Source organism: Strix aluco, chromosome 4 (genome assembly GCF_031877795.1).
Source record: "Strix aluco isolate bStrAlu1 chromosome 4, bStrAlu1.hap1, whole genome shotgun sequence".
In the NCBI taxonomy this organism is placed as follows: domain Eukaryota; kingdom Metazoa; phylum Chordata; class Aves; order Strigiformes; family Strigidae; genus Strix; species Strix aluco.
Window position 1 is genome coordinate 122,750,896 of NC_133934.1, and position 288,358 is coordinate 123,039,253.

A 288,358-nucleotide genomic window follows, 5' to 3' on the forward strand; every position below is an offset into this window, starting at 1 on the left:
GCAGTGAGTGGATTGAGAGCAGGGCTTGGGGGTATTGGTAGATGGAAAACTGAATATGAGCCAACATTGTGCGTTCGCAGCCCTAAAAGCCAATTGTGTCCTGGGCTACACCAAGAGAAGTGTGGCCAGCACATGATTTTTCCCTTCCACTGCACTCTCCTGAGACCCCACCTGGAGTACTGCATCCAGCTCTAGGACCACTTATGTTGATAAGAAGGACAGGGACCTGCTCAAGTGGGTCTAGAGGAGGCCACAAAGATGATCAGAGGGCTGGAGCACCTCCCTTAAGAGGACAGGCTGAGAGAGTTGGGGTTGTTCAGCCTGGAGAAGAGAAGGCTCCAGGGAGACCTTATAGCGGCCTTCCGGTACTTCAAGGGGGCCTGCAAGAAAGCTGGAGAGGGACTTTTTACAAGGGCATGTAGTGATAGGATGAGGGGTAACAGTTTTAAACTGAAAGAGGGTAGATTTAGATTACATACAAGGAAGAAATTCTTTACTCTGAGGGTTGCAAGACACTGGAACAGGTTGCCCAGAGAAGCTGTGGCTGCCCCCTCCTTGGCAGTGTTCAAGGCCAGGTTGGATGGGGCTTTGAGCAACTTGGTCTAGTGGAAGGTGTCCCTGCCCATGGCAGGGGGTTGGAACTAGATGATCTTTAAGGACCCTTCCAATCCAAACCATGCTATGATTCTATGAAAGGGCTGAGATGGGGTGTTCCCCTGCTCTAACCCTTAATATTTAAGCATCACTTTTGATGATGTCTGCCTGCACAGGGTCAGGTAGGCATGACACCAGAGGCAGAACTGCCTGGCCAGCAAGTCCTTATTTGCCCTTCTAGAAGTAGCACATTTGCATGGACCAGAGGCCTCAGCCATGTCAGAGAGTCTTTTGGGGAGAAGGCAGAGGAGGAAGGGTGGGGGTCTTCCCCCTGTTTTGTTTTCTACATTCCTTTTGCTGGTGAACTGTTACCATTGTGGCTGAGGTGGTTTTTCTGATGCCTCTTGGGTTTGTACTGCAGCCAGCACTTCTGATTCTGTCTGGCCACATATTGTATTTGGCTGGTTGGCTCTCTCTAAAAATTCCTCTTTTTTTCTTTTTTCCACTTTTATTTTTTTTTCCTCTGTGGCATTTTAATATCTCACAACAGGCACCTTTACAAAGAGATTAAAGGTCTAGAAATCAACAGCTGTTTCATAGGCAGGCTTTAACACAGGTAACAAGTAAGAGGCCTTGCAGAAGAGAATTTGGGGAGAATTTCTTGAGTGTGGGTAACACTAAACATTTCTTCCACAACACTGAGGAATTACAAACAATTCCTGAGCTAACATTCATACAAACCAGCAGGAATTATTCAGGTAATTAAAGACTGAAAATCATTTTAGGAGAAACTAGGAGACAGTGAAGCTGTATTGTCCTCGAAAAGTTTCTACAGCGATGAGAGAAAATCCATATGCTTTTGGATGGGGAGTGGATGCAGTTCAGCTATGGGGAAGGAAAGAGAGGAGCCCCAGACCCTTTATGCTATTCATTCATTTAACCCTCTGGTAGAAAAGCCATTTGCAATGTAGTTGTGGCTGTGCTGGAACTGGCTCAGCACCACAGTTCCAGACTTTTTATTGAGCTTTGTGAAAGCACTTCAGAGACTTGCTTGGCACTGGGAAGATGGGAGAAGTTGGATGGTCATGTTTGCACAGCCAACAGACTCATGCAAGGAGTCAGGATCCCTTAGCAGGGAGGTCAGGAGTGATCTTGCCCTACTGTGGACTTTTTTAAATGAAGTTTTAACTTGATCCCCTTCATTTTGGTGATTTAGAGTAGATTTTTTTTTTTCCCCTCCCTCACCTGAGAGGATTTTGGGAGGGCACAGTTCCCATGTTCTCCCATTCTCCCTTAAAGCTTTCCAGCTGGTAAGTCTGGGGAGCTGCTGTCCTGACAGGGAATCTTTTCCCTCCTGAATCCATCCTCTCCTGCCTGGCACATGGGGTCAGATGCATTAGCAGGTGCTGGAAGGTCCTAGGGGAGGTCAGGAGTGCCCACAGCACAGAGCCCTTCCCAAGGGCTGGTTTTGACAACTGCCAGCCTGGCCCAAGGGCACAGAGGACTTCTCACCCCAAGTGAATGGCGTGGTCCTGGCTGCATGAAGACGGCTCGGCATGGAGGGGCTGAGTCTGCACTGCGGCTGTGCTGAAAGGTCCTCAGTTACAAGGACTCTGGGGTGGTGGTGAAACGAAGCGCAGGGGGACAGCAGCGTGGAGGGGGATTAGCTAATTAATGCACAGCTTGATTAGGAAGTTGGAGCCAGACATGCGAGCCTCGCTCTTCTGCTCTCCCGTTCCCAGTGCTGACCCCTCTTGCCATGACTGCGATGTAGGAAGCCGCTGGAGTCCACTATAGGAAAAGTAAATATTGTCATTTCAAATAGAGAATGGTTTATTCTGTAGCAGAACAGAGGGTGCCTTCTCTTTGAGAGGCCACACTGAGCTCGGGGGGGACTGTAGCCCACACATCTGCCAGCAAGGCTGCTCTTTCTGATAGTCACAAACCCTGGTGCCAGGCGTGCCACCTTAAACTCGCAGGTGACAGGGGGGATGTGTGTGAGGCTGGTGTGAACATGTCCAGTAGTTCCAGAGACTGTCCATCACCTCCTTCCTGCCAGCAGGTCCTTTGCTAGTGTTTGGGCTCAGTTTTAAGCAAGGTGCCCAGGACAGGATGGAGTCACTGCAATGAGATGGGAGCTGTGCGGGGCACGTTGCAGCAGGAGCAGGCGCAGGGGCCAGTGATACTGGGGGAGAGGAGGGGTATGGGCTCTGCCCTTCCCCACCGAAGCTGTGTGACCCTTTATATAATCCCTTTAGCTTCGATGGCACCATGGTGATTTACAGCACTAATGCTTTGATCCAGAACATGTTGGACCATGGGACATGAATTAAAATATGAGAGATGACCGTAAAGCACAAGTTTCCATTCATAGCCAGCTGTTTTGTGAAGACGTGACTGTAACCAGGTGTGAAGATCTTGCAGAAGATGAGGGAGAACCAAGCCAGTCTAAACAGATTTGTTAGAGTGTGAATGGGAGCGCAGCAGCGTAAGTGCTATTAATAGGATTTACACAGATTAGTAAACTAATCTGTGCATTTCAGATTGGATTTCATATTATGGAAAAGAAAATTAAGCCACATACCATGCAGACTTTCCAGGCAGTGATTTGCGAGTGTGATCTATTTGCTGGTAGAAGTTGCTGCTCAGAAAAGTTGTGGCAGCTTCACTGGGTTGGTCAGTGACACCCACTGTGAACCCAGAAGGGGAGAGCGTGTTATAGGGTGCAGAGCTGTGCTGGAGGATTTGGGAAGCAGACAATGAAAGGAACAGCACCACAGTCTGTTTAAGCAATGGCTCTTAAAATGCACTACCAGGTGGTAAAGCAGTGTCCAGGCTTGGCTCCATCACCACTTGTGCAGAGTGGTCCTCCTGACTCAGATAAAATGAATAGGGAAGAGAGATGTGAAGAAAAAAGGCTCATAAATAACTTTTCCTTCTCTGCACGTGGCCTGGAGAGGAGCAGAATTGGGCAAATGTTAGTGAAGTGGGAAGGAAAAGGCCTCTTCAAAGGGGAGGGGCAGAGTGCTATTGCTGTGCCCTGCTCACGCTCCTCCTGGTGCCAGTGTACAGGAGGTGGAAGATGGGCAGGAATGGGGAGGTGGGACCTACAGTTTATGGAGTGAACAAGCACCTGGGCCAATTATATATTATCTGTTCCATCAGAGGGTCTAGCCTCAGTATTTTGACTGTGCCACCCATCTGGGTGAATCTTAGCCTGGCTGTACCTCTCTCCACGAGGAAGTACTGTTACTGCTGTTGTATTGATGGGGAGATAGAAATCCAGACGTTTAGGAACTGGACTTTTGGTTCCCAGTGGTTAACATCAGCTAATCTTGGGAGATAGCTACAGTTCAAGTTGCCCCTCAGTCAAGCTTGAAAAATAAAGGATGACCCATCTTTCTCTTTGTGTTTACTCTTATTTCACAAAAATACAAGCATTTGGAACATTTCAACCCCCATTATAGTCAGGGCCAGAGGAAAAACATCATTACCCTTTCAAATTACTGGTTTAGGCTGAAGCTTTACAACTCAGAGTGAGCTGAGCAGTCAGTGATTTTTCTTCTTGCCTCATCTTGTTATGTTGCAGCAAACAAAAATCCCAAAGTCAATTTGATTTGTCTGGGAGAACAAATGCTTCAGAGTTTTCCTGGACCAGGGTTGAAGGTGGTAACTAGTACAAAACACGTGATGAATGTTTCCCTCTCTGCCTGACACCTTTCCCACAGCCCTTGAGGTTCAGGTTTGTCTTGTCTTCACTATCGGTGGTAACTCAGCTGATGACCATTTGTGACAACTGGGAACCATTTGCTTATGATAACTATGGCTACACTGAAATGCAGGTTTGTATGTAGGTGTGTGTTTAGGGGTGGTGTTGAACTGGGGCTCTGAGTAACCTGGCATGGGACTGCTTGTGCTGCCAGTCTTGGTGGGAGCTGCCAGGCACAGGATGCTCCAGAAATCCCATCTGAGTTATACAGGGAATGAATTTTCCTGAAGTCCTTAAAACCAAAACTGGTCTTACAAGTGCTGATTTTAAGAAATGCATTTCTTAATTCCCTTATTTTGGGGGGATTGATTTTAGGTCAGTGAAATGTTTCCTTAACTTGAGTTATACAGAGGTTTTCCAAAAATCAGTTATTAATGTTTACTGGTAAGACTGCAATAGTCTAGTAAATTGACCCAGAAGACTAATTTTAAGTTTACGGAAATTTGGATCCACAGGCAGCTCTGACAACTATTCTCCTGTATTTGTAGAGCATTTATTAATTTTATTTCTATAGTGGTACCTTTTTGATACCTGGTTTATTCTCTTGAAGTGTCTTGTTGCATACAGTGTTATCAGAACCAGAGGTTCAGAAAGCATGAGGTGACACCAGCTTTGAGATACTTATATACAGTTCGATAAATGTGATATACCCATATTGATATGTACTTTGGTTTGGAGACCTTCAGCACCTCCAAATTTATCTCTATTTTTTAACGCCAAGAACTTAAGAATGAAGTTGAGCAGGAAGCTGTGGCCGTATCCCTCCTGCCTACTTCCCCTCTCTCATCAGCTACTAAATATTGCAAAGCTCATAAATTGTGAAAGTTGGCAAATCAGATCATTGCTTAAGTTTAAGACTGAGACCTGGGGCCAGGAGATTTCAATCCTGTATTACCTGGAATATATCATTACTGACAGACCCGCTGGGTTTCAGTTTCTACCAGCTATAAAGTGGGATTCTCAAATTATATCATGCCAGCCTAGTTGCCTTTGATGACATGATATGCCATTTGGAAAGGGAAGAGCCATTAGATGTGACACAACTTGGCATCTGTCAGCCTTTTGATGCTGTTCCATGCCCTGATGAAATGAGGAAATGTGATCTGGGCAAAGCCCCTGCAGGATGAGTGGGAAATTGTTCTGAAACAGTGATTATCTTGTGGTTCCAGGTCAAAATACCACAATCTCTTGAGTTTCTACTCAGCACGGTGCTAGTCTGTTATTTTCAGGAACTTCCTGGATGTTGGAAGAGGGTGTGCTTATTAAATACAGAAATTACACCAACGTGAGAAAAAAACTGGAAGACAAGTCAATGATTCTGCACAAGTTTCACAGGGTGAAGTCCTGGCTCCCGAAACCAGGCTGTGGTGTCTATAATGGAAGTGGAGCTTGCAAGGCAGGAGGCTTTTCTTCCACTGGACCTGGCTCTGGTACAACCTAAGCAGGAGTGTTGTCTAGTTTTGGGTTTAGGTATGGCTCTCCTATTGTCTTCCAGTCTTGTGAGTCTATGTTAATAGCAGCTGCTTATTTCACAGGGATATTTAATTTATAATGGTTTGTAAAAAAAATACTAAGAATTGAGACTAGTTAAGAAATGAACAGAAATAGGCTCTACACTGTACTTTAATTGGCAAATGACTATTCCTGGTTCATTGTGAGCATCGTTCACCTGAACAAGTTGCTTTTGCAACCCAAACTGTAAAGATTCATATCTTTGCAGGGAAATTTGGAAGGAACAGGAGCACTTCTGAGCCGTGTATGTGTTAGCAATACTTGCTGCCATTACTGGGTAACAAACACAAACCAAGAGCAACTGGTCAAGTAGCCTTATTTGCTGGGAGTGACATTTCCAAAGGAATGGGATGAAGCTCTCCTGGTTTGATATTCAGGTTAGCTCTGCCTTTGGTTTGCGCATCCCTCTCCCAGTAGCTATACAAAGCTGTTCCCAGAAACTAAGGCCAGAAGTGGTTTTACCAAGACCACCAGCCCTGATGCTGTGCATAGCAGGAGGTGCCAAATGTCCGCCTGGCAACCCTCTACCAGGGCAGTAAATTGTCAGTGTCGCCCAGGCCGAGCCCAGGGAGGGCTGGCTGGCACAGCCTGATCTCTGTCCTGGGACTAGGCATCCTGCAGTGCTGCCGACCGGTGCAAGGCAACCTTGCCCGGTATGTGCAGCATGCCCCACGCTCCCAGGAGCGCTTCCAGCCCGGCTGGGCTCTGCTTGATAAAGCGATACCTGGAAATAGGCTGCTGTCAGCAGCCTGCTTTCAGGTACTGTTGTTTTTGGGAGTCCCGGGTCCTATCTCCCTCTTATCACAGAGGTCTGTGGGGCTGAGAGGCTATGGGGAAGATGGCAAATGAGAGCAGTCCCTAAACACCCCCCTAGGAATTTAGCTGGGGGTTCTGAGGCATCCCAAGCAAAAGGAAGCGTGGGGAAGATGCTGTGGGGGCTCAGCTGAAGCACCTCAGTGCTCACTGATCTGGAGGCTGGATGTGCTGTGGTCTCTTATCCAGCCCTTGTCCTCGTGGGCAGACGTGTAAAAGTGTGCTTTACTTCTCTGGCCTGGTGTTGGCTGCTTTCCTGGCAAATCTGGGGGAGACCAAGCCCTGCAGGCAACGTAAGAAGCAGAAGTACTGCGAACAATGTTTTGAAGCTCTGGTGAGAACATGATTACATTTATAGGCAAGAGGAGGAGAAGGGCTACAGCAGCCTTCAGAAAGCTAATGTCATTCCCTACATAGGGGTGTTATGTGCGTAAATCCCTCCACATGCAGATGATATCACGCCTCTAGAGTTTGCAGCTCTCCTACTGATATTGCTCCAGCATGCTTCTCCTCCCAGCACAGCCCTAACAGGGCAGTTAACCCCTACTGCCTCTGCTGCTGTTCTGTCACAAGTTTTGAGCAAGGGGACAACACACTGTTCAGCAGCAGGTCAGGAATCTGCACTAGCTTGGGGGTCTTGGGCCTCAGCCTGGTTCACTCTTTGAGCTTTGGGACTGAACTCTATTATATGTTGCCTGCAAGCAGGAGTGGAGGCTGCTGCTTCTGCAAGTTCATAGTGAACCTCAAAATAAAGAATTTTTTTTTTTTTTGAGAGTCTTTGGTCAGTGCTCACTTCCACCTGCATGCATACAGCACAACAGATAATGTTTTTTAACAGAGACAACCTATATATTTGTATGTCTGTTGCAAATGTGCTTGGGTTGGTATAGAAAGTGTTGCCTTCCAGAACCGCCTTCTGATCCTCTGCCTGCCTTTGTTTGCTTCGGCAGCAGTAAACAGCAAAATCCCCAGCATCTTTCTAGGACATGGGTAGGCTCTTAGCTGTCATTTTTTTCTTGATTTATTATTTTAAGAAACTACTGGCTTAGGACATGCAAAAGCATGCACAGCTCAGGCTCTGGACTAACCCATTCTCACCTCCCGTGAGCACGTGTCTCCCTCGCTCCTTGGACTTGGTGGGAGATGAGTCAAACCTTTCTCAAATTGCCTTGATCTGGAAGTGGGTGGCTTTGGAGTCTTTCAGGGCTTGCATGTGCATCACCCTGATGGGGTGATTCATGCAGGAGCGTTTTAGGAGTGTTTTTTCTGGAGCCCGAGTGTTTGCAGGGTCAGTGATCCCAGTCCAGAGCCAGTCTAGTCATCGACAGGGCTTTGCTGGAGGCTTATGTGGCTATCGGTCAGCATCAGAAGGTGGCTGTAAACGTAGTAAATAAATGAATGAAGCAAACGTAGCTTTGGTGTAAGCAGCAAGTCCTCCTGCTGCTGTCAGGGGGCATTGCATCCGAGCCGGATTGGGCTCCTGGGGAGGCAGCATGAGCCAGTGGGCAAAGCAACAGGGGGAGTCAGAGACCTGGCTTTGCAACCTGCCTCTGCCACCCACTGCCAGCACCGCCCCGGGCAAACCACCTCTTCTCCCTCTGCTCCTCTCCCTTCCCAGCTCGGGTTGCTTTTATTTCTGTATACTGTAAGCTCCTCAGGGGAGGGGCTGCATTTTACAGCTGCGAGCGGTATAAGGGATACCACTAACACCGAAATAATTGGCTGTCAGTTTGCAGAGTAGAAAAGAAAATGGTGCGGTGTAACATTCTGGAGTCCTTTTGGGTAACATAAGAACTATTGCAAAGCACTTTGGCTGCAACAACAAAGCTTATTGATTAGCCCAAAGTATTCCAAATTGGGTCTTTCTGCCCGAGAAGTAGCAGGATGAAGAATTAAAGTACTTACACATGAGAATATTGTACATGAGTTATTAAGTAACCATCAGCTCTACTCCAGCGCTGCTCAGTTCCTCTGGACTGCGTGCAACTTCTGAGCATTTTATCTTTTTCCTTGGGTTTTCACAGGCGTGTGCCAGCTTCTGCAGCATATAAACTAGGTGCTATTTTTATTGAATCTGGCTTTAATGTAGTAGATTTTTCACACGTGTGTTGGTTTTTTATTGTTGGTCTCATTCCTGAACTTTCTGGCACCTCTAAGTGTAAAGTCAGTTATGTGCACATTGTTTGGCAGATGAATTCCTATTTCTGGGAATAATTTTCCTTCTAAAATGTATTTTTATATTAAAAATGTGATCTGTATCCATAACTGAGATATACTGTCCTGAGACTCCAGTCCAAAGCTTTCTGCAGCCAGAGATCACCACAACAGGGGATGCAAGCCCTGCAAGGAGACCTCTGCTTTCCAAGCCAAGACTATTTATATTAAGATCTTGTTTTACTGACCCAACCTCTGCCTCTTGGAGCAGGAAAATTCCCTTCTGATCTGGCACCGGGGAAAATCCAGCCAGAAACAGAGGATAAAAAGTGCTGTCTTCCAACGTTGCCTGCCTTCCCAGTTTGTCTCCCCGCTAGATCAAGAGCAACCGCCCGTCTCGCCAAGCCTGCTATCAACTGTATCCCAGCTACTGCCCTGGCAGCCCCGGTCCTCCCTCGGTCATCCCCAGGCCCCGTGTGAAAGGCGGGGGCTTGGGGAGCCAGCTGCCCACCCTTCCGAAGGTGCTGTCCCCCTTTTCTCCATCTGCACACAAGCTGCCAGGGAAGAAGTAACCGTGGCTGTGTGTGGTTTTCTCGCCCAGGGTGACCTGGAACACATCTGCAAAGCCCTCCAAAGTAGCAGGAATGCGCTCCGTTAGGACATGATTCATCCTGCATACCGCATGGGTGGCTGCTCAGGGAGAATTTTGACATTTGCATATGCTGAGACTTTCCGCTTCTCAGTTGCCCTCAAACCCCCCGTACTTTGTCTGCTCGAGTGTGCAGGGGCTGTGCAGCCAGAAACCCCCTCCTGGAGGGGACCTTCCCTGGCTGGAGCCAACCCAGCTGTGGTGGTTCCCCTCCTGGCTCCGTCACATGGCAGAAATGAGAGGAGAAGCTGCTCACAGCTAGGTTGAAGGACGCCTTTAGACTCTCAGCCCCTGCTCCAAGCAAAGCTGGATGGAGCTGCCGTCCAGGGATCGATCAGGAATTTGGTATCTGCAGGGCAGGAAAATATTATCACAGTCCTACTGCTCAGGCGAAACCAAAGCATGGCAAAGGGAAGCACTACAAACAGCAGGACTGAGTCACGCACGCTGCTTCTGGGAAGGAAAAGGAGTTGGGCAACAAGGCAATTGTTTCTCTCTACCTTAGGGCTGTTCCTGGGTAACTGGATTTACTTCGGCAGCTGCAGAGTGTGAGGCGGGTCAACCCCAGGCAGAGAGGGGACAGATGCTCCCAGGGCCGGGAGGCGGCTCGCGGCGCTTTGCCACTGGGACCGCCGTCAGCAGCGCTGCCTGGAGCCAGCGGGAAAGATGGAGGAATGCTGAATAATGGTAAGGAAAGGTAACATCTTAGTGATGAAAAATATAATAGGTATATACAACTGGGTCTGACTACTACAAAACTTAAATCTCTCAGACCTCATCTTGCTTCCTATGGCCTAAATGCAATTTATGAGGTGAAAGGGTGTTTTCCTGCTGGCATGTGCAGGCTGTCAAGTATCTCTAATGTATATATAGCTTCAGCGAGGGAAACTATTTCACCTGTACAGGTTAGCCTGCTTCAACTTACTGTCATTCATTTTGGCATCAAAACCATAACTAGGCAATCCTTGTATTTGGAGCACAGATCTTAAGTAATATGGTAATGTGTTTAAATCCTTTAATATCAAGGGAACATAAATTTCAGGCTGTTCTCAAAAGTCTGCTCAAACCAGGTCTGATACCAAGCACAACATTTTAAAGAAAAATTTTGACAAACACGGATTTAGCAAATGGGAATTTACCTACCCAAAAAGAACCCCTGACGTAGAAAGCATCCCAATGCCACGGGAGCCACGAGTAAATACTGACTAGTCCTAACTAGTAGGTGGAAATATATTTCAATAGTATCTATCTAATTACAGTATAAATTTCATTTGAGACACAGATTTAATAGCTAGGTTTGAGATGAAATAGAAGATTTATGGTTTTTAATTTAGTATTTTAGAAGCAAAGTTAGGGTCTGACAAAACCCACTCAAGTCAACAGAGAGTCTCGCTCTAGCTTAAGTAGGCTTTAGACCAATTCCCTGGTGAGCACAAGAGTTCCTAGTTGCCATCACCCTCACAATGAGTCATTAAAAGCTGAGTTTCTACTTTGGATTGCTTTTCTAACACAAAATTCAAAGTCCTCACATTATATCCAAATGGAAATATTTACACAAGATGTGTATAAATATAAAGTTTATTCAGTATAGTGTTTAGAAAAATAAGTTCACATCATCTCAGAATACAAATAAAACACTTAATTGTCCAGGCACAAACCCCTATTACAGTACAACAAACATACATACTTTAGATCTCTTTGGTTGGGTAATTAAGCACAGATATGTTTGATGATACACTCTGGGGCGGCATCACCTAACAGTGCAGTAAAGTCTTCTGATTATTCCCTCCTCTAATGCGTACATTCCGCTTAAGTTTCATATTTGTTGTAAGGCACAATAAACCCATATCGCAGAAATAACTGGTTAGTTCTGGACAAACAGTACATGCAGCAAAAGAACAAACATCCTCTGAATGTGAATCCTGAAAGTCAGAAGATTCACTCCCTCCTTGAGTTCAGAAATTTAAGAAGCTAGTTTTAAATTATATGAAACATACAAGTAAGGTATAAAATATCCTTCAAGATAATAATTGCTAGGAGATACAGGAAGACTTCAGGTCTCCTTGCTTGTAAAATGTCATTACTTTTGTTTCCAGATTTATAAAATTACTATTCTTTTTATGATTTGAGATGCTTCTTGACCACAAGCACTAGGCGATTCATGCCCCTGGGAGTCCTGCACACGTATTTCGTATGAACCTGGAGGGATGCACCCTCTTGGTTGTTCATCTGCCCTCGCTAAGAAAAGTGCACAGGCACTGGAAATCTGATCTAGTGGAAGGTATCCCTGCCCATGGCAGTGGGGTTGGAGCTAGATGTAAGGTCCCTTCCAACCCAAACCATTCTATGATTCTATCAAATCTACAGACGGGAAAAGCTCCTGTGCACACAGGGCTGAATTTTGCCCTGCTTAATTTAACTGAAAATAGCTATTGAGGTGATTTTGCAGGATTTGAAGTCAGAATCTGTCCATTATTGTCATTAATGTCGGATTGATAGTAATAACAATAAAGATGGTTCCAGCCTTACTTCTGGGTAAAGTAGCTTTCTGAATGCGTCTTCCTGAATCCACAGGTAGGGTAAAGCAGTAAGTGGAAAGAGGTATATGCTTCAATAGATAGACTGTGACCATTCGGTTACAACTGTCCGAGTGTCAGCCTTGTGCACCGGTTCATACTGCCACCGTACACCGGGCCAAATCCATCCCTGACCCAACTCCAGTGAAATGAATGGACCATATTCTCGGCTGGTGTGAAAGGACATTAAAGCCAATGGAACTGAGCTAGTTCAGCCCAGCCCAGGACCTGGCCAATAGATTGATTTATGTGGCTGAAATGTCCTTTTAGGTAAGACCACAGGAATAATGCTGCAAATAGTCCAGACAGAGCATTCATTTTAATGTATTTCTGGTTCTCTGCAAAATTCTGGGTGAAACAGAGGCAACTTTAATTAAAAGTAGTAAAGAACAAAGGGTTTTTTAACATCATGCTTTGTAGGAATTTGCTTAAACTTTAAGCGTATTTTTCAAAGCTGAGTCTGGGACCAGAAAAGTAGTAGAATTTGGCAATGTTTCCTGTAAGATTTCCAGTGGACTTACAAGTTACAAACATATGTGAAGTTGAAACGATCCTTTATTCTCATCCGTAACAGAGAGGGAGGGAGAAGGAACATGTATGCCAGAGAGACATACCTTCCATTTAAACAACAGAATGTGATAATAAGGACTGTCTGTGGGGCTTGGACACTCACTGCCATTCACGTGTGTGGGACACGAGCATCCATATCCCCTAAACACTGTGTAAAATCCTTAGCTAGGGAATCAGTGGAGCAATGCCTTATTTACAGCAGCCGAAGATCTGGCCCCCAGGCGCTTTTCGGGACTTTGTGTACTGTCTATTTAGAGCAGTTAGCCTGCTTGCTTGAGGGTCATGTAATAAAAACTGACCCTTATTTTACAGTAGGAGTAAAACTACTATTTAAATATCTATTTTAAAAACACTGTACCGTGCAATGAATCTTTATATTGTGCATATGTACCTGCAGAAAACATGAGGTTATAACTACGTTATCTGGAGGGAATGACACTTATTTTCAATGGGAGAAAAAAAAGAGTACAACATAAGTTACTTGATATCTGGAAGACTAGAATAGATTAATCTTACTTTGTCCCAAACCACTGGTTTTATGTACATCCTCCGCTCCCACTGAAGAGTGGGAAGTCTCCTGTTAGAAGTACCAGACACTCCAAGATACGTGCCACTGTAACAACATACACAGTTTTCACCTCAACTGTGCTGCAAAGCCACAGAATTCAGAGCCTCAGTAACACAACAAATGCAAAGGAGGAAAAATTTTAAAAAAGTAACAGGTACTGGCATAACACCACAGTCTTTTCAGTTATGAGACCTGATCGCGTCAACAACTGAGAGAGTGCTCTGAAATACTCTCTAGCTCGCCTCCAAATATAGCCTGAGCTTCACAAATGAAATGTTAAGCCCCAACCAACTCCTTCAGAGCCATACACACATTCTCCATTAATATGACAATGATACAGGGTCCTTTTAATTTTCCAAATGGTTGAACAAATTTACGCAAAGCAGATACAGCTACTGTTATTGTCATCATCGTCTTCATTTTATGGGCAAAGAAGAGGTGGGAAGCGGATTGCTCACGCTGGAACCCAGCAAACAGATAAACAGGCAGAGCAGAGAGGAGAACTCTGGACTATCCGATTCCCTGCTCACATGGAGATCCCCTGAATGTCAAGGGAAGTTGTGCCAGGGGAACATATAGCTCCATGTTCTGCTTGTGATAGTCTCCACTTTAAAGTGCTTGCCTTAAATACCCTTTCTGCTTGGGAGCATGTGGGGACAGCCAACGGCTTATGGGCTGCTTCTGTCTGCAGAGCATCGGTGACTCGGCACAGCTGTGAAGTGTGCGCCTTGCACACTCGCTCTTCCCTTTCCCTGCACCTTTCCCTGCAGCCCTAGAGACTCTGGCTCGCAGTGTGGACTCCAGTGCTTACTGACAGAGCTCAGCTTCGAGGTTCCACAGAATACGCTGCAAAACACGCTGTATTCAATATAGTGCAAAACAACAGAAAGGATGCCTACGCCATGCGCACGGTGCACAGAAAAGACCTTCATTCCTCAAAAGCTTTCCACAGAACCAGTTAACAACCAAGACAGAAACAGACTGGGATGTGCTACCCCTATTCTCTTTCCTTTCCATTTTTTTGTCCTTTACAAATGATCTTGTTTTGTCCTGAGCCTGATTTGGAGCCTACAGAAGCTTATGAAAACATTTCCCATTGCCTTCCAAAGGCTGTGGACCAGGCCCCTGATGAGGATGACCACATGCTTCAGCTACTGCATATATTCACATTAGAATAAAAATTAACAAAACAAAACCACAAAGATTAACAGCATGTCATTTTTATACATCTGCATTCCTCTTATTATTTTAAAGCTTAAGGATGTGCTTTTCCATGCTACAAAAACTCCTCTGGAGGAAAGGTAAGATCTGTTCCACCTGCCCAGAGCCTGCCTGCTTCTGCTGTCCCTGGCACAGCACAAAGGGCAAAGGGAGAGGAGACCCATTCCCAGCCAGGCAGAGACCACGGCTGCTCCCACAAGCCCTTTGGGCAGCTGCAGTTCCCACCATCAGCCCCCATGCTGCTTATTCTGGAAGGACATATAAATACACACTTCTGTGCACTTCTGGATGGGGGCCTGCTTGCTTGAACAGCAGCTGAAGCCCTCCCACACAAGCTCCTTGGCCAATGGGTCCATGTAAACATGGGGCTCCCTTCCCTGGCCTGCCCACCCGACCTCTCTTGCTCATCTGCCTGAGGCTGGAGCCAAGACCTTTCCCTCAGCATGCCAGCTCTGCCCGTGGTCCCTCTCTGGACTCCTCCTGCCCTGCTGACGTGGTGCAGAAGGACCTATCTTTGGTGCTCTGCACCGCTAGTAAATGTCACCCACAATGACCAACAGACTTAAAACTCTTCTTACTTGTGCAAGTAGGGGCACCGAAGTCAGCGGGTCTACCTGCAGAAGTAAGACATCAGGATTTGGCCCTGAGGACGGATATTTGCAAATCAGTGTTTTTATTCCTCCTGCCACTGTGCTTTAGTAACAAAGATAAGGCCACTAGGAAGAAAGGCACGTGGAATTCTGTAAAAAATACACAAAAAGGTTCAACTAATTCGCAAATTACTAACAAAACAAACAAAAAACCCCTGAACACAAAGACAGAGGGGGTAGAGACAGGGACCTCCTGGGTTTGTGAGACTGGGAGTTCATTTTCTAGTTTCAGTGTGATTAACATTTTACTTTTACAGTCTATTGCTTGAAAAACTACAAAAAAGTAAAACCTTGTCAGAAATAACTACGTTTACTTCCTGCTCAAACAATAAAAATAAATTAAACAGCCAGAAAACGTTTTCCTTTTCAATGCATTGTGTCTAAAGTGAAAGGGAACATAAACCATAAATAAAATCCATTGTACTAATTTAAAAAAGTCTCCTTTATAAGAACTGAAACAATATTTACATTCATACTGGAGAGAAAGCTTCTGAGTTGCATAATTAGAGTTTCAAATGATGCTTTTTCTGGTGCATTGACAAAATGCTAGCTGTAGCATTTAGAAATCTGTAAATGTTTGATGTGAGATTTTTGGTTTGAATGCAAGTCTGCTGGAAAACAGCAAACACACCAGTAACAACATTTATGATTTTGTTTAGTTGCTTAACCTCAAACAACATAAAAGTAGTCGGTGAGGTATCGTCTAGAGTTCCTTAAAAATTTCTCAATGCCCATGGACTAGAAGTAAACAGCAAAAGTGACTGCATTGTTTCTACCTTTTTGGAGCGAGATTTTTGTTTTCTATCTAAAGTTAGGAGTGTATACTTACTGTTGAGAGTACGTTGTACTATGGAGAGTCTAGTTAAATTATCAGGGTAGTATCTCTTAGCCAAACCTGTACCCATTCACTCGGTACTTGCCCTGGCATTTCCCTTCTCCTTTAATCTGCTTAAAAGAGAATACTCCATGCAAACCAAGTGTGGCAACCTAATTCCATTGCCAGAGATTCCTCTGTACATCGATTCAGACCATTTACATGTTCTTCTGTTTTCTTTAAATGAAAAAAACCCACCAAACAAAAAAAAAAAAAAACAACCCACTTGGTGCTTGTTAGGGCCTCAACAGGAGACTTATCTATTAAAACAGAAAGCAAGAAAAAAAAAGTTACAAGTCTTGCATATCTTCATCCATCTGAACTGTCTGCAGTTTGGCAAGTTCTTTTTTGTCCGTTTCCAGTTCTTCACAAACCGTGTCAACCATGTTACTCATAACATACTTGGATTTCGAATCCAGCATCATTAAATTGCCAGTTGACTTACTCTCAGAATTAGGTAAGAAATTCTCTTTGACGTCAGGTACGGCTTGCAGAACTAACCTGTGCTCTCTGACAAAATCTTGATGTACTTGTGCAGAGGGGTGGCTAACACGGTCTCCACTTGTAGAAATTATTTCTCCAAGCGCGGGCTGTGCTGTAGAAATGGACAACAGATCTTGACTGGTAATGAGGGAGCAGTTCTGAAGGGTTGCATAGTTAGTGTTGCTGATAGATATCACGGTAGAGGTACTGGTCACAGGTGATGACATAGACTGGCTCTCCGAGATACCAGAGTTCAGTTCTGCAGCATTTAAAAGAGTTGGTGTGAGGCAAAAATTATGTGAGGGTGTTACATTCACTAACGAGGAGGCCAGGGACTGGAGTCCTCCGCTGGATATATTTTCAGAAGACATGTTTACATTTAGTTGTGTGTTCTGACTGACTGGCATCAACTGAGAAAACACAAGGCTTCTTTCCAGTCCTTCTTGCTTGACAGAGCCTACTGCCTGGCCTGAATTGGGAACCGTATAAACGACTGCACTTGGAGCGAGGGGGCTGAAGAAAACTTTTCCTTGCTGCACTGTTGAAGATTCAGTCGTAAAAGTTCCTCCATCAGATGTGCTGGGATTTACTGAAACATTACCTAGAGAAAGGGAAGCAAAAGAAAACACAGATTACAGTTGGCAGAGAGTTGCGCAGGCATTTTGTTAAGACATTTTGGTCTTTTTTATGTTTGCGGTACATACATAGGCTAATATTTCATGCAACATAGAACAGCGTTGTTTATAACAGGTGAGAGAAAATTTGGTATGAAGAAATAAAAGCTTTTAAGAGAAACCGCTTCTAGAAAGAAAAAAAAATGTTCTGGTATATTAGGTATCTTTTAGACTCTCATTAAGGGGCAAACAGTCTCCAGCCATGTGATTAAAATGAACGTGCTTTGGCCTTCACTAGTTGCCACCACTCAATTTCTATCTAAGAATAGAAACATGAAAAGCTATTAAAGATAGTTCAGTGACAGACTACAGCTTGTGTGTGGGAACTGGAGAGACGTCACATGAAATCCGCTGGGCAGAAACCACCCGAGTCAACCTGTAGAGAAAACATCAAAAAACAGTAACTTGGGTTAACTAGGTAGTCCGTTAAGGATTCTCATATATTGCCTTTCACCTCGCTTTATCACATATTTCTAAAAGCTTAACCCTGCCACATCCACCACACTGCGTAGTCACCCAGCGACTGCCTACCCTTGCTGAAAGCCATGGCACTGCTCACGTGATGTTGTAGCTAGCCAAGGCAAGAAGAGGTGGCCAGAGATAACCTGAAGTTGGTTTTACTGGATGTGCCATGTAAATTGCCGTTATAATCACTCCTAAAATAAGATATACTGGCTCTTGGGACTGGGTCCCACTTGAAACACCCCTCTTTCTCAAAAGCAGTTTAATTATCATTAATTATCAGTTGGAGACACCTGAATTTTTTACAACACTGAAAATGAATTTCTCACCTGGGGAATATTTTAGCTCCCTATTCATTTCTGTTAATCAGTGATGATTTTTTGGAAGATCTTACTCACATGCATAAACTAGAAGAATAAAGCAAGGCAACCTGAAGTTACCCATCAATAAGGTACCATCTACTGTAGCTTACTGAAAATAGCCTGCAGCACATTTCACTTGGAATACGCAGCCAGCTATCCATCCGTCTTGTGTTAAGAAAAATAAAAAGAAATCAAAGCAGCAAATACAGATCTTTTCTCTGCACTGGACTAGACATATGGTGGATCACTCTCCAGTGGGAATCAGTATTTTTAACAATGGGGACAATGTTCAGTGAGGAGTTTATTATGAATCTTAGGACTTTCAAATACAATACTCCCACACTACTTAAGGGACAGAACTTTCTTTCTCACCTTTTCTGGCTGTCAGTTTATGCCTTGGAGCATGCGGATTAAATGGCTTTTGTAATTACAGGTGGTATTCAGACTGAATGTCTTCTCTTTTTTGTCTTGGTTAAGCTATGTACCAATAACTTCCAGTGACTGCGAGTGCCACATTTTAGGATCTTATAATTATGCACCCATTTAAAATGGGTTTGTACAGCTTCAGTGTTCCTCCCCATAACAAAGCAAGATTGATTAATTCCTTATACACATTTAATTCAAATAAGTTAACATGAGCACAGTTTGATTTTCATTATAGTACTCACAGGTCCTGAAACTAGAGAGATTCATTCAAGTTTAATTATTTTCATAACCAAAGATACAGTGGCTAATGAGTAACAAAGCTGTTCAGTTGTGCTTTGTAACTGACCTGCTTCAAAACAAAGATCCAGAACTAGGCTTGTGCTCCCTGGGATTCTTCCTGGCCGGCCGCAAGTTTCAGTCTATGGTATGTTAAGACAAACTCTAAAGCAAACTTGGGGAGGAGCCTGCACACTTGGCACATGAACCTGTGATGACATATTTCCCTTGGACTGAGGGCAGTTTTATCCAAATACCCTCGCATTTTATATCTACCAGCTATTGCGTATTTCTATTGTTTCCCTGCAGTTTAATCTTTCTTAATTACAGGACAGAAAATGTATGAGCATAACTGCTTGGTCTTGTTGTGTCTATGGTAATTTAAAATTTATTTTTATGAAATGCTTTGGTTAAAACAACAAAAAAACAAAACAACCACCACAAGAACAACAACTGTAACAATTTCCAGCTGCCGTAATTTTCATTTTTATGAACCTTCTCATTAAAAGAATTCAAGGGCAAATGCAGAATATTTTGAATTACTGAAATATGTAAAATTTACAGATATTTGTGAAGACTGGTATCACAGACTTCTGAGAACAGCATGAGCTGAAAGGGGTGTAAAATGCCAGACCTCCTTCTCTGCTTTTAGTAGAGGAGCTCAGCCTCGTGTAACAGTCTGGCCACAAGCATAACCCACCATAAAGGAAGGCAAAAGGTATTATTTGATGTACCGTGTGTGGCCATGGCCGAGGTACAATCCTGGTATCTTGGAGGAAAAGGACCACAGTTTCTAAAATGCTAAGCATGCCTGATTCCAACTTTTTCTCACACCTCTTACAGTACAAGACAAAACTTTTACCTTGTGAAGCTGCCACAGAAACAGGAGGCAGCTGCAGAGAAGAAAAACCAATGCTTCCGTTCAGCAGCTGGCCATTTGTTCCTGAATTGGGGATCTGGACAATGCCATACTGGTTTATTTGGACAGGAGCAGTAAAAGTAACTACAGAGCCTCCATCTTGGGAAGCAGCAGTTTGTACGCTTTCCCTTTTCACCTCTGAGCTTGGTATCAATCCCGGGAACGAGACCGGGATGTTACTGGGGCTGAAGGTGGCTGCCGTGGCATTGGGGACCGAAGCCTGAAGGAGTTTGAAGTCCTTAACATCTTCTGACGAAGACGACAGTATGTCAGTAATGGACACCCCGTTGCTCACAACGCTTGACGTGGTTTTGGGCGAATTTAAGGTAACCGTCTGCGAAGCCCCCACGCTGAGTCCATTGAGAATGACACCGTTGGGTCCCTGAAGAAAAGAGCTACCATTGAGAAAGACGGGAGAGGTACTGGCAGGCACGAGGTTTCCATTCAACAAGACGCCAGATGAACTCAAGGCTATTTTAGTGTTTCCGAGCTGCTGCATGTAGACGGGTTCCGTGTGGCCGGGAAGGCTGAGGCTGGTAACGCTGTCGGATGAGCTGGGGAGCGGGTGGGGAGATAAATCCTCCTGTCCCTTACTGGATTCATCTTCTGTGCTAGGGTTGCCATCTGACTCGCTAGGGAAAAGACGGAGAGATGACATTGCATTACCATGGCGTGCCAGCGAGCTCTGCACCAAGGGGGACTCTTTGCTTTGATACAGTTTGTGAGACAGTTTGTGAGAGTTTTCCTAAGTAATCTTTCCCAGTGTTTTGCCTTTACAAGGCACTTTAAACGAACTTCAAATCAAGGGGGTGAATCTTAGAAATCCTTAGAAAAGGGCACATCAAATCAAACGCTTGCTGAGGAGAAACTTTACAAACTGGCTTATGGACGTGCAAATAAACCCCCCTCCCTGGCCATCCGACCCGGCCGACCGAAGGGGGTTGCCCGGGACGCCCCCCGTCTCCCCGGCGGTCCCAGGGTGCCCACGGCTGTGAGACCGGCCGCAGCCATTTGGTAAATCGCTGGGCGGCAGCTGCGGGAGGTGAGAGCAGGCCGGGAAGCGCCGCCCGACCCCGGCCAGGGCCGGCCCCAGGCCCCCCGCCACCCCCGGCCCCGGGGAAGGGGGAGGCCCCGCCGGGGGCCGGGCCCGCGCTGCCCCCAGGTGCCTCCGGAGGCACCTCAGGCTGTGCTCGGCGGAGGGGGGGGGAAAGGGGGGGCGGCCTTTGTGCCGCGCCCCGCGGGGCCGCCCCGGGCCGCCGCCCCGGCCCGCCGCCCCGGGCCGCCGCCCCGGCCCCGCCGAGCCCCTCCGCCCGGAGCTACGCCGGTTTTTTTTTTTTTTTTTTTTTTTTTGGCTGACTGATCCGCCCTCGACTGCATTTTTCGGTCGCTCCCTCCCTCCCTCCCTCCCTCCCCCCTCGGCCGCTCGCCCTTTGATGTGTCCCGCGGAGAGGGGGCCGCGGCGGCACAATCGCGCCCTTGGTTGAGAAATGCCTTGGGGCCCTCCGCCGGCCGCCGATTCCCCCCCCCCTTCCCTCCCTTCTCCCTTCCTCCCTCCCTCGTCTCTCCCCTCCCTTCCCGTCCCTGCCCCGGGAGGAAGGAGGGGGGCGGGAGCGGGGAGGTCACCTCCACCTGCCCGCCTCACGGCGCCGAGCCCCCGCCGCGGCCCCTCCGCCCGCGGGGAAGGCGGGGGGGAGGCCGAGGCAGAGCCCCGGGCCGGGCGCGGGCGGAGCGGGGCCGGGCGGGGGAGGCTCTCCCGCCCCGCGGGGAGCGAACGGCCGCGGGGGCTGGAGGCGGAGGCCTGCGGCGGGCCGAGCCCGGCGGTGCCGCTGCTGAGGCCCGGCGCGGCCGGCCCCGCTCCCCCGTTGAAACCCGAGCCCGGCCCGCTCCCGAGTCAGGTTTCAAAACAAGGCGAGCGGCGGGACCCCACACCCCCGCGCGTCCTCCGTCAATGATTAACTCTGTCAGGCGCGACAATTAAAAACAAGGGTGGGGGGGGCGAAACAAACACCCCCACCCCCCGGCCTCCCCTCCCGTCCCTTTCCCGGAGCCCGGCGGCTCCCCCGGCCCGGGGGGGGGAAGGGGTGGCGGCGCGGGCCGGGCGCGGCGGGAGTGGGGAGAGCGGGGCGGCGGGGGCCGGGGCGGCGGCGGGGGCCGGGAAGTTTCCCCGCGCTGCTCGCATGCCTGCGTGCCCGGGCCGGGTGGGTGTGTTGGGAGCGAGCAGGCGGGGAGGGGGAAGGAGGGGAGGACGAGGCGCACCGAAGGTAAGCGCCATGTTTGCAAGGGAAGAAAGAGCCGGGAGAGGGAAGGCAGGCAGGCGGGAGAGGGGGCGGGGAGGAAAGTTTGCCCTCACCTTTTGGACTGGGTCTCGGAAGGGTTGCGGTCCCGCTGCCTGCGGTTCTTGAACCAGTTGCTGACCTGGGTGAGGGACAGTCCGGTGATCTTGGCCAGGTTGCGCTTCGCGGCCGGCGAGGGGTACCGGTTCAGCTTGTAAAACTCCTTCAGCGCGTTGCGGGACTTCTCCTTGAAGCAGTAGACCGTCTCCTCGCCGTCCCAGATCGTCCTGGGCAGAGGATATTTCCTCCGCAGCCTGTACTTGTCCACCGCCCCCAGGGGTCTGCCCCGGGCTCGCTCCGCCTCGGTGTAACGAGCCTTGTACCAGAGCTCCTGCAGCAGCGGGTGGTTGGAGGAGTCGAAGTTGTGGCTCTCCAGGATGCTGTAGAGCTCGGCGTAGATGCCCTGGTGGAAAGCCACCAGCGCCCGGGCTTTCATCAGGCTCTCGTTGCCACGTAGCAGATCGCTCGGGGGCAAAGACCAGAGGAACCTGGCCAGGCGGTCCAGGTTCCCACCTTGCTGCAGCGCCTCGCACACGCAGGCGACGTGGTCCGGGGAGAAAGCCAGGGGGGTCTGCGAGGAGGAGGAGGAGGAGGAGGAAGAAGAAGAGGTGGAGGAGGGAGAGGAGGCAGCGTGGTGATTCCTGGCCAGGAGTTCCGTGTGGAGCAGTACCTGGTCCGCGGCTCCCTCCTCCGCGGCGGCGGTGGAGCCTGCGTGCTCCATGGGGAACGGGGCGGCGGCGGGAGGGGGCGGCGGCGCGGGGTTGAGGGCTCCCGCCGCGGCCCCGTCGGGGGGCACCTTGCTGGCTTCAGAGAGGATTTCCATCACATTTTCCTGCTTGATCTCCACCGCGCTCGTGATCTTGTCCGTGGGGGAGGCAGAAGACATGTTTCGGTTTGTTTTCCTTTTTTTTTTTTTCTTTTTTTTTTTTTCCCTTCCCCCCGTCCCCTTCTCCTCCTCTCCCCCCTTCCTATCTCTCTGGAAAGTCCGCTCCTCCTCCTCCTGCTGCTCTCGGCCGGCTCCTAGCCGATCAGGTTTCCTCCCGGCCACGCAATAACCATTAAAGATAGCTGCTATAGCAAAGTAGTGTAAACGGGCTCCTCTCCGCGGCTCCCCCCAACGTGACTCCCAGCCCCGCTGCAATACTATATGGCACCGCAGCCTGCTGGCCCGGCCGCGCCCGCCCATTGGCTGCGCCGCGCCGGGGGGGCGGGGGCTCCCGCGTCTCCAGGGCAACCGTCAATCAAAGCGGCCCCTCTCCTCTCCCCCGCCTCTCTCCCTCCCTCCCCACCTCCACCTGGAGCGCGGCGCCCGTCGCTGGGACCCCCCCCACCCCCGGCGGGCGGCGGCGGCTCCCCCTCACCTGCGCCGCCGCCATGGGAAGAATTAAAAACTTCCTCAGGGTGGGAGCGGGACGTCCCGTGAGGGAGCTGCCGCCCCACAGCGGCCTCCTGTTGGTTATTCATTAGGCGGGAGTGCCCCCTGCCCCCCCCCCCTCTTCCCCCCCCGTTACAACCGGAGCTCTCGGCCCGCGGCAGTCTGCTCCCCACAGCCCTGCTCCCCACACCCCCCTCCCCAACGCCAGGCAGGTGCTGCCCGGGGCGGCTCGTACCTGCTTGACCCGGCCGCCCCGGCCCTCCCCGCCGCCGGCTGGCTCTGCCTGGCGGCGGTCGGGGCCGGGAGGGGTGCGGAGCGGGCCGGGCCGGGCCCCGCGGCGGGCGGAACGCGCGGGGCGGCGGGCGGCGCCGGCGGGGCCCTTTGGCGGCGGCACCGCGCGGCGGAAGGCGGAAGGCGCGGAGGGAGGGAGAGAGGGAAGGAGAGAGGGAGGGGGAGGCGGCAGCGGCCATGGATGACCAGGGCTGCCCGCGGTGCAAGACCACCAAGTACCGCAACCCCTCACTGAAGCTGATGGTCAATGTCTGCGGGCACACGCTGTGAGTGGGGCCGCCGCCCCGCCCGGAGGGGGCCGGGGGGGGGGGAACGGACGCGGAGAGGGAAGAGGCGGCCCGGCCCGGGGCTGCTCCTCGGCGGGGGTGGAGGGCGGCGGGGCCTGAGGGAAACTGTCGCTCCCCTGGCCGGTCCGGGGGTGACGGCGGCCCCGGCAGCCCGGCCCGGCCCGGGGGGGCTCCGCCAGACCCGTGCGGACGTTTGCGAGGCGGCTCCGGGCCCCGTCGTGGCCCCGTTTGGCTCTCCCGGCAGCAGCGCTGCAGCCAGCGGTTCCGTTTCGGGCCGGGGGCCGGATCGCGGTGCGGGTCCAAAGCTCTGCTCTCGGCTGCTTCTCGGGGGAGACCCGCGGGACGGGACGTGTTCGGTGTGATGGACGGTACCGGCTCCTTCCCGAAGGGGTGTGAGGCTTCGGGGTGTGAAACGGAGGGTCTTAAAGAAAAACACATTTGTCGTCAACTTAAACACCCACTACTTGTATTTAACACTGTGCGTGGATAGTTAAGGGGAAAAAAATTTGTTTTATTTTTGTGGCGTGTTAATTCTTCTGAATGAGGAATGCTTTGTTTGAAGGTTTGATGCTGGTTTAAATGATGGAAAACCCTCTTGTGAGCCTGTGCGGATGGTGTTGTGTGCTCATTTGGTATTTTTTCCAACAAGACTCGTGACTTTTTTCTTTTTTTCCTAAAGATGAATACTTCGATAATTCCCACCACTGGCTCCACCTGATATATGTCATACACAGTCCAAACTCAGTCACTTTTGGATCTGGAGATCTTCCATAGTTGGTGTGGAAGTGTTAAAGACTCTACTCTAAATTCTTTCTAGATACACACGATAGAAGCCTCATACTGCAGTAGCCGCCCCTTCTGGTTGGTTTGTTTGGTTGGTTGGGTTTTGTGTCTTTGCATCTTTCCTGTGATGTGTATATTGAGCTGTTTATGTGTTTAAACTACATGTGAATTACATTCAAAAGACATAGTCTGAAAGCTTAATACAGCGTTGTAAGTGAACAGGTTGAAGGAACTGGATTGCAACAAATGATTTATATTATTTTCTTGGAAAAAAACATTACTTTCATCTCGTTCCCCAATCCTGTTCTCTACGGCCACACCAACACTTTTGTTGTCAGGAGGGAAGGCGTGTGGGAGAGCAGCAGATGATCACCTGGTAGTGGTGATGTAGGAGGGGGTGGCATCAGGAGTGCCCCTTTGGTGGCAGTGGTGCTGGCTGTGTAGAAGTGCAGCTTTACCTGGAGTTCAGAAGGTAACAGCCCCATTTAGGCAAGGCCGTGCAGCTTTCAAATGATGCTTCTATCATGGATTCCAGTGAAGATCAAAGGACTAGTGGTCTTGATGCTCCTCTGCTCTCAAGCTCCTCCAGAGCCACTTCCAGCAGAGGACAGCATGTTTCAGTTTGCTCTCCTGCTTTGGTTCCCAGTGGGTTTTTTTTTCTAGCTGAGCTTCGCTTGAGAAAATTAGTCATGTTTTGTGCTTTACTGGGTCCAACTGCTGACACTGTGTTTGGAGTTGATGTCCTTGTCTTGCCTTCTTTGTTTCTTCCCAGCTGCACAAGGACTGCCTCTGCATCCCCAAGCTCTTGTTGTTTGCACTTCTGCATTTGGCAAGTGTTTTATCCAAGACCAGATCAGTAGTCTGGATCTGTGCAGCCCTAGGTTGAGCCAGCTGGGTGTCTTTGCAGGGTGCTTGCTGGGAGAGGTCTATGCAGACTCACCCAGGCTCACCTTACCTGGACCCAGCAAGGTCTGTTAGTCCCTCCTTTCCCTTCCCAGCAAAGGGTGTCTGTGCAGCTGGGCACCACTGCTTTAAAGCATATGTGTATGAGGGTAAAGTTAAAGTCACTGTGTAAGTAGGATCTCTGGATTTCTTTGTTTTTGTAATTAAGGACTCTCCACCTTGATGTGGTTCAAGTGGGTCACTCTTCCTCTGTAATATCCTTCCAATAACTCCTTTAAGGTTGTGTTTTTATTATTATTTCCATACGATGTTACAAAGCCTTCATGCTGGAAGTTGTTTCTCAGTAGTGGTTAATAAATTCTCGTAATAGCTAATATAAAAGCTGGAAGCTCAGATGAGGCACCTGTGAATGAAGTATGAGGGGAAGAAGGTACGGTAATTGACATTTGTTCTTTCATAAATTCCCTGTGTTTCAGGCACAAGGAAGGAGCGTTTAACTAGTTCTCAAAGCAAATGAGCTAACATAAGTTTCTGATGGAGATTTACCCTTCTAAAGCAATCTATTCCAATATTTTGCTGTTCTTACCATTGCAAATATTTATCGTAATTTGTAATCTATTTGCCATAATTTAAGCATTTAAGAATTCTAAGATGGATTTTATGCACCTTGTGAACTCTTTATCACATCTCTGCAGGAATGTGTCACATGTTTTGTGGGCTTTCTCTTTAGTGTTTTCCACACTTAAGAAATCCCATTCCCAGTCTTGTCTCTTCAGTTATTTTTAATTTTTTTTTCTTTTTATATATCTGTGGGCTAGTCTAACTGCTTTTCTTGAGACTTTTTCCAGTTGGTTTGCATTTTTCTGGAACTGGACCCGGTGCTCTATCTGAGTCCTTAGTACAACAGGCAGAGTCAAAACTATTTCATGTGCTTTTCATATGATACCCGCATTTCATACTTCTCAGTAGGATGCTGAGTCTTTATGTATTTTTTTATTTTTTGCAGTGATGTTTGATTTATGTTCAGCATAAACTCCAGGTTCTTTAGCACTTTACCACCCAAACATACCTCTGGGCAGAACAGTATTTAACCATGCCTTCCATGTTGTTCTTACCTTTTTGCTCTGTCAAGCTACATATTACTTCAGGTGACTTTTACACTTGCTTCAAGTGACCTTGGATTCTGAGTCGCTCCATCCAAGTACTTGTTACTGTCCCAGATTATTTTCTGTTAATTTAAGAAAATGACCTTTCTGTCCTGATATTTTCCAATGTGTAATTTGTGAACAAGGTGTTGTCTGGGAGATCTTTGGAGTTGCTGCTTGTGACCATAAGAAATCAAACTGAGGCAGGCCAGAATACAGAGTTGCCTGCAGTAAGTTTTTGCTAAATAGCCTTCCCCTGCTGGCACCCTCCCCCACCCAAGTTCCTTTTTGTAGCAGTGGAGAATGCCAACAGATTAAAGCCATGTGAATGGGCTTGCTACCTATTTTCTTTCTGGCTGAAATAATGAATTTGTCTATGGGTTTCTAATCACCTCTCCGAACTTCAGTATGTACTGTATTTGTTTATATTATATGACTGTCAATTTAAGAGTGTCAAAAGTCCAGTTAAACCATAACTATATTGCCTTTAGTTGCTGTTTTGCTACCTACATTGTTACTGTGTCATTGGAGGAAATGATATTTGTTTGATATGATTTGTTCTTTACAAATTGCGTGTTGGATCTTATCTGCTTTGTTATCTGAAATATGCAGGAGATAGGTTGTTTGTCTGATTATTTATTTCAGCATCTTCCCAGGGACTGACGGTAACCCTGACTGGTCCGTGTTTTTCTGTGTATTTGGTTTCCTGCTCCTTAGAGGCAGGTGCTTTTGCCCTTCTTCAGGCTGCTGGAACTTAATGCAGAGAGCAGAGATGATCTTTCATGACTGCCTTTGTCAGTTTTCAAAGGGTAAATATTATCTCTACCAGATTTGAAAACCTTAAAGTACTCCTTTAATGCTGTAACCCCTGAATGTAGTCCATAGGTTTATGGACTACAAGTCCATAGGTTTATGGAAGCTTATTAAGTTGTCTGCAGAAGGATATTGCCTTTATCATGCTTTCTCTTTGAAGTTTGCCAGTAAATATGCATGGGCAATTCAGAGTCTTGACTTTGTTGGCTCAGGAGGTTTGGAGAAATTGCTCTAATGCATTTCCCGGTTCTAGCTTGTGTTCTTCCTCCTTTTGCTGCGATATGAGTTACATTAGCCAGTTAATCCGTCTTAGTGAATGAAGATCGATGCAGAAATCGCCCCAAGTGCTTTGACATCATCTGTTAGAGATTTTCCTTCCCGTTGAATAGTGGGTTAATGCGCTCCTACTTTAACTGCTCTTTCGTTCACTGAAGACGTTCTGAAGGAATATTTTCATGTTTACCTTCAGTGTGGACTCTCAGTAGTTTCTTTCCTAATGCTTTGATCTTTCCTATTTTAACTGTGCTGTTCACTTAATAAAGTGACCTTCAGTGGTTTGATTTGCACTTGTGCAAAATCTCTTGAATTTCAAATCATTAAAGAGCCTATACTTGGCTGAGGTGATTTGTCAGTAAGCTTCAGATCTTTCTCCTGGATTTCAGATAGCTCTTGTGGTTTTACCATTAGTTAATTATCTTATGGCTCTCTGTTTTAACCTTCTGAAGAATTGCGAGAGTTGCCATCTTACGCCTTCTGTCAGCCAAGTTGTTTCCACTTTCATGTTCTTAGCCAGTTCCTCGCCTTTGGTTAGAGTGAAACTAGAAGGGCCTTTCTTTTATTGTGGGTTGGGTTTTTTTGTTTTGATTTTTTTTTTTCTCACGTCCTGTATAAACAAAGTTAATCTCAAAATATTTGAGAACTTGTTGGGCGATGTGTGTCCTGTTTGTTCCTTCTTTTTTTGACAGATGCCTGCAGTGAAGGTTCTTCTTGCTATGAAGTTCTGTGCTTTGGAGGTTTGGCTGTTCATTCGTCTCTTCTTCTCCACTTCGTTAACTAATAGAGTACCTGCATTGGCCTTCCATCTCTCTTTTACTGTGACCTTGATCCTGCCAACAAATTCATTCTGGATTTTAGCGCCAACATATGCAAATAGCATTTCTCCTCCCTCACCCTTTGCATATCTTCCTGTGTCAGTGTGCTTGACCCTATGTTAGAACTCTTAGTGGCTTTCTCCTAACGCTGCGTGTTTGCCATGTTCAGCTTCCCTGTGGTCAGTGGGGCTCTGGAATGTGTTCGCTTGTGGCAGAGCAGGGGTCAGTGTGCTGATAAGCACGGCAGTGCCGCGGTGGAGATAAGGGATAGGCAGATGAGTGCGAGGGGATGAACTCAGACATTGGGTCTTGGCTGTAAACATCCTTCGAGTTGGGCTTGCATTGCAGTTTATTCCAGTGGACCCGTGCCAAGCCTTACAATTATGGGAATGTTTTTTTGGGGGGGTTATTTCTTCTTATTATTTTGTTTTCTTTGGTTATTGCTTCTTGACCAATATCACCAAAAGTGTAATACCATGTGGTTTTGGCATTAGAGTAATGTTAAATAAGTGTTTTCCACTATAAATCTTCCCTGTCACTGGGAGGGAGAATGATAAATTAGCAGTTAAAAGTTGTTCTAGGATGGGACTTAGTATGGAAATAGTTCGAGAATAATGAATGTCTTTTTAAGTTTATGTTCTTAAGTATAACAGAGGTTCAAGGCATCAGATACTTGGCTTTAAAGATGCTTTTGTGCAGGGGAAGGTGTGTCTAATTATGGAGCAATGCCTGATTAAAGTTCTGTAATGCATTAGTTTCTAAGGTGCACTGGTGGCTTTGCCTTCTTTTAAAAGTTCACTCTCAAGAATTATATTCAAAAGCCTTTGTGCATGCATGACAATTTTTGATTATTTGGATGGCTCCTAATGTCTTTTCTGAGTGTACAGATGCTGGGTGCGTGCTTGACAGTGGAGTTGTAATCCACCTGGCTTCATTTGAGACCATGAATTATCTTTTACTCTGCCTGCTTGGATTTCATGGCCTGTGTTGAGTTTTAGTAGGCAGGCTAGGCATATCCCACTGATTTACTTACATAAAGAGGAAAGGAAATGCATCCACCGAAAACTGCATTAAAAGAATGTTAAGGTTGTTACTGCAAACAGGACTGGGTAAAGAAATTTACTGTTGGCTGTAAACTTGGACCATATGGTCTCCAACAATCAGACACAAAAGTCTGAAAGTAAAAAAAGGTGGTTAATTGGGGCTGCCGGTTCAGCTTTGTTGTCCCGCTGCCTGCTATAGGGAGGAGGAGGGAAACTGGTATGTAAAGCTCTTAGGCGTCAGTCCTGCTGCTCCGGCTACCTGTGACCCATCCTGACTTGTAGAGAGAGGAAACGTGGATGTCTGCAGACCAACCAAAGCAAAGAAACTTCCTTTCCTCCCCAGTGTCGTGCCAGCTGTTGTGCTGTCTCTGCTAAGTGTCTTTCCCACGCTTGACAGCCCTGGGAGACAGGGGCACAGGTATGAGAGCAGCCTCCACAGAAAACTGATCAGCTGCTGCCAGTGTGGTGACTTCAGGTTGGTTTGTGTACTGTTGCAATCTTAGATGGTAATTAATGAACTTGCTCTATTACAAGCTTTTCTGGTGTCTTTTTCCTGTCCACACGAGACTTACGGAAAGGTGTCTAGGCTCCTTATTAAAATGTCTTTTTTTTTTTTTTCTCCTTTTCCCAGAGGGAGATGTGTTTATTTCTCGTTTAATTTGTTAATAAGGCTTCAAAATGAGGATAGCATAAAAATGCTTACTATCTCTAGGCCCGGCTTTGTGTTGCTCAGGGGAAACATCAATTCACCGAGTTGTGTTGTGGGGATTCAGTAATCTGCCCTGCACCCTGTTACGGCTGTTCCAGGGATTCATTAGGGGTAAGTGCATCCTCCGAGAACTGTAATTGCGGTGCTAACGGCTGCTAAAATGAAGAAACAGAGGTTTCATTATTTGTGTATTTATTTCAATGTTAGGAGCATTTGGAGTTTTGCGGCTGTCGAATTCCCCAGGAGTTGGAAGTAGGAACATCCCTGGTGAATTTGGGGGAGTGGGGTCTCATGCCAGCGCGTGGGGCTGGAGTCGTCAGAAAAAAGTTTGGAATCTTCTTGTTTAAACTCCTTCCAAGTGAAAGGATCGCTTGGCTTCCTGCTGCATTCTTCTCTGCAGTGTGGTTCAAGAAAATGCCTTTCTTCTAAGATGGGGGGGGGGAGCCCGGGAGATTGTGGAAAATAACATAGAACTATATTTCAGCCAAGTTAAGTTTGAGTAAAGAAGTCTAAGTACAGGTAGGCAGTGAGGATCTGTCAGACCTGTGACTTTTAACTTGAACATGTGCTTAATTAGGGAATTAGGTTCTTAAATACATATTTGAATTTTATTCGGCAAGCTTTTTCCCTAAAGAAAATACCTTAAATGCAAGATATACAAGCATGGTGATACTGTATTCAGGGCTGTCATTTGTACCGTAAAGGTTGGCTGTGATGTTTAGGCCACCAGATTTGTATTAATACAGAAGTGGGTGCAGGCTCATAGTGCAAATGGTATGAGTAGTGCTGGTTGAACCATAGAAATGTGCATGTGGATGCAGGACTCATGAGTAGGCAGCAGGCACGAGGAGAGTCACCATACTTGGGTACATATTGGACCCTTGCAGGAGCTGATCTAGTTTGCTAACCTGGCAGAAAATGAGAAACTTTTTCAATAAGTTAGTGTGGTAGTGCTTGTACAGGACTAGTGAGTTGAAGTGGCTTGTGAATGCTTAGACAGGCATCAGAGGTGGTGCAAGGTAATCTGTAGGAACGTGTGTCCGCAAGTAAGGTAGGAACAGGGTTGAAGGAAGGACCTGCCTATGGCACAGTGTTAATTTAGCTTGCACCATTTTGTGAAGATGCATGCTTAAAAAGCTGTCTTGTCTGGGAGAGCAAGTGTTCTATTTTGTTTCTTAGGCTTGTTTTCTTGCTGCTCTTGCCATGTCATATCTCAAAATAGATGCCTGAGGTGGTAGATCCTTACTTGCATGAAAAGTGTAAGTCCTCTTGGTGGACTAAAGCAGATTGGAACTAAAATATATAGCTAAAGTCTCAACCAGAACAGGAACTTTGTGTGGTCCTAAAAATACCTACTTTGCTTTGGGCAGATAAGTAATGAAAACTATGTAATGTATTTAATTCCCAACGATTTACGTTCTCTTTGTTTCTTCTGGGTGAGTTGAGAGACACATCAGGGAGGTTTTTACTCAGATTTGTCAGATCTACCATGGGAAGTTAGGTTAACTGGTGCTTGTTTGAAATAGTTGCACAATCATAGCCTGTCTGCATCCACAAAGGAAAAAGCAAAATTACTTTTTTTTAAAGTGGAATGTATTCCCTCAGAAAGAAAGCTTTTTCCTGACTTCTCAGGGAATAAAAATCTAGGTCATCTTTATTCTTTGTCTTTTTGGAGTTATTCCTGTTTTTATTAATTGGGATTAGATGGTCTTTGGACTCTGTTCCATCCCATTACTCTTCCAAAGTCTCTCTGAGTTAGTCATGGGAGGTGATTAAATCATTGCTGAAATACCCAAGAGGTTATTTCCTTCTGCCGTCCAGTTTTGACAGTGAATATTTGCTTTTAAATTTGGCTCTGAATCTTGGTCTTATTACTTCTGCTGAAGTGGTGTTAATGCTTCAGTTATGTCAGTTTTAAACAAAAGAATAATACATTTAGGAAATCTTTACTCTGTTGAGCTATCCATTGGCACGTCTGCTTAGTAACACTTCTTGTCTGCTTAGCAAAGCTTGTAGAGCTCTACTCTTCATTCCTCATTAGTACTTTTCGGAAATTTTAAGTTGCAGTTCTGCTCTGAGATACAAGCTTGGCAAAAGGAAAGCTATTGTTTATATCTTGGATTTTCAGTCAGTAAATGGAAAAGTAAACTCTTTTTCCTTGGTGCTGAAAATCCACTCTGGCTAAAAAAGCCTGGGATCCTGAAAATGGCTAATGGGTTTGGGTGCCCAGCTTGAGGTGTCTTCAAACATGCCCAACCCTTTCTGTTGGGTAAGTGCTTACCATGGTAAGGTTGAATATGGTGAATATCCAGCATGGTAATGGTCCAACACAGGTGTGGTAAATCTCTATGATGGCTAAAATAAGTGCTTCTCAAAAAGAAGGCAAACACAATAACCTTTTAAACAATTTGGTATTAGGTGGGTTTTTCTTTTTTTTTCTTTTAATTGCATCTACTGCATTATAATTGAAGCCAGTAGTTCTGTGGGTTTGTGAGAAAGAAGGACATTTGACTCGCTTCTGTGTGGTTGCATTAGCTGCCAAATGTTAATGAGTGATATGCATAGGTTTAATATTTATGAAATTGAGCAAATATATTCCTGAGTAATTTTGAAAAGCATATCTCAGTAATTGTAAATTCACAGCAGAGTAGATCTGAAAGTGCCCTCTTGGAGTGCTCAGAAGTTGCACTTGTGTGCATGCTTTTTGTTTGGGGCACTGGTTGTTTGGATTTTTTTGCCCAGGACAGTTGAAGGTGAAGCTTGAAAAAAAGCTAGGTCAGCATTTTGGAAATTCAGTTGAGTACTCCAGTGTTCAGATCTGGTTAGCAAATTAAGAAATAAAAAAAAAATTTCCCTGATAGTAACAGGATACGGGACAGGCAGGGTGCAGAGCTTGTGTTGTGGACACTTTTGAGTTTCATGTTGCTGGTTCCCTCTTTGGTTTAATGATATGCACAAAACAGTGGATGTTTCTTCACAGAAAGGCCACTCTGTCTGTAATAGAAGTCCTAAGTAGTAGTCTTAAGAGTGAACTGAGTTTTGCAATGACATCCACTTGGTTTTTCTTTTTTAAAAAATGTTTTGCAAGAATTGTGTTTGACAAGACCAGACATGAGAAAAGAGCTTAGCAGGAACTGCTGCTATGTATGAGAAAATTAGACTTTAATTGTCGTAGTTAAGAACATTTTTTGATGCTCTGAAAATGATATTCTAAGCTGTTCTTCGTTTGAATATAACACATAGTGGGGGAGAGAATGTATAGCAAATTCTTGCAGGTTTTTTCATCTGGAATGCAGGTAAGTTCAAAGAAGCAAGAACAAAATGCCCCTGCCAGAAAGGAACAATGAACAAGTCATCTGGTCTGATAAATATTTTGGCTCTGAATTGGGAAACTTGTAGATAATGATTTTTGCTGTTTCCACAGTCCTGCCTCAATGTTTGTCTCTAAGGTTAAATTATACGTCAAAGTATTTGCAGAATCCTGGTCTTAATAAGAGCGTGACAACTTCTTTAACATTATAGAGGAAGAGAAGTAGTTCTGCTGAGAGTTAGGAAACAGTGGGATGGGACAGATGAGCAGGTGTTATTTTGGTTAGTTTTTTTTAAGAAGCGATGTTGAGGTGGAAGTTCCCAAGCCCTAAGAATGTTTCGCTCCACTGTTTTTATTAATGCCAAGCAGTGCGACCAGGCTGTCAGTCTCTCTGCCAGGGTGACAAAGAAGGACTGATATTCCTAGACAGCAAAGGGCAAGGGAGTGGTTTGACTAATGTTGAAACCTTCAGGCTGCTGAGCCAGAATGGGAAGTGTTTGGTCTAATTGGGCAGGAAAGTTTGGCACTGGGGGCTAGATGTATCGCAAGAGCTGCTGGCAGAGCTGGGGTGAAGAAGGAAGACCTCTGGTCCTGGACAAGTACAGGCAGACAAACGTTTAATGTATTTGTCATCCTTACTTGCAATGTGTTGTGTGTCTTCTGTTTAAAAAAAAAAAAAAATCTTCATGGGGATTAGGATCTGAACAATTTGTAGGTGTAACAAGCGACTAGATAATCTTTAGTGTGAGTATATGAATAGCCTTGTGTAAATAGAAGAGTTCCGATTCTTCTGGGAGTAGCTGTCTGCAGGCTTAAAAACACTGGAAAAAATAGTCCTTGCCCTGGATGGCGTCAGGAAGGACTGTCAGTGGCAGTTGTGTAGTTTGATAAGCCTGTGACTGATGTGCTGTGAACTGGAGATGGGAGGCTGCCTTTAAATCCTCACGATCCCCTTGTTCCAGGGAAAAAATGAAAAGTTATCTTTAGTTTTGCGATATGGCTGTATTTCGTAAAGGGAGAGAGGGAGGTTAACAGGACTGAGGGCAGTGCCAGGTTGATGTGATGTTGCTGCGAATGTCATCAGCCAAGCAGGCTTGGAGGAATTTAGGAGCTGGAGAGATACTTACCTGTTGAACTTAGTCTAGAGTTACTGTATTTGTTTGAACCTTTTTGTTTCCACTCTTGCAACAAAGCCTGGCTTAATTTTCCTAAACAAATCCTTGATTTCTGTTCTATCTGCCTGGTTTGGGGGAAAGGTAATACAGGATGGAACAGCAGACATGGCCAGAATTAGCTGTCTCAGTGATGTATGAGTGGAACAGCCCCTTAGAGGTTTGTTCCTTGGGACGAGGTTAGGGAACGCAAATTGCATGGGGTCTGTGTGGGAACCTTTGCTGCCAGCTGACAGATCTTGGAAAGGAGCCTTCTCTTTTGCAAGGAACTGTGACTGGGAAACATCTCGTGGCTCTGGGGAAACTCTGAAATGCTGTAGTGGAGTCGAAAGGGGAGGTTGACTCCCAGCCTCATTGTGTAGCAGTAAATGAAGCAGCAAAGATCATGAGGGGGACCTGCTTGGAGAAGGGGATATGACTGCATGAGGACTTGAGAGGAGGAGTGATGACTGGGCTGGAGAAGCATTTAGGACTACCTGGGAAGACTGAGGAAAAACTGGAGCTGAAGAGCCATAGAGGAAGATGTGAGGTTCTAGGAGGATGAATGCATGGAGAGCCAGTGGCTTTCAGAAGATCAAAGGTAAGGGTAGTGAGCATCTCTGTGTGTGTGTGCTTGCACGTGTGGTGGAAGGATGTAGGTGTCTAAATGGAAGTTAGCTGAGCAAGGAGTCTGTGCCTGGATCCAAAAGTCTTGGTCAAGGGAAGAAGGAAGGATGCAGAAGAAGGTTTGCACTCTGATATCTTGCCTTCCCTCATTAGGCTGGAGCAGCACCGGGGGTGTTTGAGTTCCTTTACAGAGCCCTGGGGTGGAGTTGGCCAAGTTCCTGGAGCCCAGCGTTTCACAGGGGCTCCGGCTGTGCCCATCAGACTTCCCTGCAGGAGGGCAGGCTGTGTGCAATAGCTCCTGCGCTCCCCAGGAGCTGTGCTTTGAGGAGAGGAAATCCTGTATAGCGCTAATGCTAATCACTCTCAATCAGGAATGTGAAATTTGGGCATGCTTCAAGCATTAATTATAGTGGCTTAATTTCCTTATCTGGTAATGTGGGGATAATACTACCTCATGGTGGTTTTGAGAAGGTCAGTTATTTAATGCTAACTATACATGCCAAAGAAAACTCGAGTGTGGGGGGGGGGGAAAGTAAACACATCGACGCAGGATTTGAACAGGGCAGAATAAACAATGTTTGAGGATAAACTGGTGTTGTCTGCATGCACGTTGGTTGAGCATTGCCTATCCAGAAGACTGAAAGAGGTGGCAGTCCTAACAAGTTGGGAGGAGCAACCCTACATCTCGGTTCCTGGCAGGCCATGCACATTAACTGTAAGGAAAACATGTAATGCCTGGGCTGTATATTGTGCAGCCTTGTTAGAGGAATAACATGACATTGAGGCCTCTACCCCGCTGCCCAACTTAGTTGACATAAGGTAATGGATATCGAGGGGAGTGGATGAGGAGGAGCTGAGTAATAGCTGGATTGCATAAGCCTTTTTTCCAAAGGAAACTGGGCTAACATAATATAAATTTATATTGTAGTGCATGACCACAAGACGGATCGGACCACTTGAATTTTTCCTTTTGTGTTTTTGATTCTGCGTTCTTTCACATAGCTTGATTATGGGTGTTTCACATACAGAGATTTTAATTGTCCGACTTGCCGATAATAATAGTAGACATCTAGTTGAATAGTGGGCTTGTGTCTAGTTTGTTTGTTTTCCATCACAGGTCTTTTTCTTGATTTCAGTTTCTGCAGTAAAAATAAGGCTGTATTACTGCATGACTTTTATAGATAGTTTTAAATTTTACTTGCACAAGGAGTTTTGTCTTATTGTTTGGTAGGTAAGACTTCATTTCCAATATTCTTGTTATGACTTTTTAAGTGAATATATTAAAAAGATTAAGTGCCATTCAGTGAGTACACTCACTGCCATTAAGTGAGTTCAGAACCTGTACAGAGTCTGTATTTTATATGAGCTTGATCATTCGAACCTGATTTCTGGCTTTCTACCAGTTCCCCTCTTCTTGAACATCAGTTGTACAATTGGCAAACGTATACAAGAAAAATGATGATCTGAAAGTAATCATTTACTGAATGTAATGGACCACAAACACTTTCTCTTTCACCTAATTACTTCAAGATTTGTTTTAAAATCCCTGTGTTTTTTAGGGATAGTAGCAAGATGCAAAGTTGCCTGAAGGAGAATTGCCCCAACTTCTTTCTACTCTGTGTCCTTCCTTCACCAATATAGAAGCAGCTATACCATTGAAAATTTAATGAAGCTTTCATCAATATAATGCTGTGCCTCTACATTCTCTGAAACGTATTCATATTTAATGAGCTTCTAATTCTAATTTCAGGTAACAGGAACAACTGAATATAACCATAAATCTGATTTGTTTGTGAACAGTGTGTCCCATGTCATTTACAGTTCGTAAAGTCGTCATTGATGACAAGTGTGGTAAAGCAGGGGGAGAGTTGTACATCTGAGCATCAAGCAGCTGCTATTTAAATCAGCTTTTGACTGCATTTGGTAGTTTGTTAAAAGTGTTTTGTCTCAGACCTTTTTTTTTTCCCATAAAAATCAGCCTCAGGAAACAAGCAATGACCTTAAAGCAACGAGGTTGTTGTCCGAGTGTCATATTTGAGTATCTCTGTTTCGGGGCCTTTTTTTTTTTTAATTCTTAGCAAGCCTAAGGTTAGTTCCTTAGTTAAAAAGTACAATAGTGGGAAAATATTTTGGATGTGTGGGAGAGCTGGTAATAATACTGAACAAAATATAGAATTGTGTATAATTAATTACAGAAGATGGAAATAGGGTAGGAATAACTGTGAAAATATCCTGCTATGCTCTGGACAGTCTCAAACTGAAGATTTCTCTGAAGCATCAAATAATGTTGCACTGCTAGGCTTGACTGGAAGAAGCAACAAGGCTTGTTTTGCTCTTTCTTACTGGGAGCGAATCATAAGGCTGAAAAGATGGTACTGTTTACCAAATTTTATGCAATAACACCACCTATGAGTACATAATTACATTTTCAATTAGAATAAGAAAACATTCACCCTGAAACATTGTTTTGATCATGTGAAAATACTTTATTGTTCTATCTGCATTATTTAATTTATGGTCCTTTTATTGTTTCTCATAATCATAATTGACATTTATCCATTAATATTTAATTTGTGTTTTGGAGGTTAATTGCAAAAAAAGCCCATATATAATGTGATGCCATTGAATATAGAAACATAAAATTTAATAACCAGAAACATTCTCTACTACACATAGTATTGCCTTTGTAATAATACAAAAAGCAATGCAATGTAGAGAATGGTATTCACTCCACCCCCTTTCTTGGCAGTATGCAATTTTCTATTTCACCTATTAAAAAGTTCTTTTAAAAAGAAATCTTAATATAGTACCAAGAGAAAGCTACACTGGCATAGCACGTGTTAGTATGCTGATTGCTTTTGACTGTTCTTGTTTTCTTGCATTAATTTACTTGGAGCATTACACTAGCAGGGCTAATCAGGATGTTTTCTCACATATTTTTCTAATCCAACTTTTTATGCACGTTTTAGCAGCCTCACAAGTGGAACGCTGTATGCTGAGCATATTATATGGATATTCTTACTGTTTCAGGTATGTGTAGCAGCCCCAGAAATTTATTCGGTCTTTAGCAAGACTCAGTGCTTGACCATCATGGTCTCCTCTCAGAGCAGAGCAAGAGAAGTTGTTGGACTGGCATCTCCTGGGAGGTGCAGCTCTTGCCAGCGTGCAGCCCTCCGAGTGCCACAGGCTTGCGGGGAGTCTGAGAGCAGTCGTAGGCAGCCAGCTAGGATGGGGCAGGAGGGATCTGCCTTTGGTCTCCACAGTCAGCTCTGTCCTGCTGTGATTTGAGCCCTTGCCCAGGGGAACCTGTAGCAAATGCAGTGCAGCCTGCAGTCCCTTTGGCAGGCTGCGTTGTAATCCCTGATCCTGATGGTTCCCCAGTCCCTAGCGCATGTCCCTGCAAGAACAGTGCTTTCCTACCTTCTGAATTCTTCCCTACCTCATTTTTAAGGCTTTCAGAGACTCCTTCCTTACTAGAAAAGATCTGGTGTGGGCAAGTAAATCTGACAACTCCAGAAGTAGGAAAGTAAATTCATTTGCCGTACTAGTCTGTTCTAGGCATTTTGTGCTGGGCAATGTCAGATATGTATCAGTGATAGACACTTCTGCTGTGTACTGATTTCAATATTTACTGAATTTATGATGGCTAATTAAAAAAAATACAAATTTCTAATTAAAATTCTTGTTTCCTAGCCATTTGGGATGCAGAGCAGTACAACAGTGGAACAGATGAAAGAGCAGGTTTAACAAGACTATTGTTTCAAAAGACTAGCTCAGTTCATCAGGTGCTTGAATGCCAGCGTAGCCTCACTCATGCAAGTAGCCCACAGAAACAGACTCCTCATGTGACAATTATTTTTAGGATCAAAACCATACTATTTATTTTCACTTCTAAAAAATGTACATCAGTTTTTTCTGACAGTTGTTTTTCTGTCAAACAGTTAACACAGTTTATTCAAGATAAGTTGATGGCAGTAGACTCGGAGTTTGTCCTAATGCAGTTACTTTTCATATTTAGAAGCTGAAAGTGGTTGAGATGAGGGAGAAGTGTGTGTGGTTTTTTGGTGTGGTTTTTTTTTCCCTTTAAATATTACCAGTTCAGAGGCCATAAATGGCTGTCCCTCATCTTCTCCCGAGGGACATCAGATCTTTTACTTGCCAGTCATAAGCATTGACCTCTTTTGACTGGGTCAGCTTTTGACTAGGAATTGTAATAAGTATACCAGTCCAACTTCATTTCATGATGAGAGAGCATTTTTTGTGCAAGTTTGGAGGGACTATTTTAAATAAAACTTTGATTATTTTCCTTTCCCAATTTCTGCAGATTTATTTTTTTCAGATTCTTTAAAGATAATTTGAGTATTTTTACCTGGAGTCTCTTGAGGCATGTATAAATTGCACATGAAAGCTACATTCTGAGCTTTGTTTTGGATTTAGCACCCAGAAGTTAGAAAATGCCAAAAAAAGGATTCCTTGTTCAGTCTTAGCTTGCTTCCTCTGTATATACGGTAGCATACTATTACTGACGTAGAATGCTGGTTTTCATCTTGCAGGACCTGTTTTGTACCATATTCAGAGAATATTAAGTTATTTTCTGGACATTATCAAGCATATGTAATGAATAAGAGGATCACTGATTTCTTCCTTTTCCGTAGTGCTCATTGTCTCTGGATATAAAACCTTTTATGTCTGCGTATTTCTCCTGTGATATAAAAGAACTGCTATCTCTAGCTTACTGATGAGAAAAATCATCATGATTTTACAGGGATCTCTAAATTTTGAAGTGTGCTATAAGGGGAACATTAGAACTTCTTTCCCATTTACCCTTCATCTTCAAACACACAACCTGCTTCTACAGCAAATAAAAATAGACTTTTGAGAGCCTCATAATGAAAAGTGTTAAACTTAGACTGTGCCAATCCTATGAATAGCTGTCGGGCATACCAGAAAAGGGCATTTGTGTTAGTTAAGCTAATTATATTTCAGCTTTGCTCTGCAGTATAGTTTTCAAGTTTTTTTAGAGGTTTTATTTTGTGTTACAACTTTGAGCTCATAGATGACTGGTTATTTCTGCAACCTAGTGTTTGGGCAGGTGATCCACTGGATCATCTCTGTGCTACTGAGCAAGATTAAAACTGAAGTTTTTGTCCTGGGGAAAAGGAAACTGGGTATAAAAAGAAACTGAAAAGGAGTGGTGTTATTAGGGGCATGGAGTTTTTTTGCTTTGTTGGTTTTGCCCCTCTTGATTAATTTTTCTGTTACGCTTTATTGTCCAGCCTTACACAGAGTTGTATTGGCACATCTGAGGGGCATCAAGCTGTGATGCCAGTGCAGGTGCAGGGAGGAGTTGGGGATATGCAGCAGCAAGGCCTCTTTTGCCACCAGAGAAAGCCTATTGTGCAAACTGCCCCTCTGTGTCTTTTCCTTGCATCCTCTTTGTGTTTTCTGAGGCACTTTGGCAGCCATGTGCCTTTGCGTGCAGGTTTTGTCTATGTGTTTTTAAGCTGAATCATGAACAAAAGGGTTGCTCTTTGCCAAGCATCTGTGATCGTGCCCTTTCAGTGGTATTGTTACTGCTTGTGCTCAAACGTTATGACTCTTCCCGCATTCTGCTTCTAGCACATACAAACTTTGTGACTGGCCTTATTGGTGTAAAATATTTTTTTTGCTTTGTTCATGAAGACATCAGACATCATTGGTTGTGCCTTTTATGTATAAAGGCGAGAGGAAGAAAAGATGAGCAGTGGTGTGCTTAAAAAAAAAAAAAAAAATTGCCAGCTACCCGTGTGTGGTGACTTCCACTTGAGTCTCCATGGTCATTCCAGCTAATTGAAGTCCAGATGTTCCCCGTGTCACATACGTGTCCCATCCTTGTGGTCCTACCGTTTTTTTGGCACTGAATGGTGAACCAGTTCAGGGAGGTGATCCATTTTAGGGTTTTAGACAAGTTATCAGCTGAATTAGCTCCTTGTATGCTCCTGGGCATGTCTGCTGGTGTACAGGTACTAGGACTTGAATATGGGGTGGGAAATTATGGCAGCCTAGATTTAAAAGTAGAATAAGCTACTTTAGGACTAGACTCTACCTTGTACTTGTAGTAGCCATATGTGATGTCAGTGAAAATAAATACATAAATCTCTGTATTAGGTACTTGTATGTGTCTTTGTTGATAGCTTCAATGATGTGCCAGGAGAGCACTGTCTTGGTAGCGTTACTCCAGCATAAAGTGGCCATGTAGGTGTGTGGCAGCCGTGCAGAAAAACCCCTTTGATCTCAGATGATCCAATGCAACTTCCCAATACATACTATGGGAGTTAAGATGTTTGTTTTAGTTGACAGCCTGAGCATGCAGAGGCTCCGTTTTTCTTTTGCTCAAACACTGTATAGCTTGGATTTGGATTTAGCTTAAACAAATTGCAAGGAACTGGCTCTTCATGTTATGTAAAGTTTATGTTCCTGAGAATAAAAGGATCACTTGTGGATTACTGGAAGTGTTGCAATTTGAAAAGAGCTATGCTGAGGAGGATACAACCTTCCCATTGAGTGGGGAGAGTTCTCAGATCTGTTCTCATTTAGATCTTTTCATCTTCCAAAGCTTGGGCAGAGGGATTTGGTTTACCGTGGCCTTCTACATTGTCACCAGTGTGAATGAGAAGCTGGTACAAGATACTACTCGGGAGGACGATCACTGCGCAATATGGTACTTGGGAAGAGTGATGTTTCTCATTTTGCTTATTTTTCTTCTCTACAGAAATGAAAGTGAAGATAATACAAAGCAAAATCTGTTTGGACGGTAGTGGGAGTGACAACGAAGCAAGTTTGATATTTGATGCATCACAACTGTCATCACTGAGCTGCTTTTTCTTTTCTCTCTCTCTTTTTTTTTTTTTTTTTTTTTTAGCAGTGTATATATTGGTACTAACCAGAAGATCTTTCAGGAGTCCCAACTATGAGTTCTGTGCAGGGAAAGGAAAAATCCTTGACTTAGCTGCAGTCTAAAAAGTGAACAAATTTGAGCTGGGGAGGTGAAGATACACTGGGAACAAGAAAAGCAGAATTTCCTCCTTAGTTGATACAGAGTGTCTTGTGCTAAAGTGCTTGCTCAGTTTTATGCAGTATTTTTCAGTGGAGTTGCAGGATGGGGTAGGGAGTAACACTAATGTTAGAGCTTCATGGAATGTAGGTTTAAGCAGTCAGTGATTGTATTTGTGTCTCTTAATCTCTATGCTGTTTTTCTTTCCCCCCTTGCAGTAGAGTACATGGGCTGGTGTCAGGGGATGTTTGTGCAGCATCAGAGAGTGATTGTGTGTATGCAAGTCATCTTTGTCCCCCTGGCTTGGGAAGCCATCCCACAACTTTGATCTGCGGCATGTGCAGGTGGAGAGAAGGATGAGGAAAAGTCATGCTCCCATTAGCCTTCTGAAAGTACTTTGTGTCCCTGGAGTGCTAAACTTGGGGTCTTTTCAAAGAGTAATAGATGCCATACAGGTGAATCAGCCTTTTGTGCTGAGGGCCAGGTGCTTGACTTATTTTCAAGCTGGCATGGTAGGACACACTGGCATTCATCACCTTTGTAAACACTCCTCAAAGCTGAGGAAGGCTTTTGTCTTGTAACCGGTTTTCCTTAATGCTCTGGGAGTGACTGTCTTGATGCATTTTCCCCAAGTGTCATCAGCAGCCTATGAAATATAGAGGAAGCATTTCTGCTGTGTGACCTTTACAGCAGGGTGATCTGCACAAAGGACAACCAAGAATGAGTGTCTTTGTATTTTTGATACTTTGCCCAAATATGTGTGCTTTCGGCTCCAGAACAGGGAATGGAAGTCTCCATGTCTTGGACCAGTCCTTTGGGCAATGCAGTTCTTGTCCTCGTTTTTCTGCTGTATGTGAATTTGTTGGTTGATGAGTCATTCCTGCAGAACAGGAAAAAGATAAATTTTTTTTAGTGGTGGAAAGATCATTGCTGCTATTGCTGAATGGAACAGAGCAGGACTGTGGTTTGTTGTGCTGAGTTTTATGTCAAGTTTAGGCTCTCACTTTTCTGAAAGAGCATTCAAGTTTCCCTTTAATAATCCATTACTCCTTTATAGCCTTTGTTTTTGAACAATGACTTGAGAGTATTTGTCTGTAGCAAAGAACAAGTGAAAAGTAGTTCCTGATGAGTTTTCCACGGCCTTGCTGCTAGGACTGCTTGCAGAGGAACGTTGGGCAGTCCTAGATCCACACTGTGTTGCTAGGGAAAGCAAAAACTCCAGTTACATGGGAATTAAGCATTTTCTCAAGTGTCTGGATATGTCTTTTAATTTTCTTTCTCCTTTCTGTGTTGTGTTTTTTTGTTTGCTTGCTTTCAGTAGGCCATTGTCTTGAGGGGACTGATCTTGCAAACAGTAATGAACAGAGTTTTTATTTACTGGTGATACCTGTGGGACTATTCAAATAAGTATATGTAGCTGAATCCAAGACCTCCTTGAAGCCCACCGAATTCTGAGGTTTTGTTCCCCCTCCTTCCTTGAGACTTCTATTCCCAGAGGGCCATGAAGCCAGCTTGTCTCTCCAGTAGTAGCTGCCTGAAGGATTGGGCCACAATTGTTTCATAGTAAAAAAGACCTAAACATAGTCACATTTTGACACGTTATGTCTGAGAACGGCTACGCAACAGTTTACAGCTTACACATTTTTAACTTACCTATGATGAAGTATTGAGTTTTAACATGCCTCTTAAATGGGCGTCTTGGGGATGGAAAAAGTGACTTAATTGTATATCGTCAAAACCAAAGAACTTCTTTTGGCATGGCCGTTTGATGGACCATTTAGCTTCACCTGAATCTGGTTTTGCTAAATGCTGCTGAGCAGAGATCACATGGGTTAGTCTTTCACTGTCAACTGTTTTCTGTGTAGGTGGGGGTATGGTGCAGGTGCTGGTGACAGTTTGGACTGTTTATCATTCTGCCCAGAGTGACAAGTGCTGCCTAGTTAGCAGAACGAAAACATACTATTATCTTATTAGTGCATTCACATCTTTATGCAATTAAACAGCATTATATTTCAGCTGCCTCTACTGTTCACCTTCCCACGGTTTCAACACTTTATCATTTAAAGCCTATGAGAATTTCACTGAGATTTAATTCCACATATACAGCCTGGGTAGTAGTTGAGTGTGATTGTATCTGGGTAGTTGAGGGCGGTTGCCCTGATAAGTGACTGTGTTCAAATCAGTATTGTGAAGGTCTTCAGCAACTGAATAAGAGGAATGACCAGTGGGAAATACCCCTGTATAGGGGAGAGAGTCTTTCTTTCATGGGAGCACTTTCAGGTAAAAGGTGAAAGCTGACATCTTAGTATTTGGTTGCATTAAATCTACAGGAGGGCTGATCAGCAAGGAAGTTCCCTTGGGGTGTTTAATAATGCTGATTTCTGCAGTTGTTAAAGAAAACCCAGTATTTCACAGGTGCCTCAGTTCCATCGCTTGAAAGTTTTGCAGCCAAGTACTTGGCAGTTCTGGAAACTGTACTATAAATTGATATTAGAGGTGATATTTTTGGGTGGAGTATTTTTTTGAGTAAGCATATACATCTTTAAACCATCTGACTCGTGTATTCTATTTTTTAATACAAAATGGTTTTAAAGACTCAGCATCTTGTGGTGGTGGTGATATGGCACAAAGCATAAGGTGACATGTAAAGGCCTAAAAGGAGGGAGAAGTGAGACTCTTATTACATCTCTAGGATCACTGAATTAATTTACACATTTATTTATTGCTAATGACCCTGTCAACCCCTGTTGGCAAGCTACATAGGGTAGGGTGATGGTTCTAGTTTTGGGGCTGACATCCCCCCTGTCCCAGTTAACTAGGTTGTTGAGGGAGGATGGTAATAGTAGGGCGGCAGGTAATGGTTACGCTTCACCAGTACAGACAGAGGTGTGTTTCCTTCTCTGTTGGGTTCAGTCATCTTGGGAATGTGGCCTGATCTTTGTGACTTTCATGACCAACTGCAGCATGTTTTTTACTGAGGAATTCTGTTAGACTGGTTAACTTTGTACATTGGATTCAGGTCATGCTGCAGTAGGTGTCACCAAACTTGTTTTACAGTGTTTTCCAAGGAAAACACCCAGTATGGTGTTTTCTGCCCTGGGTAGGCTGATAGGCTGTAAATGCAAAAGGCTGTAGTTGCTTTTCAAATACTTCTGTTGCCCAATGGCATTGCAGGCTGCTCATGGACTCTCTTCAGGGTTTAATTGTTGAGTGCATGATAGCTGCAATAGCCAGGGTGCAATCTTCAGTATCTACAAGCAACCCATCTCTTCCTCATCTTTGGATCCTTTTTTTATTTTTGACCAGTAAATTTGGCTTGCATCCTTTGTGGAAGTAGGTGAGATGATCACTTTTCTGTAGCATCATAATGTTTCTTGGAGAAAATGCTGGTAAACAGTAGAACACCTTATACCTATATCCAGAATGTTGCATGTGGTTTTAGGGGATGGAAGCAGCTTGGATTGCCCTTTAGATAAAAATTGCAAAATTAAATAAGTGGCTTAAGTTCATGGGGATCTGAGCTTTAGAGAATTTACTAAAATTGCAGGAGTGTAGATTTAAACTAAGTAGACTGCTAATTGTAGGTATTGGTGATAGGTTGAAGGACTTTATCTTGCAAGGACAGACTGTGGCAAAAAGGTCTTTGCTGCACTCATGAGTAGCTGAATCAGAGAAGGACCTTCATTTTTTTAGATGCTTGTTTTATCTATAAAGGGGGGAGTGAACCCTTACATGGGAAAAGTTATCTGTGTAAGCACATTACAGAACAGTCATGGTCCTCAGCACACAAGTAACCACCTACCCAAATGTGTGCCACAGCACTGAGCTCGTGCTTTCAAGTCTGAAAAATTCAAATTTCACACAACTGTTCTGAAAACTAGTCCCTAAGCTCTAGTGGAAGGATCCTTTTTGCCCAGGTTATCCCCATTGGACATCAAGGACAGTTTGTGCATTCGGCTTGCAAGATTGAGCTCAGTAATTCCTACTAATACCTAATTCCATAAAATGGTCAGAGTAGATAATTCAGAGTCTGGGATCTCCTTAGAGATTAATTTTTGCGTAGAGAGAATTTTATCTTTTGTGCATATGAAGTTTGCTTTGGCCAAGAAGGTTAAAGGTGGTTGGTGTCAAGTGGGCACCTCCAAAATGTCAGCAATTAGAGGGGACTCTGTTTTCTGAAAAACTGATCCTTTGCTTTTTTGGGTTTCTTTACTGTGTCCCCCAGTCTGGTCATCCAGAAGTTTTCTAGTGGCTATTGCTTTCTTGGAGGGTCTGCAGAATCAAAAATTCCCTTGTAAAATAGATATTGGGGAGTGGGGGTTGAAGAAGAAATCCTGTCATTATCATGTATAAGCTTATTATTTGAATGAGGCTAGGAGCGTACAAAAAGGATAAAAGTCTGTGTTCAAAGGTTTTCAGTCTTCCTATAAATATGTACTCAAGGATATATTCTCCCGATTTGTTTTAATTTGACTTCTTTAGTGGCACTAGATAATATCAGGTGTTTATTGTGTGTGATTTATATGGATAAGGAAAACACTATTCACTGTTTCTCAGACCAGGAACAATGTGCTTTACACATGGCTTCAATACAGCTGTTGTGAGCCTAAATAAATGCCACTTTTGAATACATGCACAGATCCCGTATAATTATAGAGCAGAGTGGTGTTTATGAGAGAACCTGCAGCATTGTTGAAGCCTCCTCAGCTGATGTTTGGATAAAACAGATAAGCTCAAATATTGTCTGGAACTGATCATCTGAATCTTGGGCCAGATTTCCATTTCCTTGCTTGTTTTCAATGGCTCTTTACATAAACAGCGGGACTAGTGGGCTATGGTGCCGTGCAGCATAAGGCTGTAGCTGGTGATAGTGGTGGGTTTTGGTTGTCTGCATGATATTTACAGCTGAAGTAGTGAATGGAAATTTTGAGAACTTTTTTTCCACTTAACTTTATGCAGAGATCGGAGCGAACTTTTCTGCAAAACAAATAAATTTTACCAGTTCTACAGAGGGTGGAAGGTGTAGTTTATACTAAAACAGACATTCAAAAATCCTTCTTCCAAGCTATTTCCACACACAAATAATGAGCCACACACAAATGCCCAACAAATCTGCACACTGAGTTTGGTGTTTATGCATGGAAGGGACTCCACATAATGAATAACAGATTTGTGGATATTTATCTGACTTCAAATTGTTTGACAACAATTCGATTGTGATCATCTTGCCAATGTGGGGAGGCAGCTGTGTCATCCCCTGCCCCCTGTATCCTCTGCAGTCTCTTGTCCCAGTGTCTGCATCCACTGCTGAGTAACTACACTGGGGTATTCTGTTTTCTGTGGTTTGTGGCATAACAAGTACTGATATAAATACAGACAAGAATATAATTTATTTTGCTAGAATTATTTTTTTGCTTTTGTCTTTTTGCTCCTCCATTAATACATGTTGTCTTGCTTCTTGCTCCCACATTGTGCAACTGATTCTCCTCATTGTCTCTCCTGCTAACAAATATTAAAAGACAGAATATGCATCTCAAATTTTCATCATGATAAAAATTGTTTGAAATGTGCTACAACTTTGAGAGAGCAGTTTGTGTTGTGTCTTTGGTATGGTGAGTAATGTATTTGCTTACTTCTGTTTGATAACCTGTGAGGCTACCTTCAACTTTACTGAAATAGGGCTGGGTTTTTATTCCCTACAATCTGTAGGAAATGGTTGAGATGCCAGCATAGCTAATGAAGGTCTGACACATCCTCCTTATTTTTAATACCTTCCTCTAAAAGTAGTTGCATTGAATGTGACCTCACAATTTTAACATCAAAAAGTTTGTGTTATGTTCACCAACTGGTTTAATGTACTAAAATAGCAATTGCTGTTTATTTTTAAGCTTGAGAAAAAAGTGGTTTTTTACATTATTACATTTACAATGCAAAAGAAAGTTCCCTACCAGGCTTTAAGTATGTCAGGATCTCTGCCACCCTTAAAAAGGAAATTGCAATCTGTCCTGCTCAACGGCCAGCGTGAGATGGGGGGGAAGAGGTTTTGGTGTGTTTTTCCTTTTTTCAATAAGTCAAAACATATTTGTTTTTGAGATTGTTTCATTGGCCACATGTTGTATGTTGTAGGGTATTTCAAGACATCCCTGAAATATTTATCATGCTGTGTCCCACCAAGAATGTAATCTTAAGGTCTCCATTGTTTATGAAGCACAGTCTATATTTTATCTCATGCTGAGAAAAGATGTGATAATGGTTGTTTAGGGATTATGTGAAAATGGAGTGAGGAATGACCCTTAAAAATTGGTAGGAAGTAGGAGATTCCCAAATGAGACTAGGGAGGCGGGGAAACTGTTTGAATTGCTACTGTTGGGATTTTCTAATGAATATCTCCTTTGCACTTATACTGGTGAAAATGAGATTGGTAAGATAAAGAAGCTTTTCAAGAAAACGCAATAAAAATCTGTTGGGTTAGAGAAACAAAACTTGTAACTCTAGTAACTTGCCTTTATTAGTGCTGCAGTTTCAGAGACTGCGGCCACAGTGTGTGATAAGGTGCCTGTGATGCTGAAGATAATTAGTGGATCGAAAGTGCTGGCTCTGGGAAGTATATAATGCAAATGAGCTTTAGGCTCAAGGCTAGCATGGACACTCCTAAATAAGCAATCTATTGCAACAAGAGATGCCTTACTTGTAAAGAATGAGCCCAAACCCATCTTTAACTTTTTTAGGTTACAAAACAAGTAGGTTTGTCAAAACCTTAGTGCTGGGTTGCAGAGCTCTGTGTGGCCTGTGGCACATTCAGGGGCAAATGTTCTGCAGATTTCTCTGGACAGTGTAGTGCATGGCTCTGTAGAAATGCAGGGAATGACTGAAATAATGATGGACACTTTTTGGGTTGTGTTCTCTCTTATACTTTTGGATCAAGCTGAAATAGCCGGGTATGCCACGAAAACTTTGTAAGAGGGGAGGGAAGGACAAATTTTAATAAATGGCATTGGATGCTGTTGAATTCAGAGCTTGGGAGGAGAGGAATTTTATGCTCTCCCACCCAGTGGCTATCCCTAATAACCTCAGTTCTGGGGTCTTGTTCAGATTGAAAGGAGCTTTTTGGGGGCCCCTGGCCATGCTGGACATCTGCACAGGTTGGATTTACAGTGGTTACTTCCATTGACAGTAGTGAGGAGCTCTCTTCCAGGAGAAGTATTTCTGCTAAAGTTGAGTTGTCTTGCCTGAGATGTTATGACACAGTTTCTAAGGAGTGTGCTGAATGCTGGGGAGGGTCTTTTCTTGCCAGAGTTTTTGAGGATGTGATCCTACATAAGTCTAAGCTGTTCAGAGGTTGCCTGCTGTGGTGCCATTCTCTTCCCTTGCTTTGCAGCTGGGCTGTGCTGGTGCTCGTCTTGCAGACATGGTGGCAGTTGGGGCATCTCCCTTTGTCAAAGCCCTCTCAGTGTCAATACATGGGTGGAAGCTGCCTGAATGGGAGCATTGTTTGTGGGGTGCCCTAACCTGTCTGAAATCTGCAGCAAGTTGGGCTGCTCAACTTGTTGGGACCTGGAGTTCACTTGAGGGTTCTCCTAGTTCCGCTTTGAGAGCAGATCTGCAAAGCTGTGTAGGTATGTAGTGGTGTTTACAAAAGTGCCTACCCATGCTGCTGGGCACCTAACTGCATTGTCTGGTACTAAACACAGTTCCTGGTCCCTGTTGTCTTCATGCTTCAGGTTCCCTAATGGATGAGTTTTAAACATGTCCGGCTTTCAAGACTTTCACAATAGTGGTGTGATATGCTTGCTTTACCTGGGATTTTATGTTTCACAACCTCCCACTTCAGCTTTCTCGTCTTGATTGCTCATTCCTACCTTTACTTTGCCCATTGCTATGTGCTGGTACAAGCATTTGTTAGCTGTGTGGTGAACCAAATGGAAGAGTTCATCTGGCTGAAAAATAACCCAGAAGTAACTGTGTGGCTGCACAAATGTTTTTCTGGCCTGTGGGAGAGGACAGCAGGGGAAAGGACAGTGTATGGCAGTGTGAAGGCAGATTACAACAGCTTCTTTGGCACTGGTGCTGACTTTACATGTAGAAATATAATTTTGGTGTTCCTAGGCTGCATATTTAAACTCAAGGTTGTTAGGATTTTTGCTACTCATGAGAATGGAAGTTGGTATCTTAACCTTTGAGTTTGGTCACTCATTTCTGACAAATTACATGAAAAGAAACAGTTGTTTTTATTGTATCATAAAACAAGAGTTATGTACGAGCTCCCATGTAGCACTTTGTCATGGCAGACTGTTCTTTCAGTCTTTTCAAACCAAGTAAGCTTAGTGGTAGAGAGGACAGCTCTTCATTACACATTGCTTTTTGAGTACTGACAGTGTTTTCAGAGCTACCCAGAAGATGGACAATGCAGTTATTACTCCAACAGGCTGTTTTTTTCAGTTTTTAATTGTGCGTACATACACTCACACTGTCTCTCTCTGTTTGAATAGCTTAAGGAAATGGACTGTGTACTTTTTAGAGTGAAATACAAGCCTATGCTCTCGGGAGAAATTTGGCTTAGTTCCTCCCAAAAGCTGGGAGAGATAGGCCAACATATGCAGATCATTCAACAGGTATGTTTGCAAGAGATTGGAAAAGGTTTTGATTTTTGAGAGAGTTTTTAACGCTTGCATGTTTCCCATTGAGACTCCAAACCACTGTTGTTTTTATGGAAAACCTTGGTCATATGCCTGGTTCTCTTACGGATGTGTATCTTATCAACTTCTTACTTTCTGAGATTAGACATGGAATACAGGAGTATCTTGTGACAAGCCCTCAGTAATGTGGTCAGGATAACCCATCATGCCACAAATACTTTTTAATTTTTTTTTTTTCCCTTTTACCATATAGCTGCATTTCCTTGTCTTGCTTCCACATGCTGTTGTTGCACTGTAAAATGTGTTGAAAGTACAGAACAGAAGGTAGAAGCCTTGTTTTAGATCAAGTAAGAACTTTGTCATGATTGTTTTGGGGTCCCCAAAGCATTTATTTTCTGTTGTGTGTATTTTAGTTTTTTCCAGTGTGATTTCTGGCATATGTAGGTGTTTTGTAAGACTGAGTAAATAAATGCTCAAAATACTTGAGTGTTAGTAAGACTGGTCAGCGCTGGGGGCAGTTCAACCCACACCATGGTGTAGGACTTTCTCACAAGGTAACAAATAGATATGGAAGGAGAAGGGAGCAACGTGTCTTGTGTAGAGTTTGGTGTGTGTTCTTAAACTTGTAAATGATAAGTATGTTTGTCTTGTGAGACAATGGGCAATGTTGAGCTGGATTATGTCTAAAAAAGTGCAGTTACTGCATTTCAGACAGACATGAGAAGTTACATAATTGTTTCTTAAATTCAGGTGTGCTGTGGGCAGCTGCTAATCCCAATAGCTACCCAATTTGATGTTTGAGAACCCTGAAAACTTGCAAAGGTTCTTATTCAAAGAAAATAAAGCATAATAAAAGGGTTATTGACATAGCTGAATTATTACTTCAGTGCATGTGTTTGCCCAGTAGACTGTAATGGCTTTGAAGTAGTTGTTCTGGTACATTGAGTAAATTCTCGGTCAATTTTGGTATGCCTACTCATTGTGAAAACACTTATTTCTCAATGCCACACAGCTGCTCTTGAAGTGTCAAGAATTGGCCTGTCAAGTATTGGCCTGTTGTTTGACCAAATTGACATAATTGTGCTATAAGACATGTTTTTTATGGTTGTGTGCTTAATTGACTAGGTAGCTGTATCTTGTAAAGAACCACTTTTCTTTAAATACCTGTGGAAATATTTTCTCTATACTATCCAGAGTTAATACCATAAAAGGTTCTTCTCTATTTTTTTCCTAGGAAAAACGAAAAGGCTCATCTGTACTGGATAAATGTGAGTTAAGTTTCAGTTTGTTGTAAACTCTCTTGTCAGGTCCAAGCCACTTGAAATGGTTTTGTAATGGAGATGTTGAAACACAATGGGTGGTGGAAATGTTTCTGTTTATTATTAATTGACTCAGTATGTGGTTTTTTGCTTAAAATGCCAGTCATTCAAGGCTGTAGTTCAACCACTACCTGGTCTGCTTTCTTTCTGGTGAGTGCAGTTGAGATGAACTGGTCTGTGTATCAGGGTATGTATATGAGTGTTTGGAAAATAGGGTTAACTGTGGCTGAGTGTCTCCTAAATTTTTGAGGTCTCTGGGCTCATTTAACCTCCCTTCTGCAATACGGAGCAGAACTCATCTGATGGAACAAAAATGAAACAAAAATGTGTGCATGCATCCTTTTCCCAAAAGATACAACTTGTCTAAAAGCAGGATTGTATGCCCAGCATCTTGGCAGATGATGCTGAGAATTGACATAATACAGATGTAGGCAGAGTACTGGAGTCTTTTTTTTGGTTTTGCTTTGTTCTTTAAAGGAGAGGTTAAGATCAGCTCTCTGAGTCTTGATACTTTTGAAAAAACCCTAAATGTTAGCAAAGTAATCTCTGAGATTTTTGTCTTGCAGCTAATGTTACTATGGCCTGAACAGAGGGGAGCTGCAGACAACTGAAGATACTTACCAACAGTGTTTAAAAAACAAAAATTTTCATCTGATTGATAGAATTGTGATTTCTGCCTGAAACCCTGAGATGTGCCTTTTTGCCATAAGGAACTGTACTCTTTTATGTGGTGTGTGAGCTGCCTGTGAGACCTGTTTACTAGTTGAAGACAAGACCCATCGTGGGTTTTTCTGCCAAATAAGGTTTTGAGAGAATTCTCAAGTTGTCTCCTTACAAAGTGAGTACAGCAAAATCTCCATTGGTAGGACTTCACAGAATCTGAACAGAGGATGAGGGAGAGAGTAATTGGTATCTTCTTCTCCCAACTCCCTCTTCTAGTTGGCAGACAGGGAAGAGATGGCACAAAACACATAAGCAGCTGCTTCTGCAAGTATTTGAATAAAGACTTCCGAGTTCTCGAAGCACTGAGATGTGAAAAGAAAAAAACTTTTTTTTTTTTGTACCCAAGTCCCTACTCATCTGGGAGCTACTGATCTCGTAAGCTCCTTTATTCCAAGGCTTTCAGAAGCATTTGGTGACATTGCTTCTTTCTCTTTCCTCAGCTTTTGATCCCTAACCTGTAACGTGGGAAAAAACAACTTGCTTTTGCGCAGTTCCCTTAGCTTTTTGGATCAGAGAGATCATCGTTTCTGCAAACTCTAGGAAGAACCTGCCTTCTAGGCTACGCCTATTAGTCCATCAGTCTAGAAAATAAACCTGCAATGGCGAACTGCAAATAGCAGGTGAACTCTTGGCTATGTGGCAGAAACCACTGTGGGTTATGAGGACTTGCTAAATGTACTGAAGGTTGTGAAATAAACAGGTTTGACAGCTGCTCACTCCAAATTGGGCTGTTCTTGTCTCAGTTCAAGAATCTTGGTACAGGAACACAAAATTGTCTGACCCAAGCTAAGCAAAAAGCCTGTGAATGTTTCTAGAAGCATCTTTGATTTAAAAATCTAGATGTCTTTCTATAAGCTTTCTCACGTGCGTGCTTTTTCCATTGTTTTTTTATGTTCCCTCGCCATAAATCAAGAGTCATTCCATTTCTGTAGGTAAATTTCCCTCTGACATCAGTTGAGGAACAAGTGAAAACACATCTTTTTTGCTGATTCTTTCCATTCCATTTGTTTGTGGTTCAGGTCTTGGCTATATGTTGAAGGCTGTATTATTATTTTTTAATCTAAACTGTTTTTTCTATAGTAGAGAGGATCATTTGTTCTGTGTGTTACTTTAAATAACAGAAACATCTTGGTTATAAAAGCTGAAGAAGAGGGGCTTAGAGATTCTAAATATTTGATACTGTTTAATAAGTATATCTACTAAAAATAGCCTTTGTAAAGAAGGGTAGTAACTCATTCTGTAATATTCCTAGTCAACAGCAAAAGCCATAAAGATTTTTTTCTGAAATGATTAATGGCTGCATATCTGAAGTCCTGCAAACTTTTGCTATGCTCAGCAGAATGTAAAATTTTAAAATAAAGAATATATTGTATTCTTGTTTGTGAAAATAGCTCTTCCTTTATTCTGTTTTTGTTTGCTCCCTTGCCAGCCAAGCTAGAAAAGTAAGCAGCACTGTCAGGCTATGCTAATGTTGTGAGCCATTTTCATCTGTTTAGTGTCCAAAAGGCTTGATTCCTTATCTGCCATCATCCCTCCATGAAGTGCATGTGTGGGGAGTGCAGGCTTGGGCACAAGTCTTGTACCCTTTGAAGACAGTTTGTCCAAAATAAACGCTCAGTTCCAGTAAGTGTAATTTAGTTGATAAATATCTAACAGTTTTCTGGAGAGGAACCTCTGTTTGTTTTCTGCATGTACCAAAAGCATTTTTAGTACAATCCTGATCCTGAAGTCCTTGAACACTGACATGAGGGCATGTAGTGCTGTTTGTGCGCTGATGGTGCCAAACCATCTAGATGTTTTATTATTTGCTTTCCTCAAAAATGTCTCATCGTTCTAGACCGCTTAGAGACTGAGCCAGTTGTTTAATATTTCATGGCGATGAAGGAGAAGAACAAGACAGATCAAACCAGTGTCTGTGGAAATGAAAATGAGCATACTGGTGTATATTATCCTGGTGTGGAAGACCAGCAGAGTTTATTGTTCCTGGAGGTGTTGTGATTGCTTTTGTTGGTGAAATTACTAACAGTCTTCCCCTGTCATCCATGCATGTGTAACTCCCTGGACATTTTCTATTGATATTTTCATCCAGATTACCCATTCTCAGGATACTAATTTAAATCTAAAAGTAATGAAAAATTTTAGTGAATGTGTGAAATAGAATACAGATCACAGAGGCCGTACAACCTCAGTGTGAAGAGAAGCGGCAGTATCATACTCTGAGTGTGTGTTTAGACCTCATGTGAAGCTGTTGTCTTCAGTCATACTCAGTTTTGAACAAATTAATAGACCGGATTTTTAAGCATGAACATTTGTTATTGTTTATGTATGTAGCACATATGTATACATAATACATATATGCATATTAAAAATCACTAACTTAAGGCTCATAATTTAAGATGACATGTGGCCACCTGTTTTGGCCATGGTTTGAAGGGGAGTTAAACAGGTGTTTCAGTGCTTTGCTCATTTGGGGAAGGCCAGTATGATGTGTTGGCCAATAAAAGTTGCACTGAATGATGCCTCCATGGTCAGCCTGTCCTTACACTAAGGCAAATGGCAAAGAGTTGGGCTTGCAAAGAAATGGAAGGATCCCCTGAGTTGATGTTGTCTGTGTGCCAGGAGAGAGCCCTGGAATGCTGGCTGTGGTGTTGGGGTGTCCCCCTGTGCTGCCTGGGATGTCTGGCTGTTGCATGGGTTGGGTACCTTTGCTGAAGTTGCATAAAATGTTGCATCTCTAAAAAAAAAAAAAGTCATGCTCTATTTTTAAATTTTACAGTGTGAGATAAAATTTTTTTAACTCAGGTTTTGAAATTTTTATTTCAAGACATGAAGTAATTTATGAAATCAATCTTTATTGAAATCTGCTTTCTTGGTGTTTGCATATGCTCTGACTTTAGTGGTCTGCAGCAAAATCAAAAGGAACTTGAGAGGGATTCAAGAGATGGCTTTTTTTCCTTCCTCAAAAATCAGGTGGAAATGTGTGGTCAAACTTGTTTGCCATCACTGGGAAGGCACCTACAGTTTGTGGGGGCAAGAATGACAGACCTGCTAGGTAGTAAGCTGGGGATCTAACTGTGTATACTAAATCTATCTGGAGGTGGAGAGGAGGCAGGATTGACTTGTCCCATATAACACCTTTTGAATAAATATAAGGGGGGATGTGCATGAGTGGCTGAGAATGTGATCACCTGATGTGGGATTCTCATAGTGAGGGGTTGACTCATCTTTTTTTTGTATGGAAAGCTATTTTCCAGCCTTAAAAACACTGGTTCCAGTTTGGGAAGGCATTGAAACACTTGTATGAAGTGCTTTTCCAAGGAAGGATGTTTTTCTATAGTCAAGTCCTGTGTAAACTTGAAATGTCTTCGATTTAGGGGTGGGGGGGTGAAGTCGTTTCAGGTGCTAATGTCTGTGCATAATATCTTGCACATGGAGACCCTGTTCTGTTGGTCCTTAGGCAATACTGTGATTAAAAAACCCAGTACAAACACCTGGATCCACCTGCCAAGTTCTGTAGCTTTACACTCCCTTTCTATACCTTAAAAAGAGGAGGCAGGGGTTTTTTTGCTGTGCTTTGGCTGCTGTGTTGAGAGAGACATATAAACAGCATGAGCTGCCAAAATGAAGGAGACGTTGAAACTGTCCTTTTGTACCGGGCTGTTGCATGCACAGACAGGTTGGGGGAGGAAGGAGAAAGCCCGTTCCCTGCCTTGCCTTCTCTCTTGCATTTAGTGTTGCTTCTCTCATAGTGGTGAGCTAAATTATTTTCGTACAGAAGCATACTTCTTGAATTGATGTCCCAGTAACTTCTGAATTTCAGGCCTAATGTGCTAAAGGGTTTGATCTTTCCCTTTCCAGGTAAAGTGTATTTATATGTGCTTGGCTTTCTAACTGAAGGAATTCTGGAGCAGGAAAATTTCAAGTAAATTGAAGGTTTGCTCTTTAACATTGGCAGCTGCTGTGCAAGATGCATTTTGAAACTGTAGTTCTACTTGTGTTAACAAAAAAAAATTGCTCTAATTTTTTTTTTTTTCAATTGTAAGATACAATTGCGTTTGTTTTGCACTTTCTAATCTTGGAAACAGAAGCTGGGTAGAACTGGTAGGTTCTAGCTAGCTCTGCCTCTAAGTACTGGAACCAGTTTTGTTGGGGGTAGGTCAGCAAAGTGAAAGTTCTGTTTGAGATCCTTCACAACCATGTCAGTATCATTTCTTTTGTTTAACTTTTGTGCTGGATTTGTGAAGGTACAATAAGGTTTAGCTCTTAATATACAACTGTTTTGGCTTCAATGTAGCAAAACTATAAATAGACACCCCCTTGCCTCCCCAGCAGTAGGAAATGACTGCAGCAGGTGTTGTTCTCTGCTAGAAATTTGCACATTATTAGTGCCCAAGTACTTTTTAAAAAGTTGGTTTTCTTGTTGTGTGTTCTTCCTTTATTAAATGCCAACTGACTGGTCAGCAAGTATCTTGTTAAAATCTGAAACCTTCATTAAGGCAAAAGAAATAAAACCAGAAAGGTATTTTCAGTTTATTTCTGTGCAGCCTCTGTGTTGAGTATATTTTACGTGCAATTTTAAAAGTATTAACAGAAGGCACAGGAGAGCTGCATCATGCTGGTTGCTGGTTAAAATGGCATTTCGATTCTTTTAGCAGTGTTGGGCTGGAATTTAGCTCAGGTTTGTTATAGCAGTTGCACTGTGGTAGTACTGGTAGATGTTTGAAAGGCTGTGGGCAAGATTTGTATCCCTGCTTGTGCTGTATAGTATCTTGTGCTGTGAATGGCATCAAGAAAATAAACAGGTCTTTATGTGCAGCAGGGTAGTGCTCTGAGTAAATAAGGATATTGCAGTCTGGTCCAGGCAAAATGAGTTTGATGGTGTCAATAAAGAAGCTTCCCCTTGACCCAAACCCCATCATTGTGTTTGGATTAACTTTCAGTCTCAGCAAAGAGGCTGACTTGTTTGGACAGGGAGAATAAGTACATTTGTGCTGCTGAGATTGTTTCCTTTTAGCCGTGGTGGAGAGCCCTTGCCTTCTTGCCACTGTTGGTTGCTGAAGAAATAGTGAAATCAAGGGGCGATGCACCATGTACTTACAGTATGCGTGTAAACAACAAAACGGGGACAATCCTGTGTTTTCAGTTACTGTTTAACATGTACATGCCTTTATACCCTTTCTGTTCTTCCACAGATGCGAGAGCTGTGTGGAACTGCTGTTTGTGAGAGGGGCTGGGAATTGCCAGGAGTGCGATACTCCCCTGCGGAAGAGTAACTTCAGGGTACAGCTCTTTGAGGATCCTGCTGTCGACAAGGAAGTGGAAATTCGGAAGAAAGTGCTGAAAATGTGAGTGTCACCAGTTAAAAGAACAGAAGGTAGATATATTTAATGGATCAGCATTTTAAAAAATTTACTTACTCCTCCAGTAGTACAGAGGAGATAATTCTTTTTTTTAAAGTGACAGCCTGTAAAACTTGACTCCATTTAAAGTGGAGGGATTTCAGAGAATCTGATTTTATGCAACAACTGAGGGCTGAATTTTGAATTTAGCCTTCAGGGATTCCTGCTTAGCATTAGAAAAAGTTGGGTGTTTCTGTGTGGCCTCCTTTGGCAAAAACTTGCCTCCTAAATGGAGATTATTAGATACTGAGGACTACAGCTGCTTTCCCTTTGAGGGGGTGAACATGGGAGTGGGGCACGAAGCAGGACCTTGATAGTTTTGTTCCCTGGGGACCTGTTCTGAGAGTTGGAAGGCTAGTTCCCTTCAAAATGAAAATGGACAAAAGAGAAGCTATGTTCGCATTGTTTTCTACTTCACACAGCAATTGTTAGTGGAAATGCTTCCTTACAAGCCTTGTGTTACTAGTTTGTCATGTAGATTTGAGAGCTCTTGGAATTGAGATAAGTGAGGTCTAAAATTTCATCTCACTCCTTGTGGACAACAAACATTTTTATAAGGAAAAGAAGCCAGCCAGTTGATGTTTTGGTAGAAGAGGGTCTGATGGAACGTAACAAATCTGGAGAGAGTTGTGTATGCAAAAATGAATGTACAGGTAAATTGTAAGCTTGGCACCCTTTATCTAAGACTTAGTATAATACTAAATGAATCATATGATATTGCTGAGATGTGGGGAAATTGTGTCATTGAATACCAAGATGCCAATGTGGACAGTAGTAATAGTTTTGATGTTTGATTATGAAGTCTACTGAAGTTAACAAAAGTCAAACAGGAATGAAGTCAGCTTAGTTGACTAAACACAGAATGAAGTGTACTTAGAACAGAAGATGTTGTAAAATGCTTGGCCCACTTGGATTTGTTTTTAGTAGGCAGAAAAAATGTCCCCAAATTGGAATTTGGCCCAAGAAACTCCCTTTTCTGATCCTTCTAGAAAAGCTTTTCTTGTGGCTGTTAGTGTTCTCTGCCTTTGTTAACAGGTTTCTCATGCTGAAGGGCTGGCTTGGAATCAGTATATCCTAGCCTTTGTGCTCCTGTTCACCTGTAACCCTGTGAAAAGAATTGGCGAACAGTAGGCAAAGATAGCACCAATTTATGCCAGGCTGGCTCCTTTCCTTTGAAACGAGCACTTCTGTCTCCTTTTAAAGATTCTGTACATTGGTCAGTTGTGGGAGCCACAAAGCACATAGTTGATAAAACTGGGTCAATACTTAATACGCTTGCATCAAGAGCCTTTCTGAATTGAAAGTGCATCTTTGTGTGTTATATAAACGATTGTTTCTCTTCCTTCAAAGATACAATAAAAGAGAGGATGACTTTCCCAGTCTAAATGAATATAATGATTTCCTGGAAGAAATAGAAGAAATTGGTAAGTCTTAACGCTTGCGTTTTTGATGTGCTGTGCTCATGAGACCATAGGCTTTTATCTTCTGACTCAGCTGCCTATGAGAATGTCTAAGCTGAGTTTCTGTAATAGGATTTATCATACTATCAGATGTTTATCTAATTACTTTTTTCTGTACATTTTTAATCATATTTGCTGAACTGAAGGACATCGTTAAGTAAAACATTTTATCTGCCATAGAAAAAAACATCATTCAAAGAGGGAATAGTGCTTTACAGCTGGAAAAGAAAGGCTTGCAGGGGCACTGTCAGTGCTGCACTGGGAAAGATTAAACAAAGAGAGGAGAAATTGAAATTTTCATTATATGCCTCCATTAGCTTTATCTACCATGACAGAAGCCATATGGTGTCTTTCATCATCTTTGCTTCTGCAAGTACAGTAGTTGAAGCTGCTTTGAAGCTGATGACCTTATATACCACTGTGGTAGCATTTTAAGTTGCTGTGCAGGAGGAGAAGGTTTAGGAACAGACATTGATTTCTTTCTCTTTGGATTAGTTGAAGCAGAACTTTGCCCTCTGGGGAAGGGACTATGTTACCAACAGAGTTTATTTTCTTCTTAGTTAGGGTGACTTGTGATTTATGGTGGAGTGATGGATTTTGCTTAGAAAAACAAGGATGTGTTCAAAGGAGTGACTCCTAAATGGTTTGTTTCTTGTATTTTATGAGCTTCTGAGGCTTTTCTTTTTTTTTTGTCCTGGAGGAAGAGGTAGTTTAGAACATGCAGGGGGATCAATGAATGTGATTTGAAGGAAAACATGGAGATGCCACTCCTCTTTGGTTTCTCAAAGGAGCCCTTGCTCCTCTTTGCACTGTGATGTTTTGTACAAATGTATCCAATACGCTTACTGCTGTGAGTAATGTATCATGTTTTTGTTGGCATCCGAAGGCTGAGGCTGGAGAGCTAAATCGTGTGGCTGGGAAATACCAGGCGCACTCACACAGGTCCAAATAACTGGAGGAGACAATGTGGGTGTAGTTCTGTTTGTATATTTTTTTGGATGGTGTGGGAGAAGGAGGGAATGAGTAGAAAGAATGGTTGCATCTTAGCCAGAGGATCCTGGAAGAATCTGTGTGCTCACAGAAAGGAAAACTGCTTTTTATTTATGTAGCATGAAATACAGATTTCCCACTTACTGCTGTTGCAGGGGTTTTCAGCGTCTGCAGCAAGGGAGTTAAAGTTTTGCCTGAAATTGCCTTAACATCATCAGTTTGTGCAGAATGTTAGGATTCTCCAGCTCTTGGGATTACGTTGTTAAATTTCAAATGGTTCCAGACCCTGTGCTGGTAACTTGGTTTAGAAGCAGAGAAATCGTGGCTGGTCTTCCTAACCTTATGAAGAAGAGTGAATTTGTCAATAATTGTGCTGGCCCTGCAAATGCATAACGAAGAAGCTCAAAAGATAGCGTTGTTATGAATTGGAGTTAGTTTCCTGAAAGGAACACCTAAAATACTAAAAGGAATAGAAAGTCTGACTAGCTCCTTATTTCTTTGTATAGCAGCCAGGGTGATGAGGTGAAAGAAGGGGTGCAGTCAGAGGGCTCTTAATTTTCGCTGTCAAAGGGGTCATTTATGATCTACTAACTTCAAGCAGATCCAGAAGCTGAAGGACAGGTTAGATTCGAGAACACTATCTTGGGTAAGAATTCAAGCCCTGTTCTCTCCCTGGTGACCAAGATCATTGTGCACATCTTGTTCCCCCTAAGCCCTTCCCTGCCTGTGCTCTCGGGCAGAGTTCTGCACCTGACAGTTGTCTGGTACGTAGTGAGCGGTAGTGTGACCTCTTCCAGTGTTTTTGCTGTGCGTGTTGTGTGTGATATGGCTGAACGTTGTCTTAAAGGTATCTTTGACTCTGTATGGTTGTTTCACATTTTACTGCTGAGAGTATTTATTTCATTTTTTTTGTGTATGTGAATTCCCTGCTTGTTTGTGCATGTGAAAAACTAGGCTGCAAGATGGGAAAGAAAGGGTGTAGTCATGCAAGCGCAAAGTTTTGCCTTGTGGAGCCCGTGTACTGCAGGTTGGTAGTAGCTGGTGGTGGTTGATCAAGTTGCCAGGTTCGGATGCTAGGGAGCCAGAGACCTGGATTTCCCCTTTCTCCCCTCTCCCCCAAACCTTTCAGTTTTTCTGTGGGAGGGTTGAAGTGCAGCTTTACCCTGTTTTCTTTTTGCAGGTAAGTTTTGTTTTCTAAGTTGCTGTGGGTGATTAAATGAAATAGTTGCTTGGCAAACACGAAATGTAAGCATCCTGTATATTTCATGTGATCCTGGCACAGTTCTGATAGTTTTTCCAGATGTTTCAGGTAGGTCAGCTCCAACACTTGTAGCAATTGCACTGTCTTATTCCATTGATGTGATATATGACCTCACTTGAAACACATTTTCCCCCTTCATATCAGGCATGTTATACCTACAGACTTTTTCTATTTAAAGAAAAGAGTTGGGTGGTATAGCAAAAGTGTGAGAGGGGAAGGTCAAACAAACATTAGGGTAGTCACCTCTTAAGAATTCTATTATAAAAAACACATTTTTGAAGTGGTTTAGAATGTAGCCACTAAATAATGCTTTGGGCTAAAATGTGTTATACACGGCTTTAAATAGAAACCACATTTTAATGCAAGTTTTCCCCAGAAGAAAAATCAGTTGGATAATTTGAGAACATTGTAAACACAGTTTGTTGTCATTAACACTAGGAAGAAAAATTAAGTGAAAGGGTTAAAACCTGCCTTTGGGAAAGGTGTGGACAACATCTATTGGAGCAAGTTAGGTCTATGCCCATATGACGAGCAGGGCAAGTTAAACCTTGGAGTGTTGCTACAAGTGGCAATCTCTGCACATCATGCAAATTTTGCTTACTTTTTCTACAAGGTTTTCTTCTTCCCCAGAGTATCTCCATAGCCAGTGTTTCAAAACCTGGTGTGTAAGTGCTCCAGAGCAGGGCCCGCCTCCTCGCATGTGTGTACACACTGCCTGGCACCTTCTCCTGATACCTGAATTGAGGCCTCAAGGCATTACCGCAACACAATTGTTAATAGTAATTACTGCTTTTTAAAAACATTCAGTACATTCAACTTGGAAGGAGGCTACTGTATTTGTGCCCTTTGGATTCCTGTATCTCATTACTCCTCTAAGACTTTATGCAATACCAGCTGCCTAGTGAATTGTCTCGCGCAGAACATTTATCTCACAAGTGATCCTTGGATAGAAAGGATTTTGGTATCTATGATCACTTGTGGGTTGTGTTGTTTATTGTTTTGTGGTTTTCTTTCCTCTGTGTGAGTGCACAAGGATGGTATTGCTGGTCCTGACAATGGGAATAACACAACTGGAAATTGGGCAGCTTTATGAAAGATATATTTCAGTCATCTCATCTGAACAAAGATTTTGGTACCACACTGTTGCAGCCAAAAAAGATCATTCTTAGACTGATGGGGCTGAGTGATTTCAATAATTTATTACTATGCTAAGGTATTTTTTTCTGGAAAATTATTGACCCAATAAAAGACAACTGAGGATAAACAGAAATAATCATTAATACCTAACTAGCTTTTTCTGGCTTAGCTGTGGGTTTTCTTTTGTTTCTGATAATTATTTTGTTATAATCACAGAAATGTTGGTTGGAAGAGACCTGTTAAAATCTATTTTATCTTTTCTCCCCCTCATCCCTCTCCTACCCTTCTTAAAAGTGCAGGGACCAGGCGTTGAAAGCACCAACAGAAGGTGCCACAGAAGCTTTGGACTCCCCAGGCAGACTGAGGACGTGGTTGTGTCTCCCTTCATAGCGCTCTGCCCAAAGCAGTTGCTCTTCTGCCATTCCCAATATCCAGCTGCTGATTTATAAAGATGATAATTAATGAGTTATTTGTAGTAGGGTGGGAGGAATATTCTTTATAACAAACTAATACTACAAATTTTTAAGTTTTCAGCTGGCTTACCAGCAATGCAGATCAAACACTGTCAGTCATCTGCTATCTTGCCAGAGAGGGAATGTGCCTACTATTCGAATAGCAAATATTTTTTATATGGTAACATTACTGTCTCTTAAGGAAGTATGAGAAATCTCAGAAAATTTGCAGTGCCTCAGACTAAAATGGGGAGATTGATGGACTTAAAGTCCTGCAGTGAAGTGACATTCATTCATACTGCTGCATCTCTGGACAAATTATTGTGCCATATAATTAACATTTTTGCCTCATTTTCTTTTTTCTTTTATAACTAGAAAAATATTTTTCCCTTTGTTGTAGAATTGCATAATGAATGTTGTTCTGAAAAGCAGCGAAAGTCTCCCTGTAGAGGCTGAATTTCAGAAGTAGGGGGTTGTACCTAAATAGAATGAAATGTTTCAGAAAAACACAATAGTCTTCCTGTTATACTTCAACAGATGTCTCAAGGCAAGTCATTTTATAAACCAACCAATGTGAGATGGATAAGTAGATAAATAATTGTTGCATACAAAACAGCTTCTGTTTCTTTTCCCTGAAGGGTTTCAGGCCTCTTATATTGGCTTATGCTATATTTCAACATGGACAAAAATAAGTCTGGCTTCTCTTTGAAACCTTTTCAAACTAGCCATCTGCTTTGCCAGTCATACTCAGATCTATACCAATATTTTTTCAGGGTAGGTGTAGCATATGAGTTTTTAACTCTTTCTAGTTCTTCTTGTTTTATAACTTGTTCTGTTGTCTTTTTTTAAAAAGGGAACATTTGGAAGAATTTTATTTAAAATAAATTTCTGGCACAACCAAAAGCAGACAAAAAACCCCCAAATACTACATAGTCCTAGCTATGTAAAAGGTAAGATGTTGAGTATTAGTGACTGTGTTCTTTGATTTGATACTTGTTGGTTTTTAAATGCTAGGTAACTTGTGGAGGGGTCAAGGGAGAAGAGAAGGAAATAATAACTTTACTTTTTGTGGCGTAGTGCCCCTTGCAAAATGGACGTGTCAGCTGTAATTCTGAGGATACAATGGCAAGAATTTGTATTTTCTGAATATTGATGAAAAGATGTTTGAAGCTCATGAAAAATATATTAGAAAATATGCTGAAAGATGTTTTGGCTGGCTGGTTGGCCACTGATAACCGTGCAGTGTCAAAGAACATTGTTTTGCTGCTAGGGTGTTTATTGTAGGAGGGAAGATATTATTTTCAGTTATTAAAGGACAACTATTGACGCTGATGTTGACATAGAGACTTTCAGGTCTTAACATTGTTGCAACAAAATTTAGCTCTTTGGTATTTTGAGTCTTGATGTGGTAAACTTAGTGTTGAAAAGCAGGTGCTTAGGACCGAGATGATGTCCCTCTTGAGTGACTGTGAATTAATATTCACTGGGAGAGATCTGCTCTGGTCTTTGAGGGTGCTGGAAGTAAGAATCTTTCTGATTGTTGGTGTTCTACCACATCCTCAAGTGACAGGGCGGAGAAAGACTGAGGGAGCAGAATCATCATGGTATGAGCAGATCTGACCATTGAGAGGGTTTTACCTGTGATTTGGTTCCAGCCACAGCAGGAAAACGGAAGAGGAAATAAACCATCTTTCACCTTGCTGCAAGCAGAGCAGTGGGCATTGAAGGCGGCTATGCAGGTGGATATTGAAGATTTCTTAAACATTGATGCAGAAACATATCTCTAACATTGAAATGTTACTTCATATCAAGTAGCAAAATAAACCCGCTTTTGTAAGTAGTTCTAAATAAAGGCAGACATCTGCATATGTCTAAAATTTGCCTGCTTTCCCCAGTATGACTTTTAAGTACTGTGGTTTTTGTTTTACAAACCTAGGTTGCGACTAGCTGAACCTATCACCGATAACTGAGAAAGGAGGAAAAGAAAAAAACCCTGAATGGTTCAAGCAGCAATAGTTGCAAAACCTAGGTCATCAACTTATTGCTGGATTATTTTTAGAGAAATACCCAAGATGTTCAGGAGCCCAAAGGCATTTGGCATCTCATCTCGCTCTTCTTGCACCTGAAGGTGACATCTGGGCATCCTGCTAGCACAACATGTCTCATACGCTATTTCTTTCTTGTGTCGTCATTGAAGAGTTTAGAGAGCTGGTGTGTGGATTTAAGTTGTAGGAAGTGCTGACACTCCCATGCAGCTGCTGTCATTGCAGAGCCCTGGTCTGATTGTATGCCAGCATTTTCACATGACAATTCTTCTCTGCCATAATACTCAAATATTAAGCTGCTTGTCAGCAGGGAACTGTAGACTGGGAAGTTGGAGGTCAAATCTTCATTGAAATGCTAAAAATATAGACTAAAATAATGTGTTTTATTAAGGAAATGCTGCTATGACCAGAAAGTGTGTGTTTGTTGCAATATGAAATTGGAAAATGTTGTTATGCTTTTTGGAGAGAAAATAAATACATTTGAAATGGGTAAGTTGCCTCCAGAAACCTAGAGCTGAACTTTGAAGGGCTTTTCTGGATTATAGCAGTGCCCTGGAGTTCCTCCTGAGGTGAGATCAAGTCTACAGAGATAGGTCTTGCATGTAGCTATAGTAAAGGAGACACAGCAGACTATGCATAGGAGAAATGAAGCTTTATTCCCGTGCCCCTGGTTCTTACAGGTGGGAGACATCCAGTATAGAGGCCCAGAGATCTGCCCGAGAACAGTGGCAAAGTTGGAAGTTGAACTCAGGTTTTGCAGGAGTTCAACAAATGCTTAAACCACAAAACCAGCCTGCATCTCAGATCACTTCTGAAGTGAAGATGATGGGGTCAGGGTGGAAGAGTTCAGCTGATTTAGGAGCCAGTCAGTCCTCTTGATATTTCTCATTATTTGGAAAAGAGGAGAAAAAAATTAAATACAACATTTTGTTTGCTTGTTTAAGGTTAGGAATTTCTTTAGCTGTATCTTGCCTAGCCCTTTTTGCTAGATTTCACTGAATACTTTTGATAAGAATAAAATGTGGTGGTTTAGTACTCCTGGAAATACAGTATTTCTGTTCCCATCTGTACACTTTTATTACTTCCCTTGCACCGTCTCTGGCACTTGCCTGACCCCTTTGTTGAGCCAGTTCAGGTTACTGGAAGGTTTCTGTTGATACTGCAAAGCATCCAGGGAGTCAGAGCAGGGGAAAAGGCGAGACCTGTGCACGGAAAGAGGGACGTAAGAGCAGGCCTGCCCTTTTTTTGGCAGTAATGAGCTGCTGTATAGCTGGGTTTGTAGAACTGAGCTGTATCCCACAACTTGAGCATTTTGGACCTTCCCTGTCTTCTCCCCCCTGCCACCATTTGCTCCCTGCTTTGATTTCTTGCTGTTTCCTTTGCTGCTTTCAACTGTTTTGCCAGTCTAGGCTATTCATGGTTTGGTTTACCTAGACCCCTCCTAAAAGCTCATTTCTGCCATGTTACCTGTGGAGAGGTTGAAAGAAGGGATATACTCTCTACCAAACTGAGATGTGTGATGTTCTTATGAGTAACAACACAGACCTCATGCTTCCTTCCATTCCTCTCTAGCAGCCTTATACAAATGACTTGGCAGTGATGCATGTGCCCAGGGTTTATTTGGCCCAGTCACTTAAGAACTTAGGAAGAGGGAACTGATTCAAAACCTTCCAAGTTTTGTGTTGGCATTTCCACTAGAACCTCCTTCCCTTCCTTAGGGTTTGACTTAGCACAGTTGCAGTGCTGTTGTTTTCTTGCGAAGGTTTTATCAATGGCAGTGCAAATTTCTCTGCTGCTCTTGTAAATTTACTGTAGCTGCATGAAAAAACTCTTTGAGGCTTTGAGTGCTGTGCATTGGCAGTCTTCAGTAGCTCTAAGGCCATGGCCATGAGCCCAGCATCCACTCTGGATGGTGATCACCAAGTGACTTCCCAGTGATAATGGCTTTCAGTTGGAATTTACTTGACTCACAATTGAACCAGTGACTTAAAGGTGAAAGGCTCAGGCATTGTATCAAATTACTAATCATCCAAACCATCTACACCTTTCAAGCTGTTGATATAGAAGCTGATCGATTTCTTGAGGTATCTTCTGTGCCATGTGTAGACAATTGGGAGTGTTGTGCTAAACTGTGGAGCTTGCTGGCCAACCCTGCTTGCTCATAATTATGTGAGATATAGTCTGTCACTATTGAGAGAAATTAAAAGAATGTCATTTAAGCTATTAATCTGGATGCATCTGCAGATTCCTTATAATAAAAGTAATTGTACATTGGTGTCTTTTAAGTTACCAGGTAACGTGAAAATTTTTTGTGTACCTGAGAATTTGAACAGTCTCTGCAGTCTGTGCGTTGGATAATCTTATGAAATGGAATGACTTAATTTCTAACCTTGTCTTAATATGTATGTGTTTAGTCTAATTTTACAGGAATCACTGTGTTCTTAGCTGTAACTGCTACCTGAAAAGGTCAATGTTTTACAAATAATGTTATGATTATTCATGTGTATCTATCAGTATCACAAAATAGGATGCAAGGCTCAAATTTTCATCTCCTGCAGATGTATAAACCTGAAGGAACTCTGCTTGCTTCCGTTGAAGTTTGCAGTGATTTAGCAGATTGTGTCTTGCTTTACAGGGTATATTTAAATAAATTCTGTTATTGTGATGTTTATATCTGGTGCTAGAAGGGACAGAAAACATAAGAGTAGTATTTCTTTGTTGTAGTCATGTATGCCAACCTAATACTTTTGCTTTCTGTCTTTCTAATATTTATGCAGTATTTAACTTGACCAACAATGTGGATTTGGAGAACACCAAAAAGAAAATGGAGCTGTACCAGAAGGATAATAAAGAAGTCATTCAGAAAAATAAGATAAAACTGGTTAGTTAACTTCTCCTCTCTCCTACAATTTTTATTCATTAGGTAAAGGATTGAAGGATTTTCAAAGTGGAGTGCTTCATGTAATGTCTTAAAAACAAGTCAAACCTGAAGGCACTGTCTAGATTTCACTTTGTATTCAAAAACTGTAATATGCTAATGTTCTGTGATATTGATACTTAGTGCTGTGTAAAGAGAGTAAATTGATAGTTGAAATGTAGTTATGCTTTATTTTGGGAAGGGCTTGAAAGGAGGGACAGTTAGTAAAGTCTGCATCTAATACATCACCACCGCATGCGTGCTGGCAGTGTTGTTGGACAATATCCAGGAGAGACCAAGTTCATTCCTATACCAGGACAATCATTCCTTTCTCATCCAAAGGAAAAAAGAAATCCAGACGCAGACATTATGAAGCTCCCAGGAGAGAGTTGTAAAATTGAGGCAAAGCACAGGTCTGGTTTATGCAAAGTCTAAAATGAAAGATGTTGAAACAAACATTAAAACTTTTGTTCAAGAGCTGATAACAATAATGTCAGGACTATTGTATACATGATGTGTGTGCAAAACACATGGTTCTTTGAAGATTCATTCATTAAAATGCAGCTCAGATATCATTTTGTTCTTTCAAAATAAACTCGCAAGCATTTCTTTCTGTAAGAAAAGTTTAATCTGTTAAATATTTTTTCAGTATAAAAATACACATTGTTATCAGTTCTTGAAGGAAAATGTCTGCCCAGAGTGTGACATAACAAGGTTTTGTGTTTGTATTCCAGTTGCACTAAGGACTTGCTTTCAAATCAGTAGGGGTGAAATCCTCACTCCCCTGAAGTCTGTGGCAAAACTCCCAGCGATTTCTTTAGCTCTAGGATTTCACAGGAGGAGATTGGAATCTGAAAAATGTTTGTTTGAACCTCTTCCTTTTAAAGGCAAGGAAACTTCCCTAGGGGTCCATCTCTGATCTGTTGTCCTGTCTCTGATACTGTGCAATATCCTATGCTTCAGAGCTTGAAGAGACCTGCCAAATCTTTGGCTACATGTCTTATTTTACAATGTAGGTGCAACTTCTGGAGTCACCTTGAGAATAGTGCGCTTTGCCTGCAGCCCACCTTCTGTTCATGTACGTGACCCGCAGACAGCCTGTGTGATTATATCAAGCAGCACAGCAATACTCTGAACCCACCCAAGCCCCCTGGGCCTTCTGTTTTCTGTACTGGATGGTCTTGCTGTGCTGTCTAGTGGAAGCTGGGCAAGCCTGCGTGAATCCAGACTTACTGGAGATCTGGAGACATTTCTTTTTTATTTCAACATTTGAAACATTCAACATTTCTTTTTCAACAATTGAAACATAATAATAGACTTGACGCAGATGCTATTACAAAAACTGCATGATCTTGCCCATAAATTTACCCCTCTCCCAAAAGCTGAAAGGGTGCTTTCTCTCTCTAGCTCTTTTTGGCAGGTTTTAGAATGTCTTTACTCCATAAATGGTAAAAGGTGTCCTGATTTCTCACCTAACCTTCTTATGGCCATTGTCCCTTCATTCTTGGACTCACATAAATTTTTCTGTCCACTGTAATAGTTTGCTTCTGAGGAATATAGATACTCCTTGTCCCTCTTGGTGTTTTTATTACCCTTTGACTGTTCCAGTTTGAATTTGTGTTTGGCAAGCAAAAGGGACCAGAATTGAATGCAGTATTGTAGCTGAGATATTAACAACTTCTTATGAAAGACCACTGTTTTCCCATCTCTACTGGAAGTACGTTGATGTGATCCTAAGAGTGTTCTTCTCTTGTAGCACTGTCATATGGGAGGTTCAAAATCAGAAGTGGTCAAGTAGTACGTCATATTTTCTCCTCTTTGGTTACTGATGAATTAATGTCTCCAAATCTGTGGCCTTGTAAGTTATTTTGATCTCACTTCTGCTACTTCTGTCCTTGTGAGTGTGTCATTCTTTCTTACAAATCAAAATATTAAGTTACTGAACCAGTCTTATAAATTTACTGTAAATTTGCCACAGGATTTGAATAACTGCCTCTTCTGCTGTCAATACAAGCCATATTTTTCATATTTGTAGCCAGTTCCTAATGACCTTTGCTGCTCATGTACTAACCCATCTGTTAGATCTGTATGTAGGTCGGATGCAGGACCATGCAGAGAAAAAGTTTAGACAAGTCTGGATAAAAAGGTGAAGAACTCTTGGAGAAGGGGTTCTTGTCATTATAAATTGGGTTTTTTTTTATATATATATATATATATATATATTTATATATGCTATTTTTATATATATATATATAAAGCCTTGCACTCTGAGCAGACTACAGTTTTCCCAAAATTGCCTTCTCCCTTAAATATCTGCTATTCTCCAGTCACAGGGTAACTTGTTACTTCCTACTTTGTCACTAGATGTTTAATTTCACTTGCTGCTTTGTTCAATCTTGAAATAGTTTTGTTTGAACTCTGTGATGTGAATGTGTTTGTTTTCTTGATTGTCCTTTCTTGAATGTGGTGAAACATTATTACACTTTCTATTTACTACTTCTGCTGTCATCTTGAGATTAGTCCAGGCTTCACTGTGATCATCTTTATTTCTTTAGAAGTTGGGACTGTGTCTAGATTATCTTTAAACTTGATACAACCCTTGCTGCCTACTGAACTTCTGTTTTACTGTTTTGTTTGGCCTTCCTTTCAGAAAGAATTTGATCTGACTTGTGACAATTCTTCCTTTTTCCTGTTGTCTGATCTGGTTTAGGTTTGTATATCAGTTTACTTATTTCTGACTATAATTTTTCTGGGCTGGTTCCTCAGACTAGGTCTGTCAGGACTTCCCTACAAGTTTTCTTCTGTTTCAGCGCAAATTCCAGGCTGTCTTTAGACATAAATGTAGAAGAGGTTTGGAATGTCTTAAAAGACCCTGAGCTCTTCGATTCTGTTGACTGAACTAACTAGATCCCTTAATTCTCAGAAATAACGTCAATTAGCAACTTGGGGATTTTCTTGTTTTCTTCCTTTCATTAAATGCAAACAGAATCCAGCTTCAGGTGGTCACTGGTTGGTGACCAGCTTTTTACCCGTGTCACTGCTGGTTACAAAATGAAAGCAGCTTCTGTTGGCTCAGTGTCAGGTGACGAGATCTGTCAGCTCTTGCATCCAGGAGTAACTGGGCCTCACTGGCATCCATTGGTTTGATCTGCCTGGTAAAGGGATGCTTTTCATCATATTCTGGCCTATATCAGATAGATATGCTCTATGACAAAACTTTATGATAAGAACAACTTTTACTAAGCTCTTGGCTGCAGTGATGTTTTGCTGAAAGTGTTTCCATCGATAAATAGTTCATTTAAGCTTTTTATAAAATTTTAATTATCTCTCTGTTTTTACTGAATCTCCCTTTGCTTTAGTATTTTTGATGGGGAAGATTTGGAAAATGTTTCCCGTCTTTTTGTCCTATACCTTGTTACAGCCACACTGACATTCTTTTGATTCCCTCTTCTGTATAAAATTGTTTAATCCTTTTATTTTTCTCCTGTGTTTGAACCCTCTTCTTCTTATTCTTTCACTGTGATTTTCAAATACAGATTACTTAATAGCTTACAGGTTAAAAAAGACTTCTCAAGAAGTAAGTTCTGAAACAAAAACTAGTCACTTCATACTAGTAATCTCTTTCTTTTCATCCCATGTAATGCGGCTACGATCCAGGTTATAGGAAAAATTCTGCATTTTCTGGGAATGTGACATTTTTACAGTTCATGCTGAAATATGTTTTACCTTACAAGCTTCTCTATTAATATTCACAGATTTGTAATGTCTTATTTTTCTTCTACACCACTGATAAGCACACAGTGTACTTTTCACAGAAGATGCAGCTGATGGGATGATCAGGAACACTATTGTGGAATTGTATTTTTGGTCATCCCACTTACATCACTTGAGATGTAGGATGTGTGGGAGCAAAGAGGGGTTCATTGTAGAGTGAAGTTGTAAGGAAAATCCATTGTCATCCTGTAACATTGAAGGAGCCAAGATCCAGACGGTTACTTCCTACTACAGAGAGCAGTAAAGAAAAAAATCTAACTTTGCACTGGACAGTAAGAGGAGGTAGAATCATTATCCATAAGTGCCTTAATTTTATTTAAAATACCACCTTATTAGTACCTAAAATTCTACCTGAAAAGGTAGAATTTGGCTGCTTTCTTATTGCTTGTTCTGTTCCTAGGTCCTTTGGTAGGAAGTAGAGCTGTGGGCAAGCTCTGTCCACCCAAGGCGGAAGATTGCTACGAGTCTATTTCTAATTTCCATTTCAGACGCGTGAGCAGGAAGAGCTGGAGGAAGCTTTAGAGGTAGAGCGACAGGAAAACGAACAAAGGCGACTCTTCATACAGAAAGAAGAACAATTACAGCAGATGATAAAAAGGAAGAATAAGCAGGCACTCTTGGATGATCTGGTGAGTAACACAACCAGAGGCTTTGAATGCTCCTTAGCAGAGCAAGCAGTAAGTACACTGACATTCATTTCTATCACGGTTAACTGTGTGGAATTAACGCATCTGCCCCTTTGTTTCCTGTCTTGGATGTTTTGTGTTACTGTTCTCTCACCTATTATTCATTTCAGTGTTGCAAACAACTCTGGTTTTGGTAGGCTAAGGACTGGACGAAGAGTGTTTTGGGGATTTATAGACTTAATTGGACTCAATGTTTAGAATGTCCAGTGCTGGTTAGAAATTAATTCTAGGAAAGCATTCTTGGCTGTTTCAACACAAAATTAATCTTGGATAAGATTCTAGCAAAGAAAAATGCAGGAGGGTTTTTTGGTATTTGAAGGAGGCTGTTTTCCTGGTTCTACCTGTTTTGTTTCTTTTTGGGCTTCGTTTATTTTCCTAGTGAGCTTCCATTGAAAGCTCTTTTCTTGTCACTAATTGACATGTGGAGGTATATTTCAGAAATTGCTGTAATGAGTCCAGCCACTTTACCAGTTTACTTATAGTTGACGTTTGACTGCATACATGAAGAAGAGCTAGTATAGAAGTCTAGATTTCTACTTAATTCGTTGACAGTATGAATAGCCACAGGCTTGGACTGTGACCAAGGATGGCTTGCGTTAGTATAGCGACTACTCTGCCTTGAACCTGATGTATGGTGGGTGAGGTTCTGTCATGTCTGAAGCCTGCTTGTTTTGCCTTCAGCTGATGACAGCTGCATCTGCTTTGGTGCATGGCTGATCATGCAACTTGTGAGGGGGGTAGAGAGAAGCTACTAGGTTGTTTTGGCCATGATGTGAACGCTTAATGCTGTTGGCTTGTTAAGCAGTCCTGAACAGTGGTTGATAATCAGGTCTGTTAAAGCAAAATGGTAATCAGGAGCTATTTCATGAGCTCAGCCACCTCTACAATGGGAAGATGGTGGAGAACAGGGGACACTGACCTCATGAGTTGTTCAAGCATTAGTCAACCCTTTTTGAGTCAGAGCACCTAAATGATAAGTGATCCCTTTGTATTCAAAAACTACTAAAAGAAGATCTCTTGCCTTGAGTGTGTCATGTTCTCTTACTGCAAACTTCTTGTGTATGAGTTGCTCCTTTTGAAGTGAAAAATCTTGGATTCATTTGAGGGGTGTATTGACAATTGAAGAAAAACTCAGGCTACTTCTAGAAATTGTATTAATCTTGTCTTTGGCTGAATTTACTACTGATTCTGCATCTGAAATGCAGTGATGATATGTGGGCATAGAGAAGCTCAATAAATGTGTTTACTGAACCAAGATTCACATATCCATTTTTTTAATGCATGCGTTTGTACAGACATGCATGCACACACATTCACATGCTCGAACAGCCTTGAGAACAGTCTGTGTGTAACCTTGAAGGAAACCAGAAAAAAGAAGTATGTATGCATGCTATGTCTACATCAATGTGGTTTAAAGCTGCTTGGCAGATTTAAATCAGTTTCTTATTTCAGTTTATCTCACATAAATATAATGTTAATTCCTGCTTTGTATTCTTAGTTCTTATTCAAGATACAGATGCTTTTCTACTTTTCCTGGAAAAGTAGAGTTCCGCTTTGAACCAGTGCAGAAGACTCTGACATGAAGAGAGCATATTGATGCGCAGTTTAGGAGCTTCAGGGCCTCCTGAAGAGTTGCCTTTTTCTAAGCTAGGAGTCCTGGCAACCTGTCATTGGTTTTGCTGAAAGGAGCTGGTTTTTCATTTTTTGTGGACAAAAGCAGAGATGAGCAGAAAGGTTCTTTTACAGGCTTGAGGCATTTTCCCTTTGCATCCAGCATTCTCTTTTCACTTTAAAGGTAAAAGTGCTTACAGTCCACACAACTAGATTTGGGTAGTGGATCAATCAATAAAAACTCCACTATAAACTTGAATTTAATGACACAGAATAGGTATTTTGAACTGGTTTCCAACTTACTTCAATCCTGTTCTAGAATATACTCTTAACTTACTAGAGACCAGTGGTGGTGTGTGTGTTGTTTCTTTTTTTCACAGCAGTTGGTTTTACTGGAAACCTACTTTACCAGATGGCTTGTGGAAAGAATGGTTATAAATAATCCTTAAAACATGACCAAAATAGGTAGTTTTAGCTGTGATTGCATATGTATTGCTATTAAAACATATCTTAATATTCTAAAAACAACAGAAAGGTGATTTTTAAAGGCTGAGGAAGGAAACTGGGCGATTTTAAGTTGTGTGTCTGCTTATGAAGGGGCACTGTCAACTTAAATTTGAGCCAGAACTTGTTTTGTAATACTAAAGGTTTATAAAACCAGAACTGAAGTGTTTGTATAATGACTTACAAAGTCTCTGGAAAACCAGCAGTTGTTAAACAAATAAACATTTCCTATGGTTTCTGAAGTCCCTCTAATGCTGCACTGCAAATCTGAAAATGAAGCTGATAAGTAAAACTTAATTGAGAAATGCAGCAAAAGCCAAGCATAAGCAGTAGCAGTGTAAAGAATTACATTTTAAAAAAAATCTTTTATCTGTGGTTGCTGGTACTGTGCTAAAACAACAAGGGTTGAGTTCTGGCTACAGTGATACCAGTGGCAAAACTACTGACTCAGCAAGATTGTGAGTGTAGAGGAAGGTGGGAAGCTGACATGTCACCCGTTGGTTTTGAATTGTCTCTCGGATACATCACCTGGCATTGGGAACCTGCAGCCCACGTGACCTGGTCGCTTTTTTCAAGATTTCTGTGCCCTCCACACTGGGCAGCAAGAAAAAATTGAAAACAAATGTTTTGTGTGGTGCAGATAGAGGTGTTGGGTCTTTCCTCTTCCAAGAAGAGAATTCTACCTTTGGTGCTTAAACCCTAATGACTGAGGAGATTCACAGTTTCTTATATGTATTAGTTACGGTATTATCATATTGAGTAAAGTTCTCTACAAAAGTTTTTGAGAATATTGTCCCATCTTCAAAGAGCTTATAATTTAGATAGTCGAGAGGCAGGGAAGAAGGCACAGAAATGTTAGGTATTTAAAATGGTGTGCAGCAGGCTCTGGTTCCTGGTCAGCCTGGGGAGTGCAGTGGCTCATGCAGGACGGACTGGACCTGGGGCCAAGGCTCCACAAACCTGTCCTGGGCTGGGAGCGGGGAGGAGAAGGCCAGAGTCGCTTGCTGGGGAGGTGAGCAAGGCATCGCAGGCGGCTCAGGCTCTGCAGGCTACTGGAAGAGCAATCAGGTGCTTTGCTTGGACTGGTACTTGTTGCCTGGTTTGCCTCCTAGTACTAAATTAGGCAGATTTTGTATTACCTTAATTACACATTCTTTTACAATAAAACCTCTCACTCTTAAAAGCACCTTGTTGTAACTTAGACTTGTAGTCTCAAATGCATTTTAATGCATTTATATAGTATTGGAAGAGTTATGTGTGTGTTTTGTTTTTAACCTAGACTTGAATAATTGGGGCTGAGTAAAATATTAAAGCACTTCCCTTATTTACTGTATAAACTCTCTCACCTGTATACAGAGGATTACAGATCTGCTCTTAGACGTCTTCTGTGTTTTGGGACTTGCCCTTACCTCTTCAAGAGCCCATACTTCCCAGGTACGAGTAAAATGGCATGGCAGCACGTGGCAAAGAGGTTTTCCGCTGTGGCATAGCTCGGAGTCAAGCAAAGGGCAAGGTGTCTTAAAGCCATCAAGCGTCCCCACTTTTACTAGAACCTCAGGGTTTTTAGAGATGTCAGAAATTTTTGCATATAACTAGCTTTGTTCATAGTGTTGGACAGTTTGTTTTCCTGTACAGAAAACTGCTAGTATGGATAAATGCTTACAGGATTGGACCTTTCATGTGTGTTAATAGTTAACAGAAGGGCTATGTGCATATTCAAAAGGACAAACAATGACAGCGTGGTGGCTTGCTGGCATGGTGTGGGTTTCCCACAGTTGTGTAATCTAGTTACCGGTCATTGTGTGAACTCTTGAGAAGTTGGTACAAAAATTGGCTTTCTCAGTTATTGTATTAGAAATGCAGTGAAAGTTTAAGGAATATGAGAGGACAAAATAAACCAGAGAATGCTTCCCACTCTTCCCTCCTCCCCTGGTGCATTAAATCTGATGATTAAAAGAATCCAACATCCTTAAGCTGTGCTAACAGCTAGCAGCACATGCTGCTGCGTGGTGGCTATGGACATGTAGAACACTTTGAAGATGCAGACTGTAAACTAGTGCATTCATGGTCCACATTTTCTCCCAGCTGTACAGAAATGGGATGTCTCTTACTATTATAATTTAGGTTTTTTAACCTCTTCTCTCCCCTCCTCCCAGTTAATCAGAGAAATGCGAGTAGGATCCTGTGCCTTAGTTGTTGTATTTGTGACTCTGGACCAGATCTCGTCATGGTGAGATTTTTCTGCTTTTAGCACTTGCAATCTAGTTGTAAGACAAAGGGAGTGTAACAAAAAATAGAGAAAAGGGGATTGGAGAGTGATGTGAAAAGTCAGTGTACAACGTGACTGTTGTTCATGATCACTTCAGAAGATTTCTCTAGGATACCATAAACAGTAAGGCATCTCATGGCATTAAAAACTTCCAACTTCTTACCCTGAACTGAATAAGTGAAAAATCACAGTCCAGCTTATTAAAGTTTGTTTGGTTTTGTGAGTAACAAATATGGTTCATAATTCGGTATTTGCTTGGTTCTGTGAAACAGAAGTGTACGTGACGTTTGAGGGCCTTGGGAATAAAACACTGCGCTAGAGCAGTTGGGGAAGAATCCATCTGAACTTCATCCCTGCTCTCAACTTTACGGTCATTCTAGCTAGAAAGTCTCAAGGATGTTGGTGTGCATGTGGATAGTCTCATTAGTTTATTAGAAAATTCCTTGGCCAATAGTTTTCTGACTCTCTCAAGAATGCAGTTACATACATATATGTTAATAATCAGTCTGTTCTGAGAGTTTAAGTAGTTCATTTGCTTAACTGTTCATTTTACTACTTGTTATATATATTTTTAAAAATTGGCTGGCTTCCCTAAAAATAAGTTGGTGAAGGAGAAAATAAATATGCTGTTGGTTGCACTCACAATAGTGCCATTGTGCAACGCAGAGCAAGGATCGTTTCCAAACGGCCTCAGGTGAAATCTAATGGGAAACAATTTCAAACCGGTCTGAGTTCATTGGTAGAAAGAATGTGTCTTAGATAAACATCTGATCCAAGTTATACTACTTGGTATTATTCCTTCTCTGATTAAGTTCTAATTTTTTTTATTTTAATAAATATAGTTGCATTGACCAGTTGGAATAAGGAGCCTATTATATTGTCTTTAATGTGGATTCTATAAAAATGGTTGTTTGCAGGTTACTCTGATTTATGGGGTTGCTGCAGCTTTTTCTTATTACTGAAAATGATCGTTTTCTGTAAACTGTTTCTCATAGAGAGGATACTTAGCATTATGCTGCTCTGCTAGTGATGGCCTTTCAGACACAGCTTGTGGTTTTGAAGAATATGCAGTGTTAATTAATGTTTGTTTTGGTTCAGCATTCAAATTTGTGCCTCATATGTTTACAGGAGAGCTCCAGTCTTCCTGCTTCACTGCTTTTAGCTCAGCATAAGGACAGATCTACTCACCTAGAAATGCAACTGGAAAAACCCAAACCTGTCAAACCAGTCACGTTTTCCACTGGCATCAAAATGGTAAGACTTGTTTGTTTCTTTTTTTTAAATGCCTTTCAAAAGACTGAGGATTTCCTCATATGAAATTTAGAGGTTATTTAAACCTGAGTTGCATATTATATGAAGCAGACTGTTCTCTTCCAATTAAGTAATTAGGAATTAATCAAAGAATTTAATCATTCTGCTGCGTGGAATATATGGAATATTTTCATTGCGTAGTTGTCAAAAAAACCAAGTTATACCTCTTTCCCTGCAAACTTGTGGTGTCCTTGAATTATTACTGTCTCATTTGTGTACCAATTCTGGAAGTTGAAATTTTGGAAGTTCAAGAATAGCCTGCACTTTCTTCAGATATACTTTAAGCACTGGAATAATCTGTGAATATGAGATAGTTTAGAAAATGATACTGAGTGGTTAAGGATGCTATTTTCATTGTTATTGGACTCTAGGAAGCAGCATGTATTTTTGCAAATGTGTTACTGCTACGGTCACAGTTAAAGATCTGTCAGCATTCCTGTTCTTTATCACAAAATGGTACAAGTACGCATCAGCCTGTGTGTAGAAATGTAGTTGGGAGGGAGTGGTTTAGGGCTGGGAGCATGAGTTACTGATCTTTTTTGCACCTGACTGCTTTTCCTTTTTTTTTTTTGTTAAATGTTTGCACTTTTTTTAGACTTTGTATTTTAGAATTCATAATGGTAAATGATGTCTTGAAAATAACCAACATTCTCTACCTCCTCAACAAACCAAGAAGTCAGCAAAGCAAAAACCTTTTCATCAAGCTAGTCTCCTGTCAATTAATCAATTTATTTTGTCAGGGATATCTGTGCTGTGTTCATTATTCCCCAAAGAGTTTACAGTGTAGAAGCATTCACCGCTTATTTTTCCAAAAGTAGTGTCAGCTTTGGCAAAGTTGTGCAGATTGTTTTCTTGTTTTCCTGTAGTATAAACTCTTACTCCTTTTTCTTTCACAATCTAAGAGTTTGGGGAAGATTGATAGGCTCTGTGAGATGTTTTCTGTTTGTGTAGAAAAGCTAATAGAAAATGTTTGTTCTGTTTAAAAAATGTTCTAACTGAATGCCTCTATTTTTCCTGCTGTTAAAATATGTTGTCAGAATTTCTTAAAGCTGCTGGCCTTCCTTCTGGGAAGAGGAAGAAGATAAGCTTATGCTACATGATGAGGACAATGGAAGTACTTTCTAATGCATTTGTAAATGGATATTAAATGCAGTATGTGGTAGTGGGCATTTCAAATCTGCAACCCTAAGTAAACTTCATCCAGTAATGGTGAAAAACTTGGGTGAGGAGATTTCTAGCATCATGACATTTAAATCTTAACATCTGGAATAATAAGGGAGACTCCAGATAACTGATTGATACTTTATCAGTGTTCAGAAAGCGTGAGTAGATGACTAATTTAATTTTAGTCCCAAACCAACAAACTAAAAAAACTCACCCTGACTGACCTTAGTCCTAGATTAAAAAAGAACAACTTAAAAAAAAAAAAAAAGTTAGGAATAAGTACAGTTAACAATAAAGTTAAGGATTTGAAGTTGGTGACTACTATTTATAGAAAATGGATTACATCAAGCAGAACAGATTTTACACCGATCAAATTACAGGTTTTCTTGAGAAAGATGAATGTTTCCATATTTTCTTCATAGGGTGCTTGATTTAGTTATTACATGACTTTGATTTTTAGAATAATATAGAAATTACATTACACAATAATAACAATATTGAGATTCTGCACAATAGATGAATTAACTGGCTAACTTGTAATTTCTGAAGTAGTTACTGGATACCACAACATGGGAATATTTCTGTGGGTGTTCTGCTAGGACACAGTTCAGTGTTTGGAAGCAGATGTTGAATTTCTATGGATGACATGCAAGTTGGCAGCTTATAGACTGCTTTGACAAGCTGGCCTCGTTTGAATGAAATGTGTTTTAATATGGCTAAATGCAAAATTATAAATAGAGGAGTAAATAACAGGCTCTGTGAAGAGGATTTGGAAGTTTAGCTAAGCAAATACAGCAATTTGACTCTTAGCCACAGCATGTGTGTGTGGGGGGGCCTTGGGTATGTGAATAGTACAGCAATAAATAGGAAGGACTTTTCCTTCTGAATGCAGTGTTAGGAAGACTCATGGACTGAAGAGTTCTGCTGACTGCATTTTGAATGCAAAAACCAGAAAGAATGCAAAGAGGAGCCACAAAGGTCCTTTCAAAGGGAGAAAGATACGCTTTGTACTGCTTTCTGCTTCTAGTTTAAGGGAAGGTTAAGATATGACTCAATTTACAGTAAGTACCTCCTTAACACAGAACCTGCCAAATCTGAAACTCTAGCAAGAACCAGTAACCTTAGTTAAACAAATAGTATCTAAATAGGAACTGAAGGAACAAATAAGACCTAAAGTTCACAATGTTCCACTGGTTAATTTGCCCTACTGTTAAAGTTGACTCTGGAATGCAATGAAATCTCTAATTCTTCATGTTTTCAGATTAGGACTGGGATGCATCTTGGAAAGTTACTGTAGTCAAAATTGTCCTACTCAGAACAGAGTTGCTTTTGTAAAAAGCAATACTGCTTACTGTACATGATTCAGTGTGGTTGATGATCCGTGACAGTGTATTCTAGTGACAGCATAAGGTGAATTCCCTCCTAGCCACTCACCTTATGATATGCTTATGTTCCAGGTTGAGTGTTTTTCTAAAAAACCAAGATGCTCAGTCCATTTGTTTGGCATAGGTGTACACTTGAAATAGGAAGAGCATTTGTTGCACAGCATTCTTGATAGTTGCTTTAGCTTTGCTCCTTTCTAAGCTACGGGGTTCACACCACTTTTATGGGTGGGGACAGCTCTAGGGGAGTACTGAGGATTTATTAAAAAATACAGTTCGAATTAATGCTCTTTTTGGCCCAACAATTCTGCAAATTAACTATAGTTTCCATGAAAAGTCTGGTTTGTGCTCATGAGTTTCAGCAGCACAACTTTAATGAATCACTATGTATGTTCAGCCCCTGTGCTTTTGGGTTTGTTTGGGTTTTTTTAATAGTTTGGCCACTAACCTTTTCTGGTGGGTGTTTTTCCTTAATTTTGTTTCAAAAAAGGGAATTCAGATAGAGCTAACTGAGATGCTGGCTAATCCGGAGCTTGTGTTTACACAAAGGCTATAAAAATATGCCAGTTGTGGCAATCCACTTGTTTTTTTTCAGCTTAAACATGACTCTTTTTCCTGGGATGGTCTTGGTCAGAGATGTTCTTCAGCCTGACTGATAATCAGACATGTTTCTCGGTTTCTGAATTAAGAGGCATGCCCATTCTAGTCTCCTGGGCAATGCTCAAGGAAGTTGGCTCATTTAAGGTGTCATATTAGTGCTGTGGAGTTCCTGTGCTTTCAGGGGGAGGAGGGAGTGTCTTTCACTTGTAAGCTAAGCAAGAGCATCCCCTATAGCACGAGGCAGACAATTAGCTCATAGGGATAGGGTCTCCTTCACTTTTCTTTTTGTTCAATTCGGGTTTTTTGCTCCATTCAAATGGAAGCTGTTTTTTCTTCCAGTCTGCTCATTAACTTTTAAATTTTGTTTCAGTAAATTATATCTTCTGTGCACGAAGCATAGCTTGTTAATCGATCAGTTTGATTTACCTGTGTAGGTGGGGGGAGAAAGTGCTTCAGAGTTTTCTGCTTATCATGCTCATCATATTAAGAAACATGCCTTCAGCATAGCTGAATATTTAAAACAGTCTTATTGAATCTAATCTCAAATCAGTGTAAAGCTACAAAAGAAACCGTAGCAATCTTAATTGTGGCAGCAGTGCTAAAAATACTCTTTCCTGTCAATGCTTGTACTTTAGATTTTAGTAGCTGTCAAAGAGCAAAGGTTGTCAGAAATTAATGTTGTTTCTAGCATTTCTAGGGTTTATCGGTGTGCAAAACAAATCTAAGGTCTGGCAATAGAACCGTTCTTCTGTTTCTTGGTGAATATAGTGACCGTTTCTGGTTGGGAAGTGGCTTTAATGTGAAACTAATTTTAATGTGTGAAAGAGGTGCTCATATGCATTGCACACAAATGGCAATTTGGAAATGCAGCAGGAATTATTTTCATTACAGTAATTTAGGATTTTTTATGTCTTTGGTGTTTACAGGAGTGTAGGAGCCTTTTGGTGTTTGTAGATCTGTGCTTTACATTACCACTGGTTAAAAATGCATAGAAGTGTGGATGTATTTAGCTTGTCTTTAATTCATTGAACTGGGAACATTCAAGTCTTTGAGTCTGTGGCCCATCCGTTTACATGTTTGTAAAAAATATGACTGCCTTAGACTAGCTCAGCTTCATGCTCTCTTCAGCATGTTTCAAGCTACATGCCCTGTCCCTTTTCTGTTCCTTCCAGTTTTATAATTTTTGCTCCCTTCCCCCAACCTCCTGGGAGACTTAGCCTCTAGTGTTGGTATTCTTGAAGTAATTTCATGTAGTTAAAAACTCAATTACCTCTAATTGGATTACCCAAATATTCAGGAAAGCAGCATAGGTGTCCTCTCACCTGCTACCACTTGGGAGAGTTTGCCTTTTTATATTTTATACCTGAGTACTGTAAAATTAATATAATGCATCATTGACCATTCAATTCACAAAACCATTCATGGTTTTTGTTTTATTACTTATTAGCAGTGGGAATATTTATTAATAGAAATACTAGTGCAGTGTGTGGTACATGCTTCGTCATTACCAAGATGGTCGCTACCCCTCTGAATTTGCAGTTTAAATAGATGTGTCAGGGAGGGAGGGGAACCAGATGCCCGGAGGGGATGTACTTGCCCAGAATTAGACAGCAGAGCAGAGGCGGAAGGAGGAATAGGATCCAGCCCTACTAAATTCCTAACCTCATGTCTCTTCCGTTGAGCCGGGCTCCATCTCCTGTCAACAGCACCCCTGAATGACAGTGAATTAAGAGTGAAATACCTGCTTCAACTTCTGCTTCCCTGTCCAAATCACAGCAGTGATGTTACGTTTAACTTTCTGCGTGTCTGAGTATTACCAGGATTTTATTCCCGTTCTTGCAGTTTCAGGCTATTAGTAGCTGAATGCTGGGCAGAGCAATGTGCAGTCTGAAGCAGCTAGAGCTTGCAGAAGGGAGCAGTTGAATCAGTATTTCAGAGGAATGGATCTGTGTCAGACGCAGGATGTCTCGGACACCTCAGGAATGCATGTTACCACCACACTGAGCATAACAAGTGTTAGGGAGTAGCTTTCGTGCAGCATTACACTTACAGTATTATTCTAAGGGGAAATAACATTCTTATTTTACGTTATGCGAAGCTATTTCTTTTAAAACATTGACCTCATCAGCTCAGGTCAAATTAACTGTTCTTCATTATTGCCTTTTCCTACAATATTGCTTCCTGTGCAAACAACTGCTCAGCGGCTGCTCCTGGTTTTCAGTCTGTTTCTTTTATAGCTTGTGGAGCAATTATCCAAAATCCTGTTCCAAACACAAAAAAGTCTGTCAAAATACCTTTTTAATCAATTGTGCTCCTTCAAAGTTGCTTAGACATATGCCAGGTGCTCTGAGGTAAGTGAAGTGCATGTTGCACTAAAATTTAGACTACAACTATTCTGCAGCTCCCGAGAGTGCTTTGCCACCCTGTCTGTGTGATCGGGAACCGTTTCAGCCTTCCAGCCTTGCTTTGTCAATTCTTACTGCTCTGGTTTGGTTGGTTGGTTTGTTGGTGTGGCGTGTTTGGTTGGTTGTGTGTGTTTGTTTTAAAGTGCTTTTAGTATTTGCCTAAAGTTTAAAAAATAAATAAATAAAATCAAGCCTGTTTCCTTCCTTCACTGTTAGCTCAGCTGGTCTATCTTCAGGCTGCAACACTTCAGATGGAATTGATTTCTTTGAGATTGGTGTTTTGTTTTTAATCTTCATTTGGCTCATACTACGCACGTTTCTTTTTTGCGGCTGGGTGGAATATTTCCCTTTTCACAACACTTTGTAGTTTAGAATCACAACAAAATCACCACACTTATTTTCAAGAGGAAGTAGTGTGTTCAGGTGTACAGATCCTCTTGGAATAGACTTACCTGTGTTAGGGAGCATGCATGTAAAGGTAAGATTTTCAGTGGCACTATTATCTCAACCTCCAGCAGGAGTCTGGCTGAATATATACTACAAGGCTGATGCATTGCCCTTGCAGCCTTGGTGTCTGCCTTGCACGATGGCTGTGTCCCAGCTCAGTGCTCAGACACACTGGGCTGGGCATCAGTCCAGTGAAGCAGATCCCCATTGCACAGGAAGCCCAAATGTGCTGGTGAGAGGGGAACCGCAGCACTTTCCAGCAGGTGAAGGTGCTCAGAGAACCAGCATTCTGGCCAAGCAGCCTTCCTGGAGGAGAGATTCACAGGAGGTGCACATTTGGAGAGCAGGTGCACATAGCCCTGTAACACCAACTCTTACTAATGGGATTCTGGAGTTGCTAAGCACCTTCTCATAATTCCTAGTAAGAATATATATTGCATGTTGCTTTAGCTTTGAATTTTTGTCATCAATAGCAGTGTCTTGTTTTTAACAATGAACATTGCACTGATCTGCTGAGAAGGATACCTATTTCTGAAAAGAAAAAAGAGGAAAGAAATGGTGTCTGCTTGGATCTCCACCATCTCTGACAATACCTGGATATGGAATTCAAATATATGAACTGTGTCACACCAAAAATGCTGAATGATAGAATTCAGGTTAGGGCTAATATGCTGGATTTAAACATTGATCTAGAGTCCTGTGATCCACATACTGCTTGCTTAAATCACATGAGATTATATATACAATAGGTCTGCAACTTCAGAGTAGCATGATGGAGAATGATTAGCAGTAGTAAATATATGTGTCATACTAAATCTCTAGCCCTCTATTTAAATAAAAATGTTTTGTTAAGAGTCAAGCACATACATGCTGAACTGTGCTTAAAGTTTTTGAACTCTGGTTTTGAAGTGTATGCCAGATAAACTTTATTTAAGCAATCTATCATCTGAACGCTTCCTGTGCACTCCAGCCCACAGACTGAAGTCTAAAGCATTTAATTGGGTTCTGGCCTTACTAAGTAATTACTGTTATATCAAAGTGCATAAACATTAAGTGCATTATGTTGACTTCATTAATTTTTTTCCTAATATAGGTAAGAAATGTTTTTTGGGGAAAAAAGGCAAAGTAAATGACAGTATTTGTTATTTCCTCTCCCCTCATTTACACAATGCTGGCCTTGGAAAAGGAGACTGGATTTTGAAAATTCAGTCCTACATGTCCCTGTCTGTCTTTGCAGGATTCCTGTTTGGAATGCCTTAGGAAAGATGCCATAGTGGAAATTAAGCTGTTTGGTGGACAGACATAATCAGAGCTGCTTGACCTGATTCTGTTTTATGGTTGGGCTCTCTTATGCTGCGCTGTTAGAATAAATATTTGTTCATTTGCTTTAAGGCTCCTTTACATGGCTAAAGCAGCACATGTTTATATACACATATTAGTATAAATACAAATTAGGCCCATAAGTTTGCACAGCTGTAATGACTGGAATTTAGTAAATGAAATAGTGCCAACACTGTTAATTGTACAGGAGTGAACAGCAAGACCAATGTACTTGTTAGTAAAGCGGCTTTAGCCAGCAGTGGAGCAGATCAGCTCTTCAGCTGTCACTTTGGAATGGAACTGTTCTTAGGGTTTTGGTTTTTTAAATTTTTTTTTAAAATTTTTTGATTTTTTTTGTTTGTTTGGGTTTTTTTAATCTCCTGTTTGATTTATGGAGTTGCCCAAGGGCTTGCTTGCCTGACTCTTCACCATCAAATTTCAGAAGTACGTCTGTGTGTCAGGCAGCATGTTGTTTTGATCCCTTGAAAAGATGCTGCGTAGGATGAGGCTCGTAGGGAGAAGACTACTGGGAAGGGTTCAGCCAGGCTGTCGTCTGCTCCCCTGCCTGTATGGGAGCTGTCACTGGGACAGAGCAGCAGGAACTGGGCTTTAGGTCCTAATGTAGGATGCCCAGATTCCATCCTAAGCAACAGCCAGACCTGCCACTAGCTACGATAGCACAAAGACACGCTGCAAAGTGATCTAAGGAAAATGCTGTTTAAATCAGCCTGAGATCTTCCTATTTTTGAGTCTTATAGCTCTGAATATGCTATTGCTTGAGTAGGTGTTACTGTGAGCAATAAGGAGAGATCTGACTGAAAGAAAGAAGGTGGCTGAGAGGAGAGTCCAAAAAAACAGCTGGCAGGGAAATAAAGAATAATAAAAAATTTCTCAATCATTGTTTGTTTTGGAAAGATCATGCTTTAAGCACATGGAAATACTTTACACATTTGAGAAGTGCTGACTTCCTACATGCCTTGTGAAGGAACAGCAAATCATTCATATAATGTAAACACATTTATAGATTGTTCCAATATAACTTTTTTCAGTGCTGCTGTTCTTTTTAACTAGATACAATTTAGTGCATATATACTCTTTTGATGCTATACTTTGGCCAAGAGTTGCAAACATCATAAATGTTAAATATTAGAGTTTGTACTAAATGAGCAGTGCAAAGGTATTGAACCACATTTTTAATGCAAAAAGTTGTTAAATAGTGCTGCTTGATGCACTGTTTAAAAGTAAACATACCAGAAAGTAGTGCTGGGGTGAAACACAAATAAATAGCTTGTCTAAAAGTGTGAGTATAAGCAGTCTCATTATGTCTTGATAGAGATGATATAAAAAAATGAAAGCAGACAAAGTTCCTCTGTAAGGGTGAAATTTTAAGTCAGGAAAGAAAAAGTAATAAAATTGGAAGCTTTGGTGCCTGAATTGCAGTGGGTATTTGTGGAATTGTATAATCATAGTGCTAGGTGGGGGTCTCGAGAGGTCATGGGGTCCTTCCCCCCACTGTGAGGCAGAGTTGGGGGTACTTCATGACAGGTACCTGTCTAACCTGTTCTTAAAGACCTGGAGAGGGAGACTCTGCAGTCTCCTGGGCAGCCTCTGGTAGCACTTACTGCCCCTGCTTTTGCATTTTAGGGGAGACACAGAGTTACTAAGTTTCCTTCACCCAATGCAAGTTCATTTTCTGTCTAGGTACGTGCCAGAAGCAGGTTGTTCTCTGCCTTTTTGTAGGAACTTTTTCTGTACTTGAAGATGACTGTGTAAAGGGGACTTCACAGAACTAAATATTTTAGAAATTAGATCTTTAAAAAAAGTGCAGAGGCCTTAATTGTTACTTAACAATAAAAGCATTGATTTCTCCTGCAAATGGTTTATAGACTGTCTCCACTCTACAGACTAGATGTGAAATGACATTCATCAGCTTAGAAGAGGACTCTCTAAAGAGGAAAATTATTTGAGAGAACAGTAAGAACATTTAAAGAATTGTAGTAAGAGCAATGAAGGATTTGAAGCCATTTACACAAGCTAAAGCAGTACATCTGTATGTGTGCACGGAAGAATGTGTGATCTTTCTGTCATGATCCTTTTTTCTTAACACTTGTCTGCATTTGTGAGAACATGTTTTCTTCTAATCCTTTCTTCTGTTGCTGTTGATCAAAGTAGTATTGTGTCATTCCTTTATCTTCTCTATTGTGTACCTGGAGGAGGGCTGGTGACTTGGAATGGCAGAGTTGGGCTAATGGCTTCATAGATTCCTCTGAGTCAGCGGTCAATTGGGTTACGTCTGTTTGTCTGGTTTTGAGAGGTTTGCTGATTAGGTATGTGTGTGCAGACTTATCTCACAGACTAGTTTTATTCCTGGTTATTCCATTTCTCAATGAACTGGGGTCTATTTGCTGCTGATGTAGAGTATATTGACCTTGCAGCATAGTTAAAAGATTTCCCATATGCCTGTATTTTTTTCCTTGCCTGTTCTTCACACAAATTTTGGGTAAGCACAGCCTACATCTGGCTTTTCTGAAATTCTTGCCAGACTTAAAGTTATGTACGGGGAGCCAGGAGCAGGATGAGAGGGATGGCTGTAGTGGGAGGCAGTTGCTGGAAGAAATATGGCAGGGAAGTCGATACTAAGTGGCAGTGGCAGCAGCAGTGGTGTGATGGTAGAGCATGGGGTCAGGGCTTGTGGGGATGGGGAAGCATAGGGCAGCAGGTGAGATGGATGGAGGAGGAGGTGAGGACTTGGATGTGAGGTGCTTTGAAGAGAACATGGAGGGGACATGGGGCTATTGCTCTGAGGAGAGAGATTTGGATCAGAGTTTGACAGAAAGGTGGGACTGAGTGGGACAAGGAAGTTTTTAGGAAGAAGGGCTGAGGGAATCGTGCACGGGACTGGGAGTTATAAGAGAGCTCTGGGACAGAAGGATTTGGGAAATTGGGGGGTTCTGGTACTCATCTGTCGGGATCAGTTCCCATGTAAGAAGTCTGGTCTCAGACGGCAGCAGGGGATGGTGTGTGCACACTTGGGTGGTTTCGAGTGTGACCCCCCCCGCCACTTGTTAACAGGTTTTCTGGCTGAGGGCAGGTGTGTGTACATGCAGGACTTGTGTTTCCCACAGCACCTTTTGTTTTGCGTTAATCTCTGTTACAAGGTACACTAGCCTTACTAATATATAGTAATTCCTTACAAGGAAAAAATTGTCAGCGTGTTGACTGAGGCCATGCTGAGTGTGTGCGTGTAGCACCTTTCTGCACCTTAACGCATGCGTAAGTGAACACAGCAGCTAAATGAATGTTTGCTACAGGGTCTCAGAGGAATCAACTTTTGAGCTTTAAAATAGCACATTTGTAAATTAAAAATACATTTACAAAGATGTATTTCAAAAGAGCTGTTGGGGGCCCTAGTTTTCAATAGTCAGTACTCATCCAAGATGCATTCGTATTGTGCTAGGGTACTTGCAGCAAAAGATATTTTGGATCAAAGAGACAATGTTCTGTACCAAGGAGACTTCAAAAGTAATTTTCCTCAAGAATGTTTGTTCAGGTGCAGAGGGTGGGAGAAAGGAATATTGTTTTAGGCAATCAGCGGACATCAAAAGGTGAATTTCCCCATATATACCTAGTCTGGACTCAGTGTGTCAGTCAAGGTGTCGCTCGAAAGGAATATTGACAGCATTGGCTAATAATGAAAGAGAAATTATCCTCATGAAGAAGCACCTTGGTCTCTGAAAGTTTGGCTTTATTCCTCTCAAATGTTCTGATTTCTTCTTTTAAGAAGAAAAACCTGGATAATGGAGTATATCAAAGAGGAGAATTGATTATTTTAGTTTATTGTTCTGCTTTGCCAGAACATAGTTGCTACACAGGTAACTCTTGTATTTTGAGGAAATGTGAGGCTCAGGTGTAGTTTGTGACGTGTTATAGTTCAGCAGAATGTGTTGCAGAGCAGTAAAATCCTCTGCCTCTTGCAAAGCAGATAATAGCATGGTGATAGGTTGTATTTTATGCAGGCTCTTTTTTTAAAATTATAAAATATGTAAGAATATTGTGACTACAAAGAAAACCTGCTTTGACTCACTTAGATAAATGTGTGTAGTGGTATGGGCAGGAAATGGAAGGACAGAGAGCACATGTGGAACCATCTATCTAAATTAGCTGGATGGGGGCCAGGAAACTGGAATTTACAACATTTTCAATGATTAGTAGAAAATGAAATGATGGCTTCATGTAAGAATAATGATTCTTTTATTATTCTGGGACAGTGAGGTAGATCCTTCAGGAGACAGACAGTATGTTTAAGTTTAAGGTGCATGTGGAATTGGAAGACAGTGGAAAGGTAAGTAGGTTGGAGGGAGGAACAATTTAAAACTGAGGGCTGTGCACAGGAGGAAAGCAGCATATATTTTTAGGTCTGAGGTCCATTCTCCTGTTTCATCCCTTGAAAGAGAGGCATAAGTAAATAGAGCACTGCTCTCCAAAGCATAGAAAGAAAATCACAGAAATGTGATCCTCTGCAAGACTGTCAGGCAGTGCTCAAGTGAACAAGAGCTGCTGGTCTGTGCTGTGTAGACGTGGTGACAGATCTAAAAGGGATCAGTGTAGGCATCTGATCCTTGCCATCATTAGGCAGTCTTTGGCATGGGGGCTTAGGGCTGCCTATGTTTGTGTACCTGTGGGCATGTGTACATGGCTAGCATTGGAGAAAAAAAAAAAAGCCCACATACATTCAAGGCTATATATAAAGATGGCCAGCTTGTAATGCTTCCCTGTGATAGGCTCTTTGAGTTCAGACAAGCAAAGTTTGAATAATAAATTAGCACATATTTGAAGAATTTTTTGCCTTTCCAAAAAGGTGGCAGTTTCTGTAAGAGCGTGATGGTAGTGACACTGGGAGTGGCAGTGTTTTCTCCACTTTCATTTGGAGTGGGATTTGAGCCAGATCATGACTACAAGCTCAGAGAAGGGATAACCTGGGGGATTTTATTGTTGGATTTTCCACAAACTCTAATATGGATAGAACTGGAGGGCTTCAGTGTTGTCTGCCTGACAGAGGAGAGATCTTGGCATAGATATTTCGACATCTAGATCCTGGTGCACAAGATCTGTTGGCACTACCTTGGCTGTGCCTGCACACCAAGGGTTCCCCTCTGTGGTTGCTCCCAGTGAAACATGGTTAGGGTTTTCTTTGCGTGTAGGTGGAGAAGAGGTCTTGGCTTGAGAGCTGATGGGAGGCTGTAGAAGGAATTGCAGTGGGAACTTCATACTTCCGTTGTCTTCACTCATTCTGTTTTCATTTACTCACCTTAATCTGCCACTTCGTGTGATAATGCCTTGAACTTGAATTCCCATTTTAATTTATGTAGGATCTGAAACCTAAACAGGATTAGGCCAAGAATTTATATCAAATCAGGCAATTCTAAAATCTGTTTGGAATAAGGGGTAAAAAAATCCCCTACCCCTTAAGGTGCAGTTTATACTAAAGCTTAATGTTGTATCAGTTTAGTTTCATTGATGATGTTGTATACAGCATCTGCTTTATGCTCATTTTTAACCTGTTTTGTGTCTGGTTAGTTAAGTGAATTTGAAATACAAAGTTGAACAGATGTGTTGCTTTTAAAGTAACAGAAATATTCTTGAGTCCTGTACGCATTTAACTGTTGGTTGCTTCTAAGCTGTGTAACTAACTTCAGCTGTAGCTGAGGTGCCAGGTATGACTTTGGCATTAAGTCTGTTTATCACCTGATAGAAAACCTTTGGATTTTTTTAAAAAAAGAACCCTAAATAAAATATTGGTGGTATCTGGGTTTTGTTTGTCATGAAGAACAAAGTATAAATGTGGCTGCACTTTAATTTTTACTTAGTTTATTTTTATTTATGAAGAGGCAAAGTACAACTGCACCTTTTCAAAATGTGAAATTTCTCATGCAGGAAGAACCCCCCTTTAGAACTCGGGATACTTTATCTTTGCTGTTAAATACAACACTATATGAGCATGCTGGTTTACCTTCTATTATCTTCAGCCCATCTCTGCTCCATCTCACTGGTAGCATCAGGCTTAGAAATGAAGGAGTGGGCTGTGCTGGAGGTAGGAGAATTGAACCTACAGGTGAGAAGTGAATTTAGACAGTAAAAACCACTGCTGCATATTCTGTTTGGGGAAGCTTATGTCTGCAGCTCTGAAGCTGTGAAAGTGCAGTATGGACCTAAGAAAGGTGGGAGGAGAGTGTATTTTCTTATCTTTTTGTACAGGGAAGTTTTTGCTATTGTGCATTCTGTTGCCTTTCATTTTGCTGGCAGAAAAGGAGGAGCAGAAAGCTAAGGAATGGCCAGCTGAGGCTTTTAGGAAGGGGAGAGAGAACCCATACCTGATGTCGCCCCTGGGTGACAGGGAGACACACACAGAGCAGTTCTTTATTTTGGCAGTTGGAGGTATGTGTGTGTGCATTGTCAATTGTCCGTGACAGCTGATGTTGGAGGGAGGGAGCTTTTTAGGGGAATTCAGAGATTTAGATCAGGGAATACTCACTTCAATCAAAATGCTTCATTTCCGGTTAATACCAAGTGACTATCAGATGAAGCCAGTTTGAACATGATTTTCTGTACTGGAGTATCAATGCAACTTAGTTTGGGTGTTTTTTGTTTTGCTTTCACCACGTTCCCTAGCAGGGCCTATTTTGCTGAAGGATCAGTTAGAAAACCTGAAGGAATGTGGGTGATGTGAATGATGGGGTTACCACTCTGACCACTCTGGTAGATTTGCTGAATTTGTAAAAGGGGCAGATTTTATAATTCTTTTATCATTTTATATTTTTTGATTCAATTAAGCTTGAAATTTTTTTTTATTATTTGCATAAGGGCATGCAAAGTATTAAGCTAAGGCCATGGAAGATAATTTTGTAAATACTTTCATACTGTTCTGAAATCTAATTAAAAACCTGCAAAGTTCATCATTCATCATTTTACCATGGGAGTGTATTTCTTATGGAGACAGTCTAATATCCTGCAGCAACTTCATGGCATTACAAAAATAATTAATGGACCCTTTTAGGGCAGTGTGTGTTGCTACAATGTGGAATAATACTTCAGTGTTGTAAGTGAATGGTGTGCTAGGAAACACTAATCCCTTGTGTATAGTAACAGGAAGTATGAATATTACTTATTAATAATAATATAAAACACCTTTGCACACATGCTTTTTTCTGGGCATGTCTACCTTTTCATAAACAACAGTGAATTTTAATTACAGAAAATTGGTGAGAAGCAAGAATTATTTGTGTAATTAAGAAGATCTGTTTATTTAAAAGCCTTCAGAACTTGTAAGAGATGGAACTTTGCTGTATACAAGGGATGAATGTTGTGCAATAATGCCCCTTCATTCCCCTTTCATAATAAATCTCCGCAGAGTATTCATCTAAAGGGCTGGATGCCAAAAAGAACAGGTTCGACTTGTCTGTGAGGATTTACACCACAGTAAAATGCACAACTGCTTTTGTAGAGGTCATTGTGAAGGTCACGGAGCCAGTATGCACCACTGAATGAGAGCAGCCTGTAACAATGGTGTGAGAGGTTGGACTGGGTGAAATCAATATTTAAAACCTCATATGAAATGTAGCAATAAGCTGGAATCGTTAAAACACATGACTTCAAAGCATGTATGCTGTTTTGCAAGAAATGAATGGCCTCTTTTCCAGAAGTTTGCATCTCATACCCTCTGCTGAATGTAGCTCCTAGGTCAGAATGCAAGAGTTTGCTCCGTTCCTGACAATTAACATTGAAATACCTTAGTGTATCCAATACCCTCAAACCATTAACAATTGCCTCTGTCCAGTTTAAAAAAACACCCTTATTGGTATTGAAGTGGATTTAATTACCTGAAATTTGGCACACCATTTTTTTACAAATAAGGTCTGAGTTTGACCACAGGGTCAGTATGTCTTTAAATAAAAGATGATGATCATTTCAAATGGCAACCGGCCATCCGTGGGGTTTAGTGCAGAGATTAATTAGTAAACTTTGGAATGCGCTACAGCAAATGCAGCTGATTGGCAATAGCATGTGGAGCAGCAACTGGTGGAAAGCTAGTGCTGCTGAGCAGCAGAGGTATTTCCAAAAAGACTTAAGAGTGCTGTGATGTGCTGTGCTTTAAATGGCACTGTGCTGGTTGCATCAAACCACCAGTTTTCTATTTATGCGGTTTAGTAAATGCACAGATTAAAGAAATCTGATGTGCATTTGGAAAGAAATCAAGTTTTCTTTTGTTGTTTTGATGCGAATAGGTACACCCCATCAATAAACAGTGACGCCCCTGAATATCGGTTTACAGAATATTGTGGTTTGTCTGCAGTGCGTTTTGTAATTTGTTTAACTAGGAAGACAAATATTAAGGGTATAGAGATAGGAATTATTTGAAAAAGACACTGAAGTAAACATGATTAATTCAATGGCTGTTGCAGTAAATCATTTCTTAGAACTCTAGTCTACTTTTTAAAATGATACGGATTACTGAGTATGTGTGTTTGCATGATTTATAATTGCTTACTGTCTTCCTTTTAAGGTTTTAAATACATGCTTAGAGAAATTTGGAAACTTTCTCTGTAAATTCGCTTTCTAAGGGTGCTTGATCTGTTTAGTATGAGTAATGGACCCCATTACACATAGTCCCTAGTGGGACTATTTTCTCAATTTGTGTAGGCCATGGGATTGAGGCCCAGATAATAAAATTAGGATGATTTATGTAATAAACAACTATTCTTGAGAGACTACTTGGAAGCCCTATATACTTAAAATCTTTCAATATTATTGTATTAGTCTTGTGATGCCCACCTTCAGTTCAAGAGGCATGGTCAAGCATCCATTTAAATCAGTAAGAAAACTCATGCCAATACCAGTGGGTCTTTGCTTAAAAAATGGCCCATGCAACTTGACTAGCCTGGTAAAATTTGTCTTACTATCTGTATCCGGAGTATGGAGCAAAAGTCTGCCCTTGTGGACTAGTTAATGGTATCACTAAAACAGTCATATAAAATATTTGATCTAAAACTGGTGGAGGTGCTTGATCTCATAAGTTACGGATCATTCTGGCTTTGCCCCAGAAAACCCTTAAGCATGTGCTTTAAAATTAAGCAAGCATGTATTTAGCTTAATTCTCAGTTCTGTTACTTTGTACTCATTGCATTTCAGTCCCTCAGGCCCACTGAGGCATTGCGGCGAACCTATGGACCAGGCAATAGCAGATGTTGGCCTCCAATACCTGGTTGTGAGCTGCTCAGCTTCTGAGCTGTTGGAATGGTCTATGAAAGGACGAGGAGCAGAGACCGGAGTTGTCAGGGTGCTGGTTGTTTCTCTGGAGGCCTGTTTCTGCAAGCCTCTGCTTCCTAGACCATTGTGTTTATTGCCATAGGTAATTGCAGCGAAGCGGATGGGCTCAGTTTACTCAATCAGGTTTAGGCTTGCTTGGTTTTGTTGGACTGGACTTGTAGGCCACAATTCAGACAAAATAATTGGTATGCGACTCACGCTTTGACTTTGCGAGGCTCCTCGTGCACTTAAAGCTGAAAAATTTGTAGTTTTCTAAACTGAATCAGTGTTGCAGAATCTGGGTCTGAACCCCAAGTAAGTATATGATAAAATTTCCTGATAGCGAATAGATTTGTTAGCTTGTTGTGCCTTTAAATGAATCCTGTGTGTAAATCTGCTCAGGATTGGGGCATTACAGGGTCTTGCAAAATGTTCAAAGATAGTATTTGTTAAAAACTGTTTAACTCATGCCCTTTGATTATTTGTGTGTGTGTATCTGTGTGTATACATGTATAACAGAAACACTCATGCACACAAAAAGCATCTCCTTTAAAAAAGCAGTATCTGAGCTCTGCGATCAGCACTCTAATTACTAGACTTGATTATTTTTTTAAAACTAAATCTGCTGTGTGTATGTACAATATACTCATCCTAGTACATTACAAAGCATTATGAATAATTAAAAGCAAATTGTAGCCCTTGACAGAAACAAATGTAGGTACATTCAGTGATGCATTATCCTGGCTGGGCTGCTGGTTTGCTGTGACTTGTCTACTTGTAAGAATTAGTGCTCTTTTTAGCACTTAAGGGTTGCCTTTTAGTATTGGTCTAAATCTAAGATACGAAAGATTAAACAAAGACTGAATTTCTTTGCCTCGATAGCAGCAAACAGTCACTGCAACTCCCTACTTTCACTAGTGCCCTGGAGCAGACCAGCATAGCCATTGGAGTAACTGAGACTGAGGCTTAGGTGATTTCGTAAGGTTTGATTGCTTTTAGGCTCTGGCAGGCTTTTTGCCTGTAGGTCTCTTACACACACCGGCTATCAATGCTCAGTCCTAGCAGTGAAGGTTTCAGCCGACACAGCAACAGCTTTGAAAAGGACATGGGGGAGAGAAAAGTTGATGCAATGTCATGTTTTAGCTGTGACCCAAGATTAACGTGAAACCAAAGGAGAAAACATGTCTTTCTCAGTATATCACTGGTTAATAAACATTTATGTCCAGAGCTAGGGCAAAGTTATTTAGGCCGCTGGTGATTTAAAGGGTTTGGTTGTTTGTTAAAGCTTTTTGATATGGCCTTGCCATCTTTTGCTGAAAATATAATTTTCCTGAGAGTCACAGATCTTACCTTCATTTTCTTGTTAAATCTTGGACAGTTCAAAACCCAAAAACCCCACCCCGGACTATTAAGCCAAACTTCCCGTGAAAGCTTCTCGGACAGCTTGCCTTGGCACAGTGAAATTAATGTGATTGTAGTCCAGCAATGGTGGTGGTGGGGAAATACCCCTCCAAACTGTCAGCACTTGGGAAAGAAAACACAAAAACCTTATTCATATGTACTCTAGAGTTTCTGATTTGCTCCTGTTGACTTCAGTGATACAGTATCAGTTACCCCGATGCCTGTTGCGACGGGTTTGTGTTTCATGTAATGAAGTTGGAACGGCGGTGCAGATGCACGGTAGCCCAGTGTTGCTGGATGAAGGGCTTCCAGGTAGATGGAGACTTGGGCTGACTGGCGTAGGAGGCAATTTTTGGTGGTCAGCCAAAAATCAGCTCTTGCTGGTGAGTCTAGAAGTGTGTGTGCGTGCGCTGAGTCAGTCTCTTAGATACCTGTATGATAGACTCAAAAGGCTTGGCAAGTGCTATTTGTGTGGGAAGCTCGAGTGCAAAACTCGCCTAATTTACTTTATTTAAATCAATATAATCCTGCTTAAGGCCTTTTGGAAAGCACATCTAAGTGAACGGTGTTTTAAGTTAACACAGTGTCTTTCGTGTTCACAATAAAAGCTAGTTTCATTTGAAAAGGGTGTGCTTATGGTTACCTTCTACAAACTTTTGCCATATTAAATGTGGAAGGACTCAATTCTCTTGCATGCACACATTGTCTTTTGTGAAATTTGTACTTAGATTTAATATCTTCAAGTTTGCTTTATGATCAGCAATTCTTTGAACTCACAAACGAGAAAGTGTGGATAACTTCAAATATCTATTTGAAGTCTGATTCTAAGGAATGCTTATGTTTGGTTTTGACCTTAAAATGTGAAGTTTGATCTCCGTCTCCAAACTGCAGTATTATAGCGGAAATGTAAATACAGTCTGAACTTTTTTTAGATATCTTTAAAATATGGTCTCTCTCTTACAGACAGGGACTTTATTCCAGAGATCCTGGATATTCAAACCACGGAAAAATATTTCTGTTCATAAGGGCCCAGATTCAGCAGCTGATCTCTAATTTAGCAAGCTCACTTGCATGTTCAGGAGACACTGATCTGTGGTGGTTTAGACTTGAATGCAACATTTTTGGGAATTGTGGAGCCTCATAGAATAGAGATGGGCTAAGGGTGGAAGCTGACTGAGATGATTTAGAGTTTTCTATAAGCACATAAAGCTGCAAGTTGTCTTGTTGTGTTTGGTTTTGAAAAGCACTTATTAACTACTTTGACATCTCGCTTTTATTCTCGAACATCTGCTTTAGATTGTTTGCCATAAAAGTGTAAGAATTAATCTTGCCCTCGTTTTTGTTATTGCTACCAGAAACCAAACTATTTTTATTACTTCTTGTATAGGGATTTGGACTCTGAACTATTTTCGAAGTTGAGGAGAAAATTAGTTTGTATATATATATTTTTTTTTTTCCTCTCCTTCACGTTCCCCCAAAGCTTACAGGTAAAGTTAATTAAATGACAATTTTTAAGTGCACGAAGATGTTAGTCATGGCTTGCTAAACTGTATAGTAAGGTCTACTTTGCTTTATTTGGTCCAGTATTATGAGTTTTAAGGGAATTCAAATGATCAGCTCATTCTGGTTTGTTTCTCAGAACAGCAGCTGCCCTGAGCCAGGGCAAGACATTTGCATCATCTGTGGAGAGTTTAGTACATATTTTACTGTATGGAAATAATATATAAAATTCAAAGAAATCAAAACCTTCCTATATGTTTAGTCCTTTGATTAACAAATGTTCTTAATACTTGTTCTTGGGGCTTCCTTTTTCTTGGATTACAGCTTGTTTGTGTTGTTTCCCAAGAAGCAGTAAGTAGTATGAGATGTCAGTGTAAGCCCTGATCTTCAGCACGCTGTGTTTGAGTGATTTCTCTCCCTGTGTTGTGTATTATTAAATTTCAGTGCATTCTGCTGATGTGGGTTCATCCAGTTCTTATGTCAGAGCATACAGTAATCTTACTTTTTACAATGGAAGTGTTGTTTTTACAGCAAAACTTGTTATAAGCCTATAGCAGGAAATACTCAGGCAGCTTCTCTAACTTGCTTGAAATCTGATGTTTGTGCTGCAGTTGCTTTCACAGCAGTCTCCTCTTTCAGAATCTGTGGCGACACTTGCTGTTTTTTATTTGAATACAAGTGTTTTAGCAAAAGGGTTCACAAAGGAGCCAGTGAACAAGATAAAACAGATGAGGCATCTCTTTATTTTTTTAAATAGATAAATAGGATTTTTCTGGGACTAAGTGAAATTACCGTGTGATTGTATCACTGTTTTGCTGCCAGCTTCTATTTTCTTGAAGTGAGATTGTAGGCTTTTCATGGCAGGAACCATTCCTTTTGCTTTGTACTAAGGATGCCTTAGATGTTTCTGGTTATTGTACTTCAAGGAGTTACTAAAGCTCTAGCCACTGAAACCAGAGTAATGCAGTAGGCCATGGCAGTTCTTGGGTACATGGAGGGACTTTCTGCAGTGCTCTCGGGATCAGCCAGGGCTTACAAAGAGATTTTCTGATCCTGTGAAGTTCTATGAATCCTGTCCAAAGTACTGCTGAAATTCAGGTGGAAGTATATAGAACTTTAAAAGCTGTCATGTGTGTGTAGTTCAGATTTAAGCATTTTTTCATATAGCCACTTAAAACATGGATGAAGCTTGCACGGAAAGAAACTGAACCTCTCTGGAAGGACAAAAGAATATGTTTTGTGCAGATTAAAAATGCGGTTGCTTATGCCCCAGGGAGTTTTTTTGTTTAGTTTGACAAAATTAATGTGCATTTTCAAAGCAGTGCCATGAACTGTGTGTTACGTTTGCAGCATGTCTTTCCCTGTCCCCAGAATAATCAGCTAATGTCTACTTAAACGCTCTGCATGCAAATGAGGAAAAAAGGCTAGAAATAAACTACTTTTCACTTTATGTTAAAAATAGTAATTTCTAAATGTATTGCTAACAGGTTTCAGTTTTCATTTAAAACTTGCAGTAAATGTAGTCCACAAATATTGTGAAGATGTATCACGTACTACTAATGTCTGCTGACACTTCCTTAATTTTTTTACTTCAGACTTCAGTTTTTCTAAATTCCTCCTTTTTATCTTCTTTTTGCCTGTTTCTAATAATTCACTCTTCCTGTTTTTTCTATTCTATTAATGCTTTCCTTTCATCTGCCTTTATTGTCCGTTTCTTCATATTTTATTCCATTTTTTGGTCCCTGTTGCTATAAAAACTTCCCTGCTTTTTTTGCCAGACGGTTATCAACCTTTAGCAGTCCCTCCTTAAAATCTAGCTATTCAAGGAATCTCACTTTATTTCTTCTCTTTATCAGGCAGACATAAGCCATGCTGAATGTGATGTTCTGCATCTTTATCAACATTTATCTGGGTCTAGCTGTATGCTCAGTAAAACAGGGAATCTATCTCTTGACTTTCACATGCACACACACAGTGTCTCATCTTTTACAGACCGAGGTCAGCTCTCTGTTCAGTTTTGCTATTTTAAGCAGTCTTTCTTTTTAAATCATCCATCAGTCTCTACATTCCTTAAAAATGATACTGTATAGTTGTGACTGTTTGGATGGGGGAAAGCTGCTGTAGAGGATCCCAGGAAAGTGGATCTTTATGAGCTTCTGTTCTACTAATAAAGCAGCTAATTTTTGAGGGTTCCATTGTTCTCCAGGAAATCCTAAATAATTTTCTTGCATCATGGAGGGATCATATCAGCGTAACACTTGGCTTTACCGCAACAAAATAGAAACACCAGTAGATTGAGCTGTACCAAGACTCAAACAATTGTCGCTGGTTGGTGAGCGATGCGCAGCTATTGCTGTGCTCTGACCTCAGCTGGTGTGTCTGTCCCTCTCTTAATGTTATGCGTCATGATACACAAAGTGGCATTTGTCAAATTGATTTCTACTTCACATTCCTTGAAAAATTAGGCCCTTAATGTGGGTATTTAAAATAATATTATATTAAAGCCTTTAATCCTGTAATTAGAGTGGCTGCTGCAGAGCTTGTGCTTTGTTGATAGCCAAATCAAAATGATCAAGGCTCCAGAAGTCTGATGGTAGAGATGCAACAAAAGTTTGCTTAATTCTGCTTAATGCTGTATTACTAACATAGCACATTGGGAGTTGGCATAACAAACTGAACAGCACATTGACTTTGAGTCACCTGTAATGAAACGTTGTCTCTGAAAACTGGGCAGAACCTGCAGTTGTCACCTGGGAAAAGGGCCACAGCAGGAAAAAGAATTCGAGAGCTGGTAGTGAGGTTTGCAAATGTAATTGGCCCTTTCAGGGTGTTTGAATGCCACACAGCAGCCAGTTCATGGCGTGGCTCTTCAGTCTAGCTGACAGTGGCCAAACAGATACTGTGTGCAGCATAGAGGTCCTGGGAACCAGAGCAAACGGTGCAGAGGCAGTTGAACTTCGGTGTACAGCATGGTGGACTGCACAAAAGCGAGTAAGCGCTTAGGAGCTGAGACCGAGTTGGGAGCAAGACTGAGAAATGAGTGCTAAAATCCAGGAGGGTGACCTGTGGGCTTATCCGTTACATGAAAATGCTCTTGTGTTTCAATTGTTTTTCAAAAACGATGCTGTCTTGTGTACAAGGCCGTCCTTTGAAGAGTGTTGGAGATTTTGAGGAAAGCTTGGCAATTCCTGCAAGAACTCTGGAGTCTCCAGTGAAAACGAGTGACTTGTAGCAAACACCCAGACTGTCCCCTGAATCCTAACTGGGCTCCAGCAGCCAGCGCTGGAGAGGACATTACCAAACAGGAGCTACAGTCCATTGACGTGAAGGAAGGGCACCAGGCTTTTCTGTGAAGAGAGTTAGTCACTAAATCCTGGTACTGGTACGGACCCAGAAGAATTGTATTTCGGCATGTTAGATGGACGCAGGTTTTCTTCCAAGAGATTAAAGAACTGGGGCTTTTTGGCAGGAACTTAAAGATAAGTCTGGTCAGGTTTACTTATGTCAGAAAGTTGTAAAGGAAGATTTTGGAGGCAAATGGAACTGATGGTGTGATTTAGTCCATGTCCCTGTGTGATTAATTTCCCAGGCACCTGCTTGTGTGTAACGAATCACATATATGTGACCATCTTTGTTAATAGCTTCTTTGGTGCTGTTGGTCTCTTGCTATATTTCTGCCATTCCTAAAGAAAGCACATCTTTTAAATATGTTTTGGTATTCAAAACTGAAATTAAGTTACTGTGGAGGGAAAAATAGTCTAAATTTAGTCAGAATGTTACTAGGCATCTGCAGTGATCTACCCCAGAGAGAAGGAGGGAGTGTGACAGTCTTACATCTCTTGTCCTGCCTTGTGTGGTCAGATTCTGGTTTTGAGATCAACAGGAAAACTTACATTGATTTTGCTGGTTTCTGTCAGATCATTTGTTCTCTTTCTGTTTCGCTACTGGGATATCCCCATAGCACTTTTCGTAATTGAGTAAAGAAATTAGATTTATTGTTGGTTTTCAAGAGCAGAAGAAAGACCAGTTGGTTTCAGATATTTAAGCCTTTGGAAAAGCCTCACTGGAGTAGGAATTTTAGGCTAAGGAATGGAATTACGCTTTTTAGTTTGACATTCTTTGTGTTTATTTTAAAAAGCTGTGGAAGACAGGGAGGGTAAAGGTTAAAATAATATTAACTGAGCCCTCCAAATCTATCAGTTTCATTCTCCTTTTCCTGAGTATTACTGTAGTCAAAGTAAGTAGTTAATCAGAATCAGAAAGCTGTATTAGCATTGCTGACATGGATTTGTCAGTAGTGAATTGGGAGGGTGCAAACTGGGGAAAAAAAAAAAAAAACCAAAACCAAACAAACCAACAGCTTTTGGTTTAGACCACATTGCATAAGATATTTGCATTAATATTGTTCTGCAAGAAATTCTGTTAATGTGAAATCTTTCCAAAACCTAAATTCTGTTGTGAGCTTAACAGTAAAATAGTTTCCTAAGACTGCTTATACTGAAAAATCCAAGGAATTTATAGTTTTGTTTTAACATTCACTTGAAAGCATTTGGATAATTACATACTCCTATGATGGTGTATCAAAAAGGGTCTTTGTTAACCTTTCCGTTGTGCTGCATACAATCGAAGCGATGCTCAGGATGTGTTTTAGCAGCGTCATGCCCTGGCATCCCACAGTGCTCTGTTTCTTTTCAGCTGGTCATGTGCTTCTTACGCCACGCTGGGGAGAGGGACCTGATGGTGAAAGAGTTAAATAAAAATAACATTGCTGCAAACTGACTTAATGAGTTGTGGCACAGAACTATTACTATTTCTGTTATCTGAGGTGTGCTGTGTTCTGGTAGTGTGGTGATAGCAGACCGGAGTAAGCTCCTATGCAGAGAAAAATTAAAAAAGCAAAAAGTTTGGTTACATCGTCTAGTCCAGCTGCTTCTAGTACAGAAACATGCTTTGTCTGGACAAGTTTTACTGACCCCCGTCTCTGGCTTCTGTCTCTTGCCTGGGGATGTTTTCGTGGCATAGCTGTTCCTCCTCTTTCCCCTACTAGTGCATTTTTGGTGTCAGTCTCCTTTCTCCTCCTCCTTGGCACTTGGCACTTTGAGAAGACTGTCAGTTGTTACTTCTTTTTGCTGCTGAGGGAAGGAGGTGAAGGAAGGCAATGTCATTTTGGAGACAGGGAAGGAGAGAGATGACAGGATGGGAACAAGTGTGAATGCTGCACCTTGAGCTGTTATTTCTGGACTCTGTTTGCTAAAATAACCTCTTTCTGCTAGCAGACAAATACTGATATACCTGGCATTTGCTGAGAGGCCCTCCCCAAACCCCTCTGTGAAAGGTGCACTAATACACTATAATTTTGATGCTCTTATAGCTGCGACCTTTCTTAAGAGGACATTGTTTTTTGTTTAAAATAAACTCCTTGGCACTGCAAGGGCAGCTCTTCTCTGTATATAATCCATGGTTTTTTTGTTTTTTCTTAATGCCATGTTGTATCACAGTCTGAAACAAAAATTAACTACTGTTTTTGTTTCTTTTATTATTTAAACTGAGAGATGCCTCAAACACTGTATCTGGGATAGTGAAAAGTAAATCAGCCAGTCAGTTTTATTTGTAACGCAAAGACATTATTTAACTCCCCTCCCAATTTAATCTTATATTTCTCTCATCTAAAGCCATACAGTACATGAATGGAAAGTCAGTTGCTCACAAATCCATTGCTGTGCAGTCTTTTACATAAACAAAGTCATAAGGATAAGCAAATGCCTTCCTTCTAATTAGCAGTGTGTTTTGTGGTTCCATACATTCCAAAATGTAATAGACAGCTAGGGTGCCTAAAATAATTCCAGAGAAAAAACTTGTATGCCACGAAGATAGGGGTGGGAGGGAGAGCAGGCAGGAAAATCTGTTGTCTGTGTTCTTGGAAGCCTTTTCTATCTCCATTTGGATACTGTCAGCTTCTTTTACACAAACATTACAGCATCCAAGGGGAATTAGAAATACTTACCCATGACCACAACGTCAGATCATAGGTTTGTCAGGAGAAAGCAATGCAAAAGCAGGATCTTGGACCCGCTGCTTTCATTTTGGTTTTAGCATGCTGATAAATGCCTCCTAATGTTGGAAAGAGGTAAGGCTGGCTGTCTAGGTGGAATACAGGAAATTTAAAAATCTTACCTCATAGATGTGAAATGGTTTCTGGATCTGTAAAAGTGCTGTGTAAGTCCTAAGTAACAGTTATTGTCTCTTGTGATGTCTCTGAAGTTATACAACAGCTTCCTTTTTTATACCAGTCTTTTATGAAATGGCTAGGGACCACTCAGGACAGGGACACAAAATTGAGATGCTACTGGTCAAATGGCTTTTAACTGAGATAATATTCATCAAATGGAGCTGTTTAACTTCAACAAGATTTTTTGTAAATGTACCTTATCACAAGATCAGTGAAGAGAGGAAAGGCAAAACTCTTTCAAGTTTTCATTGGTTTCCATCCCAGCCTTTTTTCACGTCTGTGCTATAGCCAGTGTTGTGACCTCAGTGTAATCTGCGCAGGGCTGAACAAACTGGAAGCCTGTGAGCTCAGGAGCCTGCATGGCCACACCGCTGTACTCGAACCGCAAGGAGTCAGCGGTGTAGACACAGCCTGTTCATATCCAAAACATCTATGAAGTTGATGTGGTTGCAGGGCTTGACCAGGCTTCAGCCTCTTTTAGGTGGGAATGTATTGTAACTCATGCTTCCATCTAACCCTTTCCCAAACCAAGGCAGACTAAAATCCAGTTTATAGGACAAAGCCTTTACCTAAAGGCCAGACAGCTGTAGGGCAGGAACAACAGCCGGTCACTGGGTGGTTTTTTTTGTTATTCCTTCCCTCTCCCGCACCCCGTTGCTAAGTGGAATGTAATCCATGTTGCCAAAGCCCATCAGCTAAAGTTGTGATTTTGGGGAATGAAAACAAATGAGCTGTGTCATACAGCTGCACAGTCTCCTTGAGGTGCAGATCTGCTGGCTGGACACAAACCAGTGCAGTACGTACTGGTTCCTAATGCTTGCCCTTTGGCCCAGTATATAGGTGAGGAAGTTGTAGGAGAGAACCAGTGCTTTGAAACTGATCTCGATGAACCAGAAATGAGCTGCCAGTATTTAACAATGAAGACAACTATTGGACCAGTTTACTGGGGGATATGCCTGGACCTTTATAATCGTAAGTCTTTAAGTCTAGATTGGACACCTTTCAAAAGAAGGTGCCTTGGCTGAACTGCCAGTCCTTGGGCTTCATACAAGAACACAAAATGTCCCGGCCTGTGCTGGACACAAGGTCAGACCAGCTCAAGGATCAACAGTTTCTATATGCTGCTCCTCTTCGATGTTCTGCTCTCTGGGCCTCTGCAAAGAGGCTTGTGATGAGCCTGGTTCATTTGTCAGGAGCCTTCCCTTGTCTCTTGGCCAACGTCTGCAGAAGTTGCTCTCGTTAAAAAAGTGTTAGGAATGCACCAGTGGCAACTTCACTAACAGCGAGCAGCTGTTCTGGTGATGCCCTCCAGAGATGTGGCTCCTGCAATCTGAGCTGCTCCCTTTTTCCACACACAAGTAATTTCCCAAAATATTTATCATGGTTTTGATCTTTGCCTGAAACTGAATTTTCTTTTCTATGGCTGGAATGACAGTGCTCTGGGTTGGAAAGACTACTTTTCACTCAGCAGAAGAGGTTGTACACATGTAGAATGTTGGCATGTCTTTCCCTTGAGTTTGGTTAGATGAACAAATATTGTTAAAATATAAAATCTAAAAGTCTTATTTAAACATTAATCTCTTACAATGAGTTTAAGCTGCCCACATAAATGTAGTTATGAAGGGTAATATTTTCATGAATTAGAATAGTTTGTAAATTGACAACTTCTAGCAATATGAAAAGACCCTGCATTTGTATCTTAAAATATAATGAAGTAGCATTAGAGCTGAATTTTTAACCTTTCTTTTCCTACTTTTTTTTTTTTTAAATGTGTGGTTGCCTGCTTTTAATGTTGCAGCAGTAGTCTGTGGCCCAGAAATAACAGTATGCTAACTATGAAAGTTGGAGTGACTCAGGGCTGACTCGAGAACTTTCTTCATCACGTTTTGCCTTCAGGAGACTGTCACCATAACAGTGTGAGCAGCTGCCCTGCCAGGCTCCTGAGCAGTGCAGAAAAAGGCCAGAACTATCTGTTCTCATCACACACACAGAGCCGTTTCACTGGAAAACTTGAGCTGCTGGCATTTCCATAGAGATCGGACTAGATCCATGGTAGTACTTCTTGAAGACTTGCATCTTCAATTTTCTTAGCTATTTTCTGCAACTCTAAACAAAAATAACCATGCTCCAAATTCAGAAAGGTCACTGTCCTCAACCACAAATTTAATTAACAGCTTTCCCCTTCTGCTGACTTTTTTTTTTTTTCTTTAGTTAATTTTAACCCAGTGTCCCACGTTAGGAGCCTTTAGTTTCTACTTGATGCTTCCATGAGTGGCCCCAGGGAAGTGAAGCTCAGTAAGTGATCACCAGTGGGAGCCAGGGTTATACACGGCATTACACCGTGGAAAGCTTCCGATCTCCTGTTGCAGACAAAATGTCTACAAAAACAATACTACTACTTTCCTAAATTCCTGCATTTTGCAGATGCGAAGCTCAATTTTTACAGGGGAAGCCAGGCTGTTTTGGGAGAGCGCATAGTGCTCTGTCTTTTTGCTGCTGCTGCTAATTTTTGTGAGCACCATAGAATACAGTAGAAAATTGAAACTGTGTGAAAGATCAACAAATCAGTGTAGAATGTCACGCAGCAACATCTGTTAACTTTGGCTCTATCTCATATCCTCCTGACCCCTCCTTTCCAGCCGCAAGTCTCCTGTTTTGTGAGAGCTCAGAGTGATAGGGACTTGGGAGGGTGGTGGTGGTGTTTGAAATGTCTAGCTGTTTCTCAGTGGTCTGAAGGGCTTGCAAAAGTACCATCTGGAATGGAAGTTTTATGTTTGTGTGTTTCTATATTTTTAGTTATGAAACAAATGGGAATTTGCTGAATGAATTAATTGTATTGCGCTGTAAAAGTCTATCTTGAGAGCCATTATATATGGGAGCTTACAAAGCCTGCAGAGAGAAGTGGAAGCAGCTTCCCTTTCTAATTAGGGCTTTCAGGAAATCATTGATTACAGAATCAAATAGGGTTGCTCAGAGACATTTGTTTGATATTACTTCTGATAAATGAAATTTTTACCTAATAATAATTTTACTAGTGACACTGGAAGCAGCTGCACTCTCTAATGGTAAGCCTGCCGTCAATAAAACTTTCCCCTTTCCTCTTACCTTGTCCAAACAGTCATAGCTAATGAAACGTTACTTCCAAACTGTAGATCCCATTAAAAAGTCCAAATCATGAAGAAATGAGTGATACAGTAGACAGTATTTTCTTAATGGGATGGGCTTTGTCCAGACTAGGTTAATGGGGTCAGCTTGTTCTTGCATTGCTTTTAAAAAAAGTCAAAACCTTGACCCAGTAGTAGAAATGTTTTGCCTTTTTTTTTTTTTTCTAACAGGGTCAGCAGATTTCACTAGCTCCAATTCAGAAACTAGAGGAAACTCTGTATGAGTATCAGCCTCTGCAAGTGGAGACATATGGACCACCAGTTCCAGAGCTTGAAATGCTTGAAGAGCTGGGGTAAGTAATACAGCAAGTTTTAATTCCCATTTCATAGCATTATAGCTGGGACTGTTACCATCTTCAGTTTGCCAACATGTAGGGTTTTTTTTTCTTGGTTTTTTTTTTTTTTTTTTAAAGGATCTTAAAGAAATAGTAGACTTCCTGCCCAACCAACATTTTGTTTGGGTGGATAAGCTGAAATTTTTGGTTCTCTAGCCTTTATAGATCTATTGAGAGCTGGACTGGATTGCATTAGTGTTTTTAAGGTTGTCCTTGGCAGTCGTAGTGAAGTAGCTGTTCATTTTCAGTTGCACGGTATTAAAAAATAAATAAATAAAAATCTGGGGCTTAATTTACCCAGCTGTAAGCCAGTAAAAATATTAAAGTTGGGCTGTTTGCCATGGAAAAGGGTAGATTTACTTGTCGACTGCTGTCTACAGTCAAACTGCGTTTGTGAGAAATGAAGCACAGAGCTTAACTTTGTCAAAAATATAATGCAGGGCTGGTCCAGCAGCTTGGCGGCATCGTGGTGTGCAGCCATGTTTGGAAGGGAGTTTGGGAGCCTGCTGTGCCTGGGTAATGGAGGCTGGGAAGTCCAAAAGTGACGTGTCTGCTCTTTAGAGAAATGTTCGTAGCTTAAACACCACCTGAAAACATGTAGCTACTGGGATAGTGAGTGTCACCCAACTCTTCATGGCCTAAGCTTCAAGGTCAACAGCACTTACAGTGCCTGGAAAACTATGTGGCAGAATGAACGTGCAGACTGGCAAGGCAAGAAAGAGTTTAAAAAATAACAGTTTACGTTTGACTGTGCAATATGGGAAAACTGAAGCCACAAAGTGCTGAACAAAGTTGAGACAATTTAGTATGTAGTTTCAGAGACCACTGAAATCCAAACAGAGGTCCCATCTAGTTCACTGGCACAGGAGAAATTGTATCTCATCCAGAAAATGATAGAGGTAGACAGACTTTTTTAAGTAAATAAGCAACGTGATGGTGCTTCAGAAAATTCAAGGCTGTCTGGAATTGAGGTTGTCTCCGTTTTTATTGCTTCTGTGTCCTCCTGATGCCTGTAATTTTTATTATCTGATATCAAGCTTCTGAGACTAAATATTAATTAGCAGTTTAAACTTGGGCTGAGCCAGATTCAGCTTTCACCACCTGTTTGGATGGAGCACAGTTATGAGGGACCTCCAGTGCAAGGGGAGCTTCGAAGCCCTCTCAACTCTAAGACTCATCAGAAATGAAAATGCTTGGGGGGAAAAATAGATGACTTGTGCAGGGAGGGTTCCCAGTCCCTGTCGCTTCACCTGTGCCCCTGTAAGGTAAATGCTGGTGTCCAGATCCAGCAGGAATCCTGTGTGATCTATGTCCGTCCCGTCTAATTGCTTGTGACACTGGTTCGAAGGCAACCCAACACCTTGCAAAACAAAAACTTCCAGCAGGGACAGGGAAGTGATCTTACCCCTGTACTCGGCACTGGTGAGGCTGCACCTCGATGACTGTGTTCAGTTTTGGGCCCCTCACTACAAAAAGGACATTGAATTACTCGAGCGTGTCCAAAGAAGGGCAACGAAGCTGGTGCAGGGTCTGGAGCACAGGTTGTACGAGGAGCAGCTGAGGGAACTGGGGTTGTTTAGTCTGGAGAAGAGGAGGCTGAGGGGAGACCTCATCGCCCTCTACAACTACCTGAAAGGAGGTTGCAGAGAGCTGGGGATGAGTCTCTTTAATCAAGTAATAAGCGATAGGACAAGAGATAATGGCCTTAAGTTGTGCAAGGGAAGGTTTAGACTAGATATTAGGAAGCATTTCTTTACAGAACGGGTTGTTAGGTGTTGGAATGGGCTGCCCAGGGCAGTGGTGGAGTCCCCATCCCTGGAGGTGTTCAAGAGGCGGGTTGACATAGCACTTAGGGATATGGTGTAGTTGGGGACTGTTAATGTTGGGTTGATGGTTGGACTGGATGATCTTCAAGGTCCCTTCCAACCTAGATGATTCTGTGTGAAAATACTGTAAATACTGCAGTTACATTGCAACGTCTGTGTGTGAGTGTATTTGGAGCAGGGTTTGCAAACAATGCTCACAGTCTTTTCTTGGAGACACTTTAGCAGATGTGTCATTTTACTTCTCCAAGCATGAACAGCCAGGGTGGTTCGGTGTGGCTCTGGAGGTGATGAAATAGTTAAGAGCAGCAGGGGTGCTGGGTGGCTGTGGCAATGAGTGGGTGGGTCGGTGGTGCCCACCAGAAGAGTTCTGTGCAGTCCTGAGGCTGTCTGCAATTCCAAAACAAATATATCGATGCTGTGGGTTCCCAGCTGGTACAACTCTAACCCTATTCCATGGGGTGTCTGAAATACCTTAAACCATGCAAGGCTATTCGTTTATGTATTTGTGTTTCTGTGTTTATATGAACTCATGCGCATTTCCTGTTGATGATGAATGCTTAACTAATGTGCCTCCGTCCCTACTTTGGGTTTTTTCAGGCAGCTGCATACAGCTGCCTGGGTGAGGCAGAAGAGCTGGGCACAGTGTTAACCACTCCTGCTAAAGAGTTTTAGTTTCCTCTTTGTTTGGACACATATAAGAACAGGTTAAATCTAAATTTATTTAGTGGGTTTTTTTTGTTGTTTTTCCCTCTTTTCATGTTCTTGTTAATAACTTTGCAGTCTGGCTATTTAGTTCTGCTATTTATTGCCTCTAAATAGTTCCCTCAAGTTTGCAGGCTGTTATCATCTGAGTTTCTGGAGCTAGAATTATTGTAGACACTGCCAACCTGGAGACTTTGAATTCACTTCTGGTAGTGTAATTTATTGGCTTATTTTTTTTAAAGATACAGTTTATTACCTTCAAAACACTCAGCAGAATGGGCTTTTTGAATATTGACATCTTAACCTCTTACCTTCTGCAAGATGCACTTCAGGTTTCAGCATCAGCATTACTTTTCTTGGTAAACTGCTTCAGTGAAGGAGACAGATGGCAAGAAGGTTTCAAGCAAAGAGCAAGAAAAAGGGTCAATCCTTGAGGGATCATTTAGAACATTTGTTAGGGATCTTTATAATTAAAAAAAAATTGCTTTTAAGATTACTTGTATTACTTGCTCATTAGGCTTTACAAAAAACTTTGTGTGCAGTCCAATAAACTTGATTCTGCATCCTTCCGCTGCTCTTCTGAGTGGATTTTGCATGTTATGCAGAAAAGGAAATTTATGTTCAAACTGTTCTTAGAAATTTGTTTTCAGTTTCTCTTGGGGCTGTAAATTTTCTTTTTTTCTGTGTACTGCAGAAAAGCATTAACATCTTTATGATGCATTTTTGCTATTGTGTTGGAAGTCTGAGAATAATGAAGGAATAGATTTAATTTTTTTAAACACAAAAGATTGGTATAATGTGTAGGGGTGTTTGTCCTTCAGGGCCCCTCTGCAATTTTTTTTAATAGAGGAAGATTTTCTGGAAGTGATGAAATATAGGCAATAATCCTGAATTACATGGCTTTCTGGGAGCAACGTGTGTTACACTGACTTGTAGGCAGTATTTAACCTTATGGCAGGGGGAGTGAAGCTTCCTCAGAGCCAGCCTCTGATAGAGATCCCATTTGATCTGGGTGTTAAAGGTCACTTTGGGTGTCCAGGCTGTGAGGACCAGCTCATGCCTGTCTCAGCTGTCAAATGGAAATGTGACTTGAAGAAGGGGCAAAGACATGTATGAGAACATCTCCCAAATCTGGGGTGCTGTCCTTGGAGAAAAGTGGGGTCTTGGATCACTGTAAGATCCCCATCCTGGAGGCGGGCTCTACAGCTGCCTGTCCCTCCATGATGACTGATAGTCCTGGCTCTGTGTGACTTGGTCACTACTCTAAATTACAGAAGTGTTCAGTGACATGCATTGGGAAATTGTTGGTTTCTGGGTGGGGTTGAAGGCAACCTGCTGATGGTTGAGCCATGTCTTATCAAAGGTCCTACTTACACTTCTGCCGTCACCAGAAACAGTTAAGTTGCTGTAGCTTGAATAAAGTGGGGAGTGTTTTTTGAACCATCTTCTGGTTCAAACTGGTCCAAATCTGTTGAACTGCCAAAGTCATTGCAAGGCTGTGTGACCTACCATGGCTTTCTGGGAGAGGAAGAGGTGTGTGGTTGAGAGAGGGAGCATGAGCACCTGGATGCTTGGGCACTCACTGCCATTAGTTTACTTCAGGGTTTTCTAAGAGAAGCAAAAAAGGCCTGTCTCTTTCTTTCTTTTTTTTTTTTTTTTTTGCTAATATTTTAGCTGAGCACACTGAATTTATGTGATTGGAGGTCTGGATTTTTCTTACTGCAAAACAAAAGAAATTAAAAATATAACAAACTCTGACATGCCAAGTAGTGAAAGACCAAAACAGGATGGGGATGGAAATTAGTTTATTTTTAAAAAAATGTATGTTTGTTATGTAATTTTGATTAAAAAACAAACACACCACCCCCCCCCCACCCCCCATGAGGATCAAAATGATGTTTGTTTGAGGTCCTGAAAAATGTAAAGACATTCTTGGCGTTAATTGTAAGTATGTACGGCTAGCAGGAGTGGCCACACAGCATTCTCACACCAAGTATTTACAGCTGTGGAAGAGCCATACACAAGCTACTTAAAAACTTGACTATAAATCAAAAATATGCTTATGTGATTAATATTTTGGGTAAAGATGTGTGAACTTCATGTCTCAAAGTTTAGAAACAGTCTCTTGTAACCCAAAGTGGATTGTACTCTTAACTCAGCACCAGTCCTATTCTCACAAAATAGAGGTAGTTTACAAGTAAGATTAAAAATTTGTTTGCACTCCACTGGAAGAATCCTCTGCCTTAATAGAGGATTTTTATGCAGACCTTGTAATCAAGTCAGGCCTGGGCTGCTTAAAATAAAATTGTGTTTGCCTACTTAAGTTTGGAGAGATACATCCTGAATATATACACGTGTATATAAAAAAAAATTGAGTTTGCTCCAAAAATCTTGGTTTTCTTTAGGGAAAAATGTGACTTCCCTTTGATCTATCAACTTGTTTTCATGTATAACCACATTGTTAGGAGCACTCCAGTTAATTAGTGTTTTGTTTAAATACGGTGCAAAAATGAAGTTCAGTGGTGAACACTAATGAGGATAGGTAATATACTTCGATAATTTAAAAGTTAAATCTAAGCAAAATGTCATTTTAAGAGTTGAGGGTAAGTACTGAAGCAAAATCAGAGTGCTGTGGAAGTCTGTACATAGAACAAACGTGTTTTAGCCCCCCGTGCTTTTTATAACAAACAACTGGACTGATTAATTAATTTTGTTTTTTTCCTAGTGTAGGACAGCACAGTCATTTTAAATTTCAAATTAAGATGAGGAGGTTGGATTTCATATCTGTTGGAGCTTTGTTAGCGTTTAATTTTTAACCTTCATTTCGAGTGGAAAATTTCTGCATATTTCTTTGTTGTACAGTGTTGTAATTTGAAACATATGTAGAGTTCTGGCACTTAATCTAGAAATGACTCGTGTAACTTCTTTGCTGTCAGTCATTGTGATTTTTTTTTTTTTTTTTTTTTTAAGTGAAGCAATAGTAAGGATGCTCTCCAAACTATTCTTAAACCATAGCTGATCTGGTCTTTGGCCAGATTAGTTTTTGTTAAAACCCTGTCAGTGTCTGTGTTGAGTTCAAGGCAGCTAAATAACTGAGAATTGATTTTGAATGGGTGACAGGACTGCTGGTCTTAAAAAGTTGTAGCAGGTGATTTTTCACATCTGCTCTCTTTGTCATTGGGGTATGCAGATATTTCTTGAATCTTGGAAAAGGAGAAAAGCTGCAAATGAAGGGCTTATTTGATCTGCTTTGGCCCATTGATTTTGAACACTGAATTCATTCTGCTCCTCTGAATAGAATATAGTTGATCAATAAGCTCAGTAGTCAGAGTCAAAGATTGAGTAAGAGCAAGGAAAGCTTGTCTTGCTTTGGAGAGCATGTAAACGGCTGCACTCCTTGCAGGAATTCTCTTGGCTACCAAGGCATATGGTCTGAATTTCCCAGTGTCTCCTGTTGCAGGGCCTGATCCTCAGTAGGAAGATTTCTGTTGGCTGCAATACATTTTGAATAAGGCACCTAATGAGTGAGAACTGGCAGGTAAGAAGTGGTAATTGTTTTAAAGACACAGCTATATTTGCATACAGCCTTTTAAAGTGAAGTATTTTTTGTTCGTTTTATCATGAAGAATTGAATAAAACCCTATGAATGACAATAGAAGTACTATATGAGTACACTTTTTTGAAATAGTGAATGTGGCAAAGTGTGCAGTCTTTTTCAAGAGAGGATGGAACAAGAAAACAGAACTGTGTGTAAACCACCTTAATTTTGGTTTGATGTAGAAACTGTCTCGTATTGCTTTAGCATACTACAGAAATCCTACAGGTTTCATCATAGGATTTTGGAAGGATGCAAATTTAATATAGAGGAGGTAGATTAGCACCAATTTTTCCAACTGAATGGAAATCAAGAAAAGGAGCACAGCCTCTAGTAAGTCTGAAATCTTACTGTTTAAGAAATCAGCTTTCTGGCAGAAATGTCTATGAACGTTTCAAACGACACCCTGTAGTATATGGTGTTTTGCATGGAACTCTTCTGTCAAGGTCATTAGCAATTGAATATATTAAAAGTGGACTGCTTATGAAATGGAGAGTTTTGCTTCCTGCCCGCCCACCTGTGGGTATAGTGTGGGTTCTGTAGCTGTAAAAGGTCTCGGGAGGGTTATAAAAGCAGAGAATATGGAAAATATATAAAGAAACAAAGAAGGAAGCTTGCATACACCGTGTAGTTTCTTATATGTAAAGTTGGCTGTAGTTGTATATGTACCACTAAATTAACCTCAAAAGCTGGCCATGACAGCAGAATGTCCATAGTAATTGTTTTTGTTGGCGTTTGGCTTCAAAATTAACTCATCGATCTAACATGAGTCTCTGTACTCAGAATACTGGTCTGGTAATGTTTTTTTACTTTTTCATGCAATCATGGAAAAAATATGTTTCTGCTCGAAGCAGTTGTCAAACAAGCTTCTTTCATCGACAATCAGACATAGGGCAGCTGAGTAAGGCTGTTTAGTCTAGAATAAATACTCGAGAGATTACAAGGTCACTGTAGGAAATGTAATTATACCATTTATTCCAGAATAGTCTTTTTGTAGTGTGGGCTTGCAGAATACTAAATCATGCATTTATTAAAATACATAGAATATGAAGAAAAAAAATTCAGAGTCTTAACATAAGGAATGGAGGATTGTCTGGCAAACTGCACTACAGGATTAACCAGTAAATATTTAAAATTGCTTAAAAAAATCAGGATGGTAATATTGGCTTTATTCTTGAAAATTGGTAGGAGGTGAGCCCTGAACTGTCTCTGCAGGTGTAGAGGCAATGCTGCTAAGTAGGCAGCTGAAACAGTGTCAGGCAGAGCTGTCTGCTGATGGATTGTAATGTGGCAGGAGGCATCCAGCCACTGTGTGGGCCAAATACCCTATTTTCTGCACTCCTTGTGTCTCACCAAATCAAAGCCTTGTTACTATCAGCCACTCAAAAATATACGATCATCTGTGATAGGTCTGATCTGTTACTGAAAGCCCTTCTTTGCTTTCATCCTTCCCTGCATCCCCTGCGTTGGTATCACTACTGATGGATGGTTCTCCTGTGACTTGGTATGTCCACAGGCTTTACTCCTTAGTTGTCCTCCATCAGCTTAGACAAATATATTTTTGTAGAAGTTAAGTTTTAGATCTTTTGTTGCTTGTCTGAAATTACTTGGTAAGTTTGAGATCAGTAGCTTTTGTGACCAGTGTTTTCCTTTACTTTTTTCCTTCCTTGCTTCTCCGGCATTCCATTGTATTGCCCTTTTTGACTCCTCCTCTGAGTCCTCAGCCAGATGTATAATTGCATTTGGAACTGTGTAGTTGCACAAGAAAAACGGTACATTTTGCATGTGCGGGAGTGATCTTTCCTGCTTATCTCTCACTTCAGCAACAGAAGGGCCTCTGTGTCCTCAGCTTTTGTTGTTCTTCCCGGGACAGAGCCCCCAGGTGCTTTTTGACTACAGAGCCATGAATACCTCAGCAGTGAGGAGCAAAGTCTGTCCAGTGATGGTCATGGAGAATATGGGAGCTCACTGAGGACCACTGCTGAGAGGGAGAGCTTCTCATGATTAACATCTGAGCATCACTCGTGCTTTGTACTTGGCTGTAAGGAACGGCAGAGAGATGTCATGACAAGGAGTTGCTCTGGGGCAGTCTAGGCAAACACTGTTGTGGTTTTCTGAAGGGTCTGTTTGGATGGGCTAGTCTTTTAAATTAATTATTTAGTCTTGGGTGTAGTTGAAGTAGAAAGGTGAGGAGCATCCTGTTTTTGAGTTTGCTCTCTGGATTTTACAAATGCCTTATTGTACTAAAAATGCAAGAAGGAAGTCTGAAAGAGAGAGGGGCTTCCTAAACCCTTCCACACTTGTTTCAGGAAGAGGGAGTTATGTATAATGAAAATACTTAGACTGAGTGGGACAGCCAGCAAAATAGACCCCTAAAGAGGAAAATAAAGCCAGAAATTATGCATCTTCTTGACTCTGACACTGATAAACATAGTTGTAAAGCAGCCTTCCAAATGAAAATTGTTTCTTTGGGTATCAAATAGCTGAAAAGGTGAATTACAAATTTCCTGAAACAGCAGAGGGAAGCATTGGAGTGTCTTGCTTGAAGCTTTATGCAGCTTTTCAAGCTGTTGCTCGTGATTCTTTAATCCCCTTCAGGTAGCTTTGTTGCAGCTTTATTCTTGATGAGTAGTATTTCTCACAGTGATCAGGAATCAACAATGTTTAAACCTTCTCTGAAGAGTGCTAAGTGGTAGGAGTGAGGGATCTCTTCTTGGAGGAGCATGCCATTTGCCAAAGTCAGTAATTCCATTCATAAACTTGATTTTATGTATGTAACTGATATCACACATGATATGATGGATGGCAAGATTTTTGAGGGTTGGGCTGGTGGTCTCTGTTTTCTTATTTTGATAATGACCCTGATGTCCCCCAGATTATATCACACTGGAGGAAATGTTTTGAAAAGTGGAACTGGAGAACTTCCCTTAGAGTTAATGGTATCTGATCACATGTGTTCTCTTACTTTTCCTAGTTTCCTTTTTTAAAAAAATAAAATATCCAAGTCTTGCACACCCATAAGAACTGGAGTTTATAGCTCCTTCCATTCCAGCAGTGGAGCAATAGAGATTTTAGGGGTAACTAAGACTGTAACAGCTGCATGAAAAGGAATGGTTGGAGGATATGGAGGGGAACCCTAAATGTACCTTGTCTGTCAAAAGTCTCCTGGTAAGCTTATTAGCCACCAGAGAAGCTGCATGGAGTGAGATACCTCATAGATGTCCTAACTGCTCAGTCGGAGCTTGTAAGCACCCACAACACCAAGTCCAGACTGCATTAGTTCTGGTGTCATGGCACTACTTAAAAAGAAAGGAGAGGAAAACTGAAGGTCTTTAGATCTTTGAAATTTGACAGTGTCCAAGGACTGGTAAAAAGTTATTAGCTCAGGTGACTTATTGTAGTTAGAGGCTCGTGTATGTTGGATCAAGAGGGCAAAAGAGGAACCCAAGCGTTCTACAAACAAACAAAACCCAAAAATGCACAGCTGTTCTTAGCTTTGTGTGTTCTGGACCCCTTTTATTCACCAAGAACACGAACGACATGAGGTGCTTTTAATTCGGAGTCTCTTAAATGCTGGTATTTGCAGGATGGGGGTATTGTCAATGAATTCTCTAAATACTAGTTGTTTATAAGCATCCACTGCTTTCATTTCAAATCAGCCTCTGTATCAAATGATTGAGATGTTACCTGGTTGCTTGACACCCACAATAAGATCAGTGGCGATGCTGAAGCTGGCTTGTGGTGCTGTCTGCACAGTGCTTTGCCTCAGCCAGTACAGCCCACAGCAAGGCCACTGAACTTGTCCGTTTACACACGCAGAGCATGCGGCAACACTCGCTCAAGCTGAGAAGGGGAGGACTGACCACTGAACGGACAGTGGTCTCGTGAAGATTGGTGGCACTAAACGTACAGCTACAGAGGCGATTATTAATACAGTATTTTTTAAATATGCCCTTTTTTTTTTTCCATCCCCTGGGTTAGGGACATAATATTCCTATCATTCTCTATAGTTTTGATATTTATTTTTTTTTTTTAGTGAGGCTGCTTACAGGGGGGTGAGGAAAGTACCTGCAATTAAGTTGGTTGGCTGGAGATCATATAGACAGATTTAGGAACTGATTTTCATGGCTTTGGTTTTAAAGCCTTGCTAATAGTTAGTTGAAAACTGTTTTAGGTAAGCAAGCCATGTAGGGCCAGGCTTCCAGAAAGAACTGAGTTGTTCACTTCTCTCTCTTCCAAATTGAGGCATTTGAGTTAGACCACATTTCTAATAACAAAATAGGGATTTGAACATAATCGGACTTCACAGATGAACTATTGCTCAGGCTTGAAGGTAACGCCACCATATTTTTGTTTCTTTACCTAACTGGTATTAAATGTAAAAACATAAATCCTTTTCAGTGGGAGAGGAGAAGGGAGATGGTTTTCATTTGGCATAATTTCCTGTGAGACGTATTTCTAAACAAGGCCCATATTTACACAAGACAATACAGTTTTACATGTACTAGTATATCCAGCACATTTTAAAATTGTTTAGCCAGCCCCGGGTATTAAATACCTTCACAATAAATGTGTTTAATAAAAGTAGATGAAGTTTGAAATAATTTTTGAATAATTTTACAGTAGAAACACCAGTTAAATCAACCCCATTGCAGTAATAAATGTCACAAAAACAATTAATTATACTTGCTTGCCACTGCAAAATCAATTGTGTAACTGTTCTTCTAAAACTGGCTTTGACATTACTAAATCCTAAACACTACACTTCTGTAACTTGTCAGAATCAGGTTTTGGTTAATAGATATTTTCAGTGATGTAATGGGAACTTCTGGCATGGAGTCAGAATATAATGGACTGTGATTAATGTTTTAATAAGCACTTTTCTTCTACTTATGATGCAGCAGTGAAATGGGTTTCCTGCTTAGATTGATAGAACAGCAGGTGTGCGTACATACTTTTTTCTTTCAGTAAGAATAAGTTTTTCAGTTCTTCTGCTTGAAAATATTTAATGTTTTTCCTTGAGTCAAATGTTGCTGATTTGGGGTTTTCAGTTTGTTTGTTTTAAATCCAGCTATTGCTGATTCTTGTCATTTGGAAGTGGAAGGTGCTACGGAAACCTTTTCAGTACTTAAAATATTTGCTTTGAAAAAGAAGAAACTCATTAGTTTAAAAAACAGTTTTGATATATTGATGTTTTCTTCAGTGAAAGGATTTCTTTAAAAATAGTGTTAGAGTAATTCAAAAGTGTGCGAGAACAAAGTATAGTGTTGAAAGTATTAGCAGTTTAGATTTATTATTTAAGTTGATGTAATACACTTGCTACATGCTTGGTTACTGTTGTACTGGAAGTAGTTGTGTTTTTCTATATTTTTTCTACCAAAAAAAAAAAAAAAGTCTAATTTAGTCACTGTTTTAATGACCCATCAATCCAGATTTGTTGCAGGGATACCTTTTTTGCTTAGGGATTCTACATCAGGGTTGGTCTTTCTTCTAAGATGCTGCTTAAGGTGAGCATATTCTCCGTGCTCTTAACGCCCTACTAATATCAGGTGGTGGTTGCACACTTGGTCTCTACTATTCCTCTGCAGAGGAATATATATAAATAATGACAGAGCACGAGGGCTACCTTCTGTTGAAAACAAAGTAGTCTCTTTTCTTTCCTTCTCCTCTGTCCTTGTAGGCTAGATAGTAGCAATGAATATACCTGTGATGAGAGAGGAGAAAAGGGTGAATCCTGTAGAAAAAAGAGGTCCCATGTCTTGGGTATTGCTGGCATTAGTCTATTAGACAAAACTCCAGGCACCTCTGCTCTCTCATTTCAAAAAGTCAGGTGAGCCTTTCTGGAAAGGTAGAAAAGGTGCGTTGGTCCTGGCTCCAGTGCAGGCACTCTTCTCTGGAGTCTGTTGACATTAGTTGAGGTTCAGGATAACAGGTAGTTTCTCCATCTCTTCTTTCCCCTAAACCTGGGAATCTTACTGACTCCTCTGTTCTCAGGAGCATCAACCCATGCTTTAATGTATACATCAGCTTTGGGAAAAATGCAGATGTCAGCATACTTGTGTTTTTAATATTTATTGAGAATTTCACAGACTGACTCTATACCTTGGTTTTATGCCAACTCTCTGTACTGGGGTAGCATCTGCCTTCCATAGAGAAGGTTACTTGTGCATTTTCTTTATTTGCTACTGCTGCCTTTGTCTAGTTCTCCCTTAAAAAGATGCAGAAGGTGAGTTCTGGCTGCTATCTTGATTTGCTGACTCTCTTCCAGAATTCATGAGGAAATGCTCACGAATAAAGCCAAAAAAAATCTACACCTCTTCTCCCCTTCCTGTCATTAGAAGTTTCTCTCTCTCCTCCTCCTCTTTTCACATTTAGACCCTGATGGATTGGGCAGACTTCTTGCTCTGTGGTCATTGATTCTGTTAATTGTCAAAAAGTATTCCAGAAATGAGAGAGAAGAGATCTGCACTCTGAGACCATCTCAAAACTTGGAAGCATAAAGGCTCTGCAGTTCCAGACTCTCCAGCACACAGTTAATTTTGGAATGAAAAGTCCCACAGATACAGAGTCTGCAAACAATCTGAAGTATGGAAAGAAAATTTTGCCTTTTCTTTTTCCTTATTCCATGATGTAGGTGCATCCTGCTTTTTTTCTCACCAGAAGAGAAGCAAGTATTGTTGGGAAGATGTGAGTACAACAGGGGAGTTCACTTCCAAGAGTCTGGTGTGAATGAGTAGTACTCTGCCTTGAGTAGTGCAGGCCATAGGATCTTTCTTCTTGATCTTTTGGATTTTGTCTTAAGAGCAGTCACTGAAGTTACTGTTTTTGTGAAACTTCTCTTTCGTTTTCTCTCACCCAGAAGTGATCTATAGACATTTTAGGTCTGCTGTATTTGCTCAGTTTATCCAGCCCTTAAATATGCTTGGAAAAACATGGACTAGCAGAAGAACATATAAAAATGGTGTTGTCCACTTCTACAAACATCTGAGCAATCGATTGTATTGTAACAGCTGTTACTGACCCTGGAGATGACACCAATGATAATTCAGTGCAACCGCCCTCCTCACCATTTCTGTGAGTTCTCACAGCTAACGCTGCCAGACTCCTTCCCTGCCTTCTCCTAAGAGCTGTAGGAAGTTCATGTGTTCCCTGACTTGTTTTTGGCTCTAGTGTCAACTCTATTCTGAAAAACTCCCATTGAACTTCCTTGGGTGTTACAGACGACAGGTTTAAAAATAAATAAAAGCTCAACATAGGTCCAGTTCTGCTCCCGGCCCTGGCAGAGGGGATTTGTAGTGGCTTCGGTGGGAACAGGATTAGGCCTTCAAAAGTGCCTTTAACATTCCTACCCTTGGGCAGTATGTGTGGATACCACTTTCTTTTGCGACACAGTGGATGAACTGTGTGTGCTCACAGGCACTTTCATACAATTGAGGAGTGTGCTCCACATGGCTCAGGGGTGTTTGCAAATGGAGCAAAGGAATGCGGCTACCTGTATGACAGAGCGCCGTGTTCATCGGCCGAGTTAATAGATATTTGGCTTTACTGGAGCTCTTGGCTGCTAGTTGACTTTCCTGTATTTCAAAACAGAAATGCTGAAAAACTGTCTGGAGCTGTCTGCTAAGATCACTGCCCGTATGTACTACAGTAGCAGGTTTTACAGGTTGTCTGCCCTGGGAATTTAAAATCAGAAAAGAAAATCAATGTCTTTTCTTTTAATGCTATTTTTATCCCCTTAGAAAAATACTTTGTGAATGGGGCTAGCAAATCTATGAGATTGCAGTAGTCATGTATGGGTCCATTTCGTGCCTTCCTCATGCATGTGCACATCTCTTGTTTCTGTGGCAGTAGAAGAGCAGTAATAGAGTTTTAAAGTGTCGGCCTCTGCCCAGCAGCCCTGCTGAGGGGCGACAGGTAAGTGCAGCAGGGGCTCTAGTCTAGACCTCCAGAGAGGGAGCTGGTTTCATCACTACATTGCTGTCTTTGGGCAAGCTTGGAAAACCTAGTAAGATAAAATTTAAGAAATCTGTAGTAGTTATACATCTAAGCTCCTTATGAGCCTGTCCTGTTGTGTTGTGTTTTTTTTTTTTTTTTTAATTCTTCCCCTCTCACCATGCCCCTCCCCTCTCCCCTTGGTGCTTTGGTTCATTATCTGCAAAATGGGAATACCTGTTGTGAAATATCAAAATATCAGCATTAGGCTCTGGGAAGTACTTGCAGTACTTAAAGTAGAGAGGACCACATAAGCTGGAATGGCTGGGTGGAGGTGATAATACAGGCTACTGGTGTTTTCAAAGCATAGTGAATCCTCTATTTTGGGCTGCTTTGAAGGATGGGTATTTGCAACAAATCCCAGAGTTTTTGTTGACTCATGACTTATATTTTGGTTTTATTCAGCATTTTTTTTCCCTTTCTGAGGGCTCCAACAGCTGAAACAGCATCGTTTTGCCACACGGCAGTTTCAGCTGAGTCTGGTGTTTGAAATGGCAACACTGCTAAATGTTTGTGACTTGTTTTTAGAACAGCATTTCAGCTGCCAGTTTCCTTAAGAAAGCAAAAACAATATGAAAAGCAAGAAATACAAATAAAGGAGAGGCTTTAAAATCCTTCTGATGTAAAAAAAAACAAACCCCAAAACACCTAAACAAAAAAGGTTCAGAAGATATGCTAAATTTAGCAAAATTTCTGGAAGTAAATAGGAAAGTGACATCTAAATAAGCATGTGTGCTCCTTGATTCCCTTCACCTTCTTTCCCCCCCTCCCCAACATGAACTTGTTGATTACGTTTTCTGTTAATGAGCTATTTCCAAAAAATTTTGCTTTTCCTTTGGTAAAAGGTTTGGATGCTCCCAGCAGGGTAGCTGCCACATGGTGGGGGTAAATATAGGGGGGAATGAGAGCTCCCAAAAACTCTCTACTTCCTCGTGAAGTGATGAAGAAACTGCAGCAGTACCATTAATTCTTCCAAGAAGAGGGTAGGATTTAGGGCATCAAGAATAACTGCTTTGAGAGCATGCTCTGTGCACCCAGAAAAGCTGTAATTTCTACTGGAATAGTTTTATTGATATATATGTTTGTGTGTGTGCATATGTGTATATGCATATATCATTATATATAATTTTAGATTTACAATGTAATAACTCCTTGTTGTTATTGCTGTCGTATTATTAGGTGTTTCTGTAGGCATATCAATGCATTGATTGTTATAACAACTACAGCTGAAGATAGGTGTTTTGCCCCAGAAGGCAGAAGGCTCAGAGAACTTGCTGCAGAAAACCAGGTTGAATACTGAATAGACAAAAGGTAACATTTTCTAGAGCAACTAATTGAATGAAGAGTCTGTCTTGCTAGTTTTAATGAACTAGGCTCTGAATTAATTAAAAACACATACCAGTTTAGGATAATCATACAAGAGGAGGAAAGGTGTTGGAAACACGGCGTTAGTGCAAAAGGATGTATCTGCGTGTGGGGCAGTGTGTGCTGTTTGGAAAGGTGCTTGCAGAGCTGCAGAGGAAGAGACTGACCGTGCAGAGAGATAGATTAGATCTGATCCTGTTGCAGATTCATCTGTAGCCTTTGCTAAATCAGGTAGACTAAAATCCTCAAAGGCAGTTAAGCACCAGAATGAATACCTTTGGAGTTTGGCTTCAGTCCATATATAAATCTTTTTTTTTTCTCCTCCCTCCCCATTCCCCTGCTTGCTATTACTTTGTGTATGTATCTGCTTCTGGTTACAGAAGTAACCAGAGCTCACGTTTTGTTAATTGGCCACCATTATCTCTTATGTTTTTTCCAGTATTAATTAATCTGTGTAGTCCTGTGTCTTGTGTGACCTGTGTTCTTTGCTCCTGGCTGCATGACCTTTGCTATTAAGCTGTCTCTAGTTGGAAGAAGTCTGTTAGTAAGTGCTACAGATTAGCCTGAATAGTTTATCTATTTTCCTAGCCCCCTCAGATTTTTTGACAGCTGTGCATTTTACAAGGAATGACTTTTATATTGTCTTTTAAATCATAGATGAAAGTTGTTGAGTATCACTGCAAAAAATGAGATCCCTGCAGGGAAAATACCTCATCGGATGATGAATCCTCATTTACGCTTAGTTCTTGAGATCTATCAGTGTAAATCGTGCTTAAAGATTTTTTGGTGTAGCACCTATGAAACTAATTTGAATGTGATACTTTAAGAAAAAAAATTGCTGCCTGTTTTTGTTATAAACCTAAAGGTGCACTTGATTTTTCCTTTTCATTGAGGTGAACCACTGAGGGATGTGTTAGTTCTTGGGGTAAAGAAATTTGAGGCTAGTGTTGGTTAAACAAATCCGTAAGTCAGTGTGGAATATTTTCAGGAGCAGTGCATTAAATGGACAGAGCATTTAGTGGGAGCTTTTGCACTCTACTGGGATTAAAGGATGACTCTGATGCAAAAAGATAACTAATTCAGGAAGAAGACCCATAGCTTTCCTGTGGAAATATTTTTTTCCTTGAAAAAACGGAATGTACTTTTTGTACAAAAAGTCTGGAATTTGCATTGATACAGCTTTAACCTTGTAAAGAGTTATAGGGAAATTGCATAAAACTGCTCGTGGTAAAGTGTGTGTGTGGGGGCTATGTTTGAGACGGCTTCCAGGGCAGCTTGGGCTTGCACGTGCTCCAGCGTGTGGTGGAATAGCACAGAGGTGGGCTGGGAAGAGCCGGCTCTGCTTCTCCTGTGGTATTTGCTCTTCCATGGCTCCAGCTGATAGCACCTTTGTAGTACAAGAAGTTCTTGGTCACAAAGGGCATCTCATTAGCCCGTAGTAGATTTATGTGCCAAAATATTATTTAAGTCTTTGAAAACCTCCTTATCACTTGTGTGGCAGATAATGCAATACTTGTATGTAGCTACTTTAAAGTCAGCTTATTAGAGTGCTTGTCCTACTGGTGGGAGAAATCAATATGGTCGTTTCCTCTCTTCCCTTAAATCATATCAGCAACCTGTCAGATGTGATGCACTGTGCTTCACAAACTCACTAGAAATTATTAGCAACTCACTAGAAATTATTAGCAACTCACTAGAAATTATTAGCAACTCACTAGAAATTATTAGCAACTCACTAGAAATTTAGCTTTATTTTCTTTGTAATTTTATTTAACCAAACCCTCTTTCTCACCAGAATGTCAGAGTGCCTTTGGTGAGTAGAATATAGCTTTTTACTTAAGAATAAGTCCATGCCCATATAAAAGTGACTGTTTTTCTTCTGTGATAGGCTTTTCTGTGCAGCTCAGGGACTTAAAAACTGAGAAGTATAGGTCCACAGAGACCCTGACGTTGTTTCCCAATTATGCATCCAGTGAGTGCTCCCAGTTCCTGGCTGCCATCTGGGAGAGCTGGAGTACTAGTTCAGTTGCTTTTAACAGTCGATTATGAGGAAAAGCATTTCGATAGAGAAGTTTTTTTCAACACCTGCATTACCCACCATACTGCTATGTAATCATCTATGTTTTAACTGAAGAACTGCATTAAGCACATTGTATGTGTTATCTTTCTCTCCTCTGCTGCCTTCAGTTAGGAGGTTTATACATTGATGCACAACAAACACAAATATTAATTTGGGGCTAATGGGAAATGAGTTTGGCCTTGAGTTATAGTGACCACAAAATGTGATGAGATCTGGCACTTGGTTTAATGATGCCAGAGAGTGGCATGACATGTAATCTAGTGACATCATGTTGTACGGTGTTGAATAAAGCACTAGTATTTCATGTAGTCTTAAAAAGAGAAAAAAGCTTGGTTATAACGTTCAGTGCACCTTTGTCCACAAACATGCATACACCTATTTATGGCTATATGTTAAAGCAGCGGCCCACACTGTTTCTTAAATTTCTTGTTATAGCAAGGAGGTTTTATATCTTAATAATATGAGAAATTAAGCAGTTCAAGAGCACAAAGCAGAAAAATGGCCTTCGTTAATTTTCTATTCTTTAAATTTCTTCTTTAATTATCTTGTTTATAATGATTGAAGGCTAAAGGAGTTTCTTAATGAAGTAGCAAATTGCATGGAAAGTTAAACTTCAGTACAAAGATACACTCGCTTAGAATATTAAAATACAGTGTATCACTAATATAATAATCACTCGCCTCTTGTCTTGCAGCTTTTTGACTTGACAGAGCCATGGAACTTCCCTTTAAAGCACAGTAATTTCTTTAAAACCTGTTTGATCTGTCAAGTAGGTGTAGAACCTTATGTCATACATGAATAATATAGCAGATTCAGCTCTCACAGATGATGCAAATACAGTGAAGTTAATTGACTTCGCCGGGGAGAAAATTCTTCCCCCCAATTATGTCAAATGCCAAAGAACTTTTCAGAGGTGGGGAGAGAATCATGCCTAAAGGACAATACTGACACCGTGCTTTTCTATTAGGTGATTTCTGTGCTTTATTTTTATTTTTAATTTTTTAATTATTTAAGCTTTCAGGGATAAAAGAATAAAATCAGCTAGCTCAATTGCATTTTTGTTTTGGGATTCTCAGACTTCATAAATCCATTGCCCTTCTGTGGTCCTCTAGGATTTTCTGCCTGTTTTTGTGAAGACACAAGCTTTCGGGAGACTCTATGAAGCTATGAAGTCCTGGACTTTTTATTTTTCTGCCAGTTTTAGCTGTTCTGCCGCTTTTACTTTATTTTGGTATAATTTAAACCCTGTCAAAGACAACAGGTTTCTGTCACATTCTAAGTTTTTAGTATTTGGAAGACAAAGGAGAGAACTGGGCTTTTTACTTTGTTCTTTAATCCCTGGTCAGGACTGTAGCCTTGTCTCATATATGAAGCTCTGCAGTTTCATGTTCCAGCACCACATGATTCTTTTACAGAAATTTCCTGTCAGTGGAGAAGGAGCCAGCGAGGCTGTCATGGTAGGGGTTATTGTTTTGAGGAATAAAACTCCTTTTTCTCCGCTCTGACACTTCTTCCTCCCTCAGCTGAGTTTTTGTTTCTAGCTCGTGAGTTTTTCCACTGCAACTCATGGTAAATATTATTGCCAAGAAATGATAAATAAAATAAATAAAAAAGGATTGGTGTAGGCAACTTTTTATTCTCTGTCACCTGCTTTTGAGATGGCGATGCATGACAGCACAGTGGTGGGCAGTGCATGCACATGCATGTTTGCATGCACACGTTTATACAAACATTTAGCATGCCCAACAGGGTATCTGTATCGTGATTAAAAGGGTCTATGTGTGATCTATTTAAGTTCATCTGGGTAATCAGAGTTCAGACTGGGTAACCAGACTGCATTCCCTCTCTCTGGTAATCACTACAGGTGGTCGCATGTTGCAGCAGAACAAAGATAAAACTGTTGTAGGAGTTAGTTTTTACAGGTCGGACGATCTGCCTGGCTGGCAAATGTTAGGTTTCTGTCCACTGGATGGGTGGGTTTCTCACTGGATGAGTCCTTTAAGTCATCAAGGCTGAGGATGGTTGCTGTTAATTAAGGCTGCAAGGTGATCCGCATTTTCTGGGGAAAAAAGAACAAAAGAAATCACAACCCTGTCTTCAGGGTTTTTTCACAGTGAAGGTAGACTGTTTCCAATGTCATTTTCTTTTCTAGCACAACTATACTATATATAGCCTGCCTTTTTGTATCTTACTGTTCAGTAACTCTTATGGCTTCTTCAAGAGTATGTCAGTAAATTTCACAGTGTTTATATTTTATGTGGTTGGGTTTTTTGTTATTTTTTGCTGGTTTTTGCTTTACAAAAGTGCCCAGGAACATATAATGCAAGTCCATCATATTGCAGCGATTTAGAGGTGTGTGGAGGAACAGTCCATGGCCCAAACTGCCTAAAAGTGGAGAATATCATTGTTAAAAGAAAAAAATTAGATAACATGCAGCAGTGACAAACTTTTATTTCTCCTGCACTTGACTCTGTCTTCTCGCTAAATGTGGCAATACTATCAAAACTTTTCATTCTTATGGCTTCTCCCTGTCAGCATAACTGTTCCAGACCTTTCAGTGGCAAAGAACTCCATTCTGTTTGTGGAGTCCAACTTTTACTCATCCTTGCATCTGGTTTTGTTGCCTTAAACCCCAGATATTTTCAAATTGACACAATATTGATCACAGTTGCATTTGGTTAAATTTGAGGTTAGTTTACATGAGTCAGTGATGAAGTTTCATGTGACAGTCTTTTGGACATCAGGCATTCATTATCTTTAAAATAATTTTTTGAGAAACTTTATTCAGCCATTAAATACACTTTTATTAAAACAAGCCCTTAGTATGCGTAATTTAGATTTGGAATCATGGTAAGTTTGTTTTTTCACATTTCTTGGAATGTGCTTTCAGTTTAGCTAAACAACACTCTATTTGGGGCATAATTTTAAGAATAATTTTTGTAATTCTGGCAGCAAATGCTGTAACGTTATAATTATGCCATAAGCATTCAATGTTTTTCCATCATAAACTGGCTATAATCCCAGTTCTGGAATACAGCTTTCTTGTTGCTCTCGTTTCTTCAAGTGATGGTGCAATTTTGTCCACAGAAATGATTTCTTAATAAAGTCCACCATTTGGGTTAGCTACATACTAAAGCAGCTCAAGAAGAAAAATCTCTTTCCCTCTGAAGTCATAAATGATTTTTGAACTTTTCTTAAAGGAAATTAACTTTTAACAGTGAGCTAAGCCAGCAGATACTGTTCAGAAACAGACTTGATCCTTGCATATATTAAAATACTGCGCTCATTTAACCATCTTAATTTAAAAATGGGAATTAGTTAAACCAATACAGTCTAGTGACATTAATATACCTGTTACGTGTTGTGGATTTCAAAGCAAAACAGGACCTAGTGGTATACCCCAGGGGTCAATACTGGGACTAGGACTGCTTAGCCTCTTCATTACTGCCTGGCTGAGGGGAAAGAGTGCACTCTCAGCAAGTTCGCAGGCGATATAAAGTTCAAAAGAGCAGCTCGTGCACCAGATGGTTGTGCTGCCCTTCAAAGGGACCTTGACAGGCTGGAGAAATGGTCTGACAGCAATCTTGTGAAGTTCAGCAAAGAGAAATGCCAAGTCCTGCACCTGGGGAGGAATAACCCCATGCACCAGTACAGGCTGGGGACCAATCAGCTGGAAAGCAGCTTTGCACAGGCGGCCTTGGAGCACACCATGTTGACCATGAGCCAGCAGTGTGTCCTTGTGGGAAAGAAGGCCAACAGCCTCCTGGGCTGCATTAGGCAGAGGGAGCGACCAGCAGGTCAAGGGAGATGATCCTTTCTGCTCCACAGTGGTGAGACACACATCTGGAGTGTTGGTCCAATCCTGGGCTTCCCAGTGCAAAGAGACATGGACACACTGGAGTGAGTAAGGACTCGGGGTATATGTTGTGTGAGGTAAGATTGAAGGAGCTGGAATTGTTTACTCTGGAGAAGGGAAGGCTCGGAAGGATCTTGTCAATGTGTGTAAATACCTGATGGAAGGCAGGGAGTAAAGGGGACAGAGCCAGACTCTTCTCAGTGGTGCCCAGCGAGAGGACGAGTCAATGGGCACAAATTGAAATACAGGGAATTCCATTAAAACAGGTTTAACTGTGAGGGAAGTCAAACACTGAAACAGGTTGACCAGAGAGTTTGTGAAGTCTTCCTCCTTGGAGATGTTCAGAGCTTGACTGGACACAGCCCTGAGCAACCTGTTTGAGCTGACCCTGCTTTGAGCAGGGGGCTGGACTGAATGGCCTCCACATGTGCCTTGCAGCCACAATGCTTCTCTGCCTAATGGCCTTTATGTCCATCTGTTCTGAGTCTGCATGACAAGATGAGAAAATTTCATCAAGTAATCTCAGCATCAAGATATGTAAAATAATTCTAGATGTATATAAAAAAAAAAAAGTTTCAAATTGAGGACTTCTAAACCAGAATCCACTAGAAAGTGTCTCTTTGTCAGCAGGCTACCTCTGTCGTCTTAGTTACTTTTTGCAGAGGTCTCAGAGGTTGTCTGTGGGGGTAGTCCACCAGTTTCTAAAGTGATGTCTGTCCTGGTTTTGGCTGGGATAGAGCTAATTTTTCTTCTTAGTGGCTAGAACAGTGCTGTGTTTTGGATTCAGTATGGGATTTGGTATGAGAAGAATGCTGATAATGTACTGATGTTTTTTTCAGTTGTTGCTAAGAAATCAAGGACTTCTCAACTTCCCATGTCCTGCTAGTGTGCAGGTACACAAGAAGCTGGGAGGGAGCACAGCCAGAGCAATGGACCCAAATTGGCCAATGAAATATCCCATATCGTGTAACGACATGCTCAGTATGCGAACGAGGGTTGGCCGGGAAGCGTGGGCGCTCGCTTCTGGGATTGTGGTTTTCGGGATCTGCTCTGGGATTGCTAGCTGGGAACGGGCTGGGCATTGGTCAGCAGGTGGTAAACAACTGTTATGCATTACCTGTTTGTATTTTCTATTATTATTTATTATTATTAGTCTATTTTATTTCAATTATTAAACTGTTTTTATCTCGACCTACGTGTCTCCTTACCTTTACTCCTCCAGTTCTATCCCCCATCCCCTGGGTGGGTGAGGATGGGTGGGTGGCTGTGTGGTGCTTGGCTGCTGGCTGGGTTTAAACTATGACAAAGTCTTAGATGCTGAAGCTTGAGTCACCATCAGGTGTGGGTTTGGTAACATGAAATCAGGGGGATTGTATTGGTGTAAGACATGGTGAGTAATACAGCTGTGAATCAACCTGAGGTTTCGAAGAGGTGATCTAGATTTAAATTGGCTTTCTGTTCATGTATAATTGACCTACTTTCGCTACCGAGTTTAAACTTTCCAGGAAGAAAAAGCCATATCTGCTTATAAAATAGGACCAAATTGTCATGCTGTCTTGCTGGTCACACTGGAGTGGTCAGGCTCCTGTGCGCTCCCTTTTTTGCTCCTGGAGAGGATGGCTGGGGTGGGGGGAGCATTGGTCTGACCCAGTACAGCTTTCTTTACATTAAACGCCTTTCTCTAGTTCTTATTCAGGGTACAATACTGAACTTGGGTAGTGCCAACCAGATAATAATCCAATTGTCTGTAGCAAAGCAAATGGCATTTGCTTTGCTTTGTTGTAGCAAAAAGCAGTCATGTTTGTTGTGCCTTTGATCTCTATAAAGTGCTCTGATGTGGTGAGATCATCTTGAGGAAGCACTAACAGATCTTTCCTTGAATTTTGTATTCAACTCTGTGTAAAAAGGAAGAAGGAAAAATGGACTTGAATATGTGCTTATTGTGATAATTCATTTCAGTCAATAATTAGCTTGTTTTTCAAAGTTGCTGTACGGAACTTGGTATTGGAATGGGATATTGGCAAATGACTTTATTAGTTTTCACTGAAAATTAATATGTCTGTCAGCTTTTCACTGGGGTGCTAGTTTTGCTTTTTAGATCAGTAAGACTGACGGCTTCCCTTTCAGAACTAATTTTCTTTATTGGTTGTATTTGCTTATGTGTCTTGATAATCCTTCCAGTTACTGCTTTAGAAGATGTGGGAAGGGGAAGAATACGTGTTCCCTGAAGGTTGCTGTAAACCAGTCATTGCTGGTATGATACTCGATGAATGAAATATTTCCATACGCCATAAAACTTTATCTCGAAGAAAGTCTTGAGAACTTAAAATAATGGTAAATATTCTGTAGCCTAGCTCTCGCAAGGGCTAAATAGCCTGGCCTTGATCCAGGAAGGCACTTAACAATGTGCTTAACTTTAAGCGCATTGAATATTCTTACTGGCATGAGTGAAAAATCAATGAGACTACTCACATGCTTAAAATAAGACATGTGCTTAAGTGTCTTTCTGGACCTCAGCCAGAGCGTTCAGTGTGCAGGATAGGCTGAATTCTAATTGTGGGCAAAAGCCAGTAGTGTTTCATTTTGCTTGTCTTGTGTGTTTCTGAAGAATTCATTGATATTGTCTGTGTTTATTTTAATTGGCCTCCATTTCCCATCTAAGCCCTACCAACTCCAAAGCTCTGGAAGTAAAATAGATGTGCAACTTAGGGTTGTCAAACAGCTTGTCAGGGATAGTACTTAGGCTGTATATATTGCTATAGAGCAGGAACTGAACTTCAGAAAAGCTGGGAAAAGATGAGGTGAAACTTGATTGTTTTCTTTGGTAGCCAAGGTTTTAATATAGAGAGAAAATGAAGAGGAGAGAAGAGAAGGGCTGGTGACACATCGCACCTTTTCAGTTAACATAGTTGCTTCTTAGGAAACATTAAAGAATGCAGACAGATGCATTAATAATCTGCTGGCAGTGGCTGTAGCCTTGGCAAGTAGGCTTTCCTACCCACTATTGATTTTTCTGACTCTCAGGCAGTAATTTGCAATGGGTGGCTTGATCCCTTACCCTCAAAATGGGCAGTGAGATGAGTTGTCACGGCCAAAATAATTTTTCCTTTCTAACCAATCCCTCCTGTTTCTTCAACAGCATCTTTTACTGCTTAGATGACAATTTCCACTGCTGACAACTGTGAATGATAAAATATACTATATTTAAACACAAAGAGTCTCCATGTCTAGAGGTGCAAAATAACCCAACACAAGGCTACTGAGCTCTTCATTGGCACCAGCTACACTTGTAGAACCAAACCATCAGAGGGTTGGGTTCTACAATCTGGGACATTACTGGTTGGCAAGTGTAAAAGCAGTGGAGCCACAGTAATCTAGAAGAAATCTTTGCTGTCAACTTAGTTGTCTAAGGAAGTAGCATGTTGTTCTCCCCCCACCCCCTTGCATTTTTCAACATCTAGACATTGGTTGCCTTAAACTTTTCCTCTCTGTGTTTATGGCTTCCTCCTTACATCTGACATTGCTGTTTGCTTTCTTTTCTATCCAGGTTGTTAGAGCCCACACAGCAAATTGTTTTTCGTATACAGCCTTTGAGTTGTGATTGCTGATATTTCTTCACCTCCCTTTTTTACTGGAAATTAAAATTTTTGTTTCCTTATATATATTGTATTTAGACTAGATGAGAGAGAAACTTAAACAAGTAGTTTAAAAGAGAGTGGCCAGAATAAAGGAAAATCAAGCATAAATGCTTTTAAAAGGGTTAAATCTGTAAAACTAGAAGAAACCGGTTGACACCATGGAATTTTATATGTAATTACAAAAGTATCTTCTGAAAATGCATCTCCATGAGGGAGCAGCTGCCATTTATTGGAGACCTCTTCCACAGTGAGTCTTGAGCAGTTTTGAATTAGTTTGCTTGTAGGTTGTTGGTTTTCTTTCAGTAGCAGAAGTGTGCTTGCTGTAGCACTCTTAGCTCGCTTTCAAGTATCTTTCAAGGTTAACTAGCAGTGTATGTTTTTGTGTACTTGCCCTGATGACCACTTATTTATTTAAACTGTGAATGCCTCTTTTACTTAAATAAAAACTTAATAGAATAATCTGTCACATACAGAATTTCATGTGAATTGAGTAAGACTTGATTTAAGGTTCAAGTTTAGAAGGTGTATTCAGACTCAGGGATAGCCAATGATCTTTTAAACAGTGAAATGATGTGTGCTAAAGATATCAGAGCCAGAATTAGAACTGGAAGAGTGGATGGAAAATGGTACTTTATAGTTATTTTGCTTTCAACTGTTTTGCCCTTAGCTTTTCTAAAATCGGCTATCATGCTTAAGTCTAGGTCTATGAGTCTATCTGTTTGCAGGTGTCTTCAATGTGACAGAGCCTTCTGCCACCTAGTGTTAATGTGAGTTCCCTCCTCAGCAGGGTATCACCAGATAATTTATTAAATGTCATTATTTATTAATAATCACCCCACAATTGCTAGGCACTCTCTGTGAAGGTTTAAAAATGCGGTTTCTGCACCAGAGGGTTTCAGAATCAATTCAATCCTCATGCACAGCTTCTTTGGATACGTTTATTGAGGATGCAGTTTGCAAGGTAGGTCAAGTTGTTATACAAATAATCCATGGAGAATTTCAGGAATTGTGAATGTCACTCCTCTGTAACAACTCTGTTAGCACTTTTCTCTCCCAGGTGAAACTAAGGGATTCTGCCTAGCTCAGCACACTTCTGCTTTGATATCTGTGCTCCTGCTGGTTCAGGAAATTGTATTAGCCTGAAAGCAGCAGAGAATAAAAATTAATTCAACAGAAATTATATAAAATAAAGAATGATACCATTTAGACACTTAACTCATTGTATTTTTAGAAGAGTGGAATGGACATCTCCCATCATCACTGCATTTTCCCCTCTAGAAATTTCACCAGGGCACAATAGAGAAGGACAATAAAATCCAGAGAATTGCACCCAGATTTCACAATAGAAATGTCAAACTGTTAAAATAGAAAAATAAGCTTCAAATGATACTTTAAGCCAAATAATAATAGCTCCTACCATATGTTGACAGATAGGAAACTTCTTAGGATTGAAGGAGTGGGTTTTTTCTTTCATTCCCCTATAGAAATATTTTCAAGAGAACAGAGCCGCTCTTTTCCCTTCTCCCTCCACCTCTGTGAGCTGTCTTTGACTGCTCTGTGATACATGGTTCCTTTGCAGGTTGATGTTTGAGAGCTCAGCCAAAAGACTGCACATGATTTGGGCAGATGCTTCTAATTCTTAGCCCAGCCGTGGTTTTGAGGAGAAGCCCTCACTCCTAGCTCCTGCCCTCCTCTCTTTTCTCCCTCCCACCTCTTCCAGGCCTTCCTGAGGAGCAGATGCCAGCATGGCTGAGAGCTGTAAACTTGATCCTCAACATCAGGCTGAAATGCTGACCTGATCAGCAGCAACCAGAACCTGAAGAAGTGGAGGGTCTAATGTATTAGAGCATTAGTCAGCTGCAATACAGGGCAGGCTGTTTTTTTCACCTTGTTTTGACCTGAATGGTCTCATCTTCTTTAAATAGTGTCATTCAAACCGCAGTCTTTTTGCTTTCAACCATTATGTTTTTCAGATGCCTAAAGAAAATAACTTTGGGTTCTTACTATCTCAAATGAGTAACTGCGAGCACAGAGCAGCTCTGTGCTCGTAGTTATTCATTTGAGATAATTATTAGGTTTGGCGGCTTACTTATCTGATCAGTATCAGAGGTTAAAAACCCTCTAGAAATTCTTTTGCATCTTGTGCTATTTTGAGTCATATTAAACCAGAATTACCATACAACATGAATTCATTGCTACTCTGTCAGAGCAGAGGATGCTGTGTCACAGTGAAAACAAAGTAGACTGGCTGACCTGGGGAGACAGTATTTTCAAAGCTGAGGTTATATACAGCTTCTTCTTTGTTCAGATGATGTTTTTTCCATCAGCAGTGATTTGGGGGCAAAGCCTGTGGCTGTGGTAAATGTATTTCTGGTGTTATTTTCTTGTTCTCAGTCCTTTATGCTGGCAGGGGGGAGAAGGTGATGTTGTTTTCCCCTTAGGTCCAGCCTCATCATTCTCACTGAGAACAGTGCCCTGCAGTGACATTGCAGAGCTGTGCGACAGAGCAGGTAGATGGAGGAGGCAAACTGGGGGAGATGCGTAGGGGCAAAGGAGGCTGTTGACCGCCATTAGTCTTCAGCCTGGCTGTGACCATGCCTGACAGCTGAGTCACCCAGGGGCTCTATCCTCCCCTGCTGGGACTAAAACACAGCCCTTCAATGCGGGGAAAAAAACACCTCTAGAAGTGTGCTGGCCAGTCCATTTCCAGCCTGGAGCCCAAAGTCAAGGTCCTTACCAGAGCTCCTGGGGCAAAAGTATCTCCTCTCTACTTGTGGCAGGCCATCCTCTACTCCGCAGTTGTGGTACAACCATGACCATCCTTGTGATCTGCTGCCACAGAACTGCGCATCAAACAATGTACTGAAAAAGGTGTTGGGGAGTGGGGAGGTCTCTGTGCATCTCCATCCTCTTTCTGTAGGTGTTCCTGAGTGAGTGCTCTGTTCAGAAAGGGCTCCATTTGCTTCACAGCTGCATAATTTACATGGAAGCTGGTCCAGGAGGAATCTCTTTCATGTAGCTCACTCAAAGCCCTAGTTCATCAATATGGATTGTTTGCCGTGTGCTGGGGAATTTATGGTACGCGGTGGGGTGTGCAGAAGTCGGAGAAAAAGGCAGAGAGTGAGGAACAGTAGGGAATTTTTATCCTAAAAGAAGAATTTGTGTGTCCAAATGAACTGTCTTTCAGAATAAAAGTTTGGTGCTCCCTGTGGCTGCAGAAGAGATGCTGTATTCCCGGAGCTGAACCCAGGGAAATGTTCTCCCAGCTGTGGGGAAAGACGCAGTGATGTCTTTAAATCTGAACTTGCCCTATTGTTAAAAAAAAATCATAAAATAAGCCTATGAAAACAATCCTGACTTAGGTAGTAAGTTACAAAATGATGATTAACTTCCTCAGAATAATAATAATAATTTAAACATATCCCAAGTTCTTCTGGTGACCTTTGCCCTAAATGTAGCATGCAGGAAGAAGAGTGGAGTTGGAGGGCAGGGGGAAAGATGAAGAATTTGAAGAGCAAGCCATGCCAAAACATGTTAAAGAGAGAGCTACTTTGCATTTACAGACATGATGGCTTAATGGTCTTTTTAGCTATTGAAAAGAAAAAATACAAGATCATAGCTGAGAAAAGGCCCTTGTGTTCAATGACATTCTTCTCAGGGTCAAGTACGAGTGGAGCCTGATTTAGTCATAGACTAAATGTAGCTGCAGTTCTGCAGTCCCCTGAAATGTAATCTATACTAGTCATGCAGAGTGAGTGCTTTGCTGGATTCCAGCTAGGACTGCAGTGTCCTTGTTACGCAGCGAGGCTGCTCAAGGGTGTTAAAATGCTTACTTGCAGTTGTTTGAGCAGTTTCTGCGATGGCTGATTGATTTACTGTATCTGGAAGTTCAGACCTGGAAACCTGAGCGAGGGAGAATGCCTTCGCCGCGGTGGCGAGGCTGGGTGTTGAGAGGACAGACAGCTGGCGGGTGACCTCAGGAAGATGACAAATGGGGGACCAGGTGCTCCTGCTCATCCAAGAGCGCTCCCAAGCCCTCTGCTCGCAGAGGTGCGAGTTACGGAAGTCGCTTGCACTGAAGGAAGGCTTCCTGTGAGCAAGGTTTCTAGAAATAAACATTAACCTTTTGTTACCGGCTAAGTACATGGGGATAATGAATTTAAGTAGCTACTTGGGCAAGAGTTTAAGCAGAAATCCTTTCGGTTTGAAGGAAAAAAAAAAAATCCAGATGGTAGTGGTTGTGCGTATTTTGGAGATGGCATCCGGAACGCCAGCGGGAATGTGTGGTGCTGAGAGGTGTGGTGAGCAACAAGAAGCAAACTGTTTACACAGCATAATCGATGATGGTTCATGACTGACATGTATGGAGCCATTAAAGTGACTAAATATATTACTGGGTGGAAAGTGGGATGTGAGGAAGCCCCCCAACAATTGAAGAAAGAAAAGTCGGCATAGAACGTGTACAAAATATCCTTTATAGAGTTGTAACACGTGAACAAAAAGAAATTGGGTAGCCTTGAGTTTTTCCTTGCTTGCAAAGGATTAATGTGTTTGCAGGTTCTGCTTTCCATTTCCCATTTCTATTTTAAAACAGGCAGTCACCTGCTAAAATGAGGAGAACTTTCAGATATTCATTGTCTTGAATCTGCCCTGTAACAGCACAGGAATCTGTACGTGTTGACTTAGACCAGCTGAGAATACGCCTCCTTTCTCTGAAGTTTGACTCTTGAGGATTATGGTGCACTCTAGCAGGTTTAGGGTTCTCTCCCTTTTTTTTCCTTTTTTTTTTTTTTTTGGCTAAAAAACCCCAACAAAACAATATGACCTCTGTGATTGCTTTAACTTTTGACAATGCATTCAAGATCTCCTGCATCAGCTCAAATCGATGAATCTACTGCAAAGACAGGAATGGCTTCTCTTGCATTGGTGTTTACATTTTCTAAGGTTGACACTGTTACATCTCATCTGAAGTGATGCTGCCTGGTCAGATGTTAATGGAGCCTGATTAAATGTGGCATTTGATTATTATCAAAGTAAATATGCAGACACCCATTGTGAATTCTGGGCTCACATGAGGCGCAAAGTGTGTTTATCTGGCATGCACTGGATTTACACACCTGAATTCTTAATGTAAATCTATAGTGCACATAATTCCTCAGTGTAAAAAGAGGTTTATTTAACTTGTTAACATTTTTAACATATTGTCTACAGGTGTAATTGGTTTTGCAGTTCCTTTGAAGATGGATATAGGTCAGCTTGCACCATTTTAAGAGGTTTACGTCCCATTTCAGAGTGCTTTAGGTCTGTAGTCTTTAAGTCTGTAGTCTATAGTGCTTTAAGTGGATAGTCTTTGAGTCTATAGTCTTTCTCCACATAAAATAATAGTATCAAGTCTGGTGCCTTCTTGGGTAAGACCCTTCAGTGAGACTGGAGTTGTTTAAAAATCGTTGTTACAGCAGTACGTGCAGAAACCTGTATGCACAGCCTGCAAGTGGTATCCCAGGACTGTCATTCAGCCCGTGGCATAGAAAATGCGTATTAGGTCAGAGTAATACAAAGCTTCCTTTATTCTGTAAAATCTTTTTCATCATTCGTTTCCTGTCTTTACACTTTAAAACATCTAGTTCTTTTAAAATCATATCAGACAGTTTCTGTGGGTCAGAAGGCATTTATCTTTGTTCTTTGATCTTCACTTTTCATCTTAGCTTTAGGCAGTAGCATTGGCTTCTCAGTTACTCCAAAGGCAAATGTTTATCTGTGTGTTAAATAAATGTGGGTACCTGATTCTGATCTCATGTCTATTTAAAATCTAGAGCAGCAGCAGAACTGCAGTGCTAAGAAAATGCTGAAGAACCAGGTGCTCTCTAAAACTTTTCATCCTTTAAACTTTTTTTTAACAGTAGGAGAGTTTTTTATGATGCATTCACTGCATTCAGGAGCACTGAAAATATGTTTTGAGATAGCTGTCACAAGAAAATTTCCCTCCTCCAGTACTGTTTCATATCTTCATCAGTGACACGGACAGTGGGATCGAGGCACCCTCAGCAAGTTTGCTGACGACCCCAAGCTGTGTGGTGCGGTCGACACGCTGGAGGGAAGGGATGTGCCATCCAGAGGGACCTGGACAGGCTGGAGAGGTGGGCCTGTGCGAACCTCATGAAGTTCAACAAGGCCAAGTGCAAGGTCCTGCCCATGGGTCAGGGCAATCCCAAGCACAAATACAGGCTGGGCAGTGAGTGGATTGAGAGCAGCCCTGAGGAGAAGGACTTGAAGGTACTGGTGGATGAAAAGCTGGGCATGAGCCAGCAATGTGCGCTCAGAGCCCAGAAAGCCAACTGTGTCCTGGGCTGCATCAAGAGAAGTGTGGCCGGCAGGTTGAGGGAGGGGATTCTCATTAGACCCCACCTGCAGTGCTGTGTTCAGCTCTTGGGCTCCCCAACATAAGAAGGACACGGATCTGCTTGAGCAGGTCCAGAGGAGGCCACAAAGATGATCAGGGGGCTGGAACACCTCCCCTGTGAGTACAGGCTGAGAGAGTTGGGATTGTTCAGCCTGGAGAAGAGAAGGGTCTGGGGACACCTTATTGCAGCCTTCCAGTACCTGAAGGGGGCTTATAAGAAAGATAGGAAGGTACTTTTTAGCAATAGGACAAGAAGTAATGGTTTTAAACTGAAAGAGGATAGATTCAGACTAGATATATGGAAGAAATTTTTTACAATGAGGGTGGTAAAACACTGGAACAAGTTGCCCAGAGAGGCAGTAGATGCCCCATCCCTGGAAACATTCGAGGTCAGGTTGGATGGGGCTCTGAGCAGCCTGATCTAGTTGAAGATGTCCCTGCTCACTGCAGGGGGGTTGGGCTGGATGACCCAAACTGTTTTATGATTCCATCCCCTGGTGTATTAGCTTTTCAGTGGAAATGTTTGGTGTCTGGATTTCATCACAAAAAGAGGAAGTTTTCAGGGAAAGTAGTATGGGAAAATTTGATTCCGTTCTCTTCCCCCCACCAAGGATGGCTTCTTTGCCTTTGTGTCTTTTGCATTTAACAATTTTTCTGCTGAAAAGTTCACAACTGTACTCACCGATGTCATAGGTAATTTCTAATAAAATCTCTGATACAGGTAATCAGATATATCTTAGAGTTTATGTATGCGTTTCACCATTAAAAGAGGAAACCGTTTATGTGAAACATCACCTAAAAGTGCCTTAGTTTTCATCTTACACATGCTGGAGATTCTTTCATTGGTCACTGCAGTAGCTGAATGGTAAGGAGTGAAGCTGCCGCTTTTGGAGCAGGAACACTGAGCCCCGAGGTGCTGCCGGGTTGCTGTTGCAGCAGGGCATGTGTGGCCTTGGGCTGCCAGGATCTGAAATGTTTGCCCTCTGATATAACGGAGAAGAGGAATGAGGGAAGAGAGGGAGGAATAACTCATTACTGATTTCTACCTTTGGAGTCAGAACTGGCTTTATCGGTAGACAACTGTTTCATGGCTAATACTACTTTTCTAGGCTTTTTTTTTTTCCCTATTTCAGTGTCCAGTAGCAGACCTCTGTGCTGTTCCATCTTAGCTGATGTATGCTATGGTAGACCTGTTTTAATTTTAAAGAACTTTTGTCTCACCACATGCAGTTGATGTGTACTCCTGCCCAGAGACACTCTGACAGCATTTGAAACAAATTGCTATTTAGAAAAAGCAGATGGTAGAGGCTAAAAACAATCACTAGAGGTCCTAGATTTCTTTTAATGATTTGGTGGGTCGGGGTTTTCTTGGCTTCTCTTCTGGGAAAAGTAATTTCTGGTAGAACAGAGTTCTTCACTTAGAAGACCTAAAACCGAGAAATAAAAGTTCTAGGAGCCATGAACTCAAACTCCCAATTAAGAAGCTTTTCCTAAATCTTCCCTGTACTAAGTAGAGACCCATTAGAGTCAGTAGGCATTTGATTTTAAAGAACTTACTGCAAGATGAAGACTTTAACTTTTCTTTATTGGAAAGTTGGTTGAAATTTCCCTCTGAAGTAAGGGGGAGAAAATTACTCAAACATCATCGAAGTATAGATATGTTTATTTCCAAGCAATCCAAGCCCCTAGAAATGTCATCAAAGGTAAAGTCGGTTGGAACCAGAAGGTTTGCTCGTAATGCCAACTGTGCATTCAGCAGTCAGCTCTGGCAGCTTCAGCCCCTAAATAAGAGGATCACTACTGTGTGCCCTGCGTTGAAGGCATAGGTGGTGGTTTTACAAGCATGCTGTAAGCTTCTACACCTGATCACATGCTGGTTTGAATGAGAGGAACTGTGAGCACAGCTCTGCGAATCGTGACCAGTATGTGGCAGCTCTGCAGCAGTCTCTTGGGGCATGGGTATGTGAAATGGGCTGAGCAAGTTTGTGGCAAAGAAAAGGCAATGTCTGTAGTCTTCCTTCCTTTGTGCTGGGGTCTGGCACTCATCTGACACCTTGGTGAGCTGTTTCTGCTCACTAAGCTCTCAGAAAACTAGCTTAGCTAAACGGTATTGTTAATAATAGACTGGCTCACTAAGCTGAATCTAAACTGGTGGAAATGCTGCCTGCAAGGGGGATCGCAGGGCTTTCAAGGGTGCTGGTTAGCATAGGCTCTCTTGTCCTCTGCAGGATTCTTCTGCAGCCAAAACTGTATTGTGGTATTTCAATTGACTTTTCCTTGTACCCCTGCACTTTAGGCTGTATTTGGTCTTGTCCTGCTGCAAGACTAACAGGTGACATAATCAGGTTAAAAATGTAGCATTTTTCTGTCTGCCTTGGGACCTGTCGTATTGAGACCTCATCATGTTTAGCAGTTTTTTGACGTTCACACTGATTGTTGCAATTGTATACACAGAGGCTTTAAAAAAAAAACCCAAAACACCAGCAGCAAAACAGCAACCAACCCCCCTCAGCTATTGCAGTGTAGCTGCCTGCCTGTTTGCTGGTGCTTGCAGCAAATCCCACTCTTGTGATAATTTTGTTGTCTGTTTTATTGACTTCCTGGTCACATTCAGATTAATTAAAACTGTTACGCTGTATTTATCAGCCAAATGATGTCTTGTTTCTTGAGGCAGCCATGGACCTATTCCTTTCCAGGGAACGATATTCCCTATTAAGCTATTAAATAGATTTCTCCCATTTAGTTCTTCTTGACCTGGAGGGCAGAGGAGATGAGTGGCTCATGGTAGGTGCCTCACTGCTGTCAGGGCTGGAAGCGTGACCTCAGGCATAGTGCAAGGCCTGCAGGAGGTGTTGAGTTGGGCTTGTGAGGAGCCTTTGCTGAGTTCATGGTTCTGTTAAAGTTCTATTTTATGTTGGAACAGACTGTGCTGGCTGGTGTTCAGCAGGAATTTCTGCCACCAATAATAGCTGGTTTGTTTGTTAAGATCTGAATATGATGATAGTGCCCAAAGAGTGTCTGTTAAAGTAGATGAAAGATTGCTTTTTGGCTTTTGAGGACCTGGGGTTGGGCTTGTAGCTAGTCCATGGAGGGATGAATTGCTGTTCTGGATGACTTCTGTGTGTGCTGTTTTTATCCTAACTCAGACATTACAGTCTCTGAGAAGGGGAGAGCCACACTCTATCTGAATAACACCTAGCGAAGACCTGTTCCCAAATGAATTTCCCAGGGCTATTTAATGAAGAACAGCAATGAACTGAACTCATTTTATAAGCAAATTCTGCTTTGGCTGCATGGACTAACTGTGTGGTAGAACTGGTTCAAACAAAAACACAGTTGCTTGGAGGAGCTCTTTTTACCAGCTCAGGGGCTATAGAGTAACCCAGGCCACACATTTCTCAACAAAAAACAGGCCAGAGAAAATCCACTTTCTTACGTGCTTCTCTCATCTGCCAGTCTCTGCAAGGATACTCTGAATAATGCATCGATAGCTCATTTTAGAGACTTGGTAAATCTAATTAAAATACTGTCTCCAGAAAGATTCAGGAATGCGGTGTATGCTACTGTGTTACTAATGCTTTACACAATTTTCCAGACTAGAGTAGTTTTCTTGCTTTCATGCAATCACTATTTATTATTTAAATGATGAATCTGGAAAATTTCCCAGATCTAATGTCTGCCCCATTACTTTCTGTCTTGGATACTGCAGATAATCAGATGAGCGGTAAATCTATTCTGTGGAATAGAATTACATTATCTTTTTTTTTTTTTTTCCCCTGTCAAACAACTTGTGAATGATTTTTCTTTTCTTCACCCTCATAAAATACCTAATAGATCAAAAAAAGTAAAATCTGTATGCCAAATACACAGTATTCCACATGTACTTCCAGTGATGCATCTGCAGAAACACCAGTGGGAGTGTATTTATCTTGGGTAGACGGGGAAGATTGTGTGAAATAATCCAAAGCATGGATACTTTTGTTGGGTGGATGGAGGGAGGTGCTGTGGGGTGTTTTTGGCTTGTTGGTTGGATGTTTTGGTTGGTTTTTTGGTTTGTGGTTTTGGTTTTTTCTTTTTTCATTGTTTGTTTGATTGTGCTGCTTCTCCATCCTCTCTGATTGTTTCTGAAGTCTTTCCTGAATTTCTCTGAAACGAGACCACCCTGTTGAGCGGTGAGGGGACATTTGTCAGTGGTCTTGGGTGTTACTGTCTGACGAGCGGGTCCTCTGGCTCTCCAACGGCAATGCTGAGCAGTGCTGAGGCTGGCTGGGCAGTGGGTGGAAAGGCACGGGGGATGCGCCCACTGCCATGCCGAGCGCCACCGTGTAGTTCTCCAGCTGTCTCAGTCATTCCCGATGAAGTGATGGTGACACGGCCTTCGGAAGAGAGAAAATGTGAAGGAAACCCACCCCCAGGAATGACCAGCTTGATTCTGAACCTCTGCACCAAGTGTGAATTACACCTCTTTCCTTCAAAACAGGAGGCTTTTTTTTTTTTGTGGTGATGAGAAACTAAAGGTCAGGAATGAGTCCCCTAAAGGCTCATGAAGAACAAAATACGATGTGTTTTAACTGACGTGAAAGGTTAATGGGGAAGATCAACATCCAATGGCTGCAGCTAAGGAAAGGGGGCTTGTTTGGGCAGAGCCTGAAGCAAAGCCTAGGCATTGCAGTGAATGGGAAGTGTGAAACCATGGGGCAGAGAACACACAGCCCTTTAGCCCTGCTTAAAAATAATAGTGCAGGCTTTTTTTAACTTCAGAGTTTAGTCTGCCCTCAGTAAAAACAAGTTACATTAAAAAACTGTGCACCAAAAAAAGCAAACCTCTTTTTCCTGGTTTCTGCTTATAAGATTTACAGGTACTTAAAATAAACCTATGAAAAACAGACCTAGTGTGCTGGAATTTGCTAACTAGTGAGAGCAATTACCTCCAGGTCCCAAGACCTAACGGAGCTTGACTTTTTGGAAATAAAACTTGGCAAGCGCTTCTTCCTGCTGCTGTTGTAAAGGTGTACATGAAAAGATGTGCTGACCTCTGCCAGAAACCCCAGGAATCCAGTTCAGAGAGATTCTCCTGCGAAGGGCACGGCTGGATTCAAGCAGCACAGATGGGGATCAGTGTGGAAGAGCTGGCGAAACATTCGCTTCTCATTGTGTGGCTTCAGCGTGGCAGATTCTTTGCAATTGCCTGGTGTACCACAGTAATTAAATGGGTCAAGAGCAGTAAGTTTAGATACTTAACAAGAAAATAAAGACCTCACTTGACAGCCAGCAGTGCGTCCTGCTTGTTTCACAGGAGTAAGGAGAATTAACGCAGGTTGCCGTAGTAAAAGTTGATTTGAGCCTTTTTGGCAATGATTTGTATTGCTTCAGAGATCACATACCAATTAACTATAAATGCTGTAATAGCTGTAAATCAGGCCCTCTTATGAAACTAATGCCCCAATTTCAGATGACCTAAAAAAAGGGAAACCATAGACTCTGCCTCTCTCCTTTTAGGGATATATAAGTAACAAAAGATAAGAAAAATAATGAAAAACACACAACCAACCTTTGTTACTATAAAAATGTCAAGTAATCCCCTGTTTTCTCTGGACTGTTCCATGCATAAGTGGAAAATGAAATTTATGCGATGAGATAAACATGACAGAAGCGAAATCTGAGATGGGAACTGATTTTTATAAGACTCTTCACTTTGGAGGGTGGAGGTAGTTTCACACTGGTATTCTGAAGGAAATTATTTGTTGTCAGTATCCCTTCATCGTTCCTGGCTGGGCGAAGGAGCTCCAGTTTCCCACAGCAGTTGTAAAAGGCCTTTGGGAAGGATGAGATTTTTGTCTTAAAATATTAAGGGATGAGTAACAAGAATGTTAAAAAAAAAATTAAAAATCTATTAAATGCATTCTCGCACCAAACAGGAGCTCTCGGCAGACCATCTTCCCTTGCGAATTAGAGACAGGACCAGCTTTGCTGCTGTGTTTGTAGATGCCCTTTGGACTAAACAGTATTAAAAGGGTTTGTGCCTGTGCTGATGGGAACCAGTGTCCAGCAGTGAGGACTGGACTCCCATCGCAAGGTGGTACAAAGCAGCGGAGCTCACCTCAGCATGGCCACAGGAGGCAAATTCAGTCTCTCAGCTTCAGCATCTCACCAGCAATCACTCAGAAATGTTGCTCATGTCTGTGCATTGTGGTTATTAGGTGCAAGAAATACAGTTTTAAAAACTGTAATTAATCATTTCTAAGTAACCTCTTTTTCTACACATTTATGGCATCAATGGGTATGACTATTTATTATGTCTTACCTATAAAATCTGACCTGTTTTATATACTCTTTATGGAAACAGTGTACAGTCATAAATTAAAAGATGCAACTGTTTTGGATATTTTACTGGTGGTCCTGTATTTTCCTGCCAAAAGTGCAGCTGTTTTAGGTTTCTCGGGATAACATTATAAAAGGCTGTATGCGTTTTGCAAGTTTATGCTTGAATTGCCAAGCCAGAGGTGGAATGACTCAACCTTCCCAGGAGCAACATGTACCAAGTGATGAATCAAAACAGCTAGCTGAAGCTCAGTGGCTTACACGGCCACTGTGAAAAGCAGTTCTCGTTTATGGTATTTTATCTGGTATTCAGAATTTTGAGATGGGCATTGTGCTGAGCATGCTAGGCTACAGCCTGCGTCTGTCTTTGTATGTGGTGGGGCTTTGGTGCGAAACTAGCTCAGAGTCTGGTCTTGTATCTGTCCTGTGTGGGTGCAAGAGCTATAGGGTTACAGCATTGAATGAAACCATTCAAGCCCCCTGAGCAGACACCTTTAATGGGAGCTCTCCTGGCGTGCACAGCTGGGTTTGAGCCCTTGGAAAGAGCTAAGGGGAGCCAAGAGCTTGCAGCAGTGCCAGCGTGGGTAGCGTGTTTCAATGTCAGCTCATCCGCCTGGCTGGTTTGGTGTAAAATTAGATGGCTCTGCAAATGGGTGATGATGCTTAATTAATGGTGAAGTTTGGAGGCTTCTTTAGCCAAAATGTTGATGACAGATTCCTACAGATCTGATTCCTCGATGTCAGCAGACTTACTCCAGGTACAGATAGGCCCAAGAGCAGAAAGTTCAGCCCTGTTGTCATCAGAGCAGCTGGCACAGTTGGCCCTTGGGAGCGCCCAGCATTAACTGGATGGAGCTGAACCCCCCGATTCCTGTGGGAGTGCAGGACAGCTTGGGGTGTCGTTGTCCTCACCATCTTAGAAGGAACTACCGAAGGGGGAAAATGCAGCCCTCCCCCCAGAGCAAGCACAAGAAAACACAAACCAGTGAGTGTGCTCAACCCTGTGCAACCTGTTGCAGAGCGCCAAGGTTTTTCAGCACGCTGGCTGGGCAGCTTGTCTGAAGGTGCATCAGCATTGTCAGTGTTTAACGGATGGAAGTTTCATGCTGACATGTTCAGAGGTGGCCAGCAGCAGGCAGCTTGCGTCTCCTTGCTTCCTCCCAAAAAGCAGCTTCAACCTCACTGCACTGTGAACTACACAGGTGTTTGTGTTTATTTCTGCTCTAAAATAATGCTTGTCTTTTTTTTAGGTATCTCAAACACGTACGAGCTGCTTCTCTGCAGGATATCGCTGGGGGATACACTTCTTCTCTTGCTTGTTACCGAGCCTTACAGGATGCTTTCAGTGGTCTTTTCTGGCACCCCAGTTAGCCAATGTGCATCAGCCTGTGATCAAGGGACACCGAAGGGAGCGAGAAGCAAATCATGCCAACAAAGGTTGGGTAAAATTGCTGCCATCTGCACAACGGCTAAGCTGCAGTCACTTTCCTGTGTAAAACCAGGTGTGTTTAAGTGTTAAAGGGGAGGGGGAAAAAAAAAAGTCTGCACGAGAGCTTTGTAAAATGGTAGATACATTTTTGTGGAGGGGGAAACTTGTTAGTCATGTGGCACTTTGCTGAGGGAGGCTGAAGCAATAAGCCACATCTAATGGAAGATGTGAATAACTCAGCTGTGTATGTTTGAGGTTTAAAGAAATACACTTGTAAATTTTTTTTAAATAAAGCCAGACTTTTTTATTAAAGTTTGTGGTTTTACTCTTATTGCAGGGTTTTATTTGCACAAGCATTTAAATGCCATTTTGATTATAACATTTAGTGTCAATATTGAAGCCTACATTCTCTTCCCATAAAACTAGTTTCCCCAGTTCAGACAAGTGGGTTTTTCCTCCTGCCAGCTGGATGAGATGAGAAACCCTGGAACTATGCTGACACAACTTTTATGCAGGATCCTTCCTGATGTCACTTGGTTCTTACCTTTGTCTGAAAATCTTCCGAGTTCCTCTAGAAACAATCTAAGAAGCCTTGACACGAGGCTAGGTCACTAAAGTAGTCAAAATTGGGTTTGTTTTTTTCCTGTTTAGCTCTGGTGCAACTTTCCTGTCACGTGTTCAGGAGCTTCTTTTGGCAGGAACATCCCTTTGTCTGGCTTTTGGGATGACCCTTGCTACTAGATCTGCTGCTTTTATGTATTCCTTCCCCACTCCTTGCAGCAGAATGTAGACTAATTACAGCAGAGCTGGGCTTCTGGGGCGGGATTGCTCTTTGCCATCAGTGTGTATAAACTGCAGGAGACCGGAACTGCTCAGGACAGCGAGAGCCTCTAGAGTGAAGCCTGGACCGTGTTTTGTGGGTCATCTGTTAATAGCTGTCGAATACTGCTCTGAGGAGTGTACTAAATGAATGTATTTTTTCTATATTGTAATAAAGAGAAGAATAAGTTCTATTCCAGACTGGTGCTGCCTTTATTAAGGAAAGGGGAGGGAGGTGCCAAAATTTCCATTGCCCTTTCTCCGAAATCCTGTTCTTTGTGCCCAGAATAGTTGCCAACAGGTAACGTTACACACAAGGCAGAGGTGTAGAAAAGACCATAGCCTGTGGGGTACTGCTCCCTGCCAGGGGCAGCTCCCCAGCCTCAGACAGAAAGCCTGTGGTTGGGTGGTGGTGTACTCAGCCATGCAGCACACGTGTGCACTTGTGGTGTCTTCTAGCCCCAGGCTGGGTGCTGCGTTCCTCCGGGGCTCCTTCCTCCCCTCCTTGCAGCCATAGGGCTTCGAAGTTGATGTGTCCTTTATTTGTCCACTCCCTTGCTCGTGGGAGATGGCTGCCGCTGGGCCTGGCTGATTGTTTTCCTAGCAGCCAGAAGCTGTGGGAGTTGGTTCCCTCTGTCACAGATGCCTGACAGCCCCTCTCCTGTTCCCAGGTACGAGGTAGCAGCTGTCCTTCTGGGATTCAGCTCGGGACCCTGGCTGGGAGTAGCAGCAACCAGGGGCAGTCTGTACTATTCCAGGCTCACCCAGGCTGGTAAGGAGACACCCCACCGATGATCTGCTTTATATGCAGCTTGTAAAGTCATTGCCCTAACAAACACAGAACTGCATATGCATATTAATATGTATCACTGACATACACTCTTGCAACTCGGGTGTACAGCGGCTGTCGCTTGCTGTCCCAGGTGGAAGGGGTGTACACAGAAGTGGCAACTGCACAGAAATATGGGCAAACCCTGGTTACGAGTATAGCTACATCTAGTCTATTGACTTGCATCTAAACTAAAGCCATGCTGCTAAAATAACAATGGCATTTAATCCTTAAGTCAACAGAATATTTAGCAACTAAAATCCTTCCCTGCCTTGGGATAGTCACATGCTGAAAATGAGAGTTACGTAGTTGACTTAACACAAAAATGGTGATCAAAGCCAGGTTTCTGAGTGCAGTAGTGGCAAGAAGCCCTAAATTTGGACTGTGAGGCAGCGCAACACAGTCACAGGGACCTGCGGTGTCTGGCGCTGCAGACATAGATCACAGGGTGACTGCATCGTTCCAGAAGGACCGAGGGCCTTATCGTGACAGCGGTGCTGAGGGCAGGCTCTGCAGAATGAGAGCAGCTTTCGGATGTCTCTGGGAAGCCCAGAGGGCAGCGCAGGAAAGCACAGAATCATAGAATCATTTAGGTTGGAAAAGACCTTTAAGATCATCAAGTCCAACCGTAAACTTAACACTGCCAAGCCCACCACTGAACCATGTCCCCAAGCACCACATCTACATGTCTTTTAAATACCTCCAGGGATGGTGACTCAACCACCTCCCTGGGCAGCCTGTTCCAATGCTTGACAACTCTTTCGGTGAAGAAATTTTTCCTAATACCCAACCTAAACCTCCCCTGGCACAACTTGAGGCCATTTTCTCACAATCAGAGATGTGACACAGCAGCATGGCAGGCTGGAGGCAGGAGTCCGGCACTTGCTCCTAGGGGAGCAGCGACTGATGGGGAACGGATACGACGTGCCAGTCACCAACAGCAAGGACAAACAGGTTAAAGCTGTTGCGATACCATTTTAAAGGCCAGCGGAGAATGCTCAGGCCGGAGTGGCAGGCCAGGGAAGTAATCTGCACAGCAGCTTTCAAGACAGTATAAGTGAGTTATGCTGATTTTTTTCCCCTGGTTTGATAAATGCAATCCAGCGGTAACCAAGCTGTGAAGACTTGCTCAAAAGCACTGGCTGCGTAGCCAGGGGAAAGGCTGGAGCACAGAGCCATGGAGCAAAACAAATCCACGGGCCTCAGCAGTTGTTTGGGCGAGACCCAAGCCATCAGGTTGCAGGCCCCAGGGATGGAGCCAGAGCCGCAGCAGCAGAGCCAGGGAGGGCGACGGCCGCCTGGTAACTGAGCTGCTCGGCCTGAGCACCGAGCCTGCGCTGAGGGAAAATAGCTGAAGCCCGGGGGGGATCCGCGTCCTCTGTCCAAACAAACTACTTGTGGTTGACATTGCCCAACAATAGTTTGGATGGGTAAGAAAAGGAAATCAAAGACAGAGGCTTTTTGAATCCCTGCAGAATACAGGCAGGCAGAGAGATCATCCAGGGCCTGCAGCAGAGGAGCAGGCAGGAGGTAGGGGGAGAGCTGGGAGGCAGCGGAGGCACAAAAGCCCCAGGAGGTTTCAAGATGAGAGGAGTTCAGCCAGGTACTGGTTTCAGTCTAGCGCTTCAATGCGAGCGTGTACTTAATCTGCAAATGTGCAAATGGCATTAGAGTCTTTGCTGCTTTAACAGTGGGCAAACACTAAGTTAGGAGTCAACTAATCCCTAACTAAATCTCAGTGTTAAAAAGCATTTATTACTCAAAGGCCTAGGAACAAGTATATGTGGCTATTTGGGCCATTTTGTATCTTGGGTTAAGTTTCTGAAAGGTTATCTTGCTTAGACAAGAGCTGTTTGTGCATCTGCTAACAGTAATCTAATATTCTTAAACACCAAACCCATTTGTCAGAGAGAACCTGCTGCAAGGGTTATACAAGTCATCTTGCTAGACCTGAAAAAATATAAAAATCTGGTTTTGCCACAAACTGCACATTATCAAAATGACACAGCAAAAAATGATCCCACTCTGGGTCCCTGAATTATCATAGGGCATGAAACAACAGAGAGCAGAAAAGTACCCAAACACATTTATTACAAAAAAGCAAAAGTTTTATTTTTTTGTAGTAACAACAATTTCAATCTGCTTATTGATTCCACAATTAAAAGACAGGTAAATGCAGGAAGCAAGGCTCACAGAGGAAAGCTGCCACATGCATTACGCATCTCAGCACCTGGGATGGGTAACACAGGTAGGCTTCAAATAATTCAAGGGGTAAACCAGAGGTAACCTAGGTATACCTTACACAAACCACTAAGGTAGTTACCACAACTTTAGTCTTCAACTCTTCTTCAACTTTTCTTCGGAAAAATCTCTGCTGCTACACAGACGTTTAGAGGCTGGTATTGCTGGAAGAAGGTTAGAAAAAGTAAGTTATTTCATGCACAGTAAACAGACTGAACTAAACCACAAGCCATGTAGCACTTAAGGGATTTAACGGGAAGAGATGAGAGTTAAAATTAGGATGAAGTCACAAATGAAAACTGTTATAGTAATAATGGGGGGTCTTTACTAAATGCCAAAAAGGACTTTCAAAAAACCTGTAGAGCTACATTTTGACCTAAATCTCAGTGCTACCCAACAACTGCATAAAAGTAAGTTTAATGGCATTAAAGCTTTATCAAAACCTCCCTTCCTCCAGTTCATGTAACTGCAGACCAAAAGCCTCCCCCCTCCCCCTCCTTGTCACGTAGTGCAAAGCCCAAGATCACTGAAACCAACTAGCTCCTACAAGTACTTCAAGAAACAAACAACCAGTTATATTAAAAAAAATAATCAAATTCAACATTAAAGATCTCCAAGGATATCTACTTTGCAATTACAATGTACAGAACCCGATTCTGCTGCTGTAGTGACCCCAGACCTAAACTGCGTCCGTGCAAGCGTAGGGAGAAGGTCAGAACTGGGCCCAGCCCTGTGGAAGTACACCTTTCTACCCTGGGTGAAAAGGGAGCTCCAGTTCTTAAGTATTTAGCGAATAGAAAAGCCTGCTTGGCGTTAGATACCCCACCCTCCTCTAGCACGCAATCTAAGGCATAAGGGTCTGGTTTATGGCCTGTGGGATGATCCTCTCCAGTCCACCATTTTTCCTGTGGAGGCTCACGCTGGGATCAGAGGAGCAGGAGCGCCGTTACCGGCAGCGCACGAAGCCCTGCAGCTGCTCCACACGTGCAGGCGCTCGCTCCTGCCGGCCCCCTCCGTGCTCACGCCGGAGCACAGCGTCACTGCCACACGGCTGGGGTGGTCCACAGGGCCAGCAAGGTGGGACGAGCCTGGAACAGCAAAAGGTGTAGCCCAAAATCCAAGTGCCCCAGAGCTTCCTTACCTCCATCAGGGCAGGGCCTCTTGTACAGCACCTCGGCTGGAATCTGGAAACTAATGCACAGCATCTCCTTGTTCGGGGCAACGTTTCTAACCAGGTAAGTAGAACAGCGGCCATCCAAGGAGGTTCCCAGGGAAGCCTCAGCGCGTTCTCGAACATCTTTGGCAGGGTCGTCATGTTTGGAGAAACTGTAGCAGTGCACCGTGGGAAGGCTGGCAGCGCTGCATGGCTCTCCGGCTAAGAGATGCTGGAAAACGTCTAGAAATTCAATAGCCAAGGCTGGCAAATTCATGACTATATGAAAAGAGATTTTCTGTTCTTCTTTCAGAAGTGGGAGCTCTCTACTTAGTTCTTCTCTTACTGGCCCCAGGAGGAAGTCCCTGCCATCCATGTTGAACGCTTTTATTTTGTTGTCTACCTTGTTTAGTTTGCAGTTGTGCAGGAGCCAGCTGTAGGATTCAGGATTGAGATCGTTTGCAAATACACGGCACTTTTTCTTTGCTGCTGGAATAGCAAAAGGTCCAATCCCAGCAAAGACATCGAAAAGGACATCACTGGGCTTTAAAAGCTCAACGATACGGCCATGTTCTGTGGAAAGACGTGGGTTCCAGTAGACTTTAGAAAAGTCCAACTCATATGTGATATTATTTTCTTTGACCTGAAAGTCCAAAACATTTTCTTAAGCCTCTGTGTTCGAATTCCAGGCATGTTTAAGCATTATGAGTAATTAAGACAGCTAAAAAACACGGTGCTTTATCAAAAGGTAATGTGTACATTGACATTTGTCTCATTAGTAGTACACATCAATCTTGCATAAACAGATCTACTCATCAGAAATAGCCATAAGGAATGTTCCAACTGTCAATCCAGATGGCTGGCTTATGCACGTCTCAATCACCAGGTGGAAATAAAGCAGCAACTTAAAATGACCATAAAAAAAATAATCTGAGGCTTTTCAAGAGTTTTGTGGCTGGCTGACAACTCCTTTATTGAAAGCAGACCTTGGGAAGATGCCTCAAGCCCTCCTTAGCAGAGTCCACATAGTAAATAAGCATCTGAGAATGATACAGCACAAGAATGGCAAGAGTCAGCCAAATTCAAAGCCACTGGGAGCCAATTCTGCAATTTGAAAAAATACTGTATTTTCTCTCTCAAGGTGACAGTCTGGAAACTGATCCAAACCCAAACTCTGGGATGACCACTGTCTTAAGAACAGACCTAAAATGAAACAGTATTTACTGAGATGAGAACGGGATGCAAGATAACACTCACTTTGCACCACCAGACTTGAATTGTGTGACTGAAGTACAGTAACTTTGGATCCAAATGCATCATTTGCTTTGCCAGCAAGAAACATACTGAAGTGTATCTGCACTCCTCAGTGTGCAGCTCCGTGCTACGCTAGATGGCTGCTCTGTGAGCTAATATCACCTGCATAATATTTGATTGTCACTTCTGCCTTGACAATTCAAATGCCTTCTCTGTGCACATACAGGATGTTATACCAAGCTATTCAACTTTTTTATTTGGTAATCTAATGTTTTCTCTTCTAAAAGTATAAAGCTGCTAATACCTAGGAAAAATATTTTTTGGTTGAACCAGTGGCCAAGTTTCCAGCTAAAGACAAGAAACCCTACATGAATAAGACTTGGCAGTTACATAGTGCTTTACACCTGAAAAATGTCAAAATAGAGGACAGATGAGGTTTGTCTTGCTGCTGACAGAAAAGGAAAAAGGCACAGGCAAAATCTTGCCTAAGTTGCAAAGCCAGGGAGATTTAAAAACAGTCTTACGTTCTATACCAGCCACTGCAGGCTTGATGAAATTAAGTAACAGCATTTTCTTAGATCAAATTCACTAAATATTCTGGCTTTAGAGTAAGAAACACTCCCCACTGCAAGTCTGCAATTAGTATCGCTGTAAGAAATCTTTACTTCAGCTGCTTTTACATATCATTAAAACCTAGGCTGTGAACTTGAAAGAATACTTATGTTCATGATCCCTATGGATGTGAGTTTGCTCTTGGCAGACCAGGACAGATGAATGTAGAAGTAACTGCCAACTCTTACACTCTAAAAAGGGGCACTGTGCAAAGGGATGGTCTTAATAGCATCTCTTCATCACATATTTCCAGTAGGTGCCTTTGGGTTTTAGCATATTAAATTTAAAATAACAGGGGAAAAAAACCCCTATACCTTGGTTACTAGGTTGCTCTCTCCGGCGAGCACTTCCATTTGAAAATTTCTGTATGTGCTGTCAATAATATTGGTTTTATTCACTACACAGGTGATTCCTGGATTCTTGTCAATTATAACCTGACCTGAAAGAGAGGGCAAAACATATTCCGGTTAAGGGACTATAACTTTTCAATGTTCTACAAGAGATACGAACACTGCTGTTTACAGTTAAATTAACTAAAGTAAGCATGTACTAGAACAACCTTCCTCTAATGACTCAGGGTTGCAGATGTGACATCTTCCTAAGGCACATACTGTACCCTGGCCCAGTGTTCAGTGAAGTGAGACCAGAGTTACTGCAAGAGGAGAGAACTGTGCTTCCGTGCACAGCTACAGTACCAGCACAGGCTGTTTAAAGTCAAAATATAAAGCAATGAAAAGCACTCAAAAGTTTTCTTTGTACAAGTAATAATTTATCAATAGATATCTGTTAAAAAAATCTATATACAAAACATACAAATTACTTTTTTGAGAGTTGTTTTACCTACCAATCAAATGTCTGTACGGTAGCTGATGATCTCTAAGATTCAAATGAGCTATGTGACCAACACGGCTAAATCCAGAGGTGACTTCTTGACCTTCGGGAAGGACTGCTCGTAGGATCTCCTCCGACTTGAAATTCTCATAAGTCAGCTCCAAGTTATACTTAGACACCTCAGGATGAACATTAAGCTGCTTTAATACCTCTTGATCCGATTCTCCCAATGAGAATTCTGATATTTTATGAGGATCCAGAATAACAAGTCTACTGTCCTCATCTTCTGGATCCTCAACCACTCGCTTTAGACCAGGGCGCTGTAGTACCGTATGTTTTAGGGACTTTAGCAAAGTATTCACAATTTCTTTCTTGACTTTAAGAACTGGAACAACAACTGTCCTTTTAAAAGCTTCTCTGTTGAGTCGTGTCATCCCACGCACTTCAGGATGTGGCAAATACAGTTCTAGATTAGCTTTATCCTCCACAGTTTCAGGCATTGTAAAAAAGTTATTTTTTTTAACTACTACAAACAGCCCAGGTACTCTGCCAGAATATTGCGCCAATAGCATCCAAACTGCTGGAAATGATGTATTTGATGCAGCTGTCCTAAAACAGTTAGATTTCAGTAGTCTGGCAGAGTATCCAATTCTCCATAAAGTCCTAGAAGAGAAATTATTCATTTTATAGACATTATGTAATCATTCCATTAAAAATGCTGCAAATCACATGGATTTGCTGTTCTCTTAAACTAGAATTTCCATCTATACCAAACAATTCACAATAGTTTTGTAAAGCTCTTTATTATGAATTATATACTATAAATTTCTGTCCTTTTGCAAATGTATTGTTAGACTGAAATGTTAACTAACTTTAAGCAGTGAGATAATCCCCTCCTGCCAAAAACCAATGACCTTTCTGTTCTAATAAACATGATATTAATCCCAATAAGCCAAATGGAAAAACTTCTACTGTCTCGATCCTACTGTTGGATCCCTTCTGACTCTGATAAAATTCATTACCAAGCAGTGGTTGCTAGAAAACAGTTATTAGCAATAGCAGTCATAATCACGTTTCAGCAATTTCTGCCTCCTACACCCCAGTGATAAGGGGTTACACAGTCTGTAGTGTCTTTGCTCTGCAAGCTGCATGCCAGAAAGACCATGAATTAAATGCAGAATTCCCCTGAAGGTACAGGGGAGCATTAGTAATGTCTGTTCAAGCGAATGAACCCCTCTCCACAGTTCACTCACAGGATAGGGACTTGAAAAGTAGTTTTACACTTCTTTAAATAGTTTCCTCCGCTAGAGCCAGTCCAGAGGCCCAACTTTTCTGACTTTGCATCAGCTGCTCCTAGGCAGGAAGGTTTAGGTAGTGTGAGAGGCTGGCACTTCTCCTGACTTCTTGGGAAGTTTAAGATAGGGAGTTGATAAGAGAGATGCAAACTAGCTCTGAAGGGAAACCGGTTCTCTTGCCTGCCTCAGACATCTACACCCTGACAGAGGGCTGCTGCCCTCCTTCTGGGTAACAAGCCACGCAGTCTATTCTTCAAAAAAGGAGCTGCGACCGACCCTTAGCAAAGCTGGCCCTGCTCCCATCCTCCTTCCCCCACAAAACCCAGCCCCTCGCTGGGACTCCCTACATCTTCAAGCCAGCTCATTTCCCTAAACCAAGTTTTTGGCAAAGCACACCTCCTTTCCCCGTTGACTCAAAAATAAACATTTACATTCTTCACGTCTGCTACAGAGGAGAAAGGCTTCATCCAGAGGCCTGAGCATCCCAGTGTTTTCCTTAGGCATTGCCCTTCTCCCTAGCTGGAAACTGCTGGCCTAGTTTGCATGGGCTCCTCGATGTGAGATCAGCCTGCAAGATAAAAGCCCCCCCGCTGCGCCTGGCCGGAGGTCCCTGCAGCCGTGCTGTCGCAGGACTGACATCTTCCCGAGGCCGCCCGTGGGAACACCTGCAAGGTCCCGCCAAGATCCCCCTTTGCCCCATTCTTCCCTCTGAGCGATGAGGTGAATCGGGGCCGGCGGGTGCTGCTGGAGGGCTGCTGCCCGCTCCGCCCGGCCCAAGCTCCACGAGTGAGCAACACCGGGCACCGAGACCCCCGGGGCGGGCCGGGGAGCGGCGGCCGGGCCTCACCGGGGAAAGGGACCCTCGCCAGGGCGGGGGCCTCCTCGGGGTCACCGTCCCTCCCTGAGGGGAGCCCCGCTGGCAGCCGCCGCCTTAGGCCCCCCGCGGCCTGGGCCGCCCGCCGCTGGCCGAGGGGTGGGCGCCGGGCCGGGGTGGGCGCCGGGCCGGGGCGGCCGCCGGTCCCCCCGCTCACAGACCGCAGCCGGGGCCGCGCCGTTGCCACGGCGACACCCCCCCCTTCCACCCTCACCTCATGCCGAGCCCCTCCGCGCGCGCCGGCGCCCCCGCGCGTCATCGACGCCGTCGTGATGTCACAACGGCCGCGCCGCTCCCTATGGCCGCGCCGGGAGGGCGGGGCCGGAGCGGCGGTCCCGCCTCCCCGTCGAGGCCCCGCCCCCGACCCGCCCCCCGGCGGCGCTCCCCTCAGAGGCGAGGCGGTGGGGCGCGGGGTGCTATGGCGGCGGCGCCGCGGGGGGCCGGGCGGCTCCTGGCCGAGCCGGGCTGGTACCTGTCTGCCCGCGAGCAGCGAGAGGAGGAGGCGACGGACGACGAGGATGGAGAGTCCGCCCCGCTGCTACCGCCGTCGGGCAGCGTGCGTGTGAGGGGGGCGGCTCGGCGGTGGGGAGGGCAGTGTCCTGAGGGGGCTGTGGCCGTGGGGCTGCCCAGGCCCGCTCCGTTGGGGGGCGGCGGGCGGTGGCTCGGCTCGGCTCGTCTTTACTTCGCTTTCCCGTAGCGCTGTGTCCGTCAGGGCGGTCCCCGGCCCTGTAGCTCCGCGGCTCCCGGAGCGGGAGGCGGCGGGGGCGGCTGTCCCCGGCCGCGCTGGGTGTTGAGGAGGAGTTCGTGGGAGTGTGACCCGGGCGGGGGGGGATGGGGGACCTGGGGCTCAAACTTCGGACCGATGGATGCAGCTTGGCGGCGGGGGGACGGGGGCTGTGCAGGGCGGCCCCCGGGGGGTGACACCCGGCGAGGGCAGCGGGAAGGGCCGGGCCGGGGCGCGGGAGCACGGGGCAGTGTCGGGCCTGTGGTCCTGAACGTCTGGTCCTGGCGCTTCTTCTGGTCCGTTGGGTTCTTTGGTTGTGGGAGTGCTGCCGTGTGCTCTGCCCCTCGCGCTTGTTGGAGGCGCCAGGGGTAGCCGGCTTTTAAGCATAAATCTTGCTGCTCTCTACTATCGCTGTACTCAAAGGTTGTAGGCGTCGTGAGATCCTTATGGGACTGCATCGTGTTAGTGTATATGCACAAGGGTGGTCTTAGAGTGAAAAAAGAGATTTTCTGATTTAGATTAGGGAAGGAGAAGTTGACCGTCTCTTGCCCTTCCTTAAATTTCTTCCTATGAAAGACCAAAACACCTCTCGCCCTAACCGTACTTTGTTCTGCCCTTTTCACAGAATCCGCCAGATCGTGGCTCTTCCTTTGGTTTCTCAGTATTTAATTTAATGAATGCGATCATGGGAAGTGGGATACTTGGCTTATCCTACGCTATGGCCAACACAGGGATCATGGGGTTTAGGTAAGTTTTCAGTTTTTACATGTACTTACTTTGAAACTCAGCTTTCAACTTTCAGCAGTAGTTTTAAATGGAACAAAACTTGATTACTAAGACTCCTGTGCAAAAAATGAGGAAGAAATAAATAGTTTGTGCTTTTCAGCATTATTGAATAAGATTTTTCCTCTTTGGTTTAGTCATTCAAATCTGGCCTAATATAAGTACTGCCCAGACATTGCATTAAATTGCCACATGGTGGCAATTTCTTGGCCATTACTCCTAATAGATTGATGTTTATGTTTTAAAGCTGCTATTATCTTTAGTTCCAGAAATGGGCCTTCTGAAGCAGGATGGCTGTGTATCTGAAAAATGTGTATCAGCTTATGCTTTTGTTTGCACTTGTGCTTGTTGTACATACTAACCTATGGGCCAAAGTCACCAGAATTGTTGCTTTTACTATCTTTGAAGCATTAAAGTCACTTCATTAGAAGATACATATTTGTCTGTGTATATGTATAAACACAAACTCCTACATTTATGTCATCTTTGTGATTCATATATTAGGCCTTTACCCTCTATAGTTTGTGATGTGCTTTGGTGAACAATATAAGAAGCAGTGGAACTCAGCAAGTATTGTGAACGTCAGAGACCATATGAACCACAGTCAGCAGATATATGCCCTAAAATGAGGAAATCTGGTCTTGTGGTAGCTTACTTCTTGCAGAAGTAGCATTCTTAAAGATAGAAAGCGCATTGTCCTGTGAAAGTGCTGCAATTGTGAATATTTTGTGTTTTTTAGTATCTTGCTGCTGATCGTTGCCAGCCTTGCTGCTTACTCTGTATTTCTTCTGCTCAGTATGTGCATTCAGACTGGTAAGTGAAAAAGGATTTATCAAACAGGGATCTCTGAAATACTTCCTCACCTATATCTCAAAGACCTGACCCAGTATAATTATTATAATTAACAGCACGTTAGCAGATAGCTGTGTCTGATTCACTGGTGTTGAAATATTTAACATTTTTAACGATTACTGTTTGCCATTTAAAAATACAATTTTGAAGCTGCTCATGAAAAGTCAATGCCCAACTGACTGGTTTCTACATTTTCAGTTTCAGTTTTTTCAAAATGCCACTCTTATCTTTCCAAAAAGATAGATCCTGTATTTCTCTAGGAAAATTATTTTGGTGCTGGCTGAACCCTGTTACTTCAGTGTGTACTGTTGCTATTAGTGAAGGCTTAAGAGCAATAAAATAGCAGACTTCCATTCTTCTACTTGTAATATATATTTTGTTTATGGTTTGAAATGGATACCTTTCAGGTTTTGTAACTATACTGGATTATCGTAATTCTCATGGCACTTTATAGTTTTTTACAGCATTTTTGATACTGAATGAGAAGTCGCACTGCAGTCCTTAGAAATTATACTGCTTTGAGAATGTTCAAACGGTAGATTCTAATATCTGCAGTCAGATCTGCTAATGTTTTAATTCTTGCTTCTTTTAATTGTTACTGAAACAACTGACTAGTTCCTTGAGTTCTTGTATGCAAAGATCACATTATAGCAGGAGACTTTCTCCATCTCTTTCAGTCACCTGGTTATTGTTTCCCTCTCATCTGTTTTCCTCTCTTTTCAAAGGTGGTGGGAGAAAGCGTCTGTTTCTTTCCTTGTTGGCTTTGTTTTCTCTAGCTAGCTCTGGTCTTTCAAACGATCGCTTCCTGATTCTGCTTAGATCTGCTGCTCCTGTCTTCACCTGTTGAGTGATCTTCATACATTCTTAAAAAAATTCTTCAGAGGTAGGGTTGCTTTTATGGTTGATATTGTTGGCTGCTTGATGATTTGGGGCAAAGTCTTTGGTAATTTTTTTTTACTCTTTGAGCTCTGCTTATTAGAAAGGAATCAGAACCTGAAGTGGCTAGAAAGATACATAAGAAGCAAAAAAAGGGGAAACTTTGAAGTAATTTTTATGATCTTTGTTTACCTCTTATTTGAGGCTGAAAAGTTCTGTATAATATAGGCACTAAGGGGTATTACGTTATTGTCTGGTAAAATAATAATTAAAGAGACCCTTGCAAAAGAACTACTGGTGAGAGGGGAAAGCTAAGGATTTAAGCTTTTTGAAGTAAGAGAAGTTTCTATGTTATGAACTGAGAGACATAATATACAAGGATGGTTTAATTCCTCGGTTATTGTCCAAAAGCAACATTCCACCTCAAGAAAGAATTTTTGAAATGCACACAACTGAAAGCAAGAAATACCACTGAAATGACAGGTTGAAGTATTTCTCTTGTCTGAAACTAGCACTTTACAGTTAATAATTAGTTAATGTTCATAGGTAATACTAGCACTAAAACTATGTCTAGATAAATTTGCTGGATTTACAGCCTTCGGTGTTTTGATTTTTTAAATTTTTTTTTTAAAATAAGATTTCTCAGATTATATTTACTGTAACTCCTGTAAACTATTGAAATAATAAAATGCTAGATAGGATTCTGATTTTTTTTTTTTCCTTGGAACGTTGTGTTTAAAAAGTGAGAAATACGACCTGCTGTGCCTTGACAAAGTAAAATCTGTGTACATGTTTGCTTCCAAAGTAGATAATTGAACATTTTTCATTATAAAACCTACATTGTGAACAATGTTATAGTATTAAGCTTAATCCATGGCAAGGAATTGGAAAGAAATTTTAGTAGTTTTATATTAAAAAATGAACTAGAAAAATTTAAAGGGTGGAGAAGAAAAACCTTTGAAAGTGTTTGTAAACCATTCAGGTATTCAAATCATAAAAGTAATCCTAGGAAAGAGCTGACCTATAAAATACCTTCTGAAAAGGAAGCTCTAATATTCCATTTTAAACAGAGACCAGGATTTATTAAGCACAGGCATTTTAGTTGTAGTTTAAAAATAAAGAAGTACCTTCCACTTTTAAATTATGTTGGTCTGGACGTTGACAAAATCAAATTGCTTGTGTAGACTAAAAGGCTTAGCAAAAAAAATATTCCCAAGTGTCAAGTGTTAGATTTGGATTAGTTTAGTGAGCGTTTTCTCCCAGTGTTAATTCAGTACCACCTTTGTCGTTTTGGGGTTTAGGCTGACAAAGGCTAAGCTTACTCTGGAAAGCAGAGGAATTGGGAATTTAAGTGGGATGTACTTTAAAGTTTCTTGGGTTTTTTTCTTTTACAAGTTAGTCATGAGTGTGGCTCATACTATACTTGCCAATTTCACTTTGCGTTTAAATGAATAGTTTCCATTTAGTGTTAATAATGTAAAAGAAATCATGCCAATCAGGCAGAACTTGTTTATATCAATTGTGCTTAATATTTTGTTCCATATATTCTTGACATCACAAAAGTATTGTGATTAAGTATTAGGGCTTCCCAGTGTTCACAGGACTAAATTGATTAGAGAAACAGGGTTACTATAGAAAATATTCCAAGGTTTCATACTGTTCTTTTGGTATTGTGTGGAAGATTTTATTCTCTTTCTTGGTAACTCCTCGTGTGTGTGTGTATTTGTTCCCATGTGGTAGAAACAGCTATCTCCTAAATATGTTTAACATTTTGCTGCTTTATTTGACACCATTGGAGATGGCCTTGTAAAATGCTATTTTTTTTTCTTGTAGTCAACAACTTTTATAAATAGAAATCTAAGAAAAATACAGGGTAAAATCTAGTAAGACATTCTTCTTCTTTAATTATATCTCTTTATAACTTGTATCAGTGTAACAGTAGATGTAAGAGATCATTCCAGGTTTATGCTGAGAGCTGACTGGCTCATTTAATTTTGTCATAACTTATTGGTGTGAGTAGTAGAGCAGAATGTGAAACATTGTCCTTGAGAAAATCATATGAGAAAATTAATGAAGTTTGGTGTTTGGTTTGTTTTTTTTTTCCTTTGGAGCATTGATCTGATTGTGTGCAGAACTTCAGTGAAATAAAAACACCTAAGCCTGAGCAGTTGGCAGTCTGAGGCTCCAGTCCCGTCATCTGATCCCCGTGAACCGCCTGTGTCTCCCATGTCTTGTTTCATTTACTTCAGTGGGACTTCACTCAGGTGTGAAGGTCTGCCCCCAGCAGCTCAAATTGCAGGGCTGGGCCCTAAATTAAGATGTGACAGGAGTAGAAGCAGCAGTGTACTAAGTAGAACTAAGGGAGAGAAGGCAAGTGTTGTAACAATAAAATTATGTGGGTTTAAGATTAATTTTACCCTTTGAGGCATTTACAACTGCAGACTGTTTTATTATATACTGAGAAAGTGAGTGGTATTTCTCAGAAAACTTTCATCTTTTTGATATCGCTTGAGTTTCTAATAACAAAATACAGAGCAACAATGAAAGACTTTAATATGACTTCCTTCTTTCTGAGAAGGGATTGGTTTGAGTTACCAGCAATATTAGAAGTGGGCTTCAGCTAAAACTCAACAAAAGCATACAGGAAACCACAAGCTATTTTAATGTGATTATGTAAGTCAGGTGCAGGTGAGGGCAGGATTTTTGTTTTGTTTTTGGTTTTGCTTTGGTGTGTTTTGTTTTGTTGTTTTAATAATAGATTTCAACCAAGGAAGGTGTTTACCTTCAGCTCACTTGAAAATAAACAGTGCAAGTTTTTAAAGCTGGCAAGGTGGTGATTGATGTTTACAGTCATAGAAATGGATCCTCTGATGTTGTTCTCATTTAAAAAAAAGTGTACTCTTTTAACAAATAAAATATGGGAATATCTTATATCTAATTGTTGAGGCTAATTTCAGAATTCTGCACTTATGGCATCACTTGGAAAAATATTTGAGAGAAGTCAATTTGCCATTAATGTATTATTATTTTAAAGATATTACTATTTTAAATATTGATTTTTTGGAGAGTCTCTGAATGGCTGAGCACAGCTGTATTTTGTAGCAGGAGTACAGGTGTATATAAAAGCTATTTTGTAAATAAGAAATACTATAAATACTCTTTTAATTCTGTCCTGAATTATGTTAAATTAAAAAGGGAAAAAAAGCTAAACTTGACCTTTCAAGTGATTTTGAAGTTAGAAATATTTTAGCTTTGTTTTTCCTTACTAACAGCCGTCACTTCTTATGAAGACCTTGGCCTGTTTGCATTTGGATCAACTGGAAAGGTGAGTATTTCTACCTGTGTATTTTTCTTCTTGGTCTCACGCTTCTGATAAACAACTGTTTTTTGCATAGTAAAGAGATATAAATGAAACAAGTAGTATAATTACTGACGTGGTAGTATACTGAAAAAGCCATTACGCTCTGAAGCTTTTTGCTACATTTCAGTTAGTGTGTCTGGTTTGTGGAAGCCCTAACTTTAGGTAACTGTAAAACAGACATTCTGTAAATGCAAGATTTTGTGCTACTTTCTTGTCAGTGTGTTCACTTTTTAGTTGTATGTACAAATACATGCTCACTGGTGGTGGTGTCACGTTGGCTCAGTGATGCGTTTCAGGTTTGTTACAGTCCTGTTGTACCTCTGCTGTAAACTTTTAAGAGACAGGTAAGTGATTTACTGTTGGTGTTCTAGCATTTAATAGAGATCTAAGGTAAGTGTTTGCCTTTCATGCAGTTTCCACGGTAGGAACAAATATGAGTTTGTTTAATGCATGTTAATTTTTTTCTTTTGTTTAATAAAGTGTTCGGATGAATGTTTCTTCTTGTTTTATCTCATGATTTACAAAAAAAACAAACAAAAAAACCCCAAAATACAGAAGCCACCAACAAACTAACCATTTTTGATATAAGCGTAATCGACATGTAAGCCATCATTTTTAGTAGTGTGTACTGAATCTGTTTCTCCTAATAGACAACGTTGTCCCCTAATACTGTGTGCACAGGAGATACTACTTGTGAATACTGCTTAACGTTAGGACTTCGATGCTCTGTGTTACACAATACTAAAAGCAGATTTTACCACACAGAAGTGTGATTTTAATGGTTTACTGAAACAGTGTAAATTTTTAAAAAATGTGTTCTGCTTAACAGACTTGGGTCAATTTCTTCTGTTTTAATGTAACTGGGAATTAAATCTGAGCTATTAGATAGGACTTCCATTAGCATTAATAAGCAGATACAAGCATAGTCGGTGAGGATCAATATTTATTGATCAAAGTTAAGAAGTGATCAACCTCAAGAGATAATAAAACTTGATATTAGCAAAGTATGAAATAATTTCTTACAGGAGCTGTTCTGTACACATTAACCACAAGCCATTAGAGGCAGAAGTCATAGAAATGTTAGAGCTTAAGGAGATAGTAAAATGTGACTTAGCATGCCTTTGCTCTGAAAGCAGGGGGAAACACGTGTACATCTTGGCAGATGTTTGTCTAATCTGTTATTTAAAAGCTTAAATGGAGATTTCACAGCTTCACTGTGTAGTCAACATCAGTAGTTGTTTTATTCTCCTTAATATATTTTTTCATAATTTTAAATAATTTGGGCAAAAAATCATCTGATCTTGTATTTTCAGTGTGCATGGAGAGCACTGGAATACTTCTAGCTTGGGAAGCTGTTGTTTTGATAAAATAATTAACCAAAGTTCACCAAGCTTTCCTGATGAACTGATGTTTTCTGGAAAACTTATCTTTCCCTCTTGAAGTATCTTTGATATTTATACACCTTTCTTAAAACTTGCCTGCAAAACGGAACACAGTAAGCTGGCTGAGAACTTGGCAGTGACAAGAAATGCAATTATTACCTATATTTTAGATAGAACGTGGCTGGTACTATGTTCTTCACTTCAGTCAGGCACAGGTGGCTTTTTTTTTTTCTTTAAAGTAGTACATTTCCCTCACCCAAGTCACTTGCTAATGGTACAGACAGACTGCTGTAGGATCTTACTTGAACTGGCATCTTAGGTTGGCAGTAAACTACTGGTTAACTGCTTTTGAAGTAGAGCGGTTATTCAACCTTATAGTGATTTCCTGTCAAACATACTTTTCTGAGATTTGTGAGAATGGAGATTTTCTGCTACTGGAAGACTGCTGATTCTCCCTTTCCAAAGGCATGAAGTATGTGTTTCCATCTATGGCAAATTCCAAGATACCATCCTTTTTTTCTTTCTTATTTTTTCTTTCACCTGGTGACTTTTGAAATGATGTTGAAGTTGTTCAAAAAATGACATGATTTTCTAGCTGATCAACTGAAAAAAATGGCAACTGTGTTTTCAGATTTTATTCAAAAGTACAAATTTTGTTTTATTCTCATAACTGTGGCTTAATTTTTTCCAAGTTGACTTAATGGTAGCAATCATGTGGAAGGTCCTGCTACATCAAGAAGAGCAGTGGGTAAAAAGAAAAACTGTACTAAATGATTGTACTGTTATAGAAGTGATCTGAGAAGAAAACACTGGGAAAACTTTAAACGCTTTTAGTTTTTTTTTCAGTTAATTCTTTGGATTCAGACAAATATTTTAATGGTCTGTGATTATTTCTACTTTTGTATCAGTCCAGTATGAATAATCACAAATGCTAAAGAAAAGTCTATCTGGTTTACAAGTTTAAAAAAGTAATGACATTCATTACAGTTAAAAATATTCAGGTTTTTTGGAGTGAGTGAGGTGGTAGCTTGTACAAATCCCTGCTGTCTGATTGTCTTTTCAGAGGTGAATGATCGTTTTCATTTGTACTCTCCTAACGTCTATCAGAGTGCACTTACATGTTTTCAGTGATTTTTTTAAAAAACTCATCTTCTGCAGAACAGGCTTCACTTGTTTTGTAATCTGAGAATGAAAATGCAGTACTTCCAGGGAGATTTTTTGCTTTTGTATTCATTTTTGATTGTGTTGGTTTCCATGTGTTAAACTCTTCAGGAAAGAGAAGATGCCTTTCCTTTCAGTACTAGTTATCGCTTCTACATCTGGTCTGTTTAAGATAATACATATGTGGTTTATGACTGCTATAGACATACGATTTTAGTTATCCTTACTCTTTCTAAAGAAATCAATTTTTTTTATAGGTCCTTGTTGCAACTACAATAATTATCCAGAATATTGGAGGTAAGAAACTTCATATGCTCACTATTAACTGAGTGGAGTATAACCTCTACAGTCTACAAAGCTCCACAAACACCAAAGGCAGTAATTAAATGAAAGTGTTCTTAAGAGACTGATTAAAAGGACAGAAAACTTAAAGAAAAGGCTTAGGTGATTGTGGTAGTTGTGGGGTAGATGGGGGGACTTACGGGGGGTCGGATTGTATGCCTCATACTGCATCACAGGATGTGGAGCACACCCACTATAGCTGGCATGGCTAATTAGGAGGGGCTGACAAAGCATAATCTCCTCTCCACTGTTCCATACATTTGCATCTGGTAGCTACGTTTTATCATATCATGTGTTTTGCCTTTTGTTGTTGGAACTTGCTTATGCGTTTTAGTGATTTGTGTAACAATGTTTACTTAGCCACGAAGTTTCATATGTTTGTTATTAATGGTAGCTTTCTGTTAGCTCAATACCTTGGTTTTTGAGGGTGGTGTTTAGTTTGCTGACTTCAATCATGTGGGCTGATAGTCTATGTTGTCATATGCTGGGCTGTCCAGTTACATTACTCTTATTTTGCCTTCCTTGGTGCATGACATAATAAAATAACACTAGCTGTCTTTGTATTAAAAAAATTGCCGAAGCATTTAAAGTCTTGCTCAGTTTGTTCAAATATTTTACAGTTACTAAGTAGTGCCCTTAGAAATTAATTGTCTGAAAGTAGACAGTGTTTAACAGAACAATTTTAATTTTTTTTTGGCTGTAAATGTTTTAGATAATTTCTTTTAGATGAGGGAATTACGTGAAAGCTCCCTCCTCTCCGTCCCTGACCCCCAAGAAGATACACGTTCACATACATTGACAGAAGGAAACAGCATTCCAGTGCTGCTGTTCTTGCCTTTAGGATTACCTGTTGAGTCCAGATAATTCAGTGATTGCTGTTTTTTGTCACTATGTAGAGACCTAGAACTAGACTGAGTAACTGCTTTTATAAAATTGGAATCTCTTCTTACACTAAAAGCTCCAGTAATAAAAACTGCCTAATTGAAATGGCTATAAAAACCCAAGCATTAATTTAAGGCAGGAATGAACATACTAATTCCATGATTAAGGATTATTTATTCATACAGTTTTAGAGGATGTTCTGTAGCAATGAACAAATTTTTTCATTTCCTTTCCTGTTTGAGTGGACCTCTAAATAAACAGTACTAGAGAAAGGAGGGTTACACTGTGCAGGTTCTGGAGACTCTGGGATTGTGTACAAGACTCTGTGGTCAAAGGAAATATGACTCTCATTTCTTCCTCATAGCAGTTCATAACCTTCTCTGTGTCATTTTTAATAAAATTCAGCTCAGTAACTGTAGAGCCCCTAACTGGTGCATGCTGGATATTATCAAACTGCCTTCTGCAGTGGCCTTCTCTGCCAACAAGTCAGGCCTGGTTTGCCAACCAGTGGTTTTCTGTTTAACTAGTTAAAAGTAGATTTTTGCAAGTTGAAACTCCTCTTTCAATTATTTGTAATGACCTCATTTTGATGGAAGTTTTCAGAACTCTGTTTTGGTCCTTCTGGTTGCAAGGGCAATATATCTTTCATTGAGATGGTTCATGCATCCAGTATGTTTGCTTGCAAAGATTCCTTATTTTCAAATGCACTGAAAAGAGAAAGCTGACTTTCCTTCTCTGAATCTGTTAGTGGTACCCCAGTCTGTGAGGAAGGGAGGTCTGTGAAAACACGGGTTGCAAGTTGGGCCTCCTTGGCAGCTTCTGCCATACAGAAGATGTATTGTAGTGTCATTGCAAGGAGCTATCACAGCTTCTGTTTAGTATTTAGATTTCTGTTTGGGAACAGAGCTCCCAGCTGAGTTATTTCTCTCCTTAACAACTGCCTTTGGCAGAGTCCTGTGATGCTGCAGTCCAAGTCAGCAGAGCAGCACTGTGTCAGGAATCATCTTAGAAGATGACTATACTGTAGGCTAACAGGCTCTTTAGGAAAAAAAAAAAAAAGAGGGATGAAGAGTTCTCTTTACCTCTCACAGAACCTTGACTCTTCAAGAAAAATTCTTTTCTTTCTATGCATTTCTTCTCTTTCTGGTCCTTCTGCAGATTTTACATGGGAGTGGTGAAACTGTGGAGCATAGTTTGTCCTGAATGGGAACCATGCTGGAATTAAGTGTAAAACTTAGGTTCTGCCCTTGGTGCAGTTTGGTAGGTGTTCCCCTCTTTCTGCTTTTCTGTCTGTTTGAAGGAACCAGCAGCACTGTGCCTGCTGGGCAGATGTCCAGGCTCTGTCAACATCTTTAATTTCAGAGTAAGGCTAAAAATAACATTGTTTTCTGTTACCTACTCCATCATCAGTCCTGCATATATTGCATCATACAGTATCTTATTTCAAAAGTGATTGGAGAGCATGAGATAATGAATGATGGTTTGTGATTAAAATAAGCAACTTTACTAGGGTTATTGTCACTATCAGTATCTAGTCTGGGCTTTTTTAAAGTTTGGTCTGATCACTTCTAAAAATAATTTAAATGCATAAGTGATTCACATTCATTTGGGGTGGAGAGAGCTTTTTAGTAATCATTTTAATATAGTTGTGCTTTCCAATTTGTCATCTTGTGTTTTTTTAAAAAGAGACCTTAAAGTGCAAATTTGAATTTGATATCCTAATTGCATATGCTTATGGATTTGTGAGGATGGGGGAGTTGATTTTTCGCTAGCAGGATACCCAAAGGGGAAAAAAAAAGATTGTTCTACAGCTCCAGGAAAGCACTGGTTGGTCAAATTTGGAATTTAAAAGGTTAAAAAAAATTGATTTCAAGTACATTGCTTGGAATTTTAACATCCATTTCTTAACATGAGTGCTCAACTTTCCTGCAGAGTTTTAATCACCTCTTGGAACACTTTGTGTTATGTTAATGCAAGTAACACAAATCAAATACCAAATTCCATTTAAGTACCAAGGATTAACTAAGGATGCATCAGGATAATGCGTTAATTTTGCAATAGCCCAATGTAAATTAAGGTCATCTTAAATACTGTGACTTAAAGACTTTATAGAACATATATGAATTCTTAGCTTAGAGTGATTAAACTGAGAATATTTGCTTAGCTTTCCTTATATCAATATGTGCTTGGTCTTGCAATACAGATGTTTGTTAATAAAGTGAAACCAAAAGGTTGAATGGGTTGGCCAGCGCTACTAATTTTTAGATTGTTCTATTTGTCAGTATTTTAGCCCAATCCAGCAGCCCTTTAATCTAAATAACTAGTGATTAGTTACATGTGAACTACCTTGTTTGGAAAGAGCTAGTTAGTGTGTTTGTGGGGTTGCAAACTAGACACTAGAAAGGAAACTGTCAGATTGCATGTGCCAGACTGCTGTTTTGTTCATCCACTCCTCCCGACCCTTTCCTTTCCTTTCCCTCCCATGTCCGTAAGTGGAGTGATCTTCCACATGTCCATTTCTTGCCTGCCATGCAGAAGATGATCTTGAAGGTTGTCAGATCTTGTCACGTGCCCTCTGAGATGAGAGAGGTCCCTTGGGGACGTTGTACGCCTGAAGGCGTAGAAGGAGTGAGGCAGGCTGCTATTGAAAACGCTGTTACATGGCTCTGCTGGCTCTTTTTGTAATCCTTCCCAGGAGCGGCTGGAGTTGGATGGAGTCCCTGCTATTGTTTTAATAGTGTTGTGCTTCTAGGAAGTGATGGATGAGGCACAGTGGGCCAAAGCTGTGGCTCGGCATCATGCAGCCCTTCCCCCTCTTCTGCCAGGGAAGTTCTGGGAGCTTCCTAGATCTTTTTTGAAGAGGGAAAGGAAGACAGGAATTCTTCCTCCTGGAATTGTCCTGTCAGTGGACGTGACTGAAAAGGAGGACACTCCACAGCCATGTGGGCAAGAGAAGATCAGTAGGAACCTTAAAGCACATGTAATGAAGTTACAGAAGGAATTATTTTAGCAAGGCTGGTGGAAAAATGGAGACAAACACAATAAAGCATTGCACAAGAGCAGCTCCCAGGCTGTTGCCAACACTAACAAATCTTCAGCATTGAGGTCTAGCAGGAAGTATGTGGAGTGTTTTACAGCGTACAGCTCTGGGCTGCGGGCTGGTATCAGCTGAAGGTCACTGCTGTAGGGAGATACGGCCGGGCCCAGAGGGTCTGGTAGCTGTGATACACAGAGACATAAATTGAAACTGCTGAGAACATGAGTTTAATTATTTAAAATTTATTAGCAGTGGGATTAAGTGCAACAGTAGAACCTGCAGTACAGCCATGTAGCATAGGTGGTCTGTGTGAGGATTTTTTGCAACAGACCTTTTTTTTTTCCAATTTATTTCGATAGGCTGAGATACACAGGGGAATTCTCGTGCTGTGGATCAGTATAAGTAACTAGCCTGTCTTGGCTTGTACCCAAATGATCATTGCAGTCACTCTTTGGAACTAAGCTTTCCAGACAACTATCTTAATTTTGCAAAGAATTACTTGTTTTCTAGTATAAATACAGTTTAATTGAGTGTAATTTCTGTAGCTGGTACTTGTGGATTTTGTTTGTGTTCTGCAATTAACATGTCCTCAAAGGTACACGTTTTTTTTCCTTGTAAGAATAAGGAATGAGGAAAAAAGATTGTTCTGTATCCCTGGAGCGCTGTTTTATCCTTGGTTCTACCTGAATGCTATAGGCAGTAAATAGAAGTTACAGGATTAGTTCTGATGGGAGATTCAGTTCTTGAGCTGGATTTTATGGCCTGTTAATACAGTCGACGTGATGGACAATACACAGAAACCATGCTGTAAATGTCATACGTGCTAAATATGTATTTACATAGTTCATATTTTTCAAGCTTCCCGAAGTAAATCAAGAGGCGTAACCACGGGAAAAAGCATGTATTTAAATAACAGCTCTCGCACCACCATCTGCTGGCCTGGCCCGGCCGCACACACCCGGGGCTGCCTTCCCGGCAGAGCTGCCGGCCGCCTCGGGAACCTCCAGCCATTATTCCACATCCCACATCCCCCTGTTTTTGTGTGTGTGAGGTAAACAATGAAATATTTAACTTACGGATTTGCAGGGGAAGGAGTTATATGTGCGCTCTCTGTGTGTCAGTACTTCTCAATGCTGTGCATGGATTAAAAAAAAAACCCTTGTTTTATCAAGTTAATTGGGCATTCTTGCTTTGCAAATTATTTTGTGTGGGTTTTTTTTCCTAGAGTTCATCCATTCTGAAATTTAGTTTTAAAAATATTTACAAAATTTCTCTCAAATTTAAATGGACCAAATAGTTTTTAAGAATGTGGGGGGTGGGCAGGAGTAATCTTCTTTTTGTAATTGGAGTACACTACCAACTTTGAAAATAAATGATGGTGCAAATCATGGAGGAATAAAATACAGCTTGCTACATGCTGAGACCTGCTTTGTTAATACCTTAAGAAATTACTGAGTTTCCTTTAAGCATGGGAAATCTAATTCTGTTTTCAAACAAACTTGAATGTTTGTTTTCACAGTGCAGTTTGCTTTTGACCTGAAAGACTAATTATCCTTACCAATTCAAAGTGAGGATTTCCAGTGCAGAGCTGCCTTAATTAAGGGCAGGTTTGTCAGCTCCTGTACTAATTTAACAATTGATGACCCATGCTCTTGTGTTTTCATATGGCAGTGCATGGTTGTTGGAAGGTTTGATATTGTAAAGAATATTAAGCTTGCTTTAAATAAAAAAACCAACAAAAATCCCAACCTGCCACTGTACTTCAAAATGGAATATATGATGAGCTATGTAGAAAACAGTTTTATTCAGTTTTATTACCATAACTGTAAACTAGTGAAGTTACACCAAAATAAATCTGCTGCACATGTGTTCCCAGTAGAATAAGAAGGACTTTTTTTTAAGCTTGCCATAGGTAAGTTCCAGAATAATTCAGATAAAAGCTAAAGTTAGAAGAAAAGGGAAGCAGGGGAGCAGAAATTCATCACTAGGTGTGTCCATAACGTGAAGACTAGCAAAAAAGTTGACAATTTATTTCTGTTCTTGGAACTTCTCCATATGGACAAGTGTTACATTTCCAGTCTACATCTGCATTTAAAAAAATCCAGATGATCCCAACAAATTTTTTTCAGTTTTTAAGCTTCCACTAAGAGGAAATATTAAAAACAATACATGCAATAATTGGGAGACTTCTTAAAATCGAGTGTGTGGGGGATTGATAGCAAAATGAAAATGAAAGAGCATGCTCTTAAGGCCCTATGATGTGAGGGCTAAAATAGTTGATGGTTTTCAGTGGCATCCATCCATCATTCCTGATGTTTCCACAGTTCGAATTACTTAGGAGGAGCTCAGTGCCACACTGAAGTACTTCCTATCTTGCTATTCCATTCTAATTCTTTGATGGGAAAAATGGGAGCTTGCCCCAAATCCTTTCTAGTTTCATTTTCTTTCTTGAAATCCTTCCCTGCTTGCCTTTTTAACTCTGTCAGGTTGTTTGGATTAGGACAGATTCAATTTTAAACAACCTCCATACCAGCACAGGGAGACACAAGCCCAGAGGGGTTTGTCACGTGCAGTTGCTATGAAAGATCCAGCTCAGTTAGGCTGGAGTGTGCAGTTGACCGGCAGTGTTTATTCTGCTATTTCTGTCTTTCAGCCTCTAATCTTCTCAGTATTTTGGGAAAAACAGGGATCTTACTGACTGAACTCTTTAGAGGATGAGAGTTACAAACATTTTCATGTGCTTTAATTATCTATAGGCATTTGTTGAGGAATCTCTGTGTTATCTGGTATTCCCCAGATGAGGATCAAGATTGCTCTATCTACTTGTCCTGACTCCCAGATCAGCACCCCTCTTCTTTTAAGTGGGAGCTGAAGTGCCAGTGTTGATAGAGTCTGGATTTCCCCAGCCCCCTGTCTCTTCCCGTGTGAAGTTTGGAGGGTAGCTTGGTTCCATTTTTGCATAGTGCTTAATAATGTAAGATGTCTTAATAGCGCTCTGATATGATCAGCTACTGTGGTAGATAAGGAAAAACTAACCAAGGAGTTAGATTCAGTCCCTTCAATTAAATGATTTGAAGGGATTTATCACCAAGCATTTTCTAAGGAAGGAATAAATTATATGTTTACACATAAGTTTAATGTACATATTCTCTTGCATCATTGCTGTGGATGCAATTGATCTTTTTTTGGGTAGGATAATAAGAAAAAGTTACACTTCTTTTCCTGGTAACCAAAAAGCCACTCACATATTTGATTTTCAAGATTGGAGTACCTCAGAAAAGGTACTTCGGGGCTATTTTAAAAACATAACCTTGGCTTCCCATTTTTTCCAGTAGCTAACATTTTCTCAGGCAGGGGCACATATGCTCAGCACAGTAAGGACATTCTCAATAACGTATGCATGGTATATTTATTTATAGAGAGTCATATCTCATGTTGGCACTACAAGTTATAATAATGAAAGTGTAAAGCAAGTACCCTATTTCATATTGTAACAAACGTTTTTTTGTTTGTTTGTTTTTTTCTGTCAAAGAGTTAATACCAAGTTTTTAGAACATGGCAAAGTGATTTGTATTTTAAGATTATAATTTCTTGCTGCTTTCAAGACAGTGGTAAGCCTGTTGGATAATAAAGTAGTAATATAATTTTAATTTCTGCTAAATACTGTTTTATGGCATTTTTGTGTCAAGGCCTGTTGAGAAGTTCAGACCTGCTTGGTTCTCCATCAAGTAGCTCTTAGTGCATACTGAAAATTATTTAAAAATAACATAATAATGCAAATTCAGGACCTGAAAATTAAAAAGCGACTATATGAAGGTTGCTCATGTAGTTCAGCACTTGTTGCATCGGCATATTGCTATAAAGCCTCCAACTACATCGTTGTACACCATTCGTTCTGCAGGAAATCTGTCTCATGCGGTGCTAAAGATAGATATCTCGTGTTGCAAAGAGAAGCTGAGAGCAAGAAAACATAACACTTTTAATTTAGGGAGTGAGACTGGGTTGCAAGAGCACTAAGTTCTGCTCTCTCATACTATGTGCATGCAAGGGGGGTGAACTCTGACGGGAATGTTGCTTCTGACATTTGCTATTTTTTTTTGAACGCTTGGCTTCTAAAGTTCAATGTATGTTCATTGTAATTATTGCATGTGATAAAAGGGGCCTTAAAAGTTAGCCATTAAAACATTGAAATTATTTTCTAAATGACAGAGGAAGTCAGTATTTCACAGTGGAATAAATCAAAGCATGCTTTTTGTTGTGTTCACTTATGTCACAGTTGAGCCTTGTGACGGTGTAATCTCTTCCTTCCGTTATACATTAAGACTGCCAAGGATAGCTGATGTTTAATTTTTACAATATAACTTGACATGGCTTCGATCGTGACAGGCACCAGGGAAGTTAAGTAAAATTTCTTATTTCGAGCAAAGGATATATGACTTTTTGTATATCATACTGTATGCACTTTATTCTTACTTGAGAGAATTTTTTTCAGGTTACTCTGCCCTTTTCGAAGATGCTTTTCTGTTTTGGTTTCAGCTTTAAAAAACAAACAATGTTCTTTGCTCATTTGTAGTGTGTTTCAGAGAGTTATACAGTGGTTAGTGTCTCTTCTTTCATGCTGAGTAAAGCCACGAGGAGCTGTTGCTCGTGAGGAGAATTACAACTGTGTTTGTAAGTGAAGAAAAATCAGGATTTGACTTTTAAAACTGTATTTAGCATGGGTGTGCTGCTCAGGTTTATGTGTGAAATTCATGTTTTATCTAACCATCAGGATATAAATAAAATTCTTTTTTTCATCTTCTGAGAACAAATAAAAGAATATAAACTGAGGAAAAAAAATCCTACTATGTGAGATTGTTTCCCATATGTCCAGAGAAAGGAAGAAAGATGCATACAAATGTTTAGCATGTGCAAGTTTCTTGGTGCATGATTGGTTCCCTACTTAGGAGTGGAATTCAGTGAAATAGGACTCCTCTTTTAAAAACAAAGAGTAAGCACACAACAAAGGATAAGTGATCAAATGATTAGCCAGAGGCTAATAGGAATGCAAGGGAAGAGTGACAGATTGCATATTAGGAGGAAATCTGATCTGGAAATTAATTTGAAGCTTTCTGCAGCTGAGGCTGCAAAAGAACTAATTTTTAAATCTTTCTGAAGGACATAAATATATGAAAATCTTGACTTGCTTGTGTATAAAGTATTGTATAATACAAGAAAGAAGGCTAATGGATAGAGTTGAATTATAATTTAGAGGAATTTTCCTTCTTCCCCTCCTCCCACTTAATTTTTTAAAAATCTGTCTTTCCTTAGGGTGAAATATGCATCTGCCTGTAGCTTAGTATGAGAAATTATGTTAATTTACTTACAAATTCTGGTGATTTAGAAATATGCATTCTGTAAGGTTCTCTGTGGTTGAATCTTCATTCTGTTGTATGCAAATAGAGTAAAATCAGGACAGCAGATAAATACCTCGCCAGCCACAATCAACAGCTACATGTCAACAGGGAAATATCCTTGAATATTGGAAAAAACAGAGCTTTTAATTATAAGAAGTGAGTATTTCCTTATTTAGTGACCTACCAAATGGTTTTAATTTAACCTTGCGGTAGGTAGATGTCACTTTGTATTAATAGAATTCGCTTTCTTTACATAGAGACCACATTACCTTTCTTCAAAATTTAGGATTAACTGCTGTTAGTACAACAATGTCTGAGTCCACATGTTTTTTTTATGGTTCAAAACGTTCCTTTTGAAAAAACCCCCACAAACTTATTAAAAATTCAGCTTGTGGAAGTTTGCTAGTTTACATTTTTAAAATCTATGTTTTAATTTTAAAACATTAATAAGTACAGCGTGGTAAAATTCTAAATAATTACTAAATATAGAACAGTAAAATTTGAATAGAACGGATGAATTTTTGTGAAGTTTTAAATGTAACTAAACTTTTGTCAGCACATTATTAAAATTGCTGCTGAAGGATGAAAATTAGTTTCATATAGGTTTTGATATTGCTTGAAGCTGTAAAGCTTGATTTTTTTTTTTTTGAGTAATTCTCTGATGTTTCTTTGATTCATACAAATACTTGCTGCTTATGTAAAAGAAAAAGGTGACATGAACAGTATGTGAAGGTATTAGGTTAGTATAAGTTGTAATTTAAAAACCCTTTTGTTTATGCCTTTGATCATTTTATATAGTAAAGGAGAAAAGTGATACAGTGAAGTAGCTTTTGGATTTATGTGTATGCATCATTGCTTTCTTCTGAATAGAATTATAAATGCTTAATTTCAGTTTGACACTCCTTATGAGAGTAACTAACAATTTCTCTTCTGATTTGCAGTTCCTGTATAGTTTTGTGCTTGGTGTTGTTGTTGGGATCATCTTGGTGGTGGGTTTAGCATGAAAAGCGGAGATCTGTCACTGATAATCCTCTTACTTCCAAGGGCCAAACCATGCAGTATATAAAAAACCTTTCAAGTCCAATTCCTGTCTTTAAATTTCTGTCACGTATTTATTTAGTACAACAGCTATTGAACAACATTAAAAACTGAGTCTTTAAAAAAACTGGTTGTATGGATAGAAACAAATCATATTATTTACACTCATCATTAGCAATGTCTTATAAAGAGTAAAGAGGAAGGAGTAGTGCTGCAGCCTTGTAGTTTGTCTCTAGGCTGTAGGTCCGTATTCCCAGGTAAAAGGTCAGGCCTATATTTTCATATTGTTTTGCCTTTTAGTCCTTTGGATTATGTTTTCCTTGTTTCAAGACTCACATCGTAACGGCCTCTTTGGAGGCATTAGCTAACATCAGTACAATACTCAGGGATTTGCAGCTAATTTTAAAGGAAGTATATGAGAAAATAAATTCTGATTCTGGTGCCATGGTGTCTGATATATAGCTGAGATGTTCCAGTCATAACCACTCTGGTTAAGCCGTGCTAATTGTTGCAACCAGAGATACTGGTGTTCGTCTACTAAATCTGTTCTGCTTCTGTTTGCAGCTATGTCATCTTATCTTTTAATTGTTAAGTCTGAACTTCCTGGTGCTGTTGCGGGATTCTTAAGTGGAGACGAGAGTGGGTAAGGAAAAATGCTTCATATTATTCTGTATTCCTCTTGAAGAAGAAAGTGGTTCAGGACAGCTGAAGGAGATGGGTACTGACACTTCCCTCCGATCTCACATGCTAAAAAAATTAGTTATTTACAGGAGTTCTTGGAATATGAAATGTGTTTGGCATGTGCAAGCCTTCTGCAGCACACACACAGAGCGTGATTCTTTCCTCATAGCAATTTCCCATCAGACGACCTTAAAGTCAGTGGCAAAACTCCATCTACAGAAATCTCCCTTCTGTAAAAATTTAAAAGGGGAAGCAGGAGGGGACAGGAGGGAGAGGAGGAGAAACATTTAAACTGCTGTCATGTTATCACTTCACATATTTCAAAACCACAGTACAAAAACTGGCAGATATTTAAATTTAAACATTTTGTTGTCTTGCTTCAGTAATTGGACTTGTCTTGGGAAAAATGCCAGGTTTCCAGACTTGGTTTATAATTCCTTAACTTGGCTCCCAGTAAAGAAATTGTTCTTCGCAATTGAGCTATAAAGCTGTGTGTAAGGAGTGAGTGCCTCAGAATTCTATCAGAATTGTCACAAGAAATCTCTGCCTGTGCTAAGACAAACATTGCAGCTTCAGCACCGAAGTATCTTGTTCGAGTTGTTCCAGTGCTGCTGTCATTCATAACAGTGTGTCTTAGATTGTGTTACGGCTGTTTTTCCAAACTGCTGTTTTCAGATGTTTTGAGCTCAACACTTTATCTGGATTGAAATGTGGTGAAATTGTCTCAAGGCCGTGTGATGCATGTATTATTCCTGAATGTTGTGGGTGAATTTTAAGTTTGAAATTATTTTTTAAAAGGTACTTTAGTTCATTTTATATTTTGTCATTTATAAATTTTCCATTTTATAAAGAACATTTTGAGAAATGAAGTGTGGTGGTAATCTTGTGCTCTGTTGTTCTGCCCTCCTGGCCCTTGCAATAATACATTTTTAGTAACAGGCTTTTTCGTGGTTTGTTTTTTTTTTTAACTATTATGTTTTATGTGTATTTGTCATTTTTAGTCTGCTACTGTATCTCTTGCAGCTGTGGCAGTCATCAGCTTTTCACTTGGGTGCTATCACCTTTTCCTTCAAGATCATACTTCTAACTCCACTCTTCATCCGCAGTGGTGTTGAGCCTGCTGCTGTATCTGCTGCATGTGTGTTCCAGTCTGTCTGTCCCCAAATTTAGCATATAACATCACTTACTACTGTTCTTAATTTTATGTCAGCTCTGCTTATGAAAAGTGACTTTTCCCAGCAAAGATACACTTTTAAACAAACAGCTTATGAAAACTCATAATAGGTAGAATCTGGAGGTCCCGTGTGCATGCATACTGCTCAAAGGATTGTTCTGCCTAAAAAAGGCACTACAAACAACTTCTTTATTAAGGTGCCTATTTGAGAACACTCCAACCAGCTTTCTTTGTCAAGGTCCTAGTGCAGATCTTCTGGATGAGAACACTGGTGAACAGGCAGACAGGTTAATATGGTTGAAGTGGTTATTAGAGCTCATCTTGAGCCATTGTAATTCTCGGTGCTTTTAGAAATATCTGAAATTGCCCATAGGAATACTAACCGCAACTCAAGTGGTAAGCTGATTGTCAGCCCAAGTCTCAGCCTTTCTGCCTCTTGTTATTGGGAGTTCTTCCACTGGTAGATGTCTATTTGACACGATTTGACTCCTCTATTCTTTGCCCAAGCAAATGTTTCAAATGCTGTGGTCAAGTAGTATTCCAGGTGCCTGCACACAGCTGACCTTCTCTGTATACCCACATCGATATTTCATATATTTTGCCATACTAATTGCCATGGTAGATCATAATCTTGTTTTTGTGTATTTCTTTGGAGATGTTGAGTATTTTTTTTACTGAGTTTTTAAATTGTAGCAAATTGTTCCATAAAAATAGATAATCAAATATCAAGCCTAAGTAGCAACTTATTTATGCAAAGGGCATAAATATTGACTAGTTTAATCAAACTCCTTTAACTGGACGACTTGTTTCCAGATGTGGTTGCACAACTGTTCTACGTCATTATAGCATCTGATACACGTTCATTTGGGTGCAGAATTTATCTTTAACTGAAGTTAGAATGTATCAAGTGTCATTTAAACTGTCTGTGAAAACATTTTATATGCATAAACCCTCCCAAGCCATACATTTGGGAAAGCCATTTAAAGAATAGTTTGTGCACTGAACTATTTTTATAGATCAAGGTTAGCAGGTGTGCATGTGTTTGAAAGGCTCAGAGCCAGTGTGTAATACATCTTCGTGTCTTTATTAAAAAACAAAAACATACAATATGAGCACTTGTTAACTGTGAGTTGAGATGTTTCAGTCTGTCTGCATTACAAGATTGCCACATAGTTTTGATGTCATGAGCATAGTTTCAAATGAGGATTGTGTTTAAAAGTTGTAATTCGTGAGCCCTCTGTTAACATTTAATGACCCTGTCAGGAGGATATGATTGATGCAATTAAGTTGTCTTGCTTGTGTGTTATATAATTGGTATGGACTGAGAGTAGGATCCTAATTTAGAACACATGAATCTCTTGTCCCATTGCATTCAGGAATGAAATTAAAGCAATTTATAAATGTCTGCTTTTAGTTAAAATAGGGGGGAGGGAGGAGGAACATCTGCATGCCAAAGCATTTTCAGTAGAGTCAAGGATTTATATTCCATATTTCAGATTTGGAATGCTTTTATCATATAGGATTAAATTTGCAGATCAAACTGATTCTCAAGGCAATATCAAAACATTTATTCTGCCTTTGGAAAGTAAGTGTATTTCTACAACAGTATTTTGAGGAAAGCAGTAGACACATTTTTTGATAACCAGTAAATGGTCCACTATTCAGTTTTTTGAGATATTTTTAAATAAAAGAATTGGTATTCCAAAACTAAGCTGTTTACAAAAATATTTTTGCTCCTTCCCATCACCTCATTGCAGTTTTCCTCTATCTTCCCCCTCCAAATGTTTTCATTTACCATAAAGTAACCAAAATAATTTTTTCTCTGTCCTGCTGAGCTTCTGAGCTACAATGGCAACTGTGGATTTGCTGCACTTAGAATTGGGAGACTTAAAAGAGACGTCCCACATGTACATACAGTGCAGCATTCAGTATACTTTTGCCTACTGCTATGATACTGCTCCTCTGAATCTGAACATCCACCATACTAGAAAGAAAGAAAATGTTTAAAAATATGTGAACACTAAGTGATAACAATGTGAAGAATGCTACAGCAGGGAGCTGATCTTGGCAAAGTTGTTTTTTCACTTCAGGAGAAGCAGACCTAGGCTAGTAATACATATTTTTGAAGAATGATGTGCTTTGAGTAATTTTTGATGTAGACATTGTCACTCGAGGGTTACTTTGATTTTGATACAGTGAAGATGGCCTCAACCTTGAAACTTCTCTGTTCATTTATATTACATATTTTTTCAAATGAGTGACACCAGAGGCTGTCCACAATGTATGACAGTAGCTAATATATGTCTATGGTAATTTTTCTTTAACACAGGTGTTATGCTACTTTCCTTATGATAACTTGAGGTGCTGCCTGTTTATTAGGTGCTAACCATATCCTGGACTAAATAAACTTGAAGGTCAAAGGCCAGGGTGTTTATAGGTAGTAAAGTCAGAGGCTGATGTGCAAGATGTTTATCAGTACAGGATATGGTTATTACCAAGTTAGGGGGAGCCACCCTCAAGATGTTTCTGTTTCTTAACAATTTACCCATATGTACTTTCCTCAGTTTGGAGATGAGATTTTGTTACTTTGAATAGATTTTAAATGCATTAAGACTTTGTATGCCTCTACGATGCTTTTTTTATATGTTTAGTTTTATGTTTAAACATTATAGCAAATTTCATTATCATAATTTCCATCCTTTCTGTCCTTTAATTCCTGTGTGGATGTATGTAAAGAAGGAGTGATCACTGTGCAACGTTAAAGATAAGAAAGTCCTTGTTATTGCTTTTCTTTCTTATATCACCTCTGAACAGCAATCATAATTTCAAATTAATGGAAAGTTGATTTACTTGTTGTTTTCTTAGATTATTTAAATGCTGTGATGATAGGTGTAATGAAACTTGGACAGAAGAGAAAGTTGGTATGTTTAGAAAACATAACTGAATTTTCAAACAAATAGGTTGGGTAGCTGAGCTTTCTATTTCACACCTCTTGGAAATGGCCAGTAGCTAAAGCTGTGTAGGAGTAATAAACTGGAAGGGAAGCTTTCAGCAGTAAGTGAGAATTAATATTGCCGTTTCCTCCAGTTGTGTAAATATGCATCTTGGTGTAATCCAGGATCTATGTAGTGTACTACATAAGCACTGCTGTTGGAAATCTGTAGAGTAAGAAATACCCTTGCACTCTGATCATTGCTTTGAGTAAAGGCAGACTTGCGTATTATGCTGCTGAGAAATAACTTTACACACATCAGCCCCCTGATCCACGCAGACACTTGCCTGTGGAGCATTGCCTGCAGCGCTGGTTCGTTACGGGGTGGTGCTGTGCTTTCTCGTTACCTGGGAGCTCTGCTTTGTATCGCAATATAGAAACCAGGAATACAAATTCATGTAAATAGCATGTGAGACTGGAAATTACTTATTTTTCTTGTCTTAGTAGTTATTTTGTCTAAGATAACAGTTTTAAAGTAGAACATATTTCTTTAGGACTCGAGCTTTATATCAATCGTAAATAAATTTTCCAACAGGTCTTGGTACCTTGATGGGAGACTGCTGCTACTGATTACTTCAGTCTGCATTGTTTTTCCTCTTGCGCTTCTTCCTAAAATTGGTGAGTAATTAAAGGAGAGAAGCGAATATTATTCTACTTTAGTAGCAATTACAATTGAAGACTTTAAAAACTTAATGGGTTAGTTATTTATTTTAACTGGCAGGGGGCTGGTGATGGTGGGGATTACTTAAGTTGTTGTAGTGTGTTCTGCCTTCCAGCCCTGCCTAGTTAACCTATTACTTGGGTTGCAGTAGTATTTTGTCTGCAATACTAAAATAAAATCTTTACAGCAGAACATTAAAGAGCTGCATTTACTTACAGCATGCCATTAGTGGTAAGCCAGTTCTAATTCTGCCCTACAAAACTACATAAATGATCTGTGACAGGCAGTTGGAATGTTGTTATTCTGAGTCCTAAGCCCCAGATACCAAGCACTGTAATAGAAAACATGCCTAAAATGTAAAGCTTTAGCTGTACATTAGGATCACTTTCCTTATAAATTCTCTTTTATTTTTACTGTTATTTTACAGGCTTTCTTGGCTACACAAGTAGTTTATCATTTTTCTTTATGGTGTACTTTGCTCTTGTGGTAAGTAAAAAATCTGTGCACAGCTTATCTATTTTTTTTTCTTATTGTTCGAATGTTTTCATAAGCCTAGTTTGAAATGGATTGTCATCCCCTCCCCCCCTTAACTTTTTGTGTGAAATTTAGAGTTTTCCTCAAGTTCAGTATGTGCTTGCTTGGACAGATTACACTTGTTTTGCTGAGACATGGAAATGTATATGAACTTTCAAGCATGTGAAAAGATTTAAAATAATTATATTTTGGACTGGTAAATGTAACAATATTTTTGTTTTGCTGACGGTGCAGTGAAGGGAGCTGGCACGTATACTTTTGTTTCTCTACTAGTAGTGGAATGGAATTCTGTTTTCTTAGCTTCTAACTATTACTTACTGCAACTAGTGCAGAAGAAAATTTAATATACTCCAAATAAATTAAATTTACATGTATAATGGAGTGACAGAGTTCAAAAAAAGGCAAAGAAAACTAGAACTTCATTAAGGCAGTTTACAAGATTCATTAATACGTCAATGACCTTATTCTTCTTTCCCGCTGAAAGGAAAAGTTCTTTTCTCTGAGCCATGTGGGGCTTTTTGACCCTGATGTTCACCCTCTCAAGGCCCCTGTGAGGTAGATGTTTCCAAATATCAAAAGTGAGACCTGCTAGGCAGATCTAAGAGGGAAAATGTGCCTTTAAATTGCACTATTTTTCTTTTTACTATTTTTCTTTTTACGCATGTGTAATATGTAGTACAACCAAGCAACTCGCACTCTGTCATCTAGGTATAGAAACAAGGATCTTATTTGGGAGACTGGAAAAATGTTCCCCCTCTCCCCTGTCATTCTGGCTTGCATTGACTTGCATTTAATACCTGTTTTACAAAGGGATAAACAGAGTTGAAGGCAAGTTGAACAAACATGCCATCCAGGAGACCAAGGCAATCCATTAGGAACTAAACCATGTGATAAAACCAAACTTCAAAGCTGTCAAAACATCTCCCTAGGGTATCCCTGGAGAATTGCAGTGTTTGTAGGACCTTGGGAAGTATTCTTCCTAAGCTGAGCACTGAGGAGCAGCCACAGCCTCTCCAGAGCTAATGGAAATTCATTTGTAATATTTATAAATTACCTTAACTTTTGACCTCTCCCCTAAAATTTATCTTAAAAAAAAAAAAAAAAAAAGCAAGCACTAACTATAATGCTGAAAATAGTCCTTTGGCTGAAGGTGGTTGCAAGAGTTTTAAAACAAACTCAGCTCCTGGATTTCAGTGGGAATGTGTGTATGCATCTCTGAAGAAAGCTGTTGTAATGGGTGGATGCATTCGAAAACAATTTTGTACTCAAAGGCAAGTGTGTAAGCAAGACTGGTGTGCAGACGTGTCAAACTGGAATGGGTTTAGTTTTGACTATCAGAAAAGTAGGCAGAAAGTACTATGAAGGAGTACAAAGACTAATGGATTTCTTACAAAATGGTTAAATTTGTATGCTTCCTCTTTGTTGTTAAATGACAAAGAAACAGCCACAGTAAATCCAACTGAGGTCAAAATTTTTAAAAGCCATTATGGATATTTAAAGAAAACTAGTATTCTTCACAGAATGTTCTCTCTGACTTCTGTAGGCACTGAAACTCAAATGCATTAACTGTGGTTTAGTTTTCATATTTAATTGAAGTGGGTGATATGTGCTGTTGAAATGGTGTTTTAGTTTGCACAATGTTAATTTCTGTATGGTAGATATGTTTTAATTTGTTCCAGAAGAAAACTGTGTTACTCATATGGAAGTAATACAATTATATTTTGCATATACAATAATTCTGTGCATTTTCAAGTCCATACCATCTGTTCAGCTTTTTGCCAGCAAGCCACAGTTTTAATACAGCCTGCAGAAAAGATAGGTACAATAGACAGCATATGTCTTGGTCAGTATGGTCTAGTGAGTTCATGGAGCAAAAGGTCTAGAGACTACTCTTTGTTCTCTGTGCTCTGCTGTGGGGCTTTGGCAGGTCACGTATCTCCTCTCTGTGCTTCAGCATCTCTTCCTTTAAAGTTAATATACTTGTTGTAGTGCTCACTTGGAAAAAAGCGAAAACACTGAGATGAGCTGATCTGGGAGGAAAACAAATATATGTAACTATTAATTCAAAGCCAGATTCTGTGACGTCCTGAGCAATTTTTGTTTCTGATTGTTGAATACTTCCCTGACTTGAATCCTAAGCAAAAAGATATTAAATGCAGTCGTTAAACTTTTTTTTTATTGCCTCCCCTCTTGCTATATTGAATATTGGTGAAGAGTAAAGACAGATTTTTCCTTTTTCGTGGAGGCAGCCCTGTTGGTAGCTTGTTCAACAAAGGTGTTAATGATTCCTGATGGTATTTTTCTAAATCTCTTGTTTATGTTCCCAGAACAAAATGTAAGGCAGATTGGGAACCTGCCACGTGTAATGAATGATGTTATGCACAGAGAGAGACCCTCTTTTCTGAGTGCTGTCAGTACAGCTGGAATAAGGGGATTCCTGTTTTCACTCCGCAGGATCCGAAAAAGCAACGCGACTGAGAATATTAGAACATTTTGAGCCTCTAACTTTATTTTTTAGCAATGGTTTTGGTGTGGGTTTAAAGTACCTTATTTCAACTAGAATCTCTCTTCAGGTTATTTTCACTTAAAACCAAATGTTTGTTATACTCAAAATGTTTATATGAAATAGGCTTAAAGTTCCAGAGGAAGCTTGTGCTGCAGGCATGACTGCTCAGCTAACTGGGCTGTGCTGCCAGCTTAAAAATCTCGTCCTGTTGGGGAGGACCTCATTAGACTACAATTGGAAACCCAAACAGATTTTGAGTAATTAAGCAGGTGGGCAAATACAATTACAGATTTTTAAATGCACCTAGTGCATTTTATTTTCTCTCCTTTTCTTTCCATTTCAATCTGTTCTTAATCTGTATTAATTTAATTTTAGAAAAATGTTCTTCAGCGTTTTAGGTTTGGCTTGTCTTGACCTCCCTCTGCAGTGTTTATGTATGTCTTTGCTCTTTAGCTTGCAGGAGACCCTGCCCCCGCCACTGCCAGGCACACTTTCTTTTCCCCAAAGCTTGCCCTTTAGCTTCATGCCCCTTTTCGTCGCTCAGAAAGCCTGTTCCAACCTTAGCCAGACTTCCCACAAAGCCGCCTACTTTGGAGCCTTCAAAGCATCTTCTTTATTTCTGCTATCTGGGTGCCTTTAAATACACAGAGATCTCCTTAAAAAAACTCTTAGCCTTTTTCTCAGCCTCGTGAATGTCTTCAGCTAGGCAACAAGCTTGGGCTTCCTGGGGAGGTAGCACAGCCCTGGGTGTGTGGCTGTGGCACTCCAGCAGCAGCGGTCTGCATCAGTGTCTCAGCTCGTAGCTTCTTGCTGCTCAGTGCAGGCAAGGAAGGGATGGAGCAGGGGTGACCCACATGACAGTCATGCCTACGTACGATAGAGGCCCAAGTTATATAGTGTTCGGTCCCTTCCTGCTTCTCCTTTGCTCGCTCTTCAGTTGAACTTCTTGATGTACCAGCATGTTCTTGTCCCTTCTCACACCCTTCCTCAGATGAGGTTGCAGTTCGCATTGCAGGAGGCAGGCAGTTTAGCCAATGAAATAAGCAGGTAAGAACAGATCTCCTGGTATAAAGCGGTGCCAGTTTAGTGTCAGAAACATGGTTGGAGGATTTCCATTGATAATCCTTTTTCACAAAGTGTGCAGACTGCTGTTGAGCAAGCTACTACCTAGTCCTATACCTTCAGTTGTGAGTTCTTTAGTCACGCCATTTAAGACGTGTGTTATTGCCACAACGGACTCGGCATGCCACGTACCCGCAGTTTCCTTTCCCCACGCTTTGTCCGGAGGTAGCATTTGTTTGCTTCTCCTGGCACTGGTGACAGGAGGGAGCATCTAATCCTTATCCTCTGGGAAACACCACTTGGCTGCAAGCAAAAAGTAGTTCTCTGAGCCAGGAGAAGCACTATCTTCCATGTTATTCTTCTCATGAATCTGAGTCTTTAATTAAGTTTTTAATTATTTGCTCTAGGCTTCAAAAGAATTATAAACTCTAAAGCCAGGCAACTACAATAGGAAATTAATTAGGGTGAGGAGAGCAATGCAACTATCACTTTAAACTAGGCTCCTGAAAAAGGAGGTAACATTTCTTATTTTAATTTCCCTTTGATTTTCAGCCCTGTTACTTGGCAGTCCCTAAACCAGCAGGGTGTAGCTAAAGCCCCAATGACATTCTGGGACAATAATTGCATTTATTGTTTTTCCTTTGCTTTCTAGTCCAAACCATATGTTTCTGCCTTTTAAGATTAGCCCTAGGCTCTGCTCTATCTCTGTTAAGAGCTTGTCTACTTGGGAAAAGAGCCTGGGATAGCTAACACAGCAGCTATTCTGTACGGGAGGCAGTTAGTGTGGAGCACAGAGAGAGTGAATGCGGAGCACTGGTTGTATTTCAGTTAATGTCAGGGCTCATTTCAGTGCACCACCTCCAGATAAGCACACCATAAGGCTGCCAGCTGTGCGTAGTGAGCAGCTGGATGGAATGGCACTGACAAGTTTTTCTGTCAAGTTTCCTTCTTGTGGCCTAACTATTGGTCAAGCTTGTTAATTTACTATGGGTGTAGCTCCCATATGGGTGTTGCTTTGTATACCAACAGTCTGATATTTTAGCTACGTATACCTAAATTTAAACTGATCTTTAGGGTATCATTCATACATTAAATATGCTGTCTTTGCAGATCATGATAAAAAAATGGTCGATCCCTTGTCCTCTACCTCTAAGTAGTGCCATAGAGACTTTACAGGTAAAGTGCATGCTGTTTTGAAGTTCTTCTAATTTTATTAGTAACTGTAATGCTTTTTTTACATTAGCACTTTCAGAATTACTTGTAATTTAAATTCCTTCTTTTCGTAATCATCACAGAATCTAAAAAGTTTCATGTCTGTGGTTTGGGCTTATTCTTTCATTATGCCATTTTCTTGCATGCATGTCTTACAGGTTTCAAATTCTACTGGGGATTGTAAAGCAAAGCTCTTTCATCTTTCAAAAGAGGTAATCTCTATTAACAATATGCAAACTTGAAGGGGGGTGGTGGTTTTTAAAGAACTGGGGTTTAAACTCTATGCAGGGTAAGCTATTCTTCTGTAAAACTAGTTATAGGCTGCTGAAATATTTCCTATACCTGCTGCCAAGTGTTATCCAGTCTCACTCTTTCTTTTTTATGTGAAGGCTGGCTGTCCAAGTTAGCATTTATGAAAACATTTTGCAAATATGACCGAAGTATAAAGTATAACAGATGCAGCAGTGGTCAGCCTCATGATGCAGTCGGATCAAGCCAACTTAATATGCCCTCAGCTGGAAGTCAACTCTACTTGGCTATATGGACACTTCTAGTTCCTGGCGAGGTAGAACAGGTTTCCTGAAACTGCCTGGACCTAAACTTAGTTTTTTCTTACCTGAAGCTAATTCTTCAGGCCTAATGCAATCTTGTGCATTTCATTGGATTCCAGCTTGGTATTTGTTAATTAATGTGGCATTTAAATCATGTCACTACCCATCAAGGCTTGCAGGAGAGAACTCTAGTTGTGGTAGAACTCTAGTCTCTGTGGGGTGAAGAAGAAGGAGAAAAAGGAAAGAATGAATTTGGGATAGGCCTGTAGCATGGTGGAATTTAGGAGGGACACAGTTGGTTGCATTTGTCTGGAAAACAAAAAAACACCCCCACCTTCCCAAGAAAAAGGGGGGGTGGGGGGGGCGGGAAGCTTGGGCAATGCAAACATGAGACAAATGTTATCTGTAGATCAAAGAAGAAATTTTGCTTTGACCAGAAACATCTACTGTGAGGTTCTGGCCTTTTGTGCTTTGAAGAATCTTGGGACTTATCTCTACTTCTTTTTTTAATTTTAACTTTATCAGTAGAAAGTGGCATATTTTTACCAGTATGGGCCTGATTATGTCAGCACAAAAGTGTTTGTTATAGTTCAGCTTATTCCACTTGGCAATTGAAGTAAGCTATAATAGGTGATTCATCTCTTCTATTACAAGTTTTTGGAATAATATACCACTAGTTGCGTGGTTGCAACTTTAATTATATAACTATCTTAAAACTTTAGATGCCAAAGCATGGTATATTTTCTGGATGCTGTATCCAAATTTTTGTGAAGGAGTAATAAGAAAATCGTGAAGTCGGGATGAAGGAATTGGTAATTTGACAGGTAGCTAGGGGTATTAGAATGTAGAATACTTCATAGAAAAATTTCATGAATCATACACTGACTTTGGGGCAAATCCTACTTTTTTTACCCAAGTACTTGGCCTCTATATAGCTAAAAAAGAACCTTTCAGTAGCTGGCTTATAGACAGTGTGACCTCTCCTGATCATGAAACAGTAAGTTATGACCACCACTTGAAGAGATACTAGTTGAAAAGGTCTATTTTTTGTGAAATGATTCAGAGATGCCATTCTGTGTTGTGGAGATTTATGTCAAAGCATTAATGTGGAAAGATTTCCACTGACTTCCAATGCTTGAACTGAATTTTGAATTCATCCAGATATTTTTCCAACCATCTGTAATAACAAACAACCTACAAGGTGTTTTTCTTTTATTTTAGAGTGCTTATGCGATACCAACTATGGCCTTCTCTTTTCTCTGCCATACCTCGGTCTTACCCATCTATTGTGAGCTCCGAAGGTAACGTATGAAAACATATGCAATATTAAAATATGGTGTTTCTGTGATATTTTCTCTAAATTAATCTTGAATAATTTTTATTTTCAAGTCAGTGCCATCGAACAATGCAAACTAAGTAGCTTGTATGTTTTTGGGAAATGTACAGTTTTAGTCTGTACTGGCTTTTCCTCTCTTACAGGAGAGAAAAGTAGCAAATATGGTTCCATCATCAATGTCAGTTCATTGTCCTGGCCTGGACAATCTGGAGAAAAAAAGTCATTTGCTAAGGTACTTACTAGTTAATTTTTATTGCTGTAACTGAATCTGCATTTGACCGCATCTGATTCAGTGGGGTATTTTTGACCCAGATTCTGTTCCTGGCTCTGAATATATCGTGTATAAATCAAAGTTTTGATTTAAAAGATACTCTGGTATGTCTGAATTCCCTACAAGATGGGAACAACGTTGTCTGCATGAAAAGTGCCTTTTAATTACCAGATTAAAAATACTTTTAGAAAGCCTAAATATTACTAACAGCACAGACCTCAGGAAATACTCTGTGGCCATAAATTAAGACAGTGCTTTCTTATGAAAGGCAAGCTGCTATATAGATTGCATCGTGTTTAATAGTCCATAATACAGATTAAGCAACACTAATTTTCTGGGGTTTTTTGCCTTTTAGTCCATCCAAAAGTAGAATGCAGAACGTAACTGTCACAGGAATTGGTCTGAGTTTCCTAATTTACTTTATGTCTGCTCTGTTTGGGTACCTGACATTCTATGGTAAGTATATTCTTCAAGTATTCTTTAGAATGAAGGCTAATAATAAATGATAAATGTATTCTGTCTGGAGTACCTGAGGCTTGTTTGTGCTTTGATACACTTGAATCCTCAGATATCTTGTGCCTGTGAAGACTTAAGAATGTGCCTAACACTGCAAAGTATTACAGTCTCATTGATTTATCAACGTGTAATGTCGCTAAACTTTGCAGGGTTTATGCCCTAAAATGCTATATAGACAAGATACTAGTCCCTAAACTAGCTGATGGTCTGGTGATGTTCTCTAACGCTATGTAATTAGACTACTCACTGCCACTATGTGTTGGACTGTATAATATCTTCACTTAAAAGCTGGGCACAGATCTATCATGGTCTCTGAGAAATTTTGAGATCTGATAATAGTCTGCTTGTCCAATACATTTGAAAGGTCTGTTCTGAGGCTATGTCTTCTAGCAACATTTATCACTTATGAACCCTGTAATATCCCAGCACATTTGTAGTCTCTAAGCACTGAGAACACTGAGGCTGTTGCCTTTTCTGAGGGGAATTTGACCCACAGCAAGCTAGCCCTAATGTTAGGTGGGCATGAAGGTTTGCAGCATGTTTTTCCCTGTCCAATACAGCTTGGGTACAAAGCATGTATGGCTTCTTTGATTTGGTTTTGTATTTTTACAAATTAATTGGAACTAACACTAGCTATTCCACTAGAAATCTGCTGGAAGTGGAAAAAAACTTTTTCCAGGAATCATCCAATTTATGAAAGTTTTTTTATTTTAAAGGATTGCACAAAGTGACTACTTCATCATACCTTTGTTTATGTGTAATGTAAAGACAAACTAGAGGACTCCTGAAGAAAATTGACAAGGAACTTAAGACAGTTAGATGGCTTGAATCAGAGAAAGCACCCATCTAGTTTTGTTTCTTGACTTCAGCAGAGGGCAATGACAAAAGACTAGGAAAGGATTTAAAAATTTAAAAGGAAAAGCTTTGAGTTGGGCTTCATAGTACATGCTTCTGGTCTTTAGTAATTTGTGTTGCATGCCATTCCTGAGCCAGAGATGGTATCTGTTTGATACATGAACTGAACCAAGAAATGCGCATTTCTTAGAGATGTTGACATAGTGCTTAATGAAGTAAATATACCTTTTTATTTACCAAACAGAAAAGTGGGTGGGGTATGACACTTGCCCTACCAAATTCTACAGACATCTTACATTTTCATTTGCTGTAGAGTTTATGTGGTAATGTGCTGCAGTACCAGTTTAATAACTCTGCATTTGGACTTTGAATACTTCTGGGTACAGTTTTTTAGTTTAAAGAAAGATGACTTTGTCTGTCTGGCATTCTTGCATTTCCCAAGTACACAGAAAGAGTTCAGAACCCTTATCTACATAGTGGCCTTTTTTTAAAGGTCCATCATAACCTTGGCAAAAGTAGGTGTCTGTTTCATACAGCAATTTTAGTGTCCTGTCATATAACATCACAGTTTGATGCCTTTTCTAAGAGATGTCATTTGGCTCTGTGTATCCTGCTGTAAATTTGTGTTATGGTGTGTTTTGCTCACTTAGCACACATTGTCAAATTGAGTCACCTCTACTTGGTGATCTGTCTTCTGGAGTAGTTTCATACAAATGCTGTCACATAAATGCATCACAGTCATTTATGAGAATTCTTCTAATCTTCTGAAAACTCACCCTTTTTATAAGATGATCACATGCTAACCTGTGTGGATTGGAATAAATAAAAATTCTTGTAAGAGGCAGTAAGACAAAAGTGTTCCAATTAGGATTTCCTCTCGTTTCAGAGTGTTTTATATTTCTTGATTGTGGAGCTGAGATAGCGTCTGACAAGGCATCAAGAATATTGACTTTCAGCAGCTAATAATTCCAGATTTCTAGGGAGCTTTGCACCTTTTTCCCCCCATAACTGTCTGAAAATGTTCCCTTGACACTCAGAATCCTTTGAAAAATTGTATGGGGAATCTTGAAACCCCTAGTAGCATATAGGCCACTTACTGTCTCTGTGTGGTTTGTAGGAAAATACAATTTTGAGTACCACTGTGAGAGTCTGAGAGATTCAGCAGGCTGTGTGGGATAGCCATCTGTCTCCAGATGAGATCTCAACAAGAAGTTAAAAAAAATCCCCCAAAAACCCAGTAGCAGTCCTAGAAACCATCCCAGTTCCTGTTACATTCACTGTCATAATTTCTTTGGGAGTAGACCCTGTCTTGACCTTAGTCTTTTAGTCTGTTTCACTGGGGATGTTTCTGGTTTTCTGCAAGCCTGATTTCTTTTAGTAACTTAGACTTGAGAGCCTAAAATGCTGGAACCAACACTGGATGTCTGTAAGAGATTCCCCCCTTTCCTTTGCAAGCTGCTTCTCCTTTTTTCACTTTTTGGTTGTCTTGTTTAATTAACTTCTTTAAATAGAGAGAATCTGTTCCCTGTTCCTAAAACAGCAGTCTGAGAAAATGTAAACCATTTTATTTTAAATTGAAAACAAAAAAAGAGTTCCTTCTTTGAAATGAGACATACTTCATCTTTCTGTGATTCAGATGGCTTGTTCTGTTTTCTGTGAATTTGAAACTTCATGTGGCAGCTGGACTTTGGTGGAAATTTTTGTCTGTTCTGAAGTCCAGAAAAGCATAGTGTCAAGGTATGCTGAAAAATAGTAGTCAGGGTAGCAGACCACTTTCAGGGCTCTGACTTTTGTTGTTAACAGTGAAAAATTTCACATTAAAAGGGCAAAAATCAAAGGTGAAGGGTTCATCACTGATTCATCACTTTTTTTGCCCCACTTCTACCTTGGATAGTACAAAAATAACACTTATGATGGCATATCCGTGGTGTACAGTACTGTGGTAATTCTGTAGTAGAGTCGGTTTTGCAAAGCTAAATATGCATGTGGTGGAGAGCACATGAGATTCGTAGTGCTGAAGAACACAGAGCTGTCATCTGAGAGTGTTGGGCCTGGTTGGGTGTGTTGCCAGTGCAGTCCTCTGTTGTTCTCTGGGTGCTGTAAGAATCCAGACTGACAGCCTTTAGGTGTCCTTGTGTTGCACTTGTCTGCTCATTTGGCATAGGGAAAAATAAGTCTTCAATTGTCAATAGTTTTGTTCATTTTTATTTTTCTTAAATAAGAAATCTTTTAGAAGTGTAACGGATGCTAGTTATTCTCCACCTCATCCAGCAATATATTGCTAACTATACCCAGTAAAAACATATATAGTAGTGTAGTTTTGAACACTTCTTTCTTCCTTGAAATCAGAATTGCAGCTTTTCTTTCAAATCATGAAATCTTACCTTGCATGTCATTTAACATTGCTGGGCAAAAAAGGGAAATGCAATTCAGCCAATTTAGCAAAACGAATTTGTTTCTGGATTCTAGTTTGACCAAAAGAATCTAGTGTTGACTGTTTCAACCACATAGAACGAGTTTTACTGCAAACTTGGCTTCGTGTCACATCATCTTTCTTTTTAATGCTTTCTCCTTTGTATTTGTATCTTCTCTTTAGGTAGCTTTGGCTTCAGCAGAAGCTCTACAGAGACTTGCCTCCTGAAGTTTTTTCAGTTTTCTCGAGGTTACGTATCCTAGTGTATCAGTAAGGCCGAAGTGATGCGTATCTGCAACTCCCCTCCACTCATTAGTCACAAGCAAATTGATCAATTTGAATGTAAGCTTAAGTGCGTTGCTAATTAATCTTCCATCTCAAATGGTTAACAAAGCAATTAATTTTTCTTGTTTTCAGACAAAGTGGACTCTGAGTTGCTACAAGGTTACAGCAGGTACCTGCCACATGATACTGTCATCATGACTGTTAAAGTAGCCATCCTGTTTGCTGTGCTTTTGACAGTCCCTCTCATCCATTTCCCAGTGAGTACTCCTAAACGCTTTGAAGCTGGCAGTAAGCAGTGGTAATGCTAATGCTTTGCAGACTGTAGGATTTGAGTCACATCTAGTCTTGTGTATCTTATTCACTTGTCAAGCGATTGATCAAAGACCACATATTTGCATATGTTCCATGAGAGCTCCAAAATAACAACTAACCACTAAGCTAATTTGTGCTCTTGAGACAGATTTCAGATTAAACTAGCCCACAGCATTGTTTTTAATTTAGAGAATTCAGAACTTCTAAAGTTTTCTTAGTTTGGGGGTTTTTTTCCCCTCTTAAATTGAGTTTTGCTGACTTGGTTTTTCCTTTCTACATGCACGCACCCACACACAAATACACTTACACTTGAAAACTCAATTTAATTGTAAATTAAAAACACATATTGACCTATTTCACAAAAAAAAACGTACTTTAGTTTATCAGTACCGTGGTAGAACTGAAAATTCATTCAGTTAGGACCAAAAAAAATTTGTGCATGAAAAACTACGTGTATAGAACTCGTATATAGATTACGTATCAGTTAGGTAACATGCTGACATTTGCTACCAAGCATGTTCAAAGAGACAAAGCATTATCCCCCAGACCTTCTTTTATCCCTGCAAGAAAGGAATAACTCCTTAAGACTAATGGCTGAGTGATAAATACTGCTTTAATACTAAGGTAAACTCTGTGCTACAGAAAGGCAAAACATTTAACTATTACTATTTTTTTTCATTTTTAAAATGTTCTTTCACATCTGGAATAATGTAATTCTTAAGGTTATGAAGTTGAGATAAGATTAAAATACATGTATATGTATGTATTTACCCGTGCAATATTTCTCTTCATATTATGCAGGCAAGGAAAGCTGTATTGATGGTATTTTTCTCCCATCTTCCTGTGTCATGGATTTGCCATATACTTGTCACTTTAACACTGAATACAATTGTTGTTTTGTTTGCAATGTACGTGCCAGACATTAAGAATGTATTTGGAGTAGTTGGTAAGTTGTTGTGGTGGTTGTTTCGTTTTTTCTTAAATTTTCTTCAAAAAATTCAATATTATGATAAACTAATATACTTTAATCTTGCTCTAAGTAAAGTCTTACTTTCTGTTTTTTAAAGGTTCAACTACATCAACATGTTTGCTTTTTGTATATCCTGGACTATTTTATCTTAAACTTAGCAGAGAGGACTTTTTATCACCACAGAAGCTTGGGGTATGCTTTTTTTTCACGTGTGCTAATTGTATTTAAACAGTCTCATTTTAGATGCATCTTAATACACTGTAGAGCACATAATCCAAGGGGCAAAGTTCTTGTTTTCATTGCAGTTCACAAAATCTGTGAGCATTTTCTTTTATCCTTCATGATAGATCTAGTCTTTCTGAAACTCCTTCACAAGAGATTTTTGACTAGCAGTATGTCCATATGCTGGACCGTTTATCTGAATACATGCTTTTCCCTATAGTTTTCAGATGTTGACTTTTAATCCAATTTCTCCTCAGTTTTTACGCGTTACTCTGATGTTGTCTGGACAGCTGGGACAAAGCCAAACTGCATTTAAGTGAAACAGTGTTTATGCTTGTTTTCTATGTAAGCTTTCTCAAAAACATCTCTTTTTTTTTTTTTTTTCCTCTTCCTTTTTTTTTTTCCCCCCCCTCCTTTTTTAGTCCTAACTGGAATTTATGCAGCAGCCTGCTTTTTGCACTGTAACTGTTTGTCTTCATTTTAACCACTGCTCAGCACAGCAACTTCATGACAGTGGCTAAAATGCTGACAAACTGTTTATACATAGTCCTTCTGGCATTCTTATGATTCATAGGGCTGCTCTTGTATTGACAAAATAAGGAATCTGAAAGAAAAATCTAATAATGGTGCTCTCTGACCAGTTAAAGTCTTGCCTACTTCCAACAGATCTGGGGCCTTGTTATAAATCAGCAAGCTACTGTCTCTTGAACTGCAGTTTTATTATCATCTAATCATCTGGCTGTTCAAAAATGTAAAGAATCTATTGTAACTTTAATTTTATTTTGAGTAAAATACAAATTCAGTTTCTTAATTCATTCAGCGTTGTAAAGGGCAAATGATTTTTTGGTTTGGTTTGGGTTTTGTCTGACAGATAGTGTGAGAAAGCAAACTAGACTGCTCTGAGAGTTCCCAATGAAACTATCCCAGAGCAGGCTTCATTTAGTTTCCCCCTAAGCAGATACCTTGTGTTTGATGACTGAGTAATTTGAAACATTAAAGATTATTTTTAAAGACACTATTTAAGCCTATTCATACAGGGTTTTTCATCATTAGTAATAGGCCTTAGAAATGTAAAATATTTCCTTCAGTAAAACATTAATTTTTGCTTTTCTTTCTTCACAGGCATGTGCATTGGTTATTTTTGGCATTTGTGTTGGCCTTCTCAGTTTAGTTCTAATAATTTTCAATTGGATTGATCAATAACAGCCTATTGTCACTGTCTGAACTGAGCTTCAGAAGGACAGCAAGAACCAGAGACGTGTCAAAACTGCTGAAATGCATGCTGGACATCCTAAAGAAAACGCTGACCAAAGCTGCCTACGGAAGAAATAACTCTCTTTCACTGCATTAGTGATGTTCCTTCTTTAATCTTAAATTACTCTCTTCAGTTATTGGACAATTAGTCTTTGCCATTCTAAAATATTAGTTTTTAATGATGTAATCATGACAGGTAAAAAGGTCTCTTGAGAATTTCTGCAATGCAAAAATGGTTTAGTGCACATGGTGAACAAAAGCAGAACCTTGAAATAACTTCTCTTCTAAAGACAAATGAGATGGGTAGATATACATCAGTCACAATGTGCATATTATGATGTGTGCATGTAAACCATGAAAGACTTCTATTGCTTGAATAATTTCCAAAATTTCAGCCAGTTCATAATAAGAACTTCTGATTCCAAATGTTTACCCTAACTTATCCTAACATGGATCCAGAAACCAGCCACCTTAGCCCAGTTTAATGGGCACATCATGATAATATTTGTTGGTTTTTTTAAATACAGTTTTTATACCTCAGTGTACTTGAATCATGCTGAAGTAATTTTTAAATTAGAAGGCTTTGCCCGTCTAGCATAGTAGCTTTTAGTAGCATTAGGAAGTATTTCCATTTTGCAGTTAATAATAGACATTTTTTCTATTAATATCTACTTTTGAATATTATCCAGTGTACCTCAGTATTCCTCCCAGTGAAAGACTTCTTTCTTTTTCTCTCTTATTCCCATTTGTACAAGTTTTTCATATTTGAAATAGAGTGGGTTTGTATTTTATGTACTGTTGTGTGTCAGAGAAGGTTTGGGCTTGAAAGGTAAAATTCTGCCTCTGTTGAAGACAAAGGAAACTTTACATTTATGGAACTGTAATTTTACTTCAGATCTCTATAAACATCCATGTACCCTTTTATAATTCCTTTTTTTTTTTTTTTTTTTTTTTTTGCATGGAATGTGAATGCAGTTTTGAGCACCAACTCGGCTCTGTTAAATATGATATTGAGTGCCCACCACAAAAGTTCATCATATTAGTAGAATGAAAACAGTGGCTGATAGTGTGGTAAGGTTTTTAAAATTTGTTTCTGTCAGATGGGATCTTCTGTCTTTAAAATAGCCTAATCTCTTCAGAGACTTTATGCCCTAAGGAAGCTAAGCCCACAGAAATGGCTTGTGTAAAGTTAAGAAATTAGACCTCAGCCTCAGAGAGTGGGAAAGTTCTTCATTATTTCCAGATGCAATATTTCTTTTAATTTAGCTTAGCACTTTTACATCTGAGAAGTGGAATCAGTCACAAGTGAATCAGAGCGCAGTAATACGTTTATCTAATATGAAAGCAGCTAGTAAGCGACATTTAAATAAATGTTTCAGTCCGTAATGTGCACAGTTAGCAAATTAGTTGACGTGCTAGAAAGTCCTGCTGAGACAGTTCTGTTAATATGTTGACTTACGTTTTATCAGTTGAGATAGGGGCGGTGCCTCAGAGCCTGGCATTTCTAACTTCTCAGCAGTGGTTCTGTGCTATTAACCTTTTTAATTGTCACATGGGATTTGGGAAATGCTGATTGATGTGCCAACTTTAACATAACCCTGATTGAATGTGCTTGATCCTCACCTGTCTAATAGGGAGAAACAGCAAGTAGCGGAGTGGGAATCATCTTTTCTGTTCCTGAGCTGTCAAACTAGGATGCCAGCAGATCACTCAGCTCTCTCGGGATCCATAAGTTACTTTTCATCTTTGATAGCTGGCCTGAAGGCACCCAGGTGGTGCAGCCTGGTACTACTGCTTCAGGAATCCTTTTTGCCTGGGGAATATTCTTGTACTTCTGAGTTTAATATAGAAATAGAGATGTGCGGTGGGGCCTGGGAACTAACTCAGAAGTTTTGGTAGGATCCCTGGAAAAGACTACAGTTATTTTTAAAATAAAGTTTCTAGCAGAGGTTTTACGACACAAGGTGAGCCATCTAATAGTTTGTCAGTACCAGAAACAGCATGTCCACTCTTGGCCAGAAGTTCATAACTACTGTGGCACTGGCAGTGGCTCGTGGCCGGCGTGTTTAACTGGCAGAAAACCAATGTGACCGCAAGGTGCGACACGTTTTCTGCCGAAAAAAGGAACTGAGTGAGCTCACTTAGGGGACAAGAAAAGTGAGGGGTGTGGTAGGAGTGGGACCACCTTTTTGAGCAGCAGCAGCCATTAGGTAGCACATTTTTCTCATAAAACCTCACACTTTGCCCAGCAGTTTTGCTTCAACAGGTTAAAGTGTGTGTGTGTGTGTGCTCACAGGGGATGCCTCTCACTTGAGAGGTCTCTGGCATCCTTTGATCAAGGGATGGATCAGGCTTTCTCAGCATCCTGTGAGTGTTAATGGTTGAGGCTCCTCATCTTGCCTTTATTCTTGCAGTTCTCCCAGCTTGTTTAACTCCTGATAACCAGATGTAGCTGCTTTCCTGCCTGTGGCTCCCCTTGAATAGCTGTGTTTCACAGGCTTCGTTATGCTATAGGGATTCAGCCACTCGGCGTATCTCTGGCAGTAGTGTAAAAAGCTGAATATTTACCTCATAAAAGCGTACCTTGGGAAAGCAATGAGAGCTGTACATCAGGAAGTGATTTTCTGACTGAACCAAAACTTTTTATGAAAGCAGGAGACCTTACATTCATGTGAATGAACTATAGGTTTTTTTTCAGACACTAGAATTTAGGAGGAGTATTTATTAGAAATTTTATGGAAATTGTTTCTCATTTATCATACTCAATAGTATGCTACAAGAGAGTAATACTTGTATTCACTGCAGTCACTTTATTTTAAACTCTAACCAGCAAGACTTAACACTGAAGACTTAGATTATCCGTGAAGGTGCAGAAAGATGGCAAAGTTTTTTTGCTAAGCTTTTGTCCTTTCCTCGTCCCCCTGAAAAAGCAGTCTTGCCCTGCACTGTAACGCTCTCTTTGTTCACAGGCACTTGGGATTGTGTGCATTTGTCTTAAAAAATGTGACTGAGAAAATACCTGAAATACATTGTTAATTTTACAGTTGATTCCTGTAATGCTACGGAAATCACTACATTACTATTTTTCATCCCTGAGTATTATCCTAACTAGCCTGGTTAGAAACTAACTATCCTAAGGGGTAGAGTTTGGAATGATGAATACCAGTGAAGTTAATTCTCCTTGAGGATGAATGGAAGCAATTCACACCTCTGCTGGAGCTCTACTGCTACATTTTGCTGTGGTGCAGAAAGGGTAGCAGCACAGGGGCTTACAGAATGTGTGGTATCTTTCACCTGAGAAAGAGTTAGAAATACTGCTACTTTTATGTTTCTATGATACATAAAATATGGAGAGAGGGAGAGGGGCAGAAAGAACTTCTGTTTCCAAATTTAGAAAAAGTTATGAGTGTTTTCCACAATGAAAAAGCAGAGTAAGGAGAGTTTTTATCCTCCCATCTGCCACAGATTGTTCATTGTGTCTGTGTAAAGGTTTCACTACAGTTGTGCACTAGCATGAATTTTTTTGAGCAAAACAGGCCCCCAATCTGGAACTCTCTGCTCACAGTTGCTAAATATATTTATTCTTGTGTACATATTTTTTTTTTTCCCCAAACTTCCAGATTTATAAGTTTCAGTGGTTCTGCTTTATTACCTGTAGCTAGCATTTTCCAACCTTCTTTTCTGAAGATTTGACAGGAATGGGTGAAGGGGCCCACAGCATTTCTGAACTCACTTAGAAAGGTTGCCTTTTCCCAGCTGAACAAGAACAACAATGTAAGAGATGATAATTAATTGGTTGCCTTTGATTTGTTTTCTCTCTTTCTCCTATTTCCATTCCTTGTCCATTTGAAGGCTGCTCAGATTTCAGATGAACAGTGGTAAGCTGGGTGTGGAGAGTGTCTTTTGTAAACAGCATTGTAGGAATGAGTACCACAAAACAAAAGCACTATAAACCTGCCTCTGTATTGTGGGAAATGCTCATGTTTTATTCCCATGTTTCTAAGCAGCTTGTATCTTAATATAGTGATTTTCATGGCAATGTTTGTTTAAAATTCTCTCATGTGTCCCATACAGTGAAAATTGAGACACTGTGAAACTGTCTTATCCTCTCACTGTCCCTCCTTTCACCTTCCCCTTCACTTCAGTTTTTGCTTCAGTGTTGGTTACATGGTGCTGAGCAGGAGTGTGCCCTTAGCTGAGCAGTCTGAGTGATTGTTACGGGGCGTGCAGCCTGGACGAGAGGGTACGGGTCAGGGAAAGCACTGCCGGATCCATGCCCTGCAGGCTTATCTTCCCTAAGTGCCCACCACTGCTCATCACTGGAGGTCAGTGCTACGCCTAGGCAGACCTTTTTGGTGTGCCCACCTTGTCTGTTCGTGTATTTGTCTTTTTGAACGTGGAGAAGTCTTAACTTTGCAACATGGGAAGACTGCTGATGTGGAGTTCCTAAATCATTTGTGTCATGCTCAAGGTGCTTGTATTTCCTACCCTTGCAACCCGCCTAATGAGGAGGAAAACACGACGGTGCAATGGGATCTCTCTGATGGAGCTGCTAGGGTAAACGTTAAATCCTCGAGCAGCTCGCAAGCACGCTGTTTGCATGAGAGAATACAGGCTTGTACTTTATTAGTGTGTTTCTCGTGCTGCGCAAAGTACCATTTGGGTATGGCTCTGGAAGCCAGTGCTCCAGCAGCAGTAGTCCACGGGGGCTGCAAGGACGCAGGGCAGCTGTCAGGCCCCACTTGCCTCTTTGGAGGCTCCATGGGCATCTCTTGGGACAGAAGTAGAGCAGGGTTGTGGACTGATGTGGGCGTTTTGCCTGACCCAGTATGGCCAGTCTCATTTCAGATAAATTCCTAAAATTAATTTTGAGGATTATTTGTGAAGAATATGAAACGCTTTCATTAGCATGAGTACATTCAGCGTTACATGTGGTGGGGGGGGACAGAAGTATGTCTGTTCTGGATAGAAGTGTCAGCAATGTCCCTGTTACCATGGAGGTGTCCCTCTCTGGCAGGCCAGCTCCTGAGCCCCTCCTGAGCCAAAGGGAGGTTCAGAATTCTGAGTCCTGCCAATTCAGCAGCCTGGGGTCTGCACGTGGCTTACACTCATATTTCTATAAAAAATAGGGATGGACATACTTACCAATGCATCACTAAAGTACTTGAAGATTAATCCAGTTGTTTCCAAATGTCCCTACTTAAGGAGATGAAAATTAATCTTAGTTCTATAGTGGGCATCCCAATGTGCTCTCTAATTAAAGATTGAAATTCAGATCAGTCCAGGAGCTAAAGTAACATTGATTGTTGTAGAACTCCTTTCTCAATTAGATTTAATTTAACACTTTACATGAAACTATGGTTTTACTGTTGACTTTCATGTTGAAAATGTTGAACATCAGTTGTAGGTGCTGTGCATACTGAAAAACCTTTGGACACGTTTACTGCTACTTCCTAATGACTGCCGATGGGAGAGAATTTTCAGTATTACAAGTGCTGCCTAATTTTTACAGTTTATGGTGGTGGTTTTTGTATTTGTGTTTCAATAGTGATCATCCAACCATGCCTCATGGAATTGGAATTCTTAAAAAAAAATTATCTGTGTGTAAAAATTGCCTAGCTCATGTCAAACCTGTATGTTGTACAACAGATTTCCTATTTTGAATTCTCCCTCCCTCAGGTTCCCTGTGGAACAGGCAGGGCATGTTCCACATAAACCAGAAAATAAAGAACAGTACTTGCTTAACTCATGCGACTGTCATCTTTGCTTTGTGCGTAATGTGCCTTGTTAGTGAAATAACCAAGCGTTGTCTCTGCGGTTCATTTCTGATGCGCAGTGGTGTTCCTGCTAGCCCCAGCTCAGGCGGTGGCATCACTTTTGCCAGGGAAGGAGGGTGTTCTCAAAAATCATTCCTGGTTTGGTGGTGGTAGCGTATTTGTGCACTTACATGTGCTCTCGTTCATCTACGTAGTTCTGTATGATCCCTGCTCCACTCTGCAGGCAATGTCTCGCAGCACCCAGCTCAAAATGGATGCGAGATGTCGTCTGGGAAGCAGTTATGAATTGCTCCTCCTGGACCTGTCTGCTCTCGGTGCTTGATTTTACTCTTTGAACGATGCTCTCCAAAACAGAAAGGATGCAGAAAATAACTTTTCCAGCAAGAACCGCAGCTGACGTCCGCTCAGGTATTGGTTTCATCAACAACAAACCTGCCTCTTCTGTGCTGTTCTGCTCCTCTGTGTAAAAGCAGAGATGCAGCAGAAGAGATCTCGGAGGCCGTAGCTGTGCAGCATGCCGCCCCATGCCAGCCCTGCCTCCGGGCCACTGACAGTGGGTGCCCGGCTGGCCTGGCAGCACAAAGCAGGGTGAAAAACGGCTGTTTTGGGCAGTTTGGGAAGGGCCACCTTGTGCCACAAGGTTAGGGTCAGCTGGGGAAGGCAGAACATCTTGTTGTGGGGTAGTAGCGACAGGGATGATGGCTGCTCTGGAAGGGCTCTGGGGTAGGGACGTGCTTTTTGGCTGTAAATCGCAGTGTGCTCTGATAGCTGGGACTGACAACCTGTGAGCACAGCCCCAAGCGCTTTGCAAGGTCTAAGGGAGTTCTGAATACAAGTATTAAATGGAAAAAAACCCCTCATTATTGTGTTGCTGGCTTGATTCCAGAGCTGTATGAATGCTCACACACGTGGAAATGAGTATCAGCAAATTTATGTTTTACTTAATAAATGTTTGCCCCAACTAGAACTGGTACCAAATAGCCCAAAGCCCGGCATTTTCAAGTGCGATGCAGAATTTGGTCATGCACAACACCAGCTGCTGGTACCTGGTTTTGTTGCCAAGTGGGTCCTCTCTGTGCTTGGCGTTTCTCTTGCCTCCGGCATTGCTGCTCGCATGTCAGTGGTTTATACAGCAGCCGCATGACACCAGGCAGCTCTCTGCACCTGGTTTAAATTTAAAGCTCGTTTGCACATGATGTCACACTTTTATTGTCAGCCCGGCAAAGGTCAAGACAGTTCATTTTGGGAAGGTTTGCATTGTTGAGCCTTTACAGTGCTGCCATTAATGCCTTCACCATCTGACTTCCATTTCAGTTTTCTGGCATGATGTAATCGAAGGCACTAGATTTATACGACGAACGGGGAGCCTGGTGTGGTGGCTAATCAGCCCAGGTTGAGAACTACTTTTCTGGATACTGAGGGTGGAAATTGCTCCATGCATCATGTAGCACATCACAGAGGTGAGTTAAGGAGCCCTGAAAGCTCGGGGCAGTTGTTACAGGCTCTTGCCCTGTCTTGCTGCTCCATCAACTGGAGTGGGATGGTGTTCCCAGGAGCCCAGTCTCTCCACCCTCCCAGGTAGCTTTGCTCAATAATGGGCTTTACACGCAGGGATGGAGAAAAGATTTGGGATGTGGTTATGATGGCGCAGAACCCATAGGGCTGGAGTCGAGGGCCATGAAAATCTCAGGCCTTATTCTTACCTCCTCCGGTCGTGCTCTGCTGTTTCATTTTGTACATTGGCCCGGAAGCAGGGCTTTGGCGTAGCATTTCCCCAGCTGGATTTGTGCAGCTCATGGCTGTGAATGTCCTGTAGGAAGGGTTTAAGTAGCCCGTGTGTTTCATAACTTCTTAGAGGTCTGGCACTGGGGATAGCTCATGGGAGGTGTGTTCAGGGTTTTGTTTCAGAATTTTGATGAACAACTTCCATCCCTGCTAAAGGGAGAAATAGCTGAATTCATGCTTTTTACTGTTTACCTCTCTAAATATATAAATTGATGTTTGATCCTTCAGGCCTAAGCTTTGAAGAGCCTGAGCAGTGAGACAGAATCAGGCTCATGTTGGTGGGTACCAAATGCAGACACAGAGATGGTCTGGGGGGAAGCTGTGCCGAGGGACAACCTGTTTACCTGTGTCTGTATGGCATTGGGGTGAACTTCCGAAATAGCACTGACCTCCTCCTCTTGGTCTGTTTTAGTTGCCAGTCACTGCGCGGTCACAAGAGCCTGTCTGGAGGCCCCCTCACCCCTGAGCTTTGCGTTGGGGTGCAGAGGAATTTCCACTGTTGCTCCCTGACCGGGTGCTGGAACAGTTCTTCAGGGCTTGGAGTTCAGAGGTGCGGAGAGCTATAGGTGAAATCGCATGTGGTGGTTAATGGGTGCAGATGGAAGGTCTGTCTGGAGGTGACTTTGCTCAAATGGGGAGAGTTTAGGTTGCTAGAAAGCGTCTGAGACTCAACACTTCCATAGTCCGTTCCTCTGCCCAGGCTCCAGAGCGGGATTATAGCCTTTGCTGCCTTTTGATATCTACATGGTTGAGTACAGGGTCACTGTGTGCATTTCTCTCAATGAAGATATGTAGAATTTATGCCCCAAATATTGCTGCATCTTCAGGACTTGAGTCCTTTTACCCCTCCTGGACACATGCTCTTCTCAGGAGTGATGCAGCACAGCAAGGTCCTGCTTGCGGACTGTGACTTGCCAGGCACTAGTAGTAAGGAAAGGCAGAGTGAAGCGCTAAGAGCCCTTTTATTGTATCAATGGATATAAACTGTCTCACGAAAGTGAGGTGCTTTGGATTTGGTGGGTGCTGAGACCAACTGAGTCATTCCCGTGGTACTCTGGGGTTGCTGGCTGTTACCACAGCACATCCCAAGGGTCAGAAAGGGTTTGAGGTGGGGATGAGTAAGAAGAGCCTCAGCTGTTACGTGAGCCATGATACTGTCAAGGGCAACCAGGCCTCTTGCACAACGTGATCACCAGATGGGATTAGGGAGAAAGGTCAATGTCTTGGGGGACAACATTGCACAACGAGGTGCGCCTCATGAGGGCTGCGATGCTCCCTGGCAGCCATGGTGGGACAGGGAGCTGCGCGGATACGGTCATTTTTAATGCTCGTCAGAGTGTTGCTGCTGGAGCCAGCTCCAAAGTAGTTGTTGAAGTGGTACAGTTTTCCTTTTGGTATTTGCTGGCACAGTTTCCGCTGATGTTTACAAGTTATTTCTTCTGGAACCATCTGAGCAACGGGAACATTCGTCTGGTCCTTTTCCAAGGGGAGATTACTCGAATGATGGTGGAATCAGAGAATCAGAGAATTCTATGGAGAGATGTTGTCTCGGCCTGGCTGCCAAATGTTAGTCGAAGACGTCTGTCTTGCCATTCCTTAATCTGACAGTTCAATTTGGTGGGTCAGAAGCCAAGGAATGATGTTTCCCCAGGGGATGCAAAGCCTCAGGCTGGAACTACATGGAAACCATGGACAGATATTTTTTCCCCACAAATTCTGGAAGTTGATATTCAACCTTCTTCCAGCCACTGAAGCTGTTCCACCAGGGCAGGGGCCTCATGTTTGCCACGTCTTGTCTAAACAAGGCCTTTCCCTTTGAGTGGAGGTGTCACCGCACATTCTCCAGCATGCTGCAAAGGGGGAAATATTTGGCTTGAGCACTTCCCCGCCACCCCTCACTCCCTCTGTGGGGGTGGAATACAAACACGAGGGCTTTAGGGGTCCCAGGAGAGACTGAGTGAAATTCCTTGCTTTGAAATGAACCTTAATGCCGAGAAATTGAGTCTTTTAAAAATGTAATGCTAAGCACAGCATTTCACTAGGCATAAAGAAACTCCACGTACATTAGTGTTTTGATAGCTCAGCATTATCCGCTAGGCACCAGCATCTCAGATTCAGGGGACTGCGGAAGCAATCTATTGAGTGGTGATTTTGAGGGGTTTGAGGTTTTTATGAACGTTTTAGCCCCAGCTTTGACTTGCAGGGTTTGCCTCTCCTGATTTCAAGGAGAGTTGGATCAGTCCTTTGAAAGTGTTTGCTTTAGGGATCTTTCCTCTGTGAAAGGGTAGCAGAGCAGCCTTGGCCATATAAATCAATTTGGAAGTGAGTTATAAAGTGCTTAATTTGCCTTCTATTAAAATTCCTTGTCGTCTCTCCAGTCCCTACAGCTTGCTGTTAAGTGAGCTCTTGGGAATCTGGGGCTTGAAGTCCCTTTCTGCACTGCAGAGGGAACGTGCTTGACTGGGAAGACCTAAAAAGCAGAGTCTGATGGATATTGCCTGTAAAAACAGGTGAGGTTTTCTCAGTAATTTGGTGAATTTAAAAGATCTTTGTTGTCCTGTGCCAACCCAGCTCGGTGGGAGGACACAGCTGAGCCTGCCCTCCATTTCTGCACGGTTTCTGGCACTGCTCACCCCGGGGCTTGCTTAATGCTCAGCTTTGGCAAACCAGTCCCAACCCAGCACCCCGTCGCTCACTGGGGGCTTTGAGTGATGATAAAGGGTGACATGGGTGCCTGAGGATCGGTCCCCTTTTCTGCTGTTGTCCTGAGGCTGGGAAAGTGTTTAGGAGCCTAAATGTTGGAGACTTTCAATGAAGCCTGAATCTTCTGGATCCAGCCCCTAAAGAGGGGCTCCCTTTGCTCGGGCTGGGCTCTGGCACAACTGGGCTGGTCCTGGAGCAGCCATGGGACTGCTGTAGGTTGCTAAAGCTCACCAAGGCAAAGGGATTCCCTGGCCCTGCTTTCCCCCCCGCTGGGGCAGGAGGAAGGTAGCCAAGAGTGGAAGGGAGGAGAGAGCAAGGGGAGAGGAAGGATTTGCTGGGTTGTCTCTCGAAACTGTGTTGTTTTGCTGACCTGGAGCAGAGTGTATGTTCACAGGCATGTGGCACCATCCCTGCTGTGCAGGGGGTCTGTGGGGTTGGGATGGAGACATCAGCCCCGCTGTCTGTCTGTCTGTCACCCTCCGTGTCTCAGCTGCCTGCGCCTCCCTGTGATGGTTCTCTGGTCTGCCCTCACCCCCCACGATGGTCCTATTGTGGTGACCCATCTTGTAGCCTCATCCTCTGCCCTCAAGGAAACCAGAGGAGAGCCTGAGGTTAAAGCCTGTCACTCAGCCCCTTCTGAGCTGATCATAAACACACTCGTCTGTCCCCAAGGGCCTAAAAAAGTCACAGGGGGTGGCTCAGTGGGTGGGAGACACTCCCATCGCCAGTGTGGCACCTCCCAGGCTGCTTCACCAAAACAACTCCACCAGCGTTAACGCTGGGATTATTTAACCACTGTCGCTTCTCTGGGGACCAGGCAAAGTTGGCCATCACAGCCCTCTGCAACGGGCACCGCATGGGCACAGCAGCCGCAAGGTTTATTGCTGCATCCCAGCAGCTCCAGCTGGTTTGGTCTCTGCTGGGCTTCACTGAGCCAAAACTTCACCAAAGTGGCTGCAGGAGCTGCCTCCCACCTGGCCCCAGTGCAGGGACACCTCCGGGGCTCTGGGCTGGGGTGGCAGGAGCATGAGGGACAGGGACCTGTGCCCAGGACAGCTCTACAGGCTGCTCACCTCCAGGCAAGAGGTCTTGGAGCAAAGTAAACCTCACTTCTAACTTTCTTTACCATGTGATTAACGTTAGTTGCTGCTGATAGTGATAAGTGAAATTCAGCTTCAGCTGGGACCATTGCAGCAAGTGTTTTGATGTTTCCCACCCAGGCCGGCCTGTTTAAAGACTCATCTTTTCTGGTTTGATCAGAACTGCAGAAATGCCCAGGTTCCTGGAAACACTTTTAAAATGAGCCCAGAAAGCAGCCAGTGTCGTTATCAGGAGCTGTCGAGTAAACACAGAGTTTAATAGTTTAGTTTAACAACTCTTTGCTTCTAGTGTCTGCAAAAAAAAGTTGAAACACATGGAGTGGAGAGAACCATTTGCTGAACCTGCATATCTATTTTTACTCCCCTGCTCCATAATGTCCCAAGAATAAATTTTTTATGCACAGCAGGGTAGGAAAAAAATAGTGCTGATGGCATCCCTGCTATCCCCATTGTGCTGCGAGGAAAGAGGGCAGCTGCTTTGCTGACCTGTCACTTGCATAAACCCACATTCCAGGTACAGAGGCCATTTGCTCACTGGGGTCTGTTTGACGAAATGGCCACTGGGGTTTATATATAGGTCCTGCCTGTCCTGCCAAGTTATCTTAAATTCTTGTAAGTTGAATGAAGTTGGAGGGGGTGGGAGAGGATCAGCTTGAAAAATAGAGCTGCTAATCTGCCAGTGTCTCTGGGAGAGCCTGCCGGGATGTCCCGTCTCCCCTGGGGCTTGGAGCATCCGCGGGCATCCCGCTGGGAGTGGGAAGCAGGTGGTGCCCCCATGCTGGCCTGGGGCTGTGGGTTGCTCCACAGAGGCTGCAGCCACTGCTGAGGTGCCAGGGGTTTGAGTGATGAGGGAAGGTTGGGAGGAATATTTATAGCTTGTCTCAGCGCCGGGCCTGGGGGGTGATCGCCACCCCAGGGATGTGAAGGGCACAAATGTTCAGGGCAGCTCCCTGAGGACAGTGGGATGCAGGGACCAGGAGCACAAATGTCCTGATGGTAAAGCTGAGGGTCTGCAGCAGAGTCCTCTGTGAGCCCCCAGCCCCTCCATCGATATTTTATGCTGAGCAAGCTGACCCTTGTTTATCTAAGCTGTTCTTGAGGATTTAATGATTTGCCTTGGATCGTGCTTCTTTGGTTATGCCAAAAATCCTCAGCAAAACAAAGGTTGTTCTGAGGTAGGAAAATGTTGCCCTTGCACCCACTGTCATCATGGTGGGAAAAGCCCAAAGCAGCCTCGGCCACACAGCCAGGCCCACGTCTGTCCCTGGACACCCGCTGTCTTCCTCTGGAGACTTTGGGAAGTGACCAACAGGGACTGGTTTTGATGTTAGTTCTTGTCTGCCTCATCTAAATAATTACTTTTTCTTTCTGAAAATGCTATGAACATTTAAGGTATTTTTCACTTTTCCTTGAGTGGAACAGATTACATTTATCTCCATCAGAATTCAAGTACCTGCTTGATGCTTCATTAATGGCACTGATGTGGATTTTATTTTTTTTTTTTTACGTGATCCCATGTCTACACCGAAATCTGACTCTGGAGTCCTGGGTAAGCAGCAGAACTGTGCCACGTCACCAGTTTTCACCACTTTGGTATGAATTAGCAATACCGGATACTTGTACAGAGGCTTTAGGCTCTAAGATTGTGCCAGCAGACAGAATTTCATCTTTGAAAAGAAAAACCCTTTTACTTCTTGCAACTGCAGAGCAGCTCTGAGACATAGAAAGCAAAGCGAAGATGTGCTCAAAGCATCATTGTCCAAAACCTCATGGTGTTCAACAACAGTTCATAAGTGACATGTGGGGCTGACTCGGAGGCTTGAATATTTGAATCTTGTGATGCCCTTATCAGGTCTTTATTCTTTGTTTACAGATGAGCTTTTGAACAATGAGCCAGTGAGGGTAAGAAGGGCAGATGGCTCAGCCCACTGTGCAGGGCAGGGAATTATAGCAGGTCCTTCAGTAAAAAAGGGAGGGAGCTCCTGGGTAGAACTAAGTGCATCCCATCTGCTGCTTGTGCTGATGTGCGTGTGGCTCCTCTGACAGAGGAAAGAGAGTGAGGCTGCTTCTCCATGGTGATGTCAGGGGATTTGGGGTGGTTATTTGTGGGTTTAGGGAAGATGAACACCAGATGACTTGCCAGAGGCTGGTTCCACAGCACACACCCTCGGCAGCCACTACCTGCGAGCAGTGAGGTTTCATTCCTCCAGCCTGACTTCGTTGCACAGGGATTATTTGACTCTCCAGTGATACATGCCTTGTTTGCTTTGTTTTTTTGGCCAGCTCTGCTGGGAACTTTTCATTCCTCCCAAGGGTATCGGCACTGGAGACATTTAGCTGACAAAACTCCCCGTCTGTCCCTGCGTGCAGACGCGGGCCAGGCACCTGTCTGCCCTGAGATTCCCCCAGTGTATGCGTGTCCAGGAGCCATGGCTTTGTTCCTCGGGGAAGTCTGACTTTGGTTTCAGCTCAGATGAATTCCTCCCTTCCTCCTCCTTGGGCTGCCAGGCCCGGCGCCGAGACCGGCTGGGTCTGGAAGCCCTGGGCAGATACATCTGAGCTGTCAAAATCTACACCAAAGTATGAGTCCTGTTGCCTTTGCTGCTTTCTGCAGTGAAATTTACTGGTATCTGTATGCACCAACAGGCCACTTCAGTGTTCCTCTGCAGTGGAGGCTTGGTACCTGCTGAAGTGGGCACACAGTTCCCTTGAGTTTGTCCATGGTCGGTCTTCATCCTGGAAGAGGCTGGTTGCCACACTGTGGACATATCTTGCTTTTCTCCAACCTGTTGGTAGCCCAGACTTTCAATAGACTCTGATATTGTTAAAAATGTGGCTAAAATGATCTTTCTTTAAAGCCTCGTAACTTGGTTATCCAACATACACTGCTGAGGCGGGAAGGTTGAGGTTTGCTTTTACTCCAGGTCAGGCACATTTACCATGTAACCTTGACGGGGGAATAGTTCCCCTGAGATCGCAGTTTGCTAATAGATGGACACTTTGTACATAGGTGGTGTGGTGAAGTTGGTGCCCTGCAACTGGCTTGTTTAGCGCAATAAAAATATATTGGGTTCCCAAGATGTTGACCAATGGGTTTGGGAAACAGATGATTGATTCACACAGCTGAGAAACAGGGATTGTAATGTGTTTTGCCAGAGGAGACCAGTTTGACGGATGAGTTCATTTAAGGATTATGCTATAGATAGAGCTGTTGACAGAATGAATTTGTTTTTATTTTTCATCAGTAGGTATAACACAAAGCAGAACTAATTGAAAGTAGTTTCCTTGTGGCGTCTGGTTGTGTTTCTTGCTTTAAGTCTTTCACACGCTGTAAAATTACACCAAGGGCTTTTCTTCACTTCCATTTGCTTTCCAAGTTTTCCATCCCTGCTTTTCAAACGGGTTCCCAGTGTGTTGGACACGTTAAGAAATCGCAGACAACACAAGAAATGGAGCTGGGCTGTTGTTTCTGCTTATTGCACAAATGTTCTGGTGCACATCGCAAGTCCATGCCTTGAGCAGGCACGCCAAGGTGTCCTCACCTTAGGGCTGATGGCAAAGCTGAAACGTGAATGCCCTTCCAGATATTTTTGATGGCATTTTAAACTGTGACCTGTGCTAAATATCATTCCTATGTGGACTGATCTCTTTCTGTGTAAGGCCCAAACCTGGAAGGTGATTATATTTACCCAAGGAGGTGTTCTAAGGTTAAAGGAAGGTGTTAAGTTCTGGAAATAGCTTTTCTAAGCAGTCAGAGAGAACAAATCCCAACGTTTCTTCAGTGATTCGGCTCGCTGTGTTCATTGCTCTCCTGGTTGGACTGCTCTCACCTGCCTGGCTCAGGTTGGGTGACTGCAGCGGGGTCTTGGCTCTGTGAGTGCTTCCTTCGGCAGTTTGTGGCTGTTGCGGGGACTGCAGTGGGATCTCTGAGCTGAGATCATGCATTCTGTCAGGGTAGAAAACTGGACTTTGTGGTTCAAACCCATCTTACATATTTGATCTGTGGATTTTGGCTTGGGTTTTTTTCTCTCTTTCTTTTCCAGTTGTGGTCAAATAAGAGTTTTCCAGAACTGACTCACATAGGGCCAAAGAACAGGAATGCAGCAAGCACAGCGGCGCCCGCCAAAGTGATGGACTCACAACTGCAAGGGATAAAATACCCCCAGGTCTCTGCCACTGAGTCCAATACCTGAGGAGAAGAGTCCATGTGATTTCAGGATTACATTGCAGGCTAAATTCTAGCCTTCACTTGGCCTCAGACCTGAACTTTAAGCACTAGCCAAAACATAATCCAAATTCGAGCACTGGCTATTGGTCTATCTCGTCTTCTGCTCATCATATGTGCAGTCATTCAACAGAAGCTGAAATGTATTTTCTCTGCCAAGAGCCGTTGCTTTCCAAACAACTACATCAGCGCGGTGAGTGATGGAGTTTCCATCAACTGCTGTAGGCCAAATGCAGTCATCTGAATTCAGGTCTTGGCAGGTATAGAAACTTGGAGATGTCAATGATTTTATGTGAAATTGTACTTAATTACAATTTCTCATTCTGTGCTTTAGTTCTGTTAAAGCTTTTGGAATTGCTGATGAATGGGAGCTTTTTATCTCTTAGCTAGTGAGATTTTCTGTTCTTTAATTGACCTTTAAAATAATTTAGTCTGGGCTTGGATCTGGGTTAAATATAGCTGGTTATTTTCACTCTGAGTATGTAATACATGAAAGAACCTAGGTATCCTTTGAATGTGTTTTGACAAGTGCCCTGTCTGTGTGCAGGTATGTATTTATAAACATTTGTGCTGTGTGTATTAAAATGACACTTCCAAAATCAAGTATTTTCTCTTCTGTAGCAAAATATTTGCACAAAATGTAGCGTTAGGTTTCAAAAAAAAAAAAAAATGGGCAGCTCAAAGAGAGTAAGACACTTGTTGGAAAGAAGCTAGCAAGGAGGGGACATGGATTGAGCCCTTGGTAGTTATGAAGTGAACATGGAGGTGTTATTCACTTTATACCATAAAACCAGGACTAGATATTGCCTAAGGAAATGGCCCAAGAGCAATCGCAAAGCAAGCAGGAGGAACCACTTTTCTAACAGGCTTCATGGCACTGCAGAATGCCTCACTGGTGATGTTGTGGTGGTTAAAACTTCCAAAGGGTAGGATTAAACAAACTCATGGAAAACAGCACAAACAGTGCCTGTTCACTGCAGAAGCCATATGGATGCAACATCTGTCTTCAGAAACCCTAAGCTACTGTGGGCTAAAAGCCGGCTGGGTGTGGGACAACTGCTCTTCCCTTTCTGATACTTGTTTCCAAAGCATTTTTTTACTGACTACTGTCAGAGATGAGGTGCTGACCTCCTGTTCTCATTACATATGATCATTCTTATCTCCCTAAAAGCCCATGAATTCAAAGGAAATACTGCCTGCAAAACAGAATCAAGATCCCCAAAGCTTCTTGCCTCCAATTTCTTGCCTATGGCTGATGTCAGTTCAAAAGAAGCACAACAAGAAAGGGAGAATAAATTCAAAGGATTTGGCAGAAGTTTACTCTGTGTTTTCCAGATACAAACTCTCTCTCCCTTGACCTGCTCTTCCCTCTTCTTCCTAATAGCAGAGACACCCCATCTGACCTGGGAACCCCCATCTTTCCCTATTACACAGCTGGGAAATACTTAGCTGATTTCTTTCTTTCTCTGTACCTGTTACTTCAGCTTCCAGTTTTAGAGACCACAGGCCAAACCATTGTGAACAGTCAGGAATACCAGTCTCCGGCGATGCCAACCCTCAGTGTTTTGAATGTGCTGACTAAAGCGATGCCATGAGTTCTGGGGACCGTGCTTTGAGCATGGATGAGGTCTTTGCTGCAGTGGTGCTCATTGTCCTGCAGATTGCTCTGCTGGAAGGTTTGTTCAAGCAGATGATTCTTCTGATAGCACTGCATGCAAGTATGTATCTTGATGGCATTAAAATGAGGGGACCAGAGCTGGATGAGGAGATTAAGATATTTTTGCTTCTTTGAAAGACATTGCTGGGGTAGCAGGGTACTATTATAAAACCTGAGATTAGCTAGTGAGACTTCAGGCACAGTCATGCTTGTACAGTCTTGTAGTTTGTAGGAATAGGGCCATATCCCTATAAGCAGATGAATCCTCTGCTGGTGTTCACCATTTCTGATGTTTTAGGAGCCACCAGGAAACCACCTGGGAAGCAGCATGTCAATACTCAGCAAGTGCATATTTGCATACTGTGTAAATGCAATTATTTGGAACCAATTCTTCCCTTGTGGGCCTTTGCTCCCTGGGGGGGAAAAAAAAAAAAAAAGCCATTGAATCTGATCCATAAAACAAAAACAGTCTGGGAGAACCAAGTCCTACACAGTGGAGGAGTCCTCTAGTTCTGAAAGAGCAACTGGTTTTGAGTGGTGGCAGTGCCAGAACTGAGGACTTTTTCACTCTGCTAGAAGCCAGTACAAGAGGCAATCTGGCTACAGGAGGAGATACCCACCCACGGAGCTGGTCCTTGTGAACTGGCCCACTATTTCCTTGAGTAGGAACAGCTTGGAAAGAACTTGAGACTCTGAGCAGGATCAGATATAATGTAATTTCACGTACCCACGTTCTTCCTACCTGCCTTTTTACTTCCCAGCCGCCACTTCTCATCTTGTGTTTGATACTGGAACAATGCCCCATCTTTTCTTGTTCAAGGCTAATGCCCAAAGCCGCAGCCTCCCTGAGGAGCTGGCTCTGGTTCATCATTACGCTGCTGTTTATGTAGCCATTTACACCCAGATTCCTACTCAATTGCATGGTGCATATGTCTCAGATTGGTACAAATGAGTGTCTGGAGTAGACCAGCATCATGTCTGCTCTGCTTCCTACTGCCTGCTCTTCTCCAGAATGAAAGACTTGGTAGGCAGAGCTCCAGGAGCCTTCCACTGCTCTTAGCTTTTCCCTTGCCATCAGGGTGGGACAGTGCACAAAGACCAACCCAAGTCCAGAAACCCTGGCTGCAGCAGGGAGAGTGAAGATGGATGTATCACATGCATTCTTTGGGAGGGAAAAGGTAAAAATGGCCTGTTCTCAGATAGTAAAACATAACCTCTGGTCCTCTCACTTGACAGCCTGTGATCAGAGTCATCAAATTCCCTCCTATAACTGCTGCTGCCACTTTTCAGGGGGTGGAAAGCCCCATTAGCTCAGCTCTACTAGTGCCACTTGGCAGCCGTGGTGATTTACAGCAGAAAAGACTCATCATCTGTAACTGTCAAGGCAGGATTGCCAACTTCATTTGAAATACTTTTACTCCTCCACATGATTTACTCCTCAAGCACAAGGTGGTCGTTTTATCTCTTTCCCCTTTGCCCACGACAGACTGGATCCCACACACAATCCCCTTCCAGAGTTACGGTGTCAAACGAGTGAGACGAAAGCCGCTCCATTTTTCACGAGCCCTCCTGAGCAGTCTGCTGGAAGACGACTGCATGTCCAATTGCTGTGTCCATTTTGCTGGCACCTCCAGCATTTTATGCAGTGTCTGAATCTCAGCAGGCACCTCACGCCTGCTAATGGCTTTGTGAGTCAGCCAATCAATCGGTTATTTACGGCAGGCATGTCTCAAAACTGTCGGGTCAAGTTTTCCTACCCTGATGTATTTTGTTCAGAGGAACACATAAATCCTCTCCTGCCATTTGCAGCTTAAACCTTCTGAGTGTGAAGTCAGTGGGTTAAAGTTTCCAGCGATAGCAGCAAACTTTATTTTAAAGGGTTTTTCTCCTGAGTCTTAGGGGCTTGGGCGCTTTGAGTCATGAATCAGTTCACACTGCAAGATTTATAGGCATTAAGCTCTCTTTCTGGTGTCTTTAGCTCTGGAGTTTCTAGTCATAACCAAGGAAATTGAGACCTCTTTGCTGTTCCAGTGTTTTTCTATTTAAGGTGCTCTTCTGAAAAGTCATGGTGACATCTTAATTAGGTGCTCTGAAGTGAGATACAAGAAGGGCTGCAGAATTCCTGAGCTTGCAGAGTTTGATCCTGCAGCTCCAAGATTCATAAGCTCATGAATGGGAGAATGAAGCACTTGTATGAAGTGAACTCTGGATTTTGTTATCAAGCCTCTAAAGACCATAATGCTCCAGTTATTTGGAGCTGTGTATATCTAGGCGTACAGTAATCTGATACAAAGTTAACCAGAAGACTTCCCAATCTTGAAGACTTAAATGCTAACCACCAAGGAACAACTATTTATAGCAGCACCTATTATGCACGAAGGGCATCTCAGTCAATCAGAAAGCATGGGGTAATTCCTGGGCACACTGTTAATAAGTGGATGAGACACGATCACAGTCATCTTTCTGTTCAGCCTATCCTGGTATCTTTTCAACATATTTGCATATTTAGAAGTGAAAAAATGTCTATTGTAAAATCAAGTGAGGGAAATGAAGATAAACCCAGTTTCTAAAGCCATGAACACTGTGCTATATTTCAGTGATTTGAACAATGAATTGCTTACAAAAGAAATGAATGGAGATTTTGTTTGGTCTAATGTCAGAAAATAAGCCTTTTCCCATCAGGATGTAAGCAATCTTGTAACTGATAACATACTGCAAACACGCTTTCAGCTTTCAACATTTCTAGACTTTGGAAAAGATGATCTTACAAATCAAAGCTCTTCAAGTGGCCTTGCCCCCAACACTTAAAATTAAAACTAATTTGACTGATGATAAAAATTATCTGCCTGTCAAAATTTGGGCTGATCCACAAAATTCCCTGTAGATAAAACCAGGGGTACCTCTCTCTATCTGTGGCCGGGAGCCTGTGCAGAGCAGTATGGGATTCATCATCTTCCTTTTCCCAGAGCTCTCAGAAGGAGTGACTGGACCTGCTAAATGGTGATGAATCAGTTGTAAAGGTAAGGACAAATATGACGACATGAATCCAGCCCTAGTGTTAATGTTTCCTCTTTCTGCCTTTCACGGAAACAAACTCAGCACCTGGCAGAGGACCTTGAATGTTCTTAGTGCTACAGCCCATGCAAGGTGGCCTCTCCTGTTCTCAGACCTCATTGAATTTTCCAGACCTTTCTGACCCTCCAAGGTAGTGATTTATGGACCTTGTCCCCCAAGGAATAAGTTCAAATTTTGACATTGAACCTTCCAGCCCACATAGGACTATTTGGGTGGTAACAGCACATGAGAACAGATCTAAGGCCCCAAGCCTTGCCCCAGGGAGGGTCACCCCCACCCTCTGCATGCAGCCTGCTCTGAAGGGACCATCAGCTCTGGGTTTTCTCTGGAGAGGAGGAGGACTGACTTTTTGGAGCTAGCTTAAAATGTACTGAAATTGTGCGGACTACCAGTTGCCATGCGATGGATTTATACGTGTTCTTTTAGGTCCATGCTCTGGAAATGATGAAGGCCCATGTCCTTCGTGGCACTGATGAGTTCTGTTGGCAAGAGGAGCAATTTCCACCTAAGATCACTCAGTATTTGCAAGGTATTGTGACATTTCTCTGTTTACAAATGGAGACCACTCAAGCTCTGCAAATTTTTAAGGCATGGGCATTTGAGAGCACAGACAGAGACTAATGAGAAAATATAAACACTGAAGTGTTAACCCTTGAGTGACCTCTGAAACAGCTGCACAGGGAATGTGGAACTTAAAAAAAATCATTTTGTGGCACTTCTGTAGGTGATTTGATGAGTATTTTCAAAGATGAACAGCTCCTTGTTAGAGGGTGGTAATGCACAAACGCTTGCGCATGTTTATAATTCCTTGATGAAAGTCAAGGCAGGCACCTGGAGATGCTCTGGAAAATGGAGGTTCCTTGGCTGTGGTGATGGGCTATCAGCTCCATGGCTGTGCAGGGAACAGCGCTGTGTGTGGTGGAAGTTTTTAAAATGATTTTCATCAGCATGATTAAATACTTATTACATGAGTCAGCCATACGGGCTTCATTAAACCAGTGAACTCAGAGGAGCCTCCTCATCTGTTTATGAAAGCCATCTGGAATTACGGATAGCTCAAGAGAAGGAGGATGAATGCAGCTCAGTGTGACAGAAGCCCAATTCCCCTCTCAGGAGCCTGCCTGCACCAACCCGCCTTGTGCTCCTCGCCCCGTACTCAGGGAAAGGGGCTTTTATTTTTCTTTCTGCACATTTCTGGGCAAAGAACCAAGGCCTGACATGACTTTGACAGTGAGACTTTAAATATACCCTGTCGGGATGTGACACAGGCACCTTTTTCTGGTGGCAGGATATAACACAGCTTTAAAAAAAAAAAAATAGACGCAAGCTTTTGCACTGGAGGGAAGTGTACCTTGAAAGGAAAGGCTTAATGAACTTTAACCAGCCTTCCAAGATCTTTATTAGTTGCCCCTTTATCAAATTAAATTCACACTGTGCTAGGCAGCTTAAGTACTGCAAGTTGATGTCATGTGCTAAGTGCCAAAGTAGGCTTTAATTGGCTGTTTAAATGAGAAAAGGGGTCCTGCTGCGCAGCACAGGCACGTACACACAGATAAAGTGAGGGGGTCAGGCGGGAAGGAGCCTGGCTCATGCTCTCCCCCTGCTAAAATAGCAAAACAAGGTACCAGATTTTTCTTGCGCTAGCTGGAAAGGCTTTGCTCTGTGTCAGCTTGAGCCTCTTTTCTACCAGACCAAATAACTGAAGGAAAATTTGCATGAAGGTTCTTAAGCTCTGTCCCCAGGGTTACAGGTGAAGCAAGGTGGCTTGTCCATGGCTGTGAGCTGATGTGCTTCAAGGTAAGCTGGGATGAGATGCTCGTTCCAGAAGTGTTGTCCCGTGGAGTTACTCAGAGCTAGCTCTTCTTGAGAAGCTTTCCCAAGAAATGCCTGTCGATCAACCTGGCAGGGTTATAATAAAGATTTTTTGTATTGGTCACAGCTTGGTTTCATAGATCATGAATTAGTCACAGATGTCAACAAGAGCAGCCAGAGCAGTAAAGGCCAGCTGAAGATGAACAGGTCACTTGTCCTGCAGAAGAATTTTGATCTTAAAAATACATTACAGGGGCAGCAGCGGTGGCTGCGGAGTTAAGATTACAGACAGCTCTGCCCCTAAAATGGGGAGTTCTTTGCCTTCTTGATGGGAAGTTCTGGCCTCCCGGGAGAAGCAATTAGTCACACAAGGAGAAATCCTGCTGGGACTGCTTGCGTGGGATCGTTCAAGGCGACCACTCGCATGACTAACCGCTCTAACCCTTTGCGAGAGGAATGAAAAATTAAGTGGCAGTGGTGTTTCTTACTCCAGCGGCCCAGATGCAACAAGGGTGAAAGTGGTGCTGGAACTTGCTAAATTTGAACAGTTGTTTTCTGTTAACACACGGCCTTAAAAAATGTGATTTGAGAAGCTTGTTAGAGACCTAGTGTTAACATCTAGTCCCAGCACAATTGGGCCCATCTGGGCAGCAAGCCTCCCGAGTGCCCTGCTTTCCCCATGCAGCTGCATCCTCCCATCCCGCTCATCTTCCTCGCTCCCAAGCGCTGATGCTCAGCCTCTGGCTTGAGCTGCCATAGTGGCAAGCTCGGGTGCTGCATGAAAACATCCTCCCTGCTCATCCTGACCCATGGGGCTGCACAGCAATGGCAGGGAGCCCTCAGCTTGCTTTCCACAAGACCCAGGATGGGGGAGCAATGGCTTTTGAGCACCCTTGGCTGCCGCGCTACTGCTTTCCCGGGCACCGATGGTGGTGGTGCCTGGAGGACTTTGCACCACAGCATCACAGCAGCATCGTGGCCCACAAGATCTCTTTCTTTTCCTCCTTTGTTACACAAGCAAAAAGCATTTCTCTACTGCTAAGAAGCCTTGAAGCAGATCTGTCGTACACCCTTCCTCTCCCTCTCTCTTCTCCTTCCCCTGCCTTCTCTTCCAGCCCTTCTCTGGTTTTCTCCCAGCCCCTCTCATGTCCCCCTCCCTGAGTCTACCTTCTCCCTCTCTCTTTCCTACAGACGGACCCGCTTCCCCCATTAAGCTGGACACTTTGGGGAACTCCTGTCTCCTCTCTGCAACTTGCAGCTGATTTTATCTGTCCCCAGGGGATGGTTTTCATAAGGCAGCAGTCAGCACTGAGGTGCGGAGGCTTCCGGCCCTCGCACTAACTTGCATTCCAGCATTAAAGATAATGGATACAATGGAAAATCAATGGAGAATATGTAACTTTATCCCATTCATAGCTTCATATTGCATTACACTGTGGCCTTCAGATACATAAAAGTGATATATGGCTGAACTTGGCAGGGAAAAAGAACACAGGAAACAAATATCTTTGGTAAGAATCACAGTCTAGGTATAACCTATATAGCAAATAGGCCTGCATATCTTCTGCTTTTCATGAAATTTCACTGCATAATTGTTTTCTAGTAATTTGTGAGAGTATAAAAAAATAAATCAAGGCTTTGTGCATATTACAGATTTCCCTAAGTGAGATAAGAGAGAGAAAGAAAATGACTGCCTGAGTTTCTAGCCTCATCCAGATGCCAAATCTGCCAGAAATACTGCTTTTTTGGATTATATCAGTGGAAGGAAATTATCGCCACTATTATCTGCCCTTTGGTCAGAAGCATATTCTGCACCTTGGCTAATGTGCCTTTGTGGTGCAGTCACCTGCACTTTTTCGAGGAGTTCATCTAATTACAGGGTAGATGAGTCAGGCCGCATTTCCTATGGGCTGTCTTCAAACATAGGAAGTTATTAATACCGATTAGCTGAAAAAGTCCAGGTCTTCACCGTGACGTTTCCTGGCTAATATTAGACACACCTTCTATACTTTAAGGTGTGATGGCTGATAAGAACCAGTAGTATGGCAGTGGAGGTTTTACAGTGGTGGGTGCAGTGTGGGACAGGCTGTCCCAAGAGGTTTTTTTTCTTACAACTTTGAATGAATTCAAGCAGACAGGCTGGAACGACAATGGGAAACTAAAGGTAGAGGGCACAGCTTGGGATGTGTAAGTCCCTTAAGAAATGATGAGGGAGTGGCACGGCGCTGCCTGTGGTCTCGGTGCCTGGCAGCAGAAGAGTGTTATTGGGAAATTTTCCCTTCAATAGAAAGAAATATCTCCCCAAGGAAGAGCTGAAAGTTCCTAGGAGATATTGTTGTAGGGCTTAAGCTCCTTGTTTTGGAAGAAGATTAAAACAAACTTCTCTATGTAATGAGAATTAAGCAGCCGTAGCTAAGATCTAACAACGGGCACGACAGACCTACTGGGGGCAGGGGTCCCTGCACGACCCCTGGGATATCTTGAATTTGGAGACAGAGGGGAGTCCATGTGGGACTGAATAAGACAAGGCAGCAGGATCTATTTTCAGGTCTTCCGCCCACTTGCAAATACATGCTGGGCTGTTTGCTGACCCTTCTTTCACCCTTTGCTTGTCTCCTCTGTGCAGACTGCCAGGGCCAGGGGCTCTTGGTAAAGTCTCAGCTTCATGCTGGGGTTGCAGTGGCTCCCCAGGTCTCCCACACTAACCTAAGCCACGCCTAAGCTACGTGTCATCACTCTGGGTGCAGAGATGGAAAAGGGGATGTACTATGGCACAGTGGATGGATGGACAGGACTGTGGTGGCAATGTAAGGTAATAAGCTCACCTTGTGCCTGCCCCTTGGATGGGGGGACGTGGGGGTGCCCATCTGCCTGAGCAGATTGACCATGGCTCAGATAGAGACCCCTGGCCCAGCTCTGACGAGGCAGCAAAGGGGTGGAAATAGCAAGGCAGCACGTCTGGCCCCACTGGTGACAATGGGGACTTCACTGGTGGCATGTGGAAAATTTTCAGATGATAAATCAGAAGGCAGAAAAGAGGGACAGAGGGACAGTGTTACGGAGATTTAGCCAAATCATGCAAAGAGGAATATGAAACACAGCCAGAAAATTCTTGAGATATAAGTGATTATACCTTACAAAAAATAGGTAAAATAATAAAGTCCCAGCAACTAGAACTGGAAGCCAGAGGGACAGCGATTAAATGCTTTAAACATTCATGAACCAAATCTTTTATCACAGATGCCTTGCTGTTTTATGTCTTGATTTATTTCACTTTTGCAAGCCACAGAAAAATTGTATGTGATGGTTTTTCCTTTTCAGTTCCCACTACTGAGTTTACAAAGCTTGCCAAACGTGGAGAACTTCACAGAAATCGAGAAGAAAAAGCTTCCTGGCTGACTGGATTTTCCATTGCTTTCTCAGCTGCACTGTGGTGGCTCCTCTAATTTATTCTGCAACCAGAGGGGACAACTGCACACAGCACAGGCACGCGAGATAGGAGAGAGTCACTGGCACGTAGCACCACAGCTGCTCTGGAATCTAAAGAAAATTGATTTTAGGTGAAAGGACTGGATTCTCCTCACACACTGGGTAACTGAGGAATGCTCTTACTGAGAACCGTGACATTGCATGAGCACAACCTGGTGAAAGCGGGGAAATCAGGCTGAAAAAACCTTTTCTCGCAAGGTCCCTCAGTTTTATATTCTTAGTTGTGCTTGCAGAGTACATCATACTGACAGGAAATTATGCTTCCTTTCTCCCTCACATTCCTGGTTTAGATTTCAGCTCCTCCTATGTAATACCAGCTAGTAGAGATAAAGTTATTTTACAGTATGAAGTCGGTGCTTCTCCAAATAATTTAACTGATGTTTATAACACTATCCCCTGTAAAAGGGATAAGTATTATCCCCATTTTACAGGTGTGAAAATCAAGGCAATTTGGTCATGGTGTTGAAAGGGAATTATGTTGAACTGGCAGCACTGAATTCATGTAACTTATCCCACTTCTTGACTGTAGATCAGAGTTCATACAGTCATGCTCTATAAATATCTGCCAGCAAGTATATGTGGTCTTCATATGAACATAAAAACCTACCCATCCCTCAAACTTTGATTCAGTGTCTGAATGTACCCTCCTCGCACCTAGTTTTACTGTAGTTGGTCTAACTGAGTCACATACACAAACTTTGAAAAGAAGATTGCCAGAAATAGGGCTTCTGCTGTTGGAGGCTGCTGCCCAGTCCTAACCTGCACTTTTCATGTTTCAGTTGCAGATGAGATGGAAAATCTGAGTTGCTTTGGCCAGAAGCCTATCCTGGATTCGGATTCTCTTTTTTTCTCAAACAGTATGTGTAATTACTGCTCTACTTTGCAATACAGAAAAGCAAGATACTCCCATTTCTGATCACTGGAACTGGGATGGATCTGATTTATACAGTAAAATGGCATGCACAGAAGTAGGAAAGAAAGTGGGGGGAAAAAAAAAAATCAGTGAGAAGCTACTTCTAGGGAATCAGGAAAAAAACAGAGGATAGGATTTCTTCCTTAGTGAATTGTTTTTGCCCAGGAACATTTTAGTCCTAAAGCAAATCCAGAAACTGTTGTGAGTTTATGACATATGACTAGTATCTTGAAAGTTTACAGCAGATTGCAACAGACTTACTTAGATGACATTTAGGCAGCTGAAGCCACATTCGCTAAGTTATGTTTCGCAGGGAAAAATATACTGCCTGGTGGAAATGTTATACTGTTGTTGGGTGGCAGCTTGCATTATTATTGGAGATGGCAAGGATCTATGTGGCATTTGTTCTTGAAATAAGAAATTTTAAGCAACTTGGAGCTTATGGGCTGGGCACTTCTTTGTTTGCTTGCTTTTGTATTGCTTGGGTTTCTGTGTGTGCATATTTTAGCTAATGCAAAAATAGAGCCTCTTTTATTGCAACATTTCACAGAATTTTCCAGCTTAAATGAGCCAGTTTCCAAATCAAAAGGATAAACCCTGATGAAAAGTTGGCTTCTAAATGTGAAATTGTTCATTGTCCACATTCCATTGGCTTTTAAAGGGGAAAAAAAAAAGTATTTCTATAATGAAGGAAACTCACATTTAAGGGGGGGGTTACCCATCCTCTAGCAAATGGTAAAAAATTTGTGTCAAATTGGGGAGGGTGGGTTTTTTCCACCATTTTTACACACTTCTGGTTGCTTTATTCTGCTTGCAGAATACAATCAAAGACACCCGGTGGGTATGATGGAAATGCTCGGGAATGAAAAATATCTTTGATTTCCAAACCTCTGCTCATCTTTGAGGAGCTGCCAGGTCTTGTGTTACTGGTGACTATGTAAATGTAAATGATATGTTGCCGGTCTTCTGGATGCAGAACCATTACGCACACCCCGCTGACTCTTGTGAGCACAGCCAGCTCCCAGCGCTGGCTGCCCAGGGTGGCTTTCCTGCTGCCACAGCACAGCACCACGGCATCTATTCTGCCTCATGAACCCAGCACCATAATCCTGCCAGCATCTCATGCTGCTGGGGGGCCACCGGTGTTTGGGGTCCCCAGCAAAGAGCAGGGTGGTGGCACTGTGTTGCTAGGGAGGATGAGGACATGCCACCAACAAAACCACTATGGCCAAAGGTGTCCCAGGAGAAGGCGCATTCCTCCACTCCAGCCCTGTCCCTGCTAGAAGACCCAAAGTGTCCTTTTATCCCCGCATGTGACCTGCTCATCCTGTCCTGTGTGCTGGAGACTGAGACATCAGAGAATAGCTATATGGTAGTGATAGCCTATGGCTGGCAAGGGGAATAGCTGTGCTCCCCCTCTCCCTCCCGCAGCCTGAACCCAGCCCGGTGGCCCTGGTCCCAGAGGGGAGGTATGGGAGAAGGGCTGTGCATTCATGTGTATATCACTGATGTGTTACGTGGTCTTGCATTAATAGGGAAATGAGGGCTTTAGTCCTTGGAGAGGTTGCCTGGGATGTTGGGGGGGCTCTGGAAACAAGTATGAGATGTCTGAGGTGCCAGCAGCCCCACAGGGTGCCACACAGACAGAGCAGGAGTTAATCTGGAGGGTGAAGGTGTTTAGGACCCTTCTCTCCTCCCAGTAAACCAAGGCCTTGGTTATCATGGCAGATTTCATTCTTCCAAATAAGGTTGAGAGTTTTCCTAAGTATTTCAAAGGCAGATAATATCTCTGCAGGTTTGAACACTGATTTCTCCCAACTTGAGCCAGGGTGACTCAGATTTTTTAAAACAGAGCCAGGAAAACTAGGGGTCTTAATTATAAAGTGCTCATCCCCCTTTGCACTGATTTTTTTTTTTTTTTTTTTTTTGTGGTGGTATGTAATAGGCTATCTGTGACAGGAATGCAATGCTTTTACAGGGTCATATGTTCCCTGTCAGGTTCTTAAAAAGAAAAGAACAAAGTGGACAAGTTCAGATAAGCAGTGTTTGGGTTGTGTCCCAAAGGAGTAAAAGACCCAAAAAGACTTTGAGCAAGGTGCTGCACCAGAAAAACTGGCTCTAACCCAGAAAATCCTGGACTATATATGAACAGAGAGACTGAAGTCCAGAGGGACTTTAACATCTACTCCAATGTCTTGGATATTAAATTTCATCCACTTTTACCTCCTTTCTGAGTTAAATAACCTATATTTGACTAAAGTTTATGTTGTGTTTGCCTAACAGGTAACTGTCCCCTCCCACACCCCAAGCTCCATCCCTTCATCTGAAGAGATGACAAGATACAAACCAATCCACCTCTGCCCTCCGGGGACTGCTTTGATGTGTAAGGGCCCTCGCTTAAACCTGTGTGCAGAGCTGCTCATGTGAATTTGCTGGGCTTTCATGTCTAGTCCCTGCTTCTCACTATTGCTTTTTCTATGTTAAAGTACTATCTTTCTGTGGTAAAGTCATCACTTCATCTGCTAGACATTGTACACCATATAACAAAGCTGCATCACTGACTTCTTTAGAGTGTTTTGGGTTTTTTTTTATTCTTTCCAAAAACCAAACTCAAACTTTGAACCAAAACTCAATCTCATCTCAGGTCATGCTGCATTACAGGAACTACCATTTCTTATGTGAACCTCTGGACAAGTGCATGGCAGCACACATTTAAACTCACTTATCTGATACATTTTCCGCTTTAACTTTATGTGGAAGGAAACGTGGTGGTTCCTGGTCCTCTCCTTCTTTTGCTACGGCCAGATATGCTTTTTCCATTATGCCCTTGCTCCGTGCACAACTTCAGCACAAGGAGCACTGGCAGCTGGAATGGAGGACAAGAGCCTGACCTGTACACTCACCTCTCAACATAGGCTACATGCATGTCTTTCAACAATCCTCCTGCTGTCATGACTAACTAGCAGAAGGTGAGTGAGGAGGTTAGTTATTTAGTCTAAAAGTAGATCGATATAACCTGAAAAAGCCTAAAAAATAGTCTAAAAAAAGACTGATGTATTTTCTTGTGTTCCTCCAGTGATCCTGCTTGATGATGCAGAAGAAGATGATGCAGCAAATTAATTCCTGATTCTGCAATTGCTTTTTGGGAGCTGAAAAATTGCCTGACTAAGGTGACAGAAGGGTCACAGAGGACAGTGAAAGTCAGCCTGCTTCATGTAGGAGCTGGGCCAGTGTTGTGGTTTAACCCCAGCCAGCAGCTAAGCACCACGCAGACACTCGCTCACTCCTTCCCTTGCCCCAGTTGGATGGGGAGGAGAATCAGAAAGAAGTAAAACTCATGGGTTAAGATAAGAACAGTTTAATAATTGAAATAAAATAAAACATAAAACGTAATAATAATGAAGAAGGAAAGGACAATAACAAAACCAGAGGGAGATAAAACACAACAAAAATAATTGATGCACAATGTAATTGCTCACCACCCACTGACCAGTGCCCACCCACTCCCGGAGCAGCGATTGGCACCTCCTGGCAACACCCCCCAGTTTCTATACTGAGCATGACACCCTATGGTATGGAATATCCCTTTGGCTAGTTCCGGTCAGCTGTCCTGGCCATGCTCCCTCCCAGCTTTTTGTGTATCTCCTCGCTGGCAGAGCACGAGAAACTGAAAAATCCTTGATTTAGGATAAGCGCTACTTAGCAACAACTAAAACATCAGTGTGTTATCAACATTATTCTCACACTAAATCCAAAACACAGCACTGTACCAGCTACTCAAAAGAAAATTAACTCTGTCCCAGCCAAAACCAGGACAGCCAGATAGAGAATTTGGCTAAAACAAGACATTTGTAGCACTTTTCTGCACCCACGAGTAATGCTGAGAAATGTGAATAAGGGAGGTTTTATTTTCTCAAATAATGCAAAATTGCACTGGAAGGGGAAGACTACTCAAAGGTTTTTCGGCTTGACTCAACATAATGGTTTAAAAGGCTGACTGGGAAGCATGAACCTGAGTAGCCCAACTTGATGATGCTGCAAAATTGACTGCCAGATTGAAAAAAAAAAAGAAGCTGAATTATCTAGACTTTGTACAAGTCCTTCATATATAGTTTGACACCAGCCACTAGCCTAAGCTGGCCTGGGAAGAGTCAAAAGCTTGAAGTGGAGGGAAGGGAGATGCCCCACTTAACAGGGTAGAGAAGCAGAGGAAATGTGTGTTCTTGGCACAGTGAGGTCTTCCAGGATGAATTGGCAATGGATCTATTTATAAATTCACAAGTGGGCTTTGACATTCAGTATCAGCAAAAGAAAAAAAGCCACTCCAAGAGGCTGTGGAAATGGTTTACAGAACATGATTTGGTCTTTGCAGCCCTTCATTAGAAGCAGCAGCAGCTTTTACAGAGAAGATGCACTTAGGACATTCTGAGTAGTGCTGCTGAGAGGGGATGCTTGGTGCCCTGTGACTTGAAACATCCCCATAAAACAAGAAAAATTGCACTGGCATAAAAAGGAGGAAAAATAGTTCTGTTACAGTCTTTTACTTTGCAATTAAAGAAAAAAGAAATCCTAACTGCAGAAAAAGCCTTTAACCATACAAAATAATCCAGAACAGAATTTGAGAAGTGCCCAATACAAGCTTCTGCCCCAACAAGAGCTAGAGATGGAGGTGACACAAAGCTGCAGAGTCAGCGCATGGGGGTTTATGTCATGGCAGTCAAACAGCAGGAGAGGAGGTATGCTGGGAACTGAACGTAACCGTTGGGAGCACGCACAGGCAGTGGACGTAGGCATGTGAAAACAGGTAGAGAACAAGGGATTCAAAACCAAGTCTTTGATTGGTGTCAGTGATGGGGGAATCTGTCCAAAAAGGGCTTAAACAGGAATTAAAAACTGACTCTCTGGGGTCTGAGCCCAAAGACTCATTAGCCAAGGTAGCAAAGGAATTACTGACCACTCTGAATTTCATTAGGCCAGAGTGAGGAAAGGTGTTCACAACGATCTGGTGGAAATTCCCTTTTTAACATGTGGTTCAGGATTGGGAGGGCAGGTACATGCACCTCATTTGCCATGCATGACTCTTTTCGCCTCCAGGGACAGAAACAATCATAACAACTTCCTCCTGTGATAGGTTTCCAAGAGAGAAGAGCAGCATGGTTGAGACCTGCACAGAGGTTTGGGGAATCTGGGCTTTTGTGGAGCACGTATGGATTCCCGCTTGCCTGCTGAGCACTTCTGATAAACAGCAGAATATTATAAAATGAGGAATGACTGCAAAACATGGCTGTCATAGATGTGTGTGTGGAGGGGCAAAGGCCTGAAGACAAGGGTGGAGTGCAAATTAGTTCTCAGAATTGTCCTTGGACTAGTGACAGCACAGGGCAGTACCACTACAAGGGGGAAAACAACAGTTTAGGACAATTTCTGTAACGGAAACAGAATTTATTTTCCAGATTTCATAGAGGTATAGGTGTTAAATTTGACCATTTTAAAAGATGGCTATTGTTTTCATGAAGAGATGGCCTTCAGAATGCTGTGGTGGATTCATCCAGCCTTTCCTTCTTAGATCTGGAAAAATAGTGGTGGATACAAAAGACGGGAAGAGAAAAGCCCTGTCCTTAGTGCAAGACAAGGCTTGTACTCATTTAAAGAGATGGCTTTCAGCTTGAAAATGCACCATCCACTAATAAAGAGGCTGCCGTGTGATATGTGTCTTTTGTCCAGTGTGTTGTATCTAGTTGATATCCTGACACATGCTGAAGTCTTTGAAGGGGGACTCATAAACCCTTTATAAGTGGTCTGTGATAAGGCCAAGGCAGCCCATCTGAAACAAGAAGAAATGTGAGGACCCCTGAAAAGAAATAATTTACCTTTCACACATTGTGGGGGAGAACACCAGGGAGGGAAAAGAGCTACTTAAGGCACAACCACAGCATGGAAACAACTGGATATAAACTGCCCAGGAATAAAATTAAATTGGAAACTGGAAGGAGTTCTGTCCTGGATATGTTTTTATAGGAGAAGTGAGAAAGAGCTTATGAAAGAGACAGCAGATTCCAAAGAAAGAATAAATATTCCTCAGGGACTCTCTGAAAAGACAGATGGAACAAAAACAAGCAGGAAGATTAAAAATTCCCCAGGAGGTTTGTATAGGAGAGAGCTCAGACTGAGCTCGTGGTATGAAAACATCATGACAAAAATAGTGGCTGCTTGATTATGCTTGTGCCATTTGTAATCTGTCCACAGTCCTTTTCTCTCCTTGGTGTGGACCCAGCAAGAGGTGGGAGAAGATGGGCAGAGCATGCTGTTCCCCTGGAAATCAGGCTCCCAAAGAGTGTGTTTAGTTTCAGGTTAATGATGGTGGCATAACTGCTGTCTTCTGCTGTGAAACAGCTCCTTTATTTAGCAGCAGCTGAAAAAAGAAAAAAACAGAGCAGAACACAGGGCAAATGGTTAAAAACAGAGTTCTGAGGCTAGAGGGATATCAAGACATTCCCAGGACATTTCTATTTCCTATAATAAAGGGGCTGATGCTATTTGATAGAGCAGAGCGGGCAAGAACAGCAAGGGATAAAGCAAACATAAGGCACATCCTGAAAGAGAACAAAGAACAAAAGCTTTGGGGCAGTGTGGTAGCGAGCACAAGGCCTAAAGGGTGAGCAAAGAAATGGCCTCCCGCTGTTTGATCCCACTGTGTCCTGGCACATGGGGATCAGTTTGCATTTCCTAAAAATAAACAAAACGGCAGTGAAGTGGCATCTGACTACAACTCAGCATATGTATTCTCCTCGTGGAAACACTCTGAAACCATCCGGGTCGAGGGAGGTGAGAAGACACCCATGTGTACATACACTAGAAGCTACAGGTCTCCACGTATTTATTATTAAAAAATTTATATGCTACAGAATTGTTCTGTAACTGCACCAAAACCAAAACCCATTTGCTTTCAGCTCCTCTCCAAAAAATTAAAAATCCATTGCCTCTTGGGTCTGATCTAGCCCACTGTGTGCACAAGATGCCCCTCACATCACAAAAAGAGTGCAAAAATAACAGTTTCTTCTATGGTAAAGTTCCCAGTTGTAAAGGAGGAACATGAATTTCAGATATGCCAAACAGTCTGGAATCCTTTTGTTTCAATACTCCTGCTCTCTCCTTCTTTGAACAGTCATTTCTTTTGATCCTTTTCTGTTGCATTTCAACTTTTGATACCGAAGAACAACTTTTGTGAAAAAAGTTAATTCTGAAGCAGACTCTGAATAATTTCTTCACCCTAAAATTCATGGCGGGGCATTCACGTTCTCAATCCACGCTGGGTTTAAGGGAATTTTCTGCAATCTGCATGAGAACTGGCCAGGAAGTATTTTTCTACCCCCACCCAGAAGTTTGGCCCTAAGAATGTGAGCGAAGCCTTTAGTTTCTTGGTGAATTTGGGATCAGCCTATACTGAGTTGACCAATGTGCTCCCTGGGTGTGGAAAGGATTATAATTGCTTCTTGGCATAAAACCCAAGCATTGCACATGCAACATTAAAAAATGTGTGATAAAAGTCTGACTTGATCACAGACTTGTATCTGATTTTAGAAACCAATAGAGCATGTAGTACAAACTAGTAACCTTATTTCATAACATATTCCTGTATGTCAAAGCACAGAACACCAGTGTAGTTTTTTAATTTGTTTCCAGAAATGAGATTTTTCTGATAATCCAAGAGTCTAGCTCTCACTGGTATAAATGACTACTTCACTTTAGAAACCACTCTGACTCTGTTCATAGGTTTTGAGAATTTCACATAAAATAAAGAGCTGTTAAATAGCTGTAAACCTTAACGCAGTCACAGTAGCCCACAAATCAGCTTCCAGCACATTTCACAAGTGTTTGTCACTAACTAACTAAAACCCCAGAATATCTTAAAACATCAGAGGGCAGTTGTTCAAGAGGGTGTGACTCCCACTAGCTGCCTTGCCAGCCTCAGGAAAGAATGTGTGTTTTGGTTTGTTTCTTAAATGCCTACTGCATTTAGCTGCTGCATAATCTTCTAATCTGCAAGAAAGTTCTCCACTTAGGAGTTATTTTAAAGCTGACATGTAGCAAGTTACTGAAGTGCATAGAGTTCAACTTTTCCATGGAATCAAACTTTTGCTCCTCTTTCAGAACATCTAGGGAAAGAACCCTAAACTGTTTACTGTGGATTAAAATGTGGAATCTGGATTTTTCAGCATCTCAGGCCTGCATCTCAGACAGGAGTTGTGGCAGATGAAGGATTCCCATCCTTTTTCCTAGGTCAATGCCTAAGGACTCAGACCACCTGCACAGCACCTGCAGGCAAATTACTTAAGGTAATTAGCCTGAAGATCTCCACCTGCTGTCAGCTTCCCCCCTCATTCATATCAAATGCTGAGCTGTCACAGAGAGCCTGTGAATGTGAGGGCCTCTTGTCTTCTCTGGAGATGTACTGGAGGATTTACCCACACTTCAGCTGTTGTTGTTTGCAAGATGGACAGAAGGCTTAGGAATACCACCAGCAACTACAAATTATGTATCTCAGGTAACACCAAAGTGCAGATATTCTGAATAGACCCTTGATTTCTACTGAGCTACCTTTGCTGTGTCCCGCAGGGCACCCTCTAATTTTGGTCTGTTCCCATCTGTGACACCATTCACACTCAAAGGATGTGAATGCATTACAATGGAGGTGGAGGGAGCAAAGTTGGATGGGGTCAGCAAAGACTGGGCACTGCTGGCCCCGATACCCCAGTGAGGTGCAGGGAAGCGTGGCAGAAACATGTTATAAGGGACAGCTCCTGCCCTCATGCGTGTTCAGGATAAAAGCAAGCTAGGCTAAGAGCCAGCTGAGGTTGCCTCTTGGAGAAACAGTGCTGTCTGGGTTAAGGGGTTCCTCCTCTGTGTTGTGCTGCACACACAGCAAAGCAGGATGGCAGCAGGGTGCCCCCATTTCACTAGTCGGGCAAAGGGACTCACCTGATCCCACTCTGGTAGGGGACTGGTGACAAACTAGAACTCGGGCCTCTAATCTTGCTGTGCAGGAGAACTGTACCGATTCCCCGTGCAGAGCTGAGCTGCTGCTTCTGCCCACGAGGTGTGTGTCAGTATGGGGAAGAAGGGGACAGCCCTGGAGGAGGCAGGTCCTGCCAGTAGCTGCATAGACTGGACAAGCCCATGGGCAGGGGTAGCGGCGTGTCTGGATATTAAGCGATGTAAGAGGCTGAGTTCAGTGTTGGGAGAGACAGAAGCGCTACATCTTGCTGTGTCCCTCTTGTTCTGATGCTCCCGCTGTCCCACAGGTTTAATCCATGCTGCAGGAGTAACAGACTAGCTCAGAGGGTTGTATATAGCAAGCAATGCCTGGCAGGGCTGCTAACCTCCCATAAAATACGGGCTTTCTCATATTGCAGGTTGAAATCCTGTGGCATGTTTGCTTCCATTTGACCCCTCTCTCAGGCTCTGGCCTGGGGAGCTCTCACAGTCCCCTGGCTGTGTCAGGGGACAAGTTTTAATCCTGACATGTGCAATGTGTGATAAGACCTGAAAGAAGGAGCATCCCCACAACCACCTGATCCAACCAAGAGGACATGGCTGTCTTCTGAGACCTGGGATGGCTCAGGTGGTGCTTGTCCTGTGTCAGCCCACAGGATGGGGATTGTGCCATGTCATGATACCTGCTATGGACTGGGGAAAGAGTATTGTGGCCTCAGCTTTATTATTTCAGAGGTGGTGAGCACAACAGGCCAACAGCCCTCATGGTGCGGGTTGGTAACTGCTGGGAAAGAGCAGTTACTTCCCTGAGCCGCGAGGGAAGAGGCTGTGCCCAGACAGCATCCTCTGACATGGTCTACGTGGAGGTGGTTACTCAGGATGTCAGGGGTCTTCGCGCAGAGGAGTCAGGAACTGCTCTGGTCTATCATTTAGAAGTGGTTTGTGCATCAGTGTTTGGGAACATTGGATTTCCCAATTTTTCTGGCTTTCAGTTTTGTATCTAGCAACCACACCACACCTTTTGGAAGGGAAGGCATGCCAAGGTAGTTTCCTGTAAGGAAGCAGAGCTCCAGTGTTTTTCTGCAGTGGCTTACCATATGATGCCTTTTCTTTTTTGCAAGAAAAATAAATGTTTAGAAACAAGCCCAAGCCACAGATTTCAGATCAGGGTCCAGATTTTTTTAAAATACCCTAAAGTTGGGAAGGGCTTGCCCTAGAACAACAGTTGGACTGTGTTCAGCTTTCTAAAATAACCCTGCCCAAAATCCAGACTCCGGACCCCACCCTCCAGGCTCATACCTCCTTCTTTAGCAGAAGTGGAAATAGAAGTTGAATCTCATTTTGTCTGAAATTTTCACTGCACAACACATTCCATTTTTTAGTTTTGCTTTCTTAATAATTCCTGGCTGCTACAAAACTGGTCTTTTGACCTCTCTTGCCCTCTCAACCAGCAGTTTTCCAAGCCCTGTCCTTCAGGGGTTAAGCAAAGGAGGCCTGAGAGAAACTGCTGCTAATTAACTGTGACAGCTGAAATCCTTGAAATTGCTATTGAACTTGGAACCTTGTGTGCTATTGTTCTTAGCTCCTCTGCTGGAGTCTTGCGTGATGGTGGTTTGGATGGAAACATTTTTGGGCAGGTCCTTGGAAAAACAATGGGAAAAAGCCCTTTTAAATAACCCTGTGAAAGCCAGCAATGGCAATACTGACCAGAACTTACAAACTTAATTTCATGCATCTGGAACTGAAGGGGAGCTTCCCCCAGGTTGATGGCAAAAGTCCACCTGCCCATCAGGGCCTAGGGAAGGATGGACCAAACTCTTTCCAGGCATAAGGACTAACTGATGGTGCAGTATATCTATCCAGGTGACAGCTGTGAGTCAAAATTAGTGTGGGTAAAACTGCTTGTTGTTTTCAGCCTACCAGTCAACTGCTGCTTATAATCATGAAAGCATCACCTATTACAAGGTATCCTGAGATAATTTTCAAAGTATTAAAAGTATCTTGAGATATTTTTCCACCATTCTTTCTGGTACCCGTAATGAGCACAACACATCTGCAAAAAGGCTGCAGAACTCAGTCTGAGAATTGAAATATTCCACTGGATGGCTATCTGCAGTTGCTCTGAGGATGGCACAGAGAGAGAGAAAGAGAAGAAAAAATGAGTCAAAACTGTATCGTCTCTGGTTCTCAGACACTGGCAAGCAATATTGGTTTTGGTTGTGTACATATAGTCCCTAACTGCATACAGTGGGGCAGCCTATAAAACTAGTTTGCTATATTATTTCAGCTTTGCTAAGGGATACAGCTTGTGATCCCTCGATAGACGCTCTCTTTGTCTTTGTGGAATATTTTTGAGCAAAGAGGACTTTTGGATTTGGCCCAATATTTTTCTTCTGGGGAATTATGGTTTTTTGGCCTTTCCAAATAAGAATACCAAATCCATGTGTGTACTTGTGTCACCCAGCCCTTCTTTTTTTAATTAAGATCATCACCAGATTCATATGAATCCAAACAGAAATGTGGGACAATGTCCACAAGCTGTCCTCTCACTTACATAGGATTATTTTCTGTTACCAGGCAGTAGTACCTCAGGAGCCAAGCAGGACGTACCTGCTAAGAGTGTTTTATGCTGCTCTTTTTGGGCAACCTCAGAATGCTCCTGTTGGTACCCACGAAGGTTGCTATGTGCTCTAGAGAAGTCTTCTCTACCAAGCAGCACTCCACTCCCCAGCATAAATGTATGCCCAGGTACGGGACAGATAGAAATGACTTCCCTTCCTCAGTATCAGGTTTCATATTAGCCACTGCAACAGGCACAGCTCATCTTTGGAGAGCTCTGGAGTCTCAACTGACCCTGGATGAACTATGTAATAAAATAATAATAAAAATAATACAGAAAGTAAATTGGATCTCTTTTAAAGTTTTTAAGATTCATTTAATGCTGTCTTTATGACCAGCTTGTATGCTATAATGGTATGGCCCGGTCTTCAGCTGATGTAAATCCCAGAGGCTCCACTAAAATTGTTGTTTCACTTTTGACTCACAGTCACCTTAGTGAGACAGTCCCTGTGCTATTTCTGTTCAGATAAGGAACTTATGAAAGTTGTTATGGGAGCATATTACACTAAATTTTTTCTGACTTTGGAGACAGATAAGAAAGCAGATCTTTGGAAGCCTCTTGAATTAGACCGATGCACTTTGGTTTTTAAATAACTTCTGATTTGCAACTGTAATTGGTCTTGCAAATTTATCAGGCCCTTAAAGTTATTTCAGTATGTCTGAATAGCTGATTTTATTTGCTTGCTTTGTGATTAAAACTAATGGGAGCAGACCACAAATTCATGCTGTGTTTCCATATAGCAGAGTAATTGCAGAACAGGCTTTGAAAATGTATTTGCAATGCAGTTTCTCAAGCAGATTTTTGCTAGGGAATATGCCCACTTTTTTGCATGTATACTTACTTTCCATGTATTTAGAGCATTCACGGGGTTTGCTTATCCTTTAAAGCCTGGCAAGAACACTTGTCAAAATATCACTTCTGCTCTTAGAGACTAAGAAATAATTTATTGTCTTGCCATTTGTTAACTTATTCTTAGCTTGATATCTATGTCATGTACTTGATATGGACTGGAAAATTCAGGTTTCCATGAAAAACTTAACAAAAGCATTTCTGATAATACAAGCAGGGCAGCGTACAGCTCCGGTTGTGATTGCATGTCTGTACACGAGAGGAGCAGCAGAGTGGGCAAGGGAGCAAACGGAAAAGGTAGCCAGGGACCTGTGCTGCAGCTGGAGCTGTGCTTAGAGCCTGACTTTGAGAAAATAACACAGAAGGCGAGAGAGAGTATGGGTGAGCAGTTGTTTGCAATAGGACCAGGTGTTGCCCCCCATGTTATTTGATTCCTGCTCTGCTCAGAGAAACTAGATTTGGGTAATAAGGAGGATTTGAGTTCATAAAGAGGTTTTAATTATGGAGACAAAAAAAAAAAAAAGAAAGTTAATTTCTTCTCTTAATAGAAAAAAAACCTAGTGAGATCCCAAGATCCCGAATACTATTGAACTGCTGGAAGATAGCACTGCAAGGACCAGCTATAGGACTTCAGCAGCACAGAACATCAGTGTAATTTCTATAGAGCACAATGACTTCATCCCTGTTCTCTTGGACCTCTTTTGTAAGAGCAGAATGGCCGAGGGGAGGCTGAGGAAAAACAGCCACTTGCCTCTTCATACAGCTCCTGCTTGGTGCATCAGAAAGCACAGAAGTGAATCAAGAGGCCAGCTGCCTGGAGTCACCAGCACCGCTGAGCCAGCGTGCAGCTGAGCCAGCACGCTGCTGAGGTTTCACATACCCCCTCGTGCAAGATGTGGCTGGCCAGGATCACCCAGGGCACATGTCCTACCACCAAACTGGTCAGGCTATAAATCCTTGCACAGGCTGGACAGCAAGCTGTCCAAACACATGGAAAAGGAGCATCAGCCTTTGGTCCATGGTTGTTGATAATGGCTAGAAACGTTCATTTTAGAAAATGAGGTAAGTGTAATGTTACTATAAGGTGGAAAGCTTCCAAGCCTGATCCTGCCTCATGCCCCTGCTACTCTTAGGCCTGAGACTAGACCTTAGTAGCAAGCTTCACCCTGCAGCAAATATTTACTGTGACATTGTAGTCCCTCAAGGGAAAACAGGGTTTACGATGGAAATGATGATGGAGTATTAAGTGCAGTGGTGCTCGTGAGCTGCACAGCTATAACAACAACCCCCAAACCGGTAAATAGGAAAAAGGCCTTCACTGTCCAGGTGGTGAGGCAGGCAATATAGCCCTACTGTACGCAACACCAGAGACTTTCCAAATCCTACTCCAAATCTTTTAATCCCTTCAGTCCTTAACGGTTCAAAATTACATCATCATTTCCTCCATTTCAGACGGAGCTTTACCCCTTCTGCTTCGTGGCTGCAATGCAGTCTAATAGGGCTCATACTTCTTAATCTTAAATGGAAAAATGTATGTCAAGTCAAAACAAAGCACAGTTTCTACATCTCCACAGGGGGTATGGGGGGTGTCTCATAAATCTGTATATGATTAAAGGCAGCTGCAGATTGATATGGACATTTTGAGCTTGTCAGTCCTTTGTGTGATGTATAGCTATTGGAGCAAGCCAGCAGTGGCAAGCTGAAGACAAGGAATTTCCTGCACTTCCTAGTCTTATTGCCAACGACCAGGAAATAGATGCCTAATCAGCCTTGAATTTGTAAAGGCCTTAACCCAAACCCCAGCACAAGCACTGCTAGTTTTCAGCCTGGCCATTTATTCTAAAATCTTTCAATCTCCTGTTTCTCTAGCAGTGAATGTGGAGAAGTACAATGAATTCCTTTCTGGTAACCTGAGAGTATCAGCTAATGGAAAAAACAAAAAGTGCTCTGCAACTATATTAAATTTTCAGAGTTTTTTTCACTCCTGCCCCCAACTGGCTGATGTTAACATCTTTCTAATGTCCTTGAGATTACGGCAAACAGCTTGCAGGGAAAAAAAACCCAAATCCAAACTCCCCAAACAGCTTGAACCACATTCTCAGCTGGCATAAACTGATGCAGCTCTCCTTTTTATACCAGCTGAGAAGCCAGGGTACCGCTGCTTTTATTTTCAGCTTTGCAACACAGTTACTGTAATAAAAGTAAGATATTGAGATGAGTTTTGCTCCAAGTGACATCATAAGTTAGTGGGGAGCAAGAAATCTGTTGGCAGAGCTGAATGGGGTGCTGTGCACAGAGTCCGTTTTGCACCAGCAGCCAGACTCCAGGATCTACAGAGATGCATCCAAGGACACTGTCTTGCATTTTGTTTCCTGTTTTTATGAACATCAAACTGATACGTGTGTTTAGAAACGGAGGAAGGAAAAACAATGATGAAAACATACATCTGTAGCATGGTGGCATTTCTGGTTATTTAGCGTGTTTCAGTAGGTAAGTTGAGTGTTTTTAAGAATTATCTCACCATCTGTGAAGTCTTACCCATGTTGGTATTTCCAGGCAAGCAGTTTCCCACCGATGTTAGAGACAAGTTACAGGTACGTGAAGAAAGGAAAAAGATGTAGCTGATGGAAATGCTCATGTTAGACCTCCAGGGTCAGCAGCCCCACTCTTGCATTCGGATCATAAAGTTTTGGCTTGGACACAAGTAGTTCAGGTATTTTCAGTCCCTCATGGACATTTGAGCAGCTGAAAATTAGGAGAAAACACAAGTTGCCTCTAATGAGCAGTGAATGTCATGGTTGAAAGCTGTTTCAGGACATCATCTTTCGCCCCTTTCTGATGGAGAAATCTTCCAGTTGGGCAGATCGGCCCAACTCTTGGCAACTTGGAGCCTTCACTGCAGCATAAGGAGGAGAGACTATCTGGCTTACACCTATCTTTAGTTTTCCATGCTTTTGGGAAAGTCACAGTACTAGCTTACCCTTGTCTATAACCTCTGCAGGATAATTCCATATCAAAGGTATCTAACAAAGGAATTACTGGCTCTGGCCTTTATCAGCATAGTATTAATATTTGAAAGATGGATCAACATTTGTCAGTTTTTCTCCTCCATTTCAGGGAGGCAGTAAAGCTTAGGTTGACATTACAATACTTTAAAGTACTGGAAAAAGCCACAAAACATAGTTAGTTACTGACTTTTTTTCCTTGGCAACTCATGAGGAAATGCATACACCTGCAAATGGGATGTAGAAAGCAAGGAGTTCATCAAGCTGGAAGTTGCACAGACTGGTCAACAGCAAAACCTGAGATGAGGCTGCAGCAGTAATCTCTCCTCTGATTTGATAATTAGGCCCCTAAACCTGGTTTCAGAGAAGCACTTTCCTCTGTCTACCATTCCTGGCTCAGACTGTGTTCTTTTGGTGATGCTGGTGATGTCTAACACCATCTGGAAGGAGGAGGTGGGACCTAATCTGAGGCATGGATTTAGGTGTCCAGGGAACTTTGCTGGTGGGCACTAGGTATCCTTGGCACTTGCAGGATGCGAAGTGTATGAACAGGAGTTTGGGGATCTCAAGTTTGGATTCAGATGCAACTTCTAAAGCTCTCAAAGGTCTCGGTAAGTATTCATATTTAATCTGGGAAAAGAGATATTTGGAGAACTGCAAGTCTGGGGTGTAAAAGGTGAAGAGATCCCAAGTTACTAGGGGCCTACTGATGTCAATAAGGGCTAAACCAAAAGGACCCATTAAAGTCGGAAGGACTCTAATGTGCTCCAGAAGACCTTTTGGAAAAGCTGACTCCAAATTTCAGTATTTGCTAACTGGAAGACCTCACAGTTTGCATTTTAGGGGGCTGAAAATTACTGCATGGAATTTGGAAGCTCTCTTTTCAGAGGTGAGTTTTAAAGACAAAACAGAAGTAAAGAACCTGAACCCCACTGTCGTCTTGTATAAACTGGGTAGTAATTGCTTTTTGGGAAGTCTCCCTGTATTTTAACAAAGCTGCAATACATATTCCAAATGGCTGTAGTATAAAAAACTTTTCCTGGCCCCAGATACCAGGCTTGGCAGCAACTTGTTTCAGAACTTTGAAAGTGAGATTAATGAGGAAGAAGGTGTTGAAAAAGGGAGCCAGAGAAGATGTGGATCGATGTTTTTGTAGCATGGACATCCTTGTAGCACTTATCAGGATTTCCTGCTTTTAATTTATTCTTGCATTATTCACCTGGAAAGAAAAAAATCCTTAAGTTCATGCACTTCATTGGAACATGCCGGTCTCCAAGAGATATGTTAGCTGTTTTCACATGGGAATGGTTACTACTTGGCATCTATTCTAAATTCAAAGCGCATTGGGTCAAATTCATCTATGTTGTAGCCTTCTCAAATTGCGGGATTTCCAGTCAGGATGTATTTGGCCCGGTGTGCTCTGCCTGTTTTGGCTCCAGCACATTATGAGATTGTTAGTTCCATATCCCCTGAAGGATAATATTCTTCCCTGGGCACAAAGCCCACTCAGGTCTCTGTGTACCACTAAACTAGACTATAAAGAATAGGTGCAAACCCTGCACAGGAACTTCACTGATCATGTCAATACCTTTTTGAGTTGCCCTTTGAAAGACTGTATTTAGTGATGGGCTTGGTGTGCCCTGCCCAGTCATGAAAGCTCTGAGGACTGAGTCCTCCTACACAGCTACCCTTAATTTTGGGAGAACAATTTTTCAAAAACAATAAAATCCTGCCAACTCCTTCACCACATTGCCCATGATAAAAGTGCCCATTCAGCCAGTGCAGTTACAACATCTGCACTGTTCTGCTGTCTGGGAAATGTCCTTCATGTCTGCACCTCCAGCTTGCCCAGTGTTCAGCTCCTGTTGGGAATTCTCCAAAGTAAACTTCCCTTCCCAGGTGTCACACATTCCTTGCTCCTGAGCTGCACAGAGTTCAGACAGTCCTCTCCCCATATCAACAGCCTCTTATGGACAGATGGAGAGAAGTGAGGAGCTCACTTTGGGCACTTTGGCTAATGTGATGTGGTTCCCATGTAGCAGATTCAAACGCGAGTCTGAACATCACCACAGAGGTCTGTCTTGCTGTAGCACAACACTACAGATGCCTGAAATACAGTCCTTGCCAGGGAGGAGAGGAGCACGGGATAGGGCCAGGGCTGTGTGTCTTACACTCAGCGCACAAGACTTGATTGAGTTCAATCTGTTGGTGACAGCCCAGAAAGTCTGAAATGACCCTGTAGACTGAACTCCACAAAAATCTCACTCAGTTATGGAAGTCTGAAATGGCTCTGTGCATTGAACAGGTGGGAAAGCAGAAGTAACAGATGAGAGCTTTGCTGTCACGTTTTGCTGCTGTTTGATGAGAAGTCTTCATCAGAAACAGGAACTGAACCTGCTGTGACTGGGGCTCTAGGCTGGGATGTAAGAAGCATGTATGAAGTCTCCGGGCATAGTTTTCTTACAGTCTTGAGTAAATCACTCCTTTCTCATTTGCAGAAAGGAATGGTAGGCCTGTCTTTATCCATCTTACCCTGGTAGACTCGGAAGTGCTTTGTCAAGGCCGTGGTTTGGAAAGTGCTGAGCAAGTTTTGCTGAGGCCCATAGGTGCTCCTGTAATACAAGGCATGAAGAGCAGCAGCAAAATTTAATGAGATTCTCCCTCACTCAGGAGGGAGAAGGAGGGAGAATCCCTCTCCTCAGGAGGGAGGGAGAGCCTTTCTAGAGTTGAATACTGCCATAGTCTGTATTACCTGCAAAACTAGACTGAAGTTCAAGTTAAATACAGTTTCTTTTGTTGTTGTCTCTATTAAAGGCAAAAATCCAATAACTTCTAATAAGTATAAAATGTAAATCTAAATAACTTAAGATTCGTAAGAAAACTGGTCTCCCATCTGGGAGTAGCCTGTGCAGTTTTCAGTGTAAGAAACAGGCCATAACCCCTCCATAGGCAATACAATTAATCATATAATAAAATTATGCTAAGCCAGTGCTGATGATCATTTCAAGGGATAAGTATAGTTATTCTGGCTCTCAAATAAAAAACAAAAGTAGTTGAAAGTTAGAACATGGAGCAAATGGATGATTCTGAATCCTCCCTCTATTGTTAAACTGTACAAATCTATTGCTTTTCTAATAAATAATCCCAGCACAGAGCATTTTCTTGCCAATATTTTCAGCAGCAGAAGCCAAGCCAGAAGGTTCTGAAACCAACATATTGGCATGGGTGTTTTTTTTCTCCTCCTTCTAATATACCATGGAATCTAGTTAAATATTTTTCCACTCCTTACTTCTCTCTGCGTCTTCTGGAGAAAATGTGAGTCCTATTTCCTCATAAAAATATCTTAGCATTTGACAGGTTGGGTGTCTTTGATCCTGAAATGTTTTTGGATGATTTTTCTCCCCCACTTTGACTTTGTAATATAACGCTCCATAAAAAGTATATGCATATATGCAACTTTAAAAGGGGATCCTTATTTGAAATTAAACTTTTACACCAATTAACCTCCTCCCAGTGCACTATAAAGTGCAGTAAAAACAGTGCTCTTACAGAGACCCTTGCAATTCTCAGATTGATGCCTCCCTGGCTGTGGAACCCAGAACATCTGCTTTAAATTAGGTCTGATGGAAGGTCTACTTGTAAATGCATGACTTAATCAGCCTTACTAAAGTAAATGGCACATACTGTAGCAGAGGGTGCTTCAGAGTCAGACTCAAACCTGTCTTTCTTTTGAAGCAGAGAGGGGAAAAAAAAGGGGGGCACAGAGGGGGCAAACTTTAAACCAAAGGCGATTTCTTTTTTTTCTTTTATGAGCTGACATTAGCAGACGTGTGGCTGTACCATAGCCAGTCTAACTCCCAAGCAACATGTGCAGCTGTACAGGGTAAGCCTGCCTTGCTCCTCCCCGTGCTCATATACCCATGCTTTCAGGTCCTGTTCAGGCGAAGACCGCAGTGCATTCGTGGAGGCGCGCTAGATAGTCTTCTTGTTTGCCTGCAGGCTCTTGCCCAGCCTCCCTGAGAGTGCCCAGTTTGTCCTGAGAAAAGTGTAACAGCGGCTCACCCAGACTACTTTGCACAAAGATGAGTCTCCCTCTGCTTTGCTCAGACCCTGCTAACCTTTCCTGAGAAAAAGGAGCCACAGGCTTCCTGTTGGTTTTTAACAGTGGGGATCGTGAAGGGTGAAGAATTGCAGAAGGTCCTTACGAGGCTGAGTGACTGGGCAATAAAATGACAGATGAAATTCAGTGTATATAAACACAAAGCGATACATGTGGGGAAAAACAATCCTAGATTCATTATAAAATGATGGGCTCTGATCTGGCTATTACCACTAAGAAGTGAACCTTGAATGGAAACATCAGCTCAGGGCTCAGAAGCCAGCAGAAAATAAGCAAATCAAATGTTAGGAATGGTTAGGAAAGGAATAGAAAGCAAAACAAAATCACTTCACCACTCTCTACAGCCATAGTTCATCCACACCTCAAATAATGTGTGTTGTTCTGTCCCCTCATCTGAAAAAAAGGATATAGTAAACTGGAAAAGGTTCAAAAAAGGGCAAAAGGGATGATCAAAGGTTTGGAATGACTTCCATATGAAACATGATTGAATCTGGAAAAGAGACAAATTGGGGGTGGGGGTATGACAGAGGTTTACAGCACCACAAATGGTAGGGAACAGTTGAGCAGGGATCAACCATTCACTGTCTTTTCCAATACAAGAACTAGTAGGCATGACATGGAGCTAGTAAGAGCCAGGTTAAAAACAACAGGAAGTGTTTCTTCACATGGTGGTAACTGAGCTGTGGAAATCCCTACCAGAGGTTGTTATGGATGCAAGAATTTTAGTGGTTTAGTCTAGAGAATTTAGAAGAGATTAATAGATTAGGGAATCAGGAGATAGGAACTAGAGAAAATACTGCCAGAGAAAAGAAAAACTAGAAACATTAGAAAAAATATCTAGAGAGGAGGAGAATAGCAATGGAAAAGGGCAAGTGAAATGAGAGAAGACACTGGGGAGACAGAACAACTGATCTGGAAAGGGACTACTAGCACTTGCAAGCTATGTAAGAAGGGTTGTAAAATACATGTGGAAGGTACAGGGACATAGACCAAAGAAGATGTGAAGGAAAAGGGGAGAAAGCCACAAACGTACATACAGGTGGGAATGAGGACCACCAGGATTGGAAACTGCTGGATAGAAAAAAAAAATAAAGTAAAATGAGAGGGGAAAAATACTCAGGGAAGTAAGGACTGTTGTTTGTCTGGTAAGGAGAGACAGCTATATGCTGGGGGTAGTAGAATAATACTGCTTTGGGACAGTTCATTACTGCATACTGGATGTGCTGAGGCATTCATTACACATCCCATATAAAAATATAGTGGAGGAATAACATCATAGACCCAAAACAGGGTCTACAAAACACAGAAACTACCCAAACCAGGGTTGCCTGTGCAAACTTAATTTGGCCCTATTGTTCTTTACGGTCTAATTACTCAAACATGTGCTTTTCACAAAATTAACCCACACATCTCATTTCCTCTGGCCTTGCCCAGAGCAGCTTTCGTCCCCTCTACATTTGAATAAGGCTGCTCTCTACTTTGTGCTGGTTGAACACCAGGGGAGAAGCCACAGAAGAGACAAGGACCTGTTCTCAGTGCCCATGTCCTCATACCCAAATGACCGTGCAATAATTGCAGAGACACTCCTTCTGAGTCCCCACAGGCATCTATAACTGCCCTGTGGAGAGGTCCCAGTCCAGTCTGAGCAGCACTAGGAGCTGTAAGGTAGTTGAACGTGCTCAGTAAAAGCGTTTTTTGTGTTGGTTTGGTTTTTGCGCTGTTGGGATTTTTTTTTTAGCAGACATCTAAAAAGTATTTTCTGAGCATGTGGGAACTGTGAGTTCTTCAGTGGCTTCTTGTCTGTACTGTATGGGGACATTTTCATAGGCACAGTAAGAGTCACCCTCCAACAACCTGCCAGCTCTCGAGTTCTTCGCTCAGAAGGTAAGAAGCACAACAGTTATTCATAGAAAAGGCACTAGAATTGTTTTAACATGTATGTTTCTTCCAACCCTATTTTTTTGAAAGAGACAACTCCATTTTTTAATAAATGCATCTATTAAAAAGCCCCAAACATTCAACCTGAGGCTTCTGGTATATATGAGCAATCTCAGTGCATGCAATTGTATTTTCATAAATTACAAGCAATCAAAATCAGGACATTACAGTGGCAAATGCTGAACAATTGTAATGAAAGGCAGTGCAACTGGTCTCACGTACTGCAATTAACATCAATATCATTACGCCATTTTTTTTTTTTTTTTTTCTTATTTTGGAACTACCTGTACTTGGGAAGAGAGAAGTTTTAAAATAACAAGTGTATACACTAAGAACCCTGGAAAAGTAGAAACCAGGGATGCTATGTTACCAGGCGTTATGTATTTCATTTTACATGGTTGTCTTTATTTTCTACAGTGTGCTTCAGGAATGCACATTAGGGTGTGAGATTGGGTCATGGTGGATTCAGTGGAACTTTAATATATGCTTAAATACTCCCTTAAACTGGATTGAGGCTTTTCTAACCCAGAAATCATATACTGCTACAAATTTCAATAGGCATGTTAATTTAATATTACCGTTTGTATCTGCACTCACTGAAGTGGGTAGATAAAGACTTGAAGACTGAGATAATTTAGGGTCAGACTGGACCATTAGATTATGTAGTCTAGTTTAGCAAAGAGTAATCCACTTACTAAGGGTAACTGTCTTTTGAGACCAGTAATTTGATTTTGGCACAAGACTAAACTGGGTTTGGCTGAAACCTCTTTTCCAGAAAGGCATCATGTCCTGATCTGAACACATAAAGGGAGAGAAAGGCTCTCACTTTCCTTGGTGGTGAGACCCTGCAACTAACTGTCTGTTCAATATTTCCTCCCAAGAGTTAAAACTCTTTCTTCCACCTATGGGTTTTTGTGACGCCATTCCTTTTTGGGTTAGAGATCCTTCAGTACTTGGCATTTTGATGGAGAGACTCATATACTGTCATTGTTTAACTTTTCAGTCTTCTGTTCATTTGTTTTTGATGAGCGAAACAGTCTGAGCTGTTTAAGTGTCTATCTGTCATTTTCTCCAGCCTTTGATCAGCATTTTTGGTGCACAAAAACTCAACATCCAAAACACTGAGTGACTACTCCCATTCATGTGGCTTACTGTACTATAGACCACACTTCCCACGCCACATATGGATGCTTGTTCAGAAATCCTTCTGATAAGCCATATTACCAAAAGGCTTAGATTTTATTTTTTCTGAAAGAAAAGCTCTGCAAACATAGTGTTTAGCAAGCAGCTTTGTCTTCCATTTCCTCTGTTGAGATATTGGGACTCTGAATTGCTCTACGCTTTACAATACAAAAATATGGCTTCTGAGAAAAGCCTCCTCTCCCTCTGCTGGTTCTACTCAAAACAGAATTAAACCAGAGTTAAATGGGAGCTTTCAAACCCCAGCATTTCCTGGGGGCCTGCTCTTTGCTATCAATCCATCATTTCTTTACAGCTCATTTTTAGATGCATTTGTTAGAATTTATTCTCTGGCTACACCCTTCTTTATGTCATAAATCAGTCGCTTCTGCCCTGCCTGGACACTGCTCAGTACTCCCAGTGCCATTCCTGCCAGCCCTCACAAAACGCAGCAGGCTGAGTCATACCTCAGCAAAAGGTCTGTAATTGCTCAATTTCATGTTAGTTCTTTTCCATTAGAGAGCCAAACTAGGGGTGACCATTTACATTTTTGGGGGTAATACATATTCTAAATAATGCCTTGTTGCTGTTTTTTCTTCCTGTTCTTTCTTTCTGTTTTATTCATTATATGTGATTCTAAAAAGCATTTATTTAGCATTGGTCTTTTAGTGTTAGAAAATGGGAGACATTGATTGGTAGTTGTTCATGTGAAGTTGTTTAAATAGTACTTTAAAAGACATTAAGCAGCATTTCACATCAAAAACCACTCAGACACATGTATTTGGAAAGATACTGACTAGACTCATATTTCCTGTATTAAACTACTTGTATAAAAATGTGTTCTTTTCTGATTTATCAAACAAGCAAATGACCCTCTGGAGAGTTTCTGGTTCAGACATGAATACCTAAACAAAATTTAGTGAATCATTTGAACTTGCTAGAATTTTCCATATGAAGACCATTATAAATGTATCAATATTATGTTGTGCACATATCCTATACATGCCTGAAATCTGTATCACTGCAATGTTAGCTCTTGAGCTGTACAAGTAAAAATGCATACAACAGCACCAAGAAGACATACAGAGAATATCAACTCCTTATTCATATTTGTTTTTCTACATGCTGACAAAATGTTTAGCTGAACTTATCTCCTCAGCTTGGCACCATAAATTTAAGCTTTAATTATAATTTAAGCTTTTTTCCTTTTCACATAATTGTTTCACACATTTAGGAACAAGAAAACACTAGAGTGAGACCCACTGAGCAGATCTGAGCAGATAATTTGACCCATCTGTAGGATTTAGGAGTAGGTTGGAAGATGTAAAAATATTTTAAGCAATGCAGAAGTCATGTGTCTAATTCAGCCCTCAGATATAGATGCATAAAAAACTCTACCAGATGTTGTAAGAAAGACAGGGAATTGTGGCAGACATGGGAAAATCAGAGTGAAAAGAGAGAGGACAATGTACAGATTTTGGCTTAGACCAGGAATTCAGGTCCTGATCTGAAACCCAAGGGGACTGATGGAAAGATTCCTATTGTTCTCAAAGGCTTTTGGCTAATATTTCCTAATATTAGCTAAAAAACATTAGAGGCAGTGAGGCACTGAAATATCACAGGGGTGACAGCCACAGTGCCTGATACAGATTAGAAGGATTTTTGCTTAGGCTCGAATAAAGCTGACAGACATGTGGATGCTAAATGTGTGTGTATGCATGTGCATGTATATATATGTTTAGCATAGGTTTTATGGAATTACCTTGTTCTGAAGCCAGAGACGAACATGTTCCAGCCTCACAAGTGGCCAGCCCTGAGTAAGGGTGATGGGCTAGGTGTACGTCTGGTCCCTAGGCTGTTGAGAAGGAGCTAAAAGCCCATTTAGGCAGAGGGGAGGACAACTGCTTGAACTGCTGGCACTAGCATAAGGAGCTACATCTTGTTTAGCTTCTCAGATGTGGAACCTCCTAAACTGTAAAAGAAAGGGAAAAAAAGTCCCTATATAGGGTATAAAAACCCTGAAAAATGATTCATGAGAAAGGAAAGGAGATGGATTTCCCTTTCTACCACAGGAAAAGCCTGGCACAAACTGCAGCCAGAGAAGAACAGAAACTAAAGATTTATTTGCTTGTATTGTCAAAGATCACAAGCTAAAAGTTAGTCATTAAGACTGTGAGATTTGAACAGTGTGGAGAAGAAATACTAGTTAGGTACTAGCGAAGGAGAGAAAGCTATGGTTGACTGGCAGGGCTTGGCTAATATATGTAGGAATCTCTCAGTGTTCGTCCTGCTAACAGAAACCTCCTGTGAGTAAAATGCTTTTGGAGCAGGTGAAGAGCCTGGAAAGAGAATACAGCTGGGTCTGGTTACCTCTCAGGTACACACCACCCACTAATGCTGAGCTATGACCACTGGCATAGGTGCCTGAGAAATTGTTCGGGTGAGAAATTCACCACAAGGTCCAAATGGATCCAATACCAACCATATAATAAGACTAAGAGAGGGAGGAAAAATCTCCTAGTATTTGTTCCCTGTGGTTTAAATTTTTATACTGTTAAAATTTTTCCATAATCCAAGTGTTTGAACACCAGTTGATTTTGGACATTTTTATGAAATATCTCTTTTAAAAGTGATTTATTTTAGGATAGTGAACCAGACAGCACAGGAAACAGCTAGAGAGCAGCCGAACAAGCAAAATTAGATGCAGTTATAGTGCTACCTCCGTAGCAAGATTCAGTGCAGAAGGAATTTCTGAATTCAGGATCTCCCCATCACGGCATGGCTGGAGCTCCCCCTCCACTTTCAGCTCCTCTCAGTTCTCAAATGAAGCCAAAAAGATTAAACCTTGGTGCTGTGGTTAACGACATGGAGAGGCTAAAGGAGAAAAAGGGCTCTATGGCCTCCAGCTTGTCTAGCTTGGGGTTTTGGAGAGGATGGGCTTCAGGGCCAAAGACAAGACTCTCCCAAGGAGAGTCCTGGAGATCTGTTCCTTCTCACAGAATCACAGAATTGTCTAGATTGGAAAAGACCTTGAAGATCATCCAGTCCAACCATCAACCCAACATTAACAGTTCCCAACTACACCATATCCCTCAGCGTTATGTCGACCCAACTCTTAAACACCTCCAGGGATGGGGACTCCACCACCTCCCTGGGCAGCCCATTCCAACACCTAACAACCCGTTCTGTAAAGAAATACTTCCTAATATCTAGTCTAAACCTTCCCTGGCACAACTTGAGGCCATTACCTCTTGTCCTATCGCTTATTACTTGGTTAAAGAGACTCATCCCCATTTCTCTGCAACCTCCTTTCAGGTAGCTGTAGAGGGCGATGAGGTCTCCCCTCAGCCTCCTCTTCTCCAGACTAAACAACCCCAGTTTCCTCAGCTGTTCCCCAGACGACATGTGCTCCAGACCCTTCATCAGCTTTGTTGCCCTTCTCTGGACACACTCAAGTAATTCAATGTCCTTTTTGTAGTGAGGGGCCCAAAACTGAACCCAGTAATCGAGGTGCGGCCTCACCAGTGCCGAGTACAGGGGTAAGATCCCTTTCCTGTCCCTGCTGGCCACGCTATCGCTGATGCAAGCCAGGATACCATTGGCCAGTTCTTCTAATGGCAGCTTTGCAGCCATGGCATGGATTTAACAGGATGCCCAAAGTCACTGTCTCCCGGCGCCACGATGTCCACCCCTGGTGCTGGGGGAGCTTCGTGCCTTGCAGGACGCCCGCCATGAGCAGAGCCCACCTGTGCTGGGGGGAGGAAGCAAGGAACATCGCCCCTGATTGGCTGTCCAGCACACAGGCCCGCCTCCAGGGGGTGAGAGCAGCCAATCCAAGCTGGTGAGAGGGAGAGCAGGGTTCCCAGCTGCATCTACCCCAGCGCTCGGCCTCCCTCTGGTGTCTCCTCTGTGCTGCCCAGGTGGGCTCAGGGGCAAAGCTCAGAGCTGTGAGCTGGGGCTGCTCTGGGGATGCACAAAGCTGTTAGGGACTGGGGTGTGTGGGTGGGGAAGGTGGATTGGGAGGGTGGGGTAGGAGGCAGGGTGATGCCAGGCTCCAAAGGGCTGAAATCTCTTAGTAAGTAAACTGAATGGAGAGCTTATTGCCTTGTGTACACCTGCTGGGAGGATTCAGAAATGAGATGAGAGGCTGCACATCATACTTCAGTCTCGATTAAGCTCTCTTGGGCTCAGGAGTTTACATCATTGTCTGTGCAGCTTGCTTGAAGTCGGTGTTACAAGTTCAGCTGTGTGGTAATGCGGAGGAAGGTGTCAGGTTGTCACGATTTCATTCAATCAGTTAGATTTTGCTCTCTAATTCAAAGTAGCCACATTTTGTTACCTTATGTTAAAACTAACTTTTAACAGACAGAGCTGAATCAAAGCTAACCCATACACAAGTCAGATGGAATCGTTGTTTCTCTTTCGTCAGGTTTTTGGGGCAGGGAAGTCCTCCCTTGTAGTGTCAGAGCTGCAATAAACTCAGGGCAATTTGTGACAGCTAACAGCAGTAGAACCCTCCCCCATCAACATGGGTCTCTGAGGATGGGATTCACATCTCAAGCTTGTTTGGTAAGTGCCTGTTCCACTGCAACAGACCTAAATATACTGATTGTACTGGGGCGGTTTCCCATGTTTGTGTAGGGACGCTTAAGACTTTTGCAGATCTCTGGTTCATACAAGTGTCCACCTTGAGTTAGCTAGGAAAATAGTGCCAGGTATTACGTATATTTTTCTAGTCAGTAGTGAAAAATATTCCCTTATGGATGCTTGGATTTCTAGACCTCTATGAAGGCAAGGCTGATCAGCCACTTCTGGAATGACCGTTAACCACAGGATTTTGCTCAGACTATTTGTAATGGAGAGGCATTGTAGGCCAAATATCATATTAAATGCCTCCGTGCAAGAGACTGTCTTTAGTAATTGTTAGTGCTAGCATGTGAAAAGCTTAGATGAAACATTCTGTGGTTCTGCATCAGACATGAGTGTTGCTAGATATTCTCCATGAATTGATATCTGATTATAATAATCAGCACAATGATCTCCAGTGTGGCTGTTTTGCTCTGTTCCTGAAATACGAGCACATCTAAGTCATGTGGATGTGTGTCTATCCATGTACTTCTGCAAGTGCAGGAATTAACTCCATTTCTGTATTTCATTTCACAGGAAGGGCCAGTTTCCTGCACTTAAGGCCCATCAAGAGTTTGTCTGACTCTGCAGCATGAGAGCTCTGGCATTATGCCGTGTAGTTCAGCAACTTCAAGGTTTGTAAACCCTCAAATGTTTCATTGTTGCCGTTGTTGTTCCATAATTGCCTTCCCTTATATATCTCACTGCTTTCTTTTAGTTAAAATGTATGCTACGATGGCCTGGGATAAAGTATGTAAACTGTATCTGCGTATGGGGTGAGCTTGTAGAAGCTACTCCAAAGTTTCCCTTTCAGTAACAGGCCTTTGCGACATGAACATAAATCTTTGAAGTATGTGTTGAGCCAGCTGCTGCATCATTTAAAAATAGTCAGGTTGGTGCCAACAAGACAGATCACTCAACTTGGGGGCCATAAACAGAAATCAAAGGCATGCATTAGCAATGCCCCTGTGTTTGTATGGTTCCACGATGAACCCTCTGCCCCTTCTAGCACGTATGTGATGGTGTTACAGAATAGTCTGCTGTCCCTTCTATCAGTGTATCAGTGTCACCCAGCCTGGGAAGGTGCTGTATGAAGGTGGAAGACATTTTCTAACTTTTTATGTTAGATTGCAGTCAGTTTTCTCAACTTCACAATAAAGGAGAGGTTTTAAGTGTTCTTGTTCTTATATCTCCAGCAGTTTGGGTGATGTGCCATTTGGGTATTAAATACTTGAAAAGGGTCAAAGCCTATGAAGTGGTCAAAGGGAAAAGAAACAAGGTCAAAAGTTTAAGCCATGATACATGGTAGGCAAGGAGAACTCATATCTTAAGCAGTCTAGACAGCATATTAGCAGAGAAAGCTTACTGTGTTGTACTCCATTTATGGGAGTTTTCCATAAACTGCAAAAAATATTAGGAATGAAGCATAACCAAAGATTTGCCTTTTCCTGTTGAGAATAAACTGTTGTGCAGTTTAATGTTCAAAGAGCATGGCACCTATACACACTACAGGGCCTCAGGGGAAAAGATTAAAAAAAAACCAACTTATTTAAGATGATTTTTTTCCCCCTCCAAAAAAAAGTCATTTGCGTATCTGTCTGGAGACAGTTATAACATAGCCATTGGTGCTTTATAGCAGATTTAGGAGGCGACTGCAGTATTTGGGCACCTGTATTTTTTATGTTCACATGTATATATTTTCTTGTTTGCAGAATGAAAAATATGCAGTCTTGATTCATTTACTTTGCTCGGCTTGTTTCAAGCTTTTTTTCCTTACTGAATAAAAAGCAAAGTATGTGGCATTTTCAGTCCATAAATCTTGCTTGTTGTGGGCTAAGTTCTGCTCGAAGCTCTTATTCAGAGCAAGTTAATGAGGCCAGCACGTACCTCAGGGCAGAATTTGGACCTCTGAGGCTACCTGGGTAAAGCCGCCTAAGTGGAAGGATGGTTAAAGCACTGGCTTGGGACTTGATGGACTTGGGTTCAGTTCAGTTCAGCTCAGCTCCATGATGTGACCTGTGAGCTCTTGGGAGACGTTGCTTAAGCTCTGTGAGGCTCCATAGCTGTGCTCCACAATAGTCCTGGGTTGCAACACTTACACCCTTCCTTTCCTTCAGTTTTGTGCTACAAAGTCCTTTATCTGCCCATTCGCACCACTACAGAAGTGGAAACAATTGTTATTTTGGTCTGACATGAATGACAGTTCTTTGGGGCAGGGACCACTTCTTAATTTGATTACTTCTACAAGAAAGTAAAATTGTCTGAAATCTTCTGTTAACAGCAGTGACATCAACAAATCTGATTATTGATGTACCGTACAGTTAACATCTATTAGTTCTAATCAAGGAATTTTTGCCAAACCTCACTTGAAAACTACTGCTTTTACCCTCTAAGGTTACCTGCAGATACTTAACTAAAAAGAGGGCACTGAAATAGCTGCCCATGTGGGTGCATATCTAAAATATGACTGTCAAGACAGTTTCATGCAAAACAGCTCAGCTATTCCAGTTCTGTCTTTCACTCAGACAGACTGACCATCTAAATTGTGAACATGTTCATAGACCTCATGAAGAAGAACCCCCTATCTAGACTCTGGCCTCTATGTTCTTTAGGAATCTTTCTGGACTTTAAATCAGGAGTTTAAAATATTGCAGTGGGATTTTCAAAAGTCCTCTTTGGAAGCTGTGCTGGGCCAACACAGAGCAGTTTGTAAAGCCTGCCATAAGTACTTTGAGTCATGCTGCCCACTTACCTGCAGGTGTTTATACATACTGAGCATTTTGCTTAAGCTTGTATGTATGCAAACACTGTAAGGTTACCAGGTTCAGTATGACTGTGGCTGGATTTGTATTTTGTAAAGGTGAGGCCATGAGAAGAAAGAACAGGGAGAAAAATCAAGTGGGATTGAGAAAGAGGAAGGCAGAGAGATGGGAAAAAACAAAGATGTGGGGGAGCTATGTGAAAGACCAAAATGGGGATAGAGAAAAACTATTAATTAACAAATATTATCTATATAAAGTATGTAACAGCCCAGTCAGCTCCAGCCTTATGAGGTATATATCAGATCTTATACAAATGTTATAATACTGCAAAAGAGTTTCAAATTTGAATATGTTCTTATTGCTTGTATGCGTGCGTGGTCTTAATGCATCACCGAACAAGGACGAAGAGGTAGAGCGAGCAGCTGTTCTCTGTCAGGAAGATAGGTGGGATTTGAATCCCAAGTAGGGTTATAGTTTACAGTAGCCCTTGCAACAAAGTCAAGGTGCTGCAGGTCTGTTCAGGCTGAGTGCCTGCCATCTCAGAAAGAAAAGTGCACTTTTATTCCCAAGAGAGTAAGGATGTCTGAACTTCTAGCAAGGTAAGCTGAGGAAATTCACATGGAACAGAAATCTCTCTCTGAAGATGAGATGAGGGAGGATTTTTAGCGATGTGCAATGATGAGTCATTGCAACTTCTATTAATATAATTGGCACGTATGTAAATAAATTCACATGTGCTCCTCTGAAAAATTAGCTCATGAGGTCAGTCAGCAATAATAAACCAAGAAGAAATGCAGTTTCATAAAAACAGTGAGCCATGGCATTATTTTCTAGGCATTTTAGAAAGAAAGAGAACAATTTGGTCATTTGCAGTGAAACAAATGACTGTATCTCAGAAATTGTCTTTTAGCTCTGCACAGGTATGTTTCATGAACTTCAGAAACCACATTCATTTGCATGTGGATTCATAGAAAAGTTCGCTGAAGAGAACTGTGCATTCTCTGATTGCTTAAGGACAGCATATGGTGTGTAGATATACAGCCAGATCTGGGAATGTAAATCAGCACAGCTCCCTGGAGATCAATGGAGCTTCATTATGTTATACCCGTTGAGGATCTGACCATGTATAACAGGAGCTGGATGAAGTCCTTTCATGTTTCAGGTAGTGTTATACATTAGCACCATAATGCAGGGCTGCCTTTCTCCCCCCCTCATAAAAGCCTGAAACCTGTTGCCTATTATGCCCTTAGCCACCCATTCATAGTTCAGACACCCTTGAGTCCAACATTGTACAAGAAGAAACTTGTGTTCTCTGAACAAAAGCTGCTGCTGCTCTTAGGGTGGGACTTTCCAGACTTATGGGTTATCCTAATAAAACCTAGGAATGTTTTAAAGGCAGTAGCATTAGAGACCACCAACTATTTTATTGTTGAAGCCTAAAAGAAAAATCTATTATACCTGAGATTGACCCTGTAGCTGTTTCTTTTAGCAGGCTCCTTAGAAAAGTAGAAGGGCTGAATTTTTACAAGGGCATTAATGCATTATTTTAGATTGCATGAGTCTGGATATTTACACACAACTATATAATAAGCCTGTGAGAAAATAAACTGGATTTGGCCCCTTCAAATCTCCTTTCTAACACAGAATGCAGAAGAAACAGTATAAACAAAGAGGATCAAATCTTGCCTGTTCAGTATGGCTATTGTTACTTTTCTAGATGTTTGTCTGTCCTGGCCTCATCAGTGTAACATGTGAGCAAAACATGTGTACATGAAATATGTCAAAACATACATTCATCCCCACAATCCTCCCATGAAAATAGATCACAGATAATGAACAAACAGGGAATTTTATAAGTTGAAAACTGAATCACTGAAAACTGAAAAAATTGAATCACCTCAAAACAGTTCAAGTGCACAATTTTCGTTGACATAAATGGACTAACTGTATCTAATGGATCTGGGCTTCTCATGCCCAAGGCTGTGTGAGAAGGTATCAGGTAATGAATCCAGTTCTCTTGAGAGTAAAAACCAATACCATGCACACAAACCATCATTTATTTTAACACTTGTCCTGCTGAAGGTAACAAAGCAGATGATGTGAAAACAAGCCATGTTCAGTTATTAATGAAAGTGGCTAGTGGCTGCTGTCTCCTGGGCATGTGACTTTTAATTTTTGGAAAAGGTGATGGCAGGTTTCCTCATGGTACCCCAAATTAGACTCAGTGATCCGAATGCCTCATCCAGGTTCCTAGATGGTCATATGGTTATGCAGAACCTCCTTCGCTAGCCATACCTTTTGCCATTAATTATAGCTTTGTTGGTTGCTATGTTAATATTTCTGTCATGAGGTACTCTCTTTGGAGGATGTGAATATGTAATGCAGATTTTCAGAGGTGAGGATTTAATTACACAAGTGTTGCTTGCCTGCTTAAAAGAGCCACGTCCAACTGTCTCTCTCAATACAGGATGATGTATGTAATTGAGGAGATCTGAGCCTAGCCATTAAACTCACTGTAGCCCTGACACTTGAGACAGGGCCAGCTTGTCAAACTCTCAGACAAAGGACATTTGTTCAAAATACACTGAGGGAACCTGCATCTCCACATGTGAATGTCCACCACAGTGTATGTGGTAGCCTAATTTACACCTACAAATCCCAGTAGGTATTTGTACTGCCTGCTGATAGTGAGGGTTTCGGGAACTGATCTGAAAGAAAGCCTACAGAGCTGGCTCCTTGCCTTGGCTGTTTTAAAGTGATATTTCAAATGACAGACAAACAGAAATTAAAAGTGTTGGATACATTTTGGCCTTATCTTAAGGTAGTTTGATTTAAATTAAAATGTGATACTCGACATGGGATTACCTCTTAAAAGGTCCTTGTTTGACTCCCCCTCTACATAAGAGGGGAGAAAAACAGACACAAAGACACAGTGATCAAGATCTAGAGATTTAAAAATCAGCTGGTGTGCTTAGTCCAATGTATTCCCTGATCTACCCACACATTTATTCTCTTGCTCACACACAGACAGAATTAATTCATCCCAAGATGCAACTGTGCATCTGTTTTATATATTTGACTAGTCACTTCAGAAATATTTTTAACTTGTGGGGAGCATTTACAAGTGTAAGAGCAGGAAAGGTGACAAATAAAGGTGAGAGTATACATTTGCCAGACAGGAATAATGAGATGTAATAACTATGGACAAAAATCTACTTCTCTGTGATCCATCCTATGTGTAATCCCCAGCAGGGATTCAGTGATTTCACCTGGAAAGTATTGAGAGGTTATAAGGAAATCCTGCCTGTTTGTAGAAGGCATAGGTAGGAGTCAGGTCGTCTACATCCATATCTACGGTAGCACAAATTTCTACTGCTTGGTTTGAAGGTAATCTCAAGCTGTCGGTTAAATCAGGCCAGCTGCTATTAGCTGTTCATCCAAACCAGCACATGACAATATGAAGCAATAGATAGGAATGTACAAAGCAGGATAAAGTCTAAATAAAGGATCCTGTTGCCTTCCAGACAAACCCCTTGTTTCCTCAGGTGAACTTTTGCCTTCATTCCTACTCATGAATTCTTAATCTTCCTACTAAAAATCCAAAGATGCTGTCCTCTGTCTGACAGCAATTGGGTCTTAAACAAGTTTCCTGACTTAATTTACCCTCACACAAATGCAAGCTGAAGATCCATCTCTCTTCTGAGCCCTTGCTTCTTTCCAGGTTACTTAAGCTGACAGGGATTTCTCTTTCCTTCTAATGTGAGGATCCCTACTGACAGGGCTACAGATGAGGAAAGGAGGCTGACCACAAAATGCTGAAAAGTGAACTACCTCCGGCTTCCTTCAAATCCTTTTCCTAGTCCCAAAGGAATGCATTCAGGAGGCCAAATGTCTCAGGAAGCAGCTGCCACACTAAATACTTCTAGCTGGGGATCGGTCCTGAGATGGTGGGAAAGTTGAACTGGTTTGGAAAATGTTAGTGAAATCGCCGTTGAAACCAGCTTAGCAGAGAGCTGCCACTCAGCTCATGTTTCAGAGGCATAGAGGAGATAAGAAACTCCCCCTCACAGTGCAGAGGCAAGGAGCTTTTAGCACTTGATGCATCAAATCTTGTTTAGGGTAAATAAGCAAAATTGCAGTGCTTCATCGCTTTGGAACCGGGATGGTTTTTTTCTCCTCCTGAAGGACAACAGTCCGTTTTGTGCAGTATATCCAAGGGGTGCAATGTCAGGAAAAGATGTCTACAGTCATGCATTTGAGAATTGCAGAGTTAGAGCGAGATTCAAAGCACGCTTTCTTTCTGAGATTGTGTTCTGGTATCGTTTGAGGAGCAAGGCTGCATCTCAAGATGGAGAACACGTATGTTCATTACAAGAGAAGAAAAGCTGATTGCATTAGGTGCTTGCTCTACTTCATATCTTATGTCCAGAGATCTTGGTTAATGCAAATGCAAATGTTGGGTTGAAAAAGGCAATAAAAAGACTTGATTAAGCATATTTATATCAAAACTCATCAGCTGTGACTAGTTTGTTCTACATTTACCAGAGTTTTTGGGGAAAGAAGATTTATCCTTTGCTCTTCGGTTTTCTTGGAATAGATGATATAATTTAGGAAGATCATAATCACTTTTTTTTTTTTTTTAACATAAATTCTTGTAAAAACAATGCATCTCTCTTGTACAGAGAAACTCCAACAAAGCTTTTTTACTGGGATGAAACCTTCCCAAATTCTAATTCTCCTAATCCCTGAAGTGTTTTAGGAGAGCGGAACAGACCTGCTGTTTGCAGAGCAGGAGGTTTGCTGCTTTGCAGAGTGTTGCAGGCAAGACCGACCTCTGCAGGACAAAGTGAAACAAGACTAAGGAAAACTAGACTGAATGGGACTGTGGCTTGTAGAAATAGTGATAAAAAATAAGTGTTTTCCCATTTCTTGGAGAAAGTCTTTCCTCTTTCCCTGTTTTCTTGAGTCAAACTCACAGTGTATGTTTACAGAAAGGGACAGGTGAAATTTTTGTGTGAGCTTCGGCCTTCCTCAAAGAGGGTTTCATTTGCTCCCACTGATGCACAGAATGGTTTTGAAGGGTAATAAACTCTTGCCAGTAGTTTTATTCAGGGTGAAAAGCTCCTTGCAAAGTGGTTGTCAGGCCCTAGGATAGGCCACACTTTGCTATGAATTTGAAAGGTCACACAGTGGTGAAGCTCAGCCTAACACTGAAAAGGGTATTAACATTTTTCCAAGCCCCCTAAGACCAAACATGAGATGGAGACAGGGCGTGCGTGTGTGGCAGATTGGGAAGTGTTTCTCCTCCTACATGCTGAAATTTAGTTTAAGTCTTTTTTCTTCCCTTTGGTTTTTTTTTTTTTGTTTGTTTGTTTTTTTTTTTTTCAAGGGACCTGGATCAAAAATTGCCTTGACTGTTTTAATGGCTGTTCTGGTTCTTTTCCTTCTAATTACTTGCCAGTGCCAGAGTGAGTTGTTCTTGTACAGTCAGCGCTGCAGATTCTTTGGAGACTCCAAAACAGTTGAATAAAAGCTAGTAAATCTAACAAGTTGCTCAGTGAGCAGTGGAACTTGTGAAGCCAGGCTTCCTGTCCCTCTCCAGTGTGGATGCTTTGGTGTCTAATAACATCAGTGTCTCTGAAGTGGTTGCACATGTGGATTCTCGGATGGCTGATAAGAGGTGAGGTCACACTGTGGTTTTTCTCCTCTGAGGAGTTTCTGACTTCAATCTCTCCTCTTTTCCAATGTCTATGTAAAAAGTAGGAACTTGATGTATATGAGTCCTCAGCCCTGACGAAGGTTTGGTTGAGATTGCCAGACAGATTTAAGAGCTGTACAGGGAGAGGGAGGGAAAAGCAAAGACTGACGAACACATGTGCATGCAGACACATGCACACATGGAGTAGTTTGGTGACCCTTTAAGCTGGCCACTGAAAAAATGCAGCGCCCCTCTCCCTCTGTGCTCACTGCAGGCTGCCCGTGGCTCCTCTCTTGAGTGTTTTTGGCACAGGCATTTACTCAGCTGGGTGGTGAACTGATCGCATGTGAAAATGTGTGAATGATTGGGTTTGGATATTAGGTTTGGGCTAATAAAACTGCATGGTTTATCTTTTTTTCAGCCAGCACCATTCTCTCATCTCATTTGCTGCAAGGCAGCACAAACACTTCCTGCAGAGGCAGAAGGGTGTGGCCAGGAGGAGTGGGATGAGGGAGTGCAAGTATTTTTTCTTTACACTGGCAGTGCCTGCTTTAAATGCACACTGAACTACAGCCACAGACACCGTGAGAGCACAACCCTCCTTTCTTAAGTAAATAAAGCTAAAATTATCTATAAAAAAGGTGATGGGTTTGATACCTAGCAAAAGAAGAAGAAATATAAAACCAATGGTAAAAACATGAAGATTTGTTTTTCCAGCAACCCTAACTTACTTTGCAAGAATAGTGAAGGAGGCAGACAGAGCAAAGAGGTTTTGCAACTACATCAAGCTCTCAAATGTGGAGCCAGGCATGAGAATTTTAACAAAAAATTCAAATTACCACTTGAAAAATAGCGGCGGGGAAGTCATGGCAAAGAATACAATGGTCCTGAGGTCACACCAAAAACATTGCCTAAGGATGCATAAACCTCCATCACTTGGACTCTTAAAGTTGGTGCTGGATAGTGTTCCATGGAAGAGGTAGTGTATCTATGAACACTTAACAGCTTTACTATGTGTCAATCTTGGTTTTTATTAGATTTGTATGCCTGTCTCACTTTTTAAAATGGCGAAATAGCATTACTGACATTACATCCAAGATCTAGGCGAAGTGCATGTCATTGTTCTGGATATGGGAGCGTCAGAGAAAAGAGTTATGTGCTTGTGTTATGCAGGAGACCTAGTTTGGTTATCACAATGATTCCTTGTGGCCTAAAAATCTGTTAATGTATCACTGCCTGGGCTTTGGCTACTGAAAAAAACATGTTATTGTTGAAATGGAGCTTGTGAGACCTGGTTTCTAAGTGCTGGAAAGTTCTTGGTTTTCAAAGGTATTTTGTATGTGGTTCTTTGGCATTGAGAAACACAGCCTTGGTTCCTGCTTCTGTTGCAATGGACTGGTAATCATCAATTCTGTTCCAACTGATTGTTTTTCAGAGCCACAGCTGGCAACAATGACACTCTGATTCTGGTTTGGATGTCATGTTTCTGGACCTCTATGGAGTTTCAGGACTTGCATCTTGAATGGCCAGGAAGATCTTAAGTCCCTGCTATTATTTCATGTTCACTATCCCTGATACTGTCTGTTATTGTCCTTATTCCTACCATTGTTGAAGTTGCACAAACCCAGAAGAGGAAGACAAGCTCCCTCCCCCAAAGAACTGGTTGTTTCCACTTTATGTTATATTCATGTTATGGCCATCAGCATACCACTTTCATTCTCCTAACTCTGCACTATGTTATTGGATGTAGCTAAGGAAGAACTTACACTCAAAATACTATTTGGGGAAGAAGTGTTACTTCAGGTAGAAAAAAATGACCAACTATGAGCACACAGATTTCCCCTTCCATAGACAGTGTAACTGTGATTACTGTTGGGCAAGCTGTTCTGGAGTTAGAAATCAGGAAACTCGACAATGTCATGGTTGGTAATCATCTGACAACTGGCCACTGTTCTGCTTGGTGCCAGCTGGCAAACACCTACCATAACCAATGCAGTGGAAAAACACAGCAATGCAATGTCCACCAATACCTACATTATTCCTTATATTCCCGCTTTAGCCTTTTACTGAAAATTTAATTATGGTCTTAATTACTCTTCTGTAGTCTATGAGCTGCAGAAATACACTGGAATTGATTAAAATGCCTATATTTTTTTGCCCAAGGCAAAGTACTTAAGTAATTGATTTGAAGCAGGATTTTGTTTTGATTATACCACAGTCACTAGACTCCTGAGCTGCTTCAGTTCCCTGCTTGCTTCCAGGAGGCTTTCTTTTTGAATAAGCTCAGTCTCTGCTCCTCAGCCATCTGGCTTTCAGCTCTTCAGCATTTTCATCCCAATCCCCTTCATATGCAAGCCCAGATTACAGGAGTTTGTTCCAGCTCCAGATAAGTAGTAGCTGGATTTTTCTCTCCCGGTTGCCAAAACTGCCAGAGTCCATCACAGGAAACATAGTCCAGCTACGTATCGCAACCTACAGGGCCTTGTACTTGGCCTGCAGCCCCTATTTTGGTGAGTCATGTCTGCAGAAATGAATATTGACCAAAGGTAAATATCCCAGGCTCCCAACAGGAAAATAAAAATGTGACTGCAAAGTGATTACAGAAATGGATGTTTTCTTTGCTGAAGACATCGCATTTTTGCTATTCCACCAGAAAGTTTGAATCAGCACAAGTTGAATGCGAGGGGTGGGTTTCATTTGTCCAAATGGAAGTGCCTACAGTGTAGTCCTGTACACTGTGCTAATATTCTGGATTTCTTTACAGTCCATGGAGAGAGAGACACATGGAGTGTGTGATTTATCTTACTGTAGACATCTGAAGCAATTCAGATGAACTAGGCCTGGAAGTGGTCTAATTCATCTTCATTCTCTAGTGATTAAAGGGAGCATAAAGTGATTACAAATAAGACCTTTGAGTGCAAAATCCACTCTAACTCCTTAGAGAAATAAGATGTCAGAATGTCTGCAACTTTGCTGATTTTTTGTTATTGTATTTTTTTTTCACCATGTTCAGGCTGAGCTCCTACTCATCATGAATATCTTAGGGTGATTCTAACAATCGGGTATTGTAGCTGTGACATTATTACCATAAGCCATAGCTCAGAAATGCCTCCAGATTAACTGAAATGTGCTTTCCATCAACATCAGGTAGGGACATGTCTCTTTCCCTTCCGTTTTGTTTGCAGGGAGGGGCAAGGGGAGGAAGCCATGTCTTTTGCAATTCAAAACTTAACAGTCTCTACTTGTGTCAGAGTTCCCATATGACTTTCTTATATAGTACAGTGGGATCTTATGGAACAGAGGATCTTGTTTCACACACATCTGTCTTTTTCAAACCCACATCACCACAACAGCAAACACTTGGTTTTAGTGACCTCCTGTGCCAATACTTGTGTCTCATTGGGAAGGGAAAGGATTTTCCTCACTTGGCAGGTGAACATCTAGATTGTGTCTCATATTCCGTCTTCACAGAGCCAAGCTCTGCAAAACATGCATTATAAAGGCAGCAGTCTTAAGGCCTCAGGAGAATGAGCCAATGTTATTAAACCTGTGCTTTTTTTCCTTTGCAACAGTGTTTTTCAGCCTGTGGTCTGTGTACCTCTGGGTAGAATACTCCAAGAGGTCCATGAAAAACAACTAACAGAAGCAAGCCTATTGTCAGTTGGTTTAAATTCTCTATGCAAGGATACATGCCTCTTTTGGAAAAAAAAATTAGGCGGCTTGTAAATTGAAAACTGTTGAAAACTGCAGCTCCGTAATGTTACAAAGAGTAATTTTTCTAAACGCTTAGATGTGTGAAGGGTCAGAGGGTGAATTATTCTAGCCTGGTGGTTAGCCCAATCACTCAGGCAACAGCAGTTGCTCCAATAAGCATTTCATCATTTTGTACAAACAGGAGAGACTGGAAAAGTCCTACCTCCGAATATCCTATAGTGCAGTAATTAGGAAAATCTCTAGGAAGGTGAGAGGCTTGACTTGGGCAGGAAAAAATGTGAAGCTTATCACATCTGTGGGGAAAGTTCCCACCTTCTCTATACTGGATATATAAAAGCAACACCTTTCCACACATCTCTCTTCTTGATGTTTTGTGCTGTGTGGGATCTGGTAAATGTTTCCTTGTGGCTGAACAGTTGGAGTTGTGCACATGCTCAGGGTTCGAGTGACTGTACACGTGCCCAGCAACAAGAGACTGTGTGGGAGGTAATCCAGATATATAGGCTCAAGTAGCACTGCATCTGTGGTGATGAGGATCTGTGTTTGTGAGTTGGACACCAAAAATGCTTTATGATTAAGCCTTTTGTGATTCACCCAAGGCCACACAGGAGGTCCTTGGTAGAGAAAGGATGTGAGCCCGAGTTTGCCAAATATGCGGCCGGTACCTTAACCGCAGGGCTGCGATGTCTCTATTAACACACGAGAGGCAGTGATCAGATTAAGGGTGAGCAAGAGAAGTTTTTTTTTCCCACAGAGAGTTTTAAGAGGGAGTCAGTAACATGGGAGTGCTACCAACATGCAAGTTGTGCCAAGGGGGAAGAGGGGAAGGACAAAGCCCTGCATTGGATGTGCAAAGTACAGAGGTGGTGCAGAAAGAAATGTAAGGTTATATTTACAAATCCATGGGGAGGTTACAAAGAGGGTTACTGCTGCTCTGTGATGTGCTTCCTGTTGGATTGCTACATAGAGTTCATAGCATCCTAATGAGAGGCAAAGATGAGTTCATGGTTCTGGTAGAAAGAATATTTGGTTTAAAAAAATGGATCAACTTCAAGGATGAACAGCTTCTTATTCCTCGAAAGAGCTATAGTTGAAATCAAGACAATCTACTACTTCCCAAGGGCTTTGTCATACTGCTCAGACATCCTGAGGAACTGTAATTGGATTTTTACCATAAACAAGCATTGAGAAACATGTTTCTTATTTAGGTTGGTTCATGTGTTCATGTCCTTTTTACTTCCCTGTTAGTCAACAGAATTTCTGTTGACACAAGTGGGAACAGGAAGTAAATATTTCATGTGGGGAATGGCAAACCTCCTGAAGTTCACAGAACTCAAAACTATTAACCTATTTTGGGGATTTAGAAAACAAAATGTTTACCTTCACAAACTTGTTTTGCCTGTAATTTAAACTCATTTTCTCTCCCAGGCCATTTAAGGAGATTACATTTCAAAACCAAACAGATTTTCTAGGGAGCCAATTTATGTATTAAAGAAGGCTGACAAAAGCAAAGCAGCCACAGGTCAGTCCTATGTAAAGGATTTCTGTATGTCCTGTCCTCAGACTTCCTAACGTTTCCTCTGTTGGAAAATATTTTAGTTTTTTATATTACATTATCTTAAATTTTTATATTACATTACATTATTATTATATTAAATTATCCAATATATAAATACAATAATAAATATTAAATATTATAGGTTTGTATTATTATATTTATTGGTTTTATTTGTATTTTTTCTTTGTATTTATTGTATCTATTGAAGTCTGTTTGTTTCTCTCCCTTTTCATTTGTTGTGTCTCTGTCAACTTCTCGTACCAGTGTGTGTGTGCACGTGTGTGTGTATGTTTTGCATTTTCTAGTGGGAGGTTATGCTCTGTTTAGAAAACATGAATCCAATAACGTGGAAGATAACTTTCAAACCTAATTATTGGCATTGTCAAAGAATTTGGAAAATTTCAAACTTTAAGGTAAAGACAGCTGAGAAAACAAATGTTTGAATATGCTAAAGCTTAGATGATAGTGGGTTATTCTTCAAGCTCCCCTCTCTTGTCAGTCTCATTTTGATGCTTAAAACTGAGTCAATTTTTGCAGGCAGGGTACTGTGAATGTGAGTGAATAAGCTTCTTGTTTGTATTACAGTAACAACCAAACAACTGGTAATAATATGGAGGTTTTCTTTTTGAGTCATGAGGTACTGAAGGGAAAAGCAAAAGTTGAGCTTTCAGTTCTAACTTTCCATGTTCTGACAGTTGTGTATTTGATTTCTCAACATTATGGTTATCTGCTAACCCAGAAAGACTATAATGAGGGTTTAGAAGTGCAGTGAGAAGATTGGTTTGTACTGTGGTCCCTGAAAGTAATTAGTGTGAAAACAATTTGGCTGCAATATTTTAAACAGCAGCTTGAATTCCAATACTTTTTATTTATTAAAGAACAGAAATATTTCTAAATCTTCTATTTTTTTAAGATACGTGCAATATTTTTGTGTTTGTTGTGACTTCTAAAGAGTTACATTTTATTTTTTTATCTATTCAGAAAGTTTCTGAACATATGAGTAGCAAAAAAAGAAGGGTAGGTGGTTCTGAATGCAGCGCTGAAGAGCCAGACCCAAGTCCCGTAGAAATCTGTGGATATATTCTCACCCCATCTACATGAAAAGTAGGTCTGGATTCACAGTGGGTCTGAGTCAAAACCCTGTGAAATCATTCTGAGCTTTCCCTTTGACTCCAGTTGTCTTTGGCTCATGTTCAGTGAATGGGGAGCCAGTTGACTTGTATTTCTGACCCCAACTTATTTTTATTTATTATGAGTGGACACCAGCTGCTTCTTTGTTGTCTAAAATATACTGTCTGCCCTTGAACTTCGACATTTTCCTTCCAAGAGCATGATTTAGACTTTGTCCATGGTTTGCCAAACCAGCAGGCTACATCATACTTTTGGACTTCCGACAGACCATGAGTGGTGAATCCCCCACTTACCTTTGGACAGATGCATAAAGTAACATATGAAAAACATATATAAGGCCTTATAAAGTGGCATTATTGATCAATGGGGCCACAGTTTGTGTGATTACCTCTGCTGATATGTTCAATTAACAGTCTTGTCAAGGAGAACCTGGTTTTGGTCACTCAACCTTACTTCATTTAAGTTGATAGTCCTTGGTATCCAACAGTGGGATAAACCAGATTCCTTAGCTTTGTTTGTTTTGGCCTACCGTGTCTCTTTATGAGGAAAATGGTCAAAGTAAAGTGCTTCCTCTGTGTATTTTGACAGGAAACAGTACTAATATGCTTTCCTTTTGTCGTATGCCTTGCTCTTTTCTCCCGGTGTTGTTTAAATATTTTCAGTCCAATGACATATTTATTAACCCACCACTCTCTGCATGGGGTAAGACTTTGATTGGCCCATCTGTAAAGACTCTCGGTTAAGGTGGTTTTTTCAGCGAGAGTTAATAATATTACTACTATTCACGTAAAACTCTGAGACAATCTCTTTAAAAATGGAGCACATTTATCTAAAACAGCTGGTTAAGAGAGCATGAGGGCCCAGCTAGAGTCGGCAAGGTCGGGGGTCAGGGTTAACACCAATCTCTGTGGAACTTTGAAGCTGACATTTTACAGATTATATGTGTCTCAGTGCACAGTGGGCATGGCATATAAATTGGTCTTAGAGGCCCCTATTTGTTCTCTGCATTTTTATGAGCCCACAGAGTTGTTCTTTGAAGCAGCACACACAGAAAATAAAAACTCATTTTAATGTTGTGGAACTATTTGCAGTAAATCATGTTAACATCCTGGCTTTTCTTTAGAGAGATGCAGTGTGTTTTTCCATGTTCTTGGGTGCTGTGATTGCCTCTGATTTAATCCTGTATTTTTCCTTTTAATCTCGCTTCATACATCTTGTCTTCCCTTCTGTTCCCGACTTTGGTATTTGCACAGTTATCCTGTATGCCTGGCCGATTTTAAGCTAGCAAGGACACCTCCATTTTGCCTCATGCAGTGACTTAGCTATTTTAAGTGCTTACTCTCTATCAAAAATTCGCTGGCACTATAAACCCTTGCTATTGTATGGCACTGTAGCCTAAGAAGAAAGCATCTGATTTCAAAGAGACTAAGTTCCATTCTGGAACTAATTATATAATTTACTTTATGGATTTTTTTTAATTGCTAGGTGTTTTAACTGGAAAATGCTGAATTCTGGAGAGCCACAAGGAACAGACACTGTTAACAGAATCTGCTGGAGGTATTTTAGCCACCTAATTAATTTTCAATAAATGCTTCCAATAGGTAATTTGCTTCTGGCCAAATGTAAATCAACTGGAGACAAATAGGGTTAAAATTAGAAATGTGTGATGGGGACAATGTTTATGGACAAAATAACCTGGCACTGCTAGAAATAACTTGCTGACAGTAATAGAAAATTAGACCACACAGATGTTAACAAAAACTGAACATTGCATGTCACGTGGCTCTGGTAGAGTTTCTCCAGCTGGACACACAACTGGCTCCTATGTGTGGGTCTCACCACACAAGGCCTGCTTATCCTTAGTCTTTCCTTGGTATAGATTGGGCATAGCATGACCTCAATCCTCCTCTATCTGGCATGCTTCCTAAGGTGCCTTTTCTCTGTTCTCTTTTACAAAAATGGACCTTACTGTTAATCTGAAACCTCCACAAAGCCTCAAAGACACTCCAGCTAGCATGAGTATCCTCTGCAGAGCTCCAGGCTTTTATGCTCTCTAGTCTTAGAGATCATATTTTCAGATGCACATAGTAGCTGAGACACAGACAATTGATGAATAAATTTTTCTAATTTTGTTTATTAATAATGGTACTAACCTGCATCAGCTTCTGAGAGAAATGCACAGATTTAGAAAAAGAAAACAACACTTCTTGAATATTTGTTTTTTTAAGTTTCCTCACCCCTCTCACATGCTCTTCGCTCTGAGTCTTCTAATTCTACGATAAATGCCCTTCTCTTCTCTCCAGAAAATGAAGTCAGTAACTGTCCCTCCCTAAAAGGGCTGGTAAGAGATTCTTTTTATAACTTCAGTCTCCCACGCCGGGTGGCCCTTGGACACGTCTGTCAAATGGCCAAGGTCCCCCATGAAGCAACATGCTGCATAAGTCCCTTCCTGCCCTTAAATTCAAACTATAAAAAGTTAGTCTGACCTGGGCAGAAGCAGACTCTTTATCCATGGAAACTTTCAAATGAAAAGAGGATTGTTAAGGTTTGATGACTCTTTATTATGGGTCTTAAGTCACTTACCTTTATAATTTAGAATAAATTAGACAACTTGGTTCAGAGGAAATTATAATATTGGTGTTACTTTCTATTGAGTGTGCTTGTGAGCTGTGGACACAGGAAGAGCCTTCAGAACAGATACCAACTGCTGCATAAATAGGAAAATCTCTCAAAGCTGTCATTCATGGACAGACCAGCAGCAGTACTAGTAAGACGTGGAGTTGCAGTGACATTTCTTGCCTGAAAAACAGGCCACAGATAACTATGTGGTATGGGACACGACAAATATAGGTTGCTGTTAAATAAACATAAGGACAAGTGACCTTTGGAGGCACGTGATTACCCTTCTAGAAGGAAGCTTCCTTAAATCTTTAGCATTATCTGAAAGCAAAAGTCAATGACACAGGCTTGCAGTTTGTATAAACTACTCTAAACATAAAGGTGACAAAGCAAACTATGACAATTCTCCTGGTATTTTCCTCGTCACTGTTACTGAAAAGATTCTCACATGGTCTCAATGCTTCCCTAAGTTTTAGTTGATTTAGCTCTGGTCATGCTCTATACATAGGAACTTTCTCAACTTCAGGAAAAGGACTTGGGAGAAAATTTGTTGGTTGATCTAGCAATAGCTTTTAACACTGTAAAATCATGAGGGGGTCTGGAAAATTTTGTTCATCTTTTTGAAGTCCCACAAAGTTTATTTCTGTCACTTTATTTTTCCGTGATGGCCAGTGTATGGAAAATGGCAACATATCAGACTCCATTCCTGTCTCAAGCAGCCCCAAACAAGGTTGTGTGCTGGCTCCCACGCTGGTTTCCTTCTTTTTCTTGGCTGTGCTGGCGGAGGCATTTTGCTGACATTGAGAGAGGAGTATTTATTTAGTTCTATACCAATGGAAAGTTTCTCCATCTGCAGTGCTGCTCATCGGAGATCTTCTTTTTTCTAATGACTTAATGCTGGTAACCTCTTCAGTTGAAGACACGTACTTAAGCAGTGACCATTTTGCTGAGCAGCCAGTCGAGTGGGTTTCATGACTGAACAATAGGATGTGCATGTCCATCCTGTTCCTGCTTCTCTCCAGTCTGGGAGAGCTTTGCTGATTAGTAAGAATGCTGTCACAGAAGCTGCTGATGAGATTAGCCATCGCATGGCTTTGCATTTTGATGTGGTCACACCTCTGTAGAACAACATTGTGAAACTAAGTGGTAATAATAATGTCTGTCAAAAAGTCCAGCTCATACTATTCCTTCTTGGTTATAAGACATGGGTAACACATTATTGCTCCATCAAAATACCGAACGTATACAGCCTATATCTTTGGTTTGGCCTATTTGTGACGCTAGATGGTGGGGTGAAATACCTAATATGCAAATGCTTGTATATTGACAAATTTGAGAGCTGAAAATGCCTGGACAACTTACTATATGGCTTGAAAATTCTTAAGGAAATACTTTATGATCAACAAAACCAAGTCAGCTGTTCCCATTTTGCTGCGATAATGCAAATCCAGCTGGAAAGTGAGCTGGGTTGACCCCACCCTGAGGAGCCAGCAGCCCACAACAGAGCAGGTTGGTGGCAACAGTGCTGTAAGCATCTTTGAAAGAAATTGTGAACTGTACAAAAAAAGAGGACCATTCCTTGACATCCTTGATAATTCCACTTATTCCACATCCAGCTATTCTTAAGACTTTTGCATAGCTCCAGTTTCCAACATACCTTTTCAAGTTGCGTGTTTTCTGGATTTGTGTATGCTGAAATCAGTGTGAGTTTTCATCATTTTTGATGAGATAAAAAGAAAGGCAGGTAAGAGCTGAATTCAACAGGATTGCGCAGTTTGACACAGAGTCCCATTATAAACAGATATTTTAGATGAGTTCCCCAAAGCAATGTTCTAAAGTAATTTAAAAATGGATAAAGCAAATAACTGGCTAAAAAAGATTTTGGAGAGATGAGGACACATCCTCAGCTGGCATAAATTTCTGTAGCTCTGCTGAAGCCAATGGAGCCAGACCTTTTCATACTAGCTGGTGATTCAGCCCATAAAGTTGTCCTTTTAATTCCATCATTAATTATGAGTTGTTTTTTGAAATTCATAGTCAGACAAATAATTCTGTACTTAACACTGTGACAAATTATGCAGTTGCAGGAAGAGGGCCCAGTAAATCTAAAGACCAATATGAGAAGAATACCCCTCAAGCAAGAGAATCTGATTCTGTATGGCATTTTAAGCATATTTTTCTGTTGTATCATGGAGCAGACTGATTAATTAACCCTGAATCACATTTAATAATCAGGACTAAAAGAATCAATATGTTCCAGGAATTCTGATTTTATGACCCATCTACCTCCAATAGCAAATTACATTTGCTAACTGTGTTTAAGATGAAGTTATTATGATGAAGTTATTATGACTTCTTTCCAGTGCTAAAAGAACTGATGGTTATAATATCAGAGAGGTAAATCAGTTTTGGATAATAGTCTTGACTTTTGGAGAAAGACAGTCTTTCTATTCCTAGAATTCTGTTAAGATAAATGATAGCAAGTTTTCCTTAAGCTCGGTACAGCCCAGTAGTACAAGCTAGTTAATAAGGGACTTCGAAATTGCTGGAAATACTTTATTTTTGAGTTTATGGACATTTGATAGAGTGCTGAATCCATATATTGCCTTTAAATCTAAAAAGCATAACAAAACTCTCTACATTTTCTGCATTAATCTAGACATATTTAATTAGCAGTAAAGTGCAAGGCTGGGAGCCAGGAGGTCTGGGTTGTAACTGCTGTGGGGATCCTTTGCAAGCCTTGCCTTGCCTGTCACCTGGGAATAAAAGTCTCTCCAGGGAAGGTTTGCCACAATGGAACTTAATTTACTGATGTTTTTAAAGCACTTTAAAGGACTGAAATGGGAGGCACAGAAGAAATGAGAACTGTGTGGAACTATTGTGCATCCGAGTACCCCTGGTAACTGTTAATGATGGGCACATTTCAGAAAGTTTATAGAATAGCTTAGATAGCCATGTATTTGGGTACGTACCAAACATAAAGCCTGTTCCTGCTGAAATCAATAGAAGTCCTATACTAATCCTAATGAAAGCAAGACCAGTCCTTGTTCTGGGTCTGTGTCAAAAAATTCTGCAAGGACATGTTCTCATACAATTTTCTCACCAGGACTGCTTTTATCACATTGAAGTACAAAGAAAGAGGGAAGCAAGAAATGTATCTTTTTAAATTAAATGGATTTTTATTTTTAATCTCAAGACAGGCTTTTCTTGAACGCTTTGCACAGATTTGTTTTACTTTGCTATTGCCAAACTTCTTGAGCTACTGCCAGTCATAATTCATTTGAGCTCTCATGTCGTGATTAAACACATTGAGTGAATGAATGAAGATGGGAAATGCCAGTGTATATAAATCACAGCAGACTGCCAGTTGTTCTCCATTTGCTTCCTTCTCCTCGTCGTCTCCCCACACCCATGATAATGCTGTTTCCTGTTTGCTTCACTCAAATGGAGATGTGGCCTGATCGTGCCTTTCTTACCACTTAGTTTATGAAAGTCCCTCTTGTTCTGTGAAGTAGCCCTTGTTTCTGGGGAAAGCCTGAGTGAGCCCTTCTGTAACCCTCAGGTGAGTCAAATGCAGTGGCCTCCATTAAAATTGCAGGGATATGTCCACTTCAGTGTGAAAAAACACATGAAAAAAATTTAGCTTGACATTTCAGCCTTCAATCACATGAGAAATGCCATATCTGTTCTCATGTGTCTATCTCAGCAATGGCTCCTACTCCAGGCCAAGGAGTCTTTAACCTCAAAGCTAGAGCAGAAAAATGGACAGAAGGCTGGTGCCACATTTCAGCCCTTGTTGCTGAAGATAAAGAAATGTGCTCTGGGCTGCTGGCAGCTGTTCCTTTCTTTGGGAGAAGGTCACAAAAATGATAAGCGAAACACCAAAAAAATGGTAAATCACTCAAGGAAAACTAGATCTATTTTGTTTTGTCCCAAAGTGTTTCATTATAATCATAAACTATAAGGTGTTAAAGGGGTTAACAGGCTCTCAACTCATTGTCAACTAATTATCTTTAAGGTGTTGTCATCACATACTAATCGCTGGGTTAATGCCAGTTCCACCACTGGGAGGTGCCCAACCCCAGGGTGACCTTCTCTCACCTAACAGATGCTTACTTCATTAACTTCAACCATCACTTGCACAAAAAAAGCTTTTAGGAACTTTCATCTTTTTAAAAGGGCAGGGAAAAAACGCTAATAAACTGGTAGCCTGGTTAGCAGTAGGGGATAGCTTTAGCTTAAGGCACCATGGGTGGCTAAGATGTATGAGAAACAGATGTAAGGCCTTTGGTGATAGGTCTGCACTTTCTATTTATTGACAAATGAAATAGGCAATAGAAGGCAATTAAAAGCCAATGATTGCACACAAACAGTGCAAACCATAACAGCAGAGAGGAAAGAAAAGCAACAACACTGTGCAGCTCGTCTTGTTCAGGGCCAAGTGACATTGATTTGAGAAGCAAAAATGTGATTTCTTTGTAAAGAAAATGTTTGGAGTTTGAAGCTGAAGAGGCTTGATAGCTGTTCTTGCTTTTGTATTCTGTTTTTCCCCAAGTGCTGCCTGGTTACAAGGTGCTTTCCATCTGTTTGACTCTGGTTTTCTTTCCAGGGTTCAAAGAGGAGGTTTGGTGTTGGTTTTAACTGATGGAATGAGTAAGAAAGATAATCAAATGTGAATAGGCAGCGAAGGGACAGTCCTTTCTTGCTGTGACGGAATGTGTCAGTGATTTGACATCAAACTGCAGGTTTGATAACCTCTTTACACTTTAATGTTTTCTTAACAGGCAGTTGTGACCTGGACATGAAAAGATAAATTCAAATGCCTGTACTCAGCTTCTCTAAAGAGAGAGATTTATCCCTTTTTTTATTAATCTTCTGTCTGCAGGAAATAAGCTTGCAAGATAATTTATCTCCTAAAGAACACAAGGACTGTGTGTTCTGCTGGTAGGTTGACCTCCCCATCCCAGAATGTACAGATAGGTAACGCGGGGAAGAGGAGATCTTCTTTGTAGATATTTTAACAACCATTTTATACTCGGACCTGGGATAACACCTACTTTTCACTTAATATGATGAAGGTGCAAATCCATAGGCCTAATTTAAATGCGTCTTTATTCTGCAAACTATAATTTTGCACCAGAGGCAAGGGGAAAACCAGCTCACCCTCCCAGGATGATGTTACGGCTGAGCAGAATCTCATTAAAAATCAATTCCTCATGTCCATAAAACAAGTTTATTTTATCTTGTGGGAGCCTGCTGTTAGCACTCACACAGTCCCATTGTGTGGAATTCTTGCCTCTAGTTGTATGCCAAACTGCACAGTGTACCATTAACGAGTTTCAATTTTATGCTAAGCTTTTCAATATTTTTGGTGTCATTTACTGCAGGTTATTTTGCCAGCATGTGGTGTCTTATAACATATGTTATTAATAGTGATGACATGTTTAGGTTCTGAAGGTTTAAACAAGACCTCCAATATTTACATTTATAAAACCGGGAAATGATGAGAGCGGGACTGTGATTGGCCACTGAAGGCTCCAGCTGTGCAGGTATTCGTCCTAACCCTTGCAGGTCAAGGCTTGCTAGCCAACTGTTACAAAAACATAATGCAAAACACATTTTATAAGCACCACAAGACAAGTCAATACATGTTAATTATCTATTAATCTGCCCTTTTTGCAGAGGGTAGTAGGAAGCACATGTGTTTGGCCTTGTGTTTTGTAGTACCCCATATACCCGTGGTCTGCAGGGATGATTGCACCCTTGCCTGGGTGATACAGGGAGTGCCACGGGGCTCAGGTGCCCTAATGAGTTACCCTGGCTTAACACCACAGCTAAGCAGTACTTCTCCACTGGGGCCATGCAACAAAAGCAAGGTAGAATACATTTACTTATGTCTCAGTAAGAGAGGTTGGAGCTAATGCAATTTATGTCTTACCTGCAACAGATTAAATATATGCACATGCCCAGTAACTACAGTTTTGTTGACCTGTGGTAGTTTAAACTGCTGTAACTTGATTGTATCTCTGGGCCTTTCATCCACAGGGCTTTTACATCTCCTCTGTCTGTGTTCTGTTTGAAAAATAGTACTTGGGATTTTTAGGCACTATTGTAATTAATAAATAATGATCTCATAGTAATTTAGAGATGTCACTTTTGAAAGCTGTGAAGAAAACATGGTATGTTCAAAGTATTGCTAATCTTGCGTGGGCATATCTGGGGGGAGGAGGGGTGCTCCTGTCCTAAGTACCAGACATAATTAGGATGATTAGTCAAGGTTGACTACACTGTAAATTATAGGGAGCAAAGAATGGTGCTTGAGTGATGCTTTGTGGTGCTAGGAAATGATTAACGTCTAGAAAGGATAAATACAGAGTCTTAAATGAATTATCATATATTGTATTTAGTAATAATGGCAGAAAGAATCTGATTTTTTATTTCTGGTGCACCTAAAATTCCAGGTTTAGGATTTTTAAAAGGACACTTCCAGTTTTATTTAGGCAACCAACAGCTATTGACTTTGCTTGCTTGTCTAAGCTTAGAAATTCCAGTGACACCAGTGTAGGTTTTGGGTTTGCCAGAAAGTACAGGCATGGAACACTGCAGCTTAATGTGATGTCTCCTGTGAACAACACAGAGTTGCTGTGTTTATAACAGGTGGGTGTAGGCAGCAAGGAACTGATGGTCACAAATGTGCCCAGATGCTGAACGTCCCATATGTTTAACAGAAGTAGGCATGGGCATGAGACCTCTTGGGAGAAGATGGCCATTTTTCATTTTTTACTTGTACGTTGCTTGGCACAATAGCATCCTTAAGGGCGTCATCTGCTTATTTAAAGCACTGAATAATTACAATGTATTGAGTAAGTAATAAGCTGATGTTTCCTTCTGATCAGAGAATTATGTCATGTTTTAAAACACCTTGTTTTATAAATATCCTCCTGACCAGAATGAAACAAAATGTATTGCACTAAGAAATCAAGTGCAAGACCTTCATGCATTAAAATCACAGTCCTATTCGCTGTACAAGCCCTAGCAATATAGGAATGGCACTACGTGTCTTCTGTCCAGTCAAGGGCAATGGCACATACGTATAAAGTGGCCTTGAAAACCAGTAATCTTTATACTACATTGTTCAGTGAGGTTTCACTACCTAGGAAATATCTATGAACCTTTTTATATCCCACTCTTGTCTGGTGGCTGAGAGTGGCAAGTAAAGGACTGAGCAATTATTATGCTTTATGTAACAGTGATGTTATTTGCTGTAATCTCAAATGGAATTAAAATACAGATAATAAAAAATACAACATGACCTCATGCTGGTATCTCTGAAATGGATGGTCATAGAGCACAGCCAGGAGCTTTGTGACACATCACTTGTTTGGATCGCCAGGGAGCCCAAGGTCTCTGTTTCTTAAACTTCTCTGGGTATAGGAAATGTTATGGTTAGTTTATTTCATTTTCCCATTATTTTGAATTGAAATTTCACAATAAATAAACTCAGTGATAGAATACAGCTGAAATTATCCTTATGGTTATGGATAAAGAAACAAACAAAATTACCATTTTCCCACACCTGTATTTTTGGCTTCCATTCACCCAAGAAAAGTTTTGAAATGTTTAGGGAATTTAAACCAAATCAGACAAAGAGGAATAAGATTCAAAGTAAGGATTCAGACGATTCCTACAGGTTTTATGGAAACAGGTGTCTGTGTAAAAGGCAAAGATGCAAATGAATGCCCCCCCCACCAAGAGAAAGGCTGCAACACAGCCTCTGCTGTATTAACAGAAATGGAAAATACATGAGAAACAGTCATACTGAAAACTCCAAGAAGAGGAGAAGCCTCTGCTGGAGTTCATGCTCTGTTAGACACAGGACGATCCAAGCAGGAGACACAGCCACAGGAAACCAGGTTTCACGAGTTATGCAGTTCACAGAACCCCTTGATTTTAGAACCCCACCCCCAGAAATTACAGTTCAATTTGAATTCAGCATCATAAGAAAGCATCTATGAATTGGAATACTTGCAGCATGGTCAGAACACTTAGGAGTGTTTTTATTTAGTTTAAAAGGCTTGTTTTTATGAGTTCCACAAAGTTCCCTCAAAGGTTATACACAGAAGAAATAATTTGTTCTTAAATTTCTTAAAGTCAAGAAATATCACCCAAATTTTATTTTCTTTGTAATAGTTAACAAATTTCAAAATAATATTCACTGGAGTTTTTCAAGGCAAATGAACAAGTTAGGCATGCATCTCCTGCTGGCTTTCAGTGGGAACTCAACAATTCACTGTCATATTTTTACTTTAAAAATCTCCCCCACCGGTATGAAAGTATTCATTTAGGCAGGACTGATTTTGTATAGAAGGAAGTGCCAGAACATTAACACAACTTGCAAAAAACAGAGGGCTCAGCTGGGTGATGAACTAGGTCTCGTCTCACCATGCCACAGCACTCTCACAGCAGCTAATCCTGGATTTAGGCATCGAGCATGAGGAGTGCAAACTTGAAAAATGCAGCTGGTGACTTTTTGTTTTATTTTTATTTATCTCCTCTTCTTAAAAGTCTCCAGGCCAGCTAGAATTTCACAGCAAGGCCCCTTGCAGACAGTGGGAGCAAAGTAGTTGGTTGGAGTCGGAAAATTTTGGAGAACCAGAATGATCTGATCTTCATTATTGATCTTCTTGGTTCATACTTTATTTCTGGTTTGGGAAGACGTCACCACCTCAGTACAGCATCCCTTAAAGGTCACCCATGAAACTTTTCAGATTTTTAAGAGCCCTCGGCTTTCTCCACTTCATCTGATAACAAAAAGCTGGGGCCAGCACAGTGCTGTACCTGCCACAGATGAGACAGGGAAATGGGACATGGTCTCAAGTGTGCCAGTTGCTTCTTTGCCAGCTTTCTCTTCGTCTATGGCTGTTGCAGTTGAACAGGCTATCGGCAACATTTAATGACTTCTTTTTTTATTAGCCCTATGCAAAGGCACAAAAGTTTCTCTCATCACCTCCTGTGGATTCTGGGACACTGTAAGCCAAAGGGAGCCAAGAAAGAAAAAGATTGCCTGCTCCAAATGGATTTTGTAGCCTCTCAGACACGCAGAGAGTCCCCTGTAGCAAGCAGAATTCACAAGCTGTATGTGGAGAGATTGCCCAAATTGTCACTTAAGTTAACATGAATTTTTATAGTCTTTCCCTAGGAACACATATTACTTTAACAAATAAAAAGACTTTCCCCTTATCAAGCATTATTCTTTTACATTTACAGTTTGCCTGACATACAGGAGTAATATTCCATGGTTTGCTACAACTTATAAGTTTATGACCCTTCTGTGGCAGATCAGACTAAACATAATTCATTCACAGCTACTTAGTGTTCTGGGAAATAAACCCCTGAACTTAAATAACTATAGTGTGACCTCTGTAAAATATTATTTATGGGTTAAGAACTATTATTATGTACATATCAAGATGTGCCAAAGGTTATAAAACAAACACTAGTCAGCAAACTGCACTGTTTACTGGCCTAGTCACTCATGGCTTGCTTTCTGGTTATAGTCCTACAAATATCTGTAAATGGAGAAAACTATTACTTGACTGCCTTGGTAATTAGAATGAAGTTGATGCTATGGACCACTAAGGATTCAATAACAAATAATTCTCTGTCATAAACAGAATGCCAAAATATAACTAAGCAATCCAGTTGAAATACATGGTGTTTTCCATTAAAAAACATTGATTGCCACAGGGTGCAGCCACTGTCAAAATCAGCAGGGAAATGACAGGCATTCATCTGCTATTAATTTTGTAAATCAGTCGATCGAATGCAGGGAGAAAGCTCCAAGCACGTACGTAAGGCTTCCAAAAGGGAATTTCAGGTTCTGGTTTTGATATCTACCAACCCACAGGGGTTTTGGGGAGCGTGTGAGTGTGCATTCATTGCACTGCTTGTTCGTGTATAATCCACCTATATCAGAACACATCTTGTGCACAAGGCTCCTAAAATGTTTTACAGGCAGAGCTGTATAGACACATCCATCAGAAATATTCGTATTAGTCAAAACCACATCATATAATTTTATGTGAGAAATCTGTCGTGGTTTATTATTCCCCCTTCTCCCCTCATTGCACCCCCCACCCCCCCCCCCCCAAAAAAAAAAAAAAAAAAAGGAGAAAAATGGTTTGAATGAAAAATGAACCACCAACTCTATCTGGACAAGTTTTATAACAGTCACATTTAATGTTGCAGGACAGATCCTCATATCCCTTTTTCAGACAGGGAAGTTCCCCCGCAACATCAATGGGGTTTCGATAATTTCTGCAGTATGGACAGATGAAGTACCTGCATACAGGTTTTCCTGGCTCTCAAATCAAGTCCAATAGTGCTCAGCTCACAAAAATCCCTTCTATCCAACTTGTTCTTTAGACATCAGGGACAGTTTCAGGCATGTAAGGTAGATGCTAAGTAATTAGTACAGGGAAGCAAATAATTTTTCAGCCCTCTGAAGAAAACTTTTTTCTGTTATTAATTCAGAGGTTTTTTCTTTTCTCCTTTCACTACAAAAATGCTGCATGAGTAACAGAGCTGGTACCAAAATAGCAAACAGCCCTGTGGTTAGGGCAGTCCCTAGAGATGTTGAAGACCCAAGTTCAAGTCCTTTTGTAAACCTAGGGTTTACACCTTGGTGTGCCACATCCCATGAGAGTGCCTTGTCTGCTGACCCATCTCTAACACTGACCAAAATCCCATCCTGGGCTGAGCCAGCTTTCCCTCTGGGAGACGGGTGGAAACCAGCACCTTTCCCATCAGAGGGCTTTGTTTTGGTGGAATGTTTTAATCCGTTTTGCTCAACAATTCTCTTCTGCCCTACCAGTTAATGATTTTTGTAGTGTGCTCGCTGTGAGAGACCTCAGGCTGTCACATATCTTAACATTTCCTTCATAATTTGATCCCATTACATCAGTGACACAGCTTCAGCAACTCCAAATATTCACAGAAACTGCAATTTTCATTGGTTTGAGGCTGTTGAAAGGTCCCAGTTTAGTAGAAAGCAAACCAGGTCTTGCACCAGTATGGAGCAGAATGGGGGCAGGGTGCTCGCTCGCTGTAGCCGAGAGTTGTCACTTCCCATGGAAGTGAGATGGAGTTGCATGAATTCCAGGACGAAACCTCTAATTTGGATGAAAAATTGACTGTTAGCATAGCCCGTTATGTGAGCCAAACTGCTCATTAAGTCCTGAGCTTCCCTTAGAGCATGGCAGGTACAGACTTAGCCACCAATCTCCAGGGATATGGGAGGTATTGGAACAGGCAGAGATTGAAGTGCTGGGTGTCTTTTCCATCGACATGAAAATAGGTGGCATTTCCAAATATTTGGTTCTTTTTGCTAGGTCACAGTTTAGGCTAATGTTTACTCATGCTAAGTCTTTCCTGTGACCTGCTTTAGTTTAACTGAAACTGGACTGCAGGGGACCTGGCTTTCAGAAGAGCTGTGCGTCCATGTTTGTAACCTAGCCGGAAAAAACAAACCACAGTGAAACCAGGGCACGCTGTGAACATACAGCATTTGAGATGGTGTGAGCCAAGGAGGAGGACCCTGGTAGGGGAACTGGGTGACCTAGGTCCTACTCCTGGCTCTGTCCCATCTGCAGGGTAGTCTCGGGCCACCACTTTTTCCGAATTTGGTCTGTTTTCCTTCTTCCCTTATGCCTTGTCTGTTTTGATTGCAAGTTTTGTGGGACAAGCAATGTGCTCCTTACTAGGTGTTTGCCCAGGGCAGTCCTATGCTTATTTGACTCCCCTCAGGCACTGCTATAATGCAAATAATATTAGAGATCTGAACATTTTTGCTCTTATCCCTTTAATAAGATTAAATATGTATTTTAAATGTGAGCTCCTGCAGGCCTTCTGTTTTTTTTCATTTACTCCCCAGAGTCATTTCTGGCTTTGATTGCACAGGAGGCTTTAACATTTACGTCCTTGGAAGAGGCTGGAGCTGTTAGTTGAAAGCACAGTCGTACACTGCACGGTGCAGTCTCAGCCTGCCCAGGGGGCTGCTCTAAGTAAACTGAATCAAATTAAAGCGCATCATAAAATTACAGCATGCTTTTCTGTAAAGTTTGATTTTTACTTTCCTGGGCCTGGCCTTCATGTTTCATTAGGAGCAGCTCTCAGCAGAGCTCCCTGCGCGGCACCACGGCGGGGTGAGGGTACCCTCTAGCGGAACAGGCACCGCCAGCGCTGAAAGCCAGCGGCTACCGAGGGAGGGCAGGGATGCTCTGCCTTCCCGGGGGCTTTTTTAGGGTCGATGAGAAATTAGGGGCAATGAAATGCTGACTCTGGACCCTGCCCATCTGTGCTTTTCAGCCTGTGCAAGGGTGCAGGTGGGTTTAGGGGTCATGTTGAAAGGGAGATGTGTGCTGCCTTAATCCTTCCAAAATCAGGGCTTCGCAGTCCTCAGGCCTGGTGGGAGTAGTGCAGTGCAAAGAGGGACACAATGTCGTTAGCATTTCCTCCTGTGCATAGTGTTGGTGTGGTGGTCCCCTCAAGGCTTGTTCTCCAGGCTTACGGGATCACGCAGGCTGAGCGTGACACTCACACAGTCAGTTCTCTTCAGACTGGCTGGTCCTGCTGGGAAAATCACTACCGCTGTCCATGGAAGGGCTAAGCCTTCCAGAAATGAAGCCCCCTATCATGGGAGGCAAAATAATTCTTTGGTGTCCCAGTTTTTGCAGCCTTTCCCTCTTCATAGGGACCTAGTCCAGCACTGAGCTCAGCTCCCAGGCTTCTGTATATCAGCGCCACACCACTGAGATAAAGTAGTCTGGCTGATTTCTGTCCAGCTGGGGATCTGGCACGTTGTTTACATTCAGATCTCAGCAGTCTTCAGCCCAGTTTGACTCTCTTCTCACTCCCAAACGTTACTCTCCTGGAAGGGGTGACTTTTTTAAGCGATACAAGGGCATTGGCAACACAGCTGGTTTCTCGAAGGATTATGAAAAAGCTTAGAATAGCTAACGACAGCACAACATGCATGCAAAATGATGCTCCCATGTACATTGTTGCAAATGCCTAAACTTCCTTCCCTTACATAGCATTATATTTTTCTTGCCTTGCCTTGAGGCTGACAGTAATTCACTAGCTGTTGCTTGGTTTGAAAACAGAAGAGGTAGCTCCATCTAGAGGTCTTTGATAAGGGAAGAAAACCCGCACTAAAGGGTTTCTGGTTGATGCAGCGTTGTGTGTGTGTGAGTCCTTTCTCTTGTGCAGTGTGGCTATACCTTCTGGTCTGTAGATGTTTTGTAAGTTCTAAGATTTTGGAGCAGCGCCTTGAAGTTTTAGACAATCCTGAGATATTTCTTTTTTCCTCTGCTGATTATTCAGAGTGAGTCGTAGCTCAGAAGGAGCATCCATATGTGTAGTTTGCTTCCTGCGTGCAGAGTTTGGGGCAGAAACGGGATGGATGGGGAGGTCTTGACCATTAATTCTCCCTGTTTCTTCACAGACATCTCAGAATTTCTCGGTGTGATATGTGAGAGAGGACTGTGCTTGAGACTACACTGGTACTTAGTGGCTGAGCCTACACTCTGATTCAAAAGAAGGGGAGAGTATCACTGTGAAAACCACCATGGAGTGGGGATGGGGACATGCAGGTAACTTTTACTCGTAGGTGTGCACCAACAGAGGTGTTATTTTAAGTAATTGGGAACAGTTTGTCTCAATGAGTACTTGGGATGGCATCTTGATTCTTAGGATTTACTGAGTTCTTAGGATTTACCGAGATTTTCAAGATATCAGTAAAAGTGCACACGCAGCATGTTTTCTTTCTATCAGTAATAATTAAAGCAGAAACACAGAGATACATCTGATGCACAGCAAGTCCCAGAGTGCAGGCCTGCCACAGCACTGTAATCATACGCTGGGGGGTGTTTTGAGGTTTGGTTCTGAACCAAGAGGAAAGTTCTTTGTAATGGACTGAAGAATAAAAATTGATATTGCTTATGTAGAATTTAAAGGTTAATAATGCCCAATACCTCCTATGTGGGTTTTTTTTTTTACTTCTAGTCACCTAGTCCAGGCAACTGTTTCCTTCTGCCTTTGAGCATTCTTCATCATCATTATATTCTCTATAGTACACTCACCTCAGTATATTTTTAACTCCATTCATTCTAACCCTCTCCTGCTGGCTTTTCAACTTCCATCTTCTCTATAGGTATTAAAGATGATAGCTCTTGTGGTTACTAGTAAATGTACAGATAAATAGAGATTATTGGTGAACTGCATTTCAGTGGAACAGAGTTCAGCACTTGAAGAAAAGAATGTGCAGTTCTTGGCAGATGGGACTTTTTTAAAGGAGAAAAAGGAATTCAATGAGAGACATGTCAGGAAACTGCAAGATCAGGCTAAGTCTTGACTCAAAAAAGAACTTTGAGGGCTTGCTGATCCTTTGCCAGTGTTAAAGGAGTCAACTCAGTTAGGTATTATTAGCTAATATAATGAGTCTGCAACATGTAATTGTAATGGTCCTATAACGTTAATATGTTTATTTTTCTCTCCTCTTTAGCCTACTTACTGTTAAACAGTATCTACTATTCTTTTAGCACAGGTCATAGTTCAGTCTTTTGAGGACTTAAATGCAAAGTTGAACTACTCAGGAAAAGAACAATGTCCTTCTTCTTAAGGAATAATATTCATGTTAGATAAACATTTCTGGGGAACATTTGGAGTGCTAGTTCTTGGACAGATCTCTGGCAACCACTGCAGTAGTTTTGTTTACCAAGCTCTCCATCATTTGCTGTTTCACCTATTTCAGTTTCAGGCTCTCCCATGAGGACCAGGCAGGTGAACACAGTTCACCTCACAGAGATTATTCATCACTCAATGCAAGCAGACAGGATTGTTGCTTTTTCTCCTCAGGACCAGAGCATGGCAGCCCTTGGAGCTGCCCACCAAACTTCTCTGAATCTCCTCAGCAACACAGCCCCCAGCTCTCCACAGCCAGCAGAGTTCCTCTCCCAGAGACATCAGGTTGACACCTGCACAAGGTCTAGCACAACTGGGAGTCTGTCCTGTTGATCCAGAAGCATGAAAGTTTTATTTGGCTGTGGTAGGTACCTGCTTCCAGAAACTATCTTTCCTCCAGGATATCTTGGCATCTTTTACCTCAGAGATGTGCATCTATGCCTGATGGGGTGTGTGCTGCAGAGACAAGAGAATCACAGGTTTGAAAGCTGAGTGCTCGTCCTCACTGAAATCTTGCTTCTCTCATTGGGAACACTGGGGCTAAGTCTCCTTGATCTGAAATAAAGCTACATACTGTTGCAGTGATGGGCCCTGGCCTGACTCTCCCTTCTGAATCTTAATTTCCTAATTCACTTTCTTTTAAAATGAGATGAGCTGAATGTGAAGCTCTTACCACATGCATCTAGGGCTCCTGAACTTGGCTTAGGCAAGCAGTTCCTGACCCGAGTAGTATGGAGAGTATAAGCAAAGGTATCTCACAAGTGGAAGGATCAGCCCATCGGTGTGCTGTGGCTGGGTGCACTGGCAAATCGTAGAACCATAGAACAGTTTGGGTTGGAAGGGATCTTTCAAGGTCATCTAGTCCAACCCCCCTGCAATGAGCAGGGACATCTTCAACTAGATCAGGTTGCTGTGAGCCCCATCCAACCTGACCTCGAATGTTTCCAGGGATGGGGCATCTACTGCCTCTCTGGGCAACCTGTTCCAGTGTTTTACCACCCTCATTATAAAAAGTTTCTTCCTTATATCTAGTCTGAATCTTATTTTAGTTTAAAATCATTACCCCTTGTCCTATTGCAAAAGGCCCTGCTAAAAAGTTTGTCCCCATCTTTCTTATAAGCCCACTTTAAGTACTGAATGGCTGCAATAAGGTCTCACTGGAGCCTTCTCTCTCCAGGCTGAACAATCCCAACTCTCTCAGCCTGTCCTCGTAAGGGAGGTGCTCCAGCCCCCTGATCATCCTTGTGGCCTCCTCTGGACCTGCTCCAACAAGTCTATGACTTTCCTGTGCTGAGGACTCCAAAGCTGGATGCAGAATACCAGGGCGGAGTAGAGGGGAAGAATCCCCTCCCTCAACCTGCTGGCCACACTTCTCTTGATGCAGCCCAGGACACGGGTGGCTTTCTGGGCTCTGAGCGCACATTGCTGGCTCATGTCCAGCTTTTCATTCATCAGTACCTGCAAGTCCTTCTCCGCAGGGCTGCTCTCAATCCCTTCATCCCCCCAGCCTGTATTGATACTGGCTGTTGCCCTGACCCAGGTGCAGGACCTTGCACTTGGCCTTGTTGAACTTTATGAGGTTCACATGGGCCCACTTCTTGAGCTTGTCCAGGTCCCTCTGGATGGTACATCCTGTCCCTCAGGTGTGTCAGCCACACCTCAATCATAATGTGCTTTTCAGTTGCTGTGTCAGGATCTTCCTTTGCTGAGCTGACACCCAGATCCTAGGAGAAAGAAAAATGATCCAGTGGGAGAAAAAAGAAGGAATAACATGCTGCATGAAGTGCACAGTGACTTTGTTAGAAAGACCCGTTTCTGCAAGAGGAGCTTGAGGGAGAAGGAGAGGAAACAGGAGAGGGAGGTTGGTACAATGACACAAGGGTCTAGATCACAGCTCTGGCACCTACTTTCTGTATGTAAAGCAAAGCTTGTGGGGTCTCCTCTGTGTTTGAACACACCTGCTGTTCATGGAAAATCCTGGGATTTATTATGTTCTGAGCTGCACCAGAAGCTGAAAGAGGCAGAGATGCTCTTTTTGTTCTACCCTGTTACCGCAAGGTAAGGAGAATGCATACATGCCTGATGATCTGGGGTCATTCCTAGCAAGTCTCTGCTCCTTAATGGCATAATGTGCACATCCTTGGGCTTCTTAAATACTTCTGAATTTCTTGTTTGACTGTTTTTGTTGCACAACATTTTAGCACGTGCTAGCTTGGGAAAGAGGGTAGGAAGGAAGTTGTTATCAGAAGCTGATAGGAGGGAAGTTGTATCAGAAGTGCCTTGTTTATAGGCAGGAGCAGATCAGCTGACTCATGTTTTTGAGTTCCCAGCACCACAACACTACACATCCCCATGCACGTACCATGTGAGACACAGGCATGGTCATACAGAAGAGGCTTTAACCTCTGCCCCAGGGTTAATAGAAGCACTTCCCAATCATCTGTGTTGGTCATACAAACTAGCAGTGTCTTGAGTCTGTTCTTAGCAAAATCTCTCACCCTTTTCCTCTTGTGCTGCATTGGATCCATTGGCTGCTATAGCATCCGAATGGGTTTGCAGATAGCACTGGGCTGATGTAATTTGTCCAAACTTGCACTCCATGACCATCCTCTGACCACTTTGTGTGTAATCAAACCATTGATAAGACCCTATTTCACAAGCCAAATGAGAAGAGGATTGGTGGGGCATCTCAAATGCAACGTGTGTACCCATCCCACAGAGGGTAAACCACAGTCACTTCACGTATCTCCACCTCTTAAGTACTGATAGTTGGCTTGCAACACCAGTCAGGTCTAACACTGATGGGTGGGAGTCTGGAAGATCCTGTTTCCAAAGAGCATTAACAACACATTTCTGGGTGTCTCCTCCCTCATTTGTGTATCATGGCACTGCAGGTTGAAGAAAACTGCTCAGACTGCTTGAAAGCCACTTTCATGACAAGCCATTGCTGGTTCTTCATGACAATTTGACACTGGTATTGTTTTTCTATTGCTTTGAACCGAACCAGGGTGAAGAAAGCAGAGCAAGGAAGGTGTGCATCAGGGCTCTTCAGCATTCAGAACGTGGAAGGTCTTTCAGCTCTTGTTAATACTGGGTAATATTCCTCACAGACACGCGTTTACAAGATTGTGGCTCTAAGCTTATTTGTAAACCACAAGGTCAGAAGAGACCTCTGCAATTATCTGGACTAAATGTTTGTGCAAGACAGAAAGAGATCACCCTTACTTGATGCATCAGTCCCAACGAAGAGGAAGTAAAAGTTATTTTTAAACTTGAATGCTGATTTCAATGAATTAGAGACAACCATGAATGAAGCAGAAGATTTTACAGCCTCCTAGATACATATTAATGTGTTGCTTACTTAAACCTCATTATAATGTATGTGGGTGGAAGCTGCTACCCAACAAAAAGATACAGAAAAATCAGAAAAGCAGAGTCCACTCCAGATGCCTGGTGCCTCAGAGCTCTCTGGTTCAAAGGAGTGGTCTGTTGGGCTAGGTGGGGCTGACAGGAGGGGCTGGCATGTGAACTGACTGTCTACATGGATGGCTTGAACCCATTTCCGAGTGTGTCAGTCATGTTTGGGAACAAGTGAGGAGCTAAATTATAAATAATAGGGCAAGACTGCTGGGAAAGAAATAAACCCCAGTAAACCAAAACAATCAGTTTGTTCTCCAGTGTTTCCTGTACAAGTAATAAAATCTAATAACTGAGTTGCTGTTAACAGTTAATGACCACTGCATTTGTTAATGGGCCCAGACAAATGAGAGCAGTTTAATACAACAAACAGGCCATTAGTTGTATTAATGGTTGGCTTGTAGGAGTTAGTGCTCTTATAAACTATATTCTGCAGTTTATAATACCAGCACTTTATAAACTGACCTGGTGTTTTCCAAAAAATAAAAAATAATAAGGATCAGGTGAGCTCTGATTTACTTATGGAAAATAAGTATGCATGCTAAATAAGAAAAGCTGATATTAGGCTAAATATCTTTTTCTAGTTTGCACTGGAATAAATCAGGAGCAACAGCAGACATACAAACTAGGGCTGATTCTTGTATAGCTTAAGTCAGTGGCAGCTTTTCTTTTGACTTCAGTGAGGTTTGGATTGATCCCATAATTATTATCATTAGAGAGGAATTTGATCTTTTTTTCTTTTTTTTTTTTTCCCCAGACCACAAATGATTCCACACATGGGATATTCAGTTTTTAGCAGCTGTCATTATTTAGAGGTTTAACAAGTACTCCTACAGAAAGAACTATAAAAGGGAAGTTGTATAAATAGACTAAAATTAATAGAGGAACCAAATAGAGTTAGTTCCTGCTTCACTAGCCTCCACAGTTCTTTTAATTTTTGTATTTTTAAAGCGTATTTAACTGCAGTTCCATTTACAAGAAATGTCAGTAGCATTTTTGCAATGGTAGTTGTGAAAGCCAAAGTTTTTCCATTGCTTTACAGACTCACTTCTGAATGTAACCAGTGTTTGGTAGAAATTTAAAGTGGAGCAATTTAAACGTTTGCCCTTAACTTGCCAAATGGGGACGATACTAAATTATTACAGAATTATATGTTACTGGTGAAGGGAATAATGCCCACTTTGGTAGGAAAAAGAAGTGGGGGTTTTAAATGGTGCATGAATGGGCTCTATTTTGTGTATAGCTGCAGTGTGAGATGAGGCCAAGGTTAAATCATAAACTTGCAACTGGGCTTAGCCAAGATCTTTGGCTTTGTTTGTGGAGCTGAATTAAAAGTTTTCCAGATGGACTACCAAAAACATAAGAGAGAACTTGCATAAACTTACCCTTAAGGTTACTGTGACCTGAAGGAAGAATGCAAGAGTAAACTCAGAGAGTTGTTCCTGTCTTTGGCCATTCACCCATCTACAGGGAACTGTTGCTAAGCGTGTCTCAAGAAGTGTCATTCCTGAATTTTCTCACTTAGATATGGAAATTACAATCCAGAGGAACACAGCAGGCACACTGGGTCCCTCCTAGATTCATCATACCTCAGCCATGCTGTTCTAGAGAGTGGCCAGTAACCGAGGCTTCAGAGTAAGAAATAATATGCTTAAGCAGAAAAGGATAAGAAAGAAGAGAAACACAGAGTGGTCCTTCCTCTGTTCAATCCTCCCAGCTGGCAATTTGTGGTTTAAGAAGTTCCTGAGCCAGGGTTTATCTCATGGTCAGTAGCTACTAGTAAGTCCATCCTCCATAAATGTCTAGCCCCTTTATGAGGCTGTTTATATATCTGGCCTCCATTCTTGGCAAGGGATTCTATGTTGTAGCTATGCACTGTGTGAAAAGGCGTTTGCTTCTGTATGTTT

At 41.7% G+C, this 288,358-nt stretch overlaps 4 protein-coding genes across 14 annotated transcripts; 2 read left to right on the forward strand and 2 right to left on the reverse strand.

The window, feature by feature from the left end:
* Window positions 1–11,053: 11,053 nt before the first annotated feature.
* Window positions 11,054–23,182, reverse strand: LOC141921999 (homeobox protein SIX4-like). Its single transcript, XM_074820917.1, has 3 exons — window positions 21,903–23,182; window positions 19,496–20,184; window positions 11,054–17,034 (listed from the first exon to the last, which is right to left on the reverse strand). Exons 1-3 carry the CDS (start codon window positions 23,069–23,071, stop codon window positions 16,241–16,243), a joined length of 2,652 nt encoding a protein of 883 aa, XP_074677018.1. The 5' UTR covers window positions 23,072–23,182; the 3' UTR covers window positions 11,054–16,240.
* A 495-nt stretch (window positions 23,183–23,677) lies between these two features.
* On the forward strand, window positions 23,678–148,407 carry MNAT1 (MNAT1 component of CDK activating kinase). 3 transcript variants are annotated; one of them, XM_074820919.1, is made up of 9 exons: window positions 23,678–23,817; window positions 58,317–58,469; window positions 59,874–59,947; window positions 68,646–68,749; window positions 73,048–73,188; window positions 78,758–78,883; window positions 108,027–108,148; window positions 123,485–123,616; window positions 126,445–126,468. In XM_074820919.1, the coding sequence occupies exons 1-8, from the start codon at window positions 23,729–23,731 to the stop codon at window positions 123,603–123,605; spliced, it is 930 nt and encodes a 309-aa protein (XP_074677020.1). In that variant the 5' UTR covers window positions 23,678–23,728; the 3' UTR covers window positions 123,606–123,616; window positions 126,445–126,468. The 3 variants fall into 3 exon arrangements, with proteins under 3 accessions (XP_074677020.1, XP_074677019.1, XP_074677021.1); XM_074820918.1 differs by lacking the exons at window positions 123,485–123,616; window positions 126,445–126,468 and adding an exon at window positions 147,216–148,407; XM_074820920.1 differs by lacking the exons at window positions 123,485–123,616; window positions 126,445–126,468 and adding an exon at window positions 114,179–114,248.
* A 2,721-nt stretch (window positions 148,408–151,128) lies between these two features.
* TRMT5 (tRNA methyltransferase 5) lies at window positions 151,129–157,599 on the reverse strand. 4 transcript variants are annotated; one of them, XM_074820923.1, is made up of 6 exons: window positions 157,517–157,589; window positions 156,860–156,996; window positions 155,147–155,796; window positions 154,617–154,741; window positions 152,425–153,079; window positions 151,129–151,447 (listed from the first exon to the last, which is right to left on the reverse strand). In XM_074820923.1, coding segments are annotated over exons 2-6 (1,500 nt in total). In that variant the 5' UTR covers window positions 156,862–156,996; window positions 157,517–157,589; the 3' UTR covers window positions 151,129–151,379. The 4 variants fall into 4 exon arrangements, with proteins under 4 accessions (XP_074677024.1, XP_074677022.1, XP_074677023.1 ...); XM_074820921.1 differs by lacking the exon at window positions 156,860–156,996 and having other exon boundaries at window positions 157,517–157,599; XM_074820922.1 differs by lacking the exon at window positions 157,517–157,589 and having other exon boundaries at window positions 156,860–157,083.
* Window positions 157,600–157,694: 95 nt separating this feature from the next.
* Window positions 157,695–202,688, forward strand: SLC38A6 (solute carrier family 38 member 6). 6 transcript variants are annotated; one of them, XM_074820925.1, is made up of 16 exons: window positions 157,695–157,858; window positions 158,652–158,773; window positions 159,549–159,622; window positions 163,810–163,862; window positions 166,699–166,738; window positions 177,701–177,779; window positions 182,519–182,601; window positions 183,072–183,130; window positions 187,857–187,922; window positions 188,117–188,170; window positions 189,731–189,810; window positions 190,472–190,572; window positions 194,318–194,442; window positions 195,299–195,443; window positions 195,565–195,659; window positions 196,812–202,688. In XM_074820925.1, the coding sequence occupies exons 1-16, from the start codon at window positions 157,721–157,723 to the stop codon at window positions 196,890–196,892; spliced, it is 1,395 nt and encodes a 464-aa protein (XP_074677026.1). In that variant the 5' UTR covers window positions 157,695–157,720; the 3' UTR covers window positions 196,893–202,688. The 6 variants fall into 6 exon arrangements, with proteins under 6 accessions (XP_074677026.1, XP_074677030.1, XP_074677027.1 ...); XM_074820929.1 differs by lacking the exon at window positions 195,299–195,443; XM_074820926.1 differs by lacking the exon at window positions 188,117–188,170.
* Window positions 202,689–288,358: the final 85,670 nt, after the last annotated feature.

Bases quoted from the DNA above. Each gene is read 5' to 3' on its own strand.
- LOC141921999 (XM_074820917.1), bottom strand. From the start codon at position 23,071: ATGGGCGGGCGCGGCCGGGCCAGCAGGCTGCGGTGCCATATAGTATTG. The intron at 20,185-21,902 runs GTGAGGGCAAAC...TCTTTTCCCTAG, and splicing joins TCCGAGACCCAGTCCAAAAG to CGAGTCAGATGGCAACCCTA. The intron at 17,035-19,495 runs GTAAAAGTTTTG...CCCTTTCTCTAG, and splicing joins TTCTGTGGCAGCTTCACAAG to GTAATGTTTCAGTAAATCCC.
- MNAT1 (XM_074820918.1), top strand. From the start codon at position 23,729: ATGGATGACCAGGGCTGCCCGCGGTGCAAGACCACCAAGTACCGCAAC. The intron at 59,948-68,645 runs GTAAGTCTTAAC...ATATTTATGCAG, and splicing joins GGAAGAAATAGAAGAAATTG to TATTTAACTTGACCAACAAT. The intron at 68,750-73,047 runs GTTAGTTAACTT...TTTCCATTTCAG, and splicing joins AGAAAAATAAGATAAAACTG to ACGCGTGAGCAGGAAGAGCT.
- TRMT5 (XM_074820921.1), bottom strand. The intron at 154,742-155,146 runs GTAGGTAAAACA...CCTCTCTTTCAG, and splicing joins ACCGTACAGACATTTGATTG to GTCAGGTTATAATTGACAAG. The intron at 153,080-154,616 runs GTATAGGGGTTT...TTGGACTTTCAG, and splicing joins AGAGCAACCTAGTAACCAAG to GTCAAAGAAAATAATATCAC.
- SLC38A6 (XM_074820925.1), top strand. From the start codon at position 157,721: ATGGCGGCGGCGCCGCGGGGGGCCGGGCGGCTCCTGGCCGAGCCGGGC. The intron at 189,811-190,471 runs GTAACGTATGAA...TTTGCCTTTTAG, and splicing joins ATCTATTGTGAGCTCCGAAG to TCCATCCAAAAGTAGAATGC. The intron at 195,660-196,811 runs GTATGCTTTTTT...CTTTCTTCACAG, and splicing joins TATCACCACAGAAGCTTGGG to GCATGTGCATTGGTTATTTT.